The sequence below is a fragment of the Strix aluco genome, chromosome 22 (assembly GCF_031877795.1).
Source record: "Strix aluco isolate bStrAlu1 chromosome 22, bStrAlu1.hap1, whole genome shotgun sequence".
Lineage (NCBI taxonomy): Eukaryota > Metazoa > Chordata > Aves > Strigiformes > Strigidae > Strix > Strix aluco.
Genome location: NC_133952.1, coordinates 7,848,803 through 8,070,451, shown reverse-complemented (window position 1 = coordinate 8,070,451; position 221,649 = coordinate 7,848,803). Strand labels below are relative to the sequence as shown.

The 221,649-nt window shown below is 53.3% G+C and overlaps 13 protein-coding genes across 20 annotated transcripts; 5 read left to right on the top strand and 8 right to left on the bottom strand.

The window, feature by feature from the left end:
* Positions 1-1,447: 1,447 nt before the first annotated feature.
* Positions 1,448-17,294, bottom strand: EPHA2 (EPH receptor A2). Its single transcript, XM_074848076.1, is given in 18 exon segments — positions 1,448-2,202; positions 3,846-4,001; positions 6,885-7,078; positions 7,165-7,314; positions 7,399-7,608; positions 7,709-7,770; positions 8,126-8,308; positions 8,399-8,524; positions 8,605-8,660; positions 8,778-8,877; positions 8,970-9,129; positions 9,592-9,716; positions 9,827-10,159; positions 10,263-10,418; positions 11,689-12,352; positions 13,111-13,178; positions 16,432-16,546; positions 16,548-17,294. Coding segments are annotated over 18 exon segments (3,009 nt in total). The 5' UTR covers positions 16,593-17,294; the 3' UTR covers positions 1,448-2,096.
* Positions 17,295-17,993: 699 nt separating this feature from the next.
* On the bottom strand, positions 17,994-20,346 carry CPLANE2 (ciliogenesis and planar polarity effector complex subunit 2). Its single transcript, XM_074848078.1, is given in 7 exon segments — positions 17,994-18,299; positions 18,301-18,405; positions 18,800-18,939; positions 19,033-19,157; positions 19,247-19,399; positions 19,494-19,645; positions 20,325-20,346. Coding segments are annotated over 6 exon segments (753 nt in total). The 5' UTR covers positions 19,600-19,645; positions 20,325-20,346; the 3' UTR covers positions 17,994-18,175.
* Positions 20,347-20,931: 585 nt separating this feature from the next.
* FBXO42 (F-box protein 42) lies at positions 20,932-72,912 on the bottom strand. Its single transcript, XM_074848156.1, has 10 exons — positions 72,777-72,912; positions 56,431-56,697; positions 53,873-53,989; positions 46,411-46,545; positions 28,080-28,233; positions 26,922-27,032; positions 26,548-26,644; positions 25,463-25,519; positions 24,873-24,989; positions 20,932-24,094 (listed from the first exon to the last, which is right to left on the bottom strand). The coding sequence occupies exons 2-10, from the start codon at positions 56,678-56,680 to the stop codon at positions 22,997-22,999; spliced, it is 2,136 nt and encodes a 711-aa protein (XP_074704257.1). The 5' UTR covers positions 56,681-56,697; positions 72,777-72,912; the 3' UTR covers positions 20,932-22,996.
* Positions 70,154-90,696, top strand: SZRD1 (SUZ RNA binding domain containing 1). The gene is made up of 10 exons (XM_074848199.1): positions 70,154-70,424; positions 71,371-71,494; positions 72,267-72,367; positions 72,584-72,827; positions 73,052-73,480; positions 73,657-73,783; positions 83,718-83,837; positions 85,899-85,948; positions 86,930-87,184; positions 88,467-90,696. Exons 1-10 carry the CDS (start codon positions 70,154-70,156, stop codon positions 88,567-88,569), a joined length of 1,824 nt encoding a protein of 607 aa, XP_074704300.1. The 3' UTR covers positions 88,570-90,696.
* A 762-nt stretch (positions 90,697-91,458) lies between these two features.
* On the top strand, positions 91,459-95,826 carry NECAP2 (NECAP endocytosis associated 2). The gene is made up of 8 exons (XM_074848287.1): positions 91,459-91,608; positions 92,228-92,328; positions 92,433-92,537; positions 93,016-93,097; positions 93,671-93,779; positions 94,168-94,345; positions 94,455-94,533; positions 94,842-95,826. Exons 1-8 carry the CDS (start codon positions 91,502-91,504, stop codon positions 94,888-94,890), a joined length of 810 nt encoding a protein of 269 aa, XP_074704388.1. The 5' UTR covers positions 91,459-91,501; the 3' UTR covers positions 94,891-95,826.
* A 1,010-nt stretch (positions 95,827-96,836) lies between these two features.
* On the top strand, positions 96,837-123,308 carry CROCC (ciliary rootlet coiled-coil, rootletin). 4 transcript variants are annotated; one of them, XM_074848273.1, is made up of 36 exons: positions 96,837-97,110; positions 99,493-99,603; positions 100,446-100,631; positions 100,708-100,791; positions 100,877-100,968; positions 101,058-101,223; positions 101,930-102,036; positions 102,122-102,328; positions 102,429-102,525; positions 102,794-102,889; positions 103,022-103,168; positions 103,253-103,452; positions 104,420-104,581; positions 105,191-105,335; positions 106,260-106,277; positions 106,364-106,732; positions 107,929-108,122; positions 108,216-108,343; positions 109,237-109,388; positions 109,481-109,582; positions 109,649-109,783; positions 110,324-110,455; positions 110,533-110,771; positions 112,126-112,285; positions 112,368-112,535; positions 113,413-113,749; positions 114,339-114,466; positions 114,541-114,661; positions 116,838-116,995; positions 117,077-117,280; positions 117,379-117,573; positions 117,680-117,829; positions 118,738-118,815; positions 119,813-119,944; positions 122,389-122,553; positions 122,656-123,308. In XM_074848273.1, exons 1-36 carry the CDS (start codon positions 97,072-97,074, stop codon positions 122,704-122,706), a joined length of 5,355 nt encoding a protein of 1,784 aa, XP_074704374.1. In that variant the 5' UTR covers positions 96,837-97,071; the 3' UTR covers positions 122,707-123,308. The 4 variants fall into 4 exon arrangements, with proteins under 4 accessions (XP_074704374.1, XP_074704372.1, XP_074704373.1 ...); XM_074848271.1 differs by having other exon boundaries at positions 99,452-99,603; positions 118,657-118,815; XM_074848272.1 differs by lacking the exon at positions 106,260-106,277 and having other exon boundaries at positions 118,657-118,815.
* Positions 123,309-125,481: 2,173 nt separating this feature from the next.
* Positions 125,482-133,717, bottom strand: MFAP2 (microfibril associated protein 2). The gene is made up of 11 exons (XM_074848091.1): positions 133,250-133,717; positions 131,831-131,898; positions 130,852-130,867; positions 128,334-128,396; positions 127,524-127,613; positions 127,043-127,069; positions 126,875-126,961; positions 126,630-126,671; positions 126,339-126,426; positions 126,163-126,236; positions 125,482-125,875 (listed from the first exon to the last, which is right to left on the bottom strand). Exons 1-11 carry the CDS (start codon positions 133,488-133,490, stop codon positions 125,772-125,774), a joined length of 900 nt encoding a protein of 299 aa, XP_074704192.1. The 5' UTR covers positions 133,491-133,717; the 3' UTR covers positions 125,482-125,771.
* A 121-nt stretch (positions 133,718-133,838) lies between these two features.
* Positions 133,839-153,682, bottom strand: ATP13A2 (ATPase cation transporting 13A2). 2 transcript variants are annotated; one of them, XM_074848089.1, is made up of 29 exons: positions 153,597-153,682; positions 146,664-146,737; positions 146,240-146,407; positions 145,761-145,819; positions 145,512-145,623; positions 145,325-145,404; positions 144,738-144,815; positions 144,403-144,472; positions 143,825-143,959; positions 143,039-143,105; positions 142,808-142,939; positions 141,897-142,064; positions 141,697-141,807; positions 141,537-141,583; positions 141,227-141,415; positions 140,939-141,145; positions 140,671-140,784; positions 139,629-139,785; positions 139,184-139,304; positions 138,850-138,974; positions 138,052-138,212; positions 137,533-137,643; positions 137,218-137,297; positions 136,167-136,319; positions 135,935-136,031; positions 135,584-135,807; positions 135,216-135,367; positions 134,960-135,132; positions 133,839-134,776 (listed from the first exon to the last, which is right to left on the bottom strand). In XM_074848089.1, the coding sequence occupies exons 1-29, from the start codon at positions 153,604-153,606 to the stop codon at positions 134,606-134,608; spliced, it is 3,546 nt and encodes a 1,181-aa protein (XP_074704190.1). In that variant the 5' UTR covers positions 153,607-153,682; the 3' UTR covers positions 133,839-134,605. The 2 variants fall into 2 exon arrangements, with proteins under 2 accessions (XP_074704190.1, XP_074704191.1); XM_074848090.1 differs by having other exon boundaries at positions 145,325-145,401.
* Positions 153,683-156,324: 2,642 nt separating this feature from the next.
* Positions 156,325-166,318, bottom strand: SDHB (succinate dehydrogenase complex iron sulfur subunit B). The gene is made up of 8 exons (XM_074847991.1): positions 166,193-166,318; positions 165,169-165,296; positions 163,761-163,846; positions 161,614-161,750; positions 161,187-161,303; positions 158,866-158,967; positions 158,534-158,656; positions 156,325-156,548 (listed from the first exon to the last, which is right to left on the bottom strand). The coding sequence occupies exons 1-8, from the start codon at positions 166,265-166,267 to the stop codon at positions 156,471-156,473; spliced, it is 846 nt and encodes a 281-aa protein (XP_074704092.1). The 5' UTR covers positions 166,268-166,318; the 3' UTR covers positions 156,325-156,470.
* A 471-nt stretch (positions 166,319-166,789) lies between these two features.
* On the bottom strand, positions 166,790-177,185 carry LOC141933393 (protein-arginine deiminase type-2-like). Of its 2 annotated transcripts, none has more exons than XM_074848014.1 (16): positions 177,002-177,185; positions 175,370-175,556; positions 175,220-175,289; positions 174,992-175,053; positions 174,799-174,916; positions 174,062-174,187; positions 173,113-173,291; positions 172,835-172,938; positions 172,548-172,659; positions 172,362-172,469; positions 170,261-170,412; positions 169,846-169,990; positions 168,641-168,749; positions 167,737-167,807; positions 167,436-167,564; positions 166,790-167,023 (listed from the first exon to the last, which is right to left on the bottom strand). In XM_074848014.1, the coding sequence occupies exons 1-16, from the start codon at positions 177,091-177,093 to the stop codon at positions 166,790-166,792; spliced, it is 1,998 nt and encodes a 665-aa protein (XP_074704115.1). In that variant the 5' UTR covers positions 177,094-177,185. The 2 variants fall into 2 exon arrangements, with proteins under 2 accessions (XP_074704115.1, XP_074704116.1); XM_074848015.1 differs by having other exon boundaries at positions 167,737-167,822; positions 168,656-168,749.
* A 1,817-nt stretch (positions 177,186-179,002) lies between these two features.
* LOC141933366 (protein-arginine deiminase type-1-like) lies at positions 179,003-193,194 on the top strand. 2 transcript variants are annotated; one of them, XM_074847965.1, is made up of 16 exons: positions 179,003-179,389; positions 184,859-185,033; positions 185,512-185,581; positions 186,809-186,870; positions 187,578-187,695; positions 187,813-187,938; positions 188,545-188,720; positions 188,806-188,909; positions 189,194-189,317; positions 190,105-190,212; positions 190,301-190,452; positions 191,552-191,696; positions 192,017-192,110; positions 192,206-192,285; positions 192,617-192,742; positions 192,850-193,194. In XM_074847965.1, the coding sequence occupies exons 2-16, from the start codon at positions 184,935-184,937 to the stop codon at positions 193,081-193,083; spliced, it is 1,818 nt and encodes a 605-aa protein (XP_074704066.1). In that variant the 5' UTR covers positions 179,003-179,389; positions 184,859-184,934; the 3' UTR covers positions 193,084-193,194. The 2 variants fall into 2 exon arrangements, with proteins under 2 accessions (XP_074704066.1, XP_074704065.1); XM_074847964.1 differs by lacking the exon at positions 179,003-179,389 and adding an exon at positions 179,632-179,669.
* Positions 193,195-194,472: 1,278 nt separating this feature from the next.
* On the top strand, positions 194,473-201,082 carry LOC141933352 (protein-arginine deiminase type-1-like). Of its 2 annotated transcripts, none has more exons than XM_074847943.1 (16): positions 194,473-194,768; positions 196,227-196,407; positions 196,478-196,550; positions 196,633-196,694; positions 196,792-196,909; positions 197,000-197,125; positions 197,406-197,584; positions 197,664-197,767; positions 197,839-197,950; positions 198,035-198,142; positions 198,345-198,493; positions 198,635-198,779; positions 198,860-198,953; positions 199,263-199,342; positions 200,500-200,628; positions 200,719-201,082. In XM_074847943.1, exons 1-16 carry the CDS (start codon positions 194,677-194,679, stop codon positions 200,950-200,952), a joined length of 1,986 nt encoding a protein of 661 aa, XP_074704044.1. In that variant the 5' UTR covers positions 194,473-194,676; the 3' UTR covers positions 200,953-201,082. The 2 variants fall into 2 exon arrangements, with proteins under 2 accessions (XP_074704044.1, XP_074704045.1); XM_074847944.1 differs by lacking the exon at positions 194,473-194,768 and adding an exon at positions 195,548-195,637.
* Positions 201,083-202,535: 1,453 nt separating this feature from the next.
* Positions 202,536-217,115, bottom strand: RCC2 (regulator of chromosome condensation 2). Its single transcript, XM_074847962.1, has 14 exons — positions 216,953-217,115; positions 214,386-214,523; positions 214,117-214,337; positions 211,731-211,824; positions 209,432-209,575; positions 209,187-209,318; positions 208,997-209,085; positions 208,578-208,692; positions 208,167-208,333; positions 205,227-205,407; positions 205,020-205,125; positions 204,822-204,894; positions 204,611-204,688; positions 202,536-204,065 (listed from the first exon to the last, which is right to left on the bottom strand). Exons 2-14 carry the CDS (start codon positions 214,516-214,518, stop codon positions 203,961-203,963), a joined length of 1,638 nt encoding a protein of 545 aa, XP_074704063.1. The 5' UTR covers positions 214,519-214,523; positions 216,953-217,115; the 3' UTR covers positions 202,536-203,960.
* Positions 217,116-221,649: the final 4,534 nt, after the last annotated feature.

The following is a 221,649-nucleotide window of genomic DNA, read 5'->3' as shown; positions in this document are numbered from 1 at the left end:
CAGCACCCATGGAGGGTGCTCAATGGGGTGAGGGTGCTTGTAGAGTGATGGGACCAGAGCACCCATGAAGGGTGCTCAGTGGAGTCCACAGCACCCATGTCACCCATGGAGGGTGCTCAGTGGGGTGACGGGACCATGGGGAGGGGGTGCACAACCCATGGAGGGTGCTCTTGGGGCACAGGGTCCACAGCACCCATGTCACCCATGGAGGTTGCTTGGTGGGGTCCACAGTGCCATGTCACCCATGGAGGGTGCTCGGTGGGGTGAGGGGACCATGGGGAAGGGGTCCACAGCACTCACCTTGCCCATGAGGCTGCTCTATGGGGTGAGGAGGCTGTAGGGTGATGGGACCACAGCACCCACCCCCACCTAGGGAGGGTGCTCAGTGGGGCATGGGGACTGTCGCACCCACAGCACCCATGGGTGACGCCCCCATCCCTGGCCATCACCCCACTCCTGCTCCCATGGGGATTAGGACGGGAGTCTCACTGGAACCGAGCCAGGCAGTGTGGGGGGGGGCGCACCCCAACGGTCCCGTGTGCCCTGTGCCTCAGTTTCCCCATCACCCTTATCCGGCCCCACCACAGGCAAACAGTGATAAGGTGCTGCCGGGTGCACCCAAATCCGGTGTGTCCTCCCCCCCCCCCCACCCCGGCTCCTCCCTGGGTGCTGCCGGACTTTGAGCCGGGTCCGAGGGCGGTGACAGGGCTGAGACCGGCAAACTCGTGCCATGCATGGGGCATCCGCAGGCCCGAACACCCCAAAAGAGGGTGAAAACCACCCAAAGGGCAGCTTTCACAGCAAGATGTTGGCCCCCCCTAAACCCCCCCTTGTTTATGGTTTTGGGCAATCCACCCCCCCCCCCCGCTTCTTTTTCCGCCTTTTTTCCACCCAGTTATTTGCAGGCACCAGGCGGCCGGGGCTGCTGCCGCCGTGGCTTGGGTTTGGCTTTGGGGGTGCGGCGGGTGAGAAAAAGGCCAAATTCCTCGTGGGTTTTGCTGAGGACAAGAGGCCCCGCATGGGAAACGCTCCTCAAACTGTGCGCAACCCCTTAAAACCTCCCTTAAACTCCCTTTAAAACCCCTTTAAACCCCTTAAAAAAAACCCTTCAACTCCTTAAACTCCCCCTTAAAAAAAATCCTTTAAAATATCATTAAAACCCCTTAAAAACCCTCTTAACAACCCCCTAAACCCTTTAAAAACCCTTCAAACCCTTTAAAAAAAAAAAACCCTTCAACTCCTTAAACTCCCCCTTAAACCCCCCTTTAAAAACATCCCTAAAACCCCTTAAAAACACCCTTAAAATCCCTTAAAAACTCCTTACAAATCATTTAAAACCACTTAAAAAAACCCTTAAACCCCTTAAAACCAAGAGAAAAATCCCCCCCCATCCCTCTTCGCCCCCCAGATTCCTGCAATCTCTTCAAGCCAGTGGGAAACGACAATATTATAGAAAAACAAAAAAAGAAGCATATTTTTATTTGAATCAAAACCCCACAAAAATCCCCCAAACCTCCAAAAATCCATGAAAAAAAAAAGGGGAAAAAAAAAAAAAAGGGATCCGGGTTTGTTTTTTTTTTTTTTTTTTTCGATTTTCCCCCTTTTTGCTCTCCCAAATCTGACACGACCTTTGCTTCCTTGCAATAAATATACAAAAATAGAATAAATTAGGTTAAAAAATAAAAGGAAAAGGTAACACTGACAGATCAGCCTTAAAGGGGAAAAATAAAAAACACCCAAAAACCCGGTGGGAGAGGAATAAATAGGGAGAAAACAGCAAAAATAAGCCAGTTTTGGGGCTGAGCCCTTTTTTTTCTTGAAATGTGGAAAAAAAAAAAAAAAAAAAGAGGAAAATCTGCTAAAACACACTCCCCCCCCAGCCCGAAATGAGCTTGAAATTTAATTTTCATATTTTTCGGGGCGGGGGGGGAAAGGATGGAGGTGACACCCGTTTCGTCCCCAACCCCGGGGGATAATAATAATAATACTATAAAAAAACCCTTAATAATAATAGAAATAATAAATAAACCCCTCGGGGAGGAGGGGGGGGGTGTCTTCATTTGGTTGCTTTCAAGTACTTTGGGGGTGCTGGGGGGTTAAATGGGGACCCCCCCGGCACCGACCTGCTCCTGCAGCCCCAGCAGGCTGTAGGCGATGCGCTTCTGGTGCCCCGGCAGACGCACCCCGATTTTCTTGATGTCGCTGGAAATAACGGGGGGGGGGGGGAAGAAAGATAAAAATAAGGTTTATTGGGGTGGAAAAAGCCTGAAAAAAATCCGGGTGGGAGCAGGGTTTGGGAGTGGGGGGGGGCGTCCCCTGGGTATCCCGTGGGGACGGATCCAGCCCCGCCCTGTTTTGGGGGGCCCATCAGTGCCTCATCCCCCCCCGCCCCACCCCTATTCCCAGGGGACAGACAGACGGACACGGCTCATCCCGACCTCTCCGGCCGGATCCTGGCCAGGGAACATCTAATTTTATCCCGTCCCTTGGGCCAGGCACGCCAACGCCACGGAAATGGCTTCCTTTCCCAGCACGTCCCTGTCCCCACGGGAGTCGGGGGGGGGGGACACCATGGGGACAGTGTGGGGACACCATGGGGACACCACGGAGACACACCACAGGGACAGCATGGGGATGGTACGGGGACACCATGGGGACACACCATAGGGATGGTATGGGGACAGTATGGGGACACCATGGGGACACACTACAGGGACAGTATGGGGACACCATGGGGACACACCATAGGGATGGTATGGGGACAGTATGGGGACACCATGGGGACACACTACAGGGACAGCATAGGGACACCATGGGGACACACCATAGGGATGGTATGGGGACACCATGGGGACACACTACAGGGACAGTATGGGGACACCATGGGGACACACCATAGGGATGGTATGGGGACAGTATGGGGACACCATAGGGACACACTACAGGGACAGCATAGGGACAGTATGGGGACAATAAGGGGACACACCATAGGGATGGTATGGGGACAGTATGGGGACATCAAGGGGAGAGTATGGGGAGACCAAAGGGACACCACAGGGACACACCATAGGGATGCTATGGGGACACCAAGGGGACAGTATGAGGACACTAAGGGGACACACCACAGGGACAACATGGGGATGGTATGGGGATGCCATGGGGACAGTATGGGAGCATCAAGGGGACAGTATGGAGACACCAAGGGGACACCATGGGGACACACCATAGGGGTGGTATGGGGACAGTATGGGGACACCAAAGGGGCACCACGGGGACAGTATGGGAATATCAAGGGGACACCATGGGGACACACCATAGGGGTGGTATGGGGACAGTATGGGGACACCAAAGGGGCACCACGGGGACAGTATGGGAATATCAAGGGGACACTATGGGGACACACCATAGGGACAGCATGGGGATGGTATAGGAATATCAAGGGGACAATATGGGGACACTAAGGGGACACATCGCAGGGACAGCATGGGGATGGTATGGGGACACCATGGGGACAGTATGGAGACACCAAGGGGACACCGCGGGGACAGTATGGGGACAGTATGGGAATACCAAAGGGGCACCATGGGGACAGTATGGGTATGGTATGGGGACAGCATGGGGACAGTACGAGGACACCAAGGGGACACCAAGGGGACACACCAGAGGGACAGCATAGGAATGGTATGGGGACACCATGGGGACAGTATGGAAATATCAAGGGACATATATAAGTATAGGGACAGACCACAGGGACAGCACAGGGATGGTGTGGGGACAGGGTGGGAATATCAGGGGGCAGTATGAGGACACCAAGGGGCCAGTATGGGGACACGAAGGGGACTCACTCGCTGGTCATCTGCAGGACCTTCTCGATGGTGCTGTAGCCCGAGGCCATGAAGTGCTCCGTGTACTGGGGCATGCGGATGGACTCCAGCCACTCGGGGACGGAGCGGAAGGGGACCCCCTCGGAGCCGCTGGTGCTGGGCAGGCGGATGGAGACCCTGCGGGGCGTGAGGAACGGGGGGGCACAAAAAACGGCGCAGAAATGGGAGGATGGGTAAAACAACGCAGAAATGAAAGGATTAAAAAAACAAAAAAAGATGCAGAAATGCTAAGATGCAAAAAATGATGCGAAAATGGAAGGATGCAAAACTGATGCAGGAATGGAAAGATGAAAAAGGGAATAGGAGAATGCAAGGATCTAAAAATAATGCAGAAATGAAAACTGGTGCAAAAAGTAACGCGGAAACGCAAAGATTCAAAAAAGATGCCAAAGTGGAAGGATGCAAAAATCACGCAGAAATGAAAGGATGCAAAAAGTAATGTAGAAATGCAAAGATGCAAAAGTGGAAGGATGCAAAAGAGAATGAAAAAATGCAAAGATGCAAAAAATAATGCAGAAATTGAAAGGTGCAAAAAAAATGGGGCAGGAATGGAAAGATGCAAAAATTAATGCAAAAATTGAAAGATGCAAAAAATGATGCAAGAATGGAAGGACGAAAAAAATCGCGCAGAAATAGAGGCAAAAAAAAAAAAAAAAGCACAACTGCAAAAAAAGCACCGCGGCAGGTGTGGAGATGCACAAAAAACAAGCGCAAAGACGCAAAAAGTAACGGCAAAAAGTCAGTGCGAGGTGGGATGAGGGGACCAAAATTATAGTGCAAATAGTGCAAAAAGTGTGAGAGGCGGTGGGAAAAAGAATGTAGAGATGTGAAGATGCAGAGTAATGCGAAAAGTGGGAATGCGAAAAGTGAGGCAAAGATGCTAAAAAGCAAGAAACTGTGAAAATACCAAAGGGGGGGGAAAAAATAAATCTAAAATGCACGGATGCAAAGGAGGAGAAAAGAACGCAAAATGCAAAACTGCAAAACCAGTTAAAAAATGCAAATGTGTGGAAAAGAGTGCAAGAATAAAAAAATGGCAAAATCAAATAAAGCAAAGCACGGATGGAAAGAAGTGTGCGAGAACGCAGAGATGCAAAAAGCGACACAAAAATGGAAACGTGCACTAAGGAGTGTGAGAATGGAGAGAGGCAAAAAGTGACGCGAGAGTAGGAACGGTGAAAAAAGAGTGTGAGGGTGCAAAGGTGCAGAGAGGAATGGGAGAGTGCGAGGGGGGAAAAGTGCGAGAACGCAGAGAAGCAGGAAAGTGAGATAATGCAAAGATGCAAAAAAGTGCAAGAACGCCGAGGTGCAAAAGGGAGTGCAAGAATGCAAAACTGAAAAAAAAAAAAAAAAAGAAAAGAAAATTTGAAGAAAGTGCAAAAATGCCAAGGTGCAAAAAGGAGTGCAAGAATGCACAACTGAAAAAAAAAGCAAAAAAAATGCAAATATGAAGAAAGTGCAAGAACACCAAGGTGCAAAAAAGAGTGCAAGAATGTGAAACTGCCCAAAAGAAAACCAAAAAAAAAGCAAATATGAAAAAAAGTGCAAGAATGCCAAAGTGCAAAAAGGAGTGCAAGAATGCACAACTGCAAAAAACAATAAAAAAAGCGAATATGAAGAAAGTGCAAGAACACCAAGATGCAAAAAGGAGTGCAAGAATGCAAAACTGCCAAAAAAATTTAAAAAAATGCAAATATGAAAAAAAGTGCAAGAATGCCAAAGTGCAAAAGGAGTGCAAGAATGCAAAACTGAAAAAAAAAAGGCAAAAAAATGCAAAAAATGCAAATACGAAGAAAGTGCAAGAACACCAAGGTGCAAAAAGGAGTGCAAGGATGCAAAACTGCCCAAAAACAATGAAAAAAAAGCAAATATGAAAAAAAGTGCAAGAATGCCAAGGTGCAAAAAAGAGTGCAAGAATGCAAAACTGAAAAAAAAAAGCAAAAAAATGAAAATATGAAGAAAGTGCAAGAACGCCAAGGTGCAAAAAAGAGTGCAAGAATGCAAAACTGCAAAAAACAATGAAAAAAAAATGCAAATATGAAGAAAGTGCAAGAACACCAAGATGCAAAAAGGAGTGCAAGGATGAAAAGCTGCCAAAAAAATTAAAAAAAAATGCAAATATGAAAAAAAGTGCAAGAATGCCAAAGTGCAAAAAGGAGTGCAAGGATGCAAAACTGCAAAAAACAATTAAAAAATGCAAATATGAAGAAAGTGCAAGAACACCAAGGTGCAAAAAGAAGTGCGAGAATGTGAAACTGCCCAAAAACAATGCAAAAAATGCAAATATGCAGAAAGTGCAAGAACGCCAAGGTGCAAAATGAGTGCAAGAATGGAAAACTACCAAAAAAAAAAGCAAAAAAATGAAAATATTAATAAAGTGCAAGAACACCAAGGTGCAAAAGGGAGTGCAAGAATGCAAAACTGCCCAAAACAATGAAAAAAATGCAAATATGCAGAAAGTGCAAGAATGCCAAGGTGCAAAAAAGAGTGCAAGAATGCAAAACTGCAAAAAAAAAGGCAAAAAAATGCAAAAAATGCAAAGATTAAGAAAGTTCAAGAACGCCAAGGTGCAAAAAGGAGTGCAAGGATGCAAAACTGCCAAAAACAATGAAAAAAAAGCAAATATGAAAAAAAGTGCAAGAACGCCAAGGTGCAAAAAGGAGTGCAAGAATGAAAAGCTGCCAAAAACAATGAAAAAAATGCAAATATGAAGAAAGTGTAAGAATGCCAAAGTGCAAAAAAGAGTGCAAGAATGCAAAACTGCCAAAAAAAAAAAGGGAAAAAAATGCAAATATGAAGAAAGTGCAAGAACTCCAAAGCGCAAAAATGAGTGCAAGAATGCAAAACTGCCCAAAACAATGCAAAAAAATGCAAACACGCCAAAAAGCACTGAAGAAACGCCAAGATGCCCCCGAGCGCGCAGGAGCGCGCAGCAGCGCGCAGGAGCAGATCGCCCCCCCCCCTTTCCTCGCCCCCCCTCTGCCCCTCCCCGCCGCTCACCGAGGGTCGAAATCGGCCAAAGCCTTGAGGGACTCGGGGGCGCGGATGAGTTTGTCGAGGATGCTGACGATGTCGGCGAACTTGGGGCGGCGGGCGCGCTCCTGCTGCCAGCACTGCATCATCAGCTGGTAGATGGCGGAGGGACAGTCCAGCGGGGCGGGGAGGCGGAAGCCCTCGTTGATGGCCTTCATCACCTACGAGGAGGAGGAGGTTGAGCGGCGCTGTCCGTTCGCAAGAGACGGACAAAAAAAATTGGCGGTGGAGGAGGGCGGGTGCTCACCTCGTGGTTGGAGAGCTCCCAGTAGGGGCGCTCGCCGTAGGACATCACCTCCCACATGACGATGCCGTAGCTCCAGACGTCACTGGCGGAGGTGAACTTGCGGTAGGAGATGGCTTCGGGGGCCGTCCAACGGATGGGGATCTTCCCACCCTATAGCAACATTGGGGGTCAACGCTTCACCCCCCAAAAAAAACAACCCAACGTGGTCAACCACCCCTCCTTGGTGGCACTTACGCTGGTGGTGTAGGTGGCTTCAGGGTCATCTTCCAACACCCTTGAAAGCCCAAAATCGGACACCTTGCACACCAGGTTGCTGTTCACCAAGATGTTCCGGGCGGCCAGATCCCGGTGGACGTAATTCATGTTGGCCAAGTACTTCATGCCGGCGGCGATGCCCCTCAACATCCCCACCAGCTGGATGACGCCAAATTCCCCCTCTTTTTCCTAGGAAAAGGAGAAAATCCGGCCTTGAATCCATCTCTCGTCCCACGTCCCGTGGGGGTTTTTGGTGGTTTCTTGCCCGTTGCCACCACGCTTCACCCACCCGCAGGAATTTATCCAGCGCGCCGTTCTCCATGTACTCCGTGATGATCATGAAAGGCTTGTCTGTGCCAAAAAAAGATCCAAAACGAGTCAAGAAAACCCAAATACGCCCCCAAAAACCCTCACCCCCCCAAAAAAAATCCCCAATCCCCCAGAACAACAAAAAACACCAAAAAGCCCACCCATCCCCAAACCCCATCTGCCCCAAACAAAAAACCCAACAAACCCCACAAAACCTCTCAACCTCCCCCAAAACTGAAACATCCCCAACCCCCCAAAACAGAAAAAACCCCCAACCCTCCCCCCAAACCCCCCCCCCCGCATTGTTGCTCAAAACACCCTATTTTTATATAGCGTTTTTCTGGGGTGTTTTGGAGGGAAATTGGGGTTTTTTTTCAGGGGGGGGAACACAACTCACACTTGGAGACGACCCCTTCCAGGCGGATGATGTTGTGGTGGCAGAACTGGCCCATGATGGTGGCTTCGCTCAAGAAGTCCACCCGTTGCTTCTCTGTGTAGCCCACCTTCAAGGTCTTGATGGCCACCGGCACCTCCTTCTTACCACGCTTCAGGGTGCCTTTGTAGACCTCCCCAAATTCACCTGCTCAGAGGAAGGGGGGGATGTTTAATCCCCTCACCCTGGTCCAATTTTGGGGTGTCTTTGGGGTGACGAAGCCACCTGAGAACCTACCGGCGCCGATGACCTTCTGGCGGGTGATGAAGGATGGAGGGATCTCGGTGGTGAACTTGAGCATGGCTTGGTTGGGGTCTTCGTAGGTGTGGGGGTCAACGTAGGTCTTGAGGGGCTTCAGCTGGTCTGTGGGGTGCCGATGGTGGGAGTCAGCACCCATGTCACCCCCCACCCATCCCCATTGACCCCACCATCACATGTCTCACCTGACTTGGAGAAGTAGACGTCCTCAGCGGACTGGCGTGGCCGTGACCTCTTTTTCCTGGGGAAAAACACCATTTTGTCCCCAAAAAAAAATCACCCCTCGTCCATCTTTAGTGGTGGAAAAATGTTATTGCAGGGTTTTGGGGGGAGGTTTGGGGGGTTCTTATCTCCTTACCGACGGAGAACATAGAGTAGAGCAGCCAAGAGGAGGAGGACGAAGAAGACGCCAGCAACGGAGCCGCTGATGACGGCGGTGGATGCCATGGCCTCGGCACCTGCAGGGACAATTTTGAGGGGGGTCTGAGGTGAACCATGCACCCCTTGGACCCGCCACCCCAAAATCCTGCCCGGCCCCCTTGGTCCTCACCCTCAGGCAGGGTCTCAAACTCGTGCTGGGGGCTGTAGGCACCATGGCCGTCCGGGGTGAGCGCCTGGACCCGCACCACGTAGGTGGTGGCAGGGGACAACTTGGGGAGGGTGACGGAGTTGCCCTCGCAGCGCAGCACCGAGTAGCTGTTCTCGTCCACCTGGGGACATGGGTGGGGGTGACATGGGTGGGGGCAAGGATGGAGATGACGTGGGTGGAGGTGACACGGATGGAGGTGACACAGATGAAGGTGATGTGGATGGAGGGGTGACGTGGATGGAGGGGTGACGTGGATGGAGGGGTGACACGGATGGAGGCAAGAATGGAGGTGATGTGGATGGACGTGACACAGATGGAGATGATGTGGATGGAGGTGACATGGATGGAGGGGTGACGTGGATGGAGGTGACACTCATAGGGGTGACACGGATGGAGGTGACATGGATGGAGGTGACACGGATGGAGGTGACACGGATGGAGGGGTGACACTCATAGGGGGTGACACGGATGGAGGGGTGACACGGATGGAGGGGTGACACGGATGGAGGCAAGGGTGGAGGTGACACAGGTGGGGGGGGATGGATTTGGGGGTGGTGGGCTGAAGCCCTGACACCAGACGGACCTTCTTGCTGTAGGTGACCTCGTACTTCCAGACCCGACTCTGCTGCCGCGGTGGCACCGTCCAGGAGAGGACCAAGCTGGTGGCCGTCCGTCCATCCAGGCTCACCGATGTCACCCGGGGTGGCTCTGCCGTGGGGACAGGGACGTTCATAGGAGGTGTCCCCGTTAGGGACATGACATCATGGAGGTGTCCCCATGACGGAGGGAAGGTGTGGGAGATGCTGGTGGCCCCTTACCCGTCTGGTTGACGCTGATGGTGGTGGTGGCCACGCTACGGTGGTGGCTGTAGGGTGACACCCCGTTCCGGGCTTCGATGGTGAAGGTGTAGTTGACGTGTGGCTCCAGGTCGGTGACAGTGACCCCCGTCCCCGTCAACCCCCGGGGGGGCTGCGAGTAGCGCACCCCCCCGTCGCAGGGACGGCACTCCCCGCTCTCCGGCCAGCACTGCTCGCAGGTGACGCTGTAGGTGACATCCCCGCGGCCACCGGGGTCGGCGGGGGGGGACCAACGGAGCTGCACCGTGGCCCCCAGCCCCACGGCCGTGACGCCTTGAGGGGGCGAGGGAGGACCTGGAGGGGGGGGGACAGAGAGCAGAGAGGGGTGTCAGAGGGGGGATGGCTACACCGTGCCTCAGTTTCCCCCCCCCCCCAAAAAAAAAAAAAGGTCACTTACGGGTGCAGGGGTCGTCGGGGGGGTCAGCGGGGGCGCGGAAGAAGCCGTCCTGGCAGGGGCAGGCGGCGGCGGCGGCGGGGGAGGGCAGGGTGTGGGGCGGGCAGGGCCGGCAGCCGCTCGGGGACACCGCGGCCTTGAAGGAGCCGGGGGGGCAAGCTGGGGGGGGGGGACACACACAGTGACACCGGTGAGACCCCCCAATCCCCCCTCCCCACCCACAGCATCCTCGCTCAGGGTTGGGGTTTAGAGGGTCATCTCCCCGCTCCGAGCACCCAGAGTGGGGATTTTAGGGTATTTCCCCTTATTTTGCAGTTTCTTTATTATTGGGACGCCCCCCCGCCCCCCGGCACACCCCTCTCCTGGCTGAGCCCTGCCGCACTCGCTGCACTAGCGATGCTCCGGGTCAAGGATCCAGGATGGGGGATTTCAGTGCTGCCACCTCATTCCTCTGACCCAGAGTGAGGGTTTTAGGGTATTTCACCTCATTTTGCAGCTTTGTGCCCACAATGGCAACAAGACACCCCCCCCCAAGCCCCCCCTCTCCTGGCTGAGCCCTGCTGCGCTCACTGCACTAGTGATGCTCAAGGTTGAGGATCCAGAGTGGGGAATTTTGGGGCCAACACCTCATTTCTCCAACCCAAAGTGGGGATTTTAGGGTATTTCACCTCATTTCGCAGCTTCCATTATTATTGGGACCCCCCCCCAGCCCACCCCTCTCCCACTGAGCCCTGCCGCGCTCGCTGCACTAGTGATGCTCAAGGTTGAGGATCCAGGATGGGGAATTTCAGGGCCAACACCTCATTTCTCCAACCCAGAGTGAGGATTTTAGGGTATTTCACCTCATTTTGCAGCTTTGTGCCCACAGTGGCGACAGGACTCCCCCCCCCAGCCCACCCCTCTCCTGGCTGAGCCCTGCCGCACTCGCTGCACTAGTGATGCTCAAGGTTGAGGATCCAGGATGGGGAATTTTGGGGCCAACACCTAATTTCTCCAACCCAAAGTGGGGATTTTAGGGTATTTCACCTCATTTCGCAGCTTCCATTATTATTGGGACCCCCCCCCAGCCCACCCCTCTCCCACTGAGCCCTGCCGCGCTCGCTGCACTAGTGATGCTCAAGGTTGAGGATCCAGGATGGGGAATTTTGGGGCCAACACCTCATTTCTCCAACCCAAAGTGGGGATTTTAGGGTATTTCACCTCATTTCGCAGCTTCCATTATTACTGGGACCCCCCCAGCCCACCCCTCTCCCGCTGAGCCCTGCCGCGCTCGCTGCACTAGTGATGCTCAAGGTTGAGGATCCAGGATGGGGGATTTTGGGGCCAACACCTCATTTCTCCACCACCCCTTTCTATCCCCTGGCATGCACCGAGCTGGTACGTCCTCAGCCCCCCTCCCCAAACCCAATTTACCCCCCTCAAGCGCTACCTTGGCAACTTTCTCCCACTTTCTCGTAGCCGGCCCGGCACAGGCACTCCCCGATAGGCACCAGCCACTCGCCGTCGGCGTTGCAGTGCAGCGCCGGCGCTTGGTCGGCCACCGCCTCCTCCACGCACGTTCCCCGCACCTCGGCCAAGGTCTGCGAATCGACGCCGGCCACCGTTTCGGGGAAATGAGCCATGCCCCGTAAAACAGCCGGGCACCTCTTGTAATAAATCCGAACGGAAAGCAACGCCACGCAAGCTCCCAAATCCTGGAAAGCCAAGTAGAAACCTTTCCGACGGAGAGGTCCCACCGATCGCACCTCAACGTTGAGTTTCACATTCCGGGAAGCAAAATCATCCTGCACGGTGATTTCATCCGGAGCGATGGTGTCGATCTTCTTGAATTGTCTCTTCTGGAAGTTGGTGCCGTAATCCACGTCGGATTCGGCGTAGTAGAGGTTGAAGGTCTCCTTGCAGGAGCCGCCGCCGGCGGTGGGGAAGCTGTTGCAGTCGCGGACGGTGAATTGGAGTTCGATGAAGATGCGTTGGGCCACCCCGCGGTAGATCCAGTTGGTGCGGAGCCAGTTCTCCTGCTCGCCCTCCAGCACGTTGCACACCGAGTAGATGTAGATCAAGGAGTCGTTCAGCACGTTCTGCAGCAGGTCCCACTGCCCCCCCCCAGAGAGAGAAACTGGTGCTATGGAGGGGGGAAACTGAGGCAGGGTGGGTGGTGCCCCTGGTCTCCATGGAGGCACTCATCCTCATCCCCGTGGATGTCCCCGTCTCCGTCCCCACGGGTGCGCCTGTCCCCATGGAGGACCCCAACCCCATCCCAGTGGAGGTCTTCATCCCAGTGAATGTCCCCAGCTCTCTGGATGTCCCCAACCCCATCACCATGGGTGTCCCCATCCCCCTGGATGCCCCCACACCCATCCTCATGGAGGTCCCCATCCCCACAGATATCCCCAACCCAACCCCCAGGGATGCCCCCATCCCCACGGGTGTCCCCTGTCCCCACCCCCATGGATGTCCCCACCCCTATCCCCATGTGGGTCCCTGCCCCTCATGGAGGTCCTTGTCCCCACCTCCAAGGGTCAGGTCCCCATGGACACCCCTGCTCCCATCCCGATGGATGTCCCCATCCCAATGGCAGTCCCCATCCCCAGCCAGGTCCCCATGGAGGTGCCCAAGGATGCCCTTGACCCCATCCCAATGGATGCCCCCATCCCCACGGAGTTCTCCATCCCCAACCAGGTCCCCATGGATGTCCCCATGGAGGTGCCCAAGGATGCCCTTGCCCCCATCCCAGTGGATGCCCCCATCCCCATGGATGTCCCCCTTGGATGTCCCCGTCCCCATCCCCAGTGCGGGCTCTCGGGGCGGTGGTGCCCAGCGGGGCCGGGTGCCTGGGTCTGCGGGTGCTCACCCCTTTGCCGTAGGGCTGGGTGAGCCAGCCCAGCTCCCCCTGCGCCTTGGCGAAGTCCAGCAGGACAACTGTGGGGAGAGGAGGGGGGTGTTAGTGGTGGGAGGATGGCACAAAGCCTGGGAGATGCCACCAGGACCCATGGATGGCCCCATGGCCTGAAGGTGCCACCAATGCACCCCTTGGACCCATGGATGTCCCTGGGACCCACAGATGCCCTCCAGGACCCATGGATGGCCCCCAGGACCCACAGAAGCCTCTGGGACCCACGGATGTCCCCCAGGACCCATGCGTATATCCCTGGGACCCACAGATGTCCCCCAGGACCCATGGATGTCCCCCGACCCTGGGACCCACAGATGCCTCTGGGACACATGGATGTCCCCCAGGACCCACGTGTATATCCCTGGGACCCATGGATGTCCCCCAGGACCCATAGACGTCCCCCAGGACCCATGTGTACATCCCTGGGACCCACAGATGCCTCTGGGACCCACAGATGTCCTCCAGGACCCATGGATGTCCCCCAGGACCCATGTGTACATCCCTGGGACCCACATATGTCCCCCAGGACCCACATATGTCCTCCAGGACCCATGGACATCCCCCAGGACCCATGTGTACATCCCTGAGACCCACATATGTCCCCCAGGACCCACATATGTACCCCAAGACCCACATATGTCCCCCAGGACCCATGTGTACATCCCTGGGACCCACAGAAGCACCCGATCCCCACAGGCGTCCCCGTGACCCATGGATGTCCCCAGGACCTGCAAACACTCCCGGGACCCACAGGTGTCCCTTGGAGCCTGAGATACCCCAGTCCCAACAGATTCCCCTTGGACCCCCACGACAAGACCCCCAGGGACCCCCCTCCCCGCCAAAAGAGGGGAAACCGAGGCAGAGCTCTGCACGGTGCCGAGGTCGGGTGGACTTGCCGTGACTTGTCGGCCGCCCCAGCGAGGGCGGTGGCCAAATCCAGCGCCCGGGAGAGGAAGAGGAGGCCGCCGAGGGCCGGGAGGGAAGTGCTGACGGGTGGCCCCCCCTCCGGTGAATCACCCCCCAGGAATGCGCCCGGACGCCTGAGTTCACGCCGGCGGGATGGATCCCAATGGGGTGGGGGAGTTTCGGGGATGGATCTCCCCCCCCCCCACTTCAACCGCCTCCGCTGAGAACGGGTGTGCTTGTGACATGCCCCAAGAGGGTAAAGTCTGGGGGGGGGGGGGAACCCCAAGAACATGGTTGGGGACACACACGTGGCTCCGCTGTCCCCCCCACCGTGCCCGGGGTCAGGAAGGATGCCGGGGCGGATATCCCGGCTTTCCTGTGGCTGGAAATCCCCCCGCGTGCCTCCGGAGAGCGGAAAGCCGGCGGGAGGCTGGCGCATGAGCTGAGTTGGTGGGTTCTCTGCAGGGTGTCCCCCACCCCCCCCCGGGGCTGTGACGGGGGTGAGTCAGGGGAGAAACCCGGGACTGTGGCTGTTGAGTCAAGGGGTGCAGCACCCAAGGGCGCACCCACGCCCGGGGCCACCGGTGCTGTTGGCACCTCGGGTGCCATCACCATCGGCATCTGCACCCCCATCCCTGCTGCCACCTGCACCCCCTTGGCCACCGCTACTGCCATCGTCATCGTCACCACCATCAACATCTCCGCTGTGGCCATGACCATCACCATGGCCATCTCCATGGCCAACTCCATGGCCACCACCATGGCCACCACCACCTCCAGCACCATTGTCAACATGGCCATGGCCAACAACATGGCCATCACCATCCCCATGGCCATAGCCAAGAACATGGCCATCACCATCCCCATGGCCATCACCATCCCCATGGCCTTGGCCGTCAACGTCTTCATGGCCATCAACGTCTCCACCGCCATCCCCACGACCGTCCGCAGCCCCTGCCCTGTCGCTGTCACTGTCCCCACCTGCGTGGCCGCTGCTGGTGCCGTCACCATCGCCGCACCCCCCACCTGCATCCCTGTCCCTCTGCACCCCCCCCTTAACCCCCTCCCCGCCCTCGGGGACACCCCAAACCTCAGACCGGGCAGCGCAGGCTCCAGCCGGGGCACCCAGCACCCCCCAACCTCCCCATCCCACTGGATTTCACCTTTTCCAAGCAATGGGAAGCAACCCCCCCCCTTCCAAGCCCCCTCAAATCTCACTATTTTCCCTACACTTTCCCCTTTTCTGCATTTTTTTGCCCCCAAAATCCCGAGATCCCCAAGGATCCCTCCCGGGAATCGGCACTTCAGGAATGCGCCTCAAATCCCGCAGCCGCGTGGAGGCGGTTGGGGGTCCCTGCCACAGGGGGCACCCCCCTCTGCCTTCCCTCCAGCACTTAAAAACCCCTCATTTTAGGGTTTTCTTACCCCATTATTATTTTTTAGGGGGGTATTTGCCATCCCAAACCATCCCCCAGCCTCTGATTTATTTGCATTCAGGGCCGGATCCTTCCACCTTTCCCTCGAAAAGCGACGGATTAAACCCTTCGGACGGAGTTTTTAGAAACCTCAATTTTTTTAAGAATTAAATATATATTTTTAAAAGTAACTTTTCCCCTTTTTTTACCCAAAACCCCCCAAACTGAGCCCAAATATCGGCCGGGGAAGCGTTGCGAGGTGGAGGTCAGGACGCTGCTTGTTTTTTGCAGCACTTTTTGGGGTTTTCCTGACATTGTTTTCCAGCTCTCCGGGCCGGATCCTGCCCGGCCCATCGCCGGCCATGGAAAACGCTCCAGTTTAGGGTGATTTTCCCCTTTTTTAGGGTGTTTTTTTTTTAATCCCCTCAACCCTAAACACTGTCAGGCTTCTTCTGGGGGGCACCCAGCAGGATCCATCCCCAGTGCACGAGCCGGACGCTCTGCATGGGAAAAGTTGCCTAAAACTCTTGGTTTTCCCCCCATTTTAGCTTTTTTCCTCCTATTTTAGCTTTTTGCTCCCCACTTTAGCTCCCCCCCACTTCAGTCTCTTTCCCCCCACTTTACCATCCCCCCCTCCTTTTAACTCTCCCCCCCCCCTTTTTAACTTCCCCCTCCCTTTTGAACTTCCCCCCCCCCCCATTTTAACTTTTTCTCCCCCAAAATGCGCCCCGCCAGCCGGTGATTCGCCGCCGCATCCATGGGCGCCCCTTTTTTTTTAGGGGGGGGCACCCCCATCATCCTTTATTTTGGGGGGCTCCCCAGCCCCCCCCAACCTCTCAGCGCCCCCAAAACCGCTCAAACTTACCCCAAAACCACCTCACACCTTTGCGCGCCCCCCCACCCCCCCCCCGCACCCCAACAAGTGGGTTTTGGGGTGCCCCCCAAGCGTGGAACTCACCTTCCTCGGCTGCCAGGTGGGTGACGGCGGTGAGGAAGAGGAGGGTGAAGGCCGGGGGGGTGCCCGCCATGGCGGGGGGGGTTTGGGGGGGACCCGGGGTGCACCCCGCAGGCAGCTCTGTGGGGTGTGTGGGGCTGAGCACTCCGCTCCTGTTCATTCATGTCCCGAGTGATGTCACCCGGCCACGCCCGCTCTTAAAGGGACAGGAGCCACTCCCAGTACCCACCAGTATGGGACTGGGAGGGCCCGAGCCTGAGGATGAGAAGTGGGCAGGTTGAAGGGGGGGGGGGGGGAAGGGGGGCTGGAACCCCCCAAGGGGGAACACACAGGGTTTTTTTTTGGGGGGGGGGGGGGGGGGGGGGGGTCTGGATCCGTCCCGCGGTGCTGGGTGCGTGGGGCCGGATCCGTCCCGCAGCACCGTGTGTCCCCCCCCAGCTCCGGCCCCGAAGGGGTTAACGCGCCCCCCCGCCACCCCCTTCCCCTTTCATTCATTAAACGGCGTGGGAAGGGGGGGGGGGGGCGGCAGCCAATGGCGGCAGGGGGCGGGGGCCAACCGGCTACTACCGGCCACTCCCCCCGCCCACCAGTTGGATACTGGGGGGGGGGGGGACGATGGAGGAGTGGGGGGTGGCTGGTTTGGGGGGGCCCTGCTCGGCCTCCCCCCCTCCCCGGGTCCTGCATCCTCTGGGCCGGAAAGAGGCCGGACCAGAAATCGGCTTTTTCCGGCCTAAAAATAATGTCGGTTTTCTGCAGCGCCGGGGAGCGGAGTCTGGGTCCAGCCTGGAGGGGCTGGATCGGGCCCCAGCACCCCCCATCACCCCAAATCCGCATCACCCCAAATCCCCCAGCACCCTCCAGCACCCCAAATCCTGCACCATCCACAGCACCCCCAGCACCCCAAATCCTGCATCATCCACAGCACCCCCCAGCACCCCAAATCCCCAACACCCCAAATCCCCCAGCACCCCAAAGCACCCCCATCCCCAGCACCCCAAATCCCCCCAAATGCCCCAGCACCCCAAATCCCCCAGCACCCCAAAGCACCCCCATCCCCAGCACCCCAAATCCCCCCAAATGCCCCAGCACCCCAAATCCCCCAGCACCCCAAAGCACCCCCATCCCCAGCACCCCAAATCCTGCACCATCCACAGCACCCCCAGCACCCCAAATCCCCAACACCCCAAATCCCCAGCACCCCAAATCCTGCATCATCCACAGCACCCCCAGCACCCCAAATCCTGCATCACCCCAAAGCACCCCCATCCCCAGCACCCCAAATCCCCCAGCAGCCCAAATCCCCCAACACCCCAAAGCACCCCCATCCCCAGCACCCCAAATCCCCCCAAATCCCCCAGCACCCCAAATCCTGCATCACCCACAGCACCCCCAGCACCCCAAATCCCCCAGCACCCCAAATCCCCCAGCACCCCAAAGCACCCCCATCCCCAGCACCCCAAATCCTGCACCATCCACAGCACCCCCAGCACCCCAAATCCCCCAGCATCTGCAGCACCCCCACCCCCCCCAGCACCCCAAATTGGATGAGCCAGGGCACCCCGGGATCTTTTTGGTGGACAAAAAGTGGATTTTGGTCAAAAACCACCTTCCCCCCCCCAGCAGCTCCCCATCACAGATATGGGCCGACAGCACGGTTTAATGGGGGGGGGGGGGGGGGGCAGAAGCTGCACTGAGGAACCCCCCGATGCCACAGAGGCCCCCCCAAACCTGCCCCATGAGGTGGGGTTCAGCCCGGGGGGGACCCCTCATCCCTGGGGGCGATGCCAGCGGTGATTTGGTCTCGACGCCAGAGCCTCTCAACCAGGGCGTCGAGGAGGGGGGCGACCCGGGCCAGCCCCCCGCGCCCCCCCCCCGGCCCCTGGCCCGCTGCCCGCCCGCAGCACCGGCACCCCCCACGTCCCCTCGAAGGCCGTCACGTCCCGCTCTGTCACATCCGCCTGCGGGGACAGGTCGAATCTGGGGTGGGGGGACACACACATGGTCAAGGGAGACACCAACAGTCTGAAAAATCCCCCCAAAACCCCATAAAAAAAGTGGGAGTGGCCAATCCATCAGCAGAACGAAGTGTGCACGTTCTCAGCCTACCGAGATGCCAAGTGGTGTGAAATATGGGGGTGCAAACCTGCCTGTAGGGGGGGGACACATGGTCAAGGGAGACACCAATACCCAGAAAAACCCACCCCGGTGGGGGGAAAACGCCCTAAAAATAAGTGGGAGCTGCGGACCCATCGGTGTAACGAAGTGTGCACGTTCTCAGCCTACTGAGATGCCAAGTGGTGTGAAATATAGGGGTGCAAACCCACTTGTGGGGCGATGCGGACCTCTCCTAGGGCCCCCCCGAGAAGGATACTTGGTGCCGACGACCACCTTAACGAGGTTTTCTTCGTCGGGGCCGACCACGCGGCTCATCTGGGCCGGCAGCTCCTCGAAGGACGAGCGGTCGGTGAAGGAGAAGAGGAAGAGGATGGCGTCCGCTTCCTCCTTACAAGCCTGGGAGGGCAGAGGGAGGGTGGCCACCATCACTGGGGGGGGTCTTCTGTGTGTGTGTCCCCAAAACTTGTGTCCCCCCCCCCCTGAACTCACAGGCAGGAGATGCTCAAATTTTTTCAGGGCGCCGTCCCCGCAATCCCAAAAATGGAGCTGGAAGATGACGGGGCGGCCGCTGGCCCGCGGCTTGGCCGGCCAGTAGACGGTGGTGACCTCTATGCCTGGGTTGGGGGGGGGGGGACATACCCACAGATGGTCACCCCCAGGGGACACTGGGGGTGCTGCGTGTGTCCCCCCACCCGTGACGTACCCAGGGTCTCGTGGTGGACGGGGGACACGGGGGTCCCCGCCAGCGTGGCCACCAAGGCCGTCTTGCCGACGCCGCTTTTGCCGGAGACGAAGAGTTTGTAGGTGACGGTGGGGGCGGCCAAGTGGGGGGGCAGCGCTGGGTGCTCCAGCAGACCTTTAGAGGGGGGTGAGGGGGGTGGGTTTGGGTTTTTTTTTGGGGTGTTGGCACCCCGTTTCGAGGCGGGGGGAGGCAGGGTGTGGGGGCTCACCAAACACTCGTCGCTGGTTCTTCTGCAGGATGGAGTCCAGGTAGGGGCGGCCGGCGGGGGACAGGAGCCAGCCCGGCTCCAGCACCGAGCCCCCCTGCGCCGCCATGCGCCCCCCGAAACCTGGGGGTACAGGGAAGATCCACCCCCCCCAACTGTTTCCCCAGGGGGTCACTGCACCCCGCAGCTTGGGGGAGGAGGGTGACCCCTTCTAACTCCCCCACCAGTGTTCCTGACCCCCCCTTGGGGTCCCAGCATCCTCCTGTGGGGTCCCTGAACTCCCCCATGAGGTTCCTGACCCCCCCCGGGGACCCTGCACACCCCCCATGGGGTCCCAGCACCCCCTCTGGGGTCCCTGACCCCCCCTTGGGGTCCCAGCATCCTCCTGTGGGGTCCCTGAACCCCCCATGAGGTCCCTGACCCCAACCTGGGGACTCTGCACACCCCCCATGGGGTCCCAGCACCCCCTCTGGGGGCCCTGACCCCCCCCCTTAGGGTCCCAGCATCCTCCTGTGGGGTCCCTGACCCCCCCTTGGAGTCCCAGCACCCCCTCTGGGGTCCCTGACCCCCCCTTGGGGTCCCAGCATCCTCCTGTGGGGTCCCTGACACCCCCGGGGACACTGCACGCCCCCCATGGGGTCCCAGCACCCCCTCTGGGGTCCCTGCCCACCCCCAGTGTCCGTGACCCCCCCTGGGGTCCCAGCATCCTCTGCGCCCCCCCCGCCCCGGGACTCCTGCCCCCCTCCATTGTGTCCTTGAACCCCTCCACGGGGGGTGTGTGTCCCCCCCCGTCCCCCCCCGCGGTCCCTTTAAGGCGCGGCCCCGCCGTCTCACCTGCGGCCGCTTCCGCCCTGGGATGACGTCACGGAGGGGCGTGGCCTCGCGCCCGCCCCGCCCCCTCGCCGCCGCGCATGCGCAGGAGGTGGGGAGGGGCGGCCGTGGGGCAGGGCAGGCCCCCCCATATAGCTCATGGAGGGGGGGGGGGGGGGCCTATAAACTGTGGACGACCCGGACCCCACAGGGGCCATTTGGGGCCTGTCCTGGCATGAGGCTGCGACCTGTGCCCAGCGCTGTCCTCTCTGTGCTCCCCAACTTCCAGCCCCCCCCCCCCCCCGGCTTTGGGGTCCCCAATTTCCAGTGCTGGCAGGCTTTGGGGGTCCCCATCCCCAATTTCCAGCCCCCCAGGCTTTGGGGTCCCCAATTCCCAGCACCACCCCCTTTTTCTGAACCGTCCCATTCCTCCCCCCAACCTTGCGCCCCCCCTTTTTTCCACCCCTATCTCTTGCTGTAACATCCCCTGGTAGAAATATGGACTTTTTACACCCAATAAGACCCCAAATCGCTCCTTTCACCCCCAAACTTGCTGGGAGAGCAGCATGGGGGTTTCCCTCCACGGCATTTCCACCCCCCCCCAACCCCCTCCCCAAAAGGACCAACCATCTGTTTCTTTTCCTTTTTATTTGTTAAACCGCTAAAAATTCATCGGGATGGGGGGGGGTGGGTGGGGTGGGGAGGGGAGGAGGAACCCATTAACACCCCCCCAAAAAAATGTACACAAGATTTTAAATATCACCGAAAATCGCTTTTCATTCCTACGCTCGGCCGAGCCTGGGACGACGATGTGGGGGGGACACCTGAGTCGCGGGGGGGGGGGGACGGGGGGACACACCTCGCTCACAGCACCAGCGGCTCACGGCGCGGGGGGAGTGTTTGTGTGTGTGTGTGTGTGTCAAAATTTGGGCTGAATTCATCATTAACGGCGCAGAACATGCCTTTCTGCGACCGGGGTTGGGGGGGGGGGATGGAGGAGGGATGGCCCCAGCCCCTCGGTGGGTTTGGGGCCAATTAGGGGCATTTTGGGACTGGTTGAGGATGGAGACGACGGAAACGTTGGGAAAACACCCCTCGAGGGATGCTCCGTGCAAGGAGAAGGATGAAAACCCAACGCCGACGCGCCGTCCATCCCTTTTTTGACTCTTTTTTTGGGGTGGATGACAAGAAACATGCAAAGGGGAGGGGGGAATCAACGCCGAAGCCCCGACCGCCTTCCCCCACCCCGGTGAAGAAATATTTCATAGATCACCCTAGGTGCTCCTGAGGTTTTGGGGGTAAAAACTGCATTTTGCCTTCCCTTAGGACAAATCAAATAACGTTTGGGACTGGAGCGGGAGAGGCTGGATTTAACGAGGTGGAAAATATTTACAGAGGTGGAAAAGCCGCAGACGAAGCAAAACCCTCCCCATCCCCACGCGGCTGGGATGTGATTTAAGGCTCTGACCGGCAAAAAGCTCAGTGGGGAGAGAGGGGGAGAAGTGGGGGGGGGAAGAAAAGAAGGGAAAGGGGCCACGTCATGGCGCTGCCGGTTTGGGGAGGGTTCCCTCCTTTTCGGCTGCTGGAGGTTGTTGACCAAAACCTGGCAGAATCCGCCCATTTTTCCCACCCCCCCATCATCTCGAGGGGAAAGGGAAGGGGGGAGGTTGTCCCAGAAGGACGCACAGGTTCAATCCCTTCGGATTTTTATTTGTTTAGGTCTTTGCAGAAGGAGGCACATGCAAAGATGAGGTGCAGTTACTGCTATCAGGGCTGCTCACGCCCTCAAATTTACCAATATTCACCCTTTTGACTGGAAAAAAAAAAAGAGATCCTGGTCCCAGGCTACAAGGTGCTGGTTCAGCCTTGAATGGGTAAAGCTGTTGAGTGAAACGAAACCTTCATGTCTAGCAGGGAATGGGCAGCCAGATTTCTTGGTGTTAGGGAATAATGGGATTTTTAAAGTTTTTTGTGCTGATCAAGAGGGATCAGGACTGATCCTGGAGCCTGATCCAGCTTGATCCAGCACAGGGCAGGGAAAGGAGGATGCTAACGCCCGGCTAATTCTTAATATTTTTGGCATTTTGATGCAAAAAACCTGTCCTTTCTTCCTTCTCATGGTCCTGGACGGAGGACAGGAATGAGACTGGCAGGCCAAAGGGGTGAGAGGCAAAAAAAAAAAAAGGCATCATGTTTGTGTCGAGCAAAGGTTTGCAGCACTGGAAGATTCCTGGTGGGGTATTGCTGTTGCTTTCCTTACGGAGTCAAGCATGGAAATAATCAGTGTGCGCAAGCCAGGAGCCTCCTGCCTGCCGGTATTTGGTTTGTTCGTATAAAACCACTTTTACTCACATCCCGCGAGGAGTTTTGGAGAGATACGAAGCCTCTCAACCCCCTGGAAAATAAAAACCAACCTCGAGAGGACACGGGATGGCAGATATCCCTACGTGCTCACCCCAAATCCTTGGCTTGGATCACAGCGGTGTGGGTCCTTCCCCGCCTGTAAACACGATTTGCTTAACTGGGACCTTACTGGGAACCGGCGGGGCAGCGCTGGAGGTTTTGCTTGGACTTTATTGGTTTCTTGCTCCCAAATTCACAGTTGGAACGCCTGTGTGACAGAGTTAAGGGCTTGGAAAGGAGAGGGAAGAGCCGCGGGGAGGGAGGGGTGATGGCGGCGAAGGGCTCAGGCCGCATTATCTTTTTGCTCGCACAAAGTACAAGGCATTTGTTTTGGGATAGTATTTCACGTTTTGTTTCTTGTCCATGAGGCCACCGAATATGATTAACTCCCCTCGGCCTTGCACCACTGTGTGTAAACTGGTTTCGGGCGGCCCCACCACCGAACTGCTGTTGAACACTTTCCATTTGACTCGTCCTTTCTCCTTGGTGTCTTTAATGTCCAGCACGTACATCTGCATGGGTTTGCAGTTCATGCTCTGGTATAAAGGCTTCCCCACGTTGAGGGACTGGGGAGGGTGGTGGCCCAGGCGGCGGGCGATGGGAGGTAAGGAATGGCCGTCGCCTTGGGTAGAGCCCGGACGCGCCGCTGAGCCCGTCTCGGCGCCCGGGGACCCCGGGGAAGAAGCCAGGGGAGGGCTCAACGCCGCAGAAGCCGAGGAGCCTTTGGAAGAGAGAGCTTTGACGGCCTCCAAGCTCCTCCGGAGCGCGCTGGGGGACACGGCCCCCGGGAGGGAGCTGGCGACGTGGGGCGGCGTGTGGATGCCGTTGGTCTGCTCAGGGGGGTTCCTCACGCCGGCGCCGACCGTCCTGCCCTCCACACCGTCCATCTGGCAGAGGATGGAAGCCGGTTTCTGTTCCCAGTTCAAGTCGACGGATCCCAAACGCAGGTCTTTCTGCTCCGGCAGCGATCCTCGTCGCGGCGCCAGGGCGAGCCCCACTTTCAGGTCGTATCCTTCAGCCGCCGAGGGTGTGCTGGGCGATACGACCTGCACGGGGCTGTCCAAGGACGCTCCGCCGGCCGCCGTGGCTCCGGGTGACAAACTCCCACCGTTGAGAACAGGGGAACTGTCCCCTCTGGCCGGGGAGAGGCTGCCTTCCCGGGATCCCGAGGGGGTTTGTCTCTGTGCTCTGGGTCGCAAGGTGCCCCAGCGGCCGTTGACGCAGGGAGCTTCGTCCGTGTTCCTGACGGGAGATTGAGAGCGGTATTCCCGTGTTTCGGGGACCAGGGCGGGCGGCGTGGCGCTGATGGGAGAGGGGCGAGAGTTCAAGCTGGGACTCAGCGGGGCTCTCCCGCTGGGAGCTTGGCTAAAGACCACAACGCACTGTCCCACCTGGAAGAGGAGAAGAGGAAGTAACAGGTTACAAACGGCAGGGTGACCCTTTGCGCTGGATTGGGGGGAAAACAGGGGATTATCATAGAATCACAGAATCATTCAGGTTGGAAAAGCCCCTCGGGATCATCGAGTCCAACCCTCAGCCCGACTCTGCAAAGTTCTCCCCTACACCACATCCCCCCACAGCTCATCCAAACGACCCTTAAACACACCCAGGGATGGGGACTCCACCCCCTCCCTGGGCAGCCTATTCCACTCTCTGACCACTCTTGCTGTGAAAAATTTTTCCCTCGTGTCCAGCCTGAACCTCCCCTGTTGCAGTTTAAAGCCGTTCCCTCTTGTTCTGTCACTAATCCCCTGTGAGAAGAGACCAGCACCAACCTCTCCACAACGTCCTTTCAGGGAGCTGTAGAGAGTGATGAGGTCTCCCCTCACCTTCTCCTCCTCACACTGAACAGCCCCAGCTCCTTCAATCTCTCCTCACAGGATTTATTCTCCAGGCCCTTCCCCAGCCTCGTTGCCCTCCTCTGCCCTCGCTGCAGCCCCTCGAGATCTCTCTCGTATTGAGGTGCCCAAAACTGGACACAACCCTCCAGGTGTGGCCTCACCAGTGCAGAGCACAGGGGGACTATCACCTCCCTGCTTCTGCTGGTCACACTATTTCTAACACAAGCCAGGATGCCGTTGGCTTTCCTGGGCATTATGGAGCATTCTGGGCAGGCAATAAAGATCAAAGGATGGATATGAGAGAGCAGAGACTCCACTGCATCCGTACCCTGCAGGCAGGATGGCACCACAGCTCCGGGGCTCCATGGTCTTCGTTCTCCACCTTGAGCGGCTGCCACGTCCAGGGGTTCGTGTGCATGTGCAGTAACCAGGCGTCTTTAAACAGCTGCGAAGAAAAGCGTGACAGATTTAGGAGTCCGGTTTAAGATTTGGGAGCCTGGTTTGCTGCTGAGATCATCCCATCAGAGGTAGGAGCGGTGCTTTGCTGCTGCAGACAGAGGAACAGTGACCCAGATCAGGATCTGGCCGCCCAGCAGTGACTACACCCTACTATGGCCACGGACAAATCCCTTCATCTCCGTCTTCTATCCAGTATAAAATCAGGGCTAATTCTTCCGAGGCTCAATTAACCTCAGCGAGCTGCTCAGCGCCTGGGGTGCTTTTTTCTTAATTAAAGCAGCTCTAGCCATAGCCAGACAGCTTCTCTGGAAAATCTATCACATGGGTGCCCAGATTTGCAGAATAAAATGCCACCTGGGTAATGTGCAGGGTCCCCCCTCTCCCCAGTCCAGCACCCAGGGCTCACAGTTACAGCCAGACGCGTGCGGTTCATGCCCGCGCTCCCCCCTGGATACTTACTGCGTTGGGACCACCACAGCCACCGAGGATTAAAATGGTTTCGTTGTCTATTACAATCTGGAGGGGACAAAGAACAGCGTTTCAGACCGGGAAGGACATGAAGCTGTTCCCTTTTGGCAAGGCCTCCGAGCGCAGGCAGAGCCAGGTTATGGCTTCTCTGCCGTGCAGACGCTGATGAATTTTGTCTGCCCCTGGATGAGGAGTGGAGCTGGGGTTGAGAGCAGGTTTTGCTGGGCCCGAGGCAAAGCGGGGTGCAGGGTTCACCCCACTGCCTTGTCCCAAACGGCTCGCAAACCAGTTCCTCTTCCAGAGGAGAGCAACTACCCTTCCTGAAGCTAGGACGAAGCGCAGAGGACTTGATGCCTCTCTTCAAATAAGGGTGGCAGGATTGTGTGGGAGGGCACGTGCTCGCAGCAATCATTTGTTAGACACTGGTGGTGGGTGAGCTGCTCCCTTAATCTCTTTTTCCAGTGGATGGAAAGGCACCTTCCAACCATGACCCATCCAATCTCTTCTGGGTGCCCTGCTAGGCTGAGATGAACCACTGACCATCTTCCCGGGGACCACGGAGGGAAGGCAGGGATGGAGACACCTGCATCAAGGCGGGGGACTCCCACGAGCTCCCCGCTCCGGGCAGGCAATAAAACAGGTGCTGCCAGACCGGTGCTTTGAGCGGGTACAATCCAGAGTCACTCGAACCGAGAATCAGGAGAGCGAAGTAATCAAAAGGGCCCCGAGCCAAACCAACTCGTGATAACACTTCATTGATCTTAAATGCCACGGGGGACGATCGCTGGGTTAAAACAGCAATTTGTTTTCTAGAAATGCTCATTAGAGTTCTGAGTCATGTACAAGACACGGCGTGGTACCTGCCTAAGCGTTAGGGAGATTAAACGTGCAGTCTCACAGAACAGATGGCTAGGGGAAACAAGGGCCCGTCGGGCAAAGGCTGCAAAGATAACTTGGAATTGGGGTGCTAGCTTTCAGACAAACTGCTGAGAGCTGCCTGGAAGCTGGAAATGAAGCTCTGTCTGGTTTATCTTTGGCAGCGTGTGTTGGTGCTGAGCTAGTGAAGGAGCGCTCACCTGAGACTGGCCACCTCGCGGGTGAGGGCTGGGCCCAGAGATGTTGGGCTTGGACCAAGCCCACTGCTCCAGATCCAGCACCCAGACATCGTTGCTCCTGCAAGGATGAGACGACAAGTGTTGGTGATACAATCAGACCCTCGGGGCATTCAAAACACTGGTTTGGGGCAGAGTTTTGTGTCAGAATTGGGTTTTTTGAAGGCTGGAGCCTCAAGGGGATTCGCTGCAAGAGGGGAAGGGTATGCTCAGGCAGCAGGCAGACCCCCAAACCCTGTGGAGATTTCCTTCCAAAACGCTATGAGCTACCCCGGGACCACCACAACACACTCCCTGCTTGCAGGAGCACTTGTCAGACACCCTCACCCCAGGCTTACATTTGTCGAGATCCCAGTGAACCCCCAAAGACGATCATTTTGTCTTCGATGACACAGGAGGAGTGTCCTGCCATGGGAGGGGGGCCGTGGGTGGTCACAATGCAGTTCCACCTAGGGAAAGGAGGAGGAAGACGTTCACTAGCGGGTTGGAAAGTGCTGGATGAATGGCAAGAAGAAAAATCCCAGGGGCCAGCAAAGTCCTCAAGAACATATTACAGAGGAAAACCTCAGGGAAAACCTCCAAAGATCCAAATAATAATGAACCTAATTAGAAATACTAATGTGCTAAACATTTTTAAAGCATGACAAAGTCACAGGGCCAAGTTGGAAATATTGCCCCCCTTTCCATTAAGTTCGCCCTGTATTATTTCCAACGCGGTTTAATTACAGCGTTCTAATGACACTGCCCGAAAGTGCATTGGATAATTGACACTTTTGATGATGAAAAGTTCTCAATGAAAGAGGAGCAGGAACCATCTCCGCTTTGATACAGCATTTGCTCCTTTCTCACACACAAGCATCAGTGAGAAAGTCTGGTCTGAAACCAGCTGAACGGTGTTTTAAAGGGGAAAGGAAAATTCCTGCCATCTCCACGGTCACTGCTGGATTCTTCGTTAAGACTCCAGGAGCTGTAAAGGCAGAGAGCTCACTAAAACGGTGCAGACACCCGCTTTACCACGTCTCCCTTGGAGGGCCAACAGTGGTTTGAGTTTTGGACGACTGCTAAAAGCCAGACCTCCAGGAGTTAAGGCTTTATCTCCTCCTTTCCTCAAAGACCTCACTGTCTTGCAGCCAAATCAATTAAGCGTTTAAAACCTTCACCTCCAGATTTCCCACCTGGCTGGATGGGAACACTTAGTCTGGCATATTTTAGGTACAAGTTGAGAGCCATACGGAAGCAACCACCACCCAAGAGGTGCCAGACAGCAGCATGCCCATGTCTCCAGTGTGTTCTTGTGGTTTTTTTTGCCTTGTGTTTTTTTTTGTTTCACTAAGAGCATCGCAGACACACCAGGATTAGACACACCTAGGAAACCAGGACCATGCATAGCTTCCCAGGCGGGCTCAGAGAGACACCCTCCGGCATTCCTCCAGCTGCATTACAGACACATTTTTACGGGATCAAAGCCTGGGTTTCAAATCCAGATGTGCTCTTACCAGTTTTTGGAGGGTGAGTATGTATGGATTTCATCGAAGAACCTCTCTGGCTGGTGCAGGGGGTAAGGGCTCGGCCGCGTCCACCCACCAAAAAGCACAAGCAAGTCCTTGTAGACCACCAGCGTGGCCCCAGCCTTGGGCGAGGGGTATGAACCTGGGTAGGGGTAGAGAAGGGGAAGGTTAGGAAATCACACTCGAACACAAGCGCCGAACCCTGCATCAGTTTTACTGAAGTGTAACAACACGGAAACTCCACCTTTGGAAAAAAAAAAAAAAAAAAAAAAAGCAGAAAAGAAGACAAAATTAGAGTTGGGAGCCTGGGAAGAAAACTACTGCCAATTTGTGTCGTCGTAATTAGTAGGAGCCTGAAAGCACATCTCATGTATGGCAAAACATCTGTCACTCACTGGCAGGAAATTGCTAGCTTTTGAACGTATCCCTTGAAATTATTGCTTTAGCACTGAATAAAAGCAATAATTACCTCCAAATACCTACTAACTTCTCCCCCAAGGAAGGAGGGAGAACAAATACCAATTCTAACACATCCGGAGCCGCTCGTGGCGGATCGCTCAGGTACTCATGAACAGCCGCGAGCGCCGAACCCCATTTTTTTGCCAAGCGGCACGATTAAACCCTGAACGTTTTGCTGTGTGAATTCACAGTCACTCCTCGAGCCCGCAGAATGAAGCGTTCCTCTAAAAATTACGAAGAGACTTTTTGTTTGGCTTGTTTGAGGCACCAAAGGCTCCGCAGGGGCCAGGGACCCCCTGAGCAGGACCGGTGTGTGAACAAACAAGACGACACGACCTCTCAGGGGGGGGTGCTGCTGTGCTCAGGAAACGCTGCGCGGGCCAAAGGTTTTCCTGCGGTGTAGCAAAGCGCCGAGCTCACCTCTCAACCCACCGCTGCTCCGTTACGACCCCGCTGCCTGCACCCCGGCCACCCCATGGCTCCTTAAGCAGCTCGGACAAGAGCGACTTCAATGCAAAGAGCCCCTTTGTGAGGGTAGTTATCAAAGGATGGGATGCCTTTGAGTTTATGTCAGGAAATGGGCCACGGTCCGCTGCAAAAATACAAACCCTGCCTGCTCCAGCAGCCAGAGGTGCTGTGTCACTACCTTGCAGGTGTGTTAGGTGCTGAATTGTTTCCCAGGAAAGGCTAAAGCCTCTCCAGCCAGGGCTGACGTGTCTGAGCATCCTCCTTCCCACAGCCGTCACCAGCACCAGGCAGATTCCTCCACCTCTGCAGTCACGCTTTCAAAATAATCGTAAATACATCATCTGAAAAACACGGATGCGGGAACCGGGGGCAGCTCAAGGGCAAGGGTGCGCACGTGGCCGCAGAAGCACCGTCACCCTCTCCAAAAAGGCTGATACACCAAACCGACCTCTCTCCTCCAGTGTCCTAATAGGACTTTGAGAAACATTTTTAGCAGGTAATGACATGCAGAACAGCGACTATTTTTAAAAGAAACCAGAGCAGCTATTTTAAGATGCTGCAGCTGAGAAAAGCAATTTGACTGCGATGGGTTCCAGGTGGTGGGTGGTAAGAGCCCAGCCAAAAAGCAACCCCCAGCCAGACGCAGGGGAGATGCCGGTCCCTGAGCCTTTCTCCAGGGACAAAGCACATTTTGCTGCTGCTTTCAGGTAGATGGCTGTGGGGGAGGAGGGGAATAAAGTTGTGCAGGAAACAATTCTTGTGCTAGGGCACAGATACAGCGTGGCCAGAGCTATACCCAAGGTCTCCTTAAAGACGAGAGTGCCAGAAGAGGGTCACATTTGGTTGCTCTTTGTTCCCAAATTCCAGTTTTTCCTGGCTTGTTTGGTGGCTGTGTGCAATTCATTAATCCACACCAGCAAGTTCCCAGCTTAAATATTTCCCTGGCAGAGCATAAAGTTGCTCTCCCAAGCCTGGCATCACAAACTAGACTGCTAGATGCATTTCTACCCGACTTGCAGAGAATCTCCTGGCTGGGCTTCTCCATTGAGGACACCACAGGGTGAAAGGTGCTGGGTTTAAATTGGGTTCTTTTTAAACAAAAACGGTTAGCTAGAGTCATCCCAGGATGCAGAAACAGATTGGTACTTTGCTCAGAAAGGTCTGGGATGGTGCAGTGAGAAAAGCTACCCTCCTACTGCTGTAACCCGAAGGTCAACTCCGGCCTCAGACACCGAGACGGTTCCCAAATGAGTCAACAACATGTAAACAGCCCAGGGCAGAGGCCAGCCCTGGTTATTCAGGAAGCTTTGCCTGTTCTTGGATGTTGCACGGGTGTAAATGAGCAGAGTTTCATTCTGCTATGCAGGAAAAATCTGAATTTTACAAGTCAAAGAAGAGTTGGCCTCTCAAACCCTCTTCCAACTAGAGAATTACGCTCAGATGCTCCCTGCAAAACAGATGCACCACAATCTTGTTGTACCAGAGAGGGCTTCAGCGATCTTGTGTTTGAGTAGAAAACAAAGAGTGGCTGAAACCTGGAGATTTAATACCCCTTCTCTCTAAAGCGGGGGAGAGCTGCCGGGTGCTGCTGCCCACCATCCCCCGGGAAGGGCAGGAGCATCTCGAGGGAGTCAGAGCAACGCCGGCCCTGCCCAGGCGAAGGGGGAAGGCGACCGGCAGCCTTTGTGACTTCAGGTCTCAAGTATGTGGAGGAGCGCAGGGACATCAAAGGGACACGACTCAATTACGTGGGGCCCCGTAACGACCTGCTCAAAGTCCGAGCTCTTTAGAGGTGCCGAGCGGCGTTTCAAAGACTCGCAGGAACATATTTGACATGGGAGGGCTTCTTCCTCTCCAGGATTGTGCTTGCAAATGAAACGGCTTCTGTTCCTCGCCACCGCCTGAAGTGCCTGCAGAGGAGCATCGTTAGCTAATTGCTCTGGTTTCAACTGCTCCCTTGGTCGGAGCACAGAGAGGACTCTTCCTGGCTGGGTTTCTAAGCTCCGCACCCTGATAACACCATCCAGCCCAATATCAGATTATCTTTCCTTGGGGATAAAAATTCAAGCACATAGAGGGTGTAGCACACTTAACTACTCCTAAACATAGAAGGCAACATCTCTTTACAGCTGACGCTGTTTATTCTGTCGGGATGAGTAGCTAAAAGCTGGTCCGAGCTATTTTTTTTTCCAGTTGATGGATTTTCCTGGCTCGCAAAGTAGATACATACTTTACAAAAAACAAACAAACAAAGATCTCCGGCTTCCACGGATGTTTGGAAGAGAAATGCCAGCCTCTGATCGCTTCTGACACAAGCTCTGGATGCTATCTATTTAGGATCTGTCCTTATAAGCATTTTTTAAAGCCCATTTATTCAGCCCTCTAATGCAACCGGAGCAGCACACGCAGAGCTCAGCGACCACAAAAGAAAAACCTGGCTGTAAGGGCACGTGTAACACGAATTTCCAGACGAGCCTTTTACCTACAGCAGGCGCAGCCCCCAGCGACTCCAAAAATGAGTAGCAAGTGGAGCTTGAAATAAAAATGAAGGGTGGGGGGGTGCGGAAATCACGCGGTGCTTGATGGGATTACGCAGATGAAAGGATCGGCTCAGATCAATATCATTTGGAAAAATATTGTAAAAGCAATGCGCTGAAACCGAGCCAAGGGTTTGCACCGTTAAGATATGGAAAGAGTTCTGGGGTTGGGTCAAGGGGAGAATTTTGGAGAATTGTCTCACAACTGGATTTCTGGAGCTGGATGAGAGCTACTAATAACAACCAGGGGCCGTTATTGCTGGATCTGATGGATTTCTCAAGCTGCCTTAGCTCCTTACAACTCCGCCGAGCTGATCAGAGTCATCGCCAGCCAACTGGATTTACGTGAAGTGACAAAACAAACAGGCCCACAGCCGCGTTTTCCGATTTCAAAGCCAAGAAATTAAAGTGAGCTCGTCCAGCAGCCAGTGGATTTTGATGGGCGAAGGAAGCCAAGCTCTCAGGTTCAAAAGCTGCCCACAATCTGCACACCAAAGGCATAGGAAACCATCCCGGGGAAGGGCTTGGGGCTAACAGCCACTACCTGCACCAGCAAAACAAGGAGCAAGGCGATGGTCCTGCTCTGCTGTGGCTCAAGCCTCACTGGAAACACAGCAGCTGCCTGCCAAAGCTGGCCTCTCCCTGTGAGCAAATTACATTTGTTCAACAAATTATGTCCTATCGCAAGGATGTGCTTAATTTGGTGGGTACGTTATCAGCGGAGCACATTATAATCCCAAAGAAAAAGCCAGAGGGAGATGCTGAACCTGCATAGTCAGGTACAAAAAGCACCATTTGCTGGTGACCAGTGCTGGTGTTTCCCAAGTGGTTTGTACCTCTGCAAAGTCAGAGCATTTTAGTAAAACCCATCTGCAGGAGAACAAAAAGTTTTGTGGGGTTTCACCCCGAGGAGCTTCTGTTGCTTAGGGAGAGTCAAAAAGAAGTGGTAAGAAGCAAATTCCTTTTAAGAAGGGAAAAAAAAAATGACCCAGCTGTCAGATGTCACAGCAGAAGTGAGGCTAAAAGGATGGGCTGGACTTACTGCAACTCTGCCTCCAGCTTACAAAAGCCCCGTCTCAGACCTTTCCTTGCCGCAGGAGCTGTTTTAAACTGTGTACATCTCTGGGGGAGCAGCATATGAAATGGAGAGCTTGGGCTCTCCCCAACGGCTTGGCAGAGGGTGAAACCTCCTGCGCTGCCTCTGACAGACCCGCAGCAGCCGGCCTGAGGCTCACTCTGGATTTATTAGCCTGGCTTTTAGGCTGGCAGAGACTTAAAGATGCCAAATCATGGGTCTTCATCTGGAAACCTTGTCCACCCCAGCACTGTCACCTACCCCAGCCGAGGGATTACCTCGACTACACTCCATCACACAAAGGTCCATCCCAAGCTTGCATGACAGCGTGAAATCCCCAGATCTTTCCCCTTCGATGGGAAGGGAAACCAGAGAAGGAAAAAAATAATAAATCCCTCTGCTTCCCAGGCCAGCCAGGATTTTTCCAGCAGTGTGCAGATTTGCCCAAAAGCTTTTCCCCTGCCAGCAGTTTGTGAGGTTTCACAAAGGGAAGATGACATGCTGGTGAACAGCGGTTCAGGGGCCGGAATACGGCGTGAGCGGCAGAGGCTGAGCAGCCCGGCAATCCCAGCGTTAGCATCGGATTTGGGAGACGCCGAAGGAGAGCTCCTGGGAGAAGAACCGACACCTCCACGGCATGTCGCACACCAGCCCTTTCCCTCAGACAAACCCTGGCATTTAGGACTCGCTGGTCAAGCTGCCTCAGATCCAGCATCTGACATTCACCTGGTTTTATCCCCAAGACATTCCAAATGGGGAACTGGGATTCTGAATGTTTTCAAGATCGGCTTTGACTGGGCCTGCCTGAACCTTAAAGCTTTCTAAGAGCCAGGAAAGTATCATTTTCCCTTACCAAAGCCACATGTGATTTAGTGTTCCCTCAAATTTGGCTTAAAAAAAAAAAATTCCTTGCTCGAAAGTAGACAGGAATCCAGCTTTGCAAGAGTTTAAGGAAGAATTGAACAAGTTCCCATTTGTCTCCCCAACAGAGAGACAAAACCTTTGCAGGCACATGCATCTGCTGCCTGCAAAACCCCTCTCAGGTAGCAGGGGGGAAACGTGCACCACTGCAGAGGGTTTTTTTGCAAGTTATAGGGGTATGTAACCAAACCACAGCAGCCCTCCTGATGTTTACACACAGAAAAAGTTTCCACCGCGCTCTCAGGGTTGAATTTCCACCCTATAATGACACAGGCTTATGGTACAAGCCCAGTCAAACCCACGGCGTCGAACCAAAGGTCTGGTTTCTTGCAATCTTTACAAGGTGGAGACAGAAATCCCCGCCGGGGAGGATAAGTCACCTCCAAGCTTTTGCAATGTCACAGTCATTCTTTTTTTTTTTTTTTTTTACCCGGGAAATTCTTACCTGCCACAACTCGGAGCCCGATAAAGCTGTTGAAAAGGAGAGGCAGTGCCCTCTGAACCCTGTGCAACAGGATTACTGAGTCACTCTGTGCTAATGCTTGGCAAAAATGTCCTTACACAGCAAGTTGAGCAAACAGTGACGAGATAAGAGTGCCAGAACGCCCCGGGGCTTTGCCCCTTTATCTCTTAATAGCTGCAAACGAGGATCACTGCAATTCATGCACCTCCATGCTGCAGGAAAGCTTTTATTAGGGTCCATCCTGAGCGTTTCCCACCAGCAGCATCACTCCAAGGTGTCAAACACTCCTGATGGTGAGGTCACCCCGTATTCCCCTTCGCAATCATCTCACCTGGTTTTGGGAAATGCAAATTTGGCCCTACGGTAAAGGGTGCCGCTGTTGCAAAAGCTGCCTTTCCCTCCAGGTGGGTGGAATCAAAACGCCAGCCAGCGATCCACCTCTCTGCTTTAATACTTGTTTTTTTGTTGGGTGTTTTTTTTCCCACCCCCCCCCCCCCCCCCTTAAGTGATACTGTACCCTGCAGACTTTCAAGTGATTTGAGTAACAGTCTGCCATCCTACACAAAACAGCTCCGATGCTAATTAAAGACCTCAGCGCTTGGAGAGAAAGGGTTGATCAGCTCCTGCGACTTGTCTTCCCTCCAGGAGGCAAACGGAGAGATGGAAATTGCTGTATCAGACTACACAACGCTGTAATAAGCGGGTAATTGTAGGGAAGGGACCAAGGTATGTGTGGGTTAGCGGAGGAGCGTGGCCTGGCTCTGCTGAGCTCCACACTTTTCACTCAAGTCACGCTCCCGTTTCGTTTGCCACAGCGTGAGGGAGGCGGCAGAGGCGCTGCAGACGTCGAACCCCAAAATTACTGGTGTTTCAGGAAATGGCTGCTGTGTAATTTGGTGAGGCTACAGCTACCACGGGGCTAAAAAAACCTCAACCATCCTGTGGGCACAGGCAGAAACATCTACTCGAGTAAGTGCAAAAAGCTCAGTGTTGGGAAGAGCAGGGCTATGCTCAGCTCATAATTTGCTGCAAAGAAAATGCAGCTACTTATTGAACACCAGACATCTACCTACTGAAAGCCCCAGTACAATACACGAAGGGATACTCAGTCCAGCTCTTTGCATCTTCCTTTTAACCAGCCATTCTCTCACTTGCTCTTTTCCCCCTTATTTTCATTTTCAAGCTGTGGTTCCTGCACTATGCTTTGCTCACACAAGGAGTGTGCTTTTCTCCCTTGTTCCGGTAAATCCAGTGCTTAATGCCAAACTTGCTAAATATTTCATGTCAGGAATAAATATTCACCTTTTGGACTGCAGACAAGCATGAGCTAGTGCCTCGTCATTCCACGTGCTTACCAGCTTTAAGGAGATTTTGCAGCAGATGCTTTTGTGAGAGATGTAAAATCAGGTTACGCAGCGCGAGGATTTAAAGAGTCTTTGAAAGCGCGTCGCGCTGGCTAGGGTCTACCCTGCAAAGTGAACGTTGGGTGTTCAATCTTGAGTATTTCATGTGTCATCTTGGTGGACAGGGTCCTTAAGGCAAAGGCCCAAGAGCAGCGTGAGCTTCCAGAAGGGAAAGGCGGCAGCAGGGCTGGCGTGGAAGGAGCCATCGCCGATAGGTGTCAGCACAGGCTGCCCAAAAAACTCTCCCAAGGCTCCTCCGAGCTCCTGCCCGGTCGCCAAGACGCATCCAGCCACGGGCTAACGGGCTTTTATTTCACTGACCCCAAAACGGAGCTGCCCCCCAAGGTGAAATGAGCCTGCCGAGGAGGGAAGGCTTTGCAACAGACCCAGGAGGGGAAAGGAATAACTTGATATAAAAATGATCGGGGAGCTCGTGGTCAAACTGAGCTCCATCACACCTCGGAAGCCGAGGGCAGCGTCTGGGATGACGGCACCAGCCCCAGGCAGGAGCTGGTTCAGGCTATCGGCTTCCTCTCTGGTGCAATGCATTAATTATATCTGAGACAACACCAATGTAAACAACCAGTATGTGTGGCTGGGGCGCCCGTTTGCATAGTTTTAAGCCTTCTTTCCTGAAAAGGAAATAAAATAGAAGGTTTCACAGATGCCTTGGCTGCTCTCACAGCCTCCCGACAGCTTGCAAATACCTTGGCTCAAGTCAGCCAAACTCAGACAAGCAGATATCCACAAGAAATTAAATTTTCCACAGGGCTGTGAAATCAAGAGTCAGGAAAAAGTGAGACCCCTGAAAGGAAAAAAAAGTTCTTATAGAAAAAAAAAAAAAAAGAAGCTCTTGCAAATCAACCCTAACTTCTGCTTAGAGAAGTACCAGTTTGAAAGACTACAGGCCTGCACTTTGAGACCCTGAAAAAGCAAATCATTCTCCAAGTGCTGGCTTTCCGAGGTGGAGGAAGGACTACTGCAGGAGTGAGATTTCTGTTTATCACTTCAACAGCAAGTACCCAAATCTCAGATGTGAGAGACCTTTAGAAGTTTCCAAACGCAGAGCTACCGGATGCTCAGCACCATCAACAAGACACAACTACTTATTTGTCTATATATGGACTCCCAACCCCAGGAAACCTATTTTTGCAGATCGTGGACTTCTTATTTACCAACAGGGCTACAAATAGTTTTCCCCAATTTTGGTACAGCGTGCTTGTCAGCAATATTTTCAGATGGCCTGAGGGTCATGTTTAAAATGAGCATGTACTACTGGTGATGCTGAAAAGCAGCGTGCATCAGCCAGCCCTAGAAAGCCAGCTGCCCCGTCCCTGCTCGAGGCTACCTTTGTGCATCACACATGGGGACCAGGGAGGCTAAAAATTCTCTGCATCCATCCCGGAGGCTGATAAAGGCGATAGTGGGAAAAATTCCTCCGTTAATCTCTGGAGGGATCTGCGCCCAGGGAGCTTCTCTCTGAGAATCTAAATCTGACAAGGTTAAAGCAACAAGCTATTTTTCATGCCTTTCTGCTCGATCCGTGCTGATAGTGTCTTAAGAAGGGCTGTTCCACACTGAGAAAAGCTTCTAGAGACACAAATACCATATGGGCAGATTTAAAATCCTGAATAAATCCCTCTACCTCTCATCATCCAGGAGACAACAGTATTACCAAACCCATTCCTTATCGAGTCTCTTGCTCTATTAGATGAGCAGGCTTGCTGGTTTTACCACGGCAAGGCCACCAGCTCTCTTTTGAACAAGTGCTCCTGAAAAACTCCTTCTGACCAGCTGGGTGTCTCCTGAACATGAGCAAGAAGGGGTGGCAGCCAGCAAGCTATGGAGTGCAACAGGGAAGGGGAAGAAAAATCAGCTCCCCTCTTTCAGGGCTGGTTTTCTGCAGCCTACATGGAGCCCCAGGCTCCCCATGTCAGAGATATCAAAGAGATCCAGCATCCTATGGACTAAAACAAACCCACGGGCTCAAGGATGAATGGATGCATGGGATCTCCTCCTTCCTGACTCCATTTCTGCACCAATATAAAGATGCCCAGCTCTTCCCTTGCCTTAAAGGGAACCACAAGTCCCTAGACCTGTACTGAGGCAAGAGAAAAACCAGATCATCACTTAAAACATCCATTTCGCTTCGAGTCACTTCTCTCCCAGCCTCCTCTGTTGCACTTTGCTCTCCATACTCCCCCCGCAACATATTCCTACCACGTCAGGCCCAAGCGTCCGAGGCAGGACAGGAGGGCATCCAAGGGGTAAAGCATCTCTCCCTGCGGAAGCGTCGCGGTCAGAGAGACATGCCTTGCTGACCTGCTGACGAAAACAGGCGAGCCATCGCTCCGAAGAGTGAATTTCCCACAGCAGGGACTGGTTTTCCCCCGCCACGTCTCATCTGCAGATAAAAATTTGCTGAACTTCCAACTAGCAATGCACAGCAAGAGCAGGGAATGGGAGAGAGAAGACACCAGTTGCTTTGTCCTGCTGCTGTAAAACCACCTTTACCAAGTCTCAGCACCCCCGTGACAGCTCATTAGCAGCACGCCAGCTCTGCCACTGCCGGCCCCGAGCCCTGGGCCCGTTCCCACCTCCATGTGCAGGCGGGTTGGCTTCTTCAAAGCAACTCCCGCCCGCCTCCAGCACCACATTCCTGCGATGCCGCACACGCTGATGCTGGAGATGCAATGGCAGCAGCATCCCAGCGGACAAGGTGAGGACCAGTCACTCCTTATTTTAATTGCCAAACAGCCTCTGCTCCCCACCCGCAAGCTGTAAGAGAGGAATGAGGTTACGGAGTGACTGTATGACCTCTCCAGATATTAGGAGCAATTGGAAATGCCACAGGAACCCGGCTCGGGTGCGTCGATAAGGATAAACTTACTCAACGCCAGCTGGGATAAGGGGCAGCCTGCAGCCAGGCACGATCAGGGGGAGGGAGAAACGGAGGAAGCTGCGCAGTGAGATGGTTTTCAGGTGCAGTGCTGAAGCATAGGAGGCATGGGTGTATTTTCCACCCTGGTAGCAGTAGCCCACATCCATTTCCCATCACACAGCTAAAGTCTTTAAGGGCTTTACTTCTGAAGCATTTAAACAACCGGTCTCTCCAAGCAGGTGCTTTTTTTTTTTTTTTTAGAGAGAGCAGATTCCTAGGCAGAAAGCCTCCGAGAGCTGCAGAGACCCTCAGGAAGAAGAGGGGAGTCTTTTGGCTTTTCCTTGGTTTGGCAAAGGTGTTTGCAGGATAGATCCTTGCAAACAGCAGATTGCACGTGTGTTTTCTACCTCTGTGTCCCTGGTTTAATTCATGCCACGCTGCTGGGTCGGTCGTGGCAGGGTGTCCTTTCCCAGGGGCAAGAGCTACCCCACGCACAATGAGCGATGCTGGAGGAGCACGATTCAGACCATGGATCCAGATGACAAAAAGCTTTCAGAGGTTAAATGGAAACAGCCAGAGAGGCCATGAGAACAGAGGAGGACAGGGCCTGGCAAATCAAAGGGAGGGTAGATGTGTGCTGCAAACCTAAACCCGCTCAGATTAGGCATCTAATCGCTGCCGCAGAGCAATCCTATTGAACCCAAACAGCGATGGATTAATCTCCTAGAAACCAGCCCTCCACGCACAAGCGGTACTTTCCCAACGAGGCATCACAGCTGCTGAAAAAAACCCAAATCCCTAAAACCTTCACCTGCTAATTTTTCATCTCTTGCCCTTGAAATATTTCATATTTAATAACACAAATTTCATTAGAGACATTTTTCAAAACCACCCAAGCAAAGAAAGGAACAAATGAGCATCCTGTCTGCCTTGCACAGCTTAACCAAGGGACTGAAAGGCTCCGAGAAACACCTGAGCTCCGCGAGGCCGCAGCTCAGAGCCTGCCAAACAAGCTCTGGTCTCACTCTCTGGAAGGGCAGTAATGAAGTTTAAACTCTATATTCAAGGACATTGCTTCCGTCGGAGAGCAGGGCGTAGGTTGCCTTTTCCAAATGCAGCAAATCCAGCTCCCACTCCCTGCAACGTTGCGTTTTGCAATATAAATTGTTTAAGGTTTGCACAGATGCAGTTTTCACCTGGGAGCAGCAGGCTACTGCCCCGCGTACCTGCAACAGGACGACCTGGGCGTGCTGTGCTTTGCACCATTTCTGTGTGTACCGCCAGCTAGATTTCTCTAGTTACCAGGATTCTTCTTCAAAAGATGCTCTTTGCCTTTTTATTTCTGCACTGCAGCTTAAATTGCAGACAGGCTTCATCCCTCAGCGTCCCAGCCTGACAAGACACCACCAGCTGCCAAAGGCTACTAACCACCTTACAGAAGTGGTTACTCATCCCCTTGTAAACCTGTGAGCCCAAAGAGGGGAAAAAACTCAATATATTTAAATCAGAGAAAGCAATTCCAAGCAAGCCCTGCTGTGACAGCGTCCATCCCAAAGGATGGCGTAGAACAAAGCCTAGAAACTCGTGTTTTTCTTTCAGAAAGGCAGAAATTAGCTGCGTGATAAGCAAGCTCTGGTCGGGGAGCAGACTCACCAGAATAAAGACAGAGTTTCCAATAAGGTCAAGTCACTCTGGGCTTGAGGGCTCAAAGAGCATTTTGATCATGGTGGGAAAGCCAGGGATTTTTTAATAACATGGAAAATTTTAGCCCTGGGAAGGCAAAAATACACCCTACTGCTACTAAATTCAAAAGGCAATAAGGAAGAAACAAACCAGATCAGGAAAAGAGCCGGAGAAAAGCTTTCCTCTCTTCCAGGCTTTGTTTGATACTACAACAGCAGAAAGACACCGTACGTGTTGCGAGGGATTTCCATCGGTTTCATTAACCTGTTCTACTTTGAAGTATCAGACACCCGCAGCCAGTAGCTGCAGCCATAATTAGAGACATCATTCTGTGCCAGGTATCAGCTTTTCACTCCTTTTGATTCCCAGGAGGCCAGCAGCTACGACATGGCTTCAGTGTGCTCAAGGTGATCCCAAGATTTTTATTAAAAGTTAGGCGTGCCTTCAATTAAAAAAAGAGCCGTTCCACACCACACCGAGTTCAGAACCACACGGCTACACAAAGACCATTTTGCAGCCCTCCCCTCAAGGGCTGTAAGTGGAAATGAGTTGGGCTAAATTTTATTTTCAAAACCTGCTTCTCCTGGTTTCCTTCCCTGCATACGTGGGAATGTGTTTGTTTTGCTAAGAAACATCTTGCAAATGGTGTCTCGAGGACCAGCAGCAGTCTACAAACTGTGAAATGCTGCTCTAGAGAGGCTACTGGCATGGTCAGGTCAGGATTTTACACGGTTTATTTTAATCCCTAAAGCAAGGATGTGCCTTAGATCACTCGCTGCGTTACCGCAGGGCAAGCCACACTGCAATGGGGACAGAAGAACTGCAATACGAGGTCACAGAATCACAGAATCATCTCGGTTGGAAAGGACCTTGAAGATCATCCAGTCCAACCGTTAACCCAGCACTGACAGATCTCAACTCCACCAGATCCCTCAGCGCTAAGTCAACCCGACTCTTCAACCCTTCCAGGGATGGGGACTCCACTACCTCCCTGGGCAGCCCATTCCAACGCCTGACTACCCGTTCTGTAAAGAAATGCTTCCTAATATCCAGTCTAAACCTTCCCTGGTGCAACTTGAGGCCATTCCCTCTTGTCCTATCACTCATTACTTGGTTAAAGAGACTCATCCCCAGCTCTCTGCAACCTCCTTTCAGGTAGCTGTAGAGGGCGATGAGGTCTCCCCTCAGGTCAGGGCAGAGTATTTCAGTAACGGGTCTCAGCTGGTTACTGCTATTCAGAAAAAAAGATGATGCAAAAGACAACCAAGGACTGAACAATCGGCCAATCTCAGGAGATCTTCGGACACAGTAGGTTTTAAATCCAGATGTGAGATGGTTTCCACTACTCTAACAACTCTTTACTCTTTAGAAACCCCAACGATCCTTTGGACCATGAGTCCTGCAAGTTATTTACACCACGCATGAAGGTGTCACACGGATTTGCGGATGCAGAGGGCTGGATGCCTCCTGGCTCTCAGCTCCACGACCGGGTCCCTTCCTTGGAAAGTCCAGTCCCGCGCCGTGGCTCCTGGCTCCTTTCAGCTCCCCAAATCACCAAGGAGGCCCCCAACAAGGAAGCTCGCTCCGGATTGGGACCAGCATTATGAAACTTCCAACTGTTTTGAAAACTTACCACTGTTTTCTAGAAGGAGATGATGAGAACAGGGCTTTTTTTTTTTTTTTTTTGCTCGGGGCAAGGTTTTTGCACAGCTTTGTCAAGGGCAAACCGCTCTGCTTGCACTCAACGACTAACGGGCAGGTTTCTCTTTCAGCCGAGAGCCTCCCACCGCACAGGGACCACATCTGATACAACCACCTCGGGCAGGTGACAGCAGAGTCTCTCCTACCTCCTTTGGGCTGTTAGTTTTGTTGACACAACACCATCAAAGGCACCTTCCCCTCGGCTCACAAGGGGAAACCCGATCGTCAAACTCCAGTGGCTCCCACTCAAAGCATGGAGGGGACCTGGGGGAAGAACAGAGCCAAGACGAACTGACATGGGAGAAGGTTTTTTGCACACTTATTGCGTTGTGTTCAGGCTACCCAGGAGGTTTTAAGTGCAAACTTCAGGCTGAAGGTCTCATTTTCAGGCTAAGGCAGGGAGGATCAGCTGCTCTGATGTGACTACATCTTGACACTGTGAACATGGACAGAGAGGATCAGAGCATCTAATGAATGAGTTTTGTCTCCAAGCCTGTTTTTACCCTGAAATCCTGAAAAAGAGATGAGAAGCTTTCCCATCTCCCCAGCAAATGACTGCAGGGAGACAAAAACACCAGGAAACAAGTCCTGGGGAGTTTTACCCCCCCGGCGGAAGGGTGGACGTGGGGCCAGCTGCACAGCGAGCCTTTTCACAGCAAACAGGAAAAGTGGAGCCGCAAGTCTCCTGAACTCCCCTGATATCAGAGTGGGATATCACGGCCTGGCAGTGGGAAAACACACTGCGTCAAGGGGCAGACTGGGGTCTTTCCAGCTCTTTTGCCTTCCCAGGTAGCCGTAGGGAAGATGGTAGCAAAGCGGGGGATCACACTTGGCTGAGGATGATAAAGCAGAAACAACAGAGAGGATGCACAGATCCCGTAGGACTTCAGCTAGTGTTCCTCTCCCTGCAAAGACCTGGTCTTTATATCGTCGTTCTTTTCTTTATAAGCACAGTAAAAGGCTCAGTTTTAAAGAGAAAAGCTTTCTACCTCTGTCCCATAAGCCCCTGGGAGCACAGGCAAAACTACTGACATTCTTCTCTTTGATTTAAAAAAAGGTATTTCCCAGTTTAGTGTATGGTTCTGGCAGACAGAGGCCAAGTGCAGGGCTCCTGAGGAATATAAACTAACAAATACAGGAAGGGAGAAAGTCTGCAGAAACACACAGTCTGAAATAGCACAAGCAGGCCAGAAGGATAACTGCCTGGGGATATGCTCTCAATTCTGCCTATAAATTATCCCCTGCAGCTTGAGGATGACGCGAAGAGGAGACACAGACGACGGCAAAGGGCCTGGGTCAGGGCTGATGGCTGAGGTGGCCTCTCCTAGGACCTGCCAGCAGTTTTCATCGCAGAGATGGAAGGGATCTCATCAAGAGTGTTGCACAGACCTGCACAGAAATAGGAAAACACCTTCCCTGCCACCAGCACAGCAAATCCAGGGCCGAATCCTGGGTTAGCCAAGTCCAGGCGTCAGCAGCCTCACGCCAAAGCCCTCACCATGGGAATCCATGCAGCTCCTGCATCACCCATTAAATCCTGGGAGTCCCCATTTCAAATGGGTTTTGGTTTCTTTCCTGGCTGTTTCAGCTGCATGAGAGCTGGTTTCTGGGGAGCACCAGAGGACTATCACCGCCGAAGCCATCCTGCCTGCACCCTCGCTGCAAGAGCAGCGTGCTGCAGCTTGAATTACAGAGGAGTTGAGACTAACCCTTGCCTCTAGCTGGATAAACAGACTCCAGCTTAAACCACCTCCAGTCCTCCATCAGGTTCTCCTGCAGATAGGCTAAAAGTCAAAGTAGTGCCTAGATTAATTATGCAAATAAAGGCAAAGAAAGCATCCCCAACACACGGAGAAAGGCACCTGCCTCCCAGGGACCACCTACCCTGGGATAACATTGCAGGCTTCCCACATAATACAGGCCATTAATTATCACTCCCCTCCTGCTCCGTCAAGACTCCCAAGTATGTGGGAGTGGAGGAGGTGGAAAGTAGCTCCAAAGTGGCCAGAAAAGCTTGAGGGAGAAGAGTTTAGAGACATTCCTGTTCACGTTCCTAAAATAGAGATCCTGCTGCCTTACACCCTCCTTTGTAGAGCCTTAAGCCCCACCAGTAAAAGCGCTACATAAAAGCGAGGCATTAACTCTCTTGTTCTGCTCCAGCCTAATAAGTAGAAAGTCAATGCCATTGTTTTAGATCTAAGCAAAAAAAAATACTTTGAAACCTCAAAAATTAGGGTTTTTTGAAGCAATTATCTCCCTCCTCCGTCTCCAAGACTAAAGAAACACAGGCCAATTATTTCTTTGAAGGCTAAATATGTACTCCTAGATGGAGTGCAGCAGCTCAGGCTGAGGATGAATTATCCAGCTCTGATGTCATCTAACGCCTGCAAGTAAGAAAACCCAAATGAAAACAGGTATGAACAAACAACAACAAAAAAGGGTGTTTTCTCCTGGAAAAGCCCTTCAGAGAGGGGAAGGGGATGAAGCTGTTTCAGCTCACCTGAGCTGTGTCCAAAGCATTTAGCATGGCCCTGGCACCACACTCTTGTTCCCTTTAGGTAGCCCTATCCAGGTCTCATTAGATAAGATGCTCATGCTTAATGAGGGCACAAGTAGAGCGTGATCAAACCTCTCTGAACAAGAACTGGCATTGTGGAAAAGCCACTGCCTTATTCTAGAGCAAGACCTACCCTATAGAGTCTGTTAGGGCCAGGTGTGGGAACTCCTCCTCAACCTCCACAAGCAATTAGCTTGCACACAGAGCAAGTGTTAATCAATCAATGTCAGCTCTTCTTTTTTTTTTAAAAAAAAAAAATCCCTCCTGCCTTATTTACATCTGACTCCCAAGTTTTAAAGCTCTCTGCTTTTGCCCCCTCCAGTCACTATTCTTTCCCAGGCAGCGGGTGCCAACCCTCGGGTTAAGGGCACCAAGAAAAAAAAAAAATTAAAAAAAACGCAGCTATGTGTAAGAAACTACCACCGGCACAAGCGCGGGGTGACTCATCTCCTCTGAAGACGGAGGAACAAGAGCGCTCTCTGTTTGGTGAGACTGCCTGAAGTTTCAGTTGCGATCCCATCTCGCTACACACGCTCATGACAGCATGCAGAAATATCTCCTCGGGGGATCTTCCCATGGGACTTAACTCTGACACATATTCCCACAGGACTCGTTCTTTTAAAAGTGTTATTTGTTAGTAAGGCAGTGGGAATTTGACTTTGCAAAATACCAAGAGAGTGACTGAGCAGAGCTGGGTGCCGGCGGCTGGACTCGTTAACGCGACTGCGAGTCGTGCCCCGCATTCAATTCGACGGAAGAACTCGCTGGGCTGCAAGAATAGATGTCCTGGGTCAGAGCAGAGGTCTGCATCGCCCGGTATCCTGTTTATGCTACCCATGGCTTCTTCTCCACCCCTGAGCAGAGGGGGAGCACTACAGCAAAGAAGGAGGAAGAGCAAGAGCCTGTTTCCACATATGCGTAGGCTACGGTTTGTTTTCTTCCTCCATTTTAAGACTGCTTAATTCTCACCTCATGCACATCATGCAATGTGCAGACACAAAGATCAAATCAAAATATTGAGTTGGGTAGACTTCTATCTGCAGTCATCAAGCATCAAGTTACACGTTAACACTTCAAAGTGACATCCGACCAATTCCCAGATAACACCAGTACGCAAAAACATCTGGATTTTGAAGGACTTTCATATAAAAAAAAAAGCGTCAGACAAGAAAATATGACTTGAAACAATAACTGAGTAATCCACAATACTTTGAGCGCAGGGTGAGAGGGAGTCTGCACCCAAGCAGACTAGTCTGCAAGGAGTGCTTGGTGGATGCTGAGCTCCTTTTTTATCTCCTACTCTTGGCTAAATGTAAAGCTTTTGCTGAAATGGCTTCAACCCCCCTCCCGCCGCCAAGAGCTTCCCCCAATTCTTCTGCTTTTGTTAAAGTTATTTTAGTCAAATTCAGAAATATATGGAAAACAAGCGCGCCGTGTGTGACATTTTGAGTACAAAAAACAGTGTGGGAAATCATTTGTGGCGTTTTCCTGCCCTGCTCAGAGCGCGTGGACTGCAGGAATGTACCTGGTTTCCCACGCTCTCTTGGTTGCTGTGGGTAGCCCGCACGGGCATGTCTCCTCCACTCCTCAAAATACCTGAAGTGGCATCTACTAAAGTTATTAAAAAAAAAATAAATATCTCAGCTTTGGGACAACAACTTGTATCAACACAGGCTCTCGTGGCCACAGCTGAGTGTCACTCATCCTGCGTGGCACGAACCAGCACCAAGCAGCTGCTCCAGACCAAGAGAAACAACCCAGCGCGGTGCTGCAAGCACGAGAACACGCATGTTCTGTGGTAAAACAACGTGAAAACCGCTCAGAGAATTACAGAATCATCCAGGTTGGAAAAGCCCCTCGGGATCATCGAGTCCAACCATCAGCCCTACTCTACAAAGTTCTCCCCTACACCACATCCCCCAACAGCTCATCCAAACAACCAGGGATGGGGACTCCACCTCCTCCCTGGGCAGCCTATTCCACTCTCTGACCACTCTTGCTGTGAAAAATCTTTTCCTAATGTCCAGTCTAAACCTCCCCTGTTGGAGTTTAAAGCCGTTCCCTCTTGATAATGATAAACCACGTGAGGAAATAAGAGAATCAGGCCAGCCCTAGGGAGAAGGTAAATTCTGATGAAGCGGTGGGGGAGTTGCACATCTGCCAGCTCTCACCTGATGCCAGGGGCCGGATCCACTCCTTGCTGTTCAGGTCAAGTCTCCAGAGGTCGTTGAAGGCGGCGTTACAACTGCTCTGCGTGCAGCCACCGAACACGTACATCGACTGGTTAGCATCATAGTAACACGCACCTAGGAAGAAAAAAAAAAAAGCAAACACACAGATTAGCTAGTTCTCTGACCTTTGTGTTTTTGGGTGGAAAAAAAAAAGATGATTCTCTTTTCCCCCCTGGGTTTCACAAAAGCAGACAGGCTGCCTCAGCTTCAGTCAAACCAGAGACCAGCTTAGGGGTATCCCTGACCGGTGTAACCCTCCAGCGAGAACCTTCTGAGATGATTATGCCCTCAAGCAGAGCTGCTCCTGAAAGTGCAAAGAAAGCTGCCTTAGAAGCTCATAGTTAATTAGATTAGCTATGATTAACGCACTCAGCACACTTACCTTCTCTAAGCTAGTGCGTATGGTTTATAGGGTTGCCAAATTAGACTAAGGAACCGGCCTGTGTACTTAGACCTGGTTGCTTATTCTCTTCTCCCAAATCTGACAGAATTTCACCCTATCTCATCACAGAAAAGCACCACTGAAACGCACGGATTTTATGTGAGCATTTCCTTTGCTCCTTGTGGGAAAGGATGAGGCAGTGAGATGGGGAATGGGGCGGGAACACAACACTTGACAACCCTTCAAAGATACTCAGGGAAATAAAGAGCTTTTGGCCCCAAACCAAACTCTGCAGCAAAAAAAGAAAAAAAATAGAAGCGGCTGCCTTTGGCAGTTAGTGTCCCTTGGTACCCAGGCACCTTTGACAAGAAGTAAATTAAACACAGGATAGAGCAGAGAGGACTTGCTCAGCTTATCTGCTTTGGAGGATGAGCAAGGTTCAAACGTGTTCAGAAAGTTAAACTTCTGCAATGACAAAGAGGATTTCCTAATTTCTGCATTTCCCTCCTCAAACGCAATGAGCCCCCTTGACTTCGTATCACGACCCCTCGCTTTTCCCATTCGTGAGATCCCTGCAAAGCAGCGACATCTCTTCCACACCTTAACTCGAAACAAGCAGGCGGAGTGCCCGATGGTGACACTGAAGACCAAGCTCATCCTCTGACGGCAGCTTTGCTAGACAAACTCACACCAGCTCCTCATCTTGCGAGCCAAGGATCGAGGAGCGAAGGCGACCTCAGCTCCTGGGCTGGTTGGGGTGACGGGGCAGCAGGTTCTTCTGCATCTGCAGACCCCGATCGGCCGGGCGCCGTCTGCTGCGCTAACCCGCGTGCAACAACATCATGTTTGAAATGCAGTCCTCCCTTGACCCGACACAGCCTGGAAAATCTCCACTCCTGGGTTTTCTGTAAAATTCTCCCCGTTCCTCCCCCAGAGTTTTGGTAAAAAGTGTACAGTGTGGCTGACAGGAAGGGCAAGCTTGCTACTGAAGCCTCGATCTACCCGTTGAGGTGTTGCTCTGTTCATTACTGCATCTCCCGGGACCTATTTAATGGTCTCCAGACACCAGGAATTCAGCAGCACACACAGTCCTGGAACACTAAACCCTGCGTGCAGTCCTTTAGCACCAGCCAGGGGAGCACCAGCACTCGTCTCAAAGAGGACTCGCTGCCTGAATCCTGCTCAGAACCAAAGCGTCTCTGCAAAGCCCAACTTCATATACAAATACCTTCAAAACAAGTCCAAAAAAATCTAATATTGACCCTTTCAACATGAGAAAGGCCTCCCAGCAATTCCTTGAGCATTTATTATCAAGTCTAGCGAGGGGAAAACCCACAATACATCATATCGACGTACACGTGTACCAGTGCAGAGTAGAAAGCCGCAGTGTTTTACACTCTGGGAACACTGAAGGGTATCAGCTGGGGCTCGGAGGGAGCAGGAGTCATCGCCCTTGCAGTGACAAGCGATATATTGCCCAACACGAAAAGCAAGAGGGAAAAGTCAAAGTTCAGGGGGGCAGCCTGTGGCGCAGGGCAGCATCTGGCCCCGAGACAGAGGTGGGAAGCACTTGGGATTATGCAGGAGCTGCTCCGCGGAGCATCTTCAGGTTGAGGATCGTGTGCCGTCGTAAATAACCAGCACAAGGGAAGCGAGAAGATGAAGGATTAGCACACAAGATAGAAGAAAAAAAGCCTAAAACAAGGAGTGTCTGGAGTGAAAGGCTGACAACCTGCTTCTGGTAGAAAGAGAAAACGATTCAGAGCAAATCCCCACGAGGAGTCCCTGCTTCCAGCTTTGCTCCAGACCAGTACAAGCAGGTCCCTGGTTTCCAACGATCCATCCCCACAGCCCTGATTTTGCAGGCTGGAGGTAGGTAGTCCCACCGTGAGAGAGCTCTTTAAGGCAGCCCACCCGTCCGTACGCCAGCGATATTCATCTCGCCGCTCTGAATGAAGGGCAACGCCGTAAACCGGCGCATTCAAGCGCCCGCAGACAATACCGTGGCTCGGCGGGGGCCGTGATGACGCCCGGTGGCCTTCGCCGAGGGTCCCATTGTCTGACCCGGGGCAGCTGGAGACACGGGGTGTGCTCGTAGGGTGAGACCACCCAGCTCTCTCCTATGTGCGTCCACGCGACGTCCTTACGTGCAACTGAACTGTCTTCATCTCAACCCACGTCTTGCCAAACTAATGCACCACACACCGAGGCGCCACGGCACATCGCTCCGGAGCTCTGGCCGGGGCGGAGGATCTATAAATAGTGGTGTAGTGGATTTACCTGGGATGGGACTGAGGAAGAAATAACGATCAAGAGCATTCTTATAGCTTTACCTACTTATTAAGATTTGACTCTTTATCATTTTTACACGGTAAGACCCCTCGTAGGCTGCGATGTCACCTCCACCCAGCGCTTCGCACCTTAAGCACGTGCAACTAAAACCTGGTGCAAAGCAACGCTGTGGTTTTACTACTTAACCTCTCTTGAAAGGTTTAGTTTCTTCAATCTAATCTCTACCTAAACCACGACAGGTCTCTTACCTCCTTACCCCTGGCAAGCACGGCTTTCACACACCAGCACAGCTCAGTTATTATTTTTGAGGGGAGGTGGCAGCATTCTTCTCCTCTATTTGGATTTCAAAACCAGGCCAGCCAACCAGGCACCATGACGTCCGCATGGCATGTATTTTAATCCTAGACCAAAATAATTTAAAACTGTGCTTTCCTACTTCTTATTAGCAAGCCATTTAAAGCTTCTGAAGCTGAGGAAGACAGATGAGTTTGGGTAAAAAAAAAATACAAAAAAGCACACAAATGAAAACTCCAGTTTATACCAGCCTTGCAAAGGTGTAGAATAAATCAGGGGAGGAGGGTGCTTTTAGCTCTTTTTTTGGGTGGAAAACAAGCAGCTGGAGACCATTAGATGGATTTTTAGGGTTTTGGATTTTTTTTTTAAAGCACTTAAGGCCCAGTAAAATTCAGTACGTCCCAGAGTGTTAGTACTAGAGAAGTGGCATATCTTCATGACTGGAAATAAAGAGAATAAGCATTTCTGATGTTTGAAGACGCCGATACCCAAACAGACTGCAGAGCCAGCTTGATTGGAACACGTTCCCATTTCAGAATCGTCACAGAATCGTCTAGGTTGGAAAAGACCTTGAAGATCATCCGGTCCAACCGTTGACCTAACACTGACCGTTCCCAACTCCACCAGATCCCTCAGCGCTGGGTCAACCCGACTCTTCAACCCCTCCAGGGATGGGGACTCCCCCCCTGCCCTGGGCAGCCCATTCCAACGCCCAACAGCCCCTTCTGCAAAGAAATCCTTCCTAAGAGCCAGTCTGACCCTGCCCTGGCGCAGCTTGAGGCCATTCCCTCTTGGCCTGGCGCTGGTTCCTTGGCTCAAGAGACTCCTCCCCCCTCTCTGCACCCTCCTTTCAGGGAGTTGCAGAGGGCCATGAGGTCTCCCCTCAGCCTCCTCTTCTCCAGACTAAACCCCCCCAGTTCCCTCAGCCGCTCCCCATCAGACCTGTGCTCCAGACCCTGCACCAGCTCCGTTGCCCTTCTCTGGACATGCTCGAGTCATTCAATGGCCTTTTTGGAGTGAGGGGCCCAAAACTGAACCCACTCATCGAGGGGCGGCCTCACCAGTGCCGAGTACAGGGGTGAGATCCCTTCCCTGTCCCTGCTGGCCACGCTAGTGCTGATACAAGCCAGGATGCCATTGGCCTTCTTGGCCACCTGGGCACACTGCTGGCTCCTGTTCAGCCGGCTGGCAATCAACACCCCCAGGTCCCTCTCTGACTGCGCTGCACAGCAAAGCATCAGAAACTTTCACCTGGAGTGTGAGATAACTGAAATGAAGATTAACTGGAAAGGGAAAACTGAATGCAAAGCACATCTCCCTTGTGATAATTGAAGGGCACGGACTTTTTAAACTTTGAGGACATCAAATACAGTAACCTATCCAAGTTCAAAGGTTGTCTTCCCCATTGGAGATTGGGGGGCGGGGAAAAAGAAGTATTGAAATCCCATTGCTATGCAGCCCTGAGCTCAAAACAGCACCGCGGCTTTGCGGCTGAAGGCTGACAGCCCTCGGTGCCGGCGTTCCCAGGAGGACCCTGCCAAGCCGATGCTGCGAGCGCCGTACGTTGAGCTGCTGGCACCGCTTCCTCCAACGCGGGGCTGGGTTTTGGAGGTAACCTCTCCGCGCCCAACCGCGCTTGGCACGAGAGCCGGCAGGATGGCGGCGCCGAGGAGGCAGGGCTGCAGATGAAAGCGCCCCGTCCTGCTGGCTGGCACGGATGTTTACACCAACTCCGCTGCAAGTTGCGGCACGATAAAAACGCATCAGACCTCAGAAAGCCCAGCTCCTCACATCTTCGGGGGGGAAAAAAAAGAAAAAAAAAAAATAATCACACCTCTATCTCCTTATTTTCTAAAATACTATTTTATATTCTAAAACACTCCTTGCAATGCAGGGACTCGGTGCAGCCAAAAGGCAGCGATGTATTGAGCAAAGCTGGGTGATCCGAAGAGCCGTAGCTCTGGTAGAAAAGCAGCCCATCCTGTAAAACAAACAACATTCCAGCTTTTACCTCTCCCTTGCCTCTCACGAGTAAACCCACAAAATTACTTTAATTAGTCATCACGCTGGTGCCATGCTCCCCAGACTGCATGGAAAAAAAAATAATCAGTACTTAAAATTAGTCACTCTTCCATCAAAGGATCAATATTTCTGGCACAACGGTCGGCATTCCTCTGCTGCTTTTCTGTTTCTGCATTCCTGCGCCTTCTGACATCGCTTTCTGATTGTGGCCAGTTATTCAACCACATGAGTCATCGCCCTGCTATGGTATTTGTAGGCTCATACATTAGGGCTAAAAAAGAATTAGATGACTACTGCAAACATTATACCTGGTGTATAATGTTATATATACACCTAAGCATGAAGTATGTCTTCCTGTACGTTCGTATCTAAAACCCAGCATCTTTGATACCGTCTGATGTTCTGCAGCTTCAATCAAATCCTTTAGAAAAGCTACAGCCCATCCATAAAGTTTGTTATCAGTTGTCTGATCAAAGGCCTTGCCAAATGCTCCTACCCCACGAGATGACAGTAACTTCCATTCCTTATTCCTTATCAAACAGCTTTTCTATTACTCCCTTCAGAATTGATAGAAGACATAGTGACCTCTAACTATTTAAAATTCTTTCACTTCTTTTATGCTCCATATGAGCACTTCTGGGATATTTCCAATAAATCTTGGAAGAGAGATAGCCCTAGCTGCTTCTTTGATGCCAGCTACCATTGCCTGTTGACTTCAAATGACTCGTGCCTGGTAGATGACGTCTTCCCACAATACCTGGTAAATCACTCATCCCTAAAAAAAGCATTTGAGAGTCCTCTCTCACTCCCCCCTCCCCAAACCTCCTGTTTTTACTTCACCTCGGCTCACCACATCTTAGTATTGCAGATCATAGCTTTACAGATTCAGTGTGAATTTCTGCAATTAATCATTTGTAGCTTCAGTTTCATATTGGAATCCACCCACAAACATGCAACACTGTTGTAGGGAAAGCAAATACCACAGATCTGAAGAACTGCTTAAAAAAAAAAATCAGTTCAAGTCAGCAAACAAGTTAATCTAGATCAGCTTTGTGCACATGAAGTGCATTAATAACGCTTCTGTAGCCACCGAGGGCTGACCAGAGTCAGGCCACTGTCAAATAGTGGGGCTAATAGAGATTACATGCTCTGAGGGCAGTGGCTTCAGTCAGACAACTCATTCTGGATCGAATGTAACAGTGGCACGCTCAGAGGAAGACCCCAGTGGGCAGCACAATAAATTACAGAGCACACAGCCGAGTCCTTGGTGCAATATTTGGGCCTTTTTCAGGTAATTTCTAGCAAGCCTTAAAGCTCACCAATTGCAAAAAGGCTGCAAAAATTGAGGGGAAAATACACACAAATCTGCAAGTCATTGATAAGCACTTTACTAACACGGCCACTTAAAAATGAGCTATGAACAGTGGTGCCTTTTTTATTCCTTAGGAGGATAAGGAAATCTTTGAAGAGCACAATGACTTCACCAGAGCTACCCGCAGTGTCTCCTGGACTTGTCTTGGCAGGAGGCTGCTTCATAAATTATTACTTGGGAATATGAAAATTTTATGTCTGCTTGCTCTTGGAATCGCACTGCTTACACCACGTTTATTTACCTTTAGAAAAATGAAATTTGCTCCCCAGAAGAACCGCCTCCCAGAGGGCTCAGGCCCAGCGACAAAGCCACAAGGACTGAATTTCTGTCATATCTGACTACGTTGCCTGGCAGAGCAGGCTGAGGCAGCTCAGTGCTATTGCAGCACAAATAACATGTTTTATTTAAGGATCTTTTCCTCAACAGGAATGCTTTTTCCTGTTCTCTTCCAGAAACTTGGAAGCAGGGCAAAAATTCACCCCTACATTAAGCGGTGTTGTCAACTGAATCGCTTACTTCTATCAGCAAATTCACTTCTCACGTGCAGCTCTGTGTTTGATTTTGAGGCAAGCCACACTCAGCCTCCTCCAAATTGTATTACTCACAGATGTAGATGATCTGCTGTAAAAGCAGCCAGCGTACATCCCTGAGTGCTGCAGGCGTGCAAACTCATCGGCTTTGATGGTAATGACTTAAGTCTAGCGGCTAAGTGAGGTTTCTATCGAAGAGGACACAATGCTCAGACTCAAAGGGAGCTGTGGAGAGAAGCCTGCACGTCAAATTTGCAAAACCAGAAAGCAAAAATCTCACCCCAGCCCCATTAACATCTCCTAGGAGCAACGAGCAGCTACCGCATCCCCTACTCTTCTGCGAAGTGTTTGTGTTGGCAGAGCTGTGTCTTACACCGACCGGTTGAAATTCTGCTGCAGCGACGGGCACTTGTGGCACTGCTAAACCCCCCGCCATGCAGCACAACCCCCCCGGCTGCAGCTTCCCGTCAGAAATTAGGGTGAGCAGAGCTTTTCCCAGCTGCTACTTACTGTGCGAGAAGCGTTGTGTGATGGGGGTGCCAGGGTAGGGGTAAGTGCGACTCTCCCACTGAATATTTCCTTCTTGCACCGCTTTGATAAAGCCGTGATAACACTGATGGGCCACACCTAGGGAAAAACAACATGTCAGCAAAATTTGGGGCATGTTAGGAACAAACTGTGCCTGCACAGTTGCACAAGCAGCGTGACAGCAATTATAAAGAACCTCTGTATTTAGATCATAAATACGCTGGTGGAAATTCGGAGGATTAAAGAGAATAAAGAATAGGGACTCTGCAAATGGGGAAAATCAGCAGCGTTCACCTAACTGATTCACTACATTTCTGATATCTGTCAGCTCTAGCTTGGTAAAGCAAAGCCTTTGTGAGAGGTAAGCACATGTGATGCCTTTGCAGAGCTGGTTTTCAACCCTCTTTGCTGCAATACAAGCCTGCTGTCCCCTAATCACACCCCCAAAGGAGCAGCTGTCCTTCCCTTAATGGACCTTTGAGAACAAATAACGTGCAGTAATGAATTTTGAAGAGTGCACATGCAGCTACTGCACAGGAATCTCAAATAAATACGAGAGGAGACATCAGTGATAAAAGTCAGTGTGTCTTAGGTGAAAGTATTCCTCCTTAGCCGCATGAGGGAGCAGATCTGGCCGACAACAGCTCCTCCGCAGAGCAGGCCAGCCCCAGAGCTGCAATTAATTCTGTGTGTGGAGCACATGTGTCTGTGTGTGTGTGCTGAGAGGGGCCAGAGACTGCTCCCTGTGGAAGGAAAAGGGTCTGGCAAAGACTTACAACTGCAGCAGCTCAGCAGATGCTTGGTGGCATCCGCTATGCTATGGCAGCCCTCGCACTGAGGATGCCACAACCTGCCAAGACTTTTTCCCCTGAGGATTTGCTTACTGAAAGCCCCGTTGTCAGGAACACCCGCAGCAAGAAATCACACTTTGGCATATAAAGCAGGAAATATTTAAAAAAAAAAAAAAAGCCCAGGGTCCTCAAGCAGCTGGTCCCCAAGAGTCACGCGGGAAATGTAATCTGAGCTATAGGATTTCATAGCAGATGTATCCTGACAAACAGGAAAAATTAAACAGAAGAAAACAAACCAGGCGTTTACCTCGAGTGACCTCTCTGCTTTGCAATGTACAGGTTAGCAATTACACTCCCTTTTTTTCCCCCCCCCCCCTATAATTGCCACAAAAATGCCCCGGCTGCCCAGCACCACTCATCCCCTGAGACCAGAGACTTGGACAACTCACTCCAAGGCCACGTTGTGCCTCAGGCTGCTCATCCCTCCACTTCAGGGATGTTTCCCACAGTCTCTTTTGGGGTGAATCACCAGGTGCTTGTCCATTCCAGCTGCATCCTTTGCATCTCTTAAGGCCACTTCAGGAACAAGCACACCTGAGAAAGTGTGCCCAAGCAGCAACTCAAGGGCCATGGACACCCAAAAAAGCCTTTTACCAGGGGTGCGGGCTGCCGCTGACCCAAAATTATGCAAAAGGAGTAATTTTGTGCAATGCTCACTTCTGAAGTAGTTGTGGGGGTTTTTTTTAAAGCCTCCAGCCTGTGAAACTCTGGGCAAGGCAGAAAATGCCTGGAATCTGAGCAATGCTTTCACATGTGCAGAGAAGTCCACAAATTAGACATCACCCCACACGCCTGCCAAAGGCGTTTCTCACCTGACACCCGCTCTACGTTTTCCAGAAGAAACAAGTTACCCTCATGCAGCAGCGTGCCTCATTTCCTACTGATTTAACTGTGGTCTCCTCCTAAGCTGCCTGGTTTTTAATGAAGCTTGCAATCAAAATGCGTGTCCCCGATGGAAACATAACAGAAATCATCCAATGTATTCAAAAAATACCGACACAGATAGCTTTGCTTGTATCCTCGTCCAAATTTTACCTACCTATTTGTCGTATCATATATATCTAGCATTAAAATATCCCCATAAGGCTTCAGAATTAATGCTGCACAGAGGCAAAGTGAAGTATCTGTATCTCAGGGCTACTCTTTCAGGAAGTCTGAATATGTAGATGTACATTAATGTAGATTTCATATACCATTTATCTTCAGCAGAGCTGTAAGAACCAGACACGGTTTTGTTTCCAGCCAAAAGCATAAGCTTTGGGAACGTTAATTACTGAGCAAGACGCAAACGAAGCACAATTACAGTCACATTAGACATGGGACGCTGGCAACGGGGGCTGCTGTGTGGTGGAGAGGAAGCCTGAATGCAAGGTCAACAGCGCTGCACGCCAGCAGTGCACAGGGAATATTCAAAAGCAACATAAGTGAGCTCCTCTGTTGTGGTTTTTTTTGGGTTTCACTCTTTTAAACTACAGAAGAGGCTGAGGGGCTCAATTCTGCACCATTAGCAGCAATGCCTTGAGCAAAGCAAGCGACCTGATGGCTGTAGCTATTTTTCTGGCATTTTGCAGAAGTCCGAGTTCTGAGTTTGAGGGGAAAACAACAGGCGAGTCTAAACAAAAGCAAAAAGCAGCTGGGATACAACTCCCACAACTAAAAAAAATGCACTCTCATTACAGCTATTTGTACCTTTGATCAGTCGATACCACTGTTTGCAGACAAGGGCAGCAGTTTTGTGCTCCTGATAGGGCGAAAGGAAGGAGAGGATATATTCCAAAACCTCTTCTGGGAGCTCCAACATTGATCTGTTATGCCTGGTCTCCTCGACCTCCAGCTCAGCATGTGGCTCATCGTCTTGCTCCATCGTTCCTTCGACCACAGCGTCTTCTGGATCCACGGCCATGAAACCGTCATCTTCACTGTCCGAGGAACTGGCCATGGCATTCCACTTCAAAGCTTCAAGAGGGGGAAAAAAAAAAGACAACAGTAAGGTCACCAAGAAAATTAATAGCATCAGAAATGTGTATGTTACACCAAAGGTCTATGTCAAGCTCTACCCCAGCCAACTCCAAGTCAAGGACGTGGTTTTTGCAAAGCTTTGAAGCAGGCTGAGCATAGTTTACGAACAAGTTGTCCTCCATCAGCGCAGCATTTTCCCAGGCCACTTCATCTCTCACTGCTCTCAGCCCTACTGTCGTCTACAGACAGTACCAGAAAGGAAAAAAAAAAAAAAAACCCACAACAACCCACGGTTGGAGGAATTGCAGCCTCTCAAACTCCTGCTCCCTCACCGAGCACAAGAAGGCATCACGCTGCTGCACTGGTGGCCCCAGTTGGTTTGCACCGTGGGGCCAGGCAGCGAGGGGGAAAGGGATCCCCACCACGTGGAGAACAACCCAAGGCGAGACAGGATGGAAGCGACAGCTCTGCAGCCCCTCCTCCCCTGCGAAACCAGTTTTGCCAGCGAGCCTGCTTTACCCCAAGCAACTTCTCAGCAGCAAGCAGTGGGGAAAAAAATCCCCGTCCCATTCTCCCTTACCACCCCCCTCCCCCCTTTTTTCTTTTTATTAAATACTTGCACACAGTTCTTACTGGTAGTAGGTCAGGAAAGAAATAACCCCCACAGGATTTACTGCTGATGAAAGGCTGGAATATTGAATATTGTATCTCCAGTTATTCAGAACATCTTAAGCATAAGGTAACGTACCGGTGACAGAAATACATCATGAAATAAATCCATCTTAACGAGCGTCTGCATCCGACTCTGCCAGTTGGCACGGTGTGCAGATAAACCCATGCCCGTTGCTGCAAAACAAGTCCCTGAACCCTATTTCCTAGGAAACAGCCGACCTGTTTTGGGGAGAGCGGTGACAGTTTTCCATTCCAATGCTGCCGGGTGAAGACCAAGGGATGCAACTGCTCCATGATTATACCTGCACCGATAGCTCAAACCAATACAGCTCATGAGGACGACACAAGGACTTTCTTTTCCAAAAACTGCAACCCCCAGTTCCCTTTTTATCCTTTCCTAGCACAGCAGGTTGTAACAAAGGACCCAGAACAGGGCAAGCCCTCAGCTCCTGCATCGCTCAACTTGAGTTTCTCCCAACTCCAGGAGGCAGAGGGTGCCCAGCCATCCCCAGGTCCCAGATGGACCAGGATGACAGGATACAGATCACCACAGCCCATGGGACAAATCCCACCTGCAGCGAGCCCAGGAAGCAAACCTGCTCCTCAAGAGGGAAGACAAGACATGGCTTTTTGCCCAGGATATTTAAATACAAGTATATAGTATCTTATTTTTACCACACTCCTAGTATCGCAGAAAATATTGGTGGAAGGAATTTAAGCTATTGGGAATAAATTAAGTTGCTGTCACAAGCTTCCAGCGATGCAAACTCTGCTGTCTTCCCCAGCTAAACCCAAGGTTTTCCCATCCCGGCATACACTGAGCCAAAGAGCCATGGGAATAGCAGACGGCAGAGATGCAGAGCAGAGCAGCTTGCCATGACAACTAATTCATGCTCAGAAAAATTACGTTCGACAGCACTCCTCTCCACTTTTGTCAGGTTCCCCGATGAAGCAGCTTCAGAAAAATCCATAGGGCTGTCAATCTTCAGTAGAAACCACGTCAAAATTGAACTTACATTTATCATCCTAACAGATGCTCAGCACGTTTTCCCATGTCAGAAATCCTTCTTAGAGTCAATGTTATGACAGAGAAAGGCTGAAACCCAAACACTTTGACACAAGCGCTGCTGCTGCTGCCAGCAAACCGCATTACGCAGCAGATAATACACAAATTCCCAAAGATTAAGAAATGGAAAGCTAAAAAAAAAAGAAAAAGTGGAGCTGCGCTAAAAAAATTAATTAAAAACCAGAGGGTTGGGTCTTCTCCAAGCGAAAGCATCTATCATTGTGAAACGCATGTGCCGATTTCCATCCTGACAGGGCATGGCTGGAAGCCACAGGCTGCCGGTACTCCAACCTCGGGATGAGGTTTTGCTCGAGCTGGGGAGGTTGAAGGAAGGAGGGTCGGTCCCTATCTCACAGCCTGGGAAAACACAGAGCACCACATCTACCCAGGCGGAGCAGAAAGCGTTTCACACCCTAAAAACGTGCTAGAAAACCAAACAGAAGTGCGTTTGCATCCAGATCAGGTACAATGGGACACCTGCGGGTGACAACACCAAACATAAGCCTCAGCTTGACAGGTTCACACAAGACATCTGTGGTGTTAATAAGGTTTAGAAGCAAAGATTATGTGTGTTTCCCAACAGCTTTTATTTACCCTTTAAATAATGTCCAAAACCTGCTGGAGGAAGTCAGAGGAGAAGCACAGGAATGAACACCCGGCTAGCAAGGGGTTTTTTTCCAATTATTAAATCCCAGTTTTGATCCTCTGGAGCAGGCTTGGGAACACCATAAGACACCAAGTTAATCACAAGCACCAAACAACTTGGGGGTTAGAAAAGCATCTCTAAGGCCCATTTTAAAAAAGGCAGGAGGAGCAGGGAAACCCCTTGATGATTCAAATAGCACATGCTTCTGCAGATCTGGGGATGGAGAAGCTGCCCCGAGTTTTGTCTGGTCTTACCAGGCCACTTGATAATATTATAAATACTCAAATATTATAAATACTCAAATGCATCTACTTTGCTAGATACTGATTTTCTAAACATTTGAGCGTAAGAAATAACCATCCTCCAAGTTTTCACACCCACACTGTGTTGTTTTTCTTAAGGAAAACATGACTAGCAATAAACTCAACTCCCAAAAGGCAAGCTGCCGTCAAAATAACCCTTCAAGCTTGACCTGCCACGGATGCAGATTTTGCTCTTACGGCACAGGAATAGCGGGCTGGGAATAACCACCCCCGGACTGCAAAGTAGCAAAAGCCCTGTCCTATAACCCTGCTCCAACATCAAGAAAGGAAAAAAGAAACCCAAGCAGTTGGTAAGAGAGCGCTAAAGCATCCCAGCCAGCTCCTGTTACCAATTATTCAGCAGGTCCACAGGAGAAAATCCCATGCCCGTGTTTTTACTGGTTATTCGAAGAGCAGAACAGAGCGTTTCTGTCCCATTTGCACTTAGGGGGGGGATGCAGTAGGTGCTTTCTCATTCATCCTGACTCTTCAGGTGCTCTCTGTTTGCACTGAGTGGGCTTCAGTTTGTACGCAAGCTAAAATTAATCTCCAAGCACTCAAAAAGCCGCAGCGAAGGTATTTAAGCAGTCAAGTCTTGTCCAAAAGTACACGCAATTCAATCAACTCGCCGGGACGGATCCAGGAGCCCCGTTCTGTTTGGATCGATCGCTGTGAAGGCCAACACGAGCCCCCTGAAGCATCATATACTTTTTTGCATCCTACAGCCCTCCTGGTCCCAGAGAAGTGCCTTTCTATTCCAGCAGCAGAAACGTTTTACGGCGTTCAGAAATTAGCCTAAAGCCCTACCAAGGAGGAATCGCAGCTGCTTAAAATAACACGTAAAGAAACGCTAGAAGGGCAATCGAAGCAGAGCTCTGCCAGCGCTGATCAAATTTGCCTGGCCCTTCCTAAAAGCTGTCCCTCTGCCAGTTGGCAAGACATTTTATAACTCCTTTCCTCCTTTCAGAGCCCTTCAGTTTTCCCCTCTCTCCCCTCCTAAAATTATTTAAGACTCTGCTATTGTAATTATCCACTGCAGTGGAACAAACAGATGACAAATATTAAATACAGGCAAAAAAACTCACCAGGTTTAAGCACTTCTCAAAGCCCAGTAGCAATATCAGGCAGCCAGCAGCCTGCTCCTGGAAAACCCCTCTTGACCCAAGGTTTTCCTACCTGCAGGCATCTCTCCTGGTCCCATGGACCTCAGTTCACAGGCATGGGTGGCATCAGTGGTTCCCATCCTGAGCTATCTCCTCTTCTCCGCAACTCTCAGCTGTTTTAAGTAGTGCTTGAACCCGCAGGGTTTTTGACCTGGCTTTTTTTTTTTTTAAAAAAAAAAGTCAACAGATTTTAGAGGGGAAAAAAAAGCCTCCAAGGGAAAGTTCTTGAATGAAAATAAGAGGCTGTGCAATAGTACTGAGTCAGAGCACATTACACATAAGGGAATGCTCATTTTCACATGCCACAAAAAATTCTCTCTCCAAACATAGTCGTAGAAGCTATGTTCTCACCCAGGAAAAAAAATAATAAAGGTGTGTGAAAGGACCCAGCCCTGGCTGGCTGACTGCTTCGGCTGGAAGGAGAAAGGGACTCTGCAGAACAGAACGGTTAATTGCACTTGGCAATCAGAAGCTCCGGCGTTAATTTAGGGGTGGAAGATAGCAACTGCCTCTAACCCACTCCAGACTCTTCCTCATACTTTGCAACTGCTCATTCTGCTTGTCAACAGCCCCATCGGCACAGCAGGGTAGCTTTTATGGATACATTCAGACCTTTTAGGCTTATTCTCTTACCCAGTTTAAAAAAAAAAAAAGCCTATTCCATCAGACAGACACATTTAATAGTAAGTCTTAGGCTGCTTTCCTTGAAAAAAAATCCTGTATGTATTGGGAAGGATTATTTTTGCATGGTATTTTCTTGTTTGTCTCGTGCAGCCGTGCCATCCAGGACTGAGATGGCAGCTCCCCTCTCCCAGTTCAGCTTTTGCTACTATCAGTACAGAAGCCCTGAGCTCTTTTCTAGTGATGCAAGAGGAAAAATAAAGCACTGCTTCCTTGGTAGAAGCACACTATTTTATGAAAGCAACAGCACAGGGAGCAAAAGGTCTGCGGGAGCCACGGGATTCGGGGTAGGGATAGACACCGTTAAACAAGACGCCATTTCCAGTCCTCCAAAACTTGCACCAGTTAGAGCTGATGAATTTGAAAATCAAGAGCTAGACAGGTTCAATGGGAAAAAAAGCAGATTTTAGTCAAAAAAAGAAAACAAAGCCTCTAGGAAACCGAACGATGAGCAATATCCTGTCTGCGCTGTGGCACGAGCATTGCGCCCAGACCAACGAGCAAGACCTGGGGGATCCCTGCACCACGCTTTTCTTCTCATCCCTGCAAAACAGGCAATTACAAGTTCTTTGAAGCACAGCTTCCCCCCCCCCCCCCCCGCTCCTTTTTTCTTTTTTTTTTTTCCTTTAGCTGCCTTTCCACAGGAAATTGTTTTTTCCTTTCAAATAAGGCCTAGTTTCATCCGTGAAAGTAAAGGTTTCCTAAATTCCATCTGCAAGCTTGAAAATTCAAATCTATATCTTTCAGTACCACCTCCCTGCTGCACGTTTTGCCTGTTAAACCAGTATTTTTATAGAGACTCCAGAGACAAATTCAAAATCAACGTGACTTCATTTTACAGTGCTATATAACCTGCACCATACTGTAATGAAACAGCATGATTACAACTGAATTTTAATTGATATTATTGTAATAAAAAGGTTTAGAGAGTTACCAGAAACCCCTCCTGCTCTGATAAATTGACCGTCAGCTATTCCAGATTCCTACTCATTTTTATTCTAAGCTTTCAGAAAAAAGAAAGTAGTAACATTACACAGCGAGATTTATTGTGCAAACAGCACAGCTACGTAAAAATAAATTCTGCTTCATCTATCTTCCTACAAAATTGAAAACGAGAAAGAGAATTTGAGGTTTATTCTGGATTTATTGCAGGAATACAAACCTAGGTAGCACACATTTTATGTACTTTCGTTAGTGTATAATTCATCAGAACAAAAGGAAACAGTTTCATGACACCACACTTCAGGTGTACACAGCAAAATCCGTATGTGAATTTGCTGATGGAATAAACAGGACAAAACCTCAGAATTGGCCTAAAAGCTTAATAAAATACTAACAAACCAAGAACCAGACCAAAAAGGGAAGGCACAAAGCCCATCTCCAAATATGCTGCTAAACAAGCCGAGATCTCCAGCCTCCAACAAAAACCCCAAAATGCATCTGTAACAAAAGGGATTTGAAGACTTTCGAGTTTCTTTCGACACCGTTATTACCTTTAAAACAGCTTAAGTTGTTTAAAACCTGTTGAAGCCTGGCCTGATAAGCACTAGCAGCACAAAAGAAGCTGTTATATCACTTATTTAGGTAGCACTTGAGCTCACACGCATGCTGTTGGCCAGTTTAATCACACTGGGCATTAAATATATTTATCCTTAGGCTAAAAGGTGATCTGGGGGGGCCAGGCATCTATACACGGGGCAGCGTGCTCTTTGGGTTTCCCCGTTAAAAATTCCAGCCTCCACGTGCACGCCTCCGACTCTGAAATCTCAGTAATCGCTCAACACCATTACATCCCTCCAACCAACCCAAAAATTAGTAAGTCTGAACATCAACCCTAGCTGGGGTCCTCCAAACACAGAAAGGATCATTCCAGTAACTTAGACCCAAATTTGGTCTGTTTTGAAAACCATTGCTCGGATGCAGTAATCAGCTGGACTGTATCTAGGTTTATTCTTACGATTCATCCACTCTACTGAAATCACTCTCAATTTTGTAGGGCCATAAATATTATTTTGGGCTCACACACTCCCTCTACTGGCTCCCTTCACTCCGTTAATTAAAATTATTTTCGCCTGAACTTTTTCTAGCAAAACAAATCATGATTCATTTCAAAATGAAGGTAAAACTTCATGCTAGCCAGAAAATGAGAATGATCCCTAAACAAACACCTAAAAGGCTTTGAGACTTGAAAAGAGAGGATTTTACAAGAAAATATGCAGATGCTTCTGCTGTTTAACATAAACAGTTTGCACAGTAGCCGTCTGGATAAAAATATCCGATGCGATTTTCAGTACCTATCCAAATCTGTGATGATTTATCAGCAGAAACTCCTGCTCGCTAACACCAAGCAAACACAACAGATCCTGGAAATAATTGTCACCTCCTTCGTTCGTCAGGATAGCGCAGCGGCTCTGGAGCTCACGGGCAGCACTTAGAAAGCTGCAGTTAAATTAATTATTTTTGAGGACAGCCTGTAAAAACGACACAGCACTCCTTACTTTCTACAGACATCTCTTAAACCTACCAAAGCCACTAAAATTGGGCAATCTGTATATAGGTTTCAGGCAAATGAAAGCAAATTTACAGCTGAACCACGAGGAAAACACACGCTACTGATCTAAAAGCCAGACTGGTTTTGACGGTGCAAAAAATAAGCCTGCAAACACAACATCGTTTCTGTAGTTACATTTCCATAGAGCCCAATGCCCATGTCTATGTCCAAACAGCCCAGAAAACCTGCCCAGGCAAAATATTTACACATAAAGCATGGAAATACCTTGGAGAATAAGTTTTGCTAACAAAACTAGGAGGTACTCTATTGAGTGACTTCATTCCTGATTTTTTGACAGACTGCATTAGATGCTTGTTGGGATTTTTTTTAAAAATAAAATCTTTTCTTTGCACAGTATAACCCAATGAATCCAAACAGCTGCTCCCAGCACAATTCCCACTAAACTGCTGCCCACGCGGAGGAAACCGCAGTCCCCGAGGTGCCCACGTGTCAAAGCAAACACTGCCACAGGAAAGCAGCCCGCAGCAAGTGTCAGAGTCCGACCCGGCGCACGACTTCCTTGGCCGGGAAAGCCCTGGATCACATCCACCTCCTCCAGCTCAGCCAGCAAAACAGGCAGCTCGGGAAGCAGCAAAATGTCATTTCCTACTGATACATCACTCCTGGTTGGGCCTCTGCTGCCTGCTGCAATGGCGCTGGGGGGTGTTAGACCTTTTTCCTCCCCGGTAGCTCCTCTGGTCTCCAGGATTTGGAGCTTTCTTGTCTTCTGTGAGGGCACTCCCAGGGTCTTTCCCTTTCGCATCCGGTGAAACTTGGGGGAACTCAGGATCTTTGAGACCTTTATCCTTCATTGAATCCGGTAGAAAGGGGCAACAGGATCAGGAATTAGTGTGAGGGGGAAAAGCAAACTGCATAAACCTTATCTCCAAGAAAACCAACCCTGGCAAAAGCCCATTGAGAGACAGACACACAGAATCATCTGGGTTCGAAGGGACCTTGAAGCTCCTCCAGTCCAACCATGAACCTCACCCTGACCGTTCCCAACTCCACCAGATCCCTCAGCGCTGGGTCAACCCGACTCTTCAACCCCTCCAGGGATGGGGACTCCCCCCCTGCCCTGGGCAGCCCATTCCAACGCCCAACAGCCCCTTCTGCAAAGAAATCCTTCCTAAGAGCCAGTCTGACCCTGCCCTGGCGCAGCTTGAGGCCATTCCCTCTTGTCCTGGCGCTGGGTCCTTGGCTCAAGAGACTCATCCCCCCTCTCTGCACCCTCCTTTCAGGGAGTTGCAGAGGGCCAGGAGGTCTCCCCTCAGCCTCCTCTTCTCCAGACTAAACCCCCCCAGTTCCCTCAGCCGCTCCCCATCACACCTGTGCTCCAGACCCTGCACCAGCTCCGTTGCCCTTCTCTGGACACGCTCGAGTCATTCAATGGCCTTTTTGGAGTGAGGGGCCCAAAACTGAACCCACTCATTGAGGGGCGGCCTCACCAGTGCCGAGCACAGGGGTGAGATCCCTTCCCTGTCCCTGCTGGCCACGCTAGTGCTGATACAAGCCAGGATGCCATTGGCCTTCTTGGCCACACACTACTGCCCACAACTTCCTTCAGAAATTACCAGCACTTCAAGAGACTCAACTAATCAGCGTTAATACCCACGCTGCAGGGCTGTCCATGGAAGTCAGGCAACCTCTTGTTGCTTTAAGCAGTAGGACCACCAGTCAAGATTTAGGTTTCCAACATCGCTACAAAATTCAGGCTTAAGGTTTTGCTGCGGGAGCAAAGAATGAAGTTTTAGAGCTCAGGAAAATTAAGTTAAGCACACGCTAGGTCAAGGTCAGGGTTTACCAGTGGGGCAACTTGTCATGCAGGCGTTCACATTCAAGCCTCTGGTTCCCCCCCAGCGACGTGGTCTCTGGCTTAGCACACGCACATGAAGGAGGAAGGGTAGGGAAGAATTTCATTTTTGCAATAAACAAAGTCATTCTGTGGCTTAAATTCCCAAACCACAACGTTCCTCTATCCACTAAGAAATGTAAGTCATGAGCAGCCCTGAGACATTTCATCTGAAGATGAGCTCAAGGGTACTGACTTTCAGGCCAAAGAAAGGATGCACTGGAAAAAGCCATGTATTAGTGTAGGCTTGGGGGCCAACGTTTAATTTAAATCGATATCCACAGCTTTCAGAGGGACTGCTGACTTTGCAGCAGCATGCTGATGCAATGTTTTTATCTTTGTTAGCAAGCAGGGCACCAAGATATCTAATACCATCTCGACACGGACATTATCAGCGTATGAGCACTGCAAATGACGCTCTCCTCCCGATCTTAACTCCTAGCAGACGAGCTGCTCGGCCGTAACATGTATTGTGTGTCTAACACAATAAAAGCGTGTTTTTGCAATGTCCACTCGCCTAATCACATCAAATAAATTTGTATGCCACCTCCAAACTAGTTCGTGTAATTCCTGGTGGAAAGCCTTTGATGAAAGCTGCCAACTGTGGAGTTAACCATCTAGCAAATATTGCCCAGGAGCAGGGCTGGATCACACCAAAGAGAATTTAAAGGCAGATCTGTTTGCTAAACACCGACTGCAACAATACAGAAAGTATTTTCTCTCTCTCAGCGTTGGGAAAAAAAAAAAAAAAAAAAAAAAAAAGAGTTTACATCAATAGAGATACACCCAGCCAGAAAACCCTCTGGCCACGTACCTGCCCAACACAACCTTAAACGGCTTCACACATTACAAAAGTGCAGCATTGGTGGGTGTCCCAGCGCCTGGCTCGCAAGCGCTACAGCTGTAATTAACCCCATTTTATAGGTAAAGGAACAAAAGCACCGAGAAGCCGAGGTCAAGCAAGTCCTCAACAGCACTGGGATTACAATACCGGAGGTTTCTGGCTGCCTGACCTGTGCTGAAGAAATTAGGCCACCGCCTCTCCCGAGTTAAGATGAATATGCAGATAGTGCCAAGAGCTCTGTTTTATTTTTGACGGGCGAGCTGGAAACAAAGATACTCTAATCAAAACATGAAAGGGTGATGGAAAAGAGTAAGATTTCATGAAAAGCAAGCACAGAGCTTCAGCGCTTGCCGTGACACCCATGCCGAGGGCTTGAGTATATAAATTCAGGATGTGGCTGAATTCATCACTGGGCTTTTTTAGCAGAAGATATTAACTAGGGAGGGCAAACATCCATCGATCTCTGCAAATACAAGACTACGTACCCCCTCGTCGCTCTGTGCCTTGCGGATGGAGAGATGGTGCCTGTGGGTCCACGAGCACAAGACGTGCGTGTCAAAGGGCATCGCGAGAGCCCGGCAGAGAGGCAAACATCGGCTTCGAGGCGGGACTGGCTTTGAGGCAGTGCATCTTCTAGTCGCTCAAAATCCCGCGGAGCCGTCATCAGCTCAGTGACTGGCAGTCTAGACAGCGTCTCTTTTATTCACTGTCAATATGGTGTTGGCAGCGAACACTGCGAGAGCTCTTCTCCCAGCACTAAAGCTTCTGCTACACACATTTCTCCCATAAACCAGCATCTTGGTGGGGAAAAATCCCAACCAGCTCCCAGCAAACAGCGATGTCATTTAAAGTGAGCAACAGAGGATTCCTTTAAATCTTTCAGGAGGTAAAGCAAATGGGAAGGGAAGGATACTTTCCTCTTCGGCCATACGAGTGTGCAAAACAGCCCACAGGGTGATAGCGATTGCAACCCTATTATTATAAAACAGGAAGGGCTGCTCCGCGTCCCCTCCGACACCAGGGCTTTAAAGGACAAAGAAATAGGGGTAAAGCTCCAGGGAAAACCCACACGCCTCAGCACGAGGGGTTGCAAACAGCACCGACACCACCACCAAGCAGACCTCGTAAGCAACTGAGCCACCTACAGGAAAATACAACTGAGCAATTCAATTTAAAATAGGTTTGATGAGAGCTAGAGTTTGACCCACCCAGCAGGCTGGATGAGGATTTGCTGCTGTTTCCACACATTTTGAGAATTTGCTTTTCTTTTTATAGGATGTTTTTATTTCCCAGCTAATGACAAAGGCTGAGAAGCAAAAGCACTGCAGGTTAGGGGTGCATCACCACTGAGAAAAGCAAGGGTTGTCTTTCTACCCTATATGCCAGATCTCAAGTCTAGCTGTTCAGTGAGGCTTAAAAATACTAGGTGTTAAATACTAAACAAAAAAAGAGTCAAATCCACATTACATTAACAAACAAATAAAAGTTCAGGGAAATTGTGCTAATTTCAAATTCATCCCTACCTCTGAATCAAAAACTGAGCTTCCCCCAGCAGCCCAAGATCTCCCTTCATTAACACCCCAAACGAGAGCGCTCCTGCCACCCCAACAGACACCCCTCCCTAACTGATAATCACAGACTGGCATCACACCGAGCATGAGAGCACGGCAAACCACATATTATGAAACCCCAGGGATTTCACAGCATCCAAGAGGCAGGTTCAGAGCAGGCTAAAGCGTCCCACGTGTCCCCTCCTGAGCCACAACACATGTCTGTGTCTGCAGAACGGGTCACCGCGGCTCCAAAACCTGAAGGTCCAGGAGGTTTGAAGGAGTCGCCAGCAGCGATCACGACGGGGAAAGAAAATAGTCGGCCTAAAAACAAATGCAGGAAGAACATGCATTCAACGGGACAGATTAAAGGTGGCTGCTTGACGGAGGAACTGAACAAAATAATTGCAGAATGGATGCGACAACAACGGTCCAGAAGTAGCTGCTGTTTGGTGTTCTTGTTTAAGGTGTCCTTTTGCGTGCTGGCAGAAGGATCTGATGCGCATCCGACGCCAGTGACAAAAAACCCCAGATTCACTGAAAAGGTTTGACTGTTGCAGAATTATGCTTTTTTAACAGGCTCGATACCCCGCACACGCTCAGCCCCCTCACTGCGAGGATAACTGCACCTAAGGGGTTCGTGAGCCATCGCTAACGCACAGAGAAATCACTCATATCGTTGCAGGCTCTCCAGCGTGATAAAAAGCCAGCTGTAACCATTAATATGTATCACAGATTCCCTGATGTAAAAAGTTTCGGGACGCATAGTTTCTTCCCGCAGTCGCCCTGACTTAACAGCAAGATTTTTTACGCTCATAAGCTGCGTTTTATCCCCAAAGCCCCAAATCACTCTGCAAAGCGGAGATGATCTTTTGCCCACTCAAATGTGTCACTTGCAGACAGACTGCACAGTCAGTAACAGCAAAAGTAGTAATTTCTGCAGCTTCACAGGGAGTTTTGCTTTGGCAGAACGTGTATCACAAAATACAGATTTTGCTAAGGTTATTGTGTATTTTTGGTAAGGATCTTCAGTTACAGCCCCTTGTTTCTACACCTCTGGTACAAGGCAGCCCAGCAGCAGGACATCTCCTAACATCGTCCCTTCATAACCAACTCAAATAAAAGCATTTTTTCACCAAACACAACTTGCTGTGGAGAGTTGGGGTACCCTTAAACACATCTCAGAGCGCTGACGGGGCCGTCACCACTGATCTGAGGTTTGATAAGACCAGCAGCAGAAGGGAGCGTTACCACAGCACATCAGTACTAACCTAACGAGAAGCCCCAAATAAATCCAAGTAACTCTACCAACTTAACTTAAAGCCTTCAAAACCCCACATCATTACAAAACACGCACAGGCACAGAACACAATAAGCCAAATGTTTCAAAATGAGTCTGAAACATATGAAGAGATACAGCATGTCTGGGCTGCAAATCACTGTCGCCTGAACATTGTTAAGTCACAGATGTTTCAGCAGGTGTTCAGCTAGCAAAGATAAATATTTTAAAATTTTAAAAATTGCCATAGAAATGGGGAAGCGAATACAGTCCACAGCACGGTCTGATGTGAATTAACCAAAGCTCTAGGAGAACATTTGCAGCTCTTGAAATAGCAAGCTCCTGAAGGCAAGAGCCACATTTTCTGCATCTTGATCAACACAAGCCACAATTTTCGATGCGGATGTGTCACCCCGCTCTCCTTTAATCTAAGACACAAGTGAGTTCAAAAGGGATTTTGACCTGAATTTCTAAACTACATCAAAAAGCTGCATTAGCTGTTAATGGCAGCACAGCCCAGATACCTTGATGCATCTCTCAGGGACGTCACGAACTGCAGACAGTCCCACTCAGGTCAGAAAACATACTCCAAAAGGAGCTCTTACCTGGAGAAACACCCATCGAGCATGTTATCAGGGCCACCAGAGTCCTCTTTTCACAGGCTTTTATCTAGATTTGGACCAAATCTGAGCCTAGCGCTGGCTCTAACACCTTTTATAAGTCCTCACAGACATCCTCACAAGATGCTGCATTTCAAAAGCCCAAAGGCTTGAAGCTTATTTACGTTCAACCTTTAGAAAATTTATTAGCGTGAAGCCTGAATCGATGTTTTACAACAAAGCCTGCCATGACTAAATACACAGGGAAGAATAACTTCCCTCAGAGGCGCAGCTCTGTTTACACAGAAAGTGGGAAGCCTTTTCCAGCAGCACTCGCTCACATCCTGTGGAAGTGGCTGGAATTGGCAGCAGGCGACGCAGGCTGCGCTGAAACCCAACGCCTTTTTGAAGCCCTGAAAACAGACCTTTACGAATCACTCGTGTGCTGGGAATGCACAAAGAACAGACCATCCCCATCTTCCTACCCCAAAGCTACAGCTGGTGTCATTCCTGTTAAAGGTGGAGATTAGATACACTAAATGTCCTGAGATTAAGGACAGGACAGTCGAGCACATCCTCACTATCCTTGGGAACAAACACCCCCCTCCAGAAGGTGCCTGATGCAGCAGCTAGCAATACAGGTGACTTGAAATCCCCAAGTTCAACAGCAGCAACAAACCATCCCAATCTTTATACCAACCACAGGCAGGATGGTAACATTTGTTCTGCAGGCGAGATTTCTTCTAGGCCTTCTCCAACAGCTAAACACAGAGAAAATTTGAGTCCCAGAGACTAAAGGCTCTAGTAAACTCAAATTAAATTTTAAAATTACGCATACTGCCCTTAAAAGTCCACGACAGTGCAGGTTTGTAAACCAGAGCAATATTGAAAGTGTACTGTGCCTTTCAAACCCAAGTGCTTCACTTGCCACCATGGAAAAAATGCTGCTCGGGCGGAGTCACCCATCAGTTAAAACACCAGGTAACACAGCAGGAAAAACACGCACAAGCATCTTCGTTATGCGAAAACAACCGCTGGATGCGATTCTGCTTCTGCTAGAAGCATGCAGATACAAAAGCCCTAGTGAACAGGATTGAACCCAATGCAGAAAGAACTGCAATTTTTCCCTCTGAAAGAGAAGCATCATCCTGTCTTGGAAATATCCCAGAATCCTGCCCAGGATCTTGCTCTCTTTCTCCCAATTCTGACACCAGGGAAAGACCAACCACAGGGAAACCTGAGGGACACAACCCAAGGGAAAGCCACCGGTATTCAGCCCTTCTCTGACATGAGCGTAAGGAAAAGGAAGGAGAGATGGTGGTGGGAACACACAGGGCTACGGAAATGAGGCATTAACAGCCAGTCCCTTAACTCTTGAATTAACATCCCGCTCAGAGATTTGGCTCTCTAGAAGGGCCAAGCCTGGGCTGCGACTGCTGCGCTGCGATATAACGCAATTCATTAGGACACTGCGGCATCATCACCAATTTGGGGCTTCACGAGGCCACCGGCGAGGCAGCGGATCAATTCAGGCTTTGGGCTCTGTCGCTGTTGAAGGGCGGGCTGGCTAAAGACATTGTTTCGCCCAGGTTACAAATTTAGGTCAGTGGCATCTCAAGTGTAATTTATTTTAATTGATGTCCCCTTTGGTAAAGGGGATGACTTCCAGCTGCTGACCTGCAGCATGAGCCCGTCTCACCAGTGATAATTAAAGCCATTTTAATACAAACAACATCCCCAGTGATCAACCGGGTTATCTTACAAACAGAAGGCAGTCCCCACGTAACAAACTGATTCACCATACTGCAGACAAGCATTTCAGTTTGCATGAATTCTCTTTTGTTCTTCCTCCGAGCATTAATTAGAGTTTAGATCATTAAGAGCAAGATACCAAGACTCTGCTCCTGCTCTTGTGGCTCCTAAGAAATTCCCTGTCCTATTTGAAAACCCAAACAGGCTTGAAGCAAGACACTTCACCCCGGAGAGGTTTGGGCAGCACCTTGCAGGCAGCATGAGCTAATCCTCCCGCGCAAGACCCGCGCATCAAGACGAGTCCCTGCAGTGTCTGCTCAGACCAGCCCCGTTGTGACAAAAAAATAACAATAAATAAAGCCATTCTCAAGTCACCGACAAGAGATTAGCAGTGAAGACAATGGGGAGTAACACCCCAAACCCTGTTGGGCTGATGAACGCCAAGCTTGCCACACTACTGATTTAACACAACGCTTTCAGGACCAAAACAAATACATATACACACATAAGGTGAGCAGCACCGATCGCAGATGTGAGTTGCGATGTGGATTCACAGAGTTATTTGGAGAATAACTGGAGACTGAGCCTCACCTTTGTTTTTACACGTAGGAGATGTGAGCCTTCAGGGCAGCCACAGCACCCCGCAGCCTCCACACCGCCGGCAGCACCCGTCCCCCCCACCCTAACAACTTATGCCTTGGCGCTGCCCAGTGCCAGCACTGATTTTTGGGGGGAAACCTGGGCTTTGGGGAAGGACAAGTTTTGCCCACCCCCAGCACTAAGGAACACCCGGGGCTGTCTTCACCTTGTCCCCCCGTCCTGGGGCTGCTGCTGCCCTCCGCGGGCAGGGACAAGCAGCCCTCGGGGGGTGGGGGGACAACACCCCGGGGGCTCTGCCCTCAACAGGAACCCCCCCCAAAAAACAGATAAGGGGGGAAAAGAGGAGCTCAACTCCCCCCCTCAAGCCCTCAAACGAGGGGTCCTCTCCAGGCGAGGCCTGTCCCGCCTTAAGGGGCCTGGTGGGCCGGGCCCGCCGCCCCGCTCCCCGGGGAAGGGACGCTGCTCCCCGCCGCTCCCATCCCTCCCCGCCCCGGGAAGCCGCACCGCGGGGCCGCTCACCTGCCGCCGGCCACCGCCCGCCGCGGCTGGGTCAGGCCCTCAGGGCTGCAGGTGCCGGGGCCGCCGCCGCGTCGCCCGGGTGACGGCTCGAACCGGCGCCGCCATCTTCCCTTCCCTCCGCCGCCGCCGCCGCCGCTCCGGCCGCGGCGGAGAACGCACTGCGCACGCGCCGGCCGGCCCCGCGTCACATGATCGCGGAGGAGGCGGGGAGACGGGATCACGTGGCTACACACGCCATGATGGGAAGGTCAATTCTCCCGCCCCCTCCTCCATAGCGCAGAGGCCTTTTTCTGGCCGGAGGAGGCCGCCATGTTTGGAGGGTCAGGCCAGGGGCACGCGCGTCGTCCCGCCGCCATGTTGGAAGAGGCGGGCGGGCGGGCGAGCGAGGCCGCCATGTTGGGGAGGTCGGCTTTGAGGAGAAGGTGGCAGGGCGGCTCCTTCTTCTCCTCCTCGGCCGCCTCGCAGGCCTCGTCCCTTCCCGGGCTCCCCTCCTCAGCTGCTCCCCGGGGAGGCACAGCTGGGGCCCGGGGACCCTCCCTGCCCACAGGCCCAGGGACCCCCTCACCACCTGCCACAGCCCCACTATGTCCCTGCCTCTCCCCCAAGGCCCGGCCACCTCCTGAGGCAGAAATGGCCCAGCAGGGAGAGGAGATGGGACCTGTCCCCGTGCCTGAAGGACAGCGGGTGCCTGTTTCACCACAGAGGTGAGGAAAGGAGGGAGCCCTTGGTGCTGCTGGAGCCCTTCCCCGTGGGGGTACGTACGTCTGGGCACGCCAGGTCTGCGTTTTGGCATGCGGTTGTGCTGCCGAGTTGTGGGGTGACATTATTTCTCTGGGGAAGGGGCAGAGGAAGACACTGCCATCCTCTCTGTCTTCTGCAGACTTGCATCTACGACAGAAGTTGTTGCTCAGCATCCCAGACATGTCCCCTGCCGAATCGGATGCCCCAGATGCCTTGTGGAGGGCTGGGATTACCTGAAAGGCGACTTGGAATTTGTCCACAAGCATGTAAGTAACCCAGCGTCCACCCAGGTGGACATTGGTGGACGTACATGACCATTAAGGTCACATTCCCAAAAGATCTGTGATGCTTCTGCACGGTTTTGTGGGATGCTCGGTCTCAAACAGGGGTGCCATGGCTGGGAATGGGATTTCTTACAGCATGGGCAAAACTGGCAGGATGGAGGGAAACGTCCAAGAATAATGCTACTGGAATGCTGAATAGGCTACGGATTGAGCCAACAATGCTGGGCACTGGCTGCTTGAAACAGGGTTCCTGTTTCCTTCTGGATAAATCACAGAGGATGGATAGGAACAACCTGAGGTTGCTGCACCCTTTCCTCCCATGCACACTGCCCCCGTCAGCCCTGCACCGGGAGACGCTGTCTCCCACCCCTCTGGGATGCCAAAAAATGTTGAAATCCCAGGATATAAATCTCCCCTGAGCACTGTACATCCTGCAAGACCCCACTACCATCTCCGCTTTCAATTAAACAGCCCCCCAAAACTCAGCTGCGAGGGTGTCCGGCAGTTCCCTGCCCAGATTTTGGGTTTGGCAGAGGAGGGGGAGGGCAAACCGCAGTGTTTGTGTCAGGATTTTTTTTAGCGGAGTAATTTTTTTTTTTTTTTTAAGAAGCTGGTCGCCACCTGCCGGCAAGCTGCGGCTCTCGGGTGGGGTGTTTGGGGGAAAGTTTAAGGATTTAAGGGCAGTTTCTGTAACTCCCTGTCTGAACATTTGTTTTTTTTCAGGATGCTGGAAGTGGCATTTAATTTTGCAGTGAGCAAAAGTCAATGCAGCCCTCACCCCAGATACCTTTGTATCACTCAAAACTCAGAGTAATACATTGGTGTGATGAATATTCCGGCTACAAATTGGATAAACCTAATAGATTAGGTTTATTTTTGGGAAATCTAACTGTTTTTAAAAGTTGGAGCTGAAACTGTCCCTCCTGCCCCTCGGGAGAGTAGCTGAGGATTTGAATGAAAGGTGATACAAATTGGGGTAATGGAAGGACACACAGACACCTCGATGCCTGCAGGAGGGATGCATTAATGGACAAGATTTGCTAAAATCAGGGGGGCTGCTTTGGCCAGTAACCCTTAAATTAAGGAAAAATGCCCCCAAACCACCAAGCTGTTGGAGTGTGGAACCGTACGTGCTGCTGAGGCCTTTCACGCGCTGGATCTTGAGGATCAAGCACTGGCTCCATGGTGGGGGGATGAGTGTGCCAGTGTCACACTCACACACACACACACACACACACACACACGTGTGTGCCCCCGAGCCAGCAGTGTGCCCAGGTGGCCAAGATGGCCAATGGCATCCTGGCTTGTATCAGCACTAGCGTGGCCAGCAGGGACAGGGAAGGGATCTCACCCCTGTGCTCAGCACTGGTGAGGCCGCCCCTCGATGAGTGGGTTCAGTTTTGGGCCCCTCACTCCAAAAAGGCCATTGAATGACTCGAGCGTGTCCAGAGAAGGGCAACGGAGCTGGTGCAGGGTCTGGAGCACAGGTCTGATGGGGAGCGGCTGAGGGAACTGGGGGGGTTTAGTCTGGAGAAGAGGAGGCTGAGGGGAGACCTCATGGCCCTCTGCAACTCCCTGAAAGGAGGGTGCAGAGAGGGGGGAGGAGTCTCTTGAGCCAAGGAACCAGCGCCAGGCCAAGAGGGAATGGCCTCAAGCTGCACCAGGGCAGGGTCAGACTGGCTCTTAGGAAGGATTTCTTTGCAGAAGGGGCTGTTGGGCGTTGGAATGGGCTGCCCAGGGCAGGGGGGGAGTCCCCATCCCTGGAGGGGTTGAAGAGTCGGGTTGACCCAGCGCTGAGGGATCTGGTGGAGTTAGGAACGGTCAGTGTGAGGTTCATGGTTGGACTGGAGGATCTTCAAGGTCCCTTCGGACCCAGATGATTCTGTGATTCTGTCTCTGTGGCCGCTCCTCCCAGCCGCCAGGGGGCGCGTGCCCGCCCCGCCGCACGTGGCTGCCCGCTGCGGCGCTCTGCGCATGCGCGCTGTGCTCGGCCGCGCGCCTTCTGCCCGCAGTGCGCAGCCGCGCCGCGCGCGAGCCGGTGGGCGGGGGCGGCGCAGGCGCGCTGCGGGGCGGCGGGCGGCGCGCGCATGCGCGAGGCGCGGGTGGCGGCGGCGGCGGCGGCGGAGGGGAATTAAAATGGAAGATGAGGAGGTCGCCGAGAGCTGGGAGGAGGCGGCCGATAGTGGGGTGAGGGAGGCTGCTTGTGACGGCGCGGACGGGCCGGGAGCGGCGGGGGGAGAGGGGAAGGCGGCGCTGGCGGCGCTTGAAGGAGGTGGTGGGGTGCGGCCGGTGGGGCGGCAAGCTGCGAGCGCCTGCTAGGCCTCTTAAAGGGACCGCGGCCTCTCTCGGCGCGGGGGACTGCAGCCCGGCTCCAGCCCCTCCTGCTTGTCTCCTCTCTATCCCCCGGCGCCGGGGCTGCCGCAGGGAGCCGCTCCCTGCCCGTCCTTCCGCCCCCGTTTTCCACTCGGTCTCCAAACCACTCGGTTTCTCTCCCCGGCCTTATGGGGCTGCGGGCAGGGCGGCAGCGGCTGGTCAGTGCGGGTCGCGGCCGAGCCCGGAACAAAGCTCCTGCTGCCGGGGAGCATGTGGTAGGTGCTGGGAGGATGGCTCGTGCCTTGCTTCCTCTCCTGAGGGGCTCTGACAAAATGTGCCTCTCCAGCGTCACGTTAGCCCTCGCAGGGCCTCTGGAGAGAGGTGGGTGGGCTGCCCCTCGCGGGGTGTAGCGAGGGAGCTGGGGGTGCACATCCAAAGCCCTTTCCCCCCCTTGCTCGACACGAACGTGCTGCTTCGTTAGGACGTAATATGGGGACTCTTAGCATGGCCTAGCGTGGCTTCCAGTGTTGTAGCTGAGGTTCTCGCCTGCTTTTAATAACCGGCTGAATAGCTGAAGTTTTCATCACGTCTCTCATGCTGAGAGACTCTGAAGCACTTCTGCGTGTCGCGCTTGCAAAATAAAATCATTATTTTAGAAGGAGTGTGGGCGGGTGATCTGCGGGGTATTCACAACAGCGCGATGAGAGAAAGGAAACTGTCTGTGCCAGGCGAACTCCTGTTTTAATAAGTTCATCAGGCTCGTTAATGACCAGAGGGCAGAAGGGCTTCATAACAATGACTTGGTGAGAAGACCGAATTTGATTCTGGTCAGGAGATTGTGTTACAGCTGGCCAGAAAGGGGGTAGCAAAATAGAGCCTGTAACTCAATGCCCTCGCCAAGCAGTGTGAGAGGTGCCAGCGGCAGGCTGGCAGCGTAAGCGAAGCGCTCGCCCTCTCCTCTTGCCAATGCTGTGAGACTGCAGTTGTAGGAAGCCTCGTGCTGGGCGGCGAAGTTAATTCCGGCACTTGTTAAATTGTTCCATGAAGGGGCATAGCTTGTGTCTCAGGAGCTGATGATAGCTGTGGCCTTAAGTAATGGTTTAAAATTGTAGGGCTGCTCAAATCCCAGCCATTGGTTGTCTTTCTTCTTTGTCCTTGTACCTTTTAGGTGTTCTTTTAAAGCCCTTAGAAGGAAAAAAATCTCTGTCACCTGTCCTTTCTCATGTCCTTTTGTAGTCCAAGCTGCTGAGAATTTCTGTTCGTCACCTTGGTAGTGCTTTGCCTCTGAGCAGAGATTTCTTGAGGAGCCGCCGCCACACTTGCAGCTGCTTTTGCAGTTGTTGGGGCTTTGGATGTCTGCAAAAGCAGTTGGAGCAACAAGAAAAGTGAGCTGTCTGCGGCAGGAGCTCTTCTTACGTAAGAGAAGAGACAGGAGCTGCCTTATGGCATCTGTTGGGGTTTAGAAAGGTCATTTTCAAACCCTGCCCGGCAGGAAGGAGACCCTCTGCTGCTGCTGGTGGCCGCAGGAAGCTAAAAAATGAGTGGGATGGAGCGGAGGAGATCCCAACATTGCTTTTCATGGACCAAATGGATGCTGGTGCAGTCAGGGGCTGTAGGTTCTCGGTGCTGCTACAGAAATCAAAGCTACCGGAGGTAGGCAGGTTGAGAAAAGAGGAAGAGGGGGCAGGAAGAGGCTCTGCTGCAGAGCAGGCAGTGTGACCGACTCACTTGTTGGCAGTTGAAAGAGATTTCAGGCATGCCTGCTGTTCTCTGCGCCTCAAACCCTGTGGTAGTCATCGGGCAGGGGAGCCTGGCAACTGCCTGAACGAGATGGGTCTTCTGTCGAATGTGAGAGGAAAACTCGTGGACAGGAAAAGCGTATGAGCTGGCCTGGTCCTGTCATCGCAGGGTTTTTTTTGTCTTGAGGAATTCCCTTTATTTTCTTCTTCCACCTATATCTTATTTGGTGTAGGTCTGAGGTAGCATGTGATGGATCCCAGTGTGAAGGTGTCAGACATGACAGCCTTGGTCAGAACTCAAGAGGAATATCCAGTAAAAACGTAAGAGATGCCAAGGAGCAGCTTTAAACCTGTACTCTTCTCCTAATACTTCACACAGTTGAAAACCTGAGTTGTTATTTTTTTTAGACCCTTCAGCAGATCTCTGAGGAAACAGTAGTGGTGTAGCAGGAGATCCATGGTGGGCTTCTGAGATTCATTGCCTGCTTCTCGGTGTGTCATTTTTTTAGTATTCCACCAGCGGGTGTTTGTTAGGACAGAAGGGACATCAGAGTTTCAGTACTGGTCCTTTTTTGTGCGTGTAGGTTTTGGTGTTAGGCTGTGAACTTCTACTTGAGGTCTTAAAGAAGGTGGTTTTCAGCAAGAGGCAGTTGTGGGCTGACCAGAGGTGCCATGGCCTCCCAGTTGTAATGTCGCTTCATTTATCTCTTTGCAGATCTGCCTTCCAAAACCAGCAGCGCCAAAATCTCATTAGGTTGAGGGAAAACCCCCCAAAACCTGATGCAGATCTTCCACTTTGGTTTGGTCAGTCAAGTAGCTGTAAAACAGATCCTCAAGCGCTTTTTTTTTTTTTTTTTTTTGTCTTTAACGTGACTTCTGTTTGTCTTTTAGTGTTCTGTGTCATGAGAATGAGCCAGTGCTTGACAGAATAAGGAGCAGCTCCTTGGGTATGTGCCACCCCCTGAGTGACCATATGCCGGGCAGATGCCCTCTGCTCCGGCAGCTTCACCCACCCCAGGAGTCCTGCAGGCACCACGGTGATAATGCTGGTGCATTAGATCTGTGTTATCTAATTAAATCTTCAAAATGTCTGTGAAATGGGAAGGTTTTGCTTGTCTGTGAGTTACAGATGGAAAATCAAGTGTGTGAATAACAAATGAGTTGTCCAAGTTATGAGTGAGGATCGAAGCGCCAGGCTTCAAAGACCCAGTCTGGGTTAGTAAACACTAATATGACTTAGTGCATGGCTTGTTTTTCTTTTGTGTGGCCTAGCTGGCTTTAGGGAAGAGGGAAATCACAAAGGAGAGGTCTCTTTGTGACACTTAAGTCTATTTACCTGGTTAAACTAGTAATTAAATGTCAGGTGGGAAGCTGGGTCCCAAAACTGGAGTGGAAGCCCCATGTCCAGGGTCACAGGTAATCCTCAGCCCTTAATTGGCACTCTCCAGCTGGATGGATTGCTTATTCCTTCACTAAGTAGAATTTGAGTATATCAGTGTCTTCTTAATTAGTAACTCATTTCAAGTCAGAACCTGTGAAGATAAAACATTAGTCTGGCAAACCAAAATAGTTTTAAAAAAAACCCGATCTCTTTATGTGTCTTGTTTTTCCACTTCAGTTGGCTGATGGACAGTTTGCAGGGCAGTTAGATCCCAGCTGCTGCCTACAGCCTCCTCTCTGGTGCTTAAAACTTCCCCTGCCACAGTCCAGAGTCTAAATCCCTTAGTTAGACTGCGCCTTGCTTCACTGATCGCCAGCAGAACGGGAAGAACCCCCCCGATCATCTGATTACCGGCTGCCTGGGGAGGATGTGAGCAGCTGAACATGTGTGACTGAACTTTGTCCCTCGTGTGGGGACGGGGATTGTCACCTGCCTGTGTCACGGCTCTCGGTGAGAATCGGTCACCTGAGGTTTGCAAAAAACCTCATTTCTGTTGTCTCTAAATTGGTCGGGGTGTGAGTGGCAGAGAGGGCTGCCCGCCTTGGATTTCACCCTCTAGCAAAGGCGGCGCGTTCGCTGGTTATAAAGGTTTTGGCTAGTATTGCTTTTAGCTAGTTGCTAAATATGATCGAAGTACAGAGAAGTCAAAAGGGAAATATTTCAGAGTGTAACACTGTGACCTCCAGTCTGCTAACTACTTGTGCGATCAGAGGACAAATGAACAGGATTTTGGTGTGCGGGAACCAAACCCTGGAGGAAACCCGTGAGGATAACTGCTGATTTTTGATGTCAGAGCTGTAAGGACAGGTTTTGACTTCACAGACCAAAATGCTTTTTGTAAAACTTCTGCTGAATATTTGCTTTAGGTGTTTGTAACTGGGGGCAAAAACTGGGAAATGAAAGTTTCTGTTCATGCTGCTCAGCATTGCTTAGGCAGGGACAGTTTGATGAGGGAAGCGATGTTTGTAGGTTGGGAATGGACAGGTACTTTGACACCGCGAAGTGAGTATTGGTTTTGGGATGCCACGGCAGGTCCTGCGTGGCCCTGCCCGGGTCGCTCGGGAGCAGGCCCTGTTTTGTACCCGCTCTCGCAGACCTCGATGAGCAGCTGGATGTGCTCACTGACCCCACACAGGGACATGGGTGCAGAAGGCAAGGGTGATCATCTGGGTGAAGAGGTGTTTGTGAAACAACACGCTGGCTTTCGCTAGATATTCGCCTCTATTTTTTTTTTTTTCCTAGATTGATAAGGGGTGTAAATATATTCCCAGTATGGATCTCTGAGGAGCGTCTGTGCGACCTGTCTGCCGCAGGAGGTGTGAAAGGTGGGAGGAAGGAGCTGCAGCCCTCCCAAATGCTTTTCCCTCCCTCCGTAACATGTCTGTGCTGGGAAGACCATGTGGCGCCTGCCAGGCTTGTTCCCAAAAATACTCTCGTGTCTTGTTTCTCAATATCCTAGCTGCCGAGAAGTGTTATCTACCTATGGAAGATGTAAACGCCAGCACAGCTTAAAAGCATCTGTGGCTTTCTTGGGTATGGTCCCCTGCCAGGATTTAACATAAGTGGAGTAACCTGGAGAATTAATTAATGGAGCAGTCTGATTCCCAATAGCCTCAGGAATTGGAATGTTCCAGTAATTAATAGAAGATTAATTTATCTTCAGAGGAAAGAAAAAGGTAGCTAATGAGGAGTCAGTTTAGGATTATCTACTTCTGCTCTTACTTGACAGTGTTTTCGGTGAAGCAGTGAGTCAGGTATCTGCAGCTGTACGTTGTTGGGTACCCATGAACAGCTTTGGCAACCTCAGATGTTAATTTTTCCTAAAGAAGAGAATGTTAACCAGGCCTTGAAGTTTATCTCCTGTCATTCAGAAAATGCCAGAGTATCTGATGGTGCTTTTAATAAGCAGATGAGGTTTTGGTTTTAGTGTTAGCATGGGAGGGTGCAACTCTAGTCCAAATTCCCTCTTTCTGGGTTTGATCTTACACATTATTTGAGTTAGTAAAGGTTAGAAGGTTGTGTTCAGGAGTGATCACCAGTAAATACATTAAAGAGTGTGGTTAATGGTTTTCTAGAGGTGCATATTTGAAATGTTATCAGATATCTAGGAGAGCACAGCTTCCTTTATTGGACACTAGCCTGTGCTCTGGCAGGAGGGCTGGTAGGTATCTCCTTGATTTCGGCAAAGTAACCCACTTCTGGAGGTAGAGGGGGAAATATCCTCCTAGCGTAAGGGATGTGTAGTAAGCCCAAGTCTCTGCCTTCCTTCAAACGTTCAGTCGTGGCTGCTCACTAAACTTGAAATGAAAAATAGCCAGCAGTTCTCTGGTTGCTTCTTTCCCTTATCAGCAGAGCTTGGAGTTGCTGTTATTTAGTCTATTTAGAGAGTCTGTGCTGGCAGCGATGGGAAGGATAATTCCTTATACATGTCCAACGCATTGCAGTTATTCCAACAAAGCTCTTTAGACAACAGCTCGGGCTGACTGGCCTCTCTCTGCTTTGCAATATGCTGGAGAGCTGGGTTTGCTTGGGAATGTGCCTACACCCCGTGTGGAGCCGACCTCCAAAGGGGCATCCCTTCCCAAAGGGCACGTTTTTGGGGTGTTGGGGGGGAGCATCTATCTCCAACTCACCAATAACTCCGCAAAATTGTCAGCTGTATCGGTGGGGTTCTCGTTTAGGGTGAGCGAGCGTAGGAGTGGCAGATTTGTGTCTTTGTGTCTAATTGCTCTCCCAGAGGTGTTTTATTGATCCTTCTATGCATTGCTATTTTCCCCAGGCCTAGAGGGTAGGAAGGATGACTGTGATGGGGCTGGAGTTCAGTTTCCATTACGTCCTCATCTACAAATGCAGCTTAAATGTCAAAGAACAGTGTCTTCTTCATGCTGTTTGTTTGGGTCCTTTTTAGTATCTAGACATAATAGCACTAAAAATAGTTTGTGGAGATTCTTTACTAATCTTTGGGGAGGGTGTTTTGAACGGAGGTGTGAGTGAGGCTTAGTTTTTGGTTATATAAATAAGTTTGTTTGGGAAATGAAAGCTAGGAGAGCCTCCTAAGATTAATAACTGGTTTTTGTATGGTGTGACCTGCCCAGCTACTGGGTACGTGCAGCACGATGTCCTCGAATGCCAAGTCTAATTGCCTCTCCTGTGAGCTCGTGCCTTTGGGTTGTTGTAGTGCTTCTGGCACTTGCCCTCTAAGTCAGGCCCTAATTTTATCTCGTTACCCACACAGCTCGGTGACAATGTGACATAGCAGTGGAAAGGGAATGACATCAGCAGACAAACAGATTGGTGGAAAGCAGCCGCAGGGATTTTTTCTTTTATTAAGAATAAGCCCTGTCAAGGTGTTTCTGCTTCTTGAGCTTGTAAATTCATGCAGCGTGATCCCCGTCACGAACTGCTAGCTGTGTGAGGCTGCTGATGTCTTGGGTTGTTTTTGCAGGGTGATTAAGGGCTGCCCATTTGAATTGGGAATGCTCCCCGTGTTCAAACACCTCCATACCTACAATTCCAGCCATAGTAGTCTTAAACCCCAAGAGTCTTTAAGCAGTTCCTGTGGCTTTTGCTGAGAAAAGATGGGGTCAATCCCTGCATTTAAAAGAAAACACATCAGGAGGTGTGTGTGAGGCGGGGAGCTGCTTTTTTTACACTTAGCCATCCACTTTGAACACAGAGGAAGACTTTTTCTCCCCAAGAGTTCAGTGGATATCTGGAGACAGCTGGAATCCTCTCAGCAGTGCTGGGAACGATGAGGATCGTGTAAGACTAACAGTTGTTTGGATGGAGTGAGAGTGATACGTGTATATTTGGTGGGGATGATTGTTTTATACTATTCTGCCAGGATTTCTACGTGTGGAGGAAGTCTCTTGTTTTGGAGAGTACACAGTGGTTCTAACAGCTGCTGATGTTATAACTTAGAGGATATTTTAGCTGCCTGTTACTCTGCTTCTTAGTGAGGAGCTCCCCAGGCGCGGGGCAACTGTTGAACCTGCGTGTGGTGGATATGAACCAGGACCATGCGCATTCGCTTAGCGACTGCTGGCAAGGGAGGGATAAGAGGCAAAAATACCAAGTATTTTGCAAAAAGTGGTCTGCACGGGAGTAGCAAGGAGTGAAACGGAGACTTTAAAGGGCTCGTTTGGAGAGGGGTGTCACGATGGCAGGTTTTTGAGGGATTCCTTGGAATAAGTTTGCGTGAGAGCAAATTTAAGAGCTATAGTGTTTTGTTGTTTTTTTTTTTTTTTTTTTTTTTCTGGGAGGGGAAGTTGTGGGTTCTGGCGACAGAGGATGCAGTCAGAGGAAGTCCGGCGCGTGTGAGGGTATGAAGAGCTGTCCAGCCATGCTCGGGGTCAGTGTGACAGTCGCATTAATCAGAGCGTTTTTCAGATGCTGAGGTCGAACTGACGCTTTGCAATTACAGGATCCTGTAGTCCGATGTACGGACCGCGACTTTAGCCCCAGGACTGACCTGCAAAGCCACCAGGAATGCAGAAATGTGGCTTTTGTCAAAGCCATCTCTCCTCTGCCAGGAAGGAGAGAGGTGAGAGCAGAACGGAGCCTTCCTCGTGGCTACCGTGTGGCTTGCCATATTTTTGTGCCCCAGAGTCCTCACCGTGGGCGGTAGCGCTCGTCTGCCCTAGTTGAGTGGTTCAGCGCTGTGGCTCTGACTCGTAACCGGCTTCGTAGTCGCTGCACGGCGCCGAACGCTAAATGAAATGAGATGATCTCGAGCGTGCTTTCCCCCCGCCTCCGCCCCGTCTTCCTGTCATTCCTCTTCCCCACGCGCTGAAGTATTTAATAAGGGATATTTAAGGAAACTTCCTTCCAATCCACCGCTTCCAGGGGGCCCTGGGGAGGCGTGGTTAACTATTTCAGTTTGAAAAAGTGTTTTAAGGACTCTTCTACAGCAGGATATAACCTCTTCTGGCGCGGTGCGGGCAGATGAGCTCACCCCTTCCCCTTAATTTGACTTTCATTGTTTGCCACCAGCCACTCTACAACATCTCCATCCTTGCTGGGATATCCGTTTCCCTTCTGCCTGTTCCCAGCTGGCTGTTCCTCTGTCTTTGCAGGCAGGAGGCAGCTGATGCACATTTTTTTTCCATCCTCCCGAGCAGCATTGGGATGGGATTTTCCTCCCAGTCCTCTTGAAGAGGAAGGAAACTGCAGGTGCATTTGGCCTCGACGGGAGGCTCTAGCTGTGACCTGGCCTTCAGCTCCATGCTGCGTGAAGCCCCTGGCTGGTTTTGTTCTTACAAATCACAGAGTTCCATAGAAAATTCAATCTCCCACCCACCTTTTGTCTTCCCAAACCAGTTTATAACTATTCCCTTCTAGATGGTGGCTACAGTGGGCTGTTGGCCTGTGTAGCTGTGTGACCAAGAGCAAACACTGTGGTTTGGCATCTTGTAGAGACTTGTGTTCATTCCCTGCTTACTGGGGCATCGGGGAATTGCCGTGCAAACCAGTTTCTTTACCGGGTTGGGCCTGCTGTGGTTTTTGACAGCAGGGTAGGCTCCACTGGCAGCGAGCTTTCAGCGTAGTTAAGCAAACCCGCCTGAAAAGTAGAGCAGCTGCATCCTGCCAGAAGCTTGGAATTTCCTTCAGTATTGCCGGTTATCGGCTGGCAAAACTAGGACACTCACAGGTAGTTTTTTTTTCCTTTTCATTGATGATGAAATAAAACACATCGCTGTTTCATAGGCTCTTTTAATAGCATCAGCAGCCGTGGGAATCTAAAGATATCGGCGAGGTTGGGGAAGGTTACCTAAAGAGAGAGACTGAGGCTGAAAGCTGACTTTATTTTTCTGTTTAGCAAGGCGTCTCTGCGTAATTGCTCCAATTGCAAAACATAAACACCTTTGCTAAGGTAGATGCAAGCCTTGGACAGAAGTTGACATGCTTAAAGCCGCGCTCTGTTGGCATTCAGGGGTGATTAATACGTCTTTCCGCCGATTGATGACTCGGCAGCGGTGTTGCAAAGGGAAGGAGAGGTGCAATAAGGCTCTGCTCTGCTCCGACGAGTCCTTGGGTGCATGTCGGGCAGGGCAGGGACTTTTTTGTGAAGGAGGGTTATTGCAGCAAGCAGCAGGAATGCGGCCCTGCCGGCTAGTCCTCCGAATGGCTGCAGGCTCTGGGGCTGAGCTGCCCCACTGAAATCAAGCGTGTAGGCTGATGCGGATCGCCCCAGCCGACGGCTGCTGCTGCTTCTCTGCCCGAGAGGTTTGGCGCCGGTTCCTGCTCGGATCTGGGAATACCTTGCTGCGTATTCCCGTGGCTCTTTACCCTTAATAGAGCTTTCTTGCCAGATGAAGTCCTTAAAATGAAAGATGAGTGCCTTGCAGCTGCCCTCTCACCACGATACGCAAAATCCACAGCCTGCTGTAGGTGTATTAATGGCTACGTAGAATAGACGTGGTGGCTTTGCTTTTCTCTGCCTCTTGATTTGCAAGTCATCCTCAGATGGAGACGCGTGCTCTCTCTGCCCCCTTTATAGTGTCGCTGTGCGGAAGAGTGAAATTAAACGTGTGTGCAGACAGGCTCAAACTCCAGTCTCCAAGACGAGCCTTCAGGTTTTTATTTTTATCTCCTTCCTTTCTAGGAAATAGACAGACGGTTGGAAAAGAAGCTGAAGATCACACAGAAGGAAAGGTAACGATGCTGCGTGATTCGGTAAAAAACCCCTTATTTTCCTGAGGTGCTGTTGGACATCCGAAGGCCTGGGGAGTGGGAACAGTGGGGAAACAGCTTCAAACAGAGCAGAGCGCGCTGGGTTTGAGTTCAGAAATAGGGATCTCTGTAATCATGCCACTAGATGGCCCTTTCGATCCGTAGCAGGGTAGCGGAAAGCTTCTTGAGAGTGATTTTATTTCAGAGCCGGGTCTTCCAGACTGGATGTAGCTACAGCTATGGGGAAGCCATTTAAGAAAAAGACACTCAAAGGAAGAAATGGGTGAGTCAGGTAATCCCAACTCATGGCCCTCAATTGGCTTGCCGTGTCTTGCGTCAGTAGGACTTTCTTTTCCTGCTTACTTTGGGTTGGGGTGGGGGTGTGTGATATTCTCTTCTAGCAGAAATATTTCTAATCACTTCGGACAAGTCTTTTGTTGTTGGTTGGGGTTTTTTTTCCCCTTTGATCCTTAGTGGGCCACTTAAAGAATCATGTTATTGCTTCTCTGGGACTTCTGCACAGAGAAGGGATCATAAAAAAATTCAAATGGGTCCAAGGCTGACTCTGAGGAGTGAAATGGCAGGGCTGGAGAGGAAGGCTGGGTATCCTGGTGAGAGGAGCCTTAAAAGTCCTTGTAGGGAGTGGAATCAAGGTGCTTATTACCGATATCTTCAAATAGAAGTGCTAAAACTTTTGCCCGGTGTCTGCTTCCCTTTCCTTCAGTCGAGTTTAAAGATGTCAAACGCAGCAGGGACTGGTTTTCTGTCCCTTACTGAGCTAACCTCCTGCAAACTCGCCTGCCATTCTAGTTTAGGGTTACAAATATAACGAGGTCTTTAATTATTACAGGCTGCCTCTTAATCATGGGAATGACATCTGACTGGGAGGAATTCACATGCAGAGCGAAAAACGTGGTTGCCATAGAAAACCAGTGCCGACCCAATGTTTTTTCTTTTAAACAGTAGAAAGTCAAAATCTCCTCCTAAAGTGCCGATCGTGATTCAGGACGACAGCCTTCCCGCGGGTCCTCCCCCGCAGATCCGCATCTTGAAGAGGCCGACGACCAACGGCGTGCTCAGCAATCCCAACTCCGCCAGCAGACCGGCCTTCCCCGTGAAATCCTTGGCGCAGAGGGAAGCGGAATACGCGGAAGCCAGGAAACGAATATTGGGCAGCGCGAGCCCTGAAGAAGAGCAGGAAAAGCCTGTTCTAGATAGGTGAGGAACCCGTTCTGGATAGGGGGGACGTTCTAGGTAGGCATGGAACCCCGTTCTAGATAGTGGGTTGTGCCACGGCAGCTTTGTCTGCGCTCCTCTCAAACACCTTCCTATCAGAAGGAGGAGGATGAGCTCCTTGAAGAGTGAAGTGAGGCCAGCAAGGAGAAAGGAGAGCTTTGTTAGCAGCAAGGCATCTTAAATCTCAAGTATATGGGAACTGAGGGAAGCACAAGTACCTGATAAGGCCATGAAGGTTATCTTAGACCCTTGGAAGAGCGTGGTGGGGGTATAGAGAGGAGTGCAGGCAACCAGTTATCCTGGTGGGACATACCCTTGTCTTTCCTGAGGCTTTTGACTTAAGGGAGCTGCTGGGTGCAGGTGGGAGAGTCCAGCTTAAGCACTCTTAAACAAATGCAGGTTATTTGAAGGCTCTGTGCTCGCCCTTTTACTTGCAGCATGGTTCTTGCCTACTCTTTGGGAAGAAATGAAGCGCTAGTTCAATTTTTAGTCGTGTTCCCCATCCCAGGCAGCGACGTGTGCCGCTTGTCCTGTGGCGATGACTTCCCACTGAGGCGAGTATGGAGGAATATATTATTATTTGGGCCAAGAAGGCCAGTGATATCCTGGCTTGTATCAGCACTAGCGTGGCCAGCAGGGACAGGGAAGGGATCTGACCCCTGTACTCGGCACTGGTGAGGCCGCCCCTCGATGAGTGGGTTCAGTTTTGGGCCCCTCACTCCAAAAAGGCCATTGAATGACTCGAGCGTGTCCAGAGAAGGGCAACGGAGCTGGTGCAGGGTCTGGAGCACAGGTCTGATGGGGAGCGGCTGAGGGAACTGGGGGGGTTTAGTCTGGAGAAGAGGAGGATGAGGGGAGACCTCATGGCCCTCTACAGCTGTCGGAAAGGAGGGTGCAGAGACGGGGGATGAGTCTCTTTAACCAAGTAACAAGCGATAGGACAAGAGGGAATGGCCTCAAGCTGCGCCAGGGCAGGGTCAGACTGGCTCTTAGGAAGGATTTCTTTGCAGAAGGGGTTGTTGGGCGTTGGAATGGGCTGCCCAGGGCAGGGGGGGAGTCCCCATCCCTGGAGGGGTTGAAGAGTCGGGTTGACCCAGCGCTGAGGGATCTGGTGGAGTTGGGAACGGTCAGTGTGAGGTGAATGGTTGGACTGGAGGAGCTTCAAGGGCTTTTCCAACCCAGATGATTCTGTGAATATTAGTTGAAGGTGCCCAGTGTTACGCAGCCGTGTTGCCTCCGCCTCTGATCTCCTTTCTCGTTGCAGGCCGCCGAGGATCTCGCAGCCGGAAGACACCAGACAGCCCAATAATGTGATCAGACAACCCCTGGGTCCCGATGGCTCACAAGGCTTCAAACAACGCAGATAAACGCGGGCGAGAGATGCTGCTGCGGACGGCAGGGTCCGCCGCCACGGGTCGCACTGCCGTGACGGACAAACGGACTTGAGCAAAGGGAACTACCTGGTTTATTTGCACTGTGATCCCCTTTGCTCTGCCCACTGTGACCTTCAACCCCACGCACTGTGACCTCCCCTCTCCACCCACTGTGACCGGCAAACCGAGAAGGGCTGTCCCCAAGTCGCTGTCAAAGGAAAGGGGACAACGAGGGAGGGGAGGGGTGTAAAGGACTCGGACGGGTGCAGGGAGTCGTGTGTGTGCCACTTGGGTTGAAGCTAGCGCCAGCAATAACGTTTGTTGTACTCATAACCTGGCATTTAAGGAAAAAAAAAAAAATATGGGAAGCCTCCCCAGACACGCATGTTGTCCTCATCACTTTAAGAGCAAGTTCTGTTTCAAAGGATCTCTTTTATTTTATTTTTTTCTTGTTTGTTTTCTGTATATCAGCTCAACGGAGTGCATGGGAAGGGTTTTAACTGTTTGTTTTAATTGAGAGAGGTAGTTACGTGTTTGAAAAGGAGTGTCAATGAATTTCTGCGACTTTAATGGCTCGGGTTTGGCAAACTCTTGTTTCTCGTTCTCTATTTCTACCGCTGCCAAGCATGTGGAAGCGGACTCCCTCATACCTGGCCTTTCTGATCGCCTTGGGAGCTGGCGGAGTCCGATGACCTCGTTTACGTTTTGCACCTGTTAAAGCTTGGCTAGTATTTTCTGCTGGCTTGGAGGAAAAGCTTAAAATACATCCTTTTTTTTTTTTCTTTTTTTGTTTTCTTTTTTGTATTTGGGGAGAAGGGAATGTAGACCGATCCCGTGAAAATGCTTGCTGCCCGGCCGCCGTTCGCGGCAGAGAGCGCCAGGTGGCGAAGAACTAGGGCTGCGTCGTGAGGAGGAGAACAGCCGGCGCCGCTCCGCTCCGTGAAATAAATAGGTGGCGAGGAGCCCTGCTCCATACGGCCTGCGCTCGTCAGGTGGCTGGCCTAACGACGGGGAGCGCGGGATGTCCCGAGGGTCCGAACCCGAGTGGCGGCTTAATGATGGAGCAAAGGCTCTAGTCGATCTCTTGGTCATGGTACGAGCTGCGTTTGCCTCTGGAAATCAGAGATGTCGGGAACAAAACCAGCGTTGGATAAAGTCTGGATGATTCCTCCTGTCTTCCTGGTGGCAGCTGACTCCGCACGAGGCTTCAGGGAAGGGATTTTTCCTCCTCCGGCTCCCGGGAAGAGGACAGGGAGAGGCTGGTGGGCCGCAGGAATGCGGGTGTTCCCCTCTGGACGAAGCTGACCTACCTTAATATTGCTTAATATCGAGGGATTAGATGAACACTAAATGCTCTTCTTGGAGGGGATGGTACCTAGAAAACCATTTCTGGTTCTCAGCGGATTATTCTGTACGGGTGCAACCTTCCCTGCCACTTTGTGCTCAGTAGGTTCAAGGGTAAACGAGCAAATCTTCTATGTGAAGGGAAGTGACCGTACAAAAAGACGTGTATGGAAATACGGCTTAAAAAAAAAAAATCAAACGGTAAAATAAACCTACCTGTGTTTAAAAAGAATCCGCTAGAGCGTTAATTAGCTGATTAAAGCACCAAGGACGGTGGCGAGGTGGCGGGCATTGTTCCTGGGCGTCCCCAACTGCTGGAGCTGTTTTTTGGGGGGATGTCTTATATTTTATTCCCCCCCCCCCCCCCCCCAGCTGGTGGTCAGGATGAGTCCCCAGGAGAGAGCGGGAGGGGAAAAGGATGTCAGCAATAACCGTAGTCACCGCGCCTTTCCTTAATTATTACTAAAAATAGCTTTTAATGGCCAAAAAAACCCCAAATCCACCCGGTTCCTGGTGTAGTTGACCAGTGTTAAAATGGCCGCCGCCTCCGGCACCAAAATCTCCGGTTTAGGCACTGAAATCTCCCGGCTCCTCCGTCCCGGTGACCAGGATACGTCCCGCCCGCGGGCAGGGTTTGGCGGCGTTCCTGCGGGAAGCCCCTTCGTCCTGGGAAGGTGGAGGATAAACACGATACCGCGTGTTTTCACCCCAAAATGTGCGCTGAAGAGAAAACTGTTTTATAAATTGTATTTTAAATAAATGTCTTTAAACTTTTAACGACTTACTTTTTCTCCTTTATCCCTGTCTCTCGCAGGGGCTGCTGCAGGAAGGATGTTTCGGTGGCAGCTTAAGCTCCCAGCACGAGTAGATGCTTAAAAATGCGTCAGGAAGGTAAAATCTGGGAGCGTTCGGCCATAATTGGGCCGGTATTAACCCGAAAAGGGGAAATTTTGCCCCGTTTTTAGGCTCATTTTGGAGATGTGGTCCAAGGAGGGGGGGACATAGCAGTGCTCGGAGGGAAGATGTAGTTTCCAAACCCAGGTGTGAACTGGGACTGTGCTGCTTCTTGCCGTGGAGGGTATAGAAGTGATTTTTATTTATTTTATTTATTTTTTTGCGTTGTGCTGGTCTCCCTGCTCGGGCGGTGTGCTCAGTAACCATCAGAGAAGGTGGGCGCAGGCTGAAGGACTGCCTCTGGCTGGAGAGGGCTCAGGGTGCGCTGGCAGCTCCCACAAGCCCTGACTCCCTTTTAATTCTGTGAAATCGGGAAAAAATCTGACTTTTAGTGAGTTGGGGAGGAACGGTGCCGCAGCAGCGCACCCGCCTGGCAGTGTGCCTTGACAGGGCCGGGCTGGGAGCTGGCCGCAACCGGGCGCTGTGCAGCCGCTCCCCGCGCCCGCGTACTGGTTCCCAGTTCCAGCAGCCCGCTGGGACCAGTTCCCCGCTCCTCCTCCTGCCTGCAGTGGAGCCTCCCGCCCGCCAGGGGGCGCTCCCCTCCCGCGGCTCCTCGGTCCCGCCCGGGGAAGGGGGCGCTACCATGGAGGCGGGGGCCCAGAGCGCCGGCGGGCGGAGTTCCGCCGCGATGGCGGCCATGGCAGCGGAGGAGGAGGAGTACGAGGCGGTGCTGTGCGTGAAGCCGGCGGTACACGTCTACCGGGTGCCGCCGCGGGCCTCCAACCGTGGCTACAGGTGGGGTCTGCCCCTGTCCCGCTGTGGGCTGCTTCTGTCCCCTCTTGGGTTGCGTGGCGGCTGTCCCCTCCCTCCCCATAGGGTGTCTGTCCCTCCTGCCGTGGGGGTGTGGGGGGTTCCCTCCCCATGGACCTGGCCCTCGTGAAGTATCTGCCCCCCGTTCCGGTCCCCAGCGGGGGATCTCCATCCCTCCGTGTGTTTTGGGGCTCCTCTCCGTCACTCCTCGGCCTGGACTATCATTAAACGCTAAGGCTGACCTAGCAGAGCCAGGCTGTAGCTAAAGCAGCTCAGCACTTCCAAGAAATTATTTCTGAGCTGGAGATCCGTGGAAAGGGAAGTGAAACCTCTTGTGCAATTCTTGCCTGGACCCTGCTGGGACCTGACGCCTGCGTTTGCAGGGGGCCGGCTGCCTTGGGGTGAGACACGTTGTGATGAATCTACCTCCTTCTGCAGCAAGCGCGGGTGCAAGCGCGTTCTTGTGCCGCTTTGGTACCGTTAAGGAGGAGAATCAAGCAGACGAGCTCCGTGATGCATTAGGGGGGCATTAAAATAGGTCGGTGCTGTGGTCTGGGACATGAGAGGCAGCTCAGACATCCGTCGCCATTTCCTCTTTCTTCAGAGCTGCAGAGTGGCAGCTGGACCAGCCGGCGTGGAGCGGCAGGCTGCGGATCACAGCCAAGGGCAAGATCGCTTTCATTAAGCTGGAGGACAAGACCTCGGGTAAGGAGGAAGCAAGGCGACAGCTCCGTGCCTCTTCGTGGGGAGGAAGATGGCGCAGAGCTGCTACATCTTGGTGTTAACCCGCCCCCGTTTCCCTTTTTCAGGAGAGCTTTTTGCCCAGGCGCCGGTGGAGCAGTTCCCTGGCATCGCCGTGGAGAGCGTGACGGACTCCAGCAGATATTTCGTCATCCGGATCGAAGATGGGAACGGTACGTTACAGTCCACAAGGGACAGGTTGGGGGAATCGCCCCAGAAAGTCTTCAGTGCCCTTGCTGCTCGTATTTATGAAGGATTCCTGCTTTCAAGGGCTAAATATTCCCTGCGTACAGTGGCAAAGGGATGAATTCTCTCGCTCCCACACACCAGCCGCGCTCTGTCCTTCACCGGGAATAAAAACAGTTTAACCTTGCTGCTCGGTGTTAGCGTGAGGACGCCTCTCTGTGCAGGATTGTTGCCATGATGCCAACCTCTGCTTTGACTTGTTTACATTAATTTAAAAAACTGGTTTTACTAAGCCTGTACGTGCAACCAACAAGCCAAAGATATCTCCAGTCCCGTATCTCAGTCTCGGGAGTCCCGGTGCCAGCTGGAGGAGGCGGCAGGCACGAGGGTGTGTGGGAAGGGCTCTCCCCTCCCTCTTCCTCTGCTGCTTTGTGATTCCCGCCCTTACTCTTCCTCCTTCCTCAGGCCGACGTGCTTTCATCGGAGTTGGCTTTGTTGACCGTGGGGATGCTTTTGACTTCAACGTGGCTCTCCAAGACCATTTTAAGTGAGTTCGTGCCTTGCCCTGCGTCCTCTCAGCTTGACTTTTTTTTGCGGATGTCTGCCAGAAATGCTGGGGGAGAGGAAGCTGTGAGCTCCTGTCGCGCTTGAGCGGGCAAGCGTAGTGTAAAGAGGTGAAAACGCCTGTTCCTCTGCGCAGCCTTTGTGCAGGCAGCTCTCCCTCTCTCAAATATTTTCCAGTCTGTATTAGCAGAGTCCCAAACTGGGCTTCCCAGTCCAAAACTGGGCAAATTTCCTAATTCCTTTCCTCCTCTTTGTGTGCCACCAGTAAGAGGCTGCTCCTGAGGGACTGGGATGCTGCTCCAACTGCTGGCAGGTGGTGGGGCTGTGGGGAGGATGGGATGTGCTGCTGGCTGGAGGGTTGGTGCAGCTCGAGCCCTGACAGCCACTGGTAGGAATCATTCCTGGCACATTGCTCTGGCAGACAAGGTCTCGGATCACATCCAGCACCTTTAAAGAGCTGCTGCCAGGCAGAGGGGATGATCCTGGGCAGGATTTGTCCGGGAGAGCCTCAGACTGGTTGTTCATGTGCCCTTTTCTGCTTATTTCCTTCCTGCAGGTGGGTGAGGCAGCAGAGCGAGCTGGCCAAACAGGCTGAGAACCCCGATCAGGGACCCAAACTGGATCTGGGCTTCAAGGAGGGACAAACCATCAAACTCAACATTGCGGTGAGGAGCTTTTCCGGCTAAATCCACCCCCAACCTTTCCTTTGGGATGGCACAAGAGGGAGCGGTGGCTTCACCCCGAAATCCCTGTGCAGGAGGAAGCCCAGAGCAGAGCCCTTTGTGATAACGCTGCGCGCAGTGGTTTGCAGAGGGGTTGTGTTATGGTTCTCGGCTACAGAACCACGTCTGTGGGTTCGTGGTGGGGATTTGTGGGTTGAAAACCATCCTTGGTTTGAGCACTTCTGCTGCACCAGCTGTGCGATGTCACCGTGCAGCCACGTTTTCCCCCAGGATAAAGCAATTTGGCTTTGTGCGAGCTGCGGCTGGGAGAAATTGCGCTCCGGCTCTGCATTTAAACTGGCACCACCCAAGTTTCCCTCTCTTCTTTCAGAATATGAAGAAAAAGGAAGGAACAGCGGGGAACACCAGACCACGTCCCGCAGGTCCTGGGGGCCTGAGCTTGCTCCCACCACCTCCCGGAGGAAAATCTTCTGCTCCGGTTTGTCCTTCCGGAGAGCGGCCGTCATCGCTCTCCGCGCCCGCCCAGCTCCCGGGCACCCCCATCACAGGTCCGTGGTCGTGCAGTGACAGCTGTGAAGCTCTTTAGACTCCCATAAGAGTGGGAAATAACTCCTGGTGTTTGTTTTCTCTCTTTCTGACTTTCCTGGCCACCGACAGACTCCCTCTTGTCCTGGCCGCAGCCCGCTGCTGCTCCCGCTGCCGCCGATGTCTGGGGAGACTTTGCCAAAGCTTCAGGGTGAGGCCGTGTGGGGGTTTGTGGGTGATCCAAATCCTACTTGTTTTGCTGAAAACCCGTTTGGGATTTAAAAGGGGCTCTGAACAGCACGTGTTGCAAATTCCCCGAGTTCAGTGCAGGTCTGTGGGTGCTGCCTTCCTCTTCCTCGCAGTGCCATGCCCCATCTTCCCCCGCTGCTCTGTGCAGTGGGGAGAGTTTTGAGGTGACCCCAGAGGACCCGTTTCTGGCTCCCCAGCTCCCTTCCCACATGCCACAGTCCCTTTTGATGTCTAAAATCAATTTTTCCCCCTCTTTTTCTCTCTTTCCAGATCAGCTTCTAACCAGACTCAGGCAAACGCAGGCTGGGTTCAGTTCTGATCCGGGCCCCTCGTCCGCTTTTCCCTGCGCGGGTGCTGGAATCATCGCGATTCCTTCAGGACCAAAACTGGGGCTTCAGGACACCCCGCTCGTGCCCTTAAATCCCCGGCATCGAAATGCTGAAATAAGTGCCAGAGAGCGAAAGAACGCGTGCCTTAAAACACTCCACACCAGCACCCTCCCCATCGGGGGCCTTTTATTTTCTGCCTGGATCGCAGCAAACCTCTGAGGCTTCTCCTTTCCACAAAAAAAAGCCGTTGGCTTCGGCGCCTCTCCTTGATAGCGAGAGGGCGAGCGAGTGCTCGGAGCAGGAGGACTCTCGCTCGCAGCGCTGCCCCAATTAAGGTAATTTTCACTAAGATTCATGCTCTAGAGCCTCCTCGGAGACTTCTCCACTTTCTCCTCACATGGATCAATCCTTCCCTCGGCGGGGAGCATCCTCCTGGAGTCCTGTGAAATCTGGACCAACGCCCTGCTGAGATGCCAAGCGTCGCCCCAGTTTTTTTCTGAGCGCTTAATTCCGCGCGGCGGGAGCCGGACCGCTGCGTTTTGATGCTGAAATTCCTGATTTCTTGCTCTGGGAAGTTTGGGTTTTTTTCCTCCTCTGTTTTGAAGAGAGATTTTTAGTTCTTTCCGCGGACATTTTATTAAGCGATATATGCAATGAAGGACAGAATGGAGTCGGTCTCTTTGACAGAGCTGGCGTTGAGATTCCTCTTTAAACAAATAAATATTTTCTTACCTATTTATATTAAGGCCTTTCGGTGTACAAAGTCCTGCTTACATTTTTTCAGTGCCTTGGATTTTTATCCTTTCTATCTCCGACTTGACGAGCATTTTGGTTTCAGAGCTTAACTGTGCCTGGCAGCGAGCGTGCAAATCCAGGTGAGAGATGTAACACTTCAAAGCAAATAATAAAATGTTTTTGATGCCAAATATGAATTTTTTTTAGCCCCCGGTGTGGGCTTGGAGGGGCTGTAATGAGCTTTTGTGGTTTGCCCTCCTTGCTGGTGTCGAGGAGTGTCAGTCAGCGAAGCACAACAGACGCTTGTTGCTTAGCGCTGGTTTTATGGTTGTGAAGGACTCCGGGAGGGGAAGGTAAGGTAAGAAATGAGGGGAAAAAAGAGGGTTTCTTGCAACCCTAAAGCGAGGGGGGAGCCTCGAGGCAGCTCCCGCTGGCCTGAGGGACCTGAGATGCCCTAAATCCTCGATCCCATCTGCTCGCCCTTGCTCTGTCTTCCCCTCGCCGTTAATCTGTGGCTCTTGGGCAGGAAAAAGAGCCCTTTTTCTTGGGGAAGAGAGCGGCTGGGAGACCCCAACCCTCTCCGGAGGGTGGCTTGGGGTCGGAGCCGCGATTTATTTTGGGGACAGCATGCCTGCACCCCCGGCCACGGGGGGGGGGTTGAGCTCAGCTTGGGGATTTACCAGCTGCTTTCCCTGCCGGGGTGGGGGCAAAAAGTCCTTAATTACCCCAGGGGGGGAAATTTGCTTCCCTGGGGTGACTGCAGAGGCTCCGGCGGAGGGGGGGGCCGCATCCCGGGGAGGGGGGGGGGGTGGTTAATGCCGCTTTGCCCCGTAGCAACGCTGGCACGCTCCACCCCAAGGCTTTTCCTGCCAGAGCAAACCCCTGGGCTTTAATGAGCTTAACGAGGGCCAGGGCTTAACGAAAGGGCTGGCTTACTCTCTCCAAGGAGCTCCTTTCCCTGGTGGGAACCAGCACCATCCTGCCTGGGGGGGGGGACAGCGCAGCAGAGTAAGCACATTTCCACTGATTTGGGGCACGGGGAAGCGCCGGGCACTGCTATTTTTTTATATTTTCCTTTATTTTGCTCATTCCCCTCTCGCCGAGAGCTTCGTTGGTTGGTTTTATTTACCAAAGCCCTGCTTGGCCGCGGGAATATTTGGGGATATTTTTGGTGGTGGATGTTAAAATGTTGCTGCTTGAGGCCTGGCTGGAGGCGTTGGGACCCCCGAAGCAGCCAGGAAGAGGAGGGTCCCCGGACCCGCCGTCACGTTGGGAGGGGAAGGCGAGGATTTCGGGCTAATGCCGGCCACGCATCCGCTTTCCGCTCGCAGGCGACGAGCCAAACCGGAGCCCCAAAAATCCCAGGAAGGGGCTTCGGAGCAAGGAGGCCGCGGCGAGGGGGAGCGAGGGGCTCGGCGGACCCCCCTGAGGGGCCCATGAGTGAAGCGGAGCCCACGGGGGAGGCTGTGGTTGAGGTGGGTGTCTGTGTCCATCCCCCCCCCCCTCCACAGCGGGAACTGGTGGCGGCTCTCGCGGGAAGGGCCACGGAGCCACGGCGAGGGGGGGGCGGCGGGTTTGCGATTGCAAATGGCCCTTTTGCGGCGGGTTTTTGCGAGCGCGAACGGTGCTTTCGGGATTGCACGTTGCGAACGGCGGCGGGTCCGCGCTTGGCTGTAAATTTGCAGTGGTTTGGTCGTTACAGCTGCGAATTGGCAGCGGGTTTGTGATCGCAGACACAAATGTGCGGATGTTTTGTGGTTACAAACATAAATCTGCAGCGGTTTTGTGACGGCAACTGCAACTCTGCAGCAGTTTTGTGACTGCAACTATAAATCTGCAGCAGTTTTGTGACTGCAACTGCAACTCTCTGCAGTTTTGTGACTGCAACTATAAATGTGCAGCAGTTTTGTGGCTGCGGTTGCAACTCTGCTGCAGTTTTGTGACTGCAACTGCAACTCTGCAGTTGCAACTCTGCTGCAGTTTTGTGGCTGCAACTGCAACTCTCTGCAGTTTTGTAATTGCAACTATAAATCTGCTGCAGTTTTGTGGCTGCGGTTGCAACTCTGCTGCAGTTTTGTGACTGCAGTTGCAACTCTGCTGCAGTCTTGTGGCTGCAACTGCAACTCTGCTGCAGTCTTGTGGCTGCAACTGCAACTCTGCTGCAGTTTTGTGACTGCAGTTGCAACTCTGCTGCAGTTTTGTGGCTGCAGTTGCAACTCTGCTGCAGTTTGGTGGCTGCAGCTGCAACTCTGCTGCAGTTTGGTGGCTGCGGTTGCAACTCTGCTGCAGTTTTGTGGCTGCGGTTGCAACTCTGCTGCAGTTTTGTGACTGCGGTTGCAACTCTGCTGCAGTTTTGTGGCTGCAACTGCAACTCTGCTGCAGTTTTGTGGCTGCAACTGCAACTCTGCTGCAGTCTTGTGGCTGCAACTGCAACTCTGCTGCAGTTTTGTGACTGCAGTTGCAACTCTGCTGCAGTTTTGTGACTGCAGCTGCAACTCTGCTGCAGTTTGGTGGCTGCAGTTGCAACGCGGCTGCAGTTTGGTGGCTGCAGTTGCAACGCGGCTGCAGTTTGGTGGCTGCAGTTGCAACGCGGCTGCAGTTTTGTAATTGCAACTATAAATCTGCAGTTTTGTGGCTGCGGTTGCAACTCTGCTGCAGTTTTGTGACTGCGGTTGCAACTCTGCTGCAGTTTTGTGGCTGCAACTGCAACTCTGCTGCAGTTTTGTGGCTGCAACTGCAACTCTGCTGCAGTCTTGTGGCTGCAACTGCAACTCTGCTGCAGTCTTGTGGCTGCAGCTGCAACTCTGCTGCAGTTTGGCTGCAGCTGCAACTCTGCTGCAGTTTGGCTGCAGCTGCAACTCTGCTGCAGTTTGGTGGCTGCAACGCGGCTGCAGTTTGGTGGCTGCAGTTGCAATGCGGCTGCAGTTTTGTGATAGCGATAAATCTGCAGCACTCTTGTTCCCACAGACACAAATTTGCAGCAGTTTTGTGATTGCAGCTGGAAATCTGCAGCGGTTTTGCAATCAGAAGCACAAATTTGCAGCGGTTTGGCGATCATAAGTGCAAATTTGTGGCAGTTTTGCGCTTGCAGCTCTAAATCTGCAGTGGGATTGCAGGTGCAAATCTGCAGCGATTTTGTGATTGCCACTATAAATCTGTAGCAGTCTTGCAATGGCAAACTATTCTGCAGTGGTCTTGCCATTGCAACTGCAAACTTGCAGCGGTTTTGCCGTTGCAACTATAAACCCGCAGCGCTTGTGCGGTCACAAATTTACCGTGATCTTTGCGGTTGCAACTATAAATCTGCAGCACTGGGGATCGCAGCTGCACATCTGTAGAGGTCCTGCAATTGCAAACGCAATTCTGTGGCGGTCTTGTGATCCCACCTGCAATTTTGCAGCGATTTTGTGATTGCAGACACAAATCTGCAGCCGCTGCGCGATCGCAGCTTCAAACCTGTAACGGCGACTACAAATTTGCGGTGGTTTTGTGATCGCAACTGTAAATTTCCAGTGATCTTGCGACCGCATCTTCAAAGCTGTAGGAGTTTTGCCGTTGCCAACTGCATCGCTCAGCGTGTCTGAGTTGCAGGGGGTGCAGCATTTGCAGCTGGGGAGGGAAAAAAGTGCTTTTTGTGGCCTTGGCTGAGCGCGTGGGGAAGGCGCAGCCCAGCCCCCTTCCCCGCTGAAGGAACAAAGCAGCTCTTGGTAGCAAAGGGCATCTTGGCTCCATCCCGGGGCCAGATCCCCGTCTCGGGGCTGGATTCCCATCCCGCTGCTTCCTGGAGCTGGCCTGAGCCCCGTCCCCGTCCCGCAGCGGCCGTCGCGGGGGCCATGTCCTCGCTGCTGTCCCTCCAGGAGGAGAACCGCATCCTGCAGCAGGAGCTGTCGCGTGTCGAGGACTTGCTGGCTCAGAGCCGGGCCGAGCGCGATGAGTTGGCCATCAAGTACAACGCCATCAGCGAGCGGGTAAGTCCCCAGCTGGGTTAACCCAAACCCACCCGTTTGAACCCCAAAATCAAGGCGCTGCGAGCCGTAACCTTTGCGTTCCCTGTGCTCGGAGGGGGAGATGTTGCGGCGTCTTGCAACATCCCTGCAACGGGAGTTTCACTGCAGCACACCTGGCTTGTCCAGGCCTGTCCTGGCATGCTGGGGCTTGTCCTGCGGGACGCACAAAGCGTCCCCATCCGTGTTTTATTTATCCAGCTGCTTTTTTGGGAAGCAAGTTCCACTCCCCGCCCCCCGTGGGCATCCTTCTCCTTTGCATCCCTTTACCGTGGCAACGGGGGAATTAAAAAGGGCTTTGGGCAGCAGCCAGATGCTGAACGTGGCTCCTGGGGAGATCTGAATCTGACAGGTTCTTTGGGGAGCAGCCACTCTATTTGTGCCTGGTGATTTACAAAATAAAAGCAAATGTCAGGAAAATACCCCAAGGGGAATCACCACTTCTGTGCTCAAGGATCCTTTAGCCATTGGCTAATCCCATGGGAGCCAGGATGGGGCTTTGCCGAACTCCCAGATTCAAAGTTGGGTTATTTTTAAAAGCACCCCCAAATTTTCCTATTCATCCCCACCCTGTGCATGCAAAGAGCGGGGGATACAAAATTTGGGGGGGGTGTGTGTGTGTGTGTGTCTCAGCTTCGGCTGTACCGGGGTTTGCTGTAGGATCATCCCAAACTGGCTTTGTCTAGGATGGGGTGTTGCGAGTGAAGTTGGAGGATGCTCGGTGGGTGCTGGGGGGGAGGATTTAGCATCCCAATGGGTGTCGGGGTGGGGAGGGGTGTCCCGGGAAATCCCACATCCCATCCCAGCTGGAGCAAACCCTGCGGCTGGAGACGGGTGAGCGGGAAGCGGCGGAGAGCCGGAGCTTGGCGCAGCACAACATCGAGCTGCGGCGGCTGCTGGAGGAGGAACAAGCTGCCTACAAGCGCAAGCTGCAGGCGTACCAGGAGGGCCAGCAGCGGCAAGCCCAGCTGGTGCAGAAGCTCCAAGCCAAGGTAAATCCTTCCTGGGGGACACAGGGACATTTTGGGGACACCCCTCAGTGTCACCCACCCCATCCGCTCTGTCCAGGTGTTGCAGTATAAGAAGAAATGTGGCGAAGTGGAGCAGCAGCTGCTGGAGAAGGCGACGGAGCTGGAGCAGGAGAGGCTGACGGTGAGTGCTGGTTTTGGGTGGGGGGGTCCCCTGCGCTGAATCCCCCCAAATTGGGGTGATGGTGAGCGGGCTGATGTACTTGCAGAGTCAGCTGGATGTGAGCAGCTCGCTGCCGGAGGAGGAGAGCACCAACGAGCTGGAGAATGCCCTGATCCGGCTGGAAGAGGAGCAGCAGAGGTGAGCGGGGGTCCCCAGGGAGCTGCAGGACCCACCCCCAGGGTGATGCTCCAGCCGTGTGTGACTCCCCCTCCCCGCCCCCATCCCAGAAGCAGCAGCCTGGTGCAGGTGAACTCGATGCTGCGGGAGCAGCTGGAACAAGCCAACGTGGCCAACGCGGCGCTGAGCGAGGACATCCGCAAGCTGACAGCGGACTGGGCACGGGCACGGGATGAGCTGGAGCAGCGGGAGGCAGAATGGAGGCGCGAGGAGGAGGTTTGGGGGGGCCCCGAGGATGTGATGGGGACCTGGTGATGTGGCAGGGAGCAGGACGGGGGGGTGGCGGGGAGAGGGATTCGAGGCAGAGGGATGCAGGTTCACTGGGAGGATGTAGGGACACAGGGGATGTTGCACAGAGAAGAATTTGGGGGTGCAGAGGATGTGGCACATGATGGGAGGGGGATGTGGCACAGAAAAGGCTGCAGGGGTGTGGGGAGGGATGCAGGACCACTGGGGAGGGATGTGGAGCCACAGGGAACGTTGCATGGAAATGATTTGGGGGTGCAGGGGATGTGACACGTGATGGGAGGGCGACGTGGGGCAAGAGAGTTGCAGGGATAAAGCATGGGAATGGATGCAGGACTTCAGGGAGGGGTGTGGGACCAGGACAGATGTTGTGTGGAGAAGAATTTGGGGGTGCAGGGGATGTGGCATGTGATGGGAGGGTGATGCTGGGCAGGGGGATGTGTCTGCTGTCCTGCTCCGTGCGGGGCAGCAGGAAATTGGGGTGGGGGGCTGCTGGCTACGGGGAATTGTGGGAGCAATGGGGGTGTTGCATGGAGATTGGGGGACCAAAGGGAGAGGGATGGGGGTGTGTGGGGAGAGGGGGTGCTGCAAGGCAGAGGCGGCTGCACAGGGAGGGTCCCCCCACACCTGTCGGGCACCCGGCCGGGACCGATGCAGCTCCATGTGCCCCAAACAGTCCTTCAACACCTACTTCAGCAACGAGCACAGCCGGCTCCTGACCCTCTGGAGGCAGGTGGTGGCTTTCAGGCGGCACTTCGGGGAGATAAAAGCTGCCACTGAGAGGTCAGTGGGGTCCTGGGGTGGGTGGGGGGGTCCCTTGAGTTCCCCAAGGACGGCCCCAGGTCCAATCCTGCCTCTCCCAACGCAGGGATCTGGCGGAGCTGGGCCACGAGGCCTCGCGGACGGGCAGGGCTGCGCACGCCGCCTGCCTTCACCTGGCCGCCAACCTGCGGCTGGCCGAGAGCCGGGCGGGCGCCGCGCGGGAGACGCAGGCGCTGCGGCTGGCGCAGCTGGAGGAGCAGCTGGCGGCGCGGGCGCGGGACGCCGACCTGGAGAAAGTTGCCCTCGGTGCCAGGTACCACGGGTTGGGGGGATGTTTTTTTGTGGGTTATTTGGGGGTGGGTGGGTCCGAGGGGTGGGGGGGGTCCCCGCTGCTGCCCGGTGTCTCGCCGCAGGCTGGCAGAGCTGGCGGCGGCCCTGGAGCGCCTGCGGGCTGAGGATGGGGAGAAGGAGCGGGAGGTGGAGGCGCTGACCCTGCAGCTGCAGAACCTGGTGAGCGCAAGGCACGAGGAGTTTTGGAGGCGGCGGGGGGTGCGAGGCTGCACGCCGGGGCAGGCTGCAACGCGCAGCGGGTGCCAGGGCGTTGAGGGGTGCCGCTGGCCGCGACGCAGCACCCGCTGGGAGACGATGGGTGCCGGGGCAGGGTGCGTGTCAAACTCTGCGTGCTGGGGTGCCTGGTGCATGCCCGGGTGCCGTGGGTGCTGGGGTGCGCTGCGCAGCGTGCGCTGGTTCTGTCTGAGACCACGCCGGGGTTTTGCAGGAGGCCTCGCGCGCTCAGGAGCCGTCGCCGGCGGAGGTGGAGGCTTTGCGCTCCGAGGTGGAGCTGCTGCGTCAGACGCTGCAAGATGTCACCCAGGTGCTGGGTTTCCCACCTCAGTGTTTCCCCCTTTCCCACCTCAGTGTTTCCCCCTTTCCCACCTCAGTTTTTCCCCCTTTCCCGCCCCGGTCTCCCTCTGGTGACACAGGGGGTCTCCCCCTCCCCTCTCAGGCGGTGCTGGCAGATGACCCCGAGCAGCCACCGCTCCCCCCGGAGTCCCCATCGTGTCCCCCCACGTCCCCTCACCGCAGCCTCTCGCCCAGCGCCGCCGCCGCTGCCGTACACGCCGCCCTGCACCGCCGCCGCCTCCAGCTGCAGGTGAGCGCCGGGAGGGCTCTGCGGGAGGAGGAGGATGAAGTTGAGGATGAGGAAGGCTGACCACCCCCTTTTCCCCACTCCCAGGATGCCCAGAGCCAGGCAGAGGCCAGCCAGGAGGCAGCCGGGAGCCTGCGGCAGGAGCTGGGGGACAGCGAGAAGCGGCTGGAGACCCTGGAGCGGCGGCTGGAGGAGCTCAGCGCCGAGGCCGGGGGCTGCCGGCGGGCGCAGGATGAGGCCCTGCGCGAGGTCACCCGCCTGCGCGCCGAGGCTGAGGTCCTGCACAGGTACCCACCATCCGCTTGTCTGTCCCAAGCTCTGTCTGTCCCTGCGTGGCTGTCCCTTGTGTCTGTCCATCTGCATCCTGACCCGTCTGTCTGTCCATCCCTGTGTGTCCCTGCACATCCACCCCCCTGCATCCCGGCCAGTCTGTCCATCCGTCCATCCCTTTTTATCTTTTTCCCTATCTCCCACCACACGTCTGTCTGTCCCTGTGTATCCTGGCACGTCTGCTTGTCTGTCCATCCCTTTACATCTTTATCTGTACGTCTGTCTGCTTCTTGGCCTGTCTGTCTGTCTGTCTGTCCATCCATCCTTGTTCATCTTTCCCTGTGTGTTTCTGTATATCTGTCTGTCCCCATGCCTCCTGGCTTGTCTGTCTGTCCATCCATCCCCCTGGCTTGTCTGTCTTTCTGTCTGTCCATCCATCCCCCTGGCTTATCGGTCTGTCTGTCTGTCCATCCATCCCCCTGGCTTGTCGGTCTGTCTGTCTGTCTGTCCATCCATCCCCCTGGCTTGTCGGTCTGTCTGTCTGTCTGTCCATCCATCCCCCTGGCTTGTCGGTCTGTCTGTCTGTCTGTCCATCCATCCCCCTGGCTTATCGGTCTGTCTGTCCATCCATCCCCCTGGCTTATCGGTCGGTCTGTCTGTCTGTCCATCCATCCCCCTGGCTTATCGGTCGGTCTGTCTGTCTGTCCATCCATCCCCCTGGCTTATCGGTCGGTCTGTCTGTCTGTCCATCCATCCCCCTGGCTTGTCGTGTGTCCATCCCTGAACATTAATCCCCATGGATCCTGCCTGTCTGTCTGTCTGTCTGTCCCCCCACATCTCGCCCTGTCTGTCCATCCATCCCTACACCCTTATCTCTGTCCGTCTGTCCCTCCGCATCCCTACACATCCCTTTATCCTGGCGTGCCCACCTGTGAGCATCACCCCATCCCTCTGCCCACTCGTGTCCGTCCGTCTGTCTGGCAGGGAGCGGCTGCAGGCGGAGGAGGCGCTGGCGCGGGAGCAGCAGCGGGCGGGCGCCCTGCAGCAGGAGCGGGCGCAGCTGCAGCACCGGGGCGAGGGGCTGGAGGACGCCCGGGACGAGGCCGCCCGCGCCGCCGAGGCCGCCCGCCAGCAGCTGGAGAGCAGGTGGGGGCACGGGTGGGTGCTGCCACCTCCCTGGGGTGCTGCAAAATCACGGTGGGTCCCCTGCAACCTCCCCCCAAATCTGGGTGCTGCCACCTTGCTGCCCCCCGCCAAGTCAGCTGCTGCACCCCCCACCGAGTGGGTGCTGCAAAATCTCAGTGGGTCCCTGAAACCCCCCCCAGGTGGGTCCCCTGAGACCCCCTCGATGTGGGTGCTCCCACCTCTTCCCGCTCCCCAAATTAGGTGCTGCACCCCCCCACCGAGTGGGTGCTGCAAAATCTCAGTGGGTTCCTGAAACCGCCCCCCAAGCACATCCCCTGAAGCCCCCCAGTGTGGGTGCTCCCACCTTTCCCCCCTCCCCAAATTGAGTGTTGCAACTTCCCCCCACCAAGTGGATGCTGCAGAATCTCAGTGGGTCCCCTGAAGCGCCCCCCCAAGGAGGGTGCTGCCCCCCGCCCCAAAGTGTGTGGGGTACAAAACTTCCGTGGGTGCTGCAGCCCCTGCCCCAAGTGGGGTGGCACAAAACGGTGGGTGCTGCAACATCCCCTGCCCCGAGTGGGTGCTGCAACCGCCCCCCCCCCTCCCCATGGGTGCCCCCGTGGGGGCTGTCAGCCAGCAGCAGGTGGAGGAGCTGGAGGCGCAGCGGGCCGGGGCGCAGCGGGAGCTGCTGGAGGCGCGGGAGGCGCTGAGCCGGGCGGTGCTGGAGGCCGAGGTGGCGCGGGGCGAGCGGGAGGTGCTGGCCGAGGCGCTGGGCAAGGTGGGTGCCCCCATCCCCCCTGCAGCGTGCGAGTGCCATGCAGCGGGTGCACCCCTCGGCAGTAGGTGCGACCCCTGAGCCCCATGTGCAGCAGGTTTAACCCCCCGCCATGCGCTGGGTGCAACCCCCGTGCAGCAGGTTCAGCCCTCCCGTGCAGCAGGTGCAACCTGTAAGCAACAGGCGCAGCCCATGCAGCGGGTGTGACCCCAAACCCTAAGCAATGGGTGCAACCCCATGCAGCGGGTGCAACCCCTAAGCCACAGGCGCATTCCCAAGCAATGGGTGCAACCCCTAAACAACAGGTGCAACCTGTAAGCAACAGGCGCAGCCCATGCAGCAGGCACAACCCCCAAGCAACAGGTGCATCCCCAAGCAATGGTTGCAACCCCCATGCAGCGGGTGTAACCCCTAAGCAGCAGGTGCAACCCCCATGCAGTGGGTGCAACCCCAAACCCTAAGCAATGGGTGCAACCCTGTGCAGCGGGTGCAACCCCTAAGCAACAGGTGTGTCCCCACGCAGCAGGTGCAACCCCCATGCAGCGGGTGCAACCCCAACCCCTAAGCAACAGGCGCATCCCCAAGCAACGGGTGCAACCTGTAAGCAACAGGCGCAGCCCATGCAGTGGGTGCAACCCCCATGCCCTGGGTGCAACCTGTAAGCAACAGGCACAGCCCATGCAGCGGGTGCAACCCCAAGCAATGGGTGCAAGCCCATGCAGTGGGTACAACCCCCATGCCCTGGATGCACCCTGTAAGCAACAGGCACAGCCCGTGCAGTGGATGCAACCCGTAAGTGATGGGCACAACCCCTAAGCAACAGGCGCGTCCCCACGCAGCAGGTGCAACCCCCATGCAGCGGGTGCAACCCCAACCCCTAAGCAACAGGTGCATCCCCAAGCAACGGGTGCAACCTGTAAGCAACAGGCGCAGCCCATGCAGCGGGTGGGTGCCCCCCCATGCACTGGGTGCCCCTGCGCGTCGGGCGCTGCAGTGGGCGCAGAGTCCATCCAGCTCCCACCACCCGGCAGGCGCAGGGGAGCTGCGGGGAGCTGGCAGCGGCGCAGCGGGCAGCGGCGGCAGAGGAGGGGCGGCTGCGGGACGCCCTGGCCAAGACGAGCGAGCTGGCGGCCGGGCTGGCGCGGGAGAAGACGGAGCTGAGCCGGAGCCTGGCGCGGCTGGAAGAGGAGCGGGAGAGCGGCCGCATCCGGACGCGGGAGCTGGGGCAGGAGCTGGCGCTGCTGCGGGGGCGGCTGGAGCGCGGGCGTCGGGCCGGGGTGGCCGAGCGGCAGGGCCTGGAGCGGGCGCGCAGGGCGGCCGAGGAGGGCTGCCGGGGGCTGCGGGCAGAGCTGCGGGCACTGCGGGGCCAGCACCTGCGCCTGCGCCAGCACCTGGGGCAGGTGGGCAACTGGGAGGGTGCTGGGGGCAACTGGGAGGGGTGGGGAGCGTGCATAGGGTGACTGGGAGGGATGTGGAGGGTGCATGGAGCAACTGGGAGGGTGCTGGGGGCAACTGGGAGGGATGGGGAGTGTGCATGGGGTGACTGGGAGGATGCTGGCGGTGACTGGGAGGGATGGGGAGCATTCATGGGGAGACTGGGAAGGATGTGGAGGGTGCACAGGGCAACTGGGAGGATGCTGGGGGTGACTGGGAGGGATGGGGAGCGTTCATGGGGAGACTGGGAAGGATGTGGAGGGTGCATGGGGCAACTGGGAGGATGCTGGGGGCAACTGGGAGGGATGGGGAGCGTGCATGGGGTGACTGGGAGGGATGTGGAGGGTGCACTGGGCAACTGGGAGAGTGTCAAGTGTAATGGAGAGGTGTGGAGGGTGCAGGAGGTAACTGGGAGGGGTGTGGAGGGTGCGAGGACCAACTGGGAGGGTGCAGGAGGTAACTGGGAGGGATGGGGAGGGTGCTCGGGGCAACTGTGAGGGATGGGGAGCGTGCATGCGGTAATTGGGAGAGGTGTGGAGGGTGCATGGGGCAACTGGGAGAGTGCTGGGGGCAACTGGGAAGGGGTGGGGAGCATGCATGGGGTAACTGGGAGGGGTGGGGAGGGTGCAAGGGGCAGTTGGGAGGGTGCAGGGGGTAACTGGGAGGGATGGGGAGTGTGCATGGGGTGACTGGGAGGATGCTGGGGGCAACTGGGAGGGATGGGGAGTGTGCATGGGGAGACTGGGGAGGATGTGGAGGGTGCACGGGGCAACTGGGAGAGTGCTGGGGGCAACTGGGAAGGGTGGGGATCGTGCATGGGGTGACTGGGAGGGGTGGGGAGGGTGCAAGGGGCAGTTGGGAGGGTGCAGGGGGTAACTGGGAGGGATGGGGAGCGTGCATGGGGTGACTGGGAGGGGTGGGGAGGGTGCAAGGGGCAGTTGGGAGGGTGCAGGGGGTAACTGGGAGGGATGGGGAGTGTGCACAGGGGAACTGGGAAGGTGCATGGGGTAACTGGGAGGGGTGGGGAGGCTGCATAGATAACTGGAAGGGGTGGGTTGGATGATGTACAAGTTAACTGGGAGGCCGCGTGGGGTGACTGGGAGGCCACATGGGGTAACTGGGAGGGCCGTGGCGGGTGTGGGGTGACGGCGGTGCCCCGCAGGCGGTGCAGGAGCAGAGCGCGGCGGGCGAGGCGCTGGCGCAGGCGCGGGGGGAGCAGGAGCGGCTGCGGCGGGAGCTGCTGCGGCTGAGCCGGGCCCGCGAGGGACTGGCCAAGGAGGGGGCCAGCCTGGCCGTCCAGCTCGCCGCCGCCCAGCGCCACGGCCAGGATCAGGCCCAGGAGGCAGCCGGGCTCAGGTGGGTGCTGGTGAGGGGTGCGGGGAGAGGGGAGGGCATCTCCCCTGCCCCGGACCCCCGGTTTCGGCAGCGTGGCCGGCGGCGTTTCGGCAGGACGGAGAAGGAGGGGCTGGAGAGCAGCATCTTCCAGCTGCAGCAGCGCCTGGCGCAGCTCGACACCCGCAACCAGCAGCTGGAGGCCGAGGGCCGGACCCTGCTCCAGGCCAAGGAGGCGCTGGAGGGTGAGGAGTCCCACCCCCCAACCTGTCCCCATCACCCCGGCCGTCCTCATCTTCATCTTCCTCCCCATGCCTCCTCATCCCCATCTTCATCCTCATCCAGCCCTATTTCTCTTCATCCCCATCCTCATCCCCATCTTCATCCCCATTCCTCTTCATGGCCATCCTCATCTTCATCTTCCTCCCCATGCCTCGTCATCCCCATCTTCATCCCCATCCAGCCCTATTTCTCTTCATCCCCATCTTCATCCCCATCTTCATCCCCATCTTCATCCCCATCTTCATCCCCATCTTCATCCCCATCTTCATCCCTATTCCTCTTCATGGCCATTCTCATTCCCATCCTCATCCCCATCTTCATCCCCATTCCTCTCCATGGCCATCCTCATCTTCATCTTCCTCCCCATGCCTCCTCATCCCCATCTTCATCCCCATCCAGCCCTATTTCTCTTCATCCCCATCCTCATCCCCATTCCTCTTCATGGCCATCCTGATCTTCATCTTCCTCCCCATGCCTCCTCATCCCCATCTTCATCCTGATCCAGGCCTATTCCTCTACATCCTCATCTTCATCTCCATCTTTAACTGCATCCACTCCTATTCCTCTCCATCCCCATCTCCATCCCCATCTTCATCTTCCTCCCCATGATCCTTATCTTCATCCCCATCCATCCCTATTCTTTGTCATCCCTATCATCATCCCCATGGCCATCTCCATCCTCACTCCCATCTGTCCCCATCTTCATCTCCACCCATTGTCTCCCTCATCTCCACCCCCCGCCGTCCCCAGGCACCTGCAACAGGGTCATGACAAACCCTCCGCCACCACATCCCCTCCATGTCCCTGCTCCTATCACTTAACCCACATCCCCGCTAACGGGGGGGTGTCCCCACAGCGGAACTGGGCACGGCACGGCTGGCACGGGAGCAGGAGCTGCAGGCCCGGCGGCAGGCGGTGGCGGCGGCCGAGACGGCGGCGGTGACGGTGGCCCTGCAGAGCGCCCGCGATGCGCACCGCGATGAGCTCGACCGCCTCCAGCGCGAGAAGGTGGGCGCCGATGCGGATTTTTGGGGTGCAGTACTGATTTCTGGGCTGCGATGGTGATTTTTTTTTTTTTTTTTTTTTCGGGGGGTTCGCAGGAGGAGCTGGAGGCCGAGCGGGGCCGGCTGGCCCGGGAGCAGGAGGAGCTGGCGGCCGAGCTGGCGGCAATGCGGCGGCAGCGCGAGAGCGAGAAGCAGCAAGTGGGTGTCCCCAGTGTCCCCCCACTTGCGTCCCCCCACCCCGGCTGAGCCATTTCCCCCCGTCAGGCACTGGCGCTGCAGGAGGAGGAGCGGGCGGCGCTGGCGGAGACGCTGGAGGGGCTGCAGCAGAGCCTGGCCGAGGCCACGGCTGAGCTCGAGCAGCAGCGGCGAGAGGTCACCAGCCACCAGGAGAAGGAGCAGGTGGGTGGGTGGGGGTCCTGGTGCCCCCCCCAGAATGGCACAGAGCCCCACATGTCCCCTATGCAAGCCCCCATGCCTGGGCACTGCTCACCATTGCAAACCCCCATGCCTGGGCATCCCCTGTGGCCCCCCCACTGCAAACCCACATGCCTGGGTGTCCCCAGTGCTCCCCCCAGCTCCCCCCGAGTCCAAATGCCTATGGCTGCGTATCCCCTATGGCCCCCCAGTTGCAAACCCCCATGCCTGGGCACCTCCCTATTGCAATTCCCAATGCCTGAGGCTTACTCCCACCTTGCAAGCCCCACCCCTACACCCCCTCTGCTTTTGACACCCCTCAACGACCCCCACTTCTTGCAGCCCCCCAAGTGTAAGCCCCCCCATCTCCCCATTGCAAGCTCCCTGGTGATAGGGATGCTCGGGTGCGGTACCCAAGCATCCTCATCTCCATCCCTGCACCATCCCCATTGCAATCTGCCCCCCCCCGGGACCCCCACGCTGCTGTGGGGGCGGATGCTCAGGGCTCCGTGCCCTCCCCACCAGAGCCTGGCAGTGGAGCTGCGCAACCTGCGGGCGCAGGCGGAGGAGACGGCAGTGGCCCACGAGCGGGAGGCGAAGACTCTCCGTGACCAAGCGACGGCGGCAGCCAAGCAGCGGGATGGTGCCCTGCGGGAGGTGAATCCCCCCCCAAACCCCTTCCCACCCCCCCCAAAATGTCCCCCCGCCGTAATCTCCAGCCGCCCCGGCTGCAGGTGGAGGAGGCACGGGCGCAGCTGCGGCTGGTGTCAGAGGCGCGGGCAGCAGGGCGGCGGGAGCTGCTGGAGGCGCAGCGGGAGGCCCGGGAGAGCCGGGAGGGCCTGGAGACGCAGCGGCGGCAGGCGCAGGAGGCACGGCGGGCCCTGGGCGACGAGGCCAGGGAGAAGGAGGCCCTGCGGCGCTCCAACGAGGAGCTGCGTGCGGCACTGCGGCGCGCCGAGGGCGAGCGCATCAGGTGAGGGTCGGGGAGATGCTCAGGACAAGGGGATGCGCGAGTTGGGAGGTGCAGGGGATGGGGTGATGCTCAGGGTCAGGGTGATGCTCAGGACAAGGAGATGCGCGAGTTGGGAGGTGCAGGGGATGGGGTGATGCTCAGGGGCAGGGTGATGCTCAGGACAAGGGGATGCGCGAGTTGGGAGGTGCAGGGGATGGGGTGATGCTCAGGGGCAGGGTGATGCTCAGGACAAGGGGATGCGCGAGTTGGGAGGTGTAGGGGATGGGGTGATGCTCAGGGGCAGGGTGATGCTCAGGACAAGGGGATGCACGAGTTGGGAGGTGTAGGGGATGGGGTGATGCTCAGGGGCAGGGGATGCGTGGGGTGGTGCAGTGGTTTGGATGCTCAGGGTTGGGGTGATGCTCAGGAAAAGGTTGGAAATGCAAGGGCTGAGGTGATGCTCAGGGTCAGGGTGATGCTCAGGACAAGGGGATGCCCAAATTGGGGGGTGCAGGGGGTGGGGTGACGCTCAGGGTCAGGGCAAGGATTGGGGTCAGGACGTGCATGGGGTAGTACAATGTTTTGGGTGCTCGGGGTCAGGGTGATGCTCAGGACAAGGATGGTGCCCAAGTTAAGAGATGCAGGGATTGGGGCAATGCTTGGGGTCAGGGTGATGCTCAGGAGAGGAAGATGCTGAAGTTGGGAGATGCATGGGATGGTGTAATCCCTTGGAGGGCAGTGCTTGGGGTGGGGGCGATGCTTTGGGGTGATGCTCAGGACAAGGGGATGTGCGAGTTGGGAGGTGCAGGGGATGGGGTGACGCTCAGGGGCAGGGGATGTGTGGGGTGGTACAGTGTTTTGGGTGCTCGGGGTCAGGGTGATGCTTAAGAAAAGGAGATGCCCAAGTTGGAAATGGAGAGGTTGAGGAGATGCTCAGGGTCAGGGCAAGGATTGGGGTCAGGGTGTGCATGGGGTCGTGCAATGTTTTGGGTGCTTGGGGTCAAGGTGATGCTCAGCAGAGGAAGATGCTGAAGTTGGGAGATGCAGGGGACGGTGTGATCCCTTGGAGGGCAGTGCTCGGGTTGGGGGCGATGCTTTGGGGTGATGCTCGGGGTCGGGGTGGTGCTCAGGACAAGGGGATGCCCAAGTTGGGACTTAAATGGGGTGATGCGATGCCTTGAAGGGTGATGCTGGGGGTTGGGGTGATGCTTTGGGACAAAGGGGTGCCCAAGTTGGGCGATGCAGAGAAGGGTGATGCTCCAGATCTTGGGACAAAGGGGTAACGCTCAGGACAAGGGGGTATTGTGGTCCCTTGGATGTTTGGGGACAGGGGGATGCTCTGCTCAGGGGTGGGGGGATGCCCCTTCTCCTGCAGCCTGAAGCGCGCCAGCGAGGAGAAGGAGCAGCAGCTGGCGCTGGTGGAGGACGGGCGGGCGGCTGCGGACCGGGAGGTGACGGAGCTGCGGGCAACCCTGCGGGAGCTGGAGCGCGCCCGCCTCGACGCCCGCCGCGAGCTGCAGGAGCTGCGCCGGCAGGTCAGGAGGAGGATGGTGGGACACCGCCCCCCTCGTCCCATTTGGGGTGCCCCCAAACTGCCCCTATCTCCTCCTTGGGCAGGTGAAGGACCTGGACAGCGAGAACAACAAGAGGAGCAAGGAGGTGGGTGAGCTGCAGGCACGTGTGGCCCTGGAGGAGCAGCGGGAGGAAGAGAGCCGTCGTGAAGCCTTCGGCCTCAGGCAGAAGGTGGTGGAGAGCGAGGCTGGCACGGAGGCTGCCAGGAAAGAGGTGGGGGGGTCCCCAAGAGTCCTCAATGCCCCATTGCTCCGGTGCCCCCCATCCCAGGGTGTCCCCATAACCCTGCAGCTTGGTACCCTGCGTAACCGAGGTGTCCCTGTCCCTCACCCCACAGCTTGATGCCTGTTGTCCCCAAGCATCCCTGTCGCCCCATAACTGCTACCCTGTGTCCCTGAGTGCCCCCATCACCTCACTGCTGTGTCCCCTATGTCCCCATCACCCCACCACTCTGCCCTGCATCCCTGGGGGTCCTTTGCATCCCCACCGTCCCCTTGCTTTGGGCCTGCTGTTCCTGAGTGTCCCCATCACCCCATTACTCCATCTCCTGCATCCCTGGGGGTCCCCATGCACCACTACTCCATCCCTGGGGTTCCGCATCACCCCATTACTCCATCCCCTGTGTCCCTGGGGGTCCCTATACCCCACTACTCCATCCCTGGGGTTCCCCATCACCCCATTACTCCATCCCCTGCATCCCTGGGGGTCCCCATGCCCCATTACTCCATCCCTGGGGTTCCCCATCACCCCATTACTCCATCCCCTGCATCCCTGGGGGTCCCCATGCCCCACTACTCCATCCCTGGGGTTCCCCCTCACCTCATTACTCCATCCCCTGCGTCTCTGGGGGTCCCTGTACCCCACTACTCCATCCCTGGGGTTCCCCATCACCCCATTACTCCATCCCCTGCATCCCTGAGGGTCCCTATACCCCACTACTCTATCCCTGGGGTTCCCCCTCACCCCGTTACTCCATCCCTTGCACCCCATCACTCTGTGCTTCATCCCCTGCATCCCCATCACCCCACCTCTCTGTGCCCTGCACCCCAACTGCCCCCATCACCCCCTTTCTGCTCCCTCCACCTCTCAGCTCCAGCACCTGCAACAGCGACTGTCGGAGGTGGAGGGTGAATTTCGGCAGCGGGAGAAGGACCTGGCCCGCAGCTTGGAGGAGGCTCGCGGCAACGAGAAGAAGCTCCTGGCCGATGCCCGCAACCTGCAGCTGAAGGTGGAGGCGGCACGGGGCGAAGCGGCCGAGCTGAGCCTGCGCTTGAGCGCGGCCGAGGGTCGGGCGCAGGGGCTGGAAGCTGAGCTGGCCCGTGGTGAGGCTCTGCGCCGGGCTGCCGAGACCCGCCTGGGAGGCATCCAGTCCGCCCTGCGCCGTACCATGGGCATCGGCCGGACACGGGCCGGCTCCCCGGGCAAGGGTGAGAGTCCCCGGGGCTCCCCCGGTGCCCCGTCCCTTGCTTAGGAGAAGGGGATGCATCCTGCTGCGGAGCGTCCCTGCGTCCCTGGGTGTCCCCTGTATCCCATTGCTGTGTCCCTGGGTGTCCCCCATATCCCATTGCTTCGGGTCTTGCATCCCCATCACCTCATTGCTCTATCCCCTGCATCCCTGGGGTCCCCCATATCCCACTGCTCCATCCTCTGCATCCCTGGGGGTCCCCCATACCCCATTACTCCATTCCCTGCTTCCCTGGGGGTCCCCTGTACCCCATTGCTCCATCCCTGGGGGTCCCCAATCACCCCATTACTCCATCCCCTGCATCTCCATCCCTTGCACCCCATCACCCTGTTGCTGTGTCCCTTGCATCCCTGGGGGTCCCCCACACCCCACTGCTCCATCCCTGGGGGTCCCCCATACCCCACTGCTCCATCTCTTACATCCCCAGGGCTCCCCCATATCCCATGGGTGCATCCCACTGCAGCACATCCTGCTCGTTCCAGCCTGCCTTCCTCCCTCCCTTGGGTGCTGCGCCCCGCTGTCCCCACGTCACCCAGTTTGTCCCCATACAGGTGGGGGACCAGAGGGGTCGGGGAGCCCCAGCTCATCCCCGGACCCCGATGCAGCGGCCGAGCCTGAGGCGGTGCGGGCAGCCCTGCGGGATTTCCTGCGCGAGCTGCAGGACGCGCAGCGGGAGCGGGTATGCCCCCGCTTTCCCCTCCCCTCCCCACCGTCCCCAAAAAGCCCCTTTCTTGCCCCGTTTTCTCGCCACAGGAGGAACTGCGGGTGCAGGTGGGCAGCCTGGGCCGGCGGCTGGCAGAGGTGGAGGAGGAGCGGGACAGCGCTGGTGCCCGGGCGCAGCAGCTCCAGAAACTGGTGGCTGAGAGCGAGGAAGGTGATGGGGGGTTTTTTTGGGGTGTATCCCCCCTAAATTGTAGGGTGATTTGTCCCAGACTGGAGCCTTGCCAGCAAGCAGGGACTTTGGGGGATAGTGATGGTGCTGCCTGGGACTGCAGGATGCTTGGTGGGATTTCCCCCCTGTGCATGGCCCCAAAATGCTGGTAAAATGGGTAAAACCTCCCATGCAAACCCCATGAGCCCCAGTAAAACCCCCTGTGGGTGCCCAGTAAACCCCAGTAAAACTGGTAAAAGCCCCCATGCATCCCTCATAAATCCCAGTAAAACTGGTAAACGCTCTGTGCATCTCCTGTAAACCCCAGTAAAACTGGTAAAACCCCTACACACATCCCATAAACACCAATAAAACTGCTAAACCCCCCTATGGATTCCCTGTAAATCCCAGTAAAACTGGTAAAACTCCTGTGCATCCCTTGTAGACCCCAGTAAAACTGGTAAAACCCCCTGTGCTTGCCCCATAAACCCTGGTAAAACTGGTAAAAGACCAATGCACCCCCCGTAAACCCCAATAAAACTGGTAAAACCCCCTGTGCAAACTCCATAAATACCAATAAAATGGGTAAAACCCCCCTGCATCCCCCATAAACCCCAGTAAAACTGGTAAAAGCCCCCATGGAACCCCTGTAAACCCAGTAAAACTGGTAAATGCCCTGTGCATCCCCTGTAAAGCCCCATAAAACTGTTTAAACCCCTGTGCGTGCCCCATAAACCCCAGTAAAACAGGTAAACCTTCCTATGGATCCCGGGTAAACCCCAGTAAAACTGGTAAACCCCCTGTGCGTGCCCCATAAACCCCAGTAAAACCAGTAAATTCCCCGTGCGTCCTGTGTAAACCCCACTAAAACTGGTGAAACCCCCTGTGCAGACTCCATAAATCCCAGTGAAATGGGTAAACCCACCTGCATCCCCCATAAACCCCAGTAAAACTGGTAAAACCCTCTATGGATCTCCTGTAAATCCCAGTAAAACTGGTAAACCCCCTGTGCATGTCCCATAAACCCCAGTAAAACTGGTAAAACCGTCTATGGATCTCCTGTAAATCCCAGTAAAACTGGTAAACCCCCTGTGCATGCCCCATAAACCCCAGTAAAACTGGTAAAACCGTCTATGGATCTCCTGTAAATCCCAGTAAAACTGGTAAACCCCCTGTGCATGCCCCATAAACCCCAGTAAAACTGGTAAAACCCTCTATGGATCTCCTGTAAATCCCAGTAAAACTGGTAAACCCCCTATGTATGCCCCATAAACCCCGGTAAAACCATCTATGGATCTCCTGTAAATCCCAGTAAAACTGGTAAACCCCCTGTGCATGCCCCATAAACCCCAGTAAAACTGGTAAAACCGTCTATGGATCTCGTGTAAATCCCAGTAAAACTGGTAAACCCCCTGTGCATGCCCCATAAACTCCAGTAAAACTGGTAAAACCCTCTATGGATCTCGTGTAAATCCCAGTAAAACTGGTAAACCCCCTGTGCATGTCCCATAAACCCCAGTAAAACTGGTAAAACCCTCTATGGATCTCGTGTAAATCCCAGTAAAACTGGTAAACCCCCTGTGCATGCCCCATAAACCCCAGTAAAACTGGTAAAACCCTCTATGGATCTCGTGTAAATCCCAGTAAAACTGGTAAACCCCCTGTGCATGCCCCATAAACTCCAGTAAAACTGGTAAAACCCTCTATGGATCTCGTGTAAATCCCAGTAAAACTGGTAAACCCCCTGTGCATGCCCCATAAATCCCAGTAAAACTGGTAAACTCCCTCCATGGATCCCCTGTAAACCCAGTAAAGCTGATAAAAGACCTATGCACCCCCCTGTAAACCCCACTAAAACTGGTAAAACCCCCTGTTCAGGCTCCGTAAATCCCAATGAAATGGGTAAATCCACCCCGCATCCCCATAAACCCCAGTAAAACTGGTAACTCCCCCACTATGGATCCTCTGTAAGCCCAGTTAGACTGGTAAATGCCCCGTGCATCCCCTGTAAGCTTCACTAAAATGGATAAAACCTCCTGGGCAGACTCCATAAATCCCAGTAAAATGGGTAAAGCTCCCTATGCCCATCCCACTAACCCCAGTAAAACTGGTAAACCCCCCCCCCCCGCTCCCCATGCACGCCCCAGTGGGGTGGGTGACCGTGGCGTGGCTCCGGCAGGACGTCGCAGCGGGGAGCTGAGCAGCGCCCAGGCCACGCTGCTGCTGCAGGAGGAGACGCTGCGACGAGGCGAGCGGGAGCGGCGGGTGCTGCGGGAGAAGGTGACAGCACTGGAACGGAGCCTGCATGCCGCCGAGGGCGAACGCCGAGCCGCCCAGGTGGGCATCGCCATGGGTGGGGGGCGAAATCCCGCTCCTATCGCCATCCCCATGCGTGCCGGGGGATTTATGGCCTTGCAGGAGAGGATGAGCGCGGTGCGAGCCGGCGAGGCCGAGCTGGAGGATGCCAGGAGGCGGTTGGAGGCGGCGGAGAGCCGGAGCACCCGCCTGGAGCTGCAGCAGCGGGTGCTGGAGGGCGAGTTGCAACGGGCGCGGCTGGCCCTGGGCGAGCGGCAAGCGGAGGCGCGGGCGATGCAAGACCGCGCCGAGCTGCTCCAGAAACAGGTAACAGCACCGATTCCTCGAAATCCCCGTTGCGTGGATTTTTTTTTTTTTTAATTAAATAATTATACATCACTCCGCTCTCGGTTTTTGGGGTGTAGCTAGCGGAGAGCGAGCAGCGCGCCGGCGCGTCGCAGCTGGCGATGGAGCGGTTGAGCGCGGCGTTGGCGGCCAGTGGCTCGAAGGACGACGTGCCGAGCGCGCCGGCCTTGGCCGATGGCGCCGTGGTCCACGAGCGGCTGCTGCAGCTCCAAAGCGCCCTGGCCGCCGGCGAGCTCGACCGCCGGGCGCTGCAGGTGGGAGCCAGCACCCTCGGGTGGGGTGACACCGAGGTGCCTTTGTTTTTGGGGGGGGTCACCAGGGGTGTGTTTTCCCCCCCCACCTCCCTCCCCCCAATCCCAGGAGGGGCTGGAGGTGGCGCGGCGGGCGCTGGCGGAGGCGCGGGAGGAGAAGGGAGTGCTGCGGGAGCAGCTGCGGGCGCTGCGGGAGGAGCAGGAGGCCCTGCAGCGGAGCAAGGAGGAGCTGGAGGCGCAGGTCCGGCAGCAGCAGGAGGTGAGGGCGGTGGCAGGGGGACACCCATGTCCTTTTCCCCCATGTGACACCCTGTGCCCACTCCATGAAGCATATTTTGCCCCTATGCAGCACCCTGCACCCTTCTCCCCCTCCCCACCAGCACCCTATTGCCCCCATGCACCCTCTTGCACCCTTTAGCCTCCCCATGCAGCCCCCCTGCACCCTCTTTCCCCCTCCCTGCAGCCCCTTCACTCTTTTCCAACCCCCCATAGCACCCCATTGTCCCTGTATGACACCAGCATCCTTTTCACCCTCCCATACAGCCCCCTATTGCCCCCATGCAGCCCCCAGCACCCTCTTGCCCCCCCCGCAGCATCCTATTGCCCCCATGCAGCCCCAGCACACCTTTACCACCCCATGCAGCATCCTCTGCCCTCCCCCAGATTTGCATTGCCCAGTGGACCCCCATATACCCCCAGCACCCTCTTGCCCCACCCTTCAGCCCCCTCTTCCCTCCATGCAGCCTCCAGCACCCTCTTGCCCCCCCGAAGCACCCTATTGCCCCCATACACCCCCAGCACCCTCTTGCCCCCCCCTTCAGCCCTCTCTTACCCCCCCCTTCAGCCCTCTCTTGCCCCCATGCAGCCCCCAGCACCCTCTTTCCCCCCCATGCAGCACCCACTTGCCCCCATATACCCCCAGCACCCTCTTGCCCCCCCCTTCAGCCCTCTCTTGCCCCTATGCAGCCCCCAGCACCCTCTTTCCCCCCCCATGCAGCACCCTCTTGCCCCCATATACCCCCAGCACCCTCTTGCCCCTCCCCACACCCCTGGGGGCCCGGGGCTGACCCCCCGGCCCCGGCGCAGGCGCTGCAGCAGCGGCAGGAGGAGCGCGGGGGGCTGCAGGAGCGGGTGGGCAGCCTGCAGCGCGCCCTGACCCGCACGCAGGGCGAGAAGCGGGAGGCCGAGCGCGTCGCCCTCCGCCTCGAGAAGGACAAGAGCGCCCTGAAGAAGACCCTGGACAAGGTGAGAGGGCGGGTGGCACCCATGGGTGCCCCCGTGGGGTCACTGTAACGCATCCTGGATGCCAGCGCAGCCGGGACTCGCAGCCCTCCTTGGCCAGAACTGGGTGCAAATCAAATATAAAGCCCTCGACCCAGCTTATTAACAGTGCCCTGTTATTTTTCCAAGCATTAAATTTACTTTATATATGTGCTGCGTGCTGCTCCTCTCTGCACAGAGCCTGCATGCGCTTGAAATATATATATTTTATATATGGTTTATATGTTGAGAATATATTTATATATTTATTATGTATTTCACATGTAAAATATCTATTTTGTGCTATATAGTTCATGTTCTAGTTTACATATATTTTATATACAATGTATATTTTACATGTAAAATATTTTCTGCTATATGTATTTTATGCTATATATATTTTATGCTATATAATGCTATATAATGTTATATATATTTATGCTATATAATGCTATATAATGCTTTATATATTTATGGTATATAATGGTATATAATGTTATATATATTTTATGCTATATTATACTATATATATTTATGCTATATATATTTATGCTATATAATGCTATTTATATTTATGCTATGTTATGCTATATATATTTATGCTATATAATACTATATATATTTGTGCTATATATTTCACGTGTCAAATATCTATTACATGTGAAATATTTCACATGTAATATATAGCTTCTAAGTGTTATATATATTATATGTGAAACATATTTATATGTAGTATATAGTTTGTTATCACCATTTTTTATTTATATATAGAGTACGTAAAATGTATCTATTTTACGCGTTAGGTATATATATATTTGACATGTTGTATATGTATTTTATCTCCTGTATCTCTATATTTTACATGTTGTACGTACTACTGTGTATATCTCCGTACTTGACCTGCTGGCGGGAGGGGTGCAGCGGGGGGTTGCTGCACCCCCTGCACCCCGTCTCTGTGTCCCTCTCCCCGGCGGCGGCGCAGGTGGAGCGGGAGAAGCTGCAGACGCAGGAGGCCTCGCTGCGGCTCTCGGCGGAGAAGGGCCGGCTGGGTCGCTCGCTGGGCACGGCCGAGCGGGAGCTGGCGCAGGCGCAGCAGCGCATCCACCTGCTGCAGGTGGGTGGCCCTGGGCTCCCCCAGGGGCGATGGGTGCAGGCGGTGGCACCCCTGGGTGCTGCCTGACCGTGCGGCGCACCCCTGCCTTGGAGCAGGATGGTGCTGGGCTCCCTGGGGGGCTCATCCCAGCTTGGGGAGATTCTGGTGCTTGTACTGGGATGGTGCTGGGCTCCCTGGGGGGCTCATCCCAGCTTGGAAGGATACTGGGATGTCACTGGGCTCACTTTTGGGGTGCTTGCAGCTTGGGGAGATGCTGGTGCTTGTACTGGGATGGTGCTGGGCTCCTTGGGGGGCTCATCCCAGCTTGGGGAGATGCTGGTGCTTGTACTGGGATGGTGCTGGGCTCCCTGGGGGGCTCATCCCAGCTTGGAAGGATACTGGGATGTCACTGGGCTCACTTTTGGGGTGCTTGCAGCTTGGGGAGATGCTGGTGCTTGTACTGGGATGGTGCTGGGCTCCTTGGGGGGCTCATCCGAGCTTGGGGAGATGCTGGTGCTTGTACTGGGATGGTGCTGGGCTCCTTGGGGGGCTCATCCCAGCTTGGGGAGATGCTGGTGCTTGTACTGGGATGGTGCTGGGCTCCTTGAGGGGCTCATCCCAGCTTGGGGAGATGCTGGTGCTTGTACTGGGATGGTGCTGGGCTCCCTGGGGGGCTCATCCCAGCTTGGAAGGATACTGGGATGTCACTGGGCTCACTTTTGGGGTGCTTGCAGCTTGGGGAGATGCTGGTGCTTGTACTGGGATGGTGCTGGGCTCCTTGGGGGGCTCATCCCAGCTTGGAAGGATACTGGGATGTCACTGGGCTCACTTTTGGGGTGCTTGCAGCTTGGGGAGATGCTGGTGCTTGTACTGGGATGGTGCTGGGCTCCTTGGGGGGCTCATCCCAGCTTGGGGAGATGCTGGTGCTTGTACTGGGATGGTGCTGGGCTCCTTGGGGGGCTCATCCCAGCTTGGGGAGATGCTGGTGCTTGTACTGGGATGGTGCTGGGCTCCCTGGGGGGCTCATCCCAGCTTGGGGAGATGCTGGTGCTTGTACTGGGATGGTGCTGGGCTCCCTGGGGGGGGCTCATCCCAGCTTGGGGAGATGCTGGTGCTTGTACTGGGATGGTACTGGGCTCCTTGGGGGGCTCATCCCAGCTTGGAAGGATACTGGGATGTCACTGGGCTCACATTTGGGGTGCTTGCAGCTTGGGGAGATGCTGGTGCTTGTACTGGGATGGTGCTGGGCTCCTTGGGGGGCTCATCCCAGCTTGGGGAGATGCTGGTGCTTGTACTGGGATGGTGCTGGGCTCCTTGGGGGGCTCATCCCAGCTTGGGGAGATGCTGGTGCTTGTACTGGGATGGTGCTGGGCTCCCTGGGGGGCTCATCCCAGCTTGGGGAGATGCTGGTGCTTGTACTGGGATGGTACTGGGCTCCTTGAGGGGCTCATCCCAGCTTGGAAGGATACTGGGATGTCACTGGGCTCACATTTGGGGTGCTTGCAGCTTGGGGAGATGCTGGTGCTTGTACTGGGATTGTGCTGGGCTCCTTTTTGGGGCACTTCCCATTTTGGGACAATGCTGGTGCTTGCACTGGGATGATGCTGGGTCATCCCAGCTTGAAGGGAGGTGCTGGTGCTTATACTGGGATGGTACTGGTCTCCTTTTGGAGCATTTCTCAGCTTGGGGAGATGCTGGTGCTTGTACTGGGATGGTGCTGGGCTCTTTTGGTGGCTCATTCCAGCTTGGAAGGATACTGGGATGGTACTGGGCTCCTTTTTAGGGTGCTTCCAGCTTGGGGAGATTCTGGTGCTTGTACTGGGACAGTGCTGGGCTCATCCCAGCTTGAAGGGAGTTGCTGTGCTTATACTGGGATGGTTCTGGTCTCCTTTTGGGGCATTTCCCAGCTTGGGAAGATGCTGGTGCTTGTGCTGGGCTCTTTTGGGGACTCATTCCAGCTTGGAAGGATACTGGGATGTCACTGGGCTCACTTTTGGGGTGTTTCCAGCTTGGGGAGATGCTGGTGCTTGCACTGGGATGGTGCTGGGCTCCTTGAGGGGCTCATCTCATTTTGGGGAGATGCTGGTGCTTGTACTGGGATGGTGCTGGGTCATCCCAGCTTGAAGGGAGATGCTGGTGCTTGTACTGGGATGGTGCTGGGCTCCCTGGGGGGCTCATCCCAGCTTGGGGAGATGCTGGTGCTTGTACTGGGATGGTGCTGGGTCATCCCAGCTTGAAGGGAGATGCTGGTGCTTGCACTGGGGTGGTGCTGTGCTCTTTTGGGGGCTCATCCTGGCTTGGAAGGATACTGGGATGGCACTGGGCTCATTTTTGGGGCGCTTCCATCTTGGGGAGATGCTGGTGCTTGCAGGGGGATGGTGCTGGGCTCTTTTTGGGGCTCCTCCCATCCCGGGGAGGGCGGGTGCCCGGTTTTGGGGTGACAGCCCCCCCACCCGCCTGCCCAGGCGCAGGTGTCGGTGCTGGAGCACCCGTCTCCGCCGAGCCCCGCGCCGTCTCCGGAGCTGCAGCGGGAGCTGGACCGCCTGCGCATCGCCCAGCTCCAGGCCCAGCGGGCGCTGGAGGCTCGCGACCACGTCCACCGCCACCGCGTCCGCGGCCTGGAGGAGCAGGTGAACGGTGGGGGGGGGGACACCCCGAGGTGTGGGGGACACACCCACCCATGTCCCCTCCTCGCTCCCCCCCATCTCACCCCGCCACCCCCTCCCTTGCAGATCGCGCTGCTGAAGGGGCAGGAGCTCCACCGTCACCCCACCAGCACCTAAGGACCCTCCACAATGCCCGCAGAGACCGGCACAACTCATCTCACGGGTGAGGGGGGAGCCGTTCCCCATCCCCGTGCTCAAAAAACACATCGATTTTTGTCTCATCATGCCCTTTGCTCAAGCAAAAAGCCGCACTTTACCGACGAGGCGATGACACTCGTGTATTTTTGATACAGGTTGGGGCCCAATGGGTGTTTTTTCCCACTTTTCTATCGCAATTCTTAACAAAAAGTTTGGAAATACTCCTCTTTTTTTAGCCCCAGGAGAGCCCTGTCTCGGCACTGGCCAAGCCCCCTGATTTATTTCCCCCCGATACATGATGCTCCTCCAGCCCTGACAAGCCCCAACGCTCACCAGATCCTAATCTTTTCACCTTTTTCTAACAAAAAAAACTACTCCAGGTTGATGGTTTTGTGTATTTTTAGCAGATAGCAGGGATTTTATATCGCTATTTTTGGAATTTGATGTTTTTACTGGTGCTACGGGGCAGCCTGAGATCTGGGGGCTGAGCCAAGCCGAAAACCCACCTGCATCGAGGCGGTGGCTTCGAGTGTGGCCAAACCTTGTCAGTCCCGGCACGATTAAATGTGGATAAACCCAAACTGGAGGCCCATAGGGGTTTTTTTTTGCGGGGGGGGTGGTGCTTTGGGGATGCCCAAACATGTGTCTGTTGGGACACCAGGATTGATTCAGGTCCCTAAATAATAAATAATAATTAATGAAGAAATACTAAGAAATAATCATAAATAATAATATTATTAATATTATAATTATTACCACTCCCCCTTTGGAGGAGAGCTGCAGGGATGCACTGGAGCCATTAACATCATCCTTTTGGGGTGTCCTTCTCCTTGTTTTAAGCCTTTTTGGAGGGGGTTGAGCCCCAAAGGAAGGATGATGAATCCCTTGTGCCCCCGAGGCCTGGAGCGGTGTGGGGCCGGGGAGGACGATGAGGGAGAAAACTCCCCACTGAACCCCCCCTGGACTCTTTTCTCTAAGAGAATTGGGAATATAATGCACCCTGAAAGCTCCACGCTGAGAGAGAGACACGCTATAGAGCTGTATACAGGAGAATGCAGCCTCTATAGGAGCTACACACCATGAAGGGAGCTGTTTGCTCTAAGGGAAACACACACCATGTCAGGTGTACACCATATAGACACCTGGGGGGTGATTGACAGCCGGCTGAACAGGAGCCAGCAGTGTGCCCAGGTGGCCAAGAATGGTATCCTGGCTTGTATCAGCACTAGCGTGGCCAGCAGGGACAGGGAAGGGATCTCACCCCTGTGCTCGGCACTGGTGAGGCCGCCCCTCGATGAGTGGGTTCAGTTTTGGGCCCCTCACTCCAAAAAGGCCATTGAATGACTCGAGCGTGTCCAGAGAAGGGCAACGGAGCTGGTGCAGGGTCTGGAGCACAGGTCTGATGGGGAGCGGCTGAGGGAACTGGGGGGGTTTAGTCTGGAGAAGAGGAGGCTGAGGGGAGACCTCCTGGCCCTCTGCAACTCCCTGAAAGGAGGGTGCAGAGAGGGGGGATGAGTCTCTTGAGCCAAGGAACCAGCGCCAGGCCAAGAGGGAATGGCCTCAAGCTGCGCCAGGGCAGGGTCAGACTGGCTCTTAGGAAGGATTTCTTTGCAGAAGGGGCTGTTGGGCGTTGGAATGGGCTGCCCAGGGCAGGGGGGGAGTCCCCATCCCTGGAGGGGTTGAAGAGTCGGGTTGACCCAGCGCTGAGGGATCTGGTGGAGTTGGGAACGGTCAGTGTGAGGTTCATGGTTGGACTGGAGGAGCTTCAAGGGCTTTTCCAACCGAGGTGATTCTGTGATATAGAGCTGCACAATATATATATTTATATATAGAGCTGCATATTCTATAGGAGAACTGCACACTATATAAGAAGTAGATACTGAGAGCTGCACACCATATGGGTTGCACACTGTGCAGAACTACATCCTCTATGAGACCTATAGGCTATACGAGAGCTGCCCACTATGTAAAAGAGCTGGATGCTGTATAGACAGGAGCTGTACACGCTGTGTAAGAGCTGCCCAGTATATAAGAACTGCACCCTATATGAGCTCCATAAGAGAACTGTATCCTGTGCGAGCCACGTGCTGTCTAAAAGAGCTACACGCTGTGTGAGCTACGTGCTATAGGAGAGCGCTGGATGGTATAGAAGTGAGCTACACACTGTGTAAGAGCTACACCCTCTATAAGAACAGACTATATACGAGAGCTACGCTACAGTTTCCTGTAAGAGACCTGGAGAAGCTCCCCAAGCTGAACCCCTAAAGCCCCCACCTATAAGTGAACCAAACCCCAACCTCCCCCCTCTTTTCTATAGGGGAATCCGAGCCCTAAACACCACAGGACCCCAGCAGAGACCCACCCTCCACTTTTTTCTATAGGGAAATGGGGCAACACCCCAAAATCAACCCCCAAAATCCCCATTATTTTCTGTAAGACTCAGAAATCTGCCCCAAACACCTATATACCTATATATTTTTTCTATAAGAACCCACCCAAATTAATCCCCCTCCATGCTGCACTACTTCCCCCCCCAAACTGCCCCCAAATCAGACATTTTACAAGCCCCAAAACACCTTAAAGCACCCCAAAACCACCCCCCCCCCCCCAGCCTTTCCTCCTGTGCACAGGGCTGGATAGTCAGGAATTGCTCCAATCATTGGAAAACACCCCAAAAAATGAGAAATCCTCCCCCAAAATTGGAAAATCATCCCCCCCCCCCCCCCCCAAAAAAAACGAGTCGGGAGCCGCAGCGACCCTTACGCTTTATCTCTTGGATACTCTACGTAGAAAACAGGGTGGCGGGGGCTCGCACCGCCCCCCCTTTACAATATAATAAAGTAAGTAATAAAAATAATAAACCCCCCCCCCTTTTTTAATTATTATGTGCACAAAAAATGGACTTTTTTTTTTTTTATGCTCTTTCATGCACAGTTTCTTTAGCACCACGGTGAGGATCCGGAGCGGGACGGATACCCGGGAGAGGAGGATGGGAAGGGGTTGGGATCCCGGGATGCGGCCGGTGAAGGGGGGTCCCCTCGAGCTCAGCACCCGCCGCAGCTGCGGGCGCAGGATGCGACCACGGTTTGGCAGAGCCCGCTGGTGGCCATCACCCCGCACTTGGAAAACTTGTCACGGCAGAGATCGGCTGCGGGGAGAGTAGGAAAGAATCTGTAAATGTAGGAAAAATAGAGGGGGGGGGGGGAAGCAGCGAGGGACCCCCCCCCAATCTGATGGGGGCATCATGATGCTGCAAGGGGGTGGCTCAGCCCCCTCAAAACAGGATCCCAGTTTGGGATCCCAGCGATTCCTGGAGCTACTTTGGTCGCTGGGATTTTTTTCCCCCCACATCATGGGAAAAGGGGTGAGCTGGATGGGGATGACCCCAATTTGGGGGTGCAACCCACCCAATACTCCCCCTCCCCGCCCCTTTACCTCGCAGCAGCTCTTCGTGGGCGCACACGGTGCGGACACAAATCTCCTTGTTGATCACGTAAACCCGGCGGAGGCTGGATGGGGTATAAAAAAAGATGGGGAGGGGTTGAGTGCGAAAGCAGAGGGAGTCCCCAAAATACAGGGGGGGAGGGAAGCTCCCCCCCCTCCCCACTCACCTGTAAAAGCAGATCTCGTTCAGGCACTGCTTGCAGGGCTTGTGCACGGAGTAGAGCCTGGTGCAGGGGTACTGCTCCTCCCGGCAGTCTGCGAGCAGAAAAGGCAGTTGATTTCTGATGGGGGTCTGGGAAATCCATGGGGGGGGAGGCCTGACGCCCCAGGGATGGGCTTAGCATCCACTGGATGCCTTCCCCCCACCCTAATTTTTGGCCTGGGTGTGAGCATGGCAGCACAGCTTCACCCCAGCCGGACTAAAAGGGAGGTTGAAACCCCCTCCCTGAGGCACTCACCGAGGGGTCCTGGCTCCGTGGGCTCAGTCTCGGGGGCAGCAGCTGCAGGGGAGGGGGGGGGGGGGGGAAGCAAATTTAAGGATGGAGCAAAAGCATCTCGTTGCCCTTTCCCTGGGTTTAGGGCTGGAGCATCCTGATGCTGGCACCTGTGAGGCTGCTCCGGGGGGAGCACAACCAGGTGCAGGGGAGGGATGGAGACCCCGAGGTCTGGTGGGGTGGGGAGGGGGCTGGTGGCTGCCACCCACCTGGGGTCGGGGCCGGCACGATTTCCTGCTGGGATTGCTGCTGGGACTGGTATCGAAACTGCTCCTCGGGGGCACGGGGGGTGACATCTGTAAGGAGAGGGACAGTGCAGGCATCCCCCAAAAACCCACCCCCTCCCCACCCCGACATCCTGCAGGGGAACCACTTACCGTGGTAGTCGTAGTAATCCTGAATTTCTGGGGAAATAAAACAGAAAACAGAGCAGAGGCTGAGGATGGGGTTTTTTTAACTACAGGGAGAAAAAAAACCACCCCATCAGGGCCAGGACTTTGCAACAAGCTCCCCAAAATTTTGCAGCTGGTCTGAGCAAGGGGAAAACACCCTCCAGCCGCTCCAGGAATGAACCTGGGCAACATCCCACCAGGGTTTTTCAAAGCTTAATAAAGGCTTAATAAATAATTGGCAGTGCGAGGAAGGGGAAAGGAGAGGCATGTGTATAGGGGGGGAGGTGGGAAGGTGTTAGGAGGAGGTTGGAAATTTAAGCGGCAGGAGAAAAAGAGTGGAACAAAGAGTATTGAAGCAGAAAGAGCCATCAGACCGAGGTGTATTTGGCCAGAGAAAGCATAAAAGAAAGGAAAAAGAGGGGGGAGAGCAGTGGGTGAAGCGTCTCCCAGTTCAGGGTGCTCTAACCTGCTTGCTGGTCGTACTGGGAATATTGCACCGGCTCGGGGTAGGTGATGCCTTCAAACCTGCTGTACTGTCCCTGGACCAGGAGCGCTGCTGGGGAGACAGAGCGGGGGGGAGAAGCATCACCAGGAGGGGCAGGGCCACCCCAATCCCCAGGGCACAGCAGGGACCATCTCCAGGACAAGCCGTGATGCCCCATGGTCCATCCAGCCACCGCACATCCCCCCCCCCCCTCCCCGGGTCCTTGTAAGAGGCAGCATCCGTGAGCAAACTGGGAACGATGCCGGGAGGGGACTTATCTTTTTTACCCACTACCCCCCACGCTGCCCCCCCCCTTCCCCGGGCTCCCTCGGCCTCGCCTGCTTAATGTTTTCCATCTGCTCACTAGCCTTTGTGCCGAGCTGGTTTCGCCCAAAGTTTTCCTGGCTCCAGGCTCCCGGGTCCGTCGCCTCCCTCCTTGTTTCCATCCCGCCTTTGCCAGGCCCCCGGGGGGTTACAAATATAATTTTTCTGGATGTCGTCCCAGCCCTGAAGTGCCAATTTTGTGCCACCTCATGGTGCCACCTCAATGTCCCCGAAGCAAGAGGGACTCGCTTGGTGCCAGACCCCTCTGTGTCCCCCCAATCTAGAGCCAGTCCCAGCCTAAATATAAGCCTACGCTGTGATTTTGGGTTAATTTTGGGGTAGAACAGGCGATGAGGTGATGCTTCCCCCAGGTGAATGCACCCAGGTATCATTGGGGGTGGTGGCCGGCTCCTGGGGTTTAATGGGGTGTCACCTCGCCTTGGGGACCCCCGGGGAGGGGGCACTCACCTGGCAGACACAGCAAGAAGAGCCCCACCGCTCTCATCCTGACAGCAGCGATGGAGGAGCAGCGCGGGCCGGGATGCAGCCGGAGGAGTCTGGATGGGGCAGAGGGAAACACAGAGGGGTCAGCGGGAGGTGGTGGGGGCACACGGACCCCCAAACCCTTCCGTTCCTCATCCCCTACAGCAGCCCCTCTCTGCCCCCCGCCCAGCACGACGCTCCTCGCGTCTCTGCCTGAGATTCCCCCAGAGGCTCGCTCAAAAAAACAACCCCAAACCCTAAAAAAAAAATAAATAAACTTCCCCCAAAAAGGCAGGCTGGGCTTTCCGCCCCGACCACGCGCTCCCGGGGGGGGGGGGAAATTGCAAGGACGAAGCCCTGAAATATCCTGCGGGCAGGACGGGGATGCGAAATGCCGGGATGTCTGAATCACCGCCATGGGGGAGACATCTGGACCCCCCCGGTGGTAACAGACCCACGAGCTGGACGTTTGGGGGCTCCTGCCCTGGGGTTTTCAGCCCCGCTCCTTGGCTAAGGGCTTATTCTGGGGGTGCCTGGCACCGGTGGATGATGGCGCGTCCTTGGGCATCCCCTAAATCCAAGGGGATGTGGAGATTTGGGGAAGGAAAAACCGCTTTCAAGAAAAATCCCGCGCCGGCGCTGGGGTTTGGCAGCCTTGGGCGCTCACGGCTCCCCGGCGCTTTCCAAGCGGCGATTTCCATGTCGAGCGTCTGCTTTTCCCCGGCGGGGAGACGGGCCAAGGCCGGCTGTGCCGCCGGTGAGCCGGGCCCCTTCCCCGGCGCGGGCTGGCAGGGACGCCGGCTGCCCTTCCCCCTCGTCCCAAGCCAGCTCGAGGGGGGAAAAAAGAGGAATTCTCCCCAAAACCTCCTTTGAAATCCAACCAAACGTGTTTGGCTCTTGGGGATGAAGCACGTCGGCTTTCCCGGCGGGCTGAGATGCTGTGAGGATGGGGAACCCCTCCTGGATCTGCTGCTGGAGTGGGGAAACTGAGGCACGGTGGAAATAAGCCAACCCCAGTGGTATCTCGCCCTGGCTGAGGGGGAACACGAGCTCCCCACACCAGGAGGCAGCCAGGCACCCACCCACCCCGGGACGCGGCTCCAGCCCCAGCACGGTCCCTGCTGGGTTTAAGACCACACTGGGGAAGGGGGGGGGGGGGTCAATGGGGCTGTGCACCATCACCAGAGCATGGCACCTTCTAGTGACCACGTCCTCACCACCACCAAACCTTCCAGGGACCATGTTCTGCACCATCTCCAAAGCACAGCACCTTCCAGGGACCATATTCTGCACCATTGCCAAAGCACAGCACCTTCCAGGGACCATGTCATGTGCCATCACCATAGTGTTGCACCTTCTAGCCACCGCGCCCTCAAGATCACCAAAACGTAGCATCTTCCAGGGACCTTGTCCTGCACCGTCACCAAAGCGTGGCACCTTCTAGCCACCAAGCCCTTGCACCACCACCATAATTGCATCTTCTAGGCATCACATCCTCCTCCATCCCCAGGCTTGTAGGTACTGGAGATGTTGACAACTGACTTCCAGACCCTTCCCAGCTTTGGGAAAGCCAGAAAGTTGGGTCCTATCTGAGCTGGGATCAGATAACCAAGCTCAGCTGACACTCAAGAGTTTGGTGGCCCCAAACGAAGCTCCCAGCAGCACCCCATCACCAACCCACGGCTGCACCTTGGTGGGACCCGCGTCCCTGCAGCCCCATCTGCTTCCCACGGCAAAGGAAGCCCCAGACCTGGGTTTAACCGAGGCTAAACGTGTCCTGGGATAAAGGGGATTGCACAGGGATGAGCGAGATCAACATGCAGCTCTGGGCTTGGCGGGCGCTTGGCCGCGGTCTGGGAGGCTTTATCGAGCCTTAGCGGCTGCTGGCAGACCTTGGGTTTGGGAGAGCAGCTGGGTCCTGGCCAGGACAGGGCTGCTACGGGGGACTGGGGGGGTTTGGGGGTACCTCGAGGCAATAGAAAGGGGCTGTAGATGCCCATCCTGACGGTTGTCAGTTCTCCAGATGCCGGGATCCCACGGGATGCTGCTGCCAATGTCCTGCGGCCCCAAATCGCCCTGAGCTGGCACCCATATCCCACCCAGGCCAGCTTGGGGCAAGGCTGGGGGGGCAGATGGATGCCCACCTCCGGAGGCATCACACACCCCATCCTCCCGTCGCTCCAGCCAAGGACACGGCCACACCGACTAACCTGCCCTGCCAGCCCCTTTTTTACCCCAAAGCAGTCTGCACGCGCCCAAGGCTTCTCCCGAGGTCTAACTCCCCCTGAATTTCCCCCGAACACGGAGATCTTGGACCGAGCTCGCAGGGTTTGGCTGCGGAACGGGGACAGACGGGTCACGTCTTTTCCTGAAGGCAATGCCAACGTCTTCTCCTCCCGACGGAGGACACCGAGGCCCCCGCCGCCACCTCCAAACCCAGCTGGGAGCGATGCCGAGGGTCGCCGTGACACTTTCCTTAAACCCAAAGTCTTCAAAGAGGGGACGGGGCCAATTCCACCCTCCTCCTTCTTTTGGCTTTTCCTACCACCAAAGCAACTGGGTGAGATGCCCCGGGAGGGACCTGAGGTGCTCCCCCTCCCTCCCCCCCCCGGCTCCTCTCTCCTCCGAGCAGGGGTCCGGCGACTCCAACTGCGCCAGATGTTTTTGCAACTGCACATCTGGGAACAATCAACCCCGAAGAAAGAACACCACAGTCTCTCTCTTTCATTCTGCTAAACCCCACCTTCCCCCAGCCTTTCCCCCCTCCCCCAGCTTTTTTTTTTTTTTCTTTTTCCTTTCTTTTCTTTTTTTTTTTTTTTTTTTTTTTAAGCTCTCCAGTTGCCAGAGAGTGGGAGAACAAAGGGAATATGAAAGGATTCAAATTTTTTTTGGCCCTCGACCAAAGGTAAAAAACTTCTTTCCCCCATCCCCGTTTTCACACATCACATTTTCATTAGGGTCCCGTCCTCCCCCAGGGGGGCAAAATAAATACAAATATTAAAATATCCCTTTTTTACAGTCTCTTTCCAGGATGGAAAAAAAAAAAAATATACGGCTTCCTTCAGACATTAAACTTTTTGAAGTGATTAAAAATCTACTACAACAGCTGTCAGGCTACAAACATGGGGTCCCCCCCAAGGCTGCTGGCTCTTCAGCACCCCAAAAATAAGGTGGGTTTTCTTTTTATGAGATTAAAAGGTCGAAAACAGCTTTTGTGAGCTCGCCTGCCCCGACCGATGGAGTTTTTAAGGCGACTTTGCAAAGCCCCAAAGATGGGGTTCAGCCCCATCTGCTGCTGGGGGGGGTCCCAGCATCCCTGCCTGCTGCAGGGGGCTGGGATGGGGGGTGTCTCTCGCCTGGTCCTTACCGCTCTGGGTGTTAGTGCTGGTTCTGCCCTTGCCCACCGCCTTGGTCTCTTCTCTCTGCTTTCAAAAACTCCGAAATGAGAGTTAAAAAAAACCCAAAAACCTCCTACCTCCAACATGGGGGATCCGCTGGGTCCTAATGCCACACCTGAGCCGGCCCCTTCCTCCTCCCAAATTGCTGCTTGCTAGGGGGGAAAAATAATAATAATTAAAAAAAAAAAAATCAATAAGCACACATCGATGCAATAGTCGGCGGGGTTAGGGTTTTTTTTTTTTCTTCCAGCTGGATGAATTTTAAATTGATTGTAAAACCAAGGAGGGAGGAGGGTTTTGCACAGCGCCGAGCACGCCGGCGCGGTTTAGGCTGGGTTTTGTGCTGCTGGAGGGTGAGATAAAAGGATCATGTCAGGGCGCTGCTCTATGATCTCAGCTGCTCTTGTGGCAACCAAGATAAACCCACAAACTTTGGGATTCTGGGATCCCAATCACCCCTCCTGCCTCCAACCTCGGCCCCCTGAGCAGTGAGGACGCTGCAACCCTGCAGCAGATTTAAAGCTTTATCCCAGGATGGAGGGAAAAAAAAAAAAAAAATCCCCCTTTTTCCCACCCAGGCTGAGGATGCCGGAGCAGATCTGCAGCCCCTGTGTGGCGGTGGAGGCAGCATTGCTGACCGTGAGGCCCTCTTTTCCCTGGCTCGCTGGCGGCTTTCCGGAGGACGCGGGATGCCGGCTGCATCCCGGCGAGGCTGGGGATGCTCCCCTAAAACCCCTGAGCCCCCCTGCGACACCATGCTCAGCGCTGGGGGGTAAAACCCTGCAAATTTTAGGCATGTTTAAAACCAGCAAGGGAGCAAACGGAGGGTGCTTGAGGGCTGGGAGGGAGGGAGAAGCTCTCCAGAGGCAGCCAGCGGCATGCACGGGGCTGAGCGATGGGGAGGAGACGGGGATCTTTCACCCGTGGGGCAGGATTGCACCCACTGAACCAAGCCCACAGTCAGTTGTGCTGAGATCTGAGTGTTTCTGCAGCCAGGAGGGGCCTCACTTCTTTAAAACAGAGAAACCTCCCCCAGTTTTAGACCAGGAGGAGAAGCAGAGGGGTTTTTAAGGTGCTCACATCTCATATCAAGCTGAGTTTTCCGGCCTGGAGGATGGATAAAATCATTCAGATGACTCCAAACACACCTAAGAGCTGCTCCATAAAGCTTCTGCCTGCCCCAAAATCCAGCATTGTCCCTGTCCCCAGCCCTATTAACCCCTAGCGAAGGGCAGGAACTGCCTGTTAATAATTAAATGGACTTTGCAAAACCCCCTGAGGCTGGGAACACCCTGCAAAAACCAGCCAAGCAAAACACCCCTGTGTGGGGTGGGGGGGGATGGAAAAAAACGAAGCGCAAGGAGGTCCCTGACACCTGGGTCGCTTTTGCTTTTAAAATTGCCCAGCACAGACAAAAATCTCTGAGGGTTGTGTGTGGTGGTTTTTTCTAAGCTCAGGAAGCCTGGTTTAATAAGTCAAGTCTTGGCTAGGATTTCAGGAAACCTCTTACCTCTGCTTGTGCCTCATTTCCTGATCTAATCCCCAGCTCCCGGAGGGCAGAGAGGCGCCGCTGGCGCTTGGAGGGGTTTAGACTTTCCATGCAGGCGGGTCCCCGCAAGAACCAGCCTTCGATCCCAGAGCCAAGCTCGGAGGCAGCCGAAAAACCCTCGGAGGGCAACGCAGAGAGCGCGTCCACCCCTCCACGGGCATCAGCTCTTCCCCTTTCGGGATGCGGCATCTCCATCTACCGGCTTTTTCTCTGTTGAAGGAGCGAGGTTTTGCAGTCTTGGCGAGGACACCTGGGTTTTTCCAGCAATTATTATTATTTTCTAGGAAATTCCAGCTGGAAAAAGGCTTGGGGATGATTTATTCGCTGGTGCTGGGTTTGTGCTGCTGAAATCCCAGCAGTGCCGTCCCTGGGTTCACTCTCTGCTTTCAGGCATCGAGGACGGCATCTTCCAGCCCAGATGGAGAATGAGGTGACCCTAAAAGCTCTTTCACCTGCTCCCCGACTCCATCCGACGCTCACCCGCGCTGCTGATACTATCCTGTCCCAAGCAGTCCATCCATGCCAGGCAGCACAAGCAAGCGGTCAAGAAAATAGTGTTAATTTATTAGACAACACTCACGACAGCACCATACGGAAACCGAAAGCAGTACGTCATTCTCCCGACTGCACTTACACCTCGATGCACTGGAGTTAAAAAATAAAAATTTGGGGTTTTTTTAATGCTACAAAGGTCCCGTCCGGAAGCAGAAGTGCTCTGCAGGAGCATCGCAAGCAGAAAGGGTGCCCGTGGCTGGTCCCTGGGTGTTGGGGATTGAGCAGCATCCCTGGCAAGCCGGGGACGGGGTGGTTTGTAAACAGTTCCTACACATCTAGGGTGGTCACGGGGGGGAAGCAGAGGGGGTTTTTTCACAGTGAGCAAAGACGCGAGGCTGGGGTGGGTGCCCTCGCCATGAGAAGATCAGGGACTCTCTTCTTGGTGGTTTTGACCAGCCAGGAGAGGAAAACGGAGGCAGCGTCCCCCTGTGAAACGGTACCGGAGCCCAGCGTGGCGAGATGGATCCAAGGCCAGCACGAGAGCGGGAGAGATCCTGGAGGAAGAGCTGAGCTGGACCATTTCTCCTCTTCTTCTGGACATTCTCCCCCAGTTTGCTTCTCCAGCATCTCCTCCTCTTGGCCATGGCTACGGGACCGTCACTTGTGGACTCACAGCCGCGATGCTGGGGGACTCCCCGTGGGACCCTGCCCGCCGCACCCCTCGATTTACCAGGATAAATAAATAAATGACAGTGTCTGAGGGCTGGCGGGCAGCGCTCGCCTGCAGAGCAGGCAGCAGGGAAGCCCGACGTGTGCTATCTCATGGCGATGGACATCTTGGGTGTAGCGAAGAGCGGTTCATTAAGGGGCGGCCAGGGTGGCTGTTGCTGGCTCAGCTCCTTCTCCAGCCTCTTGAAAAGCTTCTTGGATGCTTTCTTTCGGCGCAGCTTGCGGAGGCAGGAGAGCAAGCCGTGGTCCAGGGCGGTCTGCAGCAAAGATGGGGGGAAGAACAGGTTTTGGGGACCCCAAGGAGATGGCAGAGCCAATGCCAAGGTGAGCCCTGCTCCCTCCGTGCCCACAACAACTCCTGGAAAAGGGGTTGTTCGGACGGACCCAAAAGGACAACACGTGTCCCTTGTGTGCCCAGTGCCCACCCTGGGCTGCCCTACCTCCAGCACAAAGGCAGCGAAGAAGTTGAGGGCAGCGATCCCCAGCAGCAGCAGCTTGAAATTCAAGTCATCGATGCCCTGCAGCTTCAGCAGGGTTTTGGGGAAGCCCAGGGGGTAGAGGGTCAACCATATCATGAGGCCAAAAAGGAGGATGAGGACTACCAAGAACAGCACTGAGGGCGAGAAGGGAGAGGGTTGAGGAGGAGGATGAAGTTTTGGTGTCTCTCTTCATCCACATGGCCAGCATCATCCTCACCGTTGGTGTAAAGTGGCTCCCGAAACGGGTACCCCTTGGACATGGCGACGGCCAGGATGAGGTACTGGAAACCCGTCACACAGAAGAGGACCGTGTTCTCGTAGTTGGGCAGGTTTTGGGGAGCCGTCACCGTGCTGTTCAGTGGCACGTACCTGAGCCGGGCAGGGGAGAAGGAAGAGGGTCAGAGGCAAGGAGAGGGTCTAAATAAGGGTTCTCCGTGAGCACATGGGAGCTGTTTGCTGCAAGGTGGCCGGGCGCGTCCTTGATGTCAGCTGGAGTTGGCCAAAGCTGAGGACGAGCGCCCAGGCTTCGCTGCAATCCTCTGCGCTGTTCCCATCACTAAACCCACGTGAAGCCGGGTCCCTTACCAGCTCTGCGAGATGGTGATGAAGTAGCTGAGGACTTGCACGGTGATGAGCAAAGCTGTTTGGAGGAGGAGGCTGCCCAGCACCAGGACGCTGATCAATGCCCCTTGGGGCCGCTCCACTCCCAGCTCCTGGGCAGGACCGGTCCGACCCATCAGCACCGCCACGGTGGTGGTGATGATCAGGTCAAAGAAGAGGAACTGGAAATCGCTCAGGTTGGTGTTGATCTGGGAAGGAGAAACCAGTCGCTCTCAGTGGGGGGCTAGGAAAGGGACAGGTTAAAACTCAGCCAGGACAAGGTGACCCAAAGGCATCCCTGAGTGTCGCAGGCATCCGGGCAGCCGCAGGACTCACCGTGTAGAGCAGCAGGACGGACACAAACTGCACCAGGCTGTACAGAGCCATGTACTTAAAGACACCGAAGGAGGTGACCAGGGAGCACCTGCCCTCCCTGCAGAGAGGAAGAGAGATTCACCCACCAGCCACAACACCCTGCCCATGAATTGTCCCAAAGAGGGGACAGAGGCACTCATGAGAACCCCCCCTCCGGTTTTTATCCCCCCCCAGGAGGCTCTCGGCAGCTCACCGGATGACAGTGGGCACGCACTCGATGTTGGCCACGCGGGAGGTGAATGGCGAGGCCACCGACGCCTCTGCCTCCGACAGCGAGATGCCCACGTCGGCCGCCTTCAGAGCCCCGCAGTCGTTGGCGCCGTCCCCGCACATCCCCACGCAGTAGCTGCGGCGAGAAGGGATCTGATATTTCGCGACGGGACGGGGGAAAAGCCTTGGGTCTTTAAGGTTGCACCCCCGTCTTTAGGACCCCTTCACATCTGGGAGAGGGCAGGACGCGATTTCGCAGCTGCCAACCACTCCGGCACACAAGAGAAGTCTCCGAGCAGAGGACTAACCCTCTTGCCCTCCTCTGTCCTCCAGCCAGAGAGGGACCTGGGGGTGTTGATTGCCAGCTGGCTGAACAGGAGCCAGCAGTGTGCCCAGGTGGCCAAGCAGGCCAATGGCATCCTGGCTTGTATCAGCACTAGCGTGGCCAGCAGGGACAGGGAAGGGATCTCACCCCCGTGCTCGGCACTGGTGAGGCCGCCCCTCAATGAGTGGGTTCAGTTTTGGGCCCCTCACTCCAAAAAGGCCATTGAATGACTCGAGCGTGTCCAGAGAAGGGCAACGGAGCTGGTGCAGGGTCTGGAGCACAGGTCTGATGGGGAGCGGCTGAGGGAACTGGGGGGGTTTAGTCTGGAGAAGAGGAGGCTGAGGGGAGACCTCCTGGCCCTCTGCAACTCCCTGAAAGGAGGGTGCAGAGAGGGGGGATGAGTCTCTTGAGCCAAGGAACCAGCGGCAGGCCAAGAGGGAATGGCCTCAAGCTGCGCCAGGGCAGGGTCAGACTGGCTCTTAGGAAGGATTTCTTTGCAGAAGGGGCTGTTGGGCGTTGGAATGGGCTGCCCAGGGCAGGGGGGGAGTCCCCATCCCTGGAGGGGTTGAAGAGTCGGGTTGACCCAGCGCTGAGGGATCTGGTGGAGTTGGGAACGGTCAGGGTGAGGTGAATGGTTGGACTGGAGGAGCTTCAAGGGCTTTTCCAACCCAGATGATTCTGTAATCCCTAGGGGCTGGAAGGGACTTACTTCAGCTCTTGCAGGCTGCACACCAGCTGAGTCTTCTGGTCAGGCGACATGCGGGCGAACACGGTGGCTCGGATGAGGATCTGCAAAGAGGGAAAGGCCGCGTGTTTGTATTGCAGCACCCCACACCCCTGTGCACCCAGGAGAAGCCTGGGTTTTCTTGGTTATTTTGAGCTTTGCCAGCTCAGGCGGGCAGAGGGCATCCTGCACCGGCAAAAAAAACCCACCCCAGGGTATTTTATTTTGGAGCTGTGAGGCTACAGCATGAAACCCCAGTGAGATCAACCTTGCCGGAGGATTCCCCGCTGCCAGACTCACCTTGGGCAGCAGGTCGGCGAAGTGCTCACAAACCACGGCGAAGGATTTGCCGTTCAGCGCGAAGTGGCAGGGCTGTGGCTGCAGGAAGCAGACGTCCCGCGGGGGCAGACCCTGCCAAGGAAAACAACTCCTTTTTCTGCAGCAGGGCTTCGACTCGTGCTCAAATCCCTACTGAGCACCGATCCGAACCAGCATCCTCAACCCACATGGAGCAGGGGGTAAAGCAGCTTCCCTGAAACCTTGATTTCAGGCATATAAATGATGGTATTTTGGATAAAAAGCTTGTGTGAGCGAGCCCTTCGTGCAGGACCTGAGCAGCACAGTGCTGGCTGCATCGGATGAGGGTGTTTGGAGGCTGATGTGCTCCCAGGGACTAAAAAGAGCAGGTTATCCTCTCCTAAAGGGGGTATTTAATAAGGGGCAGTATTGCACCCATAATTGCCTCTAAGGCTAACGATGCTGGGAAAGGAGAGTCCTGCAAGATGATCAGCACCCCTGAAACGTTGCCTCGGGACTCACCTCCACCTGCTCTTCGCCCTGGGAGTGCTCGGCGAGGATGAATTTCAGAGCGGCGGGTTTGTCGTGGCTGGGCGGGGAGGCGTTGACGAAGATCACCCGCTCTTTCGGCTCCACCATGCGGCAGCTCCTGGCCACGTTCACGGCCGTCAGCATGTTGTCTCCTAGCAGAAAGAGGCAGCGGGGCTGAGTAACCGCCAGTGGTGTTGGCTAGCTGGTGCTGGCAAGAGGCTCGCATGGCTGCGAGCCAAGAGCAGCTCAAACCTGCTGCATCCCCTCTCCCAGCCACCACAGCCATGCTGGGGGGCCCTTTGCTTCGCTGTGTTTTGGAGGAGAGCTCCAAAATCTCCTTTCTGCCCTACCCCAGGGAAAGGCAGCAGCTTTAACCCCTGGCAGTGCTGCTTGCCTTGCTGCAGAACACCCGAAGGTGACTTCCACGTCCCCCCTCATTAGCTGTGCAATTTGGGGTGCTCACGAGATACCGACGTTTCTGTGATCGGCGATGAAACCACGAGCAGTTTTGTTGTTTAAGCCGCCCACCCCAGGTCTGCGGGTTCACGCTGCATCCATGAAAAAGCAGCCTGCACCCTTCCACACCCTGCCTGTCGCGAGCCCACCAGCAAGGCAGTGCAAACAAGTAGCCAGGATGCACAAGACCACAGCCCAGGAGTCCTTGCTGTGTCTCCCAGCTGCATCAGGCCACTGATTTCTAGTGGAGAAACCCTTCACCCCTTGCACAATGTTGTCCACGTCCCAGTTTCTCCCCGAGCTCAGAGTCCCCGTTCCCCTCCGCAGGGTCACCTGTCACCATGACGGGGCGGATGTTGGCGTTCCTCAGGACGTGAATCACGGGTGCAGACTCTGGCTTGAGGACGTTTTTCATGACGAGGAACCCCAGGAAGGTCAGGCTGCTCTCCACGGCGTCCCTGGTGGGATACAATGAGCCGTTCAACACCGCCTTCAACACACGGCAGAGAGGATCAGTTGGTATAAACAGCTAAAAAATCCATCTGGGGGGCAGCCAGCAATTGCTTTAGGGTCAGGGTTTAATTCCTTGCAGGCTGCAGGGCAGCAAAGCGTCCCATGAAACAGAGCAAGCAAGATCTAAACAGAGAGACAAGTTGTTGGCACCAACCTTGGGAGCTGCAGGGCCTCCTCAAAGGTGGTCACTGTGCTCAGGGGTTTGCAAGCCAGACCCAAGACCCGGAAACCATCCGTGGTGTAGTATCGCAGCATCTGGGAGAAATCCACGGGCACTGCCAGCCCCGAGGGGAAAAGCAAGGTCAGAACAGTTCCTGAATGAACCTGGGCTGCATAGAGCTGGCGAGGGGAGCCGGGGCTCAAGCTCCCAAAGGACTGAAGGGCTTTGGGTGCTCATCCAGACTCCAACCCCCTTCCCGGTCTTCTGGCTCCTGTTTTCTTCCCCCCACGTGGCCAGAGCTAGTGCCTGTGGGAGCTACCCCACACATCACTGAGGATAATTCCTTGTGGGGATGAGCTGCAGGGATGCAGTCGGATGCAGAACTGGCCGCTTCTCAGCTGGGGAGAGACAACAAACCACTGTCCCCCCCACCACGTACCCGTTTCCTTCCTGCAAAGGCTGGCCACCATCTCCGGGGCACCCTTGACGTAGACGTGGGCTGAGGCTTCACCGGGCAGCTTCACCAGGACACTCATCCTCTGCAAGGAGGAGGAGAAGGGGAAACGCCGGAGGATCCCCACGGGTGACTGGTGCTTCTGTGGAGGAGAGGGAGCGGGTGTGCGCCAGGCGGGAACTTCTCTGGGGGAGGTACAACCTCTCCAGGGGCTGGGAAGCACAACCACCCTTTGAGGGTTGTAAGGAACTGAAGGAAGAAACGCCTCAAACATTCATCACACAGAAAATCTCAAGGACAAGCTGTGGCCTTTGGATTAGTCTAAGGAATGTCACCCAGGGAAGCGGGAGCATTCTGAAGGATGCATCCCGCACTCCCTTGCATTGACAAACTCCTTAGATGAGCCTCAAAGGGGGAGACACAGACTGAGCTAAACCCTCTTGTGCAAGCCAGACATCATGCCTGCCTTGCTAATGACTCGCTAATGACTAATGGACCTTCACCATTGAAGTGGTAACAAGAACTGAGAAGAGGTATTTCTGGGATGACTGGTAAGATCTCTGAGAACAGAGGAAAAACCAAAGCTGGGCAACGACCACCAACCACCGACTCAACTGGAACCCCTGCTCCACCTTTTTCCTCTCTCTCATGGAAATGAATTTGTGGAATACCTGCCCCTCCTTGTCTAGTATGCTAATTAGCTAATAAGAGGAACTTAAAAGGGCAACAGAAACTTTGCCCACCACCCAGGATTACTGGACCTGATTCCCTTTCCCCTTCCCCCTCCCCTTCCCCTTCTTATAGATTTATAAGAGACCACATTGCTTAAATTATCCTTTTCCAAGTTTAAATTGTTCTCTACTGCAAGTAAAACATTTTAACCGGTCGTCTGGTGTCGTTTCACCTTAATTTAACCTGAGAGGATCACAGAACCGTTGCGATTCTCTGGGCTTCCAGTCTGGGTCATGACAAGGGTACAGACCCAGTGGCTCGGGGAACCTCAGCCTCTCTGGTCCACAGGACCTACCCTGTCTCGTGGCTGTTCTTCCTCAGGCGGAGGTTTCATCACAGCCAAGACCTTCGTCCCAAACTGCTGGAAGGTGGGCAGCTCACCTTCCTCCTCCTCCATCATTTCCAGGCGCTGAAACCAAGGCAGATGCTGAGCTGGCAAAGCCCCATCCACCCCACCACAGCTCACGGGTGGTTTTACACACCCCCTTCTCCTGGCGGAGCAAGATGTGTGCCACCTCTCTCTTTATAGATATGTAACTTTGCTCACTGCTTTGCTCACTTACCCAGCCTGTGGACTCCACCATCTTGAGGTCCACGGGGTCCCCGACAGGCTGCGCCCGCAGCAGCGAGACGGTGTGGCAGGCAGCCAGGGAGTAGAGCAGGGCACCAGCAGGCAGGCAGCGGGGCTCGTGGATGAGGGGCATGAAGTGGTTGTTCTCCAACGGGACCACCCCCCAGACATCCAGACCTTCCTCTGTCAGGGTTCCCGTCTGCGGGGAGAGCGCGGTGGGTCCAGGCCAGCCCTGCCCCGAGCTGGACACTGTGATCCATCAGCGCTGCCCAAGACTCACCTTGTCAAAGCAAACCAGGCGGATCTTCCCGCAGAGGTTGATCCGGGGAGGGCTGATGCAGAAGATGCCCTGTTTCTTCAGCCTGTTCTGGGCATAGATGGTGCCCACTGTCATCGCAGCTGGCAGAGCTGGGGGCACGATGACGGTGACGAGGTCGAGGGCACGGATGATGATTTGCCCCACGGGGACCTGGCAGGCGAGGAAGAAGAGGGATGGGCGTCCTGAGAGCCTTCACCCATCTCCACCTGCATCGGCTGACGGCCCCAGTGCCAGCCTGCGCTCGAGGATTCACCAGCTCCAACAACCCTACCTGGTTTTTAACCAAGATGAGGATGCTGTACAGCGTGCCGATAAAAGCTGCGCAGGAGGGAGAACAGGCTTGATTACAAAGCAAAGCAGATGAAGGGTGGGTTCAACCATTTAAGAGGGAGTTTGGCTGCTCCTGGCCATGCCTCCACGTTCAGACGTACCCAGGATGGACAGGAACAGGACAAACTTCACAGCATCCTTGTAGAACTTGAAGCTCACGGGTTTGGGGTAGAGGATGGAGCTGATGAGATCCCCTTTGGCCGTGCAAAACCCTGCAGGAGACGGGCAGAAGTTAAGCACATGCAAAGCCACCACTCCAAAGGATATGGCTTAATCCCAGCTTCTCTCCTCAATCCGTTACCTGTGCGGGTCACCACGGCCAGCACTTCTCTGCCCACGTAGGACTTGGCTTGGATGACCTGTGTCCCGCAGAACAAGGTGTGCCGCCTGTGCTCCTCGGGGGAGTAGATGGTGCTGGCTGCCTGGCTGCCAGCCGGGAGGGGGGTTTTCATCACCGGCACGCTCTCCCCTGCGGTGAGGGACAGCATGGAGGGAGGTTTCACAGAATCATCTGGGTTGGAAAAGCCCTTGAAGCTCCTCCAGTCCAACCATGAACCTCACCCTGACCGTTCCCAACTCCACCAGATCCCTCAGCGCTGGGTCAACCCGACTCTTCAACCCCTCCAGGGATGGGGACTCCCCCCCTGCCCTGGGCAGCCCATTCCAACGCCCAACAACCCCTTCTGCAAAGAAATCCTTCCTAAGAGCCAGTCTGACCCTGCCCTGGCGCAGCTTGAGGCCATTCCCTCTTGTCCTGGCGCTGGTTCCTTGGCTCAAGAGACTCATCCCCCCTCTCTGCACCCTCCTTTCCGACAGCTGTAGAGGGCCATGAGGTCTCCCCTCAGCCTCCTCTTCTCCAGACTAAACCCCCCCAGTTCCCTCAGCCGCTCCCCATCAGACCTGTGCTCCAGACCCTGCACCAGCTCCGTTGCCCTTCTCTGGACACGCTCGAGTCATTCAATGGCCTTTTTGGAGTGAGGGGCCCAAAACTGAACCCACTCATCGAGGGGCGGCCTCACCAGTGCCGAGTCCAGGGGTGAGAGCCCTTCCCTGTCCCTGCTTATCACCCTGGGGGGTCAGGATCCAACCAGCCTGGATGGGAAGGGGCTGCTGTAGGGCCACTGAGATACAAGGCTTGTCCTCTCCCCCAAAATCCCCAGCGAAAGCCAGGGCGGCAGAGGCGTGCAGCCCACGGGGTGCTGGATCTCTCACCCGTCAGCATGCTCTCGTTGACCATGCACTCGCCCGTCAGCAGCGCAGCGTCACAAGGGACCAGCATCCCGTCCGCGGGGAGGCTGATGCAATCGCCTGGCACCAGGTCTGCGGAACTCACCACTGTCTCCTCTGGAAAAAAAGCACGGCCGTGCTCAGACACGTCATCCCGGCACCCTCCCAAACGGCTTCACGCCAGGAGCCCTCGCTCGTCACCGGCGTCACGCTCACCTCCACTGGGGCGATGGACTCGGACTCCGACCGACATCTTGGCCATGGTTTGCAGTGTGGCGCTTTGCTGCGAAGGGAGGGAGCAGTCGCAGAATCACAGAACCACAGAATCATTCAGGTTGGAAAAGCCCCTCGGGATCATCGAGTCCAACCCTCAGCCCGACTCTACAAAGTTCTCCCCTACCCCACATCCCCCAACAGCTCATCCAAACGACCCTTAAACACACCCAGGGATGGGGACTCCACCCCCTCCCTGGGCAGCCTATTCCACTCTCTGACCACTCTTGCTGTCAAAAATTTGTTCCTCATGTCCAGTCTGAACCTCCCCTGTTGCAGTTTAAAGCCGTTCCCTCTTGTTCTGTCACTAATCCCCTGGGAGAAGAGACCAGCACCAACCTCTCCACAACGTCCTTTCAGGGAGCTGTAGAGAGTGATGAGGTCTCCCCTCACCTTCTCCTCCTCACACTGAACAGTCCCAGCTCCTTCAATCTCTCCTCACAGGATTTATTCTCCAGGCCCTTCCCCAGCCTCGTTGCCCTCCTCTGCCCTCACTCCAGCACCTCGCTCAAGGGCAGCTCAAAAAGCGCAGCAAAGCAGCCGCAAAACAGGTCTCTAAGGCTCGGGCCCACAGACAAAGGAAAAGGGAACCTGCCCCGCTGTTGGAGTACGGGTTGTCCTCCCCCAGCTGGGCTCAGAGGGAGTTCAGCATCAGAACAGAGGTCAAACAGCATCATAAAATGGGCTCTTACACCAGAGCTGCTTGGCCCAAATAAGCCCACCACCAACCTTCCTCGTCTCGTAGAGGGACAGCCCTAAGGAGATGGTGGAGATGAGGAAGATGCAGGCGGCGTAGTAGTAATAGGCGTCGCAGACCCACAGCACGATGCTGAACACTTGGAAGATGTAGAAGGGATTGAGCACCTGGAAAGGAACAAGGAGAGAGAGAAGGTTTTGGGAGGGGAGAACTTCCTCCAGCCCACTGTGAGACCTCCAGGCTCCTTGAGGAACAACAGCTTCTGCAGAGGAGAAGCTGGCCCTTCCCTGGGGCTGGGGATGAACCAGCAGACTTCTTACAAACCCTCCATCCTCCGCGGCTCTGCTTATGTTCGATAGTCCTGAGGATGCTCAGCCACCTCTGCAACTACCTGGGGATGCTCCTGTCTGAGCTAAGAGGCAGGATGGGTCCCCCCCACAGCTGTTCCAGCTCTGCCTTCTCTGACCTCTGCCCAAGCTGCCTTGCCTAAAGTCCTCTCCGTGTTGGAGAAGAAGGGCCCACAAAGCACTTGCAGCGAGGGATGTGGAGCAGGGGAAGGATCTGCCCTGGGACAACTCGCCCTTTGGAAGCACAGCCCGTAGATGCACACCTCCTCCACCAACAGCCTCGCGTAGGACTTGACTGGCACCTCGATCAGGTTGGGTCCGTAGATCTTCTGTCTGCAAAGAGGAGAGAAAAGCACGGGGGAAGCAAATGCATGCTAGGGAAAAGCCACATTTCCAACCCAAGGGACCCTCACGCTGCCCAGACCTCCACGGGAGCCCCGTTATGTGGAGAAGCCAAGCCAGGGCAATCCAGCCCACCGAGCTGTCCTCTGTTTTGAGGTCTGAATGCAAGAAAAACCCCAGGCTCCAGGATTTGGTGGCCCCTGGAAAACCCTCGTCTGTGCTCCCTGCGTGTCCCACGAAGCTGGTAGATCCCTACCTGGTGTTGTGGTCTTGCTGGTCGAGCCCAGCCTGGGAGAGGTGGAGATCTGCGCAGGTCCAACCTTCATCCAAGACGCTGGCAAGCCCGAGAGGAAAGAAAAACAGAGGAGAAATGGAGTCAAAATCAGCAGGAGCCTGGCTCAGCGGAACAAACACGCCATCCAAGTCCTTGGTGACAGAAAAAAAACCCTTTAGGAAAGGGAGAGCATCTTGTTCCTCGGCCTCTGACACAGCTCATGGGCGCCAAGGAGCAGGAACAAAAGGGCCACAGTTTGGAGAGCCGTGAGCAGCACAGCGCCATGGGGACCAATCCAGCACGGGGCAGCTGCCAAACTACTTCACCCAGTTTCCTCTGCCCACAAAGACAGGCAAAACCAACAACTTGGGGGGAGAGGCAGCACAGCTTTCCTGACCCAGCGCCCCGGGGATGGTCTCCAAAGGCTTTGCAGCATGGAGAAAAGCTCCAGCACGGTTATGTGACTTCCAGCCGGGTCAGGGCCATTTGGGGGGGGGCTGAGGGGCCAAGATAAGCAGCAGAGAGATGCGGAGAGGTTTGCTGTGGCATGGCGGGGACAGAAGAAATACCTGACTTTGCAGAATGCCTGCCGCCGTTCGATCCAGATGTAGCGCATGCCCTCGAAGAGATAGTACCGCAAGATGTTCTTCTGAGCAGAGCGGGAGGGAAAAAATAAGGTGTTGGTGGGACACAAGGGGAGCCTGTGCCAAGGGGGAGGAATTAGGGGGTGGAGGTGGGAAGGGTCGCGAGTGTTACCTCTTCCTTGTCATGGAGCTGGATGGTGTCCCGGCTCTCCTCCTCATCCGACACGCCGATAGCGATGCTGGTTCTCCGGTCCTCCAGCCTGGCCCCGGGGTGTTGCTCCAGGCTGCTCGGGGTGGAAAACCAAGGGTCAGACCCTCCCCGTCCACCAGCGCCGCTGCAAACGTCCCCCTCCCTCGAAGCCAAAAGCTCAGGCGAGCCCCTGCCCGCTGGCATCGCCGCAGGGACGTGAGCCCGGCTCACCTGCCCTCGCCCAGCGTCTCCGTGCGCACGCGGGTGGTGAAGCACTGTCCAAATCGGTCCTGCAACACAGGCACGGGTCTGAGCAGAGGGAAATGGGGAGCTCCCCGCGTGTCCCCCCTGCTCCTTCAAATGGGGACAGCGTCGCAGGCAGGCAGGGAGTCCCTGGCCAACCATCCCAGACGGTGGCTGGGATTCAGGGACAATAAAGAGAAACGCAAAGCCAGGCTGGTTGCTAAAGAAGGGGAAAGCACAAAATTATTCCAGGAATATAATAATTATTAAAATAATCAAAATAAATTATTAAAATAATTATTCCTGGAATAATTTGGCTCTGGAGTAGCGCATTCCTTGATGAAAGGAGATGTCAAACACAGTTAGGGAGGGGAGGGTGACAAGCAGCAAGGAACATGCCCAGGGCCCCCCTGGGAAGGCAGTGGCAGAGCCCAACCCCAGACCCCTGGACCCTTCTGGGGACTCACTCTGATGATGACCCAGTCGGCCTGGCTGAGGGCGCAGGGCTTGCACTTCACCTGCACCTCCAGGCTCGGCTTCCAGTGGAAGAGGACGAGAAGCAGCCCTGCCGTCAGCACGGAGCAAGCGTGGCACAGGGCCACCCGCCACATCTTGGTCTGGTAGCCCGTGACCTCCTGGAAGAAAGGAGGTCACCTTTACAGAGATGCTTATTCATAAAATAAACTGAACTTAAGATTATCAAGCATCTAAATCCTAAATTGATAAAAGCCCTAAGATTCCTGGTGTCATTTAACACCGGGCAGGTGACAACCAAGTAGCTTTGAGGCTGGAAAACCACCGTCTCGTGCCGGTGTTGTAGATAACGTGGGTTTTGTGCCACCCCTTCCCGAGCGTGCCTTCCTCCCCGCGACGAAGCCCTCGGAGACCTACCATGAGGGATTTATCGGCGTCTCGCTGCAGCGTCCCGTACCCTGGCCGCTGGTTCCCCAGCAGCCTGCTGCTGTCTGCAAAGTTAAAGAACAGGGGGGAAAAAAAAATAAGGCGAGTTGATCTGAGGGGTTATTTAGGAGATGCCACGGTGACGGGCTCCCAGAGGCAGCGATGACATCCCCAGATCACTGCCGGAAGGTGGCTGGACTCGGTGTCCCCTCTGCCATCCACCCCGGGGTGCTCGGCCACCTCCGCCACGCAGGGGGATGCTGTGGGCACGGGGTACCCCAGCGCCGCCTGGTCACCCTCCCGCGGCACGTGACGGTCATGCGAGCGATGCCAAAGGAGCCCGGGGAGACAAGCTGGCACAAAACCAGCGGCTTAGCGGCCGGGGGAAGGGAGCAGGGCTGGTGCAGAGCCAGGTCAAGCGCAGGGAGAGCTCTCCCAGCCCCTTTTCATGCTTGTTTGCTCCTTGTGTTTCCCCCTGCACGGAGGATGTGGTCACAAAATTTGCTTTTCTTAGTTTTAACAACGCCCAGCGCGGCTCAGCACCTCCAATTCCTGCCGGTCTCCGCTGCACCCCAATTCCCAGCCTGAGAGACGGGGATCACAGGAGGCATTGCCGTAATCATCCCAGGTGGGATTTTGATCATCACCCTCTGTCCCAGGAAGCTGCACCCACTTATGCCCTAAATCCACGCCGGATTACAAGCTGTGGTGTCCCAACTCCAGGATCTTAAAGCAGCAGCAGCAGTGAGATAACACGTGGCACAAACACGAACCCAGGAGCTAGTTCCCACCCTTGAGACCAGCAGAAAATTTCCTGGCTGGGCTGGGTTCAGGTTTCTAGGAGGGCACTCAGACCGGCTTAACGATTTACATGCCGGGTGGGAGCCCGTACACCCGTCCTCTGCTGGAAAAGCTACCCCGGCTGGATTCCTGCCACTCCCTGGTCCGACCCCAAAGCTCGTCTGCAGGTGACAAAAGTAATTAATTAAAACCATCCTCTGGTTTTGATAACCACCAGTGACGGGGTCTCCACCTTGCCAAGTGGCCCAGCGGATAGCCAGCTCCCAAAATGCAACCGGTGCCGCTCCAAGTGAGAAGTTTTGGGTTGAGGAAGTGGGGGATGAGCCCAAGGGATGGCTTATTAAAATAAAAACCCTCCCAGGAGCTAAAACGAACAGCTGTGAAGCTCGCCGAGGGCCTGCGAGGAGATGAGACGTCAGATCCCCCCACTGGCAGCGTCAAACCCTGCAAAGAGCGTGGATTCCAGGTGAAACGGGCACGGGAGGGCGAGGAGGAGTGTGCTGCCCTTCAAGAGAGCAGAACAAAGCAGAGGGCAAGGGGGTGCCTCGTACAAAGGCTTTTCCCCAGCGCTGTCTGCAGGGTTCACAGGAGGGGGAAAGTATCAAAACAACCTGAAAACAACCCAGTTTGCTTTCTGCACCTCCCCCAAACAGGCTGGGCAGCAAGACGCACAGCCCACCTCTCCACCTGAACTCTGCTGTTAGCAACAACAGAATTATTACGACTTTCTCAACTCTATAAGCAGTAAATCTTCTGGAAGAGAGCGCAAGCATGACCGCAACCGGCTCTGTCCTGCAGAGCTGCAGCTCTTGCACAACCCCATCTCTGTCCCCGTGGGTTTTCTCACCTCCCGCTCCCATCCCGGCTGCTCCCCAGAACACGGCGAGCGAGAACGGGCTCTCACCTCGACTCGCCGCGCCTTACCCCGCCGCTTGCGCAAGCGGAGCCGTCCCCGGTTGGGATGGGATCGGTACAACCGTCATCACCTGCCCGCCGGAGGACGTGTCCGGGAAGCATTCGGCGGAGGGGAGGGCAGAGCGCCGCGAAGCTGCGCTACCAGTTTGAATCGCGGCGCAGCGGCCACACCTTGTCGGCAAACACGGCGTGGAGGCACCCGGCCATCCCTCCTCCGGCTCCCGAAGCTGAGGGGGTTTTACCCCCGAGCTCATCTGGAAAGCCCTGAGGAAAAGATTTGCTTCTCTCTCTGCTGCTAAAGGGGAACTGAGGGGAGGGGAACAGCCAGGAGCGGCTGCAAACTCAGGGAGGGTCAGCGATGCACCAGCCTGGCTGGCAGAGGGAAGAGGGGAGCCACGATTCCCTGCTGATGTCAGGTTTGCGTGGCCAAAATGCTGCTTGAAGTCCCAGCGCCAGCTCCTTGCCTGGCTCCGAGAAGAGTTGGTGCCCTGTCTTGCACCTTTTAGAGAACCACCACGCGTCCCTGCTGTCAAAGTTTGGGGAAAATTGGGGAGAAAGCTGCTCAGGATGACCTGACATCTAGCACAGGTCCCAGCAGGGGAGGACGTACCCTCTGACACCAGAAAGTGAAGCTGGAAACTTGGAGCCTGCACATCTCATGGCACTGAACATCCCTCTGCAAAGCTGCCCCAGCCCTGGCAGCCACTGTCTGCAAACACCAGTGCCTGTCCTTGACCTGGGATTTTGTGCCGAGACGCAGCCTTTCTCCCCAGCAGCACACACACACTGAAAGCGGACGCATGTTGGTCCCAGAGCCCTTCTCCACAAGCTCCCTTTGCAGCCACGGCCCTTTTACAAACACCTTTCTTGAAGCAAACAAACCCCAAGGGGACTTGGGATCTCCCTCTGCTCTCATGGTCCCCGTTGGATGCTCAGGGCTTCCCAAGCAGCAGCATCCATCCTACCCATATCCATCCATCCATCCATCCATCCCTCCCTCCCTCCCATATCATCCATCTACCCATCCCACATCCATCCATCCCTCCATCCATCCCTCCATCCCTCATCCATCCATCCATCCCTCCATCCCTCATCCATCCATCCATCCATCCCTCCACCCATCCCTCCATCCCTCCATCCCTCCATCCATCCATCCATCCATCCCTCCCTCCCTCCCTCCCCCATCCATCCATCCCTCCACCCATCCCTCCATCCATCCATCATCCATCCATCCATCCATCCATCATCCATCCATCCATCCATCCATCCATCCCTCCATCCCTCATCCATCCATCCATCCCTCCACCCATCCATCCATCCATCCCTCATCCATCCATCCATCCCTCCACCCATCCCTCCATCCCTCCATCCATCCATCCATCCATCCCTCATCCATCCATCCATCCATCCCTCATCCATCCCTCCCTCCCTCCCCCATCCATCCATCCCTCCACCCATCCCTCCATCCATCATCCATCCATCCATCCATCCATCCATTCATCCCTCCATCCCTCATCCATCCATCCATCCCTCCACCCATCCCTCCACCCATCCATCCATCCATCCCTCATCCATCCATCCATCCATCCCTCCACCCATCCCTCCATCCCTCCATCCATCCATCCATCCCTCATCCATCCATCCATCCCTCATCCATCCCTCCCTCCCTCCCCCATCCATCCATCCCTCCACCCATCCCTCCATCCATCCATCATCCATCCATCCATCCATCCATCCATCCATCCATCCATCCATCCCTCCATCCCTCATCCATCCATCCATCCCTCCACCCATCCCTCCACCCATCCATCCATCCATCCCTCATCCATCCATCCATCCCTCCACCCATCCCTCCATCCCTCCATCCATCCATCCATCCATCCATCCATCCATCCATCCATCCATCCATCCCTCCCTCCCTCCCTCCCTCATCCATCCATCCCTCCCTCCCTCCCCCATCCATCCATCATCCATCCATCCATCCATCCATCCATCCATCCATCCATCCCTCCCTCCACCCATCCCTCCATCCATCATCCATCCATCCATCCATCCCACATCCCTCATCCATCCATCCATCCCTCCACCCATCCCTCCACCCATCCATCCATCCATCCCTCATCCATCCATCCATCCATCCCTCCACCCATCCCTCCATCCCTCCATCCATCCATCCATCCATCCCTCCCTCCACCCATCCCTCCATCCATCCATCCATCCATCCATCCATCCATCCATCCCTCCATCCCTCATCCATCCATCCATCCCTCCACCCATCCCTCCACCCATCCATCCATCCATCCATCCATCCCTCATCCATCCATCCATCCCTCCACCCATCCCTCCATCCCTCCATCCATCCATCCATCCATCCATCCCTCCCTCCCTCCCTCATCCATCCATCCCTCCCTCCCTCCCCCATCCATCCATCATCCATCCATCCATCCATCCATCCATCCATCCATCCCTCCCTCCACCCATCCCTCCATCCATCATCCATCCATCCATCCCACATCCCTCCCTCCCTCCCTCATCCATCCCTCCATCCCTCATGTTGCATGCAAGAAGAGGAAGGTCCACCCAGGGAGGTTACTGCTCCAGCCAGCAAGGTCTGCTGCTGTCTGGTCAACGGAATGGGGCTGGCAAGGTCAATCTGGGCCCTTGGAGACAGGGACATGGAAAATCAAGATGAGACAGAAGTAAGGAATGAGGGATGAGTAAAGGAAGACGACATTTGGGGCACTCAGGGCAAGATTTAACTCGTGAGGATCTTTCAGAGCAGCCTTCAGGCTCTAGTTTGGGATGAGAGATGTCCCAGCCAGCTGCAAGCCCAGACCCAGCGAGGGGTTGGGATGAGATGGCGTCGATTCTCCTGCCCTTTCCACCAAGCCAACATAAACTTGTCTGTGTGAGCCAACCGGAGAGAAACACGTCGTCCCGCTTGCCACGCAGCCGGAGCAAACGTGTTTTACCAGGCGGTCTGGTCCTACCCAGACGTGGCAGCATCTGCTGTGGGGGGGGGGAGCGCAGCCAGAAAAACGCCCCAAGACTGGAAGAAACAAAAGGACAAGACTGGCTTGATGCAAGGTGAGGACGTGGAAGACAGGGATTCAGGCTCTGCCGTTGCTGGTAACCCCAGGGAAATCACTCTCGTGCATCAGGCCCTTGAGATGGGTGAGAAAATAAAGTCCTCATAGGCGAGGCACCCTCCCAGTAGACCTGTCCACCTCAAACTGGTTTCAGTTTGGATTTGTAGGGAAGGTTTGTCCACGAGGAGGAAGTCAGCAGCACAGCCAGCGTTTTCTTTGCCACGTGCTGACGACACCGGCTGAGGCCACGGCGGTCAAACCCTTCCAGCAAGGCGGGCTTCTCCCCTACCTGGGCAGGCATCGCCCTGACCTCTCCTGCACCCAGTTTTGCAAGACCTCGCTGTACGCCAAAACCACCTGCCAAGCTGGAGATAAACGCCCGGTGGCTTCAGGGAGCATCCTTCCTTGGGCAGCCGCTGGCGAGGGGGGAAGAAAAAGGTCGTTTATATCCAAAACTCCCATTTTCCCCAAATTGTGGTTAAATAAAGGGCCCTTACCTCCCTCAGGGAGAGAGGAGCTGTGCTTCTCGCAGCCCATCATCCCTGTTTGGTGTGTTAAGCCAGGATTAGAGAATCTCCCGCCCCTTGAGCCAGCCTGCCAGGCTGGCAGCATTAAACCTGGGTACCCTGAAATTAAGCAGCGCTGGAAAAAAAAAGGGGTGAGGTTTAACCCCCAAGTGCTGCTATGCTGCAGAGCTGGAGCAAAAGATGGGCGAAGGGGGTCTGAGGGGCCATGAGCAGGGTCACCACGGTGGCAGGGACAGCGGTGACAGGGACCATGGCGGCGGCACAGCTGGGCAAGCCCCACAGAGCCCAGTCTGGGCACCCAACAAGCCTTACGAGGGGCCACAGTGCGGTCACACTCCTCCCTTTCCTGCCACAAAGCTCTTCCTTTCTCACGCCCGTGCCGCCTTCAAGAAACTCCTCCACGCTGTCTGGGGCAAATTCGAAAGGAAACGGGCAAAGGTTGCACAGGCTGCACCACTTCCGTGTGCCCTGGAATGAGAAACGCTGCCGACACGAGGGATGCAGGGCGCCGCGGTTGCTTTCTCCAATGCAATACCGCACTCAGCACGAGGCTGAACCTAAATCCATGTTTTTTAGCCTCTTCTGAATGCCTGGGTAACTCTTCCCCCTGCCAGTCGTGACCCTGCCAATGGTCTGTAAGGCCAAGCCAGGGCCGGCAGCGATGCCGGTTCAGGGCTCGCTTACCCCACGTCGCGTTACATCCTTTATCGATGGGAGAAATCCCCGGGATTGCTCCGCTCGTGGGGTCAGAAAGGCAACGCAGTCCTTCGCAACCTTAAAACCCACCCCCATCCCCACGCCGCCGGCCAAAGGGATGCTTCGCTCCAGCTGCACACCCCGACGAGCTCGGAGCCTCCCCGAACGCCGAGTCGGAGCGACGGGCTCGCGGGGCTCCAGCTGTGGGGTTTGGCAGTTGTCGGAGCATCCCAAAGCGACACCCGAGTTTTGTTCCCCCACGTTTTTCGTGTGGATTCATCGGCGCACGCCTCAACGCGGAGTCTCACGCGCCGATGTCGCCAGCAGCGGGGCCAAGAGCTCGTGTCCCGACGGGATGAAAAGCAAAATAGTTCTGCGGTAACGAAGCACCAACTAAAGGCTGCAACATCCCGCGACAGCAAACGCACGAACCCGCTCAGCCGCGGCCTCAAAGAGCGTTTTCCAGACCCACAGCACCCCAGGGTGGGCAGGGGGACAGTGCTGTGTCCCCCCCCACCTTTGCTCGGTCACCCCCCAAAGCTGCGATGCCAGGGAGGGGGCAGCACCCCGCTTTGCAGCATCCCTGTCTCCTCCTTTTGCAAACCTTGCTGGAGGGGAAAATAAAGCAAAATAAAGCAAAATAAGGCTGCTCTTCTCTCTGCACCCCGCATGCAGCCCCCCCCCCCCCCCCCCCTTCCTGCAGAACCCACCGCACAGGCACGGCTGAGGGGGGGTGAGCGCAACCCCCGGGGGCCACGCAAAATGCAACCGTGGGGCCACGCACACCACGCGAACCCCGGAGCTCCCCGATGCAAGCCGGGGAAGAAGGGGGGGGACGGACAGGGACTGTGCAGACCGCGCCCCCCCACCCCACCCCACGCGTGGGTCCCCCTGACCTGAGCTCATGACGGGTGGCCACGCGTGGGTCGGGGTGCGGGCACCCCGGGGCCGGAGCCCCACGCACACCCAGCTCCACGGCGCTCGGCGGAAGGGCGGCCCGCGGGGGCTGCTGGGACTTGTAGTTCTTTACCACCACCACCACCCCCAAAAAAAGGCAAAAAAAAAAAAAAGCAAGGAAACATCCCGAGTGCTGCCCTTCCCCCCCCCCCCACCCCCGGCGTTTTGCAATCCCACCGTGGCAGGGCACAGGGCTCCCGGGGGGGGGGGGGGGGGGGGGGGGCTGCACCCCCCACAAACAAAATACCGGGGTTCTGCCTCAAAAAGAGCTTTGCACCCCCATATCTTGTAAGGAAATGCACAGCGTTTTGCCCCCAAAAGGGCCTTGCACCCCTATATCTTGTAAGGAAACGCACAGGGCTCGACCCCCAAAAGGGGCTTTGCACCCCCATATCTTGAAGAAAACGCTCTGGGTTCTGCCCCCAAAAAGGGGGGTTTGCACCCCCAAATCTTATAAGGAAATGCACCGTGTTCTGCCCCAAAAGGGGCTTTGCACCCCCCCATCTTGCAAAAAAATGCTCCAGGTTCTGCCCCCAAAAGGGGCTTCACACCCCCACAGCTTATAAGGAAATACACAGTGTTTTGCCCCAAAAAGGGCTTTGCACACCCCCCTCTATCTTGTAAGGAAACGCACAGGGCTCAGCCCCCAAAAGGGGCTTTACACCCCCACAGCTTGTAAGAAAATACACAGCATTTTGCCCCAAAAAGGGCCTTGCACCCCCATATCTTGCAAGAAAACACTCCAGGTTCTGCCCCCAAAAGGGGCTTTGCACCCCCATATTTTGTAAGGAAAGGCACTAGGCTCTGCCCTAAAAAAGGGTTTTGCATCCCTGTATCTTGCAACAAAATACACCATGTTCTGCCCCAAAAGGGGCTCTGCAGCCCCCCCTTTTCTCCCCCCCTGGCTGCACCCCCTGCATGCTGCCACAGCTCCCACTGCAGCAGGGCTCCCACTTGGAAAGCTGCAGGAAAGGGGATTTTTGAAGCCAATAACGGGGTGCAGACCCAAATAACACCCCCGGAGCAGACCCCTGCACCCGAAGCGGGGATTTTTAGGGCTCCAGTTGCTGCAGAACCAGTCAGAAATACGAACAACCACGAGAAAGGCTGCTCCTGCCCCCCCCACTGCACCCATCCTTGCACAAGGGGTTTTGTTTCTTTCACAGGAGGGGAGATAAGGCCAATGTTTCCTTCCAATGGGCCTCAGGTAGAGCCTGTGCTTCCTCCCGAAGCCAAACATGAAGCAGATTTTGCTAATTAGATCAGAAAAAAACCCCTCATCCAGCGCAGGGACTGCCACGGCAGCAAGGGGCTGCCTTCGGCTCCTCAGCACCCCGCTGCGTTTCCACCCAACCCTCAGCAAGCGTGCCTAGCTTTTAAACAAAACAAGGCAAAACCCAGTTCATTTGTGCTCAAAAAAACCCACGTTAACTAAAGAGAAGGGAGTAGTGGGCGAGGAGGGGGATCACAGAGCTCTTTTTATACAAGCTGTTGCTGGGAGCCCCTTGGATTTTAGCAGATGAGATTACGAAGCGCAGGGATGCAACAAATATAGAAATATCAGTATTGTGGGACTGATAACACGTCCCTGCTGTCTAACATCAGCTGAGGGGGCTTCTCCATCACAGCACCTGCACACAGGACCGGCGCTCACCCATCCTTAACCACAGCTCACTCCAGACACAGAAAATGGGGGGAATTCAGTGACATGGAAGAGCAGCGCGACACACGTGGATTTTAAGTGTAAAATCTCTGACCTAGGGAGGTCTGTCTCACATGAGCTCTTGGGAATGAAGGCATTAGCTCCAGGAAAAGAAGTATTTCTGTAAATGGAAATTAAGGCACCATCATCAGCTTGGCTTCTTGACACAGCCACAAGGTTCCCTTACTGCAGGATATAGATAAATGTATGGAAAAACAGGGTCATTTTTGGGGTAAGCCTTTCCAGAGCTGTGCACAACTTTTACGTCACCTCAATCTTCCAATTTGCTGCCCACTGGCAGCATCCTGGTTACCACACCACATCTCAGAAGCAGCATCATGACATGTCTAGAAGTTTTCACAAGTTTTCAAATTATTATTTTTTTTTTTTTTGGTCTAAACGTAGTAAACAGCAAAACAGAAAGCACTTCCTTTCTCTCCACCCCCTGCGACTGCAAACAACTGCTTCAAAGCAACAACCTACACAAACATCACAAGTTTGAGAAATCTGGAGCTAAAAAACACTTGTACTAGAGCAAAGAGAAAGATTCAGCCCTGTTGTGATAAATCTCATCTACTTTAGGACTTGGAATGAAAATAAGCATCCCAGCAGGGCAGTGGCAAGACACCTCTTTCCTAGTGGCACGGCCACAGGTATTTTGCCACCTGCCTGCACCCTGGGAGCTCCAGGTCCTCACTTTGCTCCTCGCCAAGGAGCTCCCAGGGGATTTCAGAACAGGGTGAGATTCTTCCAACATTCCCCTTTCCCAGCCACTTCCATTGTTTTCTTGCTAATCGCCACAGGGCTTCCTACTCTTCCCACACAGGCATTTGCTTTCAAGACATGGGATCAAGGTCACTGCAGAAATTCTGTCTCTGTTCATCTCTGCTGCAGGGCCACTTCATCCCACAGCAGAGCCTCAGAGGTGACCCAACTGCCCGCACAGTCAAAAACTGCAAACCAGATTTGTTCTTTACAGTATTTATTGTACATGCAAACCTATGAGAAAAATGCCAAACTCCTTGCTGGAACCTTCTCTTGCTAAATCATGTATAAATTACTTTTCAGGTAAAGCACGTTTGTGTGTTACGCTTCCAGTCAGGGAACAGCATTACGCAGCGGTCGCCTTCTCTTTGTAAGTTGCCATCATCTTCTTGATCTCAGCAATTGCTTTGCCAGGGTTCAAACCCTAAAAAGGAAAAGTTTGTTAGCTCCTCGGACATCAGCATGTCAGAGCATCCTCCCCCCGATCTAAGTCGTAATAAACTCAGAAATACGCGCTACTCAAAAATAGCTGGCAGAGGAGGTGCTCAGCACCCTTTTTTCCCCTAAAAGCTGGAGTCCAGCCTAATATCGTGCTTCCTTAAAGCTGGGAGGTTAGAGGAGGCTGAGGGCCAGCTCTCAACAGCCTGCTCCAGGCAGGTTGAACATTATGGTATGCAGAGCCCCTCGGTTAAGGTGTGCTGATGCAGGTTTGCTGCACTCCAGCCTCAATTTACAAGGAAGGAGCAAGGCAGCCTGGAGTAGAGACGCAGTGCTGGGAGCTCACCTCCTCTACCTGGAGGCTGAACCAGCAGCACTTCCCACCGCTCGAAGAAAAACGCTCATTTGACTTTGGAGGATTGGTTTTAATCAGCAACGCGAGGATCAAAGAGAAGAATGAGTGGCAGAGCGATAGGAACTTTTAATAAAGCTCAAGTAGGACTGAATTCAACACTTTTATGGGTGTTACAAGATGACTTCTGGAGGCAGGAAACTGCCTTGGAAAAGCTTGACAGTGACAGTACAAGAGAGGTGGTTTTTCTCCTTGTCTGAAAAAAAAAAAAAAAAGTTGTGTATGGGAGGACACTAGAAGTGAGCAAGAACACTAAGTCACAATGTGAAAATGCTCCTCACACAAAAGCCAGCTAAGCTTTCCTAAGAAGGTTTCTCCACAATATAGACACATGTCATGTTGCAAAGGCCCTTAATCCTGCAGCACTGCTACCAAACCAAGCGTGCCTAATCTCAAAATGAGAGAGGGATCACAGCTGCCCTGCGCTGTCGTGATTACAGCAGCAGCACTGTGGGACAGAGAACGACCAGGAAATTACCCTGGTGCAAAGCTCACCATGCAGCCTTTCAGGGCTGATGAAGACAATAGCCAGGATTTAGAGCATGTGAGTGGAAAGGCGTTATTAACCATAGATGTGTCTCAAACTTGACAACAAGAACTATTTCCCTACACTACGTACATTCCTCCGTACAGCCAGATCTTCAAGTCAAACCTTCACCTTTAGCTGAACCATGGTTGACACCAGATCACAAGCTAGCTCCCCATACAAAGGGGGGCATTATCTGTAGTCAGTGAATCACTTTAGAAAAATACACAGAAAAATCAGCATGCAGTGCTCCTGACAAACACATCAACCCAGATCTCATGCATCTCATCTTCCCCACATCCGTGATCTACTCAGACATTTGCCTTTATATTATTTCACAGCTCAAGGAGGATTACTCCACCGCCACCAGGTGCAAGCAAAGGCTGGCTAGAAAACAGCACAGCTGGCAGGAGAGCAAAACTTGATAATCTGCCCAACAACAGGCACAAGGTCATTACAAGACGAGGAAGAGGCATGCTCTCTGATTTGGGAAAGCTTGCTCAGTTCTCGAAAGAAATACTAGAGAGAACAGACCGTCTGGGAAATGCCCTGATAGCAGGACGTCAGCATAAAACATGTTCCCCAAAGGTGTCGAAAACTTGCTGAGGTCTTCTCCATTACACGAGTTGCACAATACGCTGCTACTGTTGGAGTTTAAGGTTGCACTGTGGGGGGGGGGGGTGTTAAACATATTACCCAAAGCTCACACCACTGACGGGATGAGGCAGGACAAACTTCCCTGTACTGTTTCTGGCAGTGTCCCTCGCACGAAAAGCATCCTAAATCTTGGAAACACAGGTTCTCAAAGTCCCAGCCTTGCTCACAAGGAAGATATGTGTAATACAAACTTTACCACATCCTCTTGTACAGTCACTATCATAAGCACGACTGCTGGTAACTCACTGTTTCAGGTTGAACAACCCAAGGCAAGGAAAACAAAAGCTAAAGCGAGTATTTTCCTACTGGTTTCAAGCAGGGTGTTTGGAAACGAGCCAGTAACCCTAGAAGGGACGTACGCAGGACACACACATACCTTAGGGCAGGTCCTTGTGCAATTCATGATAGTGTGACAACGGTAGAGAGAAAATGGGTCTTGAAGCTGTGCCAGGCGTTCCTCTGTGTAGTCATCTCTGGAGTCAATCATCCAGCGATAGGCCTGAAAGTCAGTGGCATTGGACACACCAAATGCTTCTCCAAGGTGTTGCAATCAGTGTGTGATTTTAAAAGCACCACCTAACTCAGGAATTCTGGTCCAGGATCTGGACTACGTAATACTATCCCACCTGCGCTCGCAAATATTTGTACTGCTCTTAGATGGGGAGTTCCTCAGCAGCTCCCCCCCTGAGAAACGGGGTCCGTCCTTACCTGCATCAGTACTGCAGGACCCAAGTACTTGTCCCCGTTCCACCAGTAACTGGGACAGCTGGTGCTGCAGCAGGCACACAGGATGCACTCGTAGAGTCCGTCCTGCACAGGGGTGGGAGACCACAGTCAAGCCACTCCAGAAACCCATAACAAAACCTTTTTTTTTTTTTAAAAGAGGGTATTTACAAGAGCACGTGCTCCCCTCACCGCTTTCCCCTCTAGTGTCTTGCCACAACAGAGCGGCTCCAAAAACCTTACACTGAAGAAGCACCACTGGAAGAAAGTGATTCCTACATGCAGGTCCTCTGAAACAAGACGCACACAATCCTCCCAGCTCAACCCATATAACAAGCTAGGGTTTTGTGGCAACGCAGGGAAAAAGCATAAACTGAAGAAAAATGTGAAAATTGCTTGATCTTCCTGCGTTCCTCCCTTCCAGTCTGTCCCAGTAAATGGCCAAGAAAAGGAACAAATACATAACCAATTAAGGCCACGCTACAGGAGAGAAGGAAGAGCAAAGTCTGCCCAACAGCCTAAGGGAGGATAGCTCCTAGTTCAGCACGTGCTTTGAGGGGATCCCCAAGCATTTACAGAATGGAAATGGTGCAAGTCTTTAACCACTTCACCATTTTTACAGAGATTAAGGCCTTTATATTTCAGGCCTGAAGAAAAGAAAGTCAGACCTATGTGGAAGTGACACTGGGTAGAAGACAAACTCTGAAGAACAGAGGGTCTCCCAAGTCTCCCAGTCAACCCCCCAGGCTAAGAGACAGGGTCCTGTCTGGCTTAATTTACACATCTGAAAGTTGTTCTGGGACAAAGGTCTCATTAAATTTAGTCTAGAAAGATACCTGATGCTAGAACTCCCGGGATCTTGTAACAGATCTACTGCATTAGTCTTTTGGAAAGCTAGGCAAGTCACAATTACCTTCTCACCCTAAATTTGTCTTATTTCTAATTGTAACATTTCAAATGATTGAAAGAAAAAGGTGGGAGTTTTTCAGATGACACTGTATCCAAGTTTCTCCTGCACACAGGCTGTTCTCAAAGCAAGAGAAGCTTCAGCAATGAGATAAAAAGCAAGCTTATTAGTTGTGAGAAAGATTCAGGCAGCTCTTGCAGTCACTTTTAGGTTTGCTTATTTCTACTTGAATGAGAAAGTGATTTCAAGGATGCTGCTTTATGAAAACCACGTGAAGGGAGAGTCCCTTTTCGTATGGATCATGTAACGTTATGAAGGGTTGCCCGTGGATAGAGATTCTTTCAGACTGTAAAATCCTGCGGTTGTTAAGACATCACAGCACCAGTCGCACGGTGCTGCGACCTCTCGGGCACATGACCTATTCATCGACGTTAACTTCACATCATGGAAAACTTTCAAAGATCACTGCAGAGAATTAGGCTGCAGCTCACATGTTTTCACTGAATCCCCTTTAATCAGCCTTCCTCTTTGCTGTTCATATTCACCTCTTTTACTACTTGCCAAAATCTAGGCTGCTCGCCCACTTTGTGCCTGCTCAGTGACAGCACCACAGCAACGATCCCAGCTGAGCACTGACAGGTCGAGCTTTGAACTGGGAAGCGAGTGATGGATCCATCAAAACATGTCAGAGGCCAAAGAGAAACTGATGATTTAATGATACTTACTGTGGCAGCCAAGGAAATCCAGATAAGAACTTACCCACACTATCAGCTCTTTAAAAAGCTATTATGTCCCAGCTGTTCACGTGGCTCCTCAGACACCCTTCAGCTTTATGCAGAAACTTGGGACCAACACCACCACATTCCCAGAAAATCCCCTTAAAATAACGCCGTGCTCAAGACAGGCAGCGGAAGACTTGCACTAACACATCATGCTTGCACCTCCCCATCCAAAAGGGTTTAGCTTTGGCCATTAGTTTTTAGGGCTGTAAAACCCAGCAAGCAGCAACACGAGCACGCTGCTCAGCATGCTGCAGCTAGACGAGACGGTGCTGAGCCCCAGAGCTACACGCCGGCACAAACTGCAGTGCCTTATCTCCACTGGAATATTACAAGCCTGTAGCCTTCACAGTGTTTTCACAAACACACACGGTTTCGCAGCGCAGACGGTGGAAATGAGATCAGAGGCCCCATCGCAACCGCGACTGCATTTCATTAGCAAACGTTACCCCTAGCAATGCTGGCATGCCATGACACTGCATTTCAGGGAGCACATTCCACCCACGTCGGGTTTTGCACCAGACAGCTTTGTCATTAAAGGAACTAGAAGCTACTGCATGTTAACGTTTAACCCTGGTCTTATCTGGAAGGGATTCCAACAGTAGAAAAGAAGCAGTAACCAGTTTCTGACGGTCTTCTATGGACTGCAGGTACTGCTCCTTGCCCTGTTTCGACTCATCCTTCTTCTTCAGGTAAGGCTCGATGGATTTGTACTGTGCATAGAAGTTACTCAAGTCCTAGGAGTCAAAAGGCAAAGAGGTCACATTTATTAAGCTAAATTGATGCATGAGAGACTGAACATCTGCTACCACTCCAACAGAAGAAGGCATTTTCTACCTCAACCTGCCACATTCCTCCAAATGAGGACAGATTTAGTCACTGCTGTGAAGCTCAGACCCACCCAAGCCAGAGAACACCAGCAGGAGTAACAAGGGAATTGTGAGACCTGATCTTGTTGGCACCTCCCAGCATTATCCTTTCCCAGCCAATCTGAACCCCACGCTGCCTGGAACCCTTGGTCCCAAGCTGAGGGAGGCAGATACTCACCGGAACAAGGTCTTTCACCACATACATGTGGGGGAGAGGGTAGATTTTAGTGATCTTGTTGAGATCGGGGTCAATTCTTTTGATACAGGCCAGTGTGTTTCCACCTGCAATGTTCATAGCACAAGAGCCACAGATGCCTGAGTGGGGGAAAAGGAGGAAAGTATTAGATATTTACCCTCTTATCCTACTCGAGGAAGATCCTCTTGGCCCCAAACATGCCCTCAGGCTGTCTTCAAGAAACTCTGTACGTGACAAGGAAAACGCCAGAACTTGCCATTGGGCCAAACACGTTGCAATTTAAATAAAGAACAAACACAGGAGTCATTTTCATTAAAGCTCAAACACATCCTCAGTGTTGAACTTCCTTCCACAGCAGAAAACAAGTGGCTTGGACACTTCATCCCTTTCGCATCATTCATTAATTTTACATGCTACTTAGGGTGGGGAAGACATTCAGCTTTGTTCATAAGTTTGAAGCACAAGTTCGTATCGATGCGAAGCAGCTAACGCTAAGATTGTAACATGGGAACCAGGCGCATCCCCCATCAGCCCTAGTTACGGTCAAAAGCATCCCTGAAGGTCAGGGACATAAAACAAAGTCCCTAAGACAGAAGCTTCTTTCTGTGCCTTCTGCAGCAGGGTAGAGTGGTGCCATAAACTGCATTCATTAACTCCCAAAGGTGAGAGGACAGACACTCGCCAGAACAAACACCATATAAATAGCTTAACAAATGGATTAAATGACACCACTAATGATCCCTCAGTAATAGAAGGATCAGATGAAGCGCAGGAAAGGCCAAGCTTTGCAAGAAAAACCACTGCAGAACTGTCGCAGATACTGCTCAGGTCAGGAGCTTGGTATCCAATTCAGAGCGATGCCTAAAACATCAACAAGACAAATGTTGAAAGGGCAAAACTCTAATTTCGGAGAATTTGACACATATCAATTGATATGAGTCAGAGGAATGCCACTGCTCCTCCCAGTGACGGCTAGCCCGCCCCAGCACCTGATGCACTGGCCCCTCGCTGCCAGATAAAGGCTGGCACTTGAATGAGGTTATTGCTCCCACTCGAGGAATGGTTACAAGTATTTTCCAGTCAGCTGGAGAGGGAACCAGGGCTGCAGACACAGGCCTGAGTATGCAACAACAACTGTTTGGTTTTTTTTTTCCTGCCTGGTATAAAAGGGGCAAGATTGAACCAGTCCAGCTTGAAAAATCTGTCTTCAGGTTCTCAAAGTACTCAGGGCAAGTAATTCCCACAGCGTTGGCTATCTGAGTATCAGACAGTGAGAACAAGCACACCAGATGAAATTCCTCCACCTGCTATGCAGATTCTACAGGAAACGGCTGCGTTAAAGCATGCTTTTCATTTAGATCCAAGTCAAAACATCTTTAGACACCTTTCTCAGACTTGCAAACCCACTTAATTAAATCAAAGGTCATTCCGTAAAGGCATCCTCCCTCCTTGCATTTCCACAACTATCATTTTAAGCTCAGTATCCCAACATTACCCAGGAATTAGTTTTTTTTTTTTTAATAAGGAAAGTCACCTGGACAGGTAAGTTTTAATGCAGTTAAGGAGACATGCTGATTTGTACCTGCATGAGAACCAGCCGCTCGCTCTGCCATGTAAAACCACCAGATGGCCTTTTCCTCAATCAATCATGTAGCTTAGTCAAAGGGCCAAAAAAAGATTCCTGAAGCTATTCCTAGAAGTCATAAGCACTCTTCCAGTTACACCCTTTCTTATTTCAAAGCAGCACTAGATAAAGCAGCCCCTACAATTCATTCCCATTTGCCACCTCTGCCCCCTCAATTTTGCTGTTGTAATCTCTCCTGCTGTATTTCCCTACGCAGTCCGTCACTGGAGGGCAGCAAGATGAACAAGATTAGGACAGAAACAGGAACGACTGGGGCTGTTTAAGCATATTGCTCATAGCTCAGTGCTGTGCGATTACACCCTGTGAATATAAGCTTTAACTTTATTACTTGATTCACTGTGGTATTTCATACGCAACAGCTGGAAGAGGAGAGTGGTACGCTGCCATCTACCCTGAAGTTTTCTAGTGGTTACATGTACACTGTCGGCAACAAACAGTCTTCAAGGACAATCTTCAGTTTAGCAGGCTGGAAATTCCTTCTTACCTTCCCTACACGATCTGCGGAAGGTCAGAGTGGAGTCCAACTCATTTTTAATCTTGATCAGAGCATCAAGCACCATAGGCCCACATCTGTAACAGAAAACAAAGCTGATGAACCTGTGTAATTTCCCCCCCTCCAGCCTCAGTGCTTGATCTCTGGCAACCCAACTAAACAGCACCTAAAAGGACTTTGATCAACTACAGTTAAGAATATGGGGGTTTTTTGCCAATCCAAGGCAACAAGATAGAGATCTCTTGATCAGCAGCATGACCCATTTGCCTCAGCACACCCCAGGGTCAGGGTGGGAGAGAAGCCCTTCCTTTTGCTGATGCCCAGAAGATCTGGCTCAGCTGGAGACAGTTCAGAGAGCACAACTGAAAACCAAGTGCCTTGCTACCGGTTCTCTCCTTTTGGGTCAGGTTTTAACAAGTCTGCGTGTCCTCATTAGTCACAACACGCAATGCTGCACACAAAAACAAACAGTCCTGGACAACTTATGTAATTTTATATACAGCAGACAAGGCAACACCCAGAAGTTATTAACTGATGCAAGTCACACAAATTTGAGTTCTCTGTCATGTGCTTCTCAAGTCGGGAGCTGCGTGGCTTTGTATCTGAAGCTTTCAGAAAGGGCTTGAGGTGATTCCTCTGGCAAGAGCACAGCAGCAACTGGAGCTCAGGGAAATCAAGGCACATGTGCCCATGCAAAGGTTTCTGCACCACAGGGAAAACTGCACCCCTTCGCAGAATCAGAGAACTAAGAGCTTTCTGGGCCATAGCTACACCAAAGCATGCAGGTGGTTACTACAAGTTTAACATGACCTGCAAATCATAAGTAACTAAACACGAAGAAAACTATGAGAAGAGTCGATAAGGCTTCCACCTTATCTCCCAGGTCTGGGACTGCGAGCTATATGTAAAACAGCTTCCTTTCAGAACATGCCCCAGAATTTTCCATATAAATAAATATATTAAAGTCACAAACACCTTCACAAACACCTTCACAAACCCAAACTCCCTCACAGAAGTCACAAAGTGACCATTTTACCGCTGACAGCTATTGAGACACTGGCATTCGGGGTACAGTTTTATTTGTCACACTTAGCACCAACAGGTGAGGGAGAGGAAAACAATCCCACATGATCATACTAAGATTTATCAGGAAATTAACATTGATCTCACCTGGTGTGAGGATAAGGTGCTCTGTAACATGGCTGAGCACCACCTCCCTGGCCACTCCAACAAGATTTTAACAGTCCCTGAAGCTTAATGAGACTGCTGACACCTTTAGCTGTCAGCTCAAGTGCTCCGCAACCACCCTCCATTATCGCTTGTCAGATAACCTGCATGCACACACAGCCCCAATGCACCTGCCCAGCAGCAAAGCCTCTCCCTAAAGGGAGATACTCACTTATTCAAATCCACTTCATATGTCTGCATGCGGGGCTTGTCCCCAGGCTTGTCGGGATCCCATCTGTAGATGGCAAACTTCTTGATACGGGGCGCCACCGCAGCTGCTGTCTGCGCTCCCCGACATATCTGTATTCAAACAACAGCAAAAGAGCCCTTAGGTCCCTTTGGGTGGCTCTTAGCCAGGCAAAAAAAATGACTTGAGGCCACATGTTTGGGGTGAGAGCTGCAGGACCCATCACTGCTTTGTATTTGGGCATTCAGACAGTTTTGGGAAAACCCTCCCACAGATTTTCTATAGTAGTGTATGCTCGCGCATGTAACCACCCCTATCCTGGGGCTCCCTCCTCCATGAGGCTGACAAGATAATCCTAAAACTAAGGGGCGACCCACAGGCGCTCCTGCAGTGCCTGCAGACAATCCCTCCTCCAGAGCCCTGAAGACTCTCCCTGCCCCAAAACTGCCCTCAGAAGCTCCCAGCCACATCTCCACCCGGCTCCAGGCCAACAAACCACCTCCTCACAGTATTCCCCCAGGAGCTTCTTTCCCCTCCAGGCCACCTGCCCCTACCTCTCCCCAGATTACCCCACATCCCTGTTCCGCCTGTTCCCACATTGCTTCCTCAACCCCTTCTGAATCTCCCGTGCCCCTCAGTCTCCTGTCAACCTCTATCCCCCTCTAAACCCATCTCAGACCCCTTCCCACTCCTTTTTGCCCCCAGACCCTCCCCAGCACCCACCTCACACATGCTCTTGCCCCCCTACCCCAAGCCCACCTCCCCTTCTCTTACCCACTCTGAACCCACTTCACACCCTGTGCTGCACCCTGGACCCCCTCCCGCTCCCCAGCCCCCTCTCCTCTTGCCCATCCCCAGATCTCACACAGCCCCTCCCGCCCACCAGACCCGCCCCCAACTCCCTTCACACCCCCTCCAACCCCTCCATTTCCCCCCAACCCCTCAGCCACGCCTCCCCCGAGGACCCCCCCACCCGACTGCCCGGGCAGGAGGGCTCTAGACCCCTCACCGGCCGCGGGCCGGCCCGCAGGAGCCGTGAGGAGACACCGCGCTTCAAGGAGACTCCCACTACGGCCGCCGCCATCTTGGCGTTGCGCAGTTCCGACCCCGCTCCCGCCCCGGAAGCGGAAGGAACCGCCCGCGCGCCCATAGAGCGCCGCAGCGAGAGGAGGAAGGGGCGTGGCCTCGCGGGCAGCCATCTTGGGAGTGGCGGCGGCCGCAAGCGCCATGTTGAGTGTGGCGCGCTCTGTGGCACAAGGCGGGATGTCGGGGCCAGGGCCCCTGGATTCCCCCTTTTTGGAGAGGGGGGAGAATTGTGCGTCCCTCCATTAATTCCCAGCCTCATTCTTTTTGGAGGGGAGGTCCCCAGACCCTCCCACTTGCCCCAACATCAGGCAGGGCAAAATGGTGGGCGCTGAGGGCCGAAATGGCGTCCCCCTTGCCTCACCCTTCCTGAGGGGTTGCCTCCCGTTCTCTCACATTTATCACCCGTTATTATTTAATTCCACGTCTCTTTCCTCACAGCAAATTTATTTATGAACTGAATTGCAAGCAACACACGTTGAAAACGCCACTGGGGCAATGGTGGAGGGGGAAGGAGGCCCCGCTATGGCGTTACATGCCACCATTTGAAGGCAAAGGGCTGCCGCTGGACGTTGGTGCCACAGCGGACCTCCCCAAACCTGCCGTGGTAGGAGGCCACCTCCTCGAGGAAGCGGCAGCGTAGGCCCAGCGGCTCCAGGAGGGAGCGGGTCCGCCGCTCCAGGCAGCATTCGCCCTCCAGCATGGGGCCGAAGGGTTTGGGGATGCCCAGGTCCCTGGCCAGGATGATCATGGTGACCTGTGGGGTGACACAAGGGGAGCCCAGCAGCATCGGGATTGATGAAGCCGAAGGAAAGTCGCTGGCCACTCTCCTCCATCAGCCTCACCCCAAAATGGGACATCGACACCACTTTTTGCAGCCACCCTCCCCCAGGCCTCCAAATCCAGCATCGTTTTCCCCTTTTTTATCATTAAAACACACATCACACCTTGCAATTTTACCGCTTTGAAAGGTTTCCGCCTCAAAGCTACACAGATTAACCCCAGCCACAAAGTTATGGTAGACCTGGGCTTATCTGAGCCTGGCTGGAAAGATTTTCTTTTTCTGGGCAGCTGTAAATACTGTGTTTTTTTGGGACAATTTTGGGGACTCATCCTGGCTGAATAAGCTGTTTTTTGGAGAGGACCTGAGGAGCAGGAACCCCCCTCACCATGTTGGGGAAGTACGGCACGGCTTTGCCCTGCTTGTCGAGCTTGAAGAGGGCCGGCAGGTCGATGATGTCCTCCTCCGTCAAACCCAGCTCCTTCTTGAGGACATCCCTGTTCCAGTCGATGCAGCGCTGGAGGGGATGGAGAAGAGCCGGTCGAGGTGGGGGACACAGGTGGGCACAGTCCCCAAAACCATCTCATGCAGGAGGAGAGCCAAAATGCAACACCTCCCTAAGGGTTTGCACCACCTTGGGGCAGCTATTGCAAGAAATATCAATTATTATGAGAAATATTGGTTATTACCTGGACATATTGGTTCTGTTGCACCAGGATGTCGTTGGCAAGGACCTTGTTAATGGTGACCCGTTTCGTGTCTGTCCCCAAGTACCCTACAAATGCAAACCCCTGTCAAAATGAAGTGGTGCTAGCAGAAGCCTGGCTTAAGACGGGGTACAGCGATGGAAAAAGTCCCCAAAATCCTGATTTCCTGAGCTTGGGGTTAAGGCTGCCGGGAGTCCCAGTTCTTAGTTTATTGGGAAACTGGGTGAGAAGAAAACCTTTGCCCACTGGAGAGAGCATTGGGAAGGTTGTATCATCCATCCTTCTGCCCACAGGAATCACCATCTGCTACATTTCTCCACTCAGCTCCATAAAACCAGAGCTGCCACCTCCACAAAAGCCACCCCTTGTTTGGGGACATCTGGGTCCTGGGCATGTGGCAGTGACCCAGAGGGACCTGCAGAGGTATGGAGACCTTCCCCTAACCCCATTGTGGATGGACGATGTTCAAAACTGCAATTAAAGGATGCTCAAACTGCCAACCATAACAACATTGTTGCAGGGAGGGAAGGGCGAGCGAGAAGAAACGGTGCTAATTGGGGGTGACGTGAGAGCCCCCGTTTGTCCCACTCTGTGCTGGAGCTCTGCTGGCATTTACAGAGATGCTCCATCCCACCACGCAAGCATCCCCTCCGTGCAGAGGGCTTTATCCCTTCTGTCCCACTCGGTTTCCCAAAATAGGGTTTGAGGAGGCTGGGTATGGTGGGCAGGCATCCCGCTTGCCAGCCGTGAAGGGCAACTGGGTGGGAAAAGGTCCCCACGTCCCCCCAATACCCTCACGTCAGTCAGGCGCTGCCGCCCTCAGGCCGGCTGCTCTGCAGGGCGGTTCTGGCTGTCTCAGCTGACATCAAAGCTCAGCCAAAGCCACCCGCTGTCCCCTTGCCTTTGAACATGGTGGCTTCGCCCTGGCCCTCCTTCTGCTTCTCCCGAAAGAGCTTGTAGCACGCCGCGGGGCTGGCCATCAGCATCCGAAATCGCTGGGGCGAGACGGGAGGGAGAGCAGTCACCAAAAGTCCCTTATCCAAAGCCTTGGGGGACCTCAGGGACTTATTTTTGCAAGCTTAAACTATTAAAATTAGGTGGGTTTGCTGTTATTTAGTGCCTTTTTTATGCGGTGCTGATGGGATATACCTGAATGAGGTGCAGTGATTTATGCTGTTGGCAAATACCCACCAAACCACCCCTGAGGGGTTAAACTGCTGCTGGGACAGGGAGGAAAACTGCAATTTTTTGGCTGTAGCTGTGCCCAAGCCTGTCCACCCCGGGTGGGATATACAAACCCCTGGGAGGGGGTTTGCTGAAGGTTTGAGTGAGCTGAGATGGGGAGTGAGGGGTGTGGCTGCTGTCTAGGGTGGTATTTTTTCATTTCTGGGCTGGCATTGTAATGTGGGGGGAGGATGGAGTAAATGAATAATCATGCTCTGATTTTCCTAGGAGATGCCCAAAATCAGCATTAAGCTAATCCTATGGAAAGCTGAGAACTGTGAATTTGTAGGGTCTGAGCCCCGTGTGTGTCCTGGCTTGCTTTCCACCAGCAGAAATGGTCTCCTCGGTGAAGTGCAGGAGGCTGCTTGCTGTGGTCTTGATGGCATCTCTTACAGGGGCTTAGCACAGCCCTGGGGAGGGCAAAAGCACTGCATCGAGGGTTTGTGAGGGATGTCTGTGCATAAATACTCCTTTTCTGAACCATCCAGGTCAAAGCACGGTTTCCCCAGGGGTAAGAGTCTTGTGTCAGGAGCAGTAAAAACTAGGACAGAGGAAAGAGCTAGCTTCTGAAAATATCTGGGAGATGCTAAGCAGCTGTTAACCCTAGCCAGCCCATATGAATATTGAAGTTTAAATTTCTTGGACTACCTTTGCAGGCACCTTTTTTCTTCTATTTGTGTTGATTATTAGCTCGGCAAATCCCTTTTTGTGTTCAGAGCCCTCATGTTGGGGACAGGGGTGAAAACCCAAGCAAATAACTGCCTGGGACTGTCAAGGAAAGGAGCTTTGGGGTTTTCCCTAGAGGTTCCCCAATGGGATTAGTATCTCAGAAGAGTAATCACGGAGCGGCGTGGGGTTTTGGGGTACCTTTGCATCAGAGGTGGGCACAAAAGTGACAAACTCATCGACGTGGCCCATGGACAGCCAGTCGGAGTAGAGCTCCACGGGAGCCTGCACTTGCTGGGCGTAGAGGAAATCCCGCACTACTCTGGTCATTCTCCTGCCTGCAGATCTGGGGGCAGAATACCCCCAAGAGAGGGAATAAGGGGAATAAATATTTATGCAGCAATATGTACATACACACAAATTGTTATCAAGGTGGAGGAAAGAGAGGAGGGTGCAAATGTGAAGGCAGAGATTGGGTGCATGCACTCCATAGAGTACCAGATTTGCAGCTGGTCAGGGAATGACTAATTAAGGCTCTTAATGTGATTTTTTGGATGATATTTAGGGACACTTGTGGTTCCTTTACTCCCAAACATGTGGGTTTCCCATCTCTTACGTGGGGAAGCTGCTGCCGATAAGGATCCTCCCCAGGGGATACTCCTTCCCTGCCACGGTCACAGGTGGGCTGACTTCCAGGTTGCCGAAGGAGTCGAGACTGGTGATGGCTTCAAAAAGGGGCTCTCTGCTCACATAGCCAAAGTCGGGGCCCTGGGGAAAGAGAAATTGCTGTGGGCTTTGGCCCGAGCCCCCCCTGCCTCCATGTCTTAGCTTTTATCCCTCCTGCTGGGCGCAGACCTGCTCCAGTGGGTAAAAATATTGAGAATGAAGCTGTCCGTGGATGGGGAGAGGCTAAAGGAAAGGCAAGAAGATAAAGGTCTCTGGGTCATCTGAGCTCAGTAGTAAATGGCAAATGCCAGGGGCAGAGTTGCGGTGTTGAGCCAGGGAGAGATCTCTACTATCCTGCAGCCAATGTTTAAGTGTCCACATTAAGCTAATTAGGTGCTGGGGTAGCCCTGAAGCTGAGTTTCTGGATGGCTGTTGTCGAGCTAGAAGAACCTCAGCCCCTGAGGGTAAATCCATCCCAGGCACAAGCGTCACCCTAAGGGCTATACTTCACTTAAATCCTATTTAAGCCCTGATTTTCAAGACTTAGTATATCTGGGATTGAAGGTGTTGTGCATGCAAGGGTAATTAACCCTTGGTTGTCATGTGCCAGCATCAAATGTCCAAGGCAGAGATGGCAATGTTAAAAACAGGGCAAAAATGACAGTGGTGGGACAAAAATCCTGCCTTGAACCTGTCCTTGCTCTCTGGTTCAAGCCAACATGGGCTTGGAGCGCAGGGCAGCTCCTGGGACAAGATCAGGTATCTGTTGGGTTTGCATGAAGTCCCAATCATTTGTCGGTGTTGGGTGTCCTTAGCAGTAAACTGAATGTACAGGTCAGTAAAAATGAGCGGGGAGGCCTGAGGGTGCATGGTTATGATCTAGGAATTGCTTTTTTTTTAAAATTGAGGTTGATTGGAGCAGCAGGGAGCTGTTGTTACCCTTCCCTGAGGCTCCCTGTGCATTTTTGGGGTCCATATCTGGAGGATGGCCGGGGGTCAGATCCTTTCCGTGGGTGCTGCGGGAGGGACTAAGCATGACACACCTGCTCTCAGCTTATCTCAGTTTAATAAACCATGGAGCTGGTACGGTTTTGACTGTCAAGGCGCTTGTTCATCCCAGGTTTGTGGATCACATTCAAGTCCTATCAGTTCCAGATTGATTTTGAGGGGCTAATGCCCTCTTGTCTCCTTTTTCCCTGGTGTGGGGTCCCAGAGGCTTAGGGCTTGGCCGGGGTGAGAGGAGGACCCGTGCGTGTTGCATTTGGCTAAATATTCCCAGCTGGAAAATGAGATTGGAAAGATAGCAGTGGGGATTAGGGGAGACTTCAAAGCAGAAACTGGAGTAAAATGTGTTAGCAGCTCCAAAGGCTGAAACTGCTTCTCTAAATATGAAGCAAAGCAATGCCTAAAGAGGACAGCTAGGAGCGGCTGCCCAGCTTACTTGTGAAGGAGCAGATCAGAGCGCTATTCCCATCCCGCCTGATGAAGCTGGGACTGCATGTACTCATCTCAGGCATGAGAAATGATGTATTTCAATGCTTTTGAAAGCACTTAACCTTCCTCAAAGTGATGCGCAGCAAAAAGAGTGAGCTGCACTTTTCACCTGTTACTGTAGGAGAGAAGACCAGGGCTGATGCTGCTGCCAGGGCTTGGCTGGGTGTATGGGGCAGAGATTTGGTGGCTACTTGGGGGTGTCCTGCCCTTTCTGCATGGTGATATCTCAAAGGCATCATTCAATCCATCTTTTTTTTCCATGCTTGTCTCTGCTGGACTCTCCCAAAATGCCCTGGCCAGGGTCACTGCTCTCCCAGGCAGCGTTCTTTGTGTGCCCTGCCTGCAGCTGGCCCTTTGCCTTGGCAAAGAAGCCCCCCCAGGGATGTTTTTTGGCATCTGGCTGCATCTTGTTCTCTTCCGAGGAAGTAAATTGATCCCTCTCATGCCTTCCTTTCCTCTCCTGCTCAGGAGCTGCTGCATATTCACAGGTGTAGAGGAGAGGAAAAACCAGCCCATTGCGGGGATACTCAGAGTGAAGGAATCCACTCCTGTCTTACCAGCAGCTTCTTGATGGGAAATTGCTCCAGCCCTGTATTTTGAGGGGAGTCCAGCACCACTGGAAAGCTTTTGTGGGGAGCATGGGTGTAGCCAAACTCAATCTCGTCCTAAAGAAGGGAGGAAAACCCACATGGGGCACATCAGCGGGGAGGGAAAGCTTTACCCCGTCTCTGGTACCCACCTACCTGCATCCAGCGGTCCCTACGGTTGATGTAGCCGAAGCAAACCTTCAGCTCACAGCCAGCCTTGTTCACCAGGTTTTTTATCTCCTTGATGAAGAGATAGTTGTCCTTCATGCTGGGAAAGTGGATGGCAGGAGAGAAGGGGGTGAAGGGCTGCTGGAGGATGGATATCCCCTGCAGGCAGCTGCCTTCCCCCTGCCCATCACCTCCCCAGCTTGTCTGGGTCACCTCCAGGGAGACTGTGGGGCTGATGCTGATTTGACTGGGAAGGGTCAACCCTTGGCTGTTACCTGCAGACAAAGACGTTCACCGGTGCCAAAGTGTTGGGGGTCATGATCCACGGTGCTACCCTGAACACTACTGTGTCGGTGAATACTGGTGTATGGGGGATACCCTGGGGGAGGCAAGCAGAAATCGGGGACTTTCCACACCCTGTTTATCACTATTCCCCCCAAACACTCTACCCCTGAGGCCATTTTTGCGGTAAATTCATGGGGACTGCTCTCCATTCATGCCCCTTGGACTGTTGCAGCCTCCCATCTGCACCCCTTCCCTGGTGCCCCCAGACCTCAACCAGTGTCTCCAGAAGGCTGACATGGATGGAGACCAGCCCAGAGAAGGTGTCATCAGGAAAGCGGAGCCCCTCAATAAAGAAGTCGAGCTCAGCGACCCCACCAATGTACTGCACGGTGTGGTACAGCTTCCTCCGGCCCAGCACGTGGACGTAGCGCTGCCCAAAGAAGGGATCTGCAAGAAGAGAAACGGGGAGGTCGGCAATTACCAATGTTCCAGCGGTGGTTTCCAACCTATTTTGCTTGTGTGCAAGGAGGTACCACAATCCCTCTGTGCTGGAGCTTCTCCCCCTCCGTGGGTGGATACAACTTCATCTGGCAGAAATACCTTAAAACAGGAGTTAAGGGGCTTGTAATTTTGCAGTCGTGGAGAAGAGAGGTGAGGAAAAATGTCTCGGCCTTTCCTTGGTTGGAGCAGTCATGAGGAAGATGTTTTCATGGGGTTTCTGCCCTTGCAGCCCCCTCTGACCTGCCATGGGATGACGATGCCACCAACCCTCCTGCTGACAGACTGCCTCTATTTAATGGCATGTTTCTGGGCTGGATGAGGGCTTCTGGTCCCAGGGAATAAATCACTGTGCCCATAACAAGGAACAAGGAGGGGAAAATGTATTGTAGAGCATGTTGCCATCATGCACAAAGCATCTGGGTGTCAGGAAACATGGCTTTTTTTTTGCTACTCCTTTGCTGGATGACCTTGGTTAAATGGTTTTGTGGCCATGTGTTTGTTAATCTCCAAAGTTTTCCAACTGATTGAGAAGAGAGAATATTCCATGTTGGAAAAATTTGGAGAAGGCATGCTGAGGGCATGATTTGCTTCAGAAGTGCCATTTGAAGAGCATGGAGAGGACAAGGTCAGAAAGAGAAAGAAAAGAGCTTGCAGGGATCTCAAAAGCACCACAAATGAGGAGGAAGGGACAGAGGCGGAGGTGAGGAAGGACTTACTCTGCACATAAAAGACCCCAACTTTGTCGGCGTCAGAAACAGGAATATAGAGAATGATTTCGTACCCCCGGGGCAGGCGCGGTGGCCCTTCGGTCCTTAAGACCATCCGAGACATGTCCAGCAAATCTGGGGCACAATCAAACAAAAATAATTGTGTGATGGATGATTGCACCATGCAGCTCTGGCCAGCTTGCATGTTCCCTCCTGGGGTTTGCATCTCCCATGCCAAGAAATCTGCTTTTCCCTTGCTACCAGCTTTTGCAAGCTGGAAAAACAACCTGCGGTCCTGCTAGCATAGCAAACCTGTGACCTGTGCTGTGAAACAAATGCCCTTTTCCCCCACCACCACCACAGCCCTGGCACAGCCGGTCCCTGGCCTCAAAAAGCCAATGGGCACCGGCTCCGTGTGGTTTTAGTTTTCCAGGAACAGGCGGGTGTATTCCTGGCTGCCTCACCCCGAGCTCCTTTCACCCGTGCGAAGCATCCCTGGGCCAAGCTCTGCCATCAGTGGCACCTCTGCTATTTTCCTGGCCGTGCTTCATGCCCCTGCTTGACCACAATTAGTTTTCATGGCATTAAAAAAAAAATTCCCATGTGGGAAGCTTACTCAGCAGCTTGGTGGAGAGCAGCTCATGGGCAGATGGTTCCCAAGCAAAGTTTCATCTCCAAAAAGGTTAAAGAGCAGGAATAATGGAGCATTTTTTGCTTTATATGATTTTTTTTGGAAGCTGTGTTACCTTCTTTGCTGAACACCCTTTCGTCATCGCAGTCCGATGCCGGCGTGAAGGGGCTCTCCTTGTCACAGCTGACGAGCAGGATGGCCCCGTGTCCCTCAGAACCCCAGGTCCAGCTTGCCTAAAACACCCCACTGGATCTTTAGCAAGCTCAGACACTTGCAAGCCTTCTGTGCAGTGGAAGAGGTTGAATTACCTTGTTGGGGTTGTTCTTTTCCACCACGCCATCCCGGTCCGCATCAACGTCCAGAGAGATCCCTGGATGGACAGACCCCACCATCATCCCAGGGTGCAGCGAGGTTGGGGGATGCAAAAGCCCCCCAGACCCGGCAAACTTGGGTTGATCTCTGCCCCTACATCACAGCACCCTACTCCAAGGGACTGAGGAGGTGGATTGCTGCATTGCAGAAGCCTTCGTACTCACCGATGCCGGTGAGAAAGACCCCGGCTTGGTTGATGGGCTGCCCTCCCTCCGCGTAAAAGCTGACAGTTACCTGCAACCCCCCAAATCCCTGGTTGAGGAAGGATGCTCTCCCTCTGTGGAGGTCCCACACCCCAGCACCTCACTTCTTACCTTGTTATCGTTGACCTCAGTGCTGGCCCGGCTCATGCTGAACCTCAGGACAGTCCCCTCGTCCAGCGGCCACCGTGTCCCTCTGCCAGGGGCTGACCTGACCTCTGCTTGGCCCCGGCACGCCACCTCCACGCTCACCCCCTCCGTGTGCTTCACGCTGAAGGAGACTGCCCCAGCCGGGGCCGCCCTGCCGAAAACACTCTGCATTTTTAGAGGTTTGCACCGAAAACACCTGGTTCTCACTGCAATTAATTTCACTGCCCAAAACACAGCCAAGACTGGGCACGCTGGCGTCTCCACGCTCACCACCAGCACCTTTCTGCCCTTTCCTCCCTGCCTGGGAACGCTTGAAGTGTCTTTTTTTTAGGGCAGAACACGCTATTTTAGCAAAATGAGTCTATTTTGTAGCCATGGGTGCAGATTATGATCTGTAATAATCCCAGCCAAAGCACTCGGTGCCATTGGAACCAAACTTGGGTTTACACTTCAATGGAGAAATCCATGTTTATTTTCCAACCAAGGCAAAGTCAGTATTTAACAGCTCATCATAACGGCGTGGCAACCCAGCTGAGAGACTTTACCATGGGAAACTCTAATTTTTTGGGGTGATTTTATCCAACCCCAAAGCAGCTGGTGTTGCATCGCTCCCAGTCCAATGTGTCCTTACCCTTCCCCAGCTGCTCCGTGCATCCCTTTCCCCTCTCCTGGCTCCTTTTCCCTAATTTCCCCAGTTTGCCGGAATTATTATTTTTGGGCTTCTTGCAGCTCCTGAGGTGCAGGCTCCCTTTGAGCGTGCATTCTCCTGACACCCGAGACCTCACGCTGTATCACCATTACAGCATCATTTATTGGATGCTGATGGTCCCGCCAAACCTGCATCGGTGGGGGGCGAGGGGAGAGGAAATCTGAGCACTCGTTTGCTGCTGCTGCCTGGGTGTTTCTTAAATTGTTAAATTACATTTAATTATGCATGGAAAAACTGGTTTGGTTTCCTTGTTTCTGGGTTTTGGGAATCCCAATGGGAGGAGATTTGACCTGGAGAGATGCCAGATGAGTTGTAACTGTGCTGCTTGGCTTGAATATCAGGAGTGAGATTTGCAAAAGCAGCAAAGTCCAGAATTAACCATGAAATGAGCTTTTAAACTTTTTCCTTTGGGGGGAATAATTATCTTGGAAGGGCAGCGTTGGGTTTGTTTTAGGGGAGCAGGGTTGGTGTTGCGGGGACTTGCATGCTTTCCCAGGACACTGCTTGGTCACGAGATCTTGTTTTCCTCCCCTCTCCCAGCTGCATCCCCTCCTTTGCAGTCTATCCCTGTGGCTCCTGCTCATCCCTCCGCTCTCCAGCAGCTTTCTGAGATGACACTGGACCTGTTGACCGCATGGATCAAACCCGGGGTAAATACCGTATCATGCAAACGCGGGTGCTTGAAGCTTTCCCAGGACTCGTGCAGATTTGCAAAGCCCAAAGAGGATTTTGCCCATAAATTCCACTAAAACACAGTGTCAGGGCTGTGGGTTTTGGGGGACCAGAAGGGAAAGCGAGGAGGGGGGATTTGCAGAAGGAAAGGTGAGAAGAAAGGTGGAGGTGTGGAGATGGAGGAGGAAAGGGAAGAGTTAGGGCGTCCCACTCACCCGTAGACGTCGGCGGAGATGCGGGTGCCCAGCACGCACAGGGCCTCGATGCGGTTCCCGTGCTGCAGCCGGAGCGTGCGGTTCCCTGGCATCTCCCCGCGCAGCAGCCCCGATGCCCCGATGATGGGCACGCTCACCCTTCCCCACCCTCTCCGCGTGGCACTGAGCCCCCCGGCAGCACCCAGCTGCTTCTCCTTCCTCCCCCGCACGCCTTCCTCCTCCTCCTCGACTGGCCCCGGAGCAAATCAATGGGCTTTTGGAGCTGGCAAAGTTTTGGATGACCAATTTGCAGCTCCCACCCCGGTTCGAAGGGAGGAGGCGGTTGGATTGGACCCTCTAAAGCCCCATGAAAATGATCTCCGAGGGAGGGCGGCTGGCCCCAAGCCCGGCCGGCTCCCGGCCCTGTGTGCAAGGAGCTCCCCCAGCTGTCCCCAACTCCTTGTCCCTCCAGCATCTCCCCGACCCCAAACAGGGACAAGCAGCCCAACACAGAGGTGATTTTGCAGCGCTTTGGGTTTTGGCTCTTTTTTTTGCTTTCTAGGGAAAAGCTCTGGCTGCTCTTGTGAGGAAGAAACACAATTTCCCAGCCCTTAGGCTAGAGCAGGACTCTCCTTTTTTTTTTTTTTTTTTTCTCTGCTTATTTTTAAAAGGAAGCTGGGGAGCCAGTTGCTGATGAGGGGAAATCAGAGGTGGTTTTGCACGGCGAACCTGCTGCTTGTCACCCCACACCACAGCGGAGCACGTCAGGAGCAATTGCTGCCCACGCAGTCGTTTGCATTATTTATTAACATCAAACTAAATATTCATTTTAAAAACCAAACTTCTGCCCCAGATTTTGAAAGCCACAAGCAATTAGTGAGGAGCAGAAAAGTTCAGGTTGATGTTCTCTATTTATATCCCTTTCGGGCTTTTCTTTTTTAGTGCTCTCTTCCCTTCATGGCTGGGGTGTAGGAAATAAACTCAAATCCAGTTTCCCATCTGAAGTCGATTCTAGTTTGTTGTTTGTTTCTTTTTTTTTTTTTTCCATGACCTGAGCAAATGTGAGCAAGGACTTCGCGTTGCTGAGCAAACACTTGGGAACACAAAAAAAGGCAGTTTTGCTGGTTTACTGCACATGCAAAAATGAGATTGTGACAGTGGGGAGATTCTATTAAAGGCCGTACATGTTCTTCCTGAGGAATATGAGAAGATTTAAACCACTTTGCTCCCAGACTGTGCCTTTTGTAGAGCATCGTGGTCTGGGCAGCACTGCCGGGGGCTTGGGTTAAATGACCCCAGGTCTGACTCAGGAGCTGCCCCAGCTGGCAGCTGGAAAATGCTCCTTCTTCTGAGAAGCATCATGATTTATCTGTTTAACCCCTGTCTTTTTAAACCACCAGTAGTAAGAAACACTGGTGAAAGAGGAACCAGAAAGAGAGAGAATTTAAAAAGAAAAAAAAAAAAGGAAACCAAAACTGCGTCGTGTTTGCACAAGCGGGCTCTGTTCTCTAGCACTGTATGAGGCTTATTTTCCCTCTTTTTACCCCAAAGCAGAGCTAGCAGCTGGCCTTGCATGGGCCAGGGTGGCCTCACCTCCCTGCGCTCTCCTGGGACCTGGGGAAACAGAGGTGTAAACCCATCAGTTTGGAAGAAAATGATCAAAAAGCAGCTTCTCTTTTACCATTTTCACTTCCCAGTTCCTGTACCCAATTTCAGTTGCCAGTGAGGAAAACACATGCTGTTTAAATCCTCTTTTTCTTCAAAAAAACCTCCAACCCCAAATCCCTCCCATTTTACGGAAAGGCCCCAAGGTCACCGCATCGCTTGTGATTTTTAAAATCTGCTGGAACGTTTCTAGCTGGTCATGGGGGCAACCACACTGCGGAGAGGTGGCTGAGGCATCCTCTTCGTGTCTGCGTCCGGTGCTGGGGACAAATGCAAGGACCTGCCTGTCCCCATCACAGCGAAAGCCTGGGTGACTCGCCTCACGAGTTGCTAAATAAACCTTGATTTATGCTGCAAGAATGGGATTTTTCAGGAGGCAAAAGTGCTATTTGTGATGCAGGCTCTGCTCTGTGCTATCAGGTGGGGGATTAGACACGGTAAACCGTCACAGGACGTATATATAGATCTATATACACACATGTAGATGTCTGGAGGCTCGTGGTTTTGTGGCTATAGTCAATCTGGTCAGAGGAGTTCTTCAGTTTTTTTAAAAATCAGATCTGCCAGATTAGGAGCTGCTCTGCATAAACTTCCCCGCTGCTGATGGATCTCTGCCTGCCCTAATTTCAAGGACCTGGGAACAGATCCCAGTGCTAGAGCTTGCAAACAACCCCAGCGAGATGATTCCTGAGGGTTTTCACGTGCACGTCACCCAACCTCTTCTCCCCAAGGAGGACCGAGCTGGTAGGTGCGAGGGGGTTTTAAGCTCTGTGGGTGCTTGGTGAGGAGTTTTGGGGTGGTTTTGTCGCTCCCTTCCTGCAGGCACGTGCCTTATTGCAAGGAGTAGGAGGGAAATGTTCCCCCCACAGAGTCCTTTCAAGCTGACCTTTCGCGTTTAGGAGGTGCAAACAGGTGCCCGTCCCAATCGAGCCACGAGGCGCTGCCCGTTCCTGCCCATTCCTGCCTGCGCCGGCTTTATTTTGGAAGAGGCAGGCAGCTTCGAGGAGCCGAAACCAACCCACTGGTGAGGATGAAGGAGCTTGGGGGAAGCTGAGCCCACCCGTGGCTTTATTGCTCTTCCTGGGGGAGGCATCCAGCACGCTCCAGCGAGGGAGATATTTATAGGGCAGCAAATCTGATGCAAAGCTGGGGGAGAGCGTGGGCAGGGCGAGCACAGGGGTATGTGCACAGCTCCAGCCCCGGGGGAAAAAGCAATTTTACGGGGTGCTTGGCTCTTGGATTGCCAGGTATGAAGTCTTCCAGCAGGCAGACGCCTTTATTCTGCAGAGAAGAAATGACCGAGGGGGATTTTTGGTGTTTTCTCACCCAGGAGAAAGTGGTTGCAAAGCCGGCTCTGATGAGTCCTGGCCACGGGTGTTTTACCAGGATGGGGACCAACCTCTCTTGGATTTTACTGGCTTTAAAAGCATTTTTTGCTGGTTCAAACCAGCCTCCTGCCCTTCTTCCCTGGCTTCCAAGTGGGATGGGGAAGGCAGGTCCCCGGGAGGGGACTTGGTGCCTGCCTGGGATACTCCTGCTGTGCTGTTACAGCTACGCACCTATAGAAAATAAACCCTCATGCAAGCCGGAGCGGGACTTGATAACTGGTTCGATGCTTGCCCTGTTGCAAGTAATTAGGCTGACATGGCTATTAAAAATTCCTGCCTGCAATTACGCACGCAGAATAATAAATAAGGTGTAATTATCAGCTTAGGGAAATTATCAAACTTTCCTTGACAGAGTGGCGGTGCAGGATGGGTGAGAAGAAACACCCCAAGGGGGTCTGGGCTATTAGTGGGCTTCCTGGGGGAGCACTGGGGGGTCAGGTCTTGCTCCATCATGACTAGAAACAGGCTGAAATTGGGAAAAAGATGAATTAAGCCTCAAAAAACAAGGTCTACCAAGCTCACTCAATCTGATGGAGAGGCGGGATCCCATCCGTCGTGTACCAGGGATCTTAATAGCACCTTTGCAGGACAAGGTGTTATTAGGAAGAAACACTCAGCTCTGAATGGGCCAGATGACTTAAAATCGTCATTCTCCCTGTGCACAGGCATGTACCTGCTAATAGCAGGTGGAGGAGGAAGAAGAGGTGAGTGTAGGTACCACCCAACAAAGATGAGGTGCGTTGGGCTTGAGCGAGCATCCGCAGTGACCGTGGTGGCTCAAACTGTGCCGTGACTAAACTTGCCGAAAAAAATCCCAAACCCAAAATGAAGATGAGGTTTCGGCGCTGTGTCTCCATCCCTTCTGGATGGGTGTGATGCTGGGTGTGCTTGGAGAAGCACATGCTCCCAAACCCTCTGCTGAAGCCCTCACGCTTGCTGGGAGCCCGAAACCACCATCCTCCACCTCCCTCCAGATTACAGACCATACCAGCCTGACCCCGTGGGGATTAAGGTGTGTTCCCTGTCCGGCACAGGGCTCAAACCAGCTGAGCAGGATACGATGCTAAAATCACAGCAGGCGGCAAGCTCAGCACCATGCCCAGTCCAAACCAGTGTGACCAGCAGCCACGAGTGGGAAATCCAACTTGCAGTTCTCTTCAGTAGAGATGCTTCCATGGCCAGTCTCTTCCTCAGAGGATGCAGCGAGGTCCTCACCCACCCTGCTGGCTCTGCTTTGCCCCAGCTGAAGGGTTTTAGGGGTTTGTGAAGGCTTGTCCTCCCCTGGGAAGGCTCGTCCTCCCCTGGGAAGGCTCAAGAACCAATAAAATTCACAAGTTTATGAATATTAGGAGATCGGCTTGTGCTGGGTTTTGGAAAAATGGGGTTTTATCTAAGATCTCAAGCAAGGCAAAGTCCTGGAGAGCCTGGAAATGCCACCAGCATTCCCCACTTGAGCATCCTGGCTGTCCCAGCAGGCTCCCACGATCTTATTAAAGCCGCTCTCGCGTACGAGACACGGTGCTGGGTTTTTTTCTGCTGCAATTAAAGTCAGAAGGAGCCCTTTAATGTAGACTGGCTGGGGGATGTTTAAAGCAGCTGGTTTGATCTTGCAGGTGAAGGTGCGCACAGGTTGCTGCTCCTGCAGCTGAGGACGTGCAGCTCGGTGCAGTGGTAGGGACCGGTCCTCCTAGCTCCGCTGAGCCTGCTTTGACCTTTTCGGCTTGCAGGGGGTCCTGCTGCTCGCAAAACTGGGTTTCTCCTGGCTCCAAGCCTCTCCTGCCTGTTGCATTGCTAATGACCACATTGCCCCTTGTTCATCTTGCTATGAGGATGAACCTTGCGGCAACGGGGCTGTTGGTGCGTTCTCCGTCCCCGTGCTGCCTTTTTACTCCATTTTAGCTACTGCGTCCATCCCCGAGCTCAGTGGAGACCTCCTTCCCGGCTTCAGCAGGATTAATCTCACCCCATTTCCCTCTTTGCAGGCAGGTGAAACCTCCTGGGATGGCCCGGAGAGAGATGGCTATCTCCAGTAGACAACGTCTTCCAGCCATGGGGATGTTTCCCGTGGGAGCTTTGCTGCATGCCCAAAAAAACCCAATTCCCCCGAAACGCAAAGTCCAAGCAAAACACCGAGAACTTATAATTTCCACTGAAAGCCTCTTGTTGTTTTGTTGTTTGTTTTTTTTCCCCTTCCCTGCCTGCCAAATAACCAGTTTTCCCTGCACCCGTTTCTGCTCGTCGCGCTTCTCGGGAGTTGTTATGATGGGAAGGACCGACCTGAACAAACATTTCCTTTTGTTAGGCTTTATTCGGGCATTGCCCTAATGGGGTAGCCGAGGCCGTGAGTCACCTGCGGAGAGGCTAGATGGAAAATTTGGGTCGTTTTAAAGAAAATGCTTTATTTTAATGATACTGTGTATTGTAATAACCCTGAACAACCACGTTGAGCAACAGGAGGAGTTGAAATGTTTAATGCATTAAGCTTTGGAGTCCTTATATGGAGCTATAAGGGAAGAAAAAGGTGAGAATAAGCCCCGAAAGAGCTCGCTGCTGAGCATCCTAGGGCAGGGCTGGGTGTCACCCACCCAGTCCTGCCCCTTTGCGTCGTGTCCCCTCCCCAGAGCCGCCTGTCCCCCCCGGGGGCTGCCTTATCACCTCCATCTCCCCGCGCGGGGCGGCAGCTTGCTGGGTGGTGGAGGTGGAGACGGCAGGGTCCCCTGGCTAAACCCCGTCATCGAGGGAAGGAGGAGTTAAATTCCCCTGCCTTTTAATCCAGTCGTGCTGGTTTACCTACAAAGCCAGACAGCAGCTTCCGTCACATGCGGCCGCAGTCCCCGGCACATCATGCCCCAACGTCACGTTGTGCAGATGTCCACCAGCCACGCCAGCTACGGCGTCTGCGTGTTGGGTACCGAGGTCTTCCTCGATACGCGCCGGTAAGGCTTGGGATTGGGGTATCCTCATTGTTTTCCATAGGGCTGATGGATTTTGGGGGAGCCCAGTGGTGTTTTTGCTTGTTGCTTAGAGGAGAAATGGCTACTAGAGGGAAAATCAGAGCTCATTTTGAGCCCATATCATGAGTTCATCCAAGGATTTGTCAAGCTGGTTCCGTGCACGGGGGACATGTCCTGCTGGGTCTGTTTTAGGGGATGATGTGCCACAGGGAGCTGCACCCAGAGGAGGGATGTTGGCCCCGGCAAAAGCGAGGTGTCAAAGCGTAGCCGAGCCATGACGATTTGCAGGCAAAACCCATGCACACCCTGGCTAAGTGGGATCTATTTCTGGCTGTGAAAACATTAGGCAAGAGCAATTCAAGTCAAGCAACTTGGCCAGAGCTAAAATGGGGGAAAGAATAAAATGTGTGGCTCAGGCAGAAAAAATCCACCAGCGGGTTTGCATGGGTGATTTCACAAAAAGAGATTTTTCCAGCATTAAATATGGGGGTTGCTTTATTGGCCAGATACGAGGCTGTATTTACCCTGCTGTTACATTGTCATTATTTAATAAATCACGTTTATAATGATAGAGACTACAGGACAAGCCAGTCAGCATCGCATCCAGGGCAATTATGGGGGTTGTGTGTTGGAGCTGGGCCAGGATGTGCTGTTGTCCCCCCGAAGCACTTCAGATTGAGTTTTAGCTGCCCTAAGAAGTATTATTTTTCCTCTCAGCCAGATGGGAATATATAAAACCTATTATTTGCATTTTTTTTTTTTCCTGGATTTGGACTCAAAGCAAGCTCCCATTTAAACATGGAGCCTGAGACCCAAAATGGGCTGATTTGGCTCCTCAGTAACAAATTTGAGCTTTGGTCCAAAAAAGCAGATGGTGAATGCTCTTCCAGCTAAAAAAATGGGATCATTTTGTTCCTGGAAAGCACTGGCGGGGGGAAGTTGGTGGTGACAAGCTTTGACTGTGGTTTGGGCTGTTTTGTGACAGAAAATGGAGCATGGTGGGAATCTGGTGGCGATGCTTACGTGAGAGGGCTATAAAATCAGGGCAAATAGACCCAAATTTGAGAAGTCACAGCATGCAATGGCATGCAACAGCTTGCAGGTGGATTTACGACATTGCATGATGTTAAATACGAGGGGTGACAAGTGGGATGATGCTTTAATCTCCCCTTACAAGCTGCTGTAGGCACCAGGGATGCCATGCCAAAAACAACACCGGGAATGAATCTCTTCTGTGGGGTTTTTTAATTTTTTTTTTTTTTTCTCGCTGTTACAATTTACTGCCCTGTCCCTTTTCACATGTGGCTGGGGAGGCTGGCTTCCGATGGCAGACAGGTCGGAGCACTCCTGGGATGGAGGTGCTGGGGCTGTAATGAGCAGGTAGGCAGCACTTCAAAGGCAAGGGATGTCATGCAGGTGGGGTGCAGGTTCTCCATGCTCGGATTCAGGCTCCGCTCCAGTTAGGGCATCTCTTGGGTCAAGGTATGGTCCCATGATAACCATCTCCTTGGATGGCTGATACCAAAAATTGTCCTGGCTCTTTGTCAGGGTTTTCTCACAGGATGCTGAAATTTTGGGGGTTTTCTTGCTGTTGTGGAGGAGGTTGGATGCCCAAACTTCAGCAATTCGCAATCTAGGCTTAACCACAGATGTACGTGCTGAAGCTCCAGCGGGAGCTCTGCTTGCTCAACACTGCCACAGAGATAATACATATAAAATTCAGACGACGCATTTCGTCACTTGAAGATGGTTTCTGAGTCCTTTCCATCCAGTTAAGGCTGGATTTTAATTCCAGGTTCAAGTATTTGACTCCACAGAGGAGAACAGGAGGGACAACTTGGTCTGTAACCCAACACTGCTCTCTGTTTCAGATCTACCCCCAAAGGTGCCACGTCATTTGATGTCCATGCCACCTCTGCGGTTACAGTCCACATCATCCACAGCCCCATGACAAAACCCATGATTAACTCCAGATGGCCCCTGGATCCTGATATAGAGATTTTAGTGACCATTGATGTCACCAGCAGGACTGTCAATGACAATAAGGTTAGTTGCTTTTTATGCACCGAAACCAGAAAAATAAGTCAAATTTTCCAGGAAAGAAGGAAGGATTATGGGCAGGCTCAAGCATTTCTAGATAATGCTGACATGAGGTTCATTTCCATGGAGAAGACTCAAACTTAAAAAGAATTGTGTAATTATAATCTATGAAAAATGAAACTAAGAAGGAGAAGGAGATCACATTTTGTACCCTAAATAAGAGATAGCGGTGGTTGCAAAAGCTGGTGTCAGAAGCTCCATGCCAGGCAGCAAAAATACTGCAACCACGGCTTCTTTTCATGCCTGTTTTTGTGCTGAAGCAGGCAGAAATGGTTCGGCAGAACTATGATTAATGGAGAATGGCTTGGATGAACTCTCCAAAGGCTTGGTGTATAGCGTTGGTTGGTCAACCCAATGAGTGGAAAGACCTACTCAGCATGACAGGACATGGAACTTGGGTCATGATCTGCTGATATCTTCACAGGTTAAGATTTCATACTATGGACGGGAAGGCAATGAGCTTTCGGTGGCTTGGTTGTATCTCACGTGCGTAGGTAGGTATTACAGCAACGCTCGTTCAAACCCGGCCAATCCTTTGTGGTGCCAAGATCTAGTTGAGTTCATGGGACGGGAGTTAAGTGGGGGGCGCGGGCTGTCCATCTGCAATGTGCAATGAACGTTTGGGTGTTGACTGATGCTGACAAGCAAGAGGGAAATAATTAAAATGTTATTACGTTGCCTTATATGGTGCAAAAAAGACACAGGCTGGGCCGTGTCCCCACCCAACGCACACACTGAGCATCCTCTTCCGCTTGCCAAGACCATTGCGTTGGCGGAAGAGGATACGAAGGAGACCATCTCACCCAACTTTGGATGGTGTCCCCCTCCTTGACCTCCACTGCAGCTAGTGGAGAGGAATAGGCACCAAAGTGTAGTTGTCTGACCTATTTTAGAAGTTTAGGATGAGATGAATCATACCCTTGAAATGCCTATTTTCCTCTGCTGACTACAAAGGGAGTCTAGACAACCAGTCTGGATGCAGAGCCTTCCACTTGGATGGATTAATTACCCTAAATTTGAGATTTTCTAAAGTGTTCACATGACAGTCAGACTTGTGTCCTTAAGTCATGCATATGCTTCCCAAAATTGCACCTGAAGAGGTTGATGGTTTCCCACGTCCCACGACTGATGGGCTCTGCTGGAGCCAACTGGGTCCACTGCTGTCCGCAGGGCTTTTGCCTTACAAATGCTCTTCACTTGCTTAGATTTAGAGCTTCATTTCCAGCTTCTCCACGTCCTCCTCTCTGCACCAAAGTTGCTGGTCAAGCTCCACTTTATTGCAGCAGAGGCAGAGATTTCGGCCAAGAAGAGCTCTGTAAGGGAAAGTCCTTCTCAAACGTTGCACCAAGTCTAGTAATTATTTAGGTGTCCACTCGACCATGGTGAAAACACTTTCATGCCTCCACCGTGTTTCAGCTTCATGAAAAATGCTACAGTCAATTTGAAATTGGTGAAAACACAAAATACACCATGAAGTGAGTACATCCCTGCTGGGGGAACCAAGACATGAGAAGATAGTTGGAGACCGAAGGGAGAAAGGCATGAAAAAGCCATTGGCTGGCTTTTCTATCACCATTTTGTTGGAGATGTTGGGTCTGGAGCAGCTTTGGGGTATGAAGGTGGGGTTAATGGTGGGTGACTCATGCTGAGGAGAAGCCCAAAATGCAACCAAGAGCTCGTTCCCCTGCCGGGTGGTATCCTTTCCTCTCTTGATGTTTCAGATGTATCTCTGGACGTGGACTTGAGCCGTAATGGCAGAGTGAAGAGCAAAGGGAAGGACAAGGTAATGAGAAGCTTTGCAACGTATGGAGGGTCAACTCAGGGTGCAGCCACTTGCAGTCTATTCCCTGAAAATCTCCAGGAGGGAGAAGGACGTGGGTGGTGTCTCTGGTGTCTGAATTAGAGAAAATAACACGGCAAATTCTCAACCTACTAATTGGGGAGGAAAAGACTTTATTTTCTTATTCAGTGCCAATATCTCCTGCCTCTCCAGTCCAGCCCCAAGGCTCATATAGGACAAAATACTCTTTTCTTTCTTTTTCCTTTTTGGACTTGAAACATGCCACTAAATGAGTCAGCTGCAAGTTTTGCAAACAGCAAGAGATTTACCCCTTTGGCAACAAATCTGCATATGCCCAAGCACTTAAACTCAGGTAATTAGCTGCACCCCGATCGGCAGTGCAAGTTGTACATGGAGATGAGATGCATTTCTAGAAACGGCATAGTGTTGTCCAGATGAGGCCTGGCAGATACTTTCTGGCTTGTTAGAAGATAAGATCTGTTTGAAACAGTCGTTGCTGGCCCTGCTAGAAGCTGAGGTTAGGAAATTTAGTGGCTTGAAAGCATCACTGCTGTCACCCCACCAGCCTTGACTGCATGCTGTGGGTTGTCCTCCAAGCGTGGCCGTGGCAGTGGGATTTTCCCTGGTGCAGGAGGAGGCTGGGATGGGGGAAATCTTACTCCCATCCCCTTTGGGTGTTTCTCCTCCAGGCTAAGTGGACATGGGGTCCGGATGGGCAAGGTGCTGTGCTGCTGGTCAACTGCGACCGGGACAGCCCCGGCGCGGGGGGGACGGACAGCGGTCAGGTGGACATACGGACCACTGCAGGTAAGGTGCCATCTGCAGAGCAAGGAGACCCAGAAGACCTTACTGGGGTGTTTCCTACTTGCAACACCTCCATCCCCGCTCTCTGCATCCCCCGTCTCCATCTTTTCCCCACCGCAGACCTTCAGGACATGTCTGTCATGCTGCTGCGGACTCAAGGGCCCAGCGCTATCTTTGCCGAGTACCAGGTGGTCCTGCATGTCCCCGAGTCGGACGCAGATAAAGTGCGGGTTTTCCACGCTGTCTGTGAGTATTTCTTCCTTTCTTCTGTGCATGATCCCAAGGTGGGCGAAGCCTAATTTTTTTGTTCACCATGGGCACCTCTAGTTGCTGAAAATGCTTATTTATCCCCAAAACTCCTCTGCTGTTGTAGAAAATGGGGTTATATGGGAAAAATCAAGGGAAAAAGCATAAAGGCAGGCTTTCCTCAGCGGACTTGCTGAAATTTTGACATTCCCACGGGGCGGATAACCCCCACGTGGCTCCCGGCACCTTTTTGGCGCGGGTGATGACCCAGCCGCCAAAGCAGCCCATCTTGTCGGGCAGCACATTTTGCCTTTGAACACCCCGGCGGCTGGATCCCCAGCAGCTCCCCGCCGAAAATCAGGTCAGGGAACTCAAGTGTATCATTAGATGCTTAATGCGAGCCACGCACCTTGAAAGGGTTGGACCTGAGGGTATAGAGTCCTCTTTGTAGGAGGAAGATCAAGTGTGTTCCCCAGAGAAGAGGAGGCACACCCGCTCCTCTGCAAACCACGCTGGCATCAGCCACCTCCTTGCTGGTGCCTCCTTCCAGCTCGGTGGACAGGTTGGTCACCCCGTCTTGGGTTGGGTATTTCGGTGTTTCTCCAGGGAGTGACTCACACCCCCACTACAAACCCGTGCTGGGGCCCGACAAGCTCTCCTACGTGCTGGACCATGTCGGCAGTGGAGAAAACACCTTCTATGTTGAAGGGTTGGCTTTCCCTGACGTGGGCTTCTCCGGGTTGGTTTCCTTCAGCGCCAGCTTGCTGGAGGTCCCCCATCAGGTACGTGGGGTTTGCCCCATCCCTGCACAGTCCCCCAACTTTGTCAGTTTCAACATCCACTCCCCAGCATTTTCACCCCTTGCAGAATTCACCGGGCACCCCGATTTTCACGGATACGGTGGTTTTCCGTGTGGCACCCTGGATAATGACGCCCAACACTCAGCAGCCTATGGAGGTTTTTGTCTGCAGGTAGGAGGGAGGTCAACCCATCGCTCTCCTGCCTTGGAGGACTCTCCAAGGAGGAGCTTTTGGCCATTCCTTGCTACGTAGCAGCTGTAGCGTGAGCCAGGATTTATGCATGCTCTAATTGGGCACTGGCACTGCTGCAGACATTGCAACCCCAAGGAGAAAGGCTGGAGGACCCTCTCCAGGGTCTAACCTCAAGCATGAATATTACCCAGCACATATAGGAATGAGGAATGGGCTGCACAGTTGGGGGGGCTTCTCCTGATCACTCCTTCCTCTCCCTCCAGCATCCAGCGGGGCTCAGACTCCAACGAAGTCTTTCTGGAAGGGCTCCAGGTCCTGCTGAAGAAAGCCAACTGCAAGCTGACCATCTGCTCGGAGGTGGAAACCCGCAGCGACCGCTGGATCCAGGTCATCCATCGATGCTTGTAATACACAGCCCTCCTGGTCTCTTGCAGGCTCCTGGGGCATGTAGGTTGTCACCCCCCTTGCTGACACCCCTGGGAGGGACTAGCTGAGGTGCTTGGGGAAACACCGAGGTCCTAAGAGGTGAACCAGGCAAACGTGAACTAAAGCACGGGGAAATGTTGCTGGTGGTGGCAACCAGCACAGAAAGAGATGTTGTCCAGGGACCCAACGGGTCATTGCAAGAGAGACCCCATGGGACAACGCAAGAGAGGCCCCGTTACAAGAGGGACCTATAGGAGCATTGCAAGAGGGACCCGTGGGGCATTGCGAGAGGGACCCCATTGCGAAAGGGACCCTGTGGGCCGTTGCAAGGGGGTCCCCACTGCAAGAGGGACCCCATGGGACATTACAAGAAGGACCCTATTGCAAGAGGCACTCCCGTGGGGCATTGCCAGGAGGATACGGCACATGCCGGCTGGACGTGCCGTGTGCTCCCTGCTGCGTGCCCAAGCCCTGCCGTCCCTGTCCTGCTTCCCTGCCCATTGTTGTCATGTGTGGCTTCCCCAGGGGTGACCCGTGTCAGGTGTCACCCCCCCCAGGAGAGCGAGACAGCTGCCTCCCTTGGGGTTAAGGGCAGCAGTTGGGCTTTGTCAGGTTTGCCCCATTTCCTGCTCCACCCTCACCGCATGCCTCACTGAGGTGGCTATCACCCTGCCAGGAAGCCTTCCTCCTCTTCCTCCTCTTCCTCCTCTTCTTCCTTTTCCTCCTCTTCTTCTTCTTCCCACCACAGGATGAGCTGGAATTTGGCTATGTGGAAGCGCCGCACAAGACCTTCCCCGTAGTCTTCGACTCGCCCAGGAACAGAGGCTTGAAGGATTTTGCTTTTAAAAAGATCCTGGTGCGTCGTTGCGTCGCCAACCCTGATTTCTTCCCCCCAAAATCCCCTTGCCCAGAGGGGTCCCTGTCACTGCTCCCCTTTTCCCCAGGGCCCCGATTTCGGCTACGTGACCCGTGAGCCCCCCGGGAATGCCGTCTCTAGCCTCGACTCCTTCGGCAACCTGGACGTCAGCCCGCCGGTGACGGTGCGGGGGAAGGAGTATCCCCTGGGCCGGATCCTGATTGGCAGCCCCCTGCCTTGGTGAGATGCAGGGGGGGCTCGATCCCTCCCTCTGGAATGCAGGGACGCACTGAGAACCCTGGCATGAGGAGGGGTTGCACCCTTTGAGGTGGAAATTTGGGGCTGGTTCCCATCAAAATTGGAATCTGGGGCTGATTCCCATCAAATCCCAGATTTAATGTGCAAATCAATCTGCTATTCCTTCATCCCTTATAAAATCCTGCCACTGCTCTGATTTTTACTCCCTCCCAAACTGCTGGTGCTTTTGCTCCAATCCTACAACGCAGTAAGCATCCAGGCTACTTTTTTCTCCCCACTAAAAGGAAAAGCCAGGAAATCCAGGAAAGGGTAAAATCCTGAATAACTGGAAATTGTTTTGCTCTGGGCAGGCAGTGCTAGGCAGCCCTGCGGGAACAACAGCGCCCTGCAAAATCCTCCACAAAGGAGGTTATTTTCCCGGAGAAATAACAACGGGGACGAATCCAGATGGGGTTTGATCCGGGATAACAAACGGGATGCTCCGACCCCAGCCCCGCTGCAGGCCGGGGGACTTGCTTCGGTTACGGCGGCAAGTAAATGGCATTTTCCCAGCCTCGCTGGGACCGTAATTATCCCTTATTACTAGAAGTTTAATTAATGTTTTCCCAGCCTGCTGCTGTCTGTCTAAGAAAACTTCGCCCCCGCGCAAAGCTCTGTGTAAGGAGCGTTTTAAGATTCACGAGGACGGGGGAAATTAAATCCAAAGGTGCCCAAGCAGAATGGGGGATGTAATGCACAATTGCCTATAGACATCTTTGGCCTAGATATATATAAATATATATATAATATGAATATATTAATATATAATATAGATGTAGTAACGTAATATTTTTGCAGATATTGATGTGCTATATATTACTATGCAATGTAGATATATTAATATATATTTGTATATATTAATATATATAATATAGATATATATTATACAGACTATTTCCAGACTCTTCCCAGCGTTTCCCATAAAAATGGGATGTGCAGATGCATCTTCCCCCCTTGACATGACGTTTGGGGGAAGGATGGGGGTAAATCTTGGGAAGGGTGCGATGGGCACCCATTTTCTCCTCTTACCTCTGCTCCCCAGGGCCTCTGGCCGGCGGATGTCCAAGGCGGTCAGGGATTTTCTTTATGCTCAGAAAGTGCAGGCGCCGGTGGAGATTTACTCGGAGTGGCTGAACGTGGGCCATGTGGATGAATTCCTCACCTTCGTCCCTGCTTATGATAGGAAGGTACTGGTCCCCAGAGCTGTCCCTGCTCCTGCACAGGATGTCTTCTGCAAATGCAAAAAAAAAAAAAAAAAAAGGGTTTTTTTTTGCAATTGCTCGTCCCCCCTGCGGGGACTGGGTAATGCACCTTCTTTTGGGTGTCTTCCTGGAAAATGGCAAGTCCCTGGGTGGCCTCCTGCACCCTGTGATGGTGGCATCCCATGCACCCTGCCATGCCTGAGGCTGGCTTTGCGGTCAGCGCGGTGTCTTTCAGCAGGGCAGGAGGATAAAATATCCCACCTACAGCAGAGCGTGACCCCCCACTCCGGGATTTTTTTCTGCAGGGTTTCCGGCTCCTCTTGGCCAGCCCCAACGCCTGCTACAAGCTCTTCAAGGAGAAGCAGAGGCAGGGCCATGGTGAAGCCACGCAGCTTGTCGGTAAGGGAGTGGGCGAGGGCACCCCGCAGCGTGGTGAGGACCACCCCCACCCCTTACTGGTGTCCCTTACCCCTCTGCTCCCCGCCCCCCCGCAGGGCTGAGGGGCACTGAGAGGAGAAGCATTGACGAGATCCTGGAAGATGAGTTATTGAAGAATGACAACAAACATGTGCAGGTGGGTCTTTGCAGTCATGGATTTGGGTGAAAGCAGGAGGGCGAGAAGAGCAGCCATGAAGGAACCGGACACCCTTGGGTGCTGGGTCAACCCAAGCCCATTGTCCCACTGGGAGATGTCCCAGGGGACTGCAGAGGGGTCAAAACCAAAGGAAAAAGAGGTTTTTCGAGTTGGGGACGGCTCCAGGAGGTTGCTCAGAGGGATGGGGTGGGATGCAGTGGAGCAGGTGAGGATCTGGGCAGGATGCGATGGGGCGCACGGGAGTCCATGCGTGGGATTTGGGAGGCTGGGAGGGCCAGGGGTGGCAATTCCAGGTGGCCCCTCCCCGCAGCGCTGCATCGACTGGAACCGCGACCTCCTGAAGCAGGAGCTGGGCCTGAGCGAGCAGGACATCATCGACATCCCCCAGCTCTTCATCCTGAGGGGCTCCCGCGCAGATGCCTTCTTCCCAGACATGGTGAGACCCCTGACACTTCCCGCCCTCCCACCCCTCTTTTTCCATCCACCCCTGATGCAAACACACCTTTTGGGTGGAAAACACTGATATTTTTGGTCCGGCTGCAGGTGAACATGCTGGTGCTGGGCAGGCACCTGGGCATCCCCAAGCCCTTCGGACCACTGGTGGGTGGGCAGTGCTGCCTGGAGCAGCGGGTGCGGGCGCTGCTGGAGCCCCTGGGCCTCACCTGCACCTTCATCGACGACTATTTCTCCTACCACGTCCTCTCCGGCGACGTCCACTGTGGCACCAACGTCCGGCGCAAGCCCTTCGCCTTCAAATGGTGGCACATGGTGCCCTGAAACACCCAGGGACGGGCTCGGCTCCTGCAACCAGAGGATGAAGGCGCATTGGGTGCATCGGAAGATGCATCAAAATAAAGGGTTTCACCAATAAAGCTGCATTAACACCGAGGGCGCAGCTCTTCTGCATCTTCCGTCCTTCCTTCCTCAGCTGTTGGGTTGAAAATATCATTTGAAACCTTTTTTTAAGCACGTGGCTTTGTTATGGGAGCGGGGGGGGGACAACATGTGGGATGGGGACAACACGGGGTGTCTTCAGGAGTGTGGTGCATGTGAGTTGGCAGTGAGGAGGCTGCTGTGGGTTTGAGACCCCATCCCCCTGCTAAAGAGTCTTTACAGTCCCTTATCCTGGGTTTGTAGATAATAATCCCCCCACAAAATTCCCTTTATCAACCAAAAACCCACCTCCCAGCTGGGAGATGGGCTCTTCGCCCCGGCACGGCGCGGAGGCAGAGCCCCCTCCTTGTGCAAATCATATTACACCTTCCCCAGCGAAAACAATTTCCTTTTCCCTTCGCAGCGGCCCCGCTGCTCCTTCTCTCCCTCTTTTCATCGCAAACAAAGCGTGGCATTTCCCCGGGCCGAGCTGGCACCCCTGCCTGTCTCTCCTGCCCACACTGCCCTCACCCAGCAGGAACCAGCACCAGGAACCGAAACCGGTCCCCTGCCCCAGGCATCACTTAGCCCTTTGCAACCCTGAGAGCTACTATGGGGCTAAAACCACTTTTTTTTGGGGCAATTTGTTTTTCTAGCGCCACTTTTTGAGGTGTAAAAGCGTAGCTACGCCTCCAGTGCAAACTGCTGCGACGTCGTGTTTGCAAGCAGTGCTGGAGTATCCCAAACAGGGTCATGCATCCTGCTTGGCACCTCTCTTTTCCCCCAAAAGATGATTTCTAACCCCATTTTCCCTGCAGTTATGGTTCTGCTGAGTTTCCCCAGCCCCGAGGAGCAATATTAAATTCCAGCGGCGCATGACCCCTCAGGGAGTTGGTGGGGGGACAGCTGCATCGGTAAAGGGCTCTCCCACGCCGAGACAAGGATTTAATTAAAACAAAGATGATTAAAGCCGCGACAGGGTCTGCTGTCCCCACCGCAGGTGACACACCGACCCCCCGGCCTGCAGCACCCAGGGGATGGGGCAAGCACACAGCTTAAATAAGAATTTAAGCCAATTTTTCCAGCTAGGCAAATAAAACCCTTTAGAAGGAGAAATAAAACCCCTCTGAGCCTGGCGCTGGCACGTCCCCAGTTCGGCTCGGGTGTCGCACTGAATATTTTACGGCGTGGGTTTAAGGGTGACTGGTCACATCAGCGTCTCTTTGTGCTAAGAGAGGAAAAAAAACCCACCCCTGAGCTTCTTAAAAAGAAAATAAAAACCCTCGTGGGTGTCTTGGGGTGCTTTTTCCCCCCCGCACTGATTCATGCTCCATTGCTGGGAAGCATGGCCGGGCACCTCGCACACCCAGCCCAGAGGCTGGGAGCCCGGAGGTGGGATTAAGCTGGGCTCTGGTTAATCCCCTCCCAGCAGCCAGGCTTTATAAATCCCTTCGTGCCACCCATCAGCACCCAAGGGTGCCGCAGGGGCCCGCCGGCATGGCCCAGCAGCGCCGTGTCCAGCTCTCCACCCAGCGTCCCACCAGCACCGTCTGTGTGCTGGGCACCGAACTCTCCCTGGATGTCTGCGGGTAAGCAGCCACGACGCTGGGGGGAAAAAAATAAAATCTGGGTCTTTTTGTTTGTTTTCTGACTTTATTCCATTAATCAAGCTGAAAAAAATAGCTCCGGGTGGGGTGGGGTGGGGGTGATGCTGCTGCTTGGGGTGGATTTCTCAGGGGAGGTCAAGTCCCGGGAGGAAGGGGATGCTCCAAATCACGATGTGGTGGCCCCTTGAAGGGGGATTTGTAGTTTTTGGGGTGCAAAAAGCCCCCCCAGAAGCTTTAAGCGATGCCCCAGGCTGAGTTTCACATCCCTGCCAGAGGCTGCTGCATCCTCCTGCAAAATGGAATATTTCCCTGTTTCGGAGGAATGCGGAGAGTGAAACCACCGGGGCGTCACCTCCGGGCACCGGGTGTTTTATCTGCCTGGTTGGCCCCAGCCCAAGTTCAAGTGTTTTTTAGCAGCAGGTTTTGCTTTTTGCTTCCTTAAAGCCCAGCTCAAGCAGCAACTCAGGGTTTTATTTTCCTTAATGCATCCAAATTCACTGCTGACAGCACCCCATCCTCTCCCACTAGCCCCAGGGTGGGTTTTTCCCCTCCACCCTGGACACGGATCGGTGTGGATCCGTGCTTCCCTCCTCGCGGGTCAGGATTTGTGCTCCTTGGCCCATCGCCCGTGGCCTCTTGCACCGGGGCGGAGCGCCGCGAGCTGCAGCCTGCCCAACTGTTGCAGCTTTGCTTCGCTCTTAAGGGGCTGCAGCTGGTCAGGGCTGGCGCTGCTGTGGGGTGAAATGCGAATATTTGGGAGGCCCCGTGTCAAAAAAAAAAAACCCTCAAAGAGCTCCAAGGTTTTACTGCGATGGAAAAATGCAGGATTTGTTGCGATCGCATTTTACGGGGTTTGTTGTATTTTGCAGGCTTTGTTGCAAGTGAATATCGCAAGATTTGGGGCACGTTGCAGGGTTTATTGGCATTAATATTGCGGGGTTTATTGCCATTTCATATTGCAGGACTCGCTGCATTTTGCATCGACGTGCCTGAATATTGCCAGATTTTGCGCATATCGCGGGGTTTGTCGCAATTAATATCGTGGGATTGGTTGCCGTTGCCTTTTGCAGGATTTGTTGCCTCTGGTGGGATTTGTTGTAATCACCTTTTGCGGGATTTGTTGTAATCGCATTTTGTAGGATTTGTTGCCTATTGAAGGATTTGACGCACGGTGCAGGATTCCGGGCGTTCTGCAGGACCGGTTGCAGCTGAGCTTTGCGGGATTTGTTGCGTGTTGAAGGTTTTATTGCAGCTGCACGGGGCGGGACGCGTTGCAATCGCATTTCGCAGGACTTGCTGCAATTGCACATTGCAGGATTCCTCGGATATTGCAAAATTCCTCGCACGGGGCAGGATTTTCATCCCCTAGAGGCTGCGCACTGTATTATTCCAGCAATACCCCCACCTGGGGCTCTCACCGGACTTTCCTCCCCTCCCCAGATCTGCACCCAAAGACGCCATCGCCTTCCACGTGCAGGGGACGCCGGGCGTGAAGCTCTACGTGGTGCACGAGACGCAGAGCGTCAAGTTGCCCTCCAGCGTGGGCCGCTGGCCCCTGGCTGCCGGCGCCGAGGTGCTGCTGGCCATGGATGCTCTCAGCAAGGACGTGGGTGATGAAAAGGTGGGTGCTGGCCTGCCGGCGGGATCCGGCCCTTCTTTGCGCGGTGACGAGCACCCGCTCCTTGTTGCAGGTCAGGATTTCTTATTTCAGGGAGGCTGGCGGGGTGCCCGTGGGCAGAGCCATGCTGTACCTCACCTGTGTGGGTAAGTGGCAGGGGGGGAACCCCCAAACTGTGGCACCCGTGGGGATGTCCCCCCCCCTCCACCAGCATCCCTCTCCCTGCAGAGGTCTCACTGGATGCCGACGCTACCCGCAGCGGGGCCGTGAGCAGGACGCTGCTGGATAAGGTAGAAAGGGTGGGAGCCCCCCGGGACCACCGTGGAATGGGGGTGGGGTGATGGCTGACACTCCCAGCCCCACTTCGGTGTCCCCACCCCCCACTAGACGACATGGACATGGGGTCCCGATGGCCACGGGGCCATCCTGCTGGTGAACTGCGACCGCGACGATCCCAAAGCCGAGACGCCGGATAACCGCGACACCGCCATCCGCTCCTATGCCGGTACCGGCACATCCCATACAAGAAACCCCCGTTTTCCTATTTTTTTTTTCCCCCCAATTTTCCCTTTCTTACACCCCTTTTCCACCCCAGACCTGAAGGACATGTCGCAGATGGTGCTGCGGACCCGAGGTCCCCGCACCATCTTCACCGGCCACCGCCTCGTCCTCCACGTGGACTTTGGTGACGCTGATAAAGTTGGTGTTTTCTACGGCGGCAGTGAGTGCCCGATGCCGGGGTTTGGGGGGGGAAAAGACACCCCAAATTATTGCGGTTCAAGCCAAATGCTTGCAGCAAAGCGGGTACCACTTCTGCAGCATCCCACCTACATCCTATGGTGGGGTTTTATCTGACGCACCGAGTGATTTTGCTCCCCCCGTGCGTGCTCCACGGGGTCGAATACGCCTTTTTTGCAAGGTTTTAGCAAAAAAATAGAGCTGAAACGCTGCGGGAAAGGGGTCAGCTGTTTAAGGGGGTTGCACGGCGCTTGTACCCACAGACAGCATCGCGCTGGAGGAGTACAAACACGTGCTGGGGGGCTCGAAGCTGGCCTACACTGTCAAACCCAGCCGGCATCAGGAGGAGAGCGTCTTCTATGTGGAGGGACTCGCCTTCCCCGACGTTGGCTTTTCAGGGCTGGTGGCTTTCCACATCACGCTGCTGGAGAGCCCTGAGAAGGTACTGGCCACTGTGGGGGGTTGGGGTGAGCCATAAGAGGGGGGAGCAGAGCCCAAACACTGTCCCCCTCCCACCCCAGGGTTTGCTGGAGACTCCGATATTCACTGACACGGTGGTTTTCCGCGTGGCTCCGTGGATCATGACCCCCAACACAGCAGCACCGCTGGAGGTCTTTGTCTGCAGGTGGGTGCTGGGTGGGCGGCCGCATCCTGCCCGGTGCTGGATCAGCTCCCATATCCCATTTTTCTCCCCAGCGTGGATGACAACGAGGATTTCGTGGCAGCCGTGGGTGCCGTGGCCGAGAAAGCCAAGTGTCCGCTCACCGTCTGCCCGCTGCTGGAGAACCGCCAGGACCGATGGATCCAGGTGGGTGCAGGATGATGCCCAGCCCCATCCTTGCTGCAGCAGCTCCAGGGGGGCTCCCCCTCATCTTCTCCATCCCTTCTCCAGGACGAGGTTGAATTTGGCTACGTGCAAGCCCCCCACAAGACCTTCCCTGTTGTCTTCGACTCGCCCCGCGACCGGGGGCTGAAGGATTTCCCTGTCAAGAGCATCCTGGTACCCAACCCCTTCCTCCTCCCTCCCCCAGCAAGGCGTAAAGCTTTACAAACCCATAAAAAAAATAGAATACATCTATTTTTTTCTTGCATTTTTTGGGAAGGGAAGAGCCAGCACAGAGGGTGATTTGGGTGCGCTGCACTTCTAGGTGCTTAAGGCTTTTTTTTTTTTAACCATTATCACCTTTTTTTTCCCCATCCAGGGCCCTGATTTTGGTTACGTGGCCCGGCAAGCGCCGGAGGGTGCTTCCAGCCTTGATTCCTTCGGTAATTTGGAGGTGAGCCCCCCCGTGACGGTGCGGGGCAAGGAGTACCCCTTGGGCCGCATCCTGATCGGCAGCAGCTTCCCCAGGTGAGATGCAGGATGGAGGGGTCAGAGCACTGAAAAAAAAAACTCCAAAAAAGGATTTTTATGCACCATTTGAGGTTGGTTGCAAGCAGAGCATCACCTCGGGCACCCTAAAATGGCAGCCCTCCCCTTGTGCCCCCCCAGATTCGGCGGCCGGAGGATGGCAAAAGCCGTCAAGGATTTTCTGGTCGCCCAACAAGTGCAGGCGCCGGTGGAGCTATTTTCGGACTGGCTCCAGGTCGGCCACGTAGATGAGTTTCTCAGCTTTGTCCCTGCGCCTGATCGGAAGGTAACGAGTCCAAGGGAGGGAAAAAAGTGGGGTGAAACCTTTACACTCCCCCCCTAAATCATCCCTTCCTCCCTCCCCAGGGTTTTCGGCTGCTCCTGGCCAGCCCCAGCGCTTGCTACCAGCTCCTGAAGGAGAAGCAAGAGGAGGGGTTTGGAGAGGCAGCAATGTTCGAGGGTAGGGGGGGGGGATGAAAAATGGGGCTCAATGGGTTCATTTTCCCTTTTTCCTGCAAAATGCAATGGGGCGGGTAAATGCACAACACCCCAAAACCCAGCTAATGGCTGGAAAGCGTTGCCTGCAGAAAGGATGGGAGGTAGAATTAAGCAGAATTAATTAAAAAATTAATTAAAAAATTTGATTTCCTGGGTTGGGATGGAGCTCACTGCCCGTGACCCCTGAAATGGGGGAGCTCCTGGCTCAGACCTGGCAGTCTCGTCCCACACGTGCTGGGGGAAGACTTCCTGCGGGTTATCTGTGCTGCAGGACTGGAGGGGGTGCCCAAGCCCACGATAAATGAGATTCTGGCTAACGAAGGCCTCCGGAAGTTCAATAATTATGTCCAGGTGAGGAAGGGGAGCAGGGGGCTCCTTTCCAGCCCTCCCTGTCCTTCCATTCCTCCAACCCTCTGTCCAGTCATCCATCCATCCACCCGTCCCTTTGTCCCTCTGTCTGTCCACCCACCCATCCCTCCATCTGTCCACCCATCCCTCTGTCCCTCCATCTCTTCACCCATTCCACCCTCTGTCCACCCGTGTCCACCCATCCCTCTCTCCATCTCTGTGTCCATCCCTTCCTCCCTTCATCCCTTTCCATCTGTGTCCATCCACCCATCCCTCTGTCCATCAACCCCTCCCTCCATCCCTATGTCCCTCCCTCCATCCATTTGTCCATCTCTGTCCACCCACCCATCCCTCTATCCATCCCTCCATCCCTTTGCTGCTCTGTCCCTCCATCCCTCCACCCATTCCACCCTCTGTCCATCCCTGTGTCCCTTCATCCTGCTTTCCATCCATCTCCATGTCCATCCTTGTGTCCATTCACCCATCCCTGTCCACTCCTGTGTCCACCCATCCCTCTGTCCATCCATGTCCATCCACCCATCCCTCTGTCCATCTCTGTGTCCATCCCTCCCTCCCTCCATCCCTTTCTGTGTCCATCCACCCCTCCCTCCATCCCTGTGTCCATCCACCCAATCCTCTGTTCATCTGTGTCCCTCTCTCCTTCCCTCCTTCCCTCTTTCCATCTGTGTCCATCCACCAATCCCTCTGTCCATCTCTGTGTCCATCCCTCCCTCCCTCCATCCCTTTCCGTGTCCATCCACCCATCCCTCTGTCCATCCACCCCTCCCTCCATCCCTGTGTCCCTCCACCCAATCCTCTGTCCATCTCTGTGTCCCTCCCTCCCTCTTTCCATCTGTGCTCATCCACCCATCCCTCCCTCTGCCCCTCTGTCCATCCCCGCATCCCTCCCTCCATCCCCATGTCCATCCACCCCTCCCTCTGTCCCTTTGTCCATCCCTCTGTCCCTCCATCTGCCCACTCATCCCTTTGTCCCTGTCCCCCCACCCATCCCTCTGTCTACCCCTCCTTCTGTCCATCCTTCCATTCCCCCATCCATCCATCCCTCTGCCCCTCCAATCACCCATCCCTCCCCCCACTCCTCCCTCTGTCCCTCCATCCCCCCGTACCCCCACTGACACCTCTCCCCCTGCTCCCACCAGAGCTGCATCAGCTGGAACAGGGACATCCTGAAGCGGGCGCTGGGGCTGGCCGAGCCGGACATCCTCGACATCCCCCAGCTCTTCCGCGGCGACGTGGCTGCCGGCGCCGAAGCCTTCTTCCCCGACATGGTAACGCTCAGCATCCTCCCCCAGCCCCGACCCCCTGGGGCGTGAGTTTGAGGTGGGATTTGCACCCTCACCAGCACCCCTGTGCTGCAGGTGAACATGCTGGTGCTGGGCAGGCACCTGGGCATCCCCAAGCCCTTCGGACCACTGGTGGGTGGGCAGTGCTGCCTGGAGCAGCGGGTGCGGGCGCTGCTGGAGCCCCTGGGCCTCACCTGCACCTTCATCGACGACTATTTCTCCTACCACATCCTCTCCGGGGAGGTCCACTGCGGCACCAACGTCCGGCGCAAGCCCTTCGCCTTCAAATGGTGGCACATGGTGCCCTGAAGCGGCTCCAGCACCGAACGTTCCTCCTCCCCACATCCCTCTCCCCATCCCTGCAAAGTGCCTTCAGCGGTGGCGGCCGTCGGCCTTTGAAATAAAAACGGGCTGCAGGTTTTTCCTGGCCTCCCCTCTTGCTGGGTGCAAGGTTTGTTTTAAACGGGAAGATGCTTTTTTCATCCCTGGGTGACACTTTGTGGTGTCCGGTACACGGGTATTGCTCTGCCAGCACCGCGATTCAAATTAAAATGGTTAAAGGGGGCGAGGAAAAAAGGGGTGAGTGGGGTTGTATAATCCTCCCGTCGCGCTGCACCTGCAAACCCACCGCCCGTGCGCGCGGAAAAGCGAGCGAGCGTGTCCCCGAGGGCAGGTGCGTGTACAAAAACCCACGTGCGTGCACAAAAATCCATGTGTGTGCACAAAATCGTGCACGGCCATGCAAAAAAAAAGCACAAACCCACAGCTGCGTGCGTGGAAATACTCCTAAATGTATGTAGTGCCGCGGGTTTGCACCCTGCCGCCAAATAGTAACGGGAAATGGGGGGGTGTTTGGGGATGGAGGGTGCTGGCGGCAGCAGGATGGTGCCCTCTCATGGCTGTGGAGTGGCTTTTGGGGATGCTGGGCGGGCAGCAGGGGGAGGGAAAAGCATCCCCTGCACATGGCCCTTTGGTTAAATTCATTAAATTTAAATTCATTAAATTTAAATTAAAAAATTAAAAATTAAAATTTAAAAATTATTGAATGGAAAATTAAAATTAAAAATTAAATTAAAAATTAAAATATTAAATAAATGGAAAATTTAAAAATAATTTAAAAATTAAAAAATAATAAAAAATACGGGTTACAATTTAAAAGTTAAATTAAAAATAAAAATATTAAATAAATGGAAAATTTAAAAATAATTTAAAAATTTAAAAATAATAAAAAATACGGGTTACAATTTAAAAGTTAAATTAAAAATAAAAATATTAAATAAATGGAAAATTTAAAAATAATTAAAAAATTAAAAAATAATAAAAAATACGGGTTACAATTTAAAAGTTAAATTAAAAATAAAAATATTAAATAAATGGAAAATTTAAAAATAATTAAAAAATTAAAAAATAATAAAAAATACGGGTTACAATTTAAAAGTTAAATTAAAAATAAAAATATTAAATAAATGGAAAATTTAAAAATAATTTAAAAATAATAAAAAATACAGGTTACAATTTAAGAATTAAATTAAAAATAAAAATATTAAATAAATGAAAAATTTAAAAATAATTTAAAAATAATAAAAAATACGGGTTACAATTTAAAAATTAAATTAAAAATAAAAATATTAAATAAATGGAAAATTTAAAAATAATTTTAAAATAATAAAAAATACGGGTTACAATTTAAAAGTTAAATTAAAAATAAAAAATCAAATAAATGGAAAATTTAAAAATAATTTAAAAAGTAAAAGATAATAAAAAATACGGGTTACAATTTAAAAATTAAATTGAAAATTAAAATATTAAATTAATAAATGAAAAATTTAAAAATAATTAAAAAATAATTAAAAAAAAATAGGGGTGGATAAAGCAAGCGGAGCAAAGGGGGGTTACACAATGACGTTGTTTATTTAAACATTTACTCCAAGAAATATAAAAAAAACCAAACCATGAAGAAGACAATTACAGCACTAACCCAGGACCCTCTCTGCTAAAGGACGAGTTGTTCCCAGATCCTCGTGGTTTTGGATTATTTTCTTCCTCGAGCCTCCTCCTTCCCTTGCCCGCAGCCGGCACGTGGCAGCCGAGGTGGGAGAAGTTTAATCAGGCTAAAAAGATTTTGCTGGCGGGCAGGATGAACCAAAATGATGCTTTTTTTAAAGGGTAAAAGTGGGGTTTTGGTGCTTTTTCCACCCCGTTTTATTGGGGCTGCAGCATCTGCTCATACCACAACCCCAAAAAAACTAGTATTGCTAAAAAAGCGGAATATTTGATTTTTCCGCCCAGCTGCTCTCCCTGTCCTGGATATTTTATTTCTAACACACCCCCAAAAAACCCCAAAATAATTTTTTTTTTTTTTTTTTTTTACTGCAAAACTCCCCAAATGGGTGCGAACGTGGCAACCGCCGCCCCCCCCCAAGCACCCAGCGCGACCCCTCGGGGGGAGCGGAAAGGACTTACAAAAAACTATTAAAAATTCAGAATAAGCCCTACAAATTCAAAAATAAAAATTAAAAAAAAAAAAAAAAAAAAAAAAAGTCACCCTTGGGTTGCGTGGAGGCAGAGCTGGGCTCTGCTCAAAAAGGCACCTCGTTTCTCCAGCACAGTGCACAGCGTTGTAGGAGGGACTTTGGGCTGATACCAGGCAGAAATAATTAATAATAATTAAAACAAAATGAAGAATAATTCCAAGAAAAAGCTTACGTGATGCTTTAGGGCTCCCCTCTTCATACCTGAGATCTCCCTGGGGTGGGCGAGGGCTGGGATAGCGGGGAGGGGAGCCCCAAAATGATGCTGGGGAGGGGTTTGGCCCTTGGGGGATGTGGGATAACATCCACATCCTGAATCCGGCTGGGAAAAGGGATGCTGGAGGAGGGGGGGGGGGGGGGGGGGAACCCCCAAAACCACAGCACCCAAAATGGGGGGTATTTGGGAAAAATGCCAAAAAAAATTGGAATATTGGGGGAAAAGAGGCGTTTTTGCAGCTGCTCTTCAGGTCCCCAAATTTACCCCCCCGAGCCTGCAGCTGGCGGGGGGGTATTTGTGGCTGGGAAAAGGGGAAATAATAAAAAGTGATGCAGAAAAATACAAATAAAATTAAAATAATTAAAAAAATAACCCCCAAAAAACAAGCCTGGATGTGCCAAAAGATCCTGCTACGGTTGGGAACTCAAAAAAGCCGGGGGTGGGGGGGTGGGAGGAAATAAAACCCCCCCCAAGGCTTTGGAAATGGGAGAACAGGTAGTTAAAACCACGGCTGGCTTGGAAAAGCGGGGTTTTGGGGGGTCCTGGCGGTGGGGGGGGGGGGGGGTCCCTCAGATGGTGCGGGGGTTGTACTCGGGCAGCTTGCGGAGCTTCTCCTTTTCGGCGTCGGTCTCGTCGCGGGCGATCACCAGCGAGTGGGCGTAGCCCATGGCCACCTGGGAGGAGGGCAGAGGGGGGAAACTGAGGCACGGGGCCACGTGCCGCATCCCCGCTGCTTTTTTCCCCCCACCTACTGTTATCCAGGACCACGTTTCGCATCCCATGGGTGTGATGAGTTGTGTACAGCCTCAGCTGCTAAATCTATGTAAGGGGGGGGGACTCCCACGTGCCTTCCCTCCAGCATCCCATGGGTGTGATGAGTTGTGTACAGCCTCAGCTGATAAATCTATGTAAGGGGGGGGGAACCCCATGCGCCCTCCCTCCAGCATCCCATGGGTGTGATGAGTTGTGTACGGCCTCAGTTGCTAAATCTATTTATGGGGGGGGGACTCCCACGTGCCTTCCCTTCAGCATCCCACAGGTGTGATGAGTTGTGCCCAGCCTCAGTCACTATATTTATTTAAAGGGGGGGGGGGCACACAGCCTTCCTCTGGCATCCCATGGGTGTGATAAGTTGCGTACGGCATCAGCTGCTGTATTTATTTAAGGGGGGGTCCACGCACCCTCCCTCCAGCCTCCTCCAGCATGTTCCCCCACTCACCTGCTCCGTGTAGATCCCATCCAGGGTCTTCACCTCCTGGGCGGCCGTCGAGGATTTGGGCTTGTGGTCCCCGTAGCCCTGCCAAGTGCATCCCATGGAGAGGGGGGAAAATCAGTGGGGTGGGGTGGGAAGCAACCAGTCCCTCCTGCTAGTGGCTGGGGGGGATTTTGGGGTGTCAAGGGGTTGGGGATCCCTGGTAAATCCTTCTTACCAGTTCCCCGAAGGTGGGCGAGGGACCCCAGCTGATGGTGCTCTCATCTGCTGCCACGATGATGCTGCTCTTCCTGCAGCAGGGTGCAAGGCAGAGTGACCCCATGCCCCCCCCCCAACCACCCTGCAGGTGGCTGCACCCCAAAAAAACAGGAAATTGGGGTGGGTTGTGGGTGGGGGGGGCAGAGCTTGGACTTACCCACAGGCCAGGCTGCGGATTTTCCAGCCGCAGAGGTCCTGCACAGCTTTGGGGTACATGGTGGACTCCCGGGAGGTGTTGGTGGCACCCCAAAAAAACAAGCCGCCTGCAAACCCCGACATCACCCGTCAAGCTACGGCACGCCCCAAACATCCCCAAAACACCCCGAATAACGATGGATTTGCTTCAAAAAGCCAAAATCCCAACCTGTCTCGCTGACGGCGAAGGAGCACGTGTAGCCGGCGTAGATCTGCGCCGCCCCGCGCCCCGGGAAGTCGAAGAGCTTGACCAGCCGAGGCACCATCTCGTCCTTCTGCTCGGCGTGGCCCAGCCGCCCGTAACCCCCAAACCCCCAGGAGAAAACGCGCTTCTGCGAGTCCAGGACGAGCTGGGGGCCAAGAAACGTCCCCCCGCAACCATGAGCGGCTGAGACCTGACCAGCTCGGTGCAGGGAAAGCCGCAGCGGCCACAATAAACGGCGATTGCCCTGTGCATTGCAAATGCTAAATGCACCCTGCAAATATTTATCCTTAATTCCACCCTGCAAATCTTTAGCCTTAAACGCACCCTGCAAATATTTATCCTTAAACGTACGCTGCAAACCTCAATCCTTAAATGCAGCTGCAAATATTTAGCCTTAAATGCACACTCCAAGGACTTATCCTTAAACACACACTGCAAATATTTATCCCGATACGCACGCTGCAGATCTCTATCCATAAATAGATGCTCCAAGGATTCATCCTTACATGCACAAATCCTGCCCATAAATGCACGCTGCAAATCTCTACACTTAAATGCACACTGCAAAACTTTTATCCTTAAATGCGGGCGGCAAATATTTATCCCTATACACATCCTGCAAATTTTGATACTTAAAAAGCCCCTGAACATCTTTAACCTTACACGCACCCTGCAAACCTCTGTTCTTACACGCAGGCTGCGAGTATTTATCTTTACATGCACACTGCAAATCTCTACGCTTAAATGCAGGCTGTAAAACTTCATCCTTAAATACAGGCTGCAAATCTCGACCCCTAAATGCAGGCTGCAAATTTTTACACATGCTGCAAATTTTGATATTTAAAAAGCCCCTGACCATCTTTATCCTTACACGCACCCTGCAAACCTCTGTTCTTAAATGCACCCTGCAAGTATTTATCTTTACCTGCACACTGCAAGCATTTATCTTTACACGCAGGCTGCAAGTATTTATTAACACGCACGCTGCAAGTATTTATCCTTCTATGCACAGGTACAAATCTCTACACTTAAATGCACAATGCAAAACTTTTATCCTTAAATGCAGGCTGCAAATATTTATCCCTATACACATCCTGCAAATTTTGATACTTAAAAAGCCCCTGAACATCTTTAACCTTACACACACCCTGCAAACCTCTGTTCTTAAATGCACCCTGCAAGTATTTATCTTTACATGCACACTGCAAATCCTGCCCATAAATGCACGCTGCAAAACTTTATCCTTAAATGCAGGCTGCAAATATTTATCCCTATACACATCCTGCAAATTTTGATACTTAAAAAGCCCCCAAACATCTTTATCCTTACACACACCCTGAAAATCTCTGTTCTTAAACGCAGGCTGCGAGTATTTAATCCTTCTATGCACACTGCAAATCTCTACACTTAAATCCGGACTGCAAATATTTATCCCTATACACATGCTGCAAATTTTGATATTTAAAAAGCCCCTGAACATCTTTAACCTTACACGCACCCTGCAAACCTCTGTTCTTAAACGCAGGCTGTGAGTATTTATCTTCACATGCAGGCTGCAAGTATTTATTAACATGCACACTGCAAGTATTTATCCTTCTATGCACACTGCAAATCTCTACACTTAAATGCACGGTGGAAAACTTTTATCCTTAAATGAGGGCTGCAAATATTTATCCTTATACAAATGCTGGAAATTTTGATACTTAAAAAGCCCCTGAACATCTTTATCCTTACACGCACGCTGCAAACCTCTGTTCTTACACGCACCCTGCAAGTATTTATCTTTACATGCAGGCTGCAAGTATTTATCCTTCTATGCACACTGCAAATCCTGCCCATAAATGCACACTGCAAAATTCTATCCTTAAATGCAGGCTGCAAATATTTATCCCTATACACATGCTGCAAATTTTGATATTTAAAAAGCCCCTGAACATCTTTAACCTTACACACACCCTGCAAACCTCTGTTCTTAAATGCACCCTGCAAGTATTTATCTTTACCTGCACACTGCAAGTATTTATCCTTCTATGCACACTGCAAATCCTACCCATAAATGCACACTGCAAAATTTTATCCTTAAATGAGGGCTGCAAATATTTATCCCTATACACATGCTGCAAATTTTGATACTTAAAAAGCCCCTGAACATCTTTAACCTTACACGCACCCTGCAAACCTCTGTTCTTACACGCAGGCTGCAAGTATTTATCCATCTATGCACACTGCAAATCCTGCCCATAAATGCACACTGCAAATATTTATCCCTACACACATGCTGCAAATTTTGATATTTAAAAAGCCCCTGAACATCTTTAACCTTACACACACCCTGCAAACCTCTGTTCTTACACGCAGGCTGCAAGTATTTATCCTTCTATGCACACTGCAAATCCTGCCCATAAATGCACACTGCAAAACTTTATCCTTAAATGCAGGCTGCAAATATTTATCCCTATACACATGCTGCAAATTTTGATATTTAAAAAGCCCCTGAACATCTTTAACCTTACAGGCCCCTGCAAACCTCTGTTCTTAAAGGCACCCTGCAAGTATTTATCTTTACCTGCACACTGCAAGCATTTATCTTTACACGCAGGCTGCAAGTATTTATCTTTACATGCAGGCTGCAAGTATTTATCCATCTATGCACACTGCAAATCTCTACCCATAAATGCACACTGCAAAACTTTTATCCTTAAATGCAGGCTGCAAATCTCAACCCTTAAATGCAGGCTGCAACTATTTACCCTCACACACAAGCTGCAAATTTTGCTATCTAACTGCACCCTGAAGATCTTTACCCCCACACCCACCCTGCAAATGTCTAGCCTTCCACGCACGCTGCCAGTCTTTATCCTCAAATCCTCCTGCGAGCGTTTACCCTGCACCCCTCCCGCGTACCGTGTGGTTGGCCCCGCATGCCACGTCCCGCACCACCACGTTGGGGACGGGCAGGATCTGCCCATCTTTGGTCTTCTCGATGAAGATGGCCACGCGGCGCGGCACCAGCTCGCAGTCGTACTCTATCCGCTGCGCCCGGGCGATGAATTTCCCATCCGAATTATGCCCTGTGGACAAGCCCCGGGATGAAAACGGGGTGTTCCCCCCGCCCTGCACCCCACCATTTCCGAGCCAGCTGCAGAAATCCCCCCTCCTCTCGCAAACCCCGCAGCTCCCACCCCGCTCTTTTTGCTGGAGGTAAAGGGATGTTTTGGTTGCCCAGATGGGGAAACTGAGGCAGGGAACTTTTCCCCTCCCCCAACCCTGTAACAGCTCAAAATTTTAGCAAATCACCCCAAAACAGCACCGTACCCAGCTGCCCGTACTCAGGGCACCCAAAGGAGTAGAGGTTTCCTTTGCAATCCATGATCATGCTGAATTCAGCCCCGCAGGCCAGCTTGGTGATGGGCTGCCCGTTGTACATGATCTGCAGGAGAAGCAGAAAAAGGCATTAAAAAAACCCAAACAACCCCAACACAAGAAAAAAGGGAAAAAGCTGAATTTTCCAAGGGAAACCACAAAATCCTCAAATTTGGGGTTTTATTTCAAATTCCTCTTTGCATTTGTTTGCACCAAAGCTGCAAATAAAGCAGCACCCCTAAGAGGGATGCTCTTGCATCCTCAAGAGGTTTGGGCTCTGCTAGGGATTTTTTTTTCCATAGGAAAACCCCAACTCTGCTGGGTTTTCACCCAAAAAGCATGAGGGGAAGCACGGAAAGGCGCGGCGATACCTGTGTAGGGCTGGGTACGGCGTCTGTCTGGTTCCCCAACCCCAGCTGCCCCATTTTATTCTCGCCGAAGGCAAACACCGAGCCACTCTCTGCAATGCAAAAAAAAAAAACCCAAACGAGTGGTGTTTTAGGGTAAAATGAGGTCTTTTGAGACAATTTGCCCAAAAAAGTGAGTTTTTCCCCGCAATACCTGTAAGTGCCAGGGTGTGGTTCCGGCCGCAGGCTGCCAGCACGATGGCTTCACCCCCCAACACCTCGATGAGCTTCGGGGCTTCCACCCGCTTCGTGTCCCCGTGGCCCAGTTGCCCTTTTTCGTTGCGACCTAGCCAAAAATCGCGATTTTTTTGGCAGCAAAACGCGAGGATGAAGCCTCCTGGCATCACACCGGGATTTTTTTTTTTTTTTTTTTTGGGGTGCCCCCCCCTCGCTGCTCACCCCAACTCCAGAGCTTGCCCTCGGCGGTGATGAGCAGGCTGTGCGCAGCGCAGGGTCCCGACACCACGCTCCGCACCTGAATACCTGAGAGACACCCGTACCTGTGCGGCCCCCACAAGTTCTGGCCCAGATTCCGATATGCAACTGTATTAACAACAAAAAGGAGAAAAAAAAAAAAAAGTTAATTAAATAGAAACGCATAAAAAATAAGCAGAAAAAATTAACTGAATAAAACGCATAAAAAGGAAGCAGCGTGGTTATTTTGCTTTGCAGGAGCTCCAGCGCACCCCAAGTTCTGGCCCAGACTATCCCATACAACTGTAAAAAAACCCTCAAAAAATATTAATTAATGAAAATAATAATTAAATATACACGCGTAAAAAATAAGCAGAAAAAAACCCTGAATATAAATGGATAAAAAGGAAGCAGCGTGGTTATTTTGCTTTGCGGGAGCTCCAGCGCACCCCAAGTTCTGGCCCAGATTGTCCTATACAACTGTAAAAAAACCCTCAAATATATTAATTAATAAAAATAATAATTAAATCTACACGCATAAAAAATAAGCAGAAAAAAACCTGAATATAAATGGATAAAAAGGAAGCAGCGTGGTTATTTTGCATTACGGGAGCTCCAGCGCACCCCAAGTTCTGGCCCAGACTATCCTATACAACTGTAAAAAAAACCCCTCAAAAAATATTAATTAATGAAAATAATAATTAAATATACACGCGTAAAAAATAAGCAGAAAAAAACCCTGAATATAAATGGATAAAAAGGAAGCAGCGTGGTTATTTTGCTTTGCGGGAGCTCCAGCGCACCCCAAGTTCTGGCCCAGATTGTCCTATGCAACTGTAAAAAAACCCTCAAATATATTAATTAATAAAAATAATAATTAAATCTACACGCATAAAAAATAAGCAGAAAAAACCCTGAATATAAATGCATAAAAAGGAAGCAGCGTGGTTATTTTGCTTTGCAGGAGCTCCAGCGCACCCCAAGTTCTGGCCCAGACTATCCCATACAACTGTAAAAAAACCCTCAAAAAATATTAATTAATAAAAATAATAATTAAATCTACACGCGTAAAAACAACTGGATATAAATGCATAAAACATAAGCAGCAACGTTGTTTTGCTTTGCAGGAGATCCAGAGCACCCCAGGTTCTGGCCCAGGCTACAATATACAACTTTAACTGCCCCCCAAACTAATAAAGAAATAAAAATTTAATTAAATATAAATGCAGAAAAAAAATAATTGAATATAAATGCATAAAAAGGAAGCAGCGCAGTTATTTTGCTTTGTAGGAGACTCAGCATACCCCAAGTTCTGGCCCAGATCATGCCATGCAACTGTAAAAAAAAAAAACCCTTCAAAAATACTAAGTAATAAAAATAGTAATTAACTATAAATGCATAAAAATAAGCAGAAAATTTAATGGAATATAAATGCATAAAAAAATAAGCAGTGTGGTTATTTTGCTTCGCAGGAGACTCAGTGCACCCCAAGTTCTGGATCAGATTACAACATGCAACTGTAAAAAAAAAAACCACCTCCAAAAATATTAATTAATAAAAACATTAATTAATAAAAATTAAATATACGTGCATAAAAATAACTGAATATAAACGCATAAAATGTAAGCAGCCCCGCTGTTTTGCTTTGCAGGAGCTCCAGCGCACCCCAAGTTCTGGCCCAAGAGTACACTATGCAACTGTAACTGCCTCCCAAATTAATAAATAAATAACAATTAATTAAATATAAATGCATAAAAAATAAGCAGAAAACAATTAATTGACTATAAATGCATAATAAGGAAGCAGCGTGGTTATTTTGCTTTGCGGAAGATCGAGCGCACCCACAAGTTCTGGCCCAGGCTCTAACATGCAACTGTAACTCCCCCGCCCAATTAATTAATTAAGGAAAATAATTAAATGTAAACGCATAAAAATAAGCAGAAAAAAAGAATGAAATATAAATGCATACAAAATAAGCAGCGTGTTTATTTTGCTTTGCAGGAGACTCAGTGCACCCCAAGTTCTGGCCCTGATTACAATATTCAACTATAAAAAAACAACCCCCAAAATATTAATAAAAAATTAATTAAATGCATAAAAATAAGCAGAAAAAAATAATGAAATATAAATGCATAAAAAATAAGCAGCGTGGTTATTTTGCTTTGCAGGAAATCCAGCACGCCCCAGGTTCTGGCCCAGATTATGCTATGCAATTGTAAAAAAACCCCTCAAAAAATATTAATTAATTAAAATATCAATTAATATGACTATCAATTGCCCCCACCTTGCTGCTTAGGCACTTCTTTGCGGCCGATCAGGTCCCAGTTGGTGGCTCCGAAGATGAGGAGCTGCCCCCGGCACCGGGAACCCTCCAGCTTCTGCGGGGAGCCGACACCGTCAGGGGGACATTGGGGACATGGGGGACGTGGGGGACATCGGGGACACAGGGGACACTGGGGACATTGGGGACATGGGGGACGTGGGGGACACTGGGGACATCAGGGACATGGGGGACACTGGGGACGTGGGGGACATCGGGGACATGGGGGACATCGGGGACACTGGGGATGTGGGGGACACGGGGGACATCGGGGATGTGGGGGACATCGGGGGACATTAGGGACATTAGGGACACAGGGGACATTGGGGACATCAGGGACACAGGGGATGTGGGAGACATGGGGGACAGAGGGGACATCGGGGACAACAGGGACATCAGGGACACGGGGGACATCGGGGACACGGGGGACGTGGGGGGCATCAGGGACATGGGGTCATGGGGGATATGGGGACACGGGGATCATGGGGCACATGGGGACATGCGGGTCATGGGGGGCATTAGGGATGTGATGGATGTGGAGGACATCAGGGCTGTGGGGGACATCAGAGAAATGGGGGACACTGGGGACATGGGGGACATCAGGGACACAGGGGTCATGGGGACACAGGGGACACTGCGGACATGCGGGTCATAGGGGACATCAGGGCTGTGGGGGACATCAGAGACATGGGGGACATTGGGGATGTGGGGGACATCAGGGACACAGGGGACATGTGGGACATAGAGGACATGGGGGACATTGGGGATGTGGGGGACATCAGGGACACAGGGGACATTGGGGTCATGGGGGATATGGGGACATGGGGATCATGGGGAACACTGGGGACACAGGGGACATGTGGGTCATGGGGGACTTTAGGGATGTGATGGACATGGAGGACATCAGGGCTGTGGGGGACATCAAGAGACATGGGGGACACTGGAGATGTGGGGGACATCAGGGATACAGGGGACACTGGAGATGTGGGGGACATCAGGGACATGGGGGACATCAGAGACATGGGGGACACTGAAGATGTGGGGGACATCAGGGACATGGGGGACATCAGGGACACAGGGGACACTGGAGATGTGGGGGACATTGGGGACATCAGGGACATTGGAAATGTGGGGGACATGGGGGATGCTGGGGACGTGGGGGACATCAGGGACATGGGGGTCATGGGGTCAGGGGACACGGGACATGGGAGATGTGGGGGACACGGGGGACATCAGGGACATCGGTGACGGGGGGGGATGGGGGGACACGGGGGACGCAGGGGGGACATTCTGCAGTGTCACCCCACTGAGGAAGCCCCTGTGCCCCCCAAAAGGGCCCCGGAGCCAAGCAAGGCAAAGAAGGGTGGGAAAATGGTGGTGGGGGTGCTCTGGGCCCCCCCAAAATGCACCAGCGCTTGCAGGAAGTCGGGGGGGTGTCTGATACGGGGGGCAGGGGGGGTACAGGGTGGGGGTACACCCGAGGGGGGGCCTGGGACACGCAATGACGGGGTGCGCGGGGGGGCACTGGGGTGCAATGATGGGGTGTTGGGGGCACTAGTGGGGGGCATTAAGGGTACAATAAGGGGGGGCACTAAAGGGGTGCAATGAGAGGGTACGTTGGGGGGGATATGGGGGTGCAAGGAGGGATGTAACTGGGGGTACGCTGGGGGTCACGATGTGGGGGTGTAAGAGGGGTGAAGTATGGAGGTGCAGTGGGGGGGCACATTGGGGGTGCAACGGGGGGAGAGAGGGAGAGGCGCAATGTGGGGGGGCAAAGCCAGGGTGCATTGGGGGTGCAACTGGGGTCCATTGGGGGTGCGGGTGGGGGGTGCATTGGGGGGTTCAAGGAGGGGTGCGGGGGGGTTCATTGGGGGTGCAATGGGGGGTTCATTAGGGGGTTCATTGGGGGGGTGCAATGGGGGGGCTCATTGGGGGTGCAATGGGGGGTTCAATGGGGGGTGCAATGGGGGGGTTCAAGGAGGGGTGCAGGGGGGTTCATTGGGGGGGCTCATTGGGGGTGCAATGGGGGGTTCAATGGGGGGTTCAAGGAGGGGTACAATGGGGGGGTTCATTGGGGGGTTCAAGGAGGGGTGCAGGGGGGTTCATTGGGGGGGTGCAATGGGGGGTTCACTGGGGGTTCAAGGAGGGGTGCAGGGGGGTTCATTGGGGGGGTGCAATGGGGGGGCTCATTGGGTGTTCAAGGAGGGGTGCAATGGGGGGTTCATTGGGTGTTCAAGGAGGGGTGCAATGGGGGGTTCATTGGGGGTTCAAGGAGGGGTACAATGGGGGGTTCATTGGGGGTTCACTGGGGGGGTGCAATGGGGGGGTGCCCTCCCGCCGCCCCACTCACGACGCGCTCCTTGCTGTGCTCGGGCTCGCAGATCACGACGCTCTGTCCCCTCGCCGCGCCTCCTCCTCCTCCTCCTCCTCCTCCTCCTCCTCCTCCACCGGCCCCTCCGCTCCCGGCCCCCCCGGGCCTGCCGGGCCGCCTCCCTCCGGGGCTGCCGTCCCGCGGCCGCCGCTCTCGAGGCGCTTCTTCATCGCTGCTCCCTCCGCTGCTCCCTCCTCCTCCTCCTCCTCCTCCACCTCCTCCTCCTCCTCCTCCTCCTCCGCCGCCGCGCTCGGGCCGCGGCCGCCGCCTCCCTCCGGCCGCCGCGGGGCCGGGCCGCCGCCTCCCCGCCGCCGCCGCCGCCGCCGCCCCGTTGCCCGGAGCCGCTTCCCAGGGCGGCCCCGCCGCTTTCCGCCGGGGCATGGCGCCTGGGGACAGCCACGCGCCGCCGTCACCCCCCCGCCAGCGGCCCGGCCCCCCCCCCCCACACCCCCGGGGGACACAAAAGCCCGGGGGGGGGGGGGCGGGGAGAGGGGAGCGCGGGGTGACCCCCCCCACCCCCCCCCCGGGCCTTGAGTGCACTTGGAGAAAGTTTAAAGGGGGGGGGGGGGGTGCATGGGGGGGCGATTTGCAAAGGGGGGGGTCATAAAAGTGGGGTGGCAAAGGGGGGTGCAAAGGGAAAACTTGTAAAGGGGGTGTGTGTAAAAGTGGGGGTGCAAAAGGAGGGGTAGGGGGGGTGTGCGAAAATCGGGGTGCAAAGGGGGGGTGCAAAGGGATGATTTGCAAAGGGAGGGGTACAAAAGGGGGGTGCAAGGGGGGTGTAAAAGTGGGGGTGCGAAAGTGGGGGCGCAAAGGGACGATTTGCAAAAGGGGGGTGGGTAAAAGTGGGGGTGCAAAGGGGGGTGCAAAGGGGCGATTTGCAAAGGGAGGGGTACAAAAGGGGGGTGCAAAGGGGGGTGTAAAAGTGGGGGTGCGAAAATGGGGGCGCAAAGGGACGATTTGCAAAAGGGGGGGTCGTAAAAGTGGGGTGGCAAAGGGAGGGGTAGAGAGGGGGGTGCGAAAATCGGGGTGCAAAGGGGGGGTGCAAAGGGATGATTTGCAAAGGGAGGGGTACAAAAGGGGGGTGCAAAGGGAGTGTAAAAGTGGGGGTGCAAAGGGAAAACTAGTAAAGGGGGGTACAAAAGGGGGGTGCAAAGGGGGGGCGTAAAAGTGGGGGTGCAAAGGGGGGGTAGAGAGGGGGGTGTAAAAGTGGGGGTGCAAAAATGGGGTTGCAAAGGGGGTGTGTGTAAAAGTGGGGGTGCAAAGGGACGATTTGCAAAGGGGGGTTCAAAAGGGGGGTGCAAAAGTGGGGGTGCAAAGGGAGGGGTAGAGAAGGGGGTTGTAAAAGTGGGGGTGCGAAAGTGGGGGCGCAAAGGGACGATTTGCAAAAGGGGGGGTCGTAAAAGTGGCGTGACAAAGGGGGGTGCAAAGGGAAAACTTGTAAAGGGGGGGTACAAAAGGGGGGTGCAAAGGGATGATTTGCAAAGGGGGGGTACAAAAGGGGGGTGCAAGGGGGGGTTGTAAAAGTGGGGGTGCAAAGGGAGGGGTAGAGAGGGGGGTGTAAAAGTGGGGGTGCAAAAATGGGGTTGCAAAGGGGGTGTGTGTAAAAGTGGGGGTGCAAAGGGACGATTTGCAAAGGGGGGGTTCAAAAGGGGGGTGCAAAAGGGGGGTGTAAAAGTGGGGGTGCAAAGGGAGGGGTAGAGAAGGGGGTTGTAAAAGTGGGGGTGCGAAAGTGGGGGCGCAAAGGGACGATTTGCAACGGGGGGGTCGTAAAAGTGAGGTTAAGGGGGGGTGCAAAGGGAGGGGTAGAGGGGGGTGCAAAAGTGGGGTTGCAAAGGGACAATTTGCAAAAGGGGGGGGTTGCAAAAGTGGGGGTGCAAAGGGGCGATTCGCAAAGGGACGATTTACAAGGGGGGGTGCAAAGGGGGCGGTTCGCGAAGGGGGGGCTGCAAGGGGGGGGGTGCACGGGGTGTTGCCAAGAGGGGGGTGCAAGGAGGAGGTTTGCGGAAGGGGGAGGCTGCGGGGGGGTTGGAAAGGGTCGGTTTGTGGGGGGTGCACAGGGGGTTACGAAAGGGGGGGTGGGGGGGGCACGGGGGGGCTACAAAGACTATTTGCAAAGGGGGGTTGGAAAGGGGCGATTCGCGGCGGGGGGTGCACGAGGGGGGGTGTAAAGGAGGTTTGGGGGGGGGGGTGCAAAGGGGGGGGGGTGCAAAGGGACGGTTCGCAAAGGGGGGGTTACGGAAGGGGAATCACAAACCGGGGGGGCTGCACGGCAAGAAACCGGCCCGGAGACAAAAAGCCCGCCCCGCCCCCCCCAAGGGGAAGTGGGGGGAGCTGCGCACCGGGGGGGTACCGGCTCCCCCCTCCTCCCACCCCCCCCCCCCCCCCTCCCCGCACCCCCACACCTGCTCTCGGGGGGGCCCCGCTTGTGCTCCTGCTGCCTCTGGCCTTTTTTATTTGCTTGTTTGTTGGGGGGGGGGCTTTTTTTTTTTCGGGGGGGGGGGGAATGATATTTGAGGGGGGGGCTGCAAAATAAATCCCAGCCCCCTGCGCGGCTGGGGCCGCCCCCCCGGCTCCATCCCTCTCCCTCCGTCTGCCCCCCCCCTTTTTTTTTTTTTTTTAATTTCCCCTTTATTATTGCTGGTGAACAATGGGATCTCTGTCTGGCCCCATTAAACCACGTGGATCCGCCTGCCTGCCTTTTTTTTTTTTTTTTTTTTTTTTAAAAGGCTTTTTAAGCCCCCCCCCATCCCCTTTCCCCTCCTCCTCCTCCCCCCAATTCCCTGCCCTCCCCCCCCCCTCCCCCCCAATTGCAAACCTGATTTTAGGGCGAAGGGTGCAGCATAAAGAAAGCAACAACTCGGGGCCTTTGCAATATTTTTGGTGGTGTTTCCTGTTGCAGAAAAAAGGAGGTAATTTTTTTTTTTTTTTTTTTTTTTCCCTTTCCTCCCTTAGCGCCCACCCACCAGATGCACTTAAAATGTAAATATGAGCCGCCAGAACAAATGCTACAATACAAAACAGAAACACATGTATGGGCAGGAAAGGGGGGGAAAAAAAAAAAAAAAAAAAAAAAAATCATCTTGCTTTGGAGAGGAAGAGGCTGCAAGTCCCGCTCTGCACACACAGCTCCATCTTTAGGACGGGAAGACTTGGGGAGGGTGAGAGCAAAGGGATTCCCCTTCTGCAGCAGCCAGGATGCACGCGCTCCCTTTCTTGCTGAGGGATTTATTTTTTTTGTAAAGGAAAATGCACAACTTATTGCAAAGAATAATTATTTTTTGCAAGAGCAAAAGGCACTCGCTCCCCTACTTGAAAAGGTTTGTTTTTTTTTTTTTTTTTCCCCAAGAAATAAATGCACATATCGCCTTTATTGCAAAGTGCTTTTTTTCTCAAAAAATCAATGCACATATTTCCTTTATCGCAAAGTTTTTTTTTTTTTCCCCAAGAAATAAACGCACATATTTCCTTTATTGCAAAGTGCTTTTTTTTCCTCAAAAAATAAATGCACATATCACCTTTATTGCAGTTTTTTCCCCCAAGAAATAAATGCACGTATTTCCTTTATTTCAAAGGTTTTGTTTTTTTTCCCAAGAAATCAATGCACATATCGCCTTTATCGCAAAGTGCTTTTTTTCCTCAAAAAATAAATGCACATATCGTCTTCATTGCAAAGTTTTTTTTTCCCAAGAAATAAATGCACATATTTCCTTTATTGCAGTTTTTTTCCCCAAGAAATAAATGCACATATTTCCTTTATTGCAAAGTGCTTTTTTTCCCTCAAAAAATAAATGCACATATCACCTTTATTGCAGTTTTTTTCCCCCAAGAAATAAATGCACGTATTTCCTTTATTGCAAAGGTTTGGTTTTTTTTCCCAAGAAATCAATGCACATATCGCCTTTATTGCAAAGTCTTTTTTCTCAAGAAATAAATGCACATATTTCCTTCATTGCAAAAGTTTGTTTTTTTTTTCCCAAAAAATAAATGCACATATCGCCTTTATTGCAGTTTTTTCCCCCAAGAACTAAATGCACATATTTCCTTTATTGCAAAGTTTTTTTTTTCCCCAAGAAATAAATGCACACATCATCTTCATTGCAAAGTTTTTTTTTTCCCCAATAAATAAATGCGCATATTTCCTTTATTGCAGTTTTTTTTCCCCAAGAAATAAACGCACACATCACCTTTATTGCAAAGTGTTTTTTTTTTTTTTTCCCCAAGAAATAAACGCACGTATCGCCTTCAGCGCGCAGAGTTTTTGCAAAGGAAAGGTGCGCTCCTCCTTCCTGCAAAGCAAGATTTTTGCGGGAGCAGACACGCTCCCCTTCTCGCAAAGTAAGTTTTATCCCAGAGGGAAGACGCGCTCCGTCTCAAAAAAAGAGATTTTTTTTTTTTTTTTTTTGCAGGAGGGGAAGACGCATGTGTTTGCTCCGACCCTCCTTAGAGGTTCTGCTGTCCCCGTGCTGTCCCGTCCAGGCACACCGGGATAGGATTCATGTGCCAGTTTTTGATGCATTTCCAATTTTTTCATGCATTTGCAATTTTTTGATGCATTTCCCATTTTTGATGCGTTTGCAATAAGTGATGCAATTCCAGCACGTGAGGCATTTGTGATGTGGGGACCTGAGCCCACGGGATGCTGGTGGGCAGAAAACAATGCAAAAAGCCAAACTTCTTGGCAAAACCTTGGCGTTATTTAAGAAAAATAACCTCCTTGGGGGGGTTAAACGGAACAAAAAAAATATGAATATAGGACTTACTGAATCACCCGCGAAGCATCTCGGCGCAGCGACCTCCCATCCTGCTAATGCGCCGGCTGGGTTTGGGAGATCAAAAGTTGGATGGAGAAAAATACGCCTGGGAAGGAGGGAAAGAGGCACCGCGGACCATCAGCACCCAAAAAAAAAAAAAAAAAAAAAAAAGCTGGTGCAACGCTGGGGTTTTAAAACCTTTTGCTGCGGAGGAATAATTTGGCGGTGACGATTCCCCTCGCTGCCGGGATGGGTTTCAGCGTGCAGCCCGAGCGCCCGGGCCAAATTCCCCTCCCATCTACCTGCTTGGCCCTGTAAATGGCAGGTTTTCCCTTAAAATTTGTGGTATTTTGGGGGGGAACGTTCTGCAGATTTTTACCCTAATTCTGGTAAAAATGAAAAATTAAAGCATTACTTCCAGGAGCTGGAGGGGGGGTGGGCTTGGTTTATTGAGGGATTTTCCATGATACCGATAGCAACGTGATGTAATTAAAATGCTGCCAGCACTGGAACGCAGCTGGTTGGCCCTAAAAATGTATTTTTTTCCCTCAAAACGCCCCCTGGGTTATCCAGGGTGGATGGGAAAATTTTGAGGCGATCTCGGCAGGTTGCGTCAGGCTGTGGGTTAAACTGGTTTTTCTTGGGATAAGGAAAAACTGGTCTTACCTGTTAATTCCTGAGGGCGTCTGGGATGGGGAGAGACTCACCTTGGATAACCTTGGCCTTGCTTGGCCTTCCCCAGTCCTGGATCTGGCCGTGGGGTTTGAATCCCCGGCTGATGATATTGGGGGATCCCTGGGGATGGGGATATTGGGGGGATCCCTTGGGATGGGGATATTTGGGGGATCACTGGGGATGGGGATATTTGAAGGATCCCTTGGGATGGGGATATTGGGGGGATCCCTGGGGATGGGGATATTGGGGGGATCCTTGGGGATGGGGATATTTGAAGGATCCCTGGGGATGAGGATATTTGGGGGATCCCTGGGGATGGGGATATTTGAAGGATCCCTTGGGATGGGGATATTGGGGGGATCCCTGGGGATGAGGATATTTGGGGGATCCCTGGGGATGGGGATATTGGAGGGATCCCTGGGGATGGGGATATTTGGGGGATCCCTTGGGATGGGGATATTTGGGGGATCACTGGGGATGGGGATATTTGAAGGATCCCTTGGGATGGGGATATTGGGGGGATCACTGGGGATGGGTATATTGGGGGGATCCCTTGGGATGGGGATATTTGGGGGATCCCTGGGGATGAGGATATTGGGAGGATCCCTGGGGATGGGGATATTGGGGGGATCCCTTGGGATGGGGATATTTGGGGGATCCCTGGGGATGAGGATATTGGAGGGATCCCTGGGGATGGGGATATTTGGGGGATCCTTGGGGATGAGGATATTGGGGGATCCCTGGGGATGGGGATATTTGAGGGATCCCTGGGGATGGGGATATTGGGGGGATCCCTGGGGATGAGGATATTTGAAGGATCCCTTGGGATGGGGATATTTGGGGGATCCCTGGGGATGGGGATATTGGGGGGATCCCTGGGGATGAGGATATTTGAAGGATCCCTGGGGATGGGGATATTTGGGGGATCCCTGGGGATGGGGATATTTGGGATGCACCCATAGCAATTGGAAAAAGGGGGTTTGCAGCAAGACCCTGTGCAAAAATCACCCTGTCCCTGGGAGCGGGCGGCTCTGGGTGCAGCGTGGGAATGGGTGCTGGGGGTATTTGCATGCCCTGCCTGCAGCGAGGGAGCAAAAAACCGGCTGGTGCATCCGGCAGGAGATTCGCTGCAATAAATGCAAGTTCCTTTTCATGCTCTTCGCAGCCCAGTTGCGCCGCCAGAGTTTTTAAGCGAGTTTATCCTCCAATACATTGAATTTTCCCAAGCATTTGGTGCAAGTGAGAGGGGAATTTAAGGTCTGGCTTGCCTCTGACCGGCGGGATGGAGTCTCAGGAGGGTTTTGCTGCCAAGAGCCCTGTTTTGCTGGGAATTGCATGGCCGGGAGATGCGGAAGAAGCAAAGGATGAGCTAAAAAAAAGCTTGCATGCTTGCAGTGGGCGGCTTTGTGCACCTCTGAGGGGTTTTTGGTCAGGATACCAGTGAGCAAAACCAGCCCAGCTGCTCACTATCGTCCTTGCATCATGCACCAAGAGGTCTGGCATCTTTGTCCGGGGTTTCTAGCAACGCCAAGACGCCATGGACAGCAGCTTTAGGTGCCTCCCTGCAAGGTCTTTTCCAAAAAAAAACCCCAAACCTGTGGAGAAGTTGGGACAGCTCTTGGAGGTGTCCCAAAGCCTTCCCCAGGAGGATGCCAGCAGAGGGCATCCCCGGGCCGGCTCCATCACCCCAGTTACATAGATGTGTATAAATATATAGATATTTTCACATGGAATGGTTGTATTTAGATAAACACCCTCCATACACATCACTTCTACCCCGTCTCACATAATATAAACAAATATACATAATATAAATAATTATACAGATATTTAAATTGCAAATATTTAAAGTTTTTTGAAAAAGTCTCCCTTCACGCCCATAAAAACAGGTTTATTGAGTTCCTGCTGCTTTACATATTGTAAAGCTTTATGGGGAGGGTGTAAATCTGCACAGGGAGGGGTTTTAATTTTTTTCCAGGGCAGGGTTTTGCTTGGGGTTTGCATTTTAAACCACGGTGTCGGTGGCTTTTGCAGGGGGTGGGGCAGGATGAGACCAGTTGGGCTCAATCAGCATCACTACGAGAGG

Bases quoted from the DNA above. Each gene is read 5' to 3' on its own strand.
- FBXO42 (XM_074848156.1), bottom strand. From the start codon at position 56,680: ATGGCCAGTTCCTCGGACAGTGAAGATGACGGTTTCATGGCCGTGGAT. The intron at 28,234-46,410 runs GTGAGAGCTGGC...ACCCCTACCCAG, and splicing joins GATCCGGCCCCTGGCATCAG to GTTCATACCCCTCGCCCAAG. The intron at 24,095-24,872 runs GTACGGATGCAG...CTCCTCTTCCAG, and splicing joins GGTGCCATCCTGCCTGCAGG to GTGGGACAGTGCGTTGTGGT.
- SDHB (XM_074847991.1), bottom strand. From the start codon at position 166,267: ATGGCGGCGGCCGTAGTGGGAGTCTCCTTGAAGCGCGGTGTCTCCTCA. The intron at 163,847-165,168 runs GTGAGTATCTCC...TTTCTGTTACAG, and splicing joins TATGAAGTGGATTTGAATAA to ATGTGGGCCTATGGTGCTTG. The intron at 158,968-161,186 runs GTTACTGCTTCT...ACCCCTGTGCAG, and splicing joins TAGAAGACCGTCAGAAACTG to GACGGACTCTACGAGTGCAT.
- SZRD1 (XM_074848199.1), top strand. From the start codon at position 70,154: ATGACTAAATACACAGGGAAGAATAACTTCCCTCAGAGGCGCAGCTCT. The intron at 72,368-72,583 runs GTGCCAGCACTG...CCCAAAAAACAG, and splicing joins TTATGCCTTGGCGCTGCCCA to ATAAGGGGGGAAAAGAGGAG. The intron at 83,838-85,898 runs GTGAGAGCAGAA...CTTCCTTTCTAG, and splicing joins CTCTGCCAGGAAGGAGAGAG to GAAATAGACAGACGGTTGGA.
- ATP13A2 (XM_074848089.1), bottom strand. The intron at 142,940-143,038 runs GTGAGCGTGACG...CTTTTTTTCCAG, and splicing joins AGTCCATCGCCCCAGTGGAG to AGGAGACAGTGGTGAGTTCC. The intron at 141,584-141,696 runs GTACGTCTGAAC...CCTCCTGCGCAG, and splicing joins CCTGTTCCTGTCCATCCTGG to CTTTTATCGGCACGCTGTAC.
- LOC141933366 (XM_074847965.1), top strand. From the start codon at position 184,935: ATGACAAAACCCATGATTAACTCCAGATGGCCCCTGGATCCTGATATA. The intron at 191,697-192,016 runs GTACTGGTCCCC...TTTTTTCTGCAG, and splicing joins TCCCTGCTTATGATAGGAAG to GGTTTCCGGCTCCTCTTGGC. The intron at 192,111-192,205 runs GTAAGGGAGTGG...GCCCCCCCGCAG, and splicing joins TGAAGCCACGCAGCTTGTCG to GGCTGAGGGGCACTGAGAGG.
- MFAP2 (XM_074848091.1), bottom strand. From the start codon at position 133,490: ATGGAGATGCCGCATCCCGAAAGGGGAAGAGCTGATGCCCGTGGAGGG. The intron at 126,427-126,629 runs GTGAGTGCCTCA...TTCTGCTCGCAG, and splicing joins CACGGAGCCAGGACCCCTCG to ACTGCCGGGAGGAGCAGTAC. The intron at 125,876-126,162 runs GTAAAGGGGCGG...CTCTCCCCGCAG, and splicing joins CCACGAAGAGCTGCTGCGAG to CCGATCTCTGCCGTGACAAG.
- NECAP2 (XM_074848287.1), top strand. From the start codon at position 91,502: ATGGCGGCCATGGCAGCGGAGGAGGAGGAGTACGAGGCGGTGCTGTGC. The intron at 91,609-92,227 runs GTGGGGTCTGCC...CTCTTTCTTCAG, and splicing joins GCCTCCAACCGTGGCTACAG to AGCTGCAGAGTGGCAGCTGG. The intron at 92,329-92,432 runs GTAAGGAGGAAG...TCCCTTTTTCAG, and splicing joins GCTGGAGGACAAGACCTCGG to GAGAGCTTTTTGCCCAGGCG.
- RCC2 (XM_074847962.1), bottom strand. From the start codon at position 214,518: ATGCCCCGGCGGAAAGCGGCGGGGCCGCCCTGGGAAGCGGCTCCGGGC. The intron at 209,576-211,730 runs GTGGGGGCAATT...TTGTTAATACAG, and splicing joins AGAAGTGCCTAAGCAGCAAG to TTGCATATCGGAATCTGGGC. The intron at 209,319-209,431 runs GTGAGCAGCGAG...ATTTTTGGCTAG, and splicing joins GGGCAAGCTCTGGAGTTGGG to GTCGCAACGAAAAAGGGCAA.
- LOC141933352 (XM_074847943.1), top strand. From the start codon at position 194,677: ATGGCCCAGCAGCGCCGTGTCCAGCTCTCCACCCAGCGTCCCACCAGC. The intron at 197,768-197,838 runs GTGGGTGCTGGG...TTTTCTCCCCAG, and splicing joins CTGGAGGTCTTTGTCTGCAG to CGTGGATGACAACGAGGATT. The intron at 198,494-198,634 runs GTGAGATGCAGG...GTGCCCCCCCAG, and splicing joins ATCGGCAGCAGCTTCCCCAG to ATTCGGCGGCCGGAGGATGG.
- LOC141933393 (XM_074848014.1), bottom strand. From the start codon at position 177,093: ATGCCAGGGAACCGCACGCTCCGGCTGCAGCACGGGAACCGCATCGAG. The intron at 172,939-173,112 runs GTCTGGGGGCAC...TGCCTCCCCCAG, and splicing joins TTCTGGAGACACTGGTTGAG to GGTATCCCCCATACACCAGT. The intron at 167,808-168,640 runs GTGGCTTTGGCT...ACTTGGGGACAG, and splicing joins CAAAGGCAAGGGGACAGCGG to ACACGAAACGGGTCACCATT.
- CROCC (XM_074848271.1), top strand. From the start codon at position 99,469: ATGTCCTCGCTGCTGTCCCTCCAGGAGGAGAACCGCATCCTGCAGCAG. The intron at 100,792-100,876 runs GTGAGTGCTGGT...ATGTACTTGCAG, and splicing joins TGGAGCAGGAGAGGCTGACG to AGTCAGCTGGATGTGAGCAG. The intron at 102,890-103,021 runs GTGCTGGGTTTC...CTCCCCTCTCAG, and splicing joins CGCTGCAAGATGTCACCCAG to GCGGTGCTGGCAGATGACCC.